This window comes from Pempheris klunzingeri, chromosome 17 (assembly GCF_042242105.1).
Source record: "Pempheris klunzingeri isolate RE-2024b chromosome 17, fPemKlu1.hap1, whole genome shotgun sequence".
Lineage (NCBI taxonomy): Eukaryota > Metazoa > Chordata > Actinopteri > Acropomatiformes > Pempheridae > Pempheris > Pempheris klunzingeri.
The window spans coordinates 17,321,550-17,559,653 of NC_092028.1; the positions used below are offsets into that span (position 1 = coordinate 17,321,550).

The following is a 238,104-nucleotide window of genomic DNA, read 5'->3' on the forward strand; positions in this document are numbered from 1 at the left end:
AAAATTACTGTTTTTGTCAATGGAGTCTGGTGACTTTGTACCAAGCTATAATGGCTATTTCTGGCTCTTTTATGTTTACCTCTGTAGGGATGTTGTTAGGCACTTGGAACAACAATCAGAGCCTGTCAGTGGCAAAAACGAGCACTGTTAGTGGACCTATTTTGATCTAGAATAGTGTCCGAAAGGATTACTTTGCAGCTATTGTATGTTACCCAAAATATGTAAACAGGGCCCAGGTTTAAAGAAGAAAAAAAAACAAGCTTGAGCTCTTGACAAAAGGTTTTTGTTTATACATTTCCTCCTGCAGATTTCACAATGTAATGAACACCAACTTTACAGGAAATATCACATTAGTGCACCGTTATATTTTACTGGTATGTTGCATCAAAAGGTCACACATGACAAGAAGCTGGAAACCAAAAGACGGGATGAGAATGACCACAAGATGGCATACCTACCATCCAAATACCATTATTTGACAGAATACAGGTTCATGTTTGTCAGCTGGAATATAAAAATCAAAAAAGCTCAATCACATCTTATTTTGGCTAATCTAGAGTTGTAGTTTAATGTTTTATTCTTAAAGATTAGGTTTGCTTATATTGTGCATGAGGTGTTTATTCCTGGAGAAACTGATCCATCATTCTTACAAGTGAACACATTTTTACCTTTAACCACCAATTCTTCATAATCGCTTGAAGTCACCACTATGATGCCCCTTTGCAGGACACCTTGTATTTTCTGACTGTGGAGTTAAACTAAAGACTTTGACACCTGCATCAACAAAAATAAATAAATAAATAAAAATAAAAATCTAAATGCCAAATGTCCCATAAAATGAAAAGGAGGCAGAGCTGGGCCAATGGGTGCCTCCAGATTAACGGGTGTTTGTTCTGAGCAAACCTTAAACACAGATGCAACCACAATCTTCCCTGTTTTTCAATAGCTGAACCGTAACTTGTTGATCTGTCGGTCTGGGTCAAACAAAACAAGGTTTATTCATCCTATCTTGTTTACAACCTGCTGATGGGTTATTCTGCCAATATACATAATGATTGCAGGTGTTTTGATTCCTTGCATGCTGTTCATGAATTATGTACGAGGTGGTCGTTTGTGTATGACCTGATTTGTATGTAGCAGAGTATGACTGTATGCACGGTCTATTTGAAAGTCTGCGTGTGTAAACATGTCTGCGTGCACACATGGGGGAGAGAGCGAGTATGTGTGTGCGAATCAGCCTGGCAGCCGATTTTTGTGTCAGATGCTTGGTTGGCGGGGCAGCCGAGTGCCCCCCTTCGCGCTGCTGCCGAGCCACAGCAGGCTGGCGGGGGTAAAGATGAGCTAACAAGATGATTCACTTCCCTCCAATGGCGCAAGCAAGCTGTTGTCATTAAATTAAATTGCTCTGGGAAGTGCTTCTGTGCCACTAATGCAGTTCAATAAGAGAGGAAGGGGACTTTGATCCAGAGGCTCTAATGGGGGGAAAAGACTGGCAAACTTCATATCTTCTTGGAAGCTTATCTTTTCATTTATAGATGAGAATATCACAAAACAAAAATGTGTGTTTGACAAACATTTTAACTGAATGGTTCGACTCGTTTGTCGCTCCAGTCTGCGGAGGACCCCGTATTTGTATGCTGATGGCTTGGACGGGTTTCAATTGCTGCACCAAAAAGCACTCGTATAAAACACGCCTCATAAGGAATGCTGCAGCAGGTCCATTTCATCACTAAATAAATCTTTTTAACAGCAAATATGTTGACAAGATTCAGATTAGGATGACTCACTCAGAAAGTGGAACACCATGCTAGGTACAAGATGTGCAGACTCTTGACAGGAAAGACAAAAACATGATGATTACCAAGCAGACATGTCAGTCAAATCCAAAATATGAAGAGGCCCATCTTGCACTCAAGTTTGGATGTTTCGCCCGATTCATAAGTTCATGTCAGCATTATATATTTGTACCTGTCACAGGTGATGGACACAAATGCATACGACTGAGGCAGAGTGATGGTTTCATGAGCAATGTCTTTAAGAACTTGAAGCAACCAAGGGTCAAAACCAGGCAAAGGTATCTGAAAAAACAACTTGAAAGTCCACTGATCAAACAGAAGGTCAAAATATAGGCAGGCGTCATTGTTTCAGATGAACAGAATACAGAAAAGATGCTAGAAAGAAAAGACACAAAGCGTGGCAACTTACTTTAATAATGTGGAGAGGAGGACAAGAAGCTGACCAGTACATATGGAGAGTGGCTGATGAGGGAATGAGTTAAAGATGAGGGATGGGCAGAGCTGAGCAGGTAACAGCAGCAGGAGTGATGAGAGAAGTGGGAACAGGTGGATGGGTGGATGGGAAATGACACTGAAGGGACCTGACAAATGGGGAAGGTAGCTAAAGACAGAAAGCCCGACGGTGCCTCTATCAGATATTTAGTTTTTAGTTCTTCACTTCCTATCTGATATGGTGGTGCTAACACACAAACTATACAGTAGACCTTTGCGGAAAATGTCCAGGTGTGACTAATGATGTTAGCTATGGCTGGACGAGCCAGTGAGCCAGCGTTCACAACACCAGGGATCCGGTACACCTAAATACGATGCAGCTATCATGAATGTTATTAGTTATTAAAGTTAATAGTTGTCTAATTATGTCAAATAATCACATAATGATCTAGCTGACACAACATAAGGCTCTGGCCTTCTCTATGGCAGAAAAAATTAAATGTCCCACATGTTGGCTGCTGGCCTGGCCCTCACCTCTGTGGGGGAATTGTTTTGCATCTGTGTTGCTGCAAATTAATGGCAAATTACCCCGGAGTAGATCCTTCACAGACAGCCATTGTACAAAACTGTAAAGCTAAATAGGCTACTTAGGGAACATAATTACTAAAACTTAATAATGAATGTTGTGATCAAAATGTGTGCAACTGGTAATTCATTCATCATATGGCGCATTTATGAGACAAGTGGTGCATGAACAGGTGCTGATTAATAAAAAAACGTGCACGCAGAGTCATAAGAGTGATACACGCACACATACACGTACGCGCGCACACACGTGTCCCTGGTAGCCAAATCTCGCGAGAAGTGATGAGTTTGTTGTGAAGATGAACTTCTAAAGTTTTATCGTGTTTCGCTGATTATAACGCACGATTACGGTGTTTATTTGCTGACAAATGCCGATGATACCTTCTTGAACATCTGTCCACAGATTCACAGCGACTTTTTTTTCTAACAAGAGAAGAAAAAAAAGTGACTTCCGCATCCGCTGAGGTCGAATTCGCGGGTCTGCGGGGGAAAAAAAGCGTCAAATCGTTGTTTTTAATGGAAAGATGTCAACCAACGAGATGTCCTGCACGTTTGAGATATTTTTAGAAGCTCATACTAACGTTAAGTCGGAGTTTTAAACCAGTAGTTTAACAGCTGGTTCGTCCTTTGTGGGTATTAAACTGACCACATCAGCCATGTCTCTGCTGTCCACGGTCGGGCAAGTTATAAAGTCATGCAAAGCTGAACAAGACAAGATTAATGGCAGCATTCAACTCTACAGAGAAATATTACGCGCCCTGTAAGTAACTTACTGTATACACCGGAGTCATTAACTAACTGGCTATTCAATTGGTCTCAGTTTCGTAGGAAAAAAATGACATTAACAAATCATATTAAAGGAGAATTTCTAAGTAAGTCCACATACACATATGCATTCAAACTACACAGTAAGTGTAGCTGTGTGTCTCTTGTGTTAAGCCATACCTCTCATGTATACTGGGGTTGATGCTTCCTGAAACATTCACTGAACTAACAGAAGTGGATGCAAAGATGGTGGATGTGTTATCTGTGTTTAGCTATTAAATATTTCCTCACTGTGTAAAGTTTTGTTGAATAAACTAAACATCCGTGCGCATGTGCAGTCACCCGGCGCTGTGGCTTAGTTGGTTAAAGCGCCTGTCTAGTAAACAGGAGATCCTGGGTTCGAATCCCAGCAGTGCCTTTTCCAGCACTGTAATGGTTCATTGGCCCCTCTGAATAGCATGGGGACTCATGCAGTGTCCATGTTTGCACAAGTGTGAAGTTTGCTGTAAAGATATGGAGACATATTGGTGGAGAAATGGGTGCAATTATTGGCTGATTAGTAACAAGAAATTTCAGTTCTGCCAAAGATATGTTAAAGGTTTGTTTATCTCTTTTCTGTATCCACCTGAGAGCACAGATTTATTTCAGCTTTATAATGCCCAGCTCAGTGCATACCTCCATCACAGTTCTTTAATCTCAAATTTATGGGATTTTTTAATCAAAAATGATTGCTTGTATCACATCTTTATGTTAAAACATTTGTATCAGCCGATAGATCGTCGTTCAGGATTTTCACACTCACAAATAGATATAAGCCTGTGAAAATCCACGTTTATTAAAATTCTGGTGACCGAAAAACAAAACTGCAAGTTTCATACGTGCAACTTGGAATTTGCTTGGCACTGAAAGTCATGTTTCTAACGTGCAAATCGTAGGTTGTCAGATATGAATTGTTACTATATGTTATGTATATTTGATGCCTTAAGTTTGCTTAATTGTGCTCCTCTTGGTTAATTTAAGTGTGTAGTCAAATTAAGTCTTTCCCCACAGAACACCACAACCAAAAACAGGCTCAGAGGACTCAGACTGTGCAGAAGAAGCTGTTACAGGTAATAAATGATATCTATTTGTGAGCCTTGTTAGCCTAGGAGGCTTAGCATATGTCAAAAAGATCCTAACAATGCAATAAAACATCACATTTAACATATATATATGTAGAGAGAGATGATAGCAGTCAGGTTCAATGTTATGACTGTGCCTCTTTTAAATAGTCACACTTTTTTATGTCTTCTTAAATTGTTATGTGTTAACTGCTCTGTGCTGCCATTTTAGCCTGATCTCACTTGTAAAGAAGATTTTCAGGTTAAATAAATGTTAAATATGAAAATAATTCAAATGTAAACACGTGTTTGCATGCTGTTATCTCCAGACGCAGAGACTTCACCAGGAGAGAGAGAAGATATAGAATTGCTTGAGCGAGCCCTTGAGAAAGCTCTCCGGGTCCGTGCTGGCACCGGACCTTCTAAAATAGACCCTGAAAGAAACCAACAATCTGCACCTCGAAGGGGACCGGGCACTTCTGCCACATCCAGGGAGAGAATGCAGGCGTCTGCAGCTTCTAGAGGAAATCAGACCACCGGCAGACCAGCCTCTAAATCTGCCAGTCTTCACAGAAAAGAGCACAAAAAGTCTGGTATGTTAGTATCTGCCACGCAGGGCCTCAAGACAAAGCAGAGCAGAGAAATATAATCTAAAACTGTCTGGTCTCTCCAGATGGGATTGTGCATCATCACGCAGCGAAGAAGTCCCAGCAGGCTGTCCCGGCGTCTGGCGCTCTCCATCGGGGTCACAGCTCGACCCTCCGCTCTAAAAACAAGACTGTTAGAAGCAGCGTGCAGAGTGGCAATGACCTTGGCAAAGCTGCAGCTATTTCCACAACTTCTTCAAATAACGCACAGCCTGTTTTGCATGCAGAGGAGTCTGGCGCTCACAGTTTGCCTCGAGAGAATGGGTGTGTTTTTCTGTTTTTGCACTGGACCATGGAGGTAGCCATACACTGTCAGTCACTTTGAACTTTTATTTTCAGTGCTTTTCTAATCATTTGCCTTTGCTTCACGGCAGAGTCGCTTCTAATCAAATTGCGAAATGGAAATCCCTAAGAAGCAAGCAAAACAGGTGGCTTGAATTAATCTTTTGATTAATAAACTAAATACATTTAGTAAAAAAAAAAAAAAGGGCACTAAGTTTCCTTCTCTGCGTTATCTTTAGGTTGTGGGACAAAGTCGTTGCCCTACAAAGGAAACCTGTGCCTGGGAGGAGTCACTTCATGGAGAGAATGAGAGCTACGGTATCCTTCCTTTTTTCTTGTAAAGCTTGTCAAAATGGGCTGGGAAGCTTTCCATGTTATGTAATGCTGAGTTGGAAATATACTCTGGTGTCAGGGTTTAACTAGAAATCCACAGATTTCCATTACACTGATATAAGAAATGAACAGAGTATGTTTCTGAAAAACATTGATCAATACACTTTCATTCCACTAAGCAGTCTGATACCCAGCGAATTGTCCTTGATCCTTTCTCTCTGATTCCTCCAGTTCCCCAACGATTGGCCGTGCGGTAGCCCAGATCAGACCAGGGCTCTGGTCGACAGACTGACTCACCAAGGGCATGACCTCACCCAGCACTGCCAAAGAAAGGAGCTTCCGGCCAAACAGGCCCCAGAGGCAGGGAGGCTGGGTAAAATCCTGAACAGAATTACACATGCCAACACACAAAATGAGCGAGCGAGTGAGGAGAAATGAAGGAGACTGATGGCACAAGTGTGTGAGAAAATGATCATTTGGAGAGAAAGTGCACAGGGGAGTTGGCAGGAAGCGTGAGCCTCTCTTCCGCCAATCATGCTCAGGATCCTGGAATGAGCAGCTGAGATTTTTAACAATTACTGAATGACTGCAAACATGAGACTAATTAAATTAACACAGCGCAATTAAACTTAACAGCTCTGCTAGGTCCTGTAGTAATGTTGCCAGTGAGAGTCTTTTTTTCATGTATTTCTATACAGGTGACAAGTATGACTTCGATCTGACACTTGAACAGTTGCAGCTGACAGCTCCAGAGCTCCAGAGCTTAGCAGACCAAGCGAAACAAGGTAGGAAATAATCCAGTTTCACCATAACATAACCTACCTTTTCAAACTCTGCATTCCTTCCTAAAAGGATTACATGTCAACCTGATTTGGGTTATGTGAAGGCAGCCACGAGCAGACAAATATACACAAGATGGTTTATTCCACAGCTCAGACTTGCATAATAACGAGGACACTGGATGAGAAATCCTGACCCTGTGTTTGACTCTGATTACCCAGCTGTGTTTGAATTATCGTGTCAGGGTGTCAGGGTGTCACTCACTCAGTACCTACACTATGTAACATGGTATCATTTCCATTACCTCCAGTGATACAATTATAATGAAGCTGAATGCCCAGAGATTTTCCATTCACGGCGCTCAAATGACCGTATCACCTTCAGAGAAGGAGTTTTGTTTGTGTTTACCAGTTATAGCTCCAGTGCAGCACAAGTATGTCGCTAAAGCCAGCGTGAGGGAGAAGTTTCCAATAATTTCTAAATCCCTGCTCAGTCCTCACAACTCAATTTGGTGTTGTGATCGTATGCATCCAATCTAGCGTCTTATATCCACGGTTCCTTGAGTGCTTCATTTCAGAGCGATTTATTTTCCAGAGACAGATTTGTCGTTTATTGCATTTTAACAGCATTTGAGGAATGATTGTGATGAACGTAGCGTGCTAACGAGCTAATGCAGCCTCTCCATCTTGGCGTATGGAAAATGAAAACAGAGCCGCAGTGAAACCTCAGTGCCAGATCAGTACTTTCCTTGGCCTCGACAGATCCCCCTCCCTGTGACGGTGGGGTTTTAAAGCCGTCTATCCTGACGTGGCTAGGCAAGGGCCTAGCTATTTAAAGCTGAGGCAGCAGAGCAGAAAAACATTTTAGGGTACGGTTGCTCACGCTCACGCTCTAAAAATAACCGTATTTTCCGTCAGAGTGGGAAGCCTGGGATCGATGGAGGCCAGAGGGAGGTTGTCTTTGTCCCAAGGGGGCAAATTATGTGTGGGGTGATGGGGTGATTTCACCCCTGCCTGTGACGATAACCTACACAACAGAGGCAGAGCTCCGAGAGCTAGAGAAGCTGAGGATGAGGGTGGCACTGCTGCAGCAGGAGATTTACCTCGAGCAGGTAAGGGTTTTGCGTGAATCCTAATTGAGTAGTAGTCAATTAATGTCCTGACAGTCTCGTCTTCTATGTGACAGGCTCTGCTGGACACTCTGTCCCCTCGGCTTTCGTCTGTAGTACCGGGGCCTGGTTGTCCCAACCTCAGTGTGCTGAGAGACGTGTACTCCCTGCTGGGTGAAGGAGGAGAGCGTTTCCCTGCCATCGTCCAGGACTCTGAGCCTGACTGACTACGGAGCATATTACACTGATTTAGCAGTTTATAAAATACTCTGTGCACCCCCATTCACACAGATAAGAGCAATAAAATCTAACCTCTCAGTACAATTCAATCCAGTACAACAGCAGTTGAAGCAGGCCCTTCTGACAATCATTAAACTGGAACATAAAGTTTAAGATTAATTGCTGGGCCTTTGTATTGGATCGGACTGAGCAGGACTTCCTAATGAAGTGATAACTCATACTTGAATTTTTATTGTGCTGTGACTGTATTTATTTAGTGTCTGATACCAAGCAGTAACTTGTATGACTGAAATAAAAAACAAGATTGTGATTATTCATCATTTTTCTTTATTGTTTTTTTGTGACTGAAGTGCTGCAGTTACAATTTCAAGCCTGTCCTATGAAAATATTTCATCTCCAAATGTTTTAATGAGCTGACAAAAGCTCAGTTTTCAGCATTTTTCAGATAATCCAATTGGTTTTAAAATGTTTTGTTCAAGCTCAGAAGCGGAGGAATGTTGTGTGAACCCACAAGGGAACACTTAACCATTCAGTTTATATGAAATATGTTTGGTCACACATGGTTTTCCATGCAGCAGCATTTATAGATGTTGACATAATGTGTAATATCACATTTAGAACCTGATATAGTTACAGTGGAATTTTGTAATTCCAGTTGATCTTCTCATAAATATTTCATTTTGAACAGCTTAGGTTTTGTTTTTCTAACGGCGCAATGCTATTTTCATGTTTAACCTACATTTTGGTGTATAATTATATTTACTACTTGCTGTGTAATGGAAAAACTTAACCTGGAGTCGGTAATAGAGCTCTTGCTACACTGACTGTTCCAGCAGGTGGCACTCAAGTCACGGACGAAGTGACCATAGAGCACACTAGCAGATAACTGTTAACAATCACTTATTTCTATGTGACATAAAGTGAAAAATAAATATATTATCAGTCGTGTTCAGTGTGTGTCCTAAAAATACACTGAGAAATAAGAGAGATACTATTTAAAATATCTGCGAATAAGGATGCTTGCTTTTGAGGACATAAGTGATGTAAAAGACCAATGAGCTGTTTCATCTTGTTTTAATATATTTTTTAAAGTTTTTTTTTTCTTTCAGATGGCAGAGGGATGCTCTAACTTCAGGCTCATCCTCCACGTGTTCCAATTTCTTCCTTGTGCCTGGCAAGTAAGAGTTTGTGGAGGGCTCACAGTGTGACCTAAAATGAGCAGGAAAAGACAAGTGATAAAACAAGAGAAGCCCCCATACTCTACCATAGTGTTTTATTCGTCTGTTAGATTTCCACAATGAGCTTTTATAATCTGCCATACACTGAACAACAGATAACGTATACTGGGCCAATAGTATGTCTCTGGTCTGAGAAAATTGGTAATCATGTTTCTGCCCGCCACAAATGTGATGTGAGGGCGTATGTGAGATGCAGGAGGGCTTGGAGAGGGCTAAAAGGCTCGTGCCCACAGATGACGTGTGGATGGCACTGGCTGTGCCAGACTGGGCGACAGGTGGCGCTGGGTTCACACAGCAGGACGTGGGTGTTTGAGCCCTGCTGCATCAACCCTCATGTACACACAAACGCAGGGACGTGCACACCCAAAGTCGGCTGAGTCACAAAGGCGACGTGCTCGGGGGCCTGGCTCTCTGCGTGCTGCAGATGGAAATTGCTTGTTTCCCTGAGGAGAGGAATAAAAAAAAGATTCTAAAAGGGAGAGGACTGATTCAGCTTCAGATTGTCTGCTACCTGTGTCTGAAACAACAGAAGTACAGTGACTAAAGCGACTGCTTCTGGCTTAAATCACAATGTGTTCGCCAGAGCTGCTCTGCTCCAGCACCACAAGTGTCTCATCACTTGTGGGTTGTAGCCAAGTCTTCTGTACGAGACTGTTGCAATGTGTTACAGGCTTCTGGTCCGCCCATACAGTCTTGGATCAGTGTGCGTGTGTGAAGGGAGCAAAAGAGAAGGCAGGGAAGCATCCTTGGGATCACGTCAACACTACACACAGGTCCCAATGGGAGTGGCGCCTACGCAACTCAGCCTTCCTGTGACCTGCATACATCAGCTGCTGCTTGGCTCTGGCTGTCACCAGCAGAGCTCTTTCGCTCCCACAAACATGGCCTGGCCCTGCCCAGGTTACCCATGTCTCACGACTTTGTCCCATTTTTCTCACGCCTCTTTTCGTCACATAATGGAAGATCAGACACAAGTTTCTTTCCACGGAAGAATCTTCTTTTTCTTTCCCATTTGAGCACCGCTGTATGCCTCACGTACTCTTACACAGAGAAGGACAGAGTTGAAGAGTCTTTTCATTGTCGAACACATTCCTTTGCACTTTTTTCTCTCTTTTTAATTGCACTTGTTTTTAGTTTTAGTCCACTGCAGTGCTGGAGTCCAAGTACAAATCCAGAGAAACCGAACAGTGCTACCAGGAATTCACTTCAGTCTTTTAAGTGCCCTGTGCCATTGAACTACTGCTGCTGATTTCTTTTCTCCCGCACCCCGCCCCTCGCAAAAAACATTCCTCACTTCCCCTCTTTTACTCCTCTTTTGCTCATCCACAGCTCTGTTGCCGATTGAGCTGCAGCAGAGATCGTTAAGTCAATGTGGTCATCAGTTAGACTTGTATTAGAGTGTATTATTTGATTTCTCCCACCACTCAGCCGCTCTAAGCCAGCTTCCTCTGTCAAGCTGGATTTTTCTCTCAAGGCAAAGAAGACAGTGCTAAACTAAACATAATGGTCCTGTGGAGACTGAGGAATGTTTGGCTGATGTTAATACTCATTGGCTATAAAGAGCAGGAATCCTTTGACCTAAATATGAGGAGAAAACCTGTTGCTAAGCTGAAGTCAGATGCTGCTCTTATGGTACGCAAGATGACGTGGACAATGTTTTTTATGCCCATAAAGCTTCAAGTGATGACTTTTCAGACTTGTAATGACAAGTCAGTTTTTGGGACATGAGTTTCACGCATATATAAGAGGCCTGTTGTCTCATCATGCACGTACACCCTTAAAAACCACTTGTTTGTTCCCCCTATAACTGTGGGGTTGTTGATGTTACACTACACATTCAGCAGCAAAGTTCCATAATCAATATAATATTAAATTTACAGTTCATTTTCAAAAAGCTTGGAAAGAAAGACGAAGGTATAATGTTGCCATAGCAAATCCAGTGATGCTTGAAGGTAAAAGCATAGACATTCAGCTGTGTGTGCACATTTATCCTTCCCTAGCGTAGCCTCTCAGATGTGGAGGCGTGAGATTAGCAGATTTAAGAGAAGAGAGCTGTCTGGATTGATTTTCTTTTCATGGAAGAAAGAGATGAGCATACTGGTGGATTAACTACTACTAGGTTGCCTTCCATTCAGAAATAACTGGCACCAGCAGAGTGTGTGGGTGGGAAAGGAGTGGGGGCTGCCTGTGCTTTTCATGAGAGTGTCTCTGTCACGTGTGGGCAGGCTCATTAGTGTACATTTTTATTTCAGAGGAACTGTATATTTGATCCTCCTACAAATCAGTGTCTGCAGGTGGCTGCGTGCACATAAAAGGAAGAGCGTGTGGGTGGTTGTTTGCTGTCGATGTCCAGGCAAGAATTGTCAGGTACAATGAGAACACCATTACTGTAGATGCTCCCTCCCCTATCAACTATATGGAAAAAGTAGCTTTCCAAACTGAAGTGATCAGGGATTCCCCGTTCTCCCCTGTTCTCTAGTCAGTAGTAGGCGCCTGTTTTCCCCAGGGAAGGCTTTTGTGCTGCAGGAAAACAAGAGAAAAAAATGCAATTGAGAGGCAGTGATGGGGAGATGAGAAAAAGTGGGTGCAGTTAACTCTTCTCCCCTCCCCCTTCCTGTGCTTCGTCAACCCCTATTCTCCCTGCTTCAGTGGTTGACGTCACACAAAAGGAGACCAATCAGAGCACTTGGACTTCCCCGTTTTTCTTCCTTAGCCGCCCCCCCCTTCCCATGCTCCCTTATATATCCCCCACCACTACATTCAGCAGAGTGTACAATGTGCTGCCAGAGAGCCAGCAGACAGTGTACAGAGAGACAGCGAGAGAGGGAGGGAGAGAAGGGGAAAGTGTGAGTGGCTTTCAGCGCTGACTTAGAAGCCTTCATCTGACACGCTCCAGCCATTCCTGCTCCAGTCATTTCTTCGGTCTCACACAGACCTACTTCTCCTTTCTCTCTTTTTTCTGCCTTTCTCTGTTTCTCTCTGTCTCTCCAGGCTAGAGCTGACATCAAACGGGAGCCGAGAGGCCAACAACGCAGACCGGTTTCAGGATCCACCAGCCCTCACCATCAGGATGGGCTGTACCACGGGCCACCTGGCTTGCCAAACCCAGCCCCAGACCAGCTCGGGGCAGGAGGGTCAGTCCCTGGAGGCTAGTGGTCCCAAAGTGCCTGAGGTGCTCTCCTCTCTGGAGCGTCTGTCGCAGGCCACCGGGGGCATGGAGAAGTCCTGGTACCGCTGCATCTTTCCCTTTGGAATCATCTCTTTGGTGATCGGCGTGGCAGGGACGGGGGTGACCTACACCTATAATGACCTGCCTCAGACTAAAGTGGTGTCAGTGGTACTGCTCGTCATGGGCCTTTTGCTGTTGCTGATGGCTACCGCCTGTTGGACTGTCCACAAGAAGAAGAGAAGGAAAAAGAAAGAGGGAGGCTCATTCACCTCTGAGCAGTGTCCCCTGTGAAGCACATGGGGAAGACAATGAGAGGAACTTGAAAGCAGAGACATACCAAGGGCTGGGACCTCCGGGGTTGGCTAAAGAAGCCGCCACTTCAACTCCTCCCAGTGCCAAATCCCCTCTGTTCTTTATCATAGAGTTTGGCTCTGCTAATACTGGAGAGAACTTGGGCTGAGAAATAGAGAGCGGAATGTCAGATAGACAGGACACTGAGGATGTGTTTAGTCTGTAAGGTTTGGACCATTTTGGATTGTCAAGGAGGGATCACCAATGCCTCGCACGTTCTTTTTATCATCAGACAGCAGGTGTCCAGTGTCAAAACAACCTCAGAGGAGACACACAAATATGCATTGCACACTGCGTGCATATTCACACGCACGGATACATGGCCCTTGCAGCCCTCACTCACATATGCACTAGTAGTCTCGGTGGGAGCTCGCGCAGACACCTAACACGCTATGCAGAGCTTCTGCTGGAGTCAATGCTGGCGTCACTAGGCACGTCAGTCACAGCATTCCTCCTGCCAGGACAGGTGACTCTCCAAGAGGCCAGAAATGGGCCAAAACGGCAACCTGATACCCAGCCGAAAGAGCAGCGCACCCGCGTCAGTGGCCAGCGTCATTCACTCGTCCTGTGACACCGCAGCAATGTGTTGGGGGCTTTTTTTACGCAATGGGAGAGTGGAACTTGAGTCCAGCAGGATCTTACTGGCATCTGTGTGGACGATGAAGTGGAGAGGGCAGAGGACCTGCTGGGGAAGTGGAAGATGTTTGTGTGTGCTCAAATAAAAATTCTCGTGAACTCAAAGACTGGACTCAAAAGGAACAAAAGATTTGCACATATGACTGTGTCCATGCCGAGCAAGAGAAACTTTTAGTACAGCAGCGTATTCTGAAAGGCCTTTTGTAACTTCAGCTTCACACTGCAAAGGAGTGGGGCACTGAATTTCTGACTGACTGAATGCTCTCTTGTCAATATGTGAGCGTTTGTGCCCAGCCTAATGTCTTCGTGGGGCACCTCAACTCCACACAGGGCATGCCAGGATTATTGAAGGACACTGCCCGAGGGGACATGCCACTGCAGGGACACTTTGACTGATCCCGCTCCCCTTCGGCCCCTCCCGCTTGGTGCCTTGAGCAAGCACTCATGGAATAAAAGGCTCTGTCGCATTCCCCCTTTTCCATCTGTACCGCTGAGAATTTCCTCCCTCCCTCTCTCTCTCTCTCTCTCTTTGCCCCTACAGGACTCTCCTCATCCATCCCATATGCCTTCCTCCATCCTACATCCCAAGTCCCCCTGACTTGATCCTGCTCATTTCCCTATTGTGATATAGTCCAATGGCACACGTTAAGAAACACATATACACCTAAATGTAAGCCCCATAGTCCACAGACGTTTGTGCGTATCTCTTTGTGCCAAAGAAAGTGGATTATTTTCTCTGTCATAGCTGAAAGAATACTGACTAAGAGTCCCTTAGCCAGACTGAAAATAGGATACAAGGCTGTTCTCCAGTGAATACTGAGTAATGTTTGTGTTCTAAGTGACTGTGGGGTTTCCCTTTCCTACACTATCTCTCTCAGAGGGAATGAGTGAATGTAGCTGCACTCAGCTCCACATCTGTGGGTAGGTGCTTTCTGTTGGTGTGTGTTCTCACAGGATGAAACACACTAATGGCATTTTATTCCTGTTGTGAATATTCTCGTCTCTGTCACTGAATCGAACGTCAGATGGGAGGAGGAAGTGCAGCGTACAGAATGTATCGAGACTGAAAGGAGTGTTTCCATGTGAAGGACTGTGTACGAGCACTCCTTTAACCTTGAGAACTGCCATTGATCACTGTTGGATCAATTCTGGCTACCAGATTAGTGACGCTTGTTGCTGAGTAAAATGTGTCTATGCATCCAGAGGTAGCAGTTAACACACAATGCCAAAGACCGTCCAAACGGCCAGCTTGCCAATTACAAGGCTGCATATGCCTGCCTGCTTCGATAGACATGCAGTGGATTAGATCTCTCACGTTCTCATTCATTTTTGTGTGCATTTAGATGTCCTGCTGCATACTGATTGCCAGCCAAACTGGGAAGCTGGGAGAAATAAGCAGGTAATGGTGTGAGACAAAAACAGAACCTGGGAAGTCATTCCTTTCCCTTTTATGTGGGAGTGGGGAGCCATCCCTGCCGTTAGATTGGGTTCAGCCATCCTGAACGGAGCAGTATTATTCTTAGGGGATATAATGTGTTACTGGCAGCAGCAGTGAAAGTGCAAAGTTGGCCAGAGTGGAGTAAGTCTTCTCTGAACCTTAATTTACAGACAAAAAAATAGGACTTATAGATCGTAGATCAGTCTGCATTTACAAGCACGTCAGCATTTAATTTCTTTCACTAAACATCATTTATCAGTATGTTGTTTTTTTTTTATCTCAATGCGGTGAACAGTGAGATAAGCCCCAGTATTACAATACATTAGTTTATGACACTGTGTCCACATACTTTCGCTCAACCCTGAGTTTTGGCTTGTGTATTAATGCAATTTTTGTACAGTACACTAATGACTATGTAGTACATTGTGGTTGTGTAGGTGTACTTGCTCATTTTCAAACTATATTGTGCCAGTGTGTTGACACTAAAAAGTGATGGCAGGTGACCAGAATTTGCTTGTTAGAGATGTGAAGTGATTTCCCTTCTGCCTTCTGAGAAATTAAAGGGAAAATCTACCTCTCTCTGCTGCAGGGGAAAAACGTCCCTCACCCAGTGGACAGCCATGCTGTCTGCCTATGCTGTTGGTCACTCTGATGAGTGACACAAAATATGTTTAACTGTGTGCTGTATATACGACTATTTTATATTTCTACTGTATATTTCTACTTAAATGTACATTTTAACTGTTGTATTAAATAAATGTTATGTGAACACTTCGCTCTGTGATGTTCTAGTTTGTAGCTTAAGGAGAAATTCCCCAAGCGTCTATTAAATAGAACTTTGTATTCACCCACTTTGCTTCGGGAGATTATCCAAAATCATATAAAAGGGTAGAGGCAACAAGCTCGATCTTGATAGATTTGGGAGAGCCACTGGACAGGACTAAAAATACAGAAGACAAATGGATAGTGAGGAGACAATGGCCTAACACATTAGATTAGAATTGTCACTGTGCTTTACCGTTTACATAGATCATGAAAAATATCTTTGGTTGACAAGACCACCTGAGCTTCCCCCTGCGCTTGAAATTTTGATGCAGTATATAGACACTCTGCCATGTGATGCCCTGCCACTCAGTCAGACACCTAGAGACATGTGGGATCCTTTGGTTGTTAAGAAAACAGACTGGCCCATATCGGCCAGCACCAGAATAAACGACCCCCCCTACTGGTAAAATAATAATATAGGCAAACTACCCTCACTGTTAACATAAAAGTCTGTACAAGTGAGAGTAGAACTGCTCAGTTCACTAGGGGTTAGTATGAGCACATTTTGTCATGTATCATTTAGTGGGAGCTGTGCTGGGAAACTGCAGTGGGTGTGGAGGGAACAGTGTTTAGGTCTGGATAAAGGGTGGGGAGGCCAACGGGGGCAAAGTGCAAATGGGGTGGAAGCGGTCAGCTGGATTGCTAGGGTCAGCACAGATTACAGGAAACCAGATGGGAGCAACTCATCCGCCGTTCAATCTCCAGCACTTGGCTTCAAGCCCAAGCATTCAGCGATATTTGGATTTTATCATACTTCAAATTATACAAAACTGACATCAGTGTAGAACGCAAAGGCAGAGAGACGAGACATGAAGCACGGCGTTGACATTATGAAGTCTGGATTTGAGCCACGCTGAGGCCTGATGACTTTATTTATGTTTTATTCAAATTAGTGATCAACAGCATCTGTGCACAAGACAGATGTCTGTGTTTTTAATCAGTCATGGCCTGTTGTTGGTCCCAAATGACGCCTCTATACTGGGATATTACAAGAGCTGTTGTGGTGGAGATGGAAATCACACATGCCTGGCCAGGCCGTCAAATTAAATCACGAGCAAAATGAAATTAAAACGCAGTCGCAATGTTGGTATTGTAATAGAAACAAATGTGAGGAGAAGCTATTGGATTTAATCACTCTGGAATACTCACACGCACTGAACACTAATTATTTCTGATGATTTCTTGATGAGCCTGAATAAGGGACACTGCCAGTCACAAAGTTTTTTCTGTCCCCCATGAATCCCCCCAGTTACTTTCCTTCTCTCATTTCTTTGATTTCCTGCTTCAGCCCACAAAAGCTAAACATGTTTTTCTGCTCTGTATTTCATCATTTAGTACTTTGCTGAATCACTTGCGAAGTAAACTGGTGTGGACCTTTTGCCATCCCATTTACAGTTCAGATCAAACTCAATTACTCAGTGAAATTACACTAACATGTATTTGATGCCAAGGGAACAAACATTATAGACTGGGACTATAGACTTGTGTATGGTTTTATTGCTGTAATTATTTTCAATTGAAGTTAATGCACCGACCGGTTGCTTGGTCACTTTGTGTTTTACTCAGAAAATGGTTGAGATGGGTTGGAGTTTCTATGGAAACAGTGACTGCATCCTAATGAGGATGTCACAGCCCCTGCCCCGTCCGAGGTCACCCAGCATGTAATTCTGGCTAAAATGCAGTAAGAATTACACGCCTCAGTGAACACAGATGAAAAGCAGAAATACATTGTCCTTATTCACCATCACACATGCATATAATATACAGTTCATAGAGGAGCAGCAGATAATACAGAGAATTTCTCATTGACTTGCCTTCATGCTTTTTTTGCATGTATATAAATCATACAAAATATTGCTTGTTGTAAACTTTAAAGCATATCATTTTCATCTTACAGACAAATAATGAGTGGTAAAAGTAATGCTGAACACTTGCTGATGAGATTGTGTGAGCAGGTGATAAACAGCGGGCCTGAAAGGAGCACATGATTACGACTGACAGTGTACTCTGCTCCTTTGTGAGTCTCTTCAAAACACCAGCAATCTATTCAGCCGAGAGAGTAGTCAGTTCATTCACAATGGGGATCCAGCACAATGGCCTTAATCAACATGTCATTTCCTCAAAGGCAGCTGCGTCACAGGCCGAACCAATCTGTTGCTTTATTCGTTTACATCTCCGCCCGGTCACACAAATATTGATGAATTAATATGTTTTAAGTGTGTGTGTGTGTGTGTGTGTGTGTGCGTGTGTGTATGTGTGTGATATACAAAAGGTCAAGGCAGCGGAGATAATGATTTCTATTTGTGCTCCATCACAAGAAACACATCAATAATCTTGTTTGCTCCACCGGCGTTTTCATTCTATCTGTTTAACCATTGCTCACACATGCTTGACACATACTTCGGTTTATTTTGGACTTCTCTCGATTAACCTATAACCCTACCAGCATCATATAAATTGAATATGCGCTTACCTGCTTCTGCATCATATGGCTCAGTCTGCAAATGTTAATGTGCATTTTGCAAGATGTTTCAGTTTTCTTTCCTACTGTTTACTTTTATTTCAATTTAATGGTGCGGAAACGCTGTATATTTCTGAATTTAGCCTATGTTTGTTATCTTAAGATATTTTTTAGATGAAACGTAATAATGTGTTTGAATTGAGGGCTTCGCTGTCTAGATTTACTGATTTACAACTGATTTACTAAAGAATTATTGAGGTGGCAGTGTGGCACATAGAGCCAAGGAGGCATCTACGGTCAAGTCCTCTGTAATATTTGAGAATTTGTGAGGTGTTTCAACTATTGCACACAAATTGCACCTGTTGATTTCAGGCTCATTCATTTCAGGCTAAGACTAAATATCTGAAATGTTCAAATATTTGGTGAATCAATCTGACAAAAATGACAAATAACATTTATAGAAAATATGATCGAGTTTACTGAATGAATAAAATGTTGAATTTTGTGATTCTACAAAATATTTGTCCATTGGTCAGGCCAAAACATACAAAAATCTAATAATATGCACTTTGAGAGTAAACAATTTATTGCTCTTTCAACCAGTATTTCCTGTCTCTTCAGTTTGCCCAGGACAGACAAAAGACAGATTATACTATAAAAAACTATAAACTATATAAACTATATAGACTAAATAAACTATAAACTATAAATGCGATGCTTTCTCTCTTTCTCTGCTTGTTGTGGGAAATAATTTGGCACTAGAATGATACGGAAAATATACTCCGGACCTCACTGCGCTCCTGTCCCTTTAAATACAGTACCTTTAAAAAACAGTCATTACTCAACTACATTACCCACAATCCGCAGTAAAGAGGTGGATTTGTGGACGTGCTTCATAATCAGGTCAACCAATCACACGCAGCCACTGGCGAGCGCGTACTTCGAAATGGCGTTACGTTGTCCAATGATCTTCTGCTTTTTTACAGTTTATAAAATCTGACCAATCAGCGATGCCGTTCTTCACGCTGACCAATCAAAGAGCTACTATGTGGTAGATGGGCGTCATCTCGCACGACCAATCAGATTGAATGTGGCGTTTAAACGGTGAGCGCGGGCGGTCCTACGGCAGCTTTGGGGAGGGTCTAACAAGTGAGGATGCATGCTTGAAATTTGAATTCAGGCAAGAGCTAACAACTTGTTAAGATATTAGCCAGCTCCTACGGCACAACACAAGCAGCGAGCAGCATTTTAACGCTGGTGAAAGAGACTGTAAATTTGTATACGTGTGTGTAATATTAGTTAGCATCGCCTCAACGTTTAAATCACTCAGAGCTTTAACTACAAGCATCGCTGTTGGAGGAGAGATCACTGCACTTTGCAATGAAAGCGGGCGGTAAGTAACCTTAACTTAAGTCGACTTAAACTAACTTTTACTACCAGAAATATGGGCATGACTTAATGAAAGTTGAGTTTTATGAGAGTGCGTTAACGTTAGCTAGCTGGTTACTAGCTCCTAGCCGACACTAACGTTAACAGGAGCAGCCATGGATCTCTGCTGTTACTGTTTCAAATAGGTTAGCTAATGCCGGCGATTTTTGGATTTAAAAAAGCGTCCTCCTGGTTTTGTAAGTGTTTGCGGCACTTAAAAACTGTATCGTGGTGATAAACTACATGAAAAGTACTCGCAAATCAACGTTAGTTGTATTTGAACCTCAGGAGGGAAATTTGGGCGCTCACTCGTTCTGACTTTCCCCAGTCAGACACCCACTTCACCGTCATTAGATGGCTGGTAATTCCTCCAACACTTCATTACGTGATGTTGTATGCTTTTTAAATACTTCTTAGATGATCGCCTTTACATGGATTCAGACATTTCCGCCTTCAAACATAGAGTTTTAGCAGACCACCCGCAGATGCCTTACGTTAGGCGTTTTGAATGTGGAGCCATAACCTTCACCTTGGTGTTCCTGACTGCAGGCTAGCTAGCTTATCAGCCAGCCAACTTACTGCCCTGTTTTAAATGAAGTGCAAATATTTGTTTGGCATTAATGTGAGAATTACTTTAGGAGCCCTGCACTAACATGAGAAATGCTTCTGGGGGGTTTTTCTGTGTGAGTGTGCGCTTTCTTGCATAGATCATGAGATCCATGCTGAAGAATGAGAAACTTCTTCTTATGATGAACTATTATTAACTTCTTTTTCTGTCCTCAGTCCACTGCCACTGTTCTAAATGCTACTCGGTTCCGGCACGGAAGCGAGTCCGTAAGCGAACTCCAGCCCTAACCCTGCTGTCCCTACCGGAGGAGGTGCTCCTCTGTGTGCTCCAGTTCCTCTCTGCTGAGGACCTGCTGTCTGTCAGAGCAGTGAGTAAACATACTGCACACACTAACTTTACTGCACAACCTCTAGCATGTAGGCGCTATGCCATCCCAGAGATGTTCTGCCTCGGGGGAACTTGTGACCATCTGATGAGATGGGTCAGATGTCTCTATTGTTGATTGTCTTGATCTTTGCCACAGGTTCACTCCCAGCTGCGGGACATCGTTGACAACCACTCCAGTGTATGGGCCAGGGTCAGTTTCAGGGACACGTGGCCATCCCCCAACACCTTATGGCTTTTTGAAAGGTACAGTCTTTTCTGTCAAATAAGAAAAAATACTTGCGTATTGCTTTTCTTCTGTATGGATGTTTACCTGAAACATCTCTCTTCTTTCAGAGCTGCTGAAAAAGGGAATTTTGAAGCTGCTGTGAAGCTAGGAATTGCTTTCTTGTACAATGAAGGACGTAAGTTAAACTCCACAACTGCCTAATTTGACCTTTCGTTGAAAATAGGCTTGTCATTTCTCCTCCTTTACTTACTTTGATCGATTCTGTGCTAGTGCCTCACCTTACAAGAGCATCTTACAAGGCTAAATGAAATTAGGGTACCTAAAAGCCTCTGATTTCTGCGTGTGATTACAACCCTTCACCCGCGCCTTGTTTCTCTCCACCAGCGTTGTTGAGTGATGAGGGCCGAGCGGATGTATGTGGTCGCAAGGCGTCCCACTTCTTCAGCCTGGCAGAGAGCCTGCACTCTCCTGCAGTGGATCCCTTCATCTGGGTGTTCATCCGTCCACCATGGTCGCCCACCGGCAGCTGCTGCAAGGCCGTGGTGTTCGACCGTCTCAAGGCGGAGTGCGACACCAACGTGGTACGTTTTGCTGCCGCCATTTTTAGAAGGCGAGGTAACCCAAACTTGATGGGATAATTAAGATGCATTAGCTTTATCAGCAGTATCAGTGCTTTGGTCATCACATCACCAAATGAAGCTTTAACCAAGGCTGATCTTTTTTGCTCAATGCACAGGCATTAAATCTTCCATGGCAAATTCAGAGAAAAATTTACATTTGCATTTACAACTATATGGATACTTTTGCAGAAATGGGAAAAGTTTAAGGTGAATGCAGAGTATTTATAAGAAAGATGCTAATTTATACATATTTTCATCATTTCCTTTTTGTTTTTCGTCTACAGGAGAAGAGAGGGCCCTTGTTGCACTGTTTGGCCAGAGTTTTGCAGCTGTTTGAAGTGAGTGGGAATCTAACTGGTTCTGTCTCTGTCAGGGTGTGGTTCCAGTTTCTGTTAGCTTCTCATCAAAGTGAATAGCTGTGTGCTACTGTCACGGGGGGGGCTCTCCGACTAATCACACAGATGGGATAATTGTTTTTATCCTCATATAACACAGCTGTTGCCTCACTGTCCCTGTTGATTCCTCTTACTCACAGCCCTGGTGTGCTCTGTTATTTAATAGTGTGACAAATGATTTCACACAGCTTACATAGATCTCTGGTTTGTTTTTTGTTTTTGGGATAATGACACACACATTTAGGTGTTGATGAGCCAGTGTTTGACAGCTTGGTTGGTGTCTAGGAACGGTACATTTTGTCCGTTGTTTGTTTAATAAGATCTGCTTTTCACATCTGGAACCATGCATCCTTTTCCAGGAGGATGAAAAGCGCTCAGAAGCCATATCTATGCTGGAGGAGTCGTCCCAGGCCGGCTGCCTACAGAGCTCCTACCTGTTGTGGGAGCACAACCGGAAAGCAGCTGTGAGTTATTCTTGGATACGTTGAGCTTATTGATTTAGGCTACTGTACAGTTTCTCCTTGTCAAGCTCAAGCACTGGTACATATTTTACATACACACAGGAGTTCATAGTTTATTATTTTTAAATGTTATTATTTATTTTTTATTTCAGATGGCAGATCCAGGCAGGTATCTCCAGTGTGTCCGAACCCTCAGGGACTATGCTGGCAAAGGATGCTGGGAGGCACAGGTGTGTGATTGAAGGCAGAAAATTGCCATTATATTGATGCTGCATGTGTTCTAGTGCATTTTCAGTCCTGTGATGGCCTTTGTCAGTCTGCAGCTTTAGTCTCCCACAGTCTGCTCCCTGTGGTAATACAAAAGACAGTGAAGTGTTTTCATTCTGACAGCTTTTCATCTGTCATGTTTCTTTCTTTCTTTTTCATTTCCCTCTGTTCTGTTCGTCCAGAATTGGAATCACTATCGAGCCAAATCAAGAAAGCTCGACAATTGTTGACTTACTGATTTTTTTTTTTTTAGATGTTTGTCCAAGCTGCACCACTGAATCACACGAATCACAAGCTCTGTAATTACAGCAGCAAAAAACTATTGCAGTGCTCAGCCTTATTGTTGTCTTTTGACCCATTTCAAGCCATTCTGAAACGTTCATTTACCACATTGTCTTTTCTTTCCTCAGCTCTCCCTGGCCAAAGTGTGCAGCAGTGGGAATCCGTTGGGTTTGGAGTCAAAAGCCTGCTGTGATTTAGTGGCTCAGCTCTTCAGTTCCTCTAACCCGGCATCACGACACTGCACTCAGGGCACCCTCAGACAAGGCATCAAGGACACCATGAGGTAGACAGGAACAGAAGCTCCATCGTGATGATATTACTGGCATGATTACAGTCTGTTGGCAAATAATATCTTTTTAGACGATGTTCCTGTTGTAGTCATTGTGATGACTCACTGTTGTGATTATCTTAGCCGTCTTTAATGACATTACTAAAGAGTCGATGAAACAGGACACCAGCTAAAGTGTGCTAGTCAAGGGTTTCTCACAGAAGAAAGTTAAACCTTTTTCCTGTAAGGCAGGTGATATACCACATAGCCGTCAGGCACATATCAAGAAAGTCATCATGAATGACTTATGTGATCAGATAATGTCTGATAGTTTAGGGTTCTTAGTCATGAGGGATAAATACATTAATCTTTTGCCTCTTGCTGCAGTGTAATGCCACTACTACTACTATAATGTTTGGGGCATTAAAATCTTGATCAGTTGTCTCCCTCCCTTTTTAATCCATAAGATATTCAATTTGTCTCCCTCTCTTTCTTGCCTCTCCAGATACATCCTGGTGGACTGGCTTGTGGAGGTGACCACCATGAAGGATTTCTCCAGCCTGACGCTGCATGTGACAGTGGGCTGTGTGGACCGCTACCTGGCTCTGCGCTCTGTCCCCAAAGCCCGCCTGCAGTTATTGGGAATTGCCTGCATGGTTGTGTGTACACGGTGAGAATGCACACGTCTGTTCTCTGAAATATTCATATGTTTTCCCTTTTTTTTTTTTTTTTAAATGTAAATGCTGTAACTCAGTTGTATTCTGATTTAAGAGATTGTGTAGGGGAAACCAATGTTCGGTTCTCTTCTTTTTCAGCTATATTAGTAAAGAAATCCTGACCATACGGGAAGCTGTGTGGCTCACAGACAACACCTACAAATATGAAGACCTGGTTCGAATGATGGGAGAAGTTGTCTCTGTGCTGGAGGGAAAGATCAGGGTGAGTAAAACAAATGTCCTCATCTAATGTAGAATATCTAAGTGCCAATGAATGATTTTTGTGAGACTTAAAGTGGATTTTGATTTTATGCACCTTCTCTCAGAGCCCCACGCTGCTGGACTACGGGGAGGTGCTGCTGTCTCTGCTCCCTCTGGAGAGACGGACCACTTACCTCTTCAGCTACATCTGTGAGCTGTCGCTGCTCTACTCTGCTCTCGCCACACCACCACCTGCCAAACTGGCCTGCGCTGCACTACTGCTTACACGAGCACTACATCATTATGGTAATAACACTGACTGACGCACACACATACAACTCGCCTGTTTAAAAAAAATGCATTGCATCGCCCAATACTGAAGCGTAATGCAAATAGTTTTTCCAAACAAATACAATTTACAGCTTTAGTTGAGTGCTGAGTTTATGTTCACCATGACTTATGTCTGTGCTCTCCCTCTCTGCAGCTCCCCTCTGGCCCAGCCAATTAGTTGACTACACAGGCTTCTCCAAGCAAGACCTCGTCTCCCTTTCTGTGCTGCTCTATGTCAAGTGGTAAGCATCTCATACTGCTTATCTAGAGTGGACTGGTAGCCAAGCAATTATTTTCTTTCATCCTTCACCTTCTTCATCATTCACCCAGTCCGCCAGGTCACAGTCAGACACAGAGGCGCCCCTGTGCATCTACACAACGGAGCACACTCGCACTATTTCTATTCATCAGTTCAGTTCAAGTAGAGCAAGTAGACCAAGATGGCATCAGCTCTAATAAGAATTACACTGCTATTATCTTGACCTTGTATCTGTTCTTGAAAGGCACATTTCAATTTGATCCTAAAATACACTACATCTGTTGTGACCACAGCAGGGTGCGTGCATGCAATCATTTCAAAAAATAGGTTTTTTTAAGTGGTCATTTCTTTAAAGAAAAGCTCTTGGCTTTTCATCATTTTGAATCGGTGCACATTCTTTGGCACTTGCCCTCCTGTAGCTACGCATTTGATTGGCCAAGTGAGCAAAATGAAATGGGTTCTGATTGGCGCACTATTTTCTCAGTTGGTAACTCGTTGACAGCACAGTTCCTATTAAACCGTAGCATTATCCAGCCTCTAAATTCATTCAGTTTCTAAAGGCTGAAAAGTGTTCAGCAAAAAGAAAATTTATTTATCTGCACACCACTGGGCCTTGTTGACTCATACAGTGTAGTTCTAATGTCAATTATAGGTAATTTAACTGCATTTGTGGGTTTTTTTTCCAGTTCTGTTTAAAATGTCAGTAGTTCCTATTTCTTTTGTTGTGGATTATAAGCATTGTAAAGAATTGTGTGCTTGTTTGGACCTGGAATGTGTGGCTGAATTCGTATTGTCTCTTTGCTGATGAAAAAGATATGACCAGCCGCTATAGTGCACAGGCTTGTTGAAAAGAAGAACTGATAATTTAATTAAATGTTAATTTACTTCATAGCTGCTTTTCAAATCCTATAATCTGGAAGGGGAAACAAATGTACTCAAAGCTGTAGGAAATGGTAGTGAAAATGTTCCAGTCCATTTTCTGATTTGATGCTGTACCTTGGCTCAAGCAGGACTTCTGCTCCATGGAAAGAGATAACAAGAACTGATTGCTGATGTGTCTGGCTGTTTTCAGTATGCTCATACGGTATAACCACATTGATTCGATAGAAGATTGTTTATAACGTCTGGTGACCAGGAAAATAGATGGTCATTAGGATTTAAAGGAAACGTGAAGCTCACAGAGAGCTGCGGAGTCATAAAAGACTGTAGGAGGCATTTGGTGGGTGTGTCTGTGTGTGTGTGTGTGTGTGTGTGTGTGTGTGTATCCCCATCAGTGAATCACCCACTGAGTCACAGAAACGTGCCTCAGGGTGAGTCACTTTCATAGGTGAGCATCGCATCGACAAACTGTAATTTTCAAATGGACAAGTAACAAGATTTGTCCACCAAGAGTTGATTATAGAGATGCAGCAAGCAAAGTGGATCAAACTCAGTCATTTCTCTGGTCTCTGTTTCCTCCTCGCTCTGTCTCCCCTCAGTTTCAGTCAAGATGTCCCCAAAGATTACAGGCATGTGTCTCTTACTGGCGTTAAACAACGGTTTGAAGATGAGGCCTTCCAGCACATCAGCAAAGAAAAGGTACTTAATTAGTTTATTTCTAAACTGTAGCATGGCATGCCTCTAATTGGAGCTCTGAATCACATGTAATCTCATACCCCCCCCCCACCAACACCAGGTGATGGATTTTAAAGAGCTGTGTCAGATCTTGGAGATTCCTGAGGTGGAGCCTCAGATGGATCCTCCCAGTCCCACTGGTCAGCCAGCAGACATCCACACCTTCCTCGCCTCTCCATCCAGCACCAGCAAGAGGTAAGCCAGTTACCAACACTCAAGGCAGGTCAATGCTGGGTGATATCAAAAAAACTAAATGGCTTTGAGAAACATTAAAAGATGAACATTGAGGCAAATGAATATTATGTAATGGTGGATGGACCATGGACAGTGAACTCAACCTGCTGACCCTGACAACATTATATGGGCCCCATTTAAAATGTTCTATGTGTCTTTAGTACACAGTCGTGCTGTGAGCACTCTCAAGCTTACTGCTTACTTTCATTGCTCTCTAATAACACTGGGCCACTTTGGTTGATAAAGCAATGGTGTTAAAATTAACATATTTTTTAATTGGTATAACACTCTATGACTCTTTCCTGTGCGTATTTAATCTAAATTAGATCATTGTAGGTGTCAGTCTGACAAAACGTCTGTAATAATTGGCCAAGAACATAGAGATGTTCAGTGCTTGTGGTATCCAGCTGGAATAGTCAAATCATTTCAGAAAATGTCATCAATTGACTGGCAGCATGTAAGACCAGAAAAGCCATTGCGAAACATTATTAACACCTGACATTATTACTTATTATTATTCGTTTCACATCAGAATATTTGTATTATATTATTATTTGGGGTCCCAGTGAGGCAAGACTTAAAAGTCGTGAAAAGAATTCAGTCATGTGAAACGACTCGCTAACTGCTGACCACTGCTCCCACCTCTCTCCTTGCTCATTTAGCAGCTCTGAGCGTTGCTAAGTCTCCTGTGCTCCGTGACAAACGGACTCGTGAACCGTCTTGTCCAGAAGGTGTTTGTTTGTGCCATCTGTCAGATGCTCCGATGACTCACTGTTAACACGCTGCCTGTCCACGTTTCTCCCAAGGAGACGCGATGACGCCATGCAAGCCCACAGGGCCAGCTTCGTGGCCACGCCCACGGCAGAACTGTCCAATCAGGAGGAGACGCTGCTGGGCGACATTCTGGACTGGAGCCTGGACACTTCCTGCTCCGGTTATGAGGGGGACCAGGAGGAGGAGAGCGAGGGAGAGAAAGACGGTGATAGTGAGTGTTGGGGAAGGGAAGTGCTCCTGAGCACATTAATTCCACTGTGTCACAAAATTGCTTTTCTTTAAAGCATATCAATGAATAAAGAGGAGAATAATGGATGAGTCAGTTTTCCAGTAAGACATTATGTGACTCGATGACTCAGCAGCTGCAATGTCTAGCATAATAAATGAGCACATACATTTCGGCCTTTATATTAGCAGGCTGTTATGGACAAATGTGGATGGATGATAGTGGCTATAGAGAGAGTGTTTGGGTTTGTAGTTTGTGTAAACGTTGCCCAAATTAATTCACTGACACCTCTTCTTCTTTTTCAATAGCTTCTATGATATCCATCAAACTGCACCCACTGACTGCAGACAAAAGACAAGAGCACTGCAGAGCCCTGTCCAGCGATGAAGACAGCTTCTGTGAAGAGGAGAGGGAGGTGAGCAAGGAACCAGGAACCAGCCAGGAACCCCTTTTCCTCTCCAAAGACCCTCACAGTTCGGGATACTCCTCCATCCAGAGCGTTAGCCCCTCATCCACGTGCTCCTCCTCATCCCTCATGCCTTGCACATTCAAAACCTTTACCACGTCCCTGGGCGCAGCCTCCGCCAACGCCCAGCCAGGCTTCCGCCTTTTGGTGCCCATGCAGAGGCCCCGGGGCACCTCCAGCAAACAAGTGAAGAGGAAGAACTCAGCAGCCCATAGCGGAGGTGAGGTGGAAAGAGAAGACATGGAAGGGGAACAGGATGAGTATTCTGCTAGTGCAGGATTTCTAAGCCTGTAGACACAGGCCACCTGCTCAGCTGTTATCCTCCAGCACTTTGTTTTTGATGCTGTCCCTCTCTCTGGTCCATCAATCACCAAAAGATCAAGAGCCTTTCAGCTTGAAGACAATTAAGGGAAAACAAGTAAAGAAGTGTGAATTACCTAGAAACTTGCCTTTCAGTTGTGTTACATTTCATTCACATGTTTACAGACGTGCCGCAATAGAATGCCTGCTATAAACCAATACTCTCAGTCAGCTCTGAAACCACTGGAACATGACTTGACTTTCCTCAGGATACTGGTACAGTTTCTGTTGATTTTGCAGCCTTCTACAACAACCTATCTCAGATCACGTTTCATAGTTGTCAAAGAAATGAAACCTCATGGACTTGTTTTGCGGGGGAGAAAAGTGTTCAGTGTTAAGATCATATTGTGGAAAAACCTTAAACATAACTGTCATGTTATTGTGATATATATATATATATATATATATTTTTTTTTTTCTTCTCCTTTTTGGTTCTCATAATTTCTGATATGCACTGTCTGTACAAGGATCTATCTTGTATTTGGTGAATGTCATCAGCAGGTGACTACTGTCATCCAGTTGGTTGAAATGTCTGCATCTGAAGCCGGAAGAAAATATGATTGTATGAATTCCTCTTGTTCAGTTTTGTCCTTAGTTCTGTGTGTGTTCGCCAAAGGTACTGTAGTGGTGTCATTTGTGTTTTCAGGGTCGTCTAAATAGAAATAGAGCCGTGAAATGAGCCTTTTTAGTGCGTCCTGCGCACTCTTGTACATAAACACCAGTTGTGCTGTTCATAATATTTTTTGATCATTAAGCAAAAGACCTACAGCACACTAATCCCATCGGGGGCAGCAGATAGACATTAAGATGGTAACTGTTGAGATATTGACACAGTATGTTTAATAAGGTGTGCTGACTAACCAGCTGGATCGGTGTCTGACAAACCTCCAGCCTGTCATCCAGATGTTGCTCGTGCCGCACAGTCATTGACTATTCAGCTCAAATGTAATGAGGCACTCAATGCAACATGAAACCCTAACACACTGATAAGTTGTACTTTACCCACTTTTCCATCCGTCTGAATTAGGTCTAGCACTTTTGTCGCCGCAGAAGGAGCGCAGTTCGATGAAACTGAACTGTTTCCACGCTTGAACAATCAATGGTAAAGAGTTTTTGAACGGATTTGCATTGCCCTCTTAGAGTGAAAGGGAAGTTCAGACACTAAAGGAAAATTAATTACTTGATGGGGGTTTTGAAAGTACAATATGCCTCATTCAGGACGTCCCAGTACACAATGTCTAAATGTTTGTGACTGACTGTAAATACATTTTAAACTGTTACTCCAGACTGGTTATCACCTGTGTTTTATAGATGTACATAGTACTATATGTATAAATGAAGAGAGACAAAGAACATGCCACTACTACTTGAAATTGTTTGTGCTTTATTCCAAAAAGGCAGTTTTTTTTGTTGGTGAAACGTTCTTTTTTTTCTACAGTACGTGTTTTCTCTACAGACCTGTCATGTGAATATATAATTTTGTACTGAGTTTAAATAAAACAAGCCATCATGCAAGTTTCTTTTCAGTGTCTCTTTCCAGGCATTTGCCACCACACAGGCAGTTATAATTGTAAATTTGGGTTTAGGGATTAAAAAAATAGTGTTCAATTTGTGTTTATGAGCATATTTAAACAAGAAGGGAATTTATTCAGGGTTCATTCAACGTCTTGGAAGTGTGGACAATGTTTAATTTTAATATTTTCAAGGTTGTGAATAATCTAGGGTTTTGTCTACACTATAACTCCCATAAACCAAAAAGCTTTTAATAATTAAAACAAAAAAATAATCCTGCCTCATGTTTGCTGTTGTCTCCTGGCATCTTACATCACATACAGTAATCATGTTCTAAATATAGCTGGTAAAAAAAACATCAACACATATTTGCATACTAATAACTTTTAACAAAATGCTGATTGGAAGCCCCCTCCATGCTGCCAGAAGGAGAAATATTTAAATCAGCCTAAAAGATGTGTACTTTTTTTTCCATTAAAGGGTCACAATGATTACCCACATTAGGTTTAGTTTAATTGTTATGAGGTGTACTTCTCATCCTTTGACAGACAGTAAAAAACAAAAGTTGTATAAAGGCTGAGAACTCAAACTGGAGGTGTGAAGTATATTAGGATATTATTGACTTGCATTATGGGTATTGAGGGATCCTGCCATTTTGAAGCGTGACATAGGGACTAAGTTAAATCAGGGCATCTCAGCTTTGTCGATTTTTGCCTTTAAAAAAAATATATATAGAAGTCTTTATTTGAAATTGTCAACATATAAAAAATAGGAGAATTGTCTGTCTCTTGCAAGCTTATTGAAAGCACAATATAGATAAAGAGAAACTTTAAAAAAGAATCATTTTGTCCAGAGATAAATGAGCCAGCATCTCTTGAACTAAAGGCATGTTCCACATAGTGTTTTTACAGTAAAAGGGTTTCTAAATTCTAGAGAGCAAAAAAAAAAACCCACTACAACTATATATTTTGTTGTAAAAACACATAAACGTGCCACAACACAAAGAATCCTTCATTTAATATTTGTTTTTCAGGCACTTGTGCCTATTGGGTCCAGCTGTTGAGATCACGTGACACCGTGCTCCACCGCGGTCACGTGATGTGTTTTGTTGACTGTCGTCGCTGCGTTTTGCACGATGCGTTCACGGACTTCTTCAGCAGCTGGTGCAATGTCATCGCCTCGCTAGAAGGCAGCAGAAACCTGGACGGGGCTGCAGACGTCCTGAGCGCCACTAAAGCTAGCCGAGCCTCGGCAATGTCGGTGAAGGAAGAAGCTCCGCAGTGATGGTTTTGTTATCGGTTTAAGACAAAAAAGGAGGAATTGTTTTCACCTCACAGGAAGAGAGACCGCAGCTCGTGAAGTTCATATGCCGAAACCTGCTATTTTTTGAGGTAATTTCACACATTTGTGCCATGAAACACCACTAAGTTACTCCGGTGGATACATTTGGTGATTAATAGTGTCTTAAATAATAACCTGCCGGTGAGTCAGCACATTGTATTTAAGAAAAATACCTAGCTTTGTCCCTTTAGCTCCATCATTGGCATTCACCAGAACCCTTAGGGATTGACGAGCAGGTCGGTTGTCCAATCAGGAGGCCCAGAAGGCCGCAGTGGACCAATCAGAGAAGAGCAAGGAAGCCCTCAGTGTAGGGAGGAGAAGGGTCATGTCTGTAATGGCTTGTGTGTGTGTTTATTGTTTGCTGGAATATACTAATGGAGGTACGGTCGCTCTTAAGTGTGCAGCACATGGTCTTCTTAATTATATTACACACATAATAACATTTGACGAGCCTTGATATGTCGCTTAAGGGGGGTAGCTACTCAGAGATGAATGGCTCTAGTCTGAAATTCAAAATGTCCCAGCATGACCAGTTTTATTACATTTATGAACTCATGTGCTCTGAAATTAGTCTCCAATTAAGCAGAAGGAAAAGTGCTATGAGACTTCCAATGAGGCAAATCTGGCTGCTGTAGCTTTAGTAGGTCATATTTATTGATGTTGCTCTTTGGCTCTTTGTGACTATAAATGCAAATGTTCATATCCTGTTGGTGTAGGAGTTTATTTGCTGTTTTATCAGATGTCCCAGTCTTTCTTTTTTAGCTGAAAGAAAAATCCCAATTGGCTTGTCCAACTGGTTCAGCATCTAGATAACAACAACCTGTTTTCTTTTTAATCCTTAGTTTTCCTCCTTAGTTGTTTGTGGTTTTCCATTTTCAGTACTTTCCCCCCTGATCCTTATCCTGTGATTTTATTCATAATTCCTCCACTTCAGATTGTTTCGTTTGTAGCTTTTGAACACAACTAAAACATCATCCAAACTGTGATACTGCTGATTTCTTAATCTCACTTCTCTTTTCTTTTGTTTTTTTGAGTCAATGTTAAAAAGAAACAGAGATCAGAAACCTTTACAGCCATCACTGCTGGTCTGAACTGTTTCGAAAACACAACCAAGCTTCAGGAAACCTTCATAAACATTTTCAAAATGGGTGAATGGTACATGTAGGTCTAACCTGATACTAAAAATGTCGCTCTTTTTCTGTCTCCATCCACTTTAGAAGGCTGACTGGACCGTGTCCTGCGTACTGCTCAAAAAAATGGCGATCATGCGACAATTTGGACTTCTGGTGTGGAAAAACTATCTTCAGCAGGTGAGCTGGAAGGAGGTGAACGTACACCGAGCCTGTGTGTCCTTATTAGGTGCTGACGATGTTTGCAACTGTGAATTGTCAGAAGCCGCTGTATTTACAGAGCACAGGCCTGTATGACAGTATTTGTTAAGTTATAGGTGTATGGGGCATCATAAATACGGTAAACTGACTAACATTTTGTTTTCTACAACTTGTGATGTTACCCAGCTACGTGGAAAGTGGTTGACCTCAGTGATATACGGTGTACCTACACTGTGGTTGTGTCACACGCTCCAGCTAGGTCAACATGCTGGTAGCTGTAACATGCTTTTCCTGGCCTTATATGGCTATTATCATCACTATTAGTACCTTTTAGTTATTTTCTTCCTTTTTTTTTGTAATTGTTGTGACCATAGATCATGAGGCAGGAATTATTATCACATTATCTGTTGTGTAACTAGATTCACGTGTCTCACATGTCACATGTCATGATCTTTTTTTTAAATTGAATTATATTGTTATATTGTTATTATATTGAAATATATACATATGCACATACATACCAGCACAAATATTTCTATGCAAATATGATATATATTCATATATATAGAGTAAGAGTAGTATAGTCACCTTCACATTTCCATTTTCTCGTCTTTTTTTATCTGTTCTGAAACATGTTACGGGGAGGTTACACACACCTCACAGCTCCAAATCTCCAAGAAAGACCAGGTGTCCCACGCTCACCTCAGGCTTGCGCTATTGTGTAGTTTAAGGAAAATGACATCATCAGATCCAGGGTCTGTCCTCAGTTTAAAGAAGATAAGAAAGAACAATACACTGGCTCTGTTTAGTGTAAAAGAAACGAAGGATTTTGTACACTAAACAGAGTCAGCGTATTTCTCTGAATGGCAGCTTGCATAGTTTTGAACATTCATATCAGTTCATGGTTGCACAACTACTCAGAAATGGAATTGGCTATCTGCTGCATAGCATGCGTGGTGTGAGGCTGTTGCCCCAACGCTCTTTATCCACTCGCTCGGCTTCAGTTGTGGTTATCTAGAGACTACAGAGACTCCATTGGGACCGGGCAGGGAAAAATACTGTGCAATCTTTGTGTTGCTTGTCCATCTTGGCTGCAGAACACAGACACAGGGTGCATGTTAATCACTTAAACTGTATTGCCAAATATAGTGAATTACGACATTTTTCTCCTCCTGAAGCAAAGAGTGGACGTCGTTGTTAAGGCCTTTGAAAGCCTGTTGTAAAAAAAAAAAAAGAAAAAGATTGGCCTTGTATTTCTGGGCCATCCTGTTTGTTGGTGGTGTCCTTATCCTCATGGACTACTGGCCACATTTAGACAACTTGAGGTCATGTTGACATATTTCCAGCTCAGCTGCAGCAGATTTTGATAGCTGATGAGATTTCAGTTCTTTGCAAATTGTTTGTTCTACTTGTTTTTCCTTCTACAGCTGCATTTAGCCTAACAAGCAAAATGAAATATGTGGAAGGTGTGCAGTATTATTATGAAACAAGGAACATATCCGTTTTGCATATTACCAACCCCTATATAAGAGCCCTTTGAGGGATTGAGTTAATGTTTTTGCTTCCTCAATAAAAGAAGTCACAGTCAGTCGACAAGGTTAATGATTTCTAGGCAATCGCCCACATTTTTACTACATTAGATACTGTCTGGTAGTGCTGGAGCCTATTAACCCATCTTATTTTGTGCTTCATTCAAGTGTTGTATTGGGCTGTCAGTGCGCTACTCCTTGTGTGTCAGAGCCTACGTGGACCTTTGTCCAGAGACTTCCTGGATAACGAGGCTGTAACATAAGGCCGCAGCGCACACACATCCATAAAAACTCATTTTACAACCAACCAAAAACAACCTGATGTGGTGGTTGGTTATAAAAACACACGCTCTGTTCAAAACTATCATTGCATTTTTCAGCTTCTGGAACATATATCTATAACTTGTAAGACTAACTGGTGCAGAATGATGAGTGAAGACATGTCTTCAACAATACATACATTTAAAAGAACATACATTTTTAACAACACTGATTAGCTATTCCCTGATTTAAATAAGAAGGTAAACTACACAGGCCAAGTTTTCAGCTCCAAGTTGACATGTTTTTATACTTAATGGTATGGATACAATTTGGTCAATGCCCCAAAAGTAATTTGGTTCAACACGCAGCCTTGTAGGAAACAGTATTGTTCAAATGTGATCATGAGACCACGTCTATTTATGCTTTCAAACATACTTTATAAACAAACAGGAAATATGTCTATTCATGGGTTTTATTTATTCCCCTAAGTGATCTTTTTGGTTTAGGAAGGTCTGATCTCTGAGGTTGGCTGTAATGGCCTGAAGCTGTCGAAGTCACTTTGTGCTCCAATCACTCAACAGGAGGAGGCCGTCACATAAATTATGCCTTGTCTCAACCGTCTGTGAAATCATCTTTCAGTTCTGAATAGTGTGAAAAGCATAAATTGAAGCCAAGACCCCACCATGGCTAAAAATTCATTGTAATTAGCTCTAAAAGAGAATTCATTGTATGTATGTTGCTCATCTGTGGCTGAAATATGGAGGCTTTCATTACTTTTCATCTCAATACCTTTTCTATTTGCACTTCATATTCATTGATTATTCAACCTTATTTCCTTATTAAATCCTAAATTCCTCTGTCACTCTTTTATCCTACATTTATACATCCCTATCAAACAGATGACAGATTATCTTTTCCTGCTCCCCAGAAACGTCAAATCCTGGTAACTCTGGTGGAGATACTCCTGCCCCTGCTCTTCTCCGGCATCCTCATCGTGCTCCGACAGAAGGTGCCTTTCAAGGACTACCCTAATGCCACGATCTATGAGAGCTTCGCTGTCGACAGGCTTCCCAAGAGCTTTTTGCACTTACAGCTGGCATATGTGCCCGGTAACTCCAGTGTGGTGCGTCAGGTGGCAGAGGATGTCCGAGGCAGCCTGTCCCTCTCCTCAGGTAGGAAATAGTTTGACAGGAAATGGGCGACAGGGTCAGTGCACCAATGTTGGCTTGTTTTATATGTGAAAACAGGATATTTGATGTTTAGAATAACTTACATTTACCATTGGTTAGTTGTCAGCTAGTAACAGTGGACACCAAATATCAGTCAGGAGCAGTTTTTCAGTAACACAGGGAAATGATGCTCAGGAATTTTCTTGTTTGTCTTGAATGTAATCTCAGCCATCAAGTGAGCTTTTTTGCTGTCATACCTGTCTGGTAAATGTAAGGCTACAGCCGGCACCCTGTTAGCTTAGCTTAGCATAAAGACTGGAAACAGAGGGAAACAGCTAGCCTGACTTTGTTCAAAGGTAATAAAATCCGCCAAAACAGCACATCTTAATTAACACTTTATACCATGTCACTTAAATTTGTTAAAAAACTGGAATGTAGAAATGAGAATTTACAACATTGGGTTATGTACTGAACTACTTCTCTACCCCACGCTAAGCTCACAGGTTTATATTTATTAGGTGGATCTTCTCCTCTAACTTTTGTTGTGAGAGTGACTAAACATATTTTCCAAAATGTCAAACTATTCTTAATTCTTTTTATGGGAATTCTCAAGTGAAGCCTAGTGTTTACATCCCTAATTTGAGCTCTCATTACCACCACTATAACCAGTGAAATGAATACCGCGGCCTTCACACCAGTTCACCAATTCAGGACAGAGCTGGGAATACAGGTTCCTCTGGAAACGGCTCTCAGGAGAGCAAACAGGCCTCACCCTGGAATCAGCCGGGAGTTTAAGATAAGGAAGGTAGCTCAGACACTGTAGCATGCATACACACACACCTCTGCGTGATTCAGATGAACATGCAGACTGACTGGTGCGCAAACAGGCTGTTTACTTTTTTTGTCTAAATGTTGACAGACAATCAGCAAGATGGACAAGTAGAAGCAGGAGGAGGCCGAAGGCAGCAGGTAGACAGATCCGTGTATCTGCAGGTTGTCTCGTACACGGCCGTGTGAGATCCCATCTCAGCCATTAATGAATAATTTAGCTGTGCTCAGTGTTCAGGGGGGGGGGGTCAGGTCAGGTGGAGGGGGATGATAAAGGCTGAATTTTAGTGTGTCATGCAAACAAAAAGCCACCACGACCTCGATGCTCCAACTAAAATAATGAAAAAAACAGATTAAGCTGATGGAAGTTAAAAAGCCCTGTGATATCTCAAACGTCATCGTTTTACATGTTTAAACAAACCGAGGACTGTTGAACTGGTGTCACGGAAAAAACAACAACTATACACTGCCCTGTATTGGGAAATAGTGAATTGTGAAATTAGGTTGTCCATATTGTGTAATCTCATTTGTGCTGTTTATGTAACTCTTTTGTAGATCATCAGTGACAAACTTTATGTTTTCTTGTACTATTACGATTCTAGATTCTCTGTTTTTTTTTTTATTTAAAGATAATAATGACTTGATTCTAATCACAGGTGACTAGAGCTCAAAGGGCCAGTCTGAGTTGCATCACTTGTATTATTTGTATGACCTCAAATTTGAAAGACTTTCACCAGAAAATTATTATTTAAAAGTAAAATTAGTATTTCTTTAGTAAACTGCTTAAACTAATTAATAATCAAACTCAGTTGAACCAGTGGTTCTCCACCTTTTTTACCTGATATACCCCCAGACCTGATGAGGTTAAGTAGTTGTAATGTTCCAGTTGTGTTGATTTCAGTTAATTTGAAAATTATTTTTGAGAAATCGTGAATATTGTTACAATTTTTTTTTTTTATATGATAGTTGTGAAGTTGGTGTTTATTCTCTAATCTGCCAACAAAAAAACAAAAAAATAAACTGATTTAAAATGCAGATTATGAAGTCAATTTTCTCAACATTATAATCATTAGCCTCCGCCAGCTGTTAGTGATGTAGATGACAGAGTTTTAAACTCTGATTGGATGTTTTCTGCCATTAATCTATTGATCTTAGCTGTCTATCCATTTTTACCTAATCATTTCAAGGTTTAGCCATTATTTTTAGCTAACTAGTTGAACCATTTCTCCATTACATCTTCTATTTAACAAACTGTCTGTACGTGACCATTTTATCTAACTATTTAAGCCACACACTCAATACCTTTACTGAATTACTGCGTTAAACTGCTAACCATTGCACTGGTATTCAAGAAGAGCAGAGTGAGCCGCAGTGTTTGGCAGCTGGTTGTACTTGACCTGTTTACCTCTGTGCACGCAATGCACGTGTTCATTTATGAGACTGACCCAGATTTAACCCTGGGACCTATGTGTGATACTGACGTCCTTTGCCAGACTCAGAATACCTACATGTGTGCTTGATTAGTGGAATGAAAAATACCATTGAGAAATCCAGTTTTGGGAAAAGAAAGGCATCTAATCAAAAGTGAAGTCTGTGTTATCATTATTGACCTGCTCTGTTTTTATTCAGCTTCATTTGGACTGCTCTGGGTTGTTTTTTTAAAAAGCTGTCTGTGGTATTTTGTGTGTTTCAGCTTTGTGTGTTTCTCTTCCCTTTTTATGTGCATCTGTGTATGTGGGTGTATTCAGGTGCACTTGAATGTTTGACCTCTTGTATTGATAGCATTGGTAATAGAATTCAGTGGGCTGACAGCGTCTCGACCACCTTCCCGCCAGTGAAAATTTCGAGCACTAAGGTCGGGCAACGAGACGGGCATGAAAATAGATGTTCGTGAGATGAATACACCACCACAACTAATGTAATGTTCTTTGGATCTGTGTATGTGTTTCTTTCCCAGTGCGCGGCTTTGAGACAGAGGAGCAGTTTGAAGACTACGTGAGAAATGACCCCCTGTCAGGAAAGCTGCTGGCAGCTGTGGTGTTTGAGCACCCCTTCACCCATGACGACGAACCCTTGCCCATAAAGGTAAAAGCCATCATCCACACACTGTCACATGCTGTCAGGTAGATGGTTGATTCTTCCTCCTGAGGAGGGGGTGCAGCTGCAGGGTATTGCTTACTGGTCTGGTAATTGTGTCGGTGATGCTGCAGAGTCAAACCACAACAGGGGTAAATTCTGCTTTTCTGTATTTTAGCAGAAGTAAAATTATCACTTGTTTTTCTTTTCCTGTTGTCAGGGTATGAGTACAGTATGAGTGGCCAGTAATACTGGTTCAGGCAGTTAATTCTGCTACCTAAAAACGTGTTTGTTTACTTGTGCACTAACCTGATTTTTTTGTTTTGCTTGTAGTTTAAACATAGAAGGAAGAGTCTTAGACTAACAAACACAGATATCTTTTGGTCAGTGTTATTATGAGATTGATGTCTGCTTTGATTAAATGTGAAATGGAAAAGCTTGGAGAAATGGTCACAGTGTGATCCCATATGGCAAAAGCCGCTTCTGGGTTTGATGGAACAGTCTGCATACAGCCCGAGGCTGACGGGGAGCAAGAGATGCACTGCCACATTTTTGGGCGAATCATCCTGCCATATTTATTACCAAATTTGTACTCACTCCTATTCTAAGTGCATCTCTCCCTCTGTCTCTTTCAAATCCATTCACTTCAATGTTATTGTCTTTGTAGAAAGGTCTCCTTGTGGTTTGATGCAGAGAAAAGCACACACATAAATGCACAAAAGGTGATATAACAAAGCACAAGGCACAAGCGACTCTTTATCGCTCTCATTTGCTCTATGTTTATGTTAAGGAAGATTAAGGATTTAAAATTCACTTGAGGCTCATGGTGATTAACGGGGCTCAGCAGGCGGACATGCTGCTCCAGTAGAAACCTTTTTATATACACAGCATGACGCAGACTCTAGAGACTATTTTTACAACATCTTTTAGTTATGAAAGTGAGTTAAAATCGGCTTAATATCAGCGTCCCTTCTGCTTAGACAGAGGATGTCAGTTGAGTGGGCGGTCCTTCATGTGGTCCAGGACACACACATGTACACATTACCAAAAGAACGTGGTCATACGCGGCCCAGAGCTTCTCCGAATGTGGTCTGAGAGATCGGATCTCTGTGCATGTACCTAGCTGTTCGCTTGTGATCAGATCACAGGGGATGCATGTTAATGCCTTCCACCACATCAGAGCAGTCTAACTTTTGTCTAACTTAACAAAGAATAACAGAAAAGCACTTAGTGTCAGTAAAACATTTATTATAGCTCAAAACAATGATGTATTTAATGATCCAGGCTTATTATTCTAGTTGATTTATTCATTCTACCACAAAACCGACTAAGTGAGAGCCACTGACACTTCATGAAGCCAAGCTAGTAAACACACCTGATCTGTGTGAATGCAGACCATGGGGGGATCTTTTTAATTCTCTTTCTGCACTCTTTCATACAGGTGAACTACCACCTGCGTTTCACTTTCACCCCACGCAACGCCCCTACCAGGGAGAAGTCAGAGCTGAACCCGAACAGTGACCTGGACTGGCACACGCTCAGCCTCTTTCCCCTCTTTCAAATGCCGGGGCCGAGGGAGCAGTATGACAAGGACGGGGGCACGCCAGGTGAGAGCGTGAATGTTGAATGCTCCTAAAAGCGTCATATTTCTCAGAGGAGTTAGTAAGATTAGTATTCGTCACAGGCAGAGATTATTTTCCACAATCTCTGGAGTGAGAGCCCTCTCCTCAGGCTGTGTTTCCAATGGCAACCATGGTCCCACACACGATCGGCATGATCAGCGCTGTGTCGGTTTGACACTATTACGATGCTTTGCGCCCTTGCATCACTTGTTGCCTATTTGCAAAGCGTCAGTCATTGTTCAGGAGCCATCAAATGCTCTTCAGAGTATTTTCATTTCATTTCTCATTTTGGTCTCATGATTTGTCATATGTAAATTAGGTGACGATGATAATGAATTGGCGACAATGCTCTGCTGTCCCCCAGCAGACCCAGAGCCTTTGTCATAATGAAGTTCCACAGTTGAGTGTAACTATAATTGGACAGAGAGCCACGCTCCAAAAGAAGAAAATCATCCTCACAGCATAATAGAACCGACAAGCTTTTAGACTCACATGAATATGGATTTCCAACCTCCACATGAATAATAAGTCACAAATGCTGCTCTGCTTTTGTTCCTCAAGGCCTCTTACCCGCTTTCATGTAGTCAGAACAGGCCACTTTGTAAGTGAGGTTGTGCCACAAATTATTTTCTGGACACAGATTCATGCTGATAAAATGGTGGTTTTGACATATTTTCTTCAATGTATTCCGCTTTCTTGTTTAAGGTTATTACCGAGAGGGATTCCTGTCTGTGCAGCACGCCGTGGACCGAGCCATCATGCACTCTTACAACAGAACTGCTGCTGCGCCTCTGCTGCGATGGGTCAGAGTGGTCCTGTCACGGTTTCCCTACCCTGCCTTTATATATGATGTCTTCATCCTGGCCATCCAGAACCAACTGCCCCTTCTACTGGTGCTCAGCTTTACCTACACCTCCCTGAACATAGTACGAGCCGTGGTGCAGGAGAAGGAACGGAAGCTCAAGGTGCGTTTGTGTGTCTCTGTATGGGCTGAAATTATTCATGAAAACCGGCCCTTAACCTTTGCCTTTTTCTTGTGCATTTCAGGAGTACATGAGGATGATGGGTCTCAGCAACTGGCTCCACTGGAGCGCCTGGTTCCTCATGTTCCTCCTCTTCCTCTCTGTTTCAGTTTTTTTTGTCACTCTGCTCCTCTGTATCCAGGTGAGCCCGTGTTACAAATCGTTGTGACTTAAGCCACATTCCAGCACGTAATGCCCTCTTGACATATTTTAGCAGTTTCCTAGATAAGTAAATACGATATCATTATCTACATTAGTGTATAGAGGAAATACCTTCACTATGTATTTATTCAGTGTACAAATATGCAGCTAAGCTGCAGCTCTCAAAGCTTCATACAGTGTGACTTAATTAACATGAGAGGCAGCACTTTACAATGGTTTTAGAACTACTGTGGGTGAAAGGCAGAAATCTGGTGTAAAGCTGTTTAACTGTGTAGTTACTGAACAATAATGTTGTGACTGCAACATTTTAGTGCAGTAATAGGTGAATTTTTCAGGAGGCTATAAATAACTGAGCATCTGTTGTATCACTGTTGTTTTAGGTGAGCCCTAATGGAGCAGTGCTGACCTACAGTGACCCCACACTGGTCTTCGTCTTCTTGCTTGTCTTCACCGTGGCCACCATCAACTTCAGCTTCATGATCAGTACCTTCTTTTCACGAGGTGTGTGCTTCTGTCTCTGCTCACCTTTTTCTTTCTGCACAGATAGACGTCAGATGGTGCTCAAGCACCTGCCCCCTTGGCCTCTGATTAGATAAGTGCCTTTTTTGCAAGAGATTTATTTTTCTACTAAATTACTTTTTCTAATTTCATGTTTTATGTTTAATTCTCAATTGAAAGCGAGCTGAAGTGCCTTACAACTGTATTTGAGCTCTAATTCTGCATGTCCGCACAGGGCCTGTCACAGTTATTACATGATTGCCTGAGTATTTTAGCTAACCACAATCATTTTGCATAATTGTTAGAATTATGAATTCTAGTCCGATTTTGGAAATGTTGCATAAAAAGTTTGGATGGAGTCCTGGTGTTGTGAGAGTAGTGCGGCTCCTGTAAGGAAGAGCACAGTGTGAGTGTGTGATGGAGCAAGAGAGAGAGTGACAGCAGCTCAGAGCAAGCAGGTGAAGGTGATGGAGCAGAGAAGACATTAACAGTAAAGCTGTGTAGTAGTAGTAGTAGTAGTAGTAGTCGGCTAAATGTACTGTTTAGTTTTCAGTTTTGTCTTTAAGTGAATGCTGCAGCTCTGTAGGAACCTTAGGGTTTAAAGTACAAGTTAATTAGAATATATTGTAATATAAACATTATCAGCTGTGATCTTTTTTCTGCTTGTTGTGCCTGAACATTGACTGCCATCAAAATGCAGTGGAAAGCTATAATAACATAATAATAACTGTAATAATACTACTAGACAATAAACAGGCTATTAATGGGTGATTGATTTTTCTTGCCTTGTTCTCTCATGTACAGGCTTTAAGAATGAGGTGGTCTTTTGTGCCATTTCTATATGCATTTTTTTAAATTTAACTTGCTAATACAGTGCCTTGATAAATAATTAATTCATCTTTCAATTTTCCCTTCAAAGTAGACCAGATTGATGTATTTAATCGTTCAAACATTGTCCTACGGGGAGCCATACGCCCAGACCCCCTTGATCTACCCTTTTTTCTCTATCACACAAATTTTCCTTTGCTCAGCCCTGCTTGTTGATGATAATTATGGTTCTCTGTGATTGTCAGTCTCTTTATACAGTGCTGTATGCGTGGTAGCTGCATTTAGCTGAATTGTACAGTATTTGCAACGCTGCGTGGTCGCTCAGATGTAGGTCAAAAAGTGTTTGCCTCCTCTTAGCTGCTCCGTAGCATAAAAGCAGCAACAAAGGACACATCAGCTGTCGGAAAAAACATGTTTAAACTACATGGCAAAGAGAAGAGTTGTGGATTAGAGACATGTTATATGTTTTGTTCTCTTAAAAAAGCATCTCGTGTGAAGTAGTTCTGAACTCTTTCTGTCCTCAGCCATGTGAAATCAAGGCGTCTCGTCTGGCCTGGGCAACACAGATGATAAAGAAAACTATTTAAATCCTATCTCCCCCTTCTCATGTTCCTCTTTGCTCTCCCTCTTTGCACTCCCACTCATTCAAAGCTTTTCATTCAGATCCAGCATCCATCTCCATCCAACTTTCTCCAACAAAGCAGCTCAGGTTGCGAGTGCTTGTCGGCCTCGGTTTTATGCAGCCTTTTGCAGAGTAGCTGCACATAAGCACTTGTTTACGTACTTGCCAGACATGCTGTAGATAATGTTTGACTTTTTTCAACTAAAAAGCATTTTGTACACAGAGGCTGAGCTGAAGAGAAAAAAGCCTCTGTTTTTGTTGGTTTATGGTGATGTGTTGAATCCGTCTGTGCGCTCACCATCTTGTATCTGTGAGTGATCTAATGTGCTCCGTGCCCAGACTGTTTTCCTATTTTGCTTTGACATAATGAGGCGAGGTACCTTATGTGTCATTTCTAGCCGTGTTCTTTCTTTCTCTCACTGCTTTATCCACCCTCAGCCTGGCTTTAGTCCATAAATAATTGTCCAAAATGTAATATTTGCCAGCCTGACTCATAAAAAGCCTCATTAAAATTGTGTGAATTGCTGCTGAATTTAACATTAGCAGGAGAAACCGCATCATCATGTTGTTTTAAAATTTAAAAAGTAAGTATGCAAGTATAATCGGGAAAATCTATGTAAAAGTGCTCAATACAGAAAATGCATTGACTGTAGTACTGTTATATACAGTATTCTATCTTTAGAGTATTATTATTACTCTTACATTAATGTAAAAGTAAGATTTTGCTGCTATAGTTGGTTAAAGTGGAGCTAATTTTCAACTATTTTGTACAGAATTGCAACTAATGATTATTTCCATTATGGATTATTAACCTGCAGATAATTTTCTCCATTAGTCGATTTGATTGTTTGGCTTGTGAATACAATGAAAATGGTGAGAAACGCCGTCACAATGACCTAAAATAATTAGTTAGGGTAGTAGTTGCCTATTAATTTTCTGTCAACTGAATAATTGATTGTTCAGTTAATCATTTTAGCGGTACTTGTATAATTGTTAGGTACTTTAATGTATTACCAAACATATTTTCAAGCTGTTGATATGCTTTGTGTGTGGAAATCTCAATTTGTAAAGTAGCAGGTATCCACTTCTGTCAGATATCAGAGTCGAAGTACAAAGTGAAAGTGAAAGTACTTCAAAATTGTACACAAGTACAGAACTTCATCAAAAGATCATTATATGATAAACTCTGGCTAGGTTCAAGGGTTTTTCTTTATAAATGATGATTTATAGATGAAAGAGGAACCTTCACTGCCCTCCTTGGACATTTTTGAACAAAGACGCCCTATTTTTCCATTCTGGCTTTCTTTAGCTGGATACTTCCTCTGATGTACTTTTTAGGAATAGATGATTGCACTGTTTCACGCAGGCTTAACATGTCGCAATTTCTGCCACAAGTGCTCTTTTGAGAGGTCTCTGTTGTGCTGCTCAGAAATACAAGAAAAAACAGCCCTGAAAGTCTTCCTCAGTGCCTTCCTCATCCTCAGTGCTCTACTGTCCTCCTACGTTTCTCCCCCGTCTCTCATTTGTCCTCCTGAATGCTTCATTTGAACAGTGCTCCAATAGCTCCTCTGTCAGTCAGAGAAATGGGTTTTGCAGCAGAAGTAGTTCTCTTCTCATAGTGATTTACATGTTAGCTTTTATCTTGCGCACGTCCACAGATGCAAAGGTGTGTGTTTGAGGTGCTTCACTGTTCATCTTCTGTAGCTGTCACAGCAGAGTTACAGGAGGTTTGATCGCACTGTTCAATTCACTATTTTTCCCTTTGTCAAAACTTCATATTATCCACAGCTGCATACGTTTTGCTGTCATTCAGCATCCCCTCAACCTCTCATTCTTTTCTTTTCTGTCCAACCTCAGCCAACGTGGCGGCAGCGGCGGGCGGCTTCATCTATTTCATGAGCTACCTGCCTTATTTGTTCCTATGGCCACGCTACGACTTACTGAGCCATGCCCAGAAGGTGTCGGCCTGCCTCATCTCCAATGTGGCCATGGCCATGGGATCTCAGCTCATAGGAATGTTTGAGGGCAAAGGTGAGACTTGAGGTTATAGCTACATTAGAGAGTAAAGGACAATTTTTCCACGGCTTTCTTTTAAAACAGCTGTTTGAAAAATGTGTATCTCGTCCCCTGTAGGTACGGGAATCCAGTGGTCAAACATGTTTGACTCAGTGACGGTGGACGATGACTTCTCCCTGGCCCAGGTGCTGGGCTTACTGCTGTTTGACTCGGTGCTGTATGGGTTGGTGGCCTGGTACATGGAGGCAGTTTTCCCTGGGGAGTACGGAGTGCCTCTGCCGTCTTACTTCTTTGCACTGGTATGTGGCTCACACTTACACTCACACAGTGGGGGTGTAACCAAACACACATACATCTGTGGGATGTAAGTGTGAGCAAATAATGCTTTCAAAAATGGAGCAAATGTTTAAGATGATAGCAAGTATCTGATGATTTTGTCCCTGCTCACAGTACTTTTAGTTTCTACAAAGTTGTCAGTTAGTAATTTCAACTTGAAATAAACCAAAAAAAAAAAGTTCTATGTGAGCAAAATATTTCTTAATCTTCAGGTAGGTTATTGTCATCACATTTCCCAGTGACAGCATAATAATCAGTCAGGCTTTTAACATTTCAGACTATTGATGGATTACTTAATATTGTTTTAATATACCTGGTAAACCTGTGAGGTTGGATAGTTTGTATAACCAACAAATATACTCACAATTAGCTAAATAAGATATCCGCATTGATATAAAATATTCAGAAACTTGATGAAAATCTCTTAAAAGTTCTTGCTGGTATTTATATCTCTTCAAGAAACTTTGACATGGTGAATTTGCATTTATATTCTGGAAAAAAAAAATCTGATAAAATCATTCACTGAGCATTTTGTACGAATATTCAGAGTCCGTTGGAGAGCCTACTGGTAAAAGTTAATAGATGAGGATATAGATGCAGACAGTAGCTTTGTGTCGTTAGGGGCAGACACATTAACACATACTTGCTCATTCATCTAAATAAGGGATATGGTGGTTAGTATTACTAGTGCAGCAAGAAGGACATGACCCTTTACCAGCTTCCCACATGTCAACACTGTTTATTGTGCTTGTTAAAAGGAATGAACAAGCCTGAACTGTTGCTACCAGGAATTGAACCCACTTCAGACGCGGCTATCACAGAGTGGTTTATGGTTAAAGATACATTATCATGTAAACAAATGCTGCTAGCGGGTTGCGTTCAGCACTTCAGGTAGTTGCAAGGTCAAGGTAGAGGTCTCCTGTCAGAGAAAATTACCTCAAAGAAATTGCTGCAGTCAGTGAAAGTGGCTCTGATGCGGTGACAGTGGAGGGGATTGAGAACCTGAGGTCACAGAATATCGGTCTTTGGATTCAACTAGCCAGACTAACAGGAAGCGTCTGAGTCTGTCCAGCCGTCGTTGGCTATCACCAAATGCCGTGACCTCACACGCATAAACACACACACACTAAAATAAACTCACGATAACCCGCTAACCCATTTCCCATTTAGTCAGGAATTCATGAAGCTGCCAGCAGGGTGTGGATTAGACGTTGACGCATTTTATATTCATTGTGTGAGTGGGTGTGAGATGCTGTTTCTGCAGTGGAGAAAGTGGAGGTTTGACTCTGGTTCTTAGGAAGTGCACCAGAGGGAGGTCAGGAAACAATGTAGAGTGTACATGAACAATGTTAATGTCAGCCCTTCCTTCCTTTCTTTCTTCCTTTCTTTCTGTGTGTGCAATATATGATGCATTTTTGTTTTGATGCAGTTTTATTCTGTGTAATATCTTGTGAAAATATGTTGGAAGTTTCACCCCAGTCCACTTTCTACCTCTGTCTGCCCCTCGCTTTCTCTCAATCTCCTCATTTGCAGCCTTCATACTGGTGCAGCAGCCCTCGCATGGCTTTGGTGAATGAGAAGGAGGAAGAGGAAGATGCAGAAAAGGCTCTGAAAGGGGAATTTATAGAGGAGGAGCCAGCTGGTCTAGTCTCCGGGATTAAGATTAAACACCTCTCTAAGGTGAGCAGCAAACAAGTAATTGTGGTTTGTAGTAAAAGTACATAACAAGGCACGATTTCTTAATGACAAAATAATAAATGTTCTTTTCATTTCTTTGTCATTTGAGTTTTGGAAACAAATGATGAAACAACCCTTAGAAATTGCTTTACTGTCTTGCTCTCTACATTTAGCTGCAAGATAAATGTCCAACTCTCCTTTATCATTTTTAGCAAAATCTGTTCTGTCTCACTCAGGGATCTGTTTCCTAAAGGATGGAAAATGTTTGAAAATGAGAAGCAGCAAGTCCCGCCGTCCTCTGTAAAGGCTTAAAATCCCAGAATAGACTCCCATAAATAAAAAAGCAACAGAAACAATACATCTTCATAAATCTGATCATCTTACTGCCATAAAACGTGTTTGTTTGTTTTCAATTCCCACCACTTTGAAAAGACAGAAGATCTGCCCTGTTGGCCACGGCCCCATGTGTGTGACCGGGCCTCTCTGCTCCCATACGTTTTGGCTCAGGTATTCACTATTTACATTTTTTGGGTTTATTCGATCAACAGGAATTCAGAGTGGGTAACAAGACACGGCAGGCGGTGAGGGATCTTACGCTGAACATGTTCGAGGGACAGATCGCGGTGCTGCTGGGACACAACGGCGCCGGGAAGACCACGTCACTGTCCATGCTGACAGGTGACCAGCTTAGCAACAATTACAGATATTCATCTTCACACGCACACACACAATCAAAAACAAAGAATCTTTATTGTCTTTGTGCTTGCAGGGCTGTTTCCGCCCACCAGTGGCAGGGCCTATATCAACGGTTACGACATCTGTCAGGACATGGCTCTGATCCGCCGCAGCCTGGGACTCTGCCCTCAGCATGACGTGCTGTTTGATAACCTTACTGTCAGGGAACACTTGCTCTTCTACGCACAGGTACTCACACACAGTCATGCACTTAAAAACACACAAAACTGCTACTACTACAATTACTATGTGATTTGAGGTTGTAACCTCAATAATAAACATATGGTTAAATTAATGCCTCTATGACGGAGTCAATCAAAACGGAACATTAGTATCTTTGCAAAAGTAGCTTTTACAGGTGTAAGAACAATCTCCACAATCCTGATCCTGAGATCCACAATCTTGCTATACTTTCTCAGTTCCTCTAAAACACTCAACTGAAGAACACGTGGAACAAGATTGGTGCCGACACTTTCTCTCAGGCCCGCAGCAGCTCTCAGTTGACATCATCGTCAAATAGATGCTGGGAGTTTGAGTGAGAGCGCGACTTATTCATTGTGTTTATCTGCTTGGTATCCAGCTGAAAGGCTACTCCAAAGACAAGATTCCTGATGAGGTAGACCGGATCATCCGTATCCTGAACCTTGAGGACAAGCGACAGGCTCGCTCCAAGACCCTCTCAGGTGGCATGAGGAGAAAACTCTCCATTGGCATTGCCCTCATCGGAGACTCCAAGGTAAGGAATTTCGTGAGCATTATTCACACTCATTCATTTTGTCCCGTCCTTCCTCCGCATTAACCATGTCCTTTCCTGACCGTATAAACCTCCAGGTGGTGATGTTAGATGAGCCCACATCAGGTATGGACCCATCGGCTCGACGTGCCACCTGGGACCTTCTGCAGGGGGAGAAGCGCGGTCGCACCATCCTGCTCACCACTCACTTTATGGACGAGGCCGACCTGCTCGGTGACCGCATCGCCATCATGGCAGGAGGAGAGCTGCAGTGCTGCGGCTCACCACTCTTCCTGAAGAACAAATATGGTGAGCGAAGACTGGAGATCCTTCCTTCATAGAGGATACCTGAACATTCAGGAGAATTGTTAATAGTGGGAACATACACAATGGTTTCAATAATTATACAAGCCGCTTCCTGTCCTCTGCTCTCCAGGTGCTGGCTACCACATGGTGATCGTAAAGGACGCTCTTTGTAATGTGTCAGAGATCACCCGCCTGGTCCACATGTATGTTCCTAATGCCACAATGGAGAGCAGTGCTGGGGCAGAGCTCTCCTACATCTTGCCCAAAGAAAGCACCAGCAGGTGAGTCAATTAGGCCTTCTCTCTTTTCTATAAAAGGCACAATAACACAGTGGAAAGTCTGAAGTGAATTGACCTCAAAGGGAGAAAGACCATTGACCAAAAATGACACTTGATGAACATAGCGACTAAATGATAACCTGTTACTAAACTAGAGAATGTCCCAAAATGGATCCATACATTCATAAAATACATCACATCATTACATTTCTCAATCTTAAGTATATACACTGAGCAAAAACTGGGATCACTGTGGTAAATATACAAACATTTCTCTCTCCCTCCAGGTTATTTTTTCCTTTACCATAATATAATTTCTGTTACCTTGCTTTATGTCCTTCTCTTATATTGAAAATCAATATTTTCCCCCCACAAATTGGACTTAGACTCTAGAGTGGCACTTATTACTGTTCTGTGACTAGATTTAAGGCAAAACTAAAGGTATAATATATAATTCCATCTCAAAAAACAGCGGTAGAGAGTGAGATTTGGCAGCTTTACGCTCATCAAGAGCTCATTGTAATACCGAGTGAGATCATTCGTCCCACTGTGATGTAGTGCGTGATCCGTTTCCCTGATGCATTTTGTCTATGTTTTCTCTCAGGTTTGAGCTGCTGTTTGCTGAGCTGGAGATGAACAGAGAGGAGCTGGGCATCGCCAGCTACGGTGCTTCAGTAACTACCATGGAGGAGGTTTTCCTCCGGTAGGTGAAATGAGATTGGCAAATGTGATTTCTAATTTTCCGTATCAGCAGGATCAGCCTCGAGGTGGGACGCAATTTAAGCCAATGTACCAATGGAAGACTTTTTTTAATACATATTTTTATCCAAGAAAAAGAGGATCAAATCAATTAGAAGGTCATATTTTAGTGTAAAAATAAGTAATTTTCAGTTTTGTTGACATGCACACCAGTGCCATGGCTGATAAGCCCGCCTTCTGTCCTTTGCTCACACATCTCGGTCCCAGCTCCCTGCTGTCTGCTTCCCCACAATCGTGATTTGTGTATCCGTGGCGACGAGCACAAGAGCGCTTCCACTGCACGCTTCTTCAACAAGCATGAGTGTACGACATGGTAATTGGCACTGCCAAGAATGTTTCTCTTGACAGGCCTCGTTATTTACAGGTCACACTGAGAGTCCGTCAGTGTGCTCTGGCTATGAACACCACACACCAAACATCAAACATGGCAACAGGAAAAAGCTGCTGTTTGAACATTTGGTCATGTAGCTCCCTTCTGGTGTACAGTATTTTGCAGCCAAGCAAAACGCCTTGTTAGTTACATAGTAACACTGCGGCCAGTAAATCTTTTTATATTGAATGATTGATTCCACTGTAATCATTAATAGCAAACTACGTACATCGAGAGATCTAAAACATCTGATGACCAAATGTTTTAAACGTTGTGAGGTATCACAGTTTACTGTCATGGAGCTCAGACATACAAATACTTACACAGTACAAACACAGCAGCTTTAAAACACAGTTCCCACTTTTTCTAAAAAAATTAAAATTATAATTGTTCATAATTTTGTCATTCAACTCCACGGAAAAGAAAGGAGAGACTGATGGACTTTTTTAGAAGATATGAGACCCTCATCTGATGAAATGAGGGTGTCTAATATGGTTGGATCTGCTCTCCTGAGTATGAGTGCCTTGATTTGATGGTTTTAATGGTCTTACTCATTGCAAGGACCAGAAATAGCCTTATATGCAAGCAGCCCTGCCTTTCATCTTACAGAGCTGCAGAAAGGCAAGAAAATAGTGGATGGATTTTTTTACTGCAAGCGAAATTGAAATCATACTACATTACATACATTACATGATGGAATTCATCATATAATGTTACAAAAACACAACGTTTAAAAGTATCTTTGAGTTTTGTGCTTGACTCTAAAGTGTTTTTGCTGGATTTCTTTTATCAAATGGACCTATTCCCTGATTGGTCACTGGCAATGCTGAAGACCTTTTGTTCCCGTTGTGTGTTCAGAGTGGGAAAGTTGGTGGATTCTAGTTTGGACATCCAGGCAATCCAGCTGCCAGCCCTGCAGTACCAGCATGAGAGACGCTCCCATGACTGGACCACAGATGACGCCAGCAGCATCAGCGGCATGACCGATGTGACCGACTTCACAGACAGCGGCACGCTCATCTCAGAGGACTGCTCCAACATCAAGCTGAACACCGGGGTGAGATGGATTGATGTACTTAATGGATCCCAGACTGGGGCATTGTATCATTGTAGCAGCATAAATAAAATGAATACACTTAAGGAAAAAGTAATAACACTCAAAGAAGGAATATATACATTGATGTGCAAATCAAAATTTGCAATCAATCAAAATAAGTAACAGGATGGAGTGTAATTTGAAAGAGACAGACACACCAGGAAGAGAGGTGTCTAGTGCTCGACAGAGGTGAGCTGTTATAAAGAGTTATAGCTTTTGGCAGGAATGGTTTTATGTATCTGTCCTTGTGACAGCAGAGCTGCAGTCTGCAGGGGAAGGTGCTCTTCCTGTCCAGCTGGTTGTAGAGAGGATGGTCAGAGTCGTCCGTGATGGTTAACAGTTTGTTCACAGTCCTCCTGTCTTCTACCTCAGTAAATGATTCCAGTTTGCAGCCCTCTCTGTCAGTTTGTTGAGTCTGTTTACATCTCCGGCTCCAGTGCTGCTCCCCCAGCAGACTACAGCAAAGAAAAGTGCAGTGGCCACAACAGACAAAAAAAAGATAAAAGATCTCCAACATCTTCCTGCACACGAGATAAGAGGAAGCAAACTGATGCTTGTAGTGTTGTCTGCATACCTTTCATATCGCGTGCATTCAAGCTCCCCTCTTCTTATCCAATCAGATCAGACTACACCTGCAGCAGTTCTATGCCATGTTCCTGAAGAGGGCGCTGTACAGCTGGAGAAACTGGAAGGTTATGGTGGCTCAGTTCCTGGTCCCTTTGATCTTCACTGTCGTGGCCTTAGTTGTGGCACGGACCTTTCCCAACCACCAGGACGCTCCTCAGCTGAGACTGGCACTCAGACGCTATGGTTCCACCAGGGTCCCTGTGGCTCTGCAGCCTGGGGCGGGTCCCCTGGCCTCTGCTCTGGCAAATACATACAGCTCACAGCTCTCTGCCCAGCTAGGCCAGCTCATCAACATCACAGGTAAGCATTGTGAGAGAGGCAGGGACTTGGCTTGCCTGCTCAGCTGAGTATCTACTGACCATATGCCCCTTTTGTCCTGCTTCCCATCAGACTTTACTGACTACATCCTGACCCAGGCAGAGGAAGAAGGCGGCAGCTTTAATGAGCGCTGTGTGGTTGGTGCTGCTTTCCGTGGCAGCCAGTATGCAGAGGCAACAGCCTACTTCAACAATGAGGGCTACCATACACCCGCCACAGCGCTCATGATGGTGGACAACGCTTTGTTCAAACTTCTAGCAGGGCCCAACGCCTCCATCCAGACGGGCAATTACCCCATGCCACGCAACCTGTCTGAAATCGCCAAGAGCCAGCTCACAGAGTGAGTAGAGGGAAGGTTGGAACATCACTCACGGTAAACGGAGTTCATGGAAGTAAACAGGGAAGATTAGGAGAGATCAGTAAAGAGAAAAGAGTTTTAATGTGATTTTGTTGGCAGGCGCAATTTATAAGAAACATAGTTGTTACACACTTGTTGTGTGTTGTGGTGATACTCTACACCAGTGATCTGTTACATCTTCCCATATAAGTCTCCTTAGAGGTTAAAGTAAATTTCTGGGATCCCAAAAAGGATTTATAGTATAGCTTTAAACCCCAAGTAATTTTGTAAATGGTAAATTACCTTTTTAGTGAGGATTTCAACAGGTGGAGATCAAGGTGATGGAGGAAAGAGAGAGAGTAATTGTGTATTTTATGTTTGTCTTTCAGTTATTTCACATCTTTCTTTATTTCTCACCTTTATTTCTCACCCTTTCTCCTAAATTTCATCCTGCCATCAACCCTTTGTCGCCTCCTCCTCTTTTTCTCTCCTTACCAACTCATTCTTTTCCTCCATCTGCAGGGGAAAGACTGGCTTTGCCATCGCTATCAACCTGATGTACGGCATGGCCTCCCTGTCCAGCACCTTTGCCCTGCTGCTCGTAACAGAGTCCTCTCTTAAGTCCAAGCACGTGCAGCAGGTCAGCGGCGTCTACTTGTCAAACTTTTGGTTTTCTGCTCTGCTGTGGGACTTGGTCAACTTCCTGCTGCCCTGCCTCCTCATGCTGGTCAGTATGATGTCTGATGTCTGATTAAAGGCACTCACGCTAACATTATACAGTCTCATGCCTTAACTTTTATGCTCTCAGGTGGTATTCCAGGCATTCGGGGTCAAGGCTTTCGTGGACAACAACCACCTGGTCGATGTTTTGTTGTTACTGCTGCTGTATGGCTGGGCCGTTGTGCCTCTTATGTACCTGCTCAGCTTCTTCTTCTCCACTGCTGCTACTGCCTACACGCGCCTCACCATCTTCAACGTGATCTCTGGCACTGCCACCTTTCTGGCCGTCACCATCATGACAATCCCAGGTGAGAGGAGACACCAGCTTCCAGTGCTGATGGACATTTAAAGTGTCTGACATTGTGGTATTGGTCAGTATGCAAGACAATGCTGAGGATGATATAGCCTCACCTTTTCAGACAGAAAGATGAGGAACACTGTCCGACTAGTCCTGTCTGTCCTAAAATGAGAATGTCCTGATACTTGAAGTCTTCTCTATTGTAGAAGTAAAATATGAAATACTTCCTAAATCCCACACTGCCTGTTTTGAGCTCCTCATCATGACATTGTGTGACACTGGTAATTCTTCGCTGTTTGACAGATTAATTGGTCCCTGAAGAACGTTGGGAGATGTTTTCAAGACGCTTTTCATGAATTTATTATCACCAGCAGCAGCACAACCACATTACATGAGCCATCAGAAAGGCTAACAAAGCACTTTTCGGGCTCACTGATTAACGTACTACAAACTGACTTTAAGTAACACACTAGCCCAGCAACAGTGGCAACAAACAACCTATAATGCAACTCTATGCAGGCGCTGGTGCTTTGATTTTGTGAATGTTTGAATGTCTAGGCCTCAAATATGATATGAGTGGGTTTTTTTGTTTATATCACACAGTGAGTGTCCTTCAGTCAGGCCAGTATGTTATGTACTGGTTGTAAGGGTTTGAAACGGTGTTTGTGTTTGGCTGAACACATCTTGTACAGTGTGTGGATGGGACAAAGGGGTAAAATTACTTGGGAAGGCAGTGATGGATCATGTTCTAGCAACTCCTACTGGTCATGTGTTTTCCTCCTGTGTTTCTACTGTCATGTTTCTGCATCATTCCTGTTGATGGCCTCCTAATGAACTCCTCCCCCAGAGCTGAACCTGCAGAACTTGTCGCACTTACTGGATAAGGTTTTCCTGATCTTCCCAAACTATTGCCTGGGCATGTCCTTCAGCCAGTTCTACCAGAACTACGAATTCATCTCGTTTTGCACCGCCACTCCTCTCAGCGATGCATTCTGCAAGATCTTAAGTAAGTACTGCCTTAATGTATTCTCAGCAAATGAAGAGGTCATTACTTATTACTTAAAACAATGAAGATGTAGTCTAGTACAGGATCTGAGATGGATATATGATGTAGAAGATAAAATCATAAGGATGAGTCATATTGTGGGTGCAGTATTACACATGCATTAGAACAATGGTGGTGGTTCATTTTCATAGTGACAATGATTATAAGAATGTGATGTATGTTATAAATGAGGATCACTGTTTTCAGTTTATACCAGTTTTTTACCAAATGGCACCCAGATCGAGCAGATGTGGAGCAGATTGATTAAAATCTTGGAGGTCCTCTTGAGACAAGGACAGTTCAATAAATACTTCCGCTAATGAAAAGTAAAGAGAAAAGTGGGGCTGTGACACAAATGAGATGCATAATGCACCACCACATTGAACTATACACTGTTTAAGCTGCAAATAGTTTACTCATAATCCAGTTTTCATGTATGATTCATTTTTTGTTAAATCCAATTTCCCCCCGTTTTTAATTACCAAAATAAACATTAACGAAATTAACAGACCTCTTGTGTAAACCCTGCATATTTATGACCTTCATTTACTTGACATGACCTGGTGTTTTTGTGCTTCTAGACATCACGTACCAGCCAAACTACTTCTCCATGTCAGAGCCTGGCGTGGGACGCTTCCTCGTGGCCTTCTCAATGCAGGGCCTAGTCTTCATTATTCTGCTGTTTGTCATCGAGCTGCAGTGTGTCCGCACTCTCCGGCGACTCCTCGGCTCCCTGGGCAGGAAACGCAAACAGGTAGATGAATTGTTGGAGTGATGCACAAGGCAGCGTTTCATTTCCTAGCAACCACAGCTTGCACTGCGTAGGAAGTCTCTCTGGGAAACTATTCAAAGTGTAGTTAAATATATTCACAGTGAAACCAAAAACAAAAGAGAAGTCCCTAAAGACAGCATGAGTAATGGTTGTAGATCCATAAACTGAATGCTTTCTGAAGATCCAGATTTAATTAAATGTACAGGGAATGGACAATATGGCGTAAATGCTTCATAAAAAGGAAACTTTAACTCTGAAGTAGGCACAGTTGGAAACACTGCTACTTGCATTGGTTCCCATATTGTTGGAATGCCAGATGGAAACAGTTGTCTCATTAAAAAGGTCTGGAAATTAGCACTTTGATTTATGAGTTGTCAAAGCCGCATGACACTGCAAAGAAGCCAAATCATCTGCCCCCTACGTGCAGGAGCATCATTTAATAACCCTGCAGGCTGATTTATTTTATCAAGAGGAACCGTCTTGACTTGAATATTGAGAAGTATGTTCATCAGTTTTATCTGAGTCCCTGCCGGACCACATCCGACAAAAGAGCGAATCAGGTGTTAATTGAGGCTCTTCACACTTCCAAGATCTACAGTCCCTGACAAAAGTCTTGTCGCTTACGTCGTTGGAATATCGTTGGAACAACAAATAATAACTTGACTGAAATGGCTTATATGAAAGGCAAAGGCCTCTGGATTATGTGTATTGTACCAAAATAAGGTTTTGTATCATTCAATGAGTTTTATCATTTAATTGACCCCGTGGTCACCAGAAACAGTTTGTCGAATTCTCTCACGCAGTGGTCTCCATGGCCAAATCAGTGCTCAGAAGCCAGCATTAAACAGAAGGCAACTAAAAAAATCGTGTTGCATTTGCAAAGGCCCACAGCTTGGTGAAAGGATGGACAGAGGAAAAGTGTCAGAAGGTAGATTTTTCTGATGAATCATCCATTGAACTGCATCCCAAACGCAGCAAATACTGCAGAAGACCCGTTGGAACCCGCATGGACCCAAGATTCACCCAGAAAACAGTCAGTTTGGTGGAGGAAAAATCATAGTTTGGGGTTACATCCAGTATGGGGGTGTGCGAGAGATCTGCAGAGTGGATGGCAACATCAACAGCCTGAAATATCAACAAATTCTTGCTGCCCACTACATTTGAAACCACAAGAGAGGGCAAATTCTTCAGCAGGATGGCGCTCCTCCTCATACTTCAGCCTCCACATCAAAGCCCAGTCACCAGACATGAACATTACTGAGCATGTCTGGGGTAAGATGAAGGAGGAGGCTTGGAAGATGAAACCAAAGAATCTTGATGAACTCTGGGAGTCCTGCAAGACTGCTTTCTTTGCCACTCCAGATGACTTCATCAATAAATTATTTGAGGCGTATGGATGCAGTCCTCCAAGCTCATGGGGGTCATACATGATATTAATTCTTTTTCCCAAGGGACCATAGCTTTATGCTGTGATGTTATTGTAGCATGTTTGTGTATTCAAAATAAAAAATTTTTGTATGCGACAAGACTTTTGTCCAAGCCAAATCTGACCTTTCTGTTCTAATTAAATGATAAATCTCAATGAATGATACAAAACCTTATTTTGGTACAATACACATAATCCAGAGGCCTTTGCCTTTCATATAAGCCATTTCAGATTCCAATTGATCAACTACAAGTCAAGTTATTATTTGTTGTTCCAACAACTTCGGTAAGCGACAAGACTTTTGTCAGGGACTGTATCACCACCTCTGCATTCAACAGCACGTAGACTTTACTAAAGGCATTTTTTAACATGTCAGAATGAAACATCTCATCGGAAAGACTCAACATCCTCCAACTGGTGTCAGAAAATGGGAAACAGAAAGCATTTAGGGCTGAAATTATTAATTGATTAATCAATGAATTAATCATAAGAAGATTAATTTGGAACTGTTTTGATAAGTGAATAATCTTTTTTTTCCAAACATTACATTGTGTCAGCTTCTCAGTTGTGAAGATCCTTCTGTCATTTAGCTGAATAACGCTTGCTTTATCTTGTTCACGAAGCGTTTGTTTTACTCAGGGCTGCCCACTCTATGCTACTATGACATATTTATGTGTATTATAGTTCCTTGTTAAATATTAAGAGACCTGTGGAAATGCCAGAAAATAGACGACGTCACCTAAAGAAATGTTTACTGTGACATAGGGACAGTGTCTTACTTTATTTGCTTGATGTTTCTATCGTACATATGTGTGTGTCAGTTACCTCTAATAGAGGATGCAGCACTGCTTCCAGAGGACAGGGATGTGGCCGAAGAGAGGAAGAGAGTCCTGGAGTGCCAGCCGATGGTGGAGTCTATGGTTGGTAGCCCCCTCATACTGCAGGAACTCAGCAAGGTATGCAGCACAGGAGTCTTCTCGCTGTACGCAACGAATCTGAACGTTTTTGGAGACACACAGAGAGAGATAATCATATCTCACAGAGACATTCTCGGGTATCTCTCCTTCTCAGGTGTACAGCAGCGGGGAGAATCTTCTGGCTGTGGACAGGCTTTCTCTAGCTGTAGGGAAGGGAGAGTGTTTCGGCCTCCTGGGCTTCAATGGAGCAGGCAAGACCACTACCTTTAAGATGCTGACAGGCGATGAGAGCGTTACATCCGGGGATGCCTACATTGATGGATACAGCATCTTGAGGGATATTAAGAAGGTGAGCCTCTCTATTAATTCAAAGATACAGTTAACATGTGGGTTTTAAGTAAACTAAATCTTCAGTGTAGAGCCACACTGCTTTCAAAAGGCCCAGATATGAATGAGGACTTTTATCTCTGGATTGCAGGTGCAGCAGCGCATTGGTTACTGCCCTCAGTTCGACGCCGTGTTGGACCACATGACAGGAAGAGAAACTCTGAGCATGTATGCCAGACTCAGGGGGATACCAGAGAAATATGTGTCTGGCTGTGTGGAGAATGTCCTGAGGTCGCTGCTGCTGGAGCCTCACGCTGATAAACTGGTCCGCAGCTACAGGTGGGGACAAGATTGGAGAACAGAAGAATGAATAATGCTCTATTTTGTCAAGTGTGTGTAGATAATATATCACCTTAAACGTATGCAGTGGCGGTAACAAGCGGAAGCTGAGCGCAGGAATGGCCCTAATTGGCGGGCCTCCAGTCATCTTCCTGGATGAGCCTTCGACCGGGATGGACCCTGTGGCCCGGAGGCTTCTGTGGGACGCTGTTACACGCACACGCGAGTCTGGAAAGGCCATCATCATCACTTCTCACAGGTGAGCTTCAACGTGTAGCTTGTGTATCAGCAAATATTATTTTGATTTACTGGCCCTTTAATTGAGTATTTTCATTTTCTGCTACGTTATACTTCAGAAGGGAATACTGTTCTACTATTTCACGTAAATATTATCAGCAAAATGTACTTAAAGCATCAGGAGTAAAAACACTCACAATGCAGTAAAATTCACCCTGGGACATTATTTGATTATTAAAACTGATGCATTCATGCGTAAACAGCATTTTCCTGCTCTAGCTGGTTGAGATGGAGCTACTTTTAGCCTCTGTGGCTCCCAGCCTCAGGACTGGAGTCCTTTTATAGTATAGTAAGATAAATCTGATGGGATGTGGGATGATTAATGGTGGAGGAAAGAAGAAAAACCTCTTCATTTTTTGGACGTGTTAATATTTTTTTAGTAAAATATCAGATAGTTTGACCTATTTGGGTCCCCAACAATTATTTAAATGAAACCATCAAAGAAGATGTAGAGGTGAAATGTCTCTTGGGTTGAACTGCTAACAACTGATGGCCAGTTTGTGTGTTTCTCTCTCTGAGGTTAAGTGAAAGTATAAAGTAGCAGACTATGGAAATACTCAAGTAAAGTACCTCAAAATTGTACTAAAATAAATGTACTTGGTTACATTTCACAACGGGAAATATTGTACTTCTTACTTCACTACATTTAACTATAATTAGTAGTTACTATACAAATTAATATTTTACATACTTATATTTAAAAGAACTTGTTCACAAAGGAGTATCCTCACACTTCTCTCCTGTCTCCCTGATATGTTCCCTCACCAGTATGGAGGAGTGTGAGGCCCTGTGCACCAGACTGGCAGTGATGGTCAACGGTCAGTTCAAGTGCCTCGGGAGTCCCCAACACCTAAAGAGCAAGTTTGGCAGTGGCTACACCCTGCTGGCTAAAGTGCACATAGAGGCTGAGTTGGAGGACAGTGACCTGCTGCTATTTAAAGACTTCATCGAAAGTACCTTCCCAGGTTAGAGGCGTACGATTAATGGCCAATTTAACATTTATAACAGAGCAGAATGTATTGTTGTAGCTGCACGTGCATTTACAGATATCATTTAACATTTTAACGGGCACCTATTGTAAAAATGTATCTATTTTTCTGCGTTTTTTTTCAGGATTTCTCATGCTACTCATTCAGCAGCCGAGGGTGCTTTTGCTGTTTAAAAGTTAACTTGAAAATGACTATTAAAGAACAACAAAGCAAATCTAACCGTGTGAACTGTCTCCCATCACAGGAAGTCAACTAAAGGACGAGCACCAGGGAATGGTGCACTATCATTTGACTGACAGAACTCTTACCTGGGCCCAGGTAACTGATTCACACAGAAAACACACACAAAACATCTCTGCGCTCCGCTGTGTTAGAGCCCCCTCTGGTGGGCAAAATGATGCACTGTAATGTTAAAATACCCAAGTTATAGTTTTATAGCTTCAACACGGTGTCCCTGTATATTTATTTGTACTTTCAGTGTTTAAAAGATGCACATTGTAAACCTCGGATCACACCACAGATGCATTCATATCCCACTTTTCCTTGTTTTCTGTTTAATCTCCACTCCCGCTCCAGGTGTTTGGCACTTTGGAGGCAGCCAAAGAGAAATACCACATTGAAGACTACTGTGTGAGCCAGATATCACTAGAGCAGGTGTTTCTCAGCTTTGCCCAGTTCCAGCACTGCACAGAGAGTGGGAGGAAGTAAGTGGGGGGAGGAATCCGTCCATCCATTGTCCATTTTCTACAGTGTGTGTGTGCAGGACCTGTGTACATGGACTTGCCTCGGCGACACAGCAGCCGTGCACACAGGCTGGAGCAGAGCGCGATTTACCTGCAGCTCCATTTTTACCTTGAACACCAACACACACACACACATACACACACTGGGCCAGTCGCCAAACATCAACTTGAGCATTTCTACTACTGCATCACGTCGATGTGTCTTTGTTGGGTCATTCATGCCGTTGTTATTGTTGTTGTGCGTCAAGAAAGTAGCAGAACTGGGATCATGACATGTGGGGATGCTGATTATACCAAGTAATGAACCAATGCACCAATGACAGCATTCGTTGGATACTACTACTCTGAAGTGTGTGTGTCAGGGTTAATTTGTGTGCGTGCACTTATATGTGAACTACTCGTCTTTTTGTTATTTATGATTTTATTTTTATTACTTGATTATGTTTCCAAGAATTTGTGCTTTTCTTTGTTTTTTGTGATCATCACTCGTAACAAGAGAATGAACCACTCCATTTGATACATGTATGAAATCGTTGCACACCTTTGCGCCTTATGTAACTAATGAAGGTTGTTGTTTCTTTATATTGCCCTATACGAAATGCCTGATTATCCTTAAGAGCCTCTTAATGTTGTTGCCAGATGTAAATAATGTGATGTGTTCATGGTACTAAAAACCACATACTCATTCAGGCCAGAGCAGAACATTTACTCATTTAAAGGCTGTTTTGGGCACATTAATGAATGCATGTATAAAGTAGGATTTACAGAGTGCACGATACTGAGAGATCAGAGAGCTGCTCGCCATTCCCAGAAGACCGTCCTTATCCAGGGTTAATCCTCCGAGTACATTTAGTCCAGGGTGAGTACATTTAATACGCCTCCATTGTTCAGGTCTTGTGAACCAGTGATTGTTTCTGCTGCCAAACAAGTTTCAGCAACAGCGTGCTACCATGTGGATATCCATTACTGTTTACACGGAAGCTATTTACAGAGAAATCACGAAATCATTGTGTGACGCAGGGGACTTGTCTCGAAATGTTGCTGCCGTTGCAGTTAAATGGGAGGTATTGGCTTCAGAACAACACGTTTCAGGCTGCGTGTGATGTATTGGACCTTGAACAGCAAGACCGCAATGATCTTTGAGGTGTTTTTGTACTTTATTTCCCTCTTTTTTTTTTTTTCCTGCAGCTATGCATTTCACACAGCACGCCCGTGTGTGAATGTGTATGAATGTGCGTGTGAGTATGGCAACACGTTTCCTGAAGTCATCCAGACTAAACTAAATCAGTGCTATGATAGTCTTTCAATATTAATACCAAGAGATTGTTATTATGCAGTGGACAAACTTTACTAGTGTCATCTTTAATGTAGAGCTGCTCCATCAGGGAACGGCAGGAAATGCAATAAAAAGGTCCAACAATGGTATGAATAATAAAACTAAACTAAGTCCTCTGCATACAGTTAGATGCCTTGTTCTGAGGAAGAATGATCAGCGCAATGTTTGTTCCTCTTTTATTTGGATGAGCTACTATGAACCTCATTACAAAGCGTGCCCAACTCATCACGCTCTCAAAGCCTTGTTTGTACTTTAAAGAACCTTGTAAAAAGACTTCTGTATCCTGTAGGAATATTGTGAACATTTGAAGTTTTCCCCCACGCATATTGACGAGAAACCTTTGCTTTCCATGTTAAAGATCAATATTGTAATCTGGGATTAATTAGCAAACACATTAATTCAAGTGTACAAATGACATTCCTACTCTCAAAGTCACCCTGACATCACATCAGAGGTGAGATGAATGTATTTACTGTATTTAAAAGCAAAAAGCACTCACAATAATCAGCTTTATTAACAAATGATTTTCAGTGCTTTCTTCATGTCGCCAGATGTGTGTGAGGGGGAAAAAAAAAAAAAAAAAAGTAGAGATAGACATTCCAGAGAGACACATTTATGTGGTTTATCAGTCTTGAAAGGATTTGACCTCTTAATTTTGACTTTTGTTACACTTATTTGCACAGTTTATGTCTCATTACATGTATGACCTGAATCAACTGCAATGTTAGATACGTAGCTTGAGGAAAAATGGAAAGGTTTGTGCTGCTGAGAATGAAGAATTGGGTTATGCTGAAATACAGTGTATCATATTTAAAAAGGGAATTTACATCATTGTAACTGTGTACTGTACTGTACCATGGAACTGACCTTGTCAACTGTATATGTATCGCTCTTCTTTTTAAATTAAATAATGCTCTATGCAAATGGAAGCAAAATGCCAGAGCGTGGTCTCATTTTTTCCAGCTAGTGACACCTAATACCTTTCTCTAATCTATTTGCATGGCCAGATGCTACACGGGGATAAGTGGAATAAAGAAGTAAATAAATATTACATTACACACCGCATCCGCAGAGAGAATCTTACAAAGTGTGATGAAGGTTTGCAAGCAGATAGTCGTCGTATTAACAAGCCTAAAAGTTTGGAAACTAGTGATCTAGACCCTGAGTAGACTGTGGACTAGTATGGATTACAGGCGACCTATAAAGATGCTATGATGTAAATATAGTGTTGTTTCTGTTTATGGTAGGGTTTTGGTCTACCTGCCCGTGTGGTATCAAATCCTCTTTTGCTAAAACTGTCAACTTTGCCTCCCTCTTTGAGACCTGTGCTGACCGAGCCCAGAGGGGAGGGGACAGGATTAGTAACCCTGCACTACAGCTCATTCAGGACACTCACTGGGGATGTGCCTTTGAGCGTCAACAGCACATTGTGTTAGCGGCAAGGCTCAGTCACAAATGTCACGTTCGGACGATTTGGTTTTCTTCCTTTTCTCCAGTCCCACCACTCTGTTGGGGGCTGTTGCTCTGCTGCTCGTCCTCTATCTTGTTTCCAGAAACTTTGCCTCCCATGAACTTGAGAAGGAGCCTCCAGGACCGAGGCCTCTGCCCCTGCTTGGCAACCTGCTGCAGCTGGATCTCGAGAGACCCTACAAAACCCTCTGTGAGGTGAGTTTAGCGGTCTCGTCCCAAAAGCATACAAATATATGTACGCTCATCCGTTCAACAGCTTGTTAATGCAAAGATCTAATCAGCCAATCACGTGGCAGTGCATGTAGGCATGATCATGACGACCTGCTGATGTTCAAATCAAAGTATCAGACTGGGGAAGAAAGGTGATTTAATTGACTTTGAACATGGCATGGTTATTGGTGACAAACTTCAGTATTTCAGACACTGCTGATCTACTGGGATTTTCACACACCACTATAAGGTGTACAGAAGGAAAAACGTTGCCTTATATGACAAGACTTGATTTCTGCCGCAGCGTTTTCGATGGTAGGGTCAGGAATGTGGCATAAACAACATGACAGTGTGAAAAGCAGGCATCCTGCCAACAGCTCGGACTGGTGGTGGCAGTGTAATAGAGTGGGGGATATTTTCTGGGCACACTGTGGCTCCTTTAGGACCAATTGAGCGTCGTTTAACACACCTGATTCAAACAATCGGCTCATCATGAAGCTCTGCCAAAGCCTGAGAATGACCCTTTCCTTTGGTTCAGGTGTGTTGGACCTGGGAAGCATGTAACACATGCAGGACAGTGATCCCTAAGGACCAGGATTGGGGAACATTGTTTTAAACGCCACAGCTGAGCATGTCCATCCATGTATGACAAGTGTAGACTACATGTACTGTATATGTGACCCTTTTTCTAACATGCTGCACGCTATTTGAATGTCCTTTCATTCACAGCAATGGATTTCTAATACATTTCACAACATTTTTCCTTTTTTTTTCAGCTTTCAGAGAAATATGGGTCTGTATTTAAGGTGTATTTGGGAACCAATAAAGTGGTGGTCCTGGCTGGGTACAAGGTCGTCAAAGAGGCTCTGGTCAGTTACGCAGAAGAGTTTGGAGACCGAGACATCTCCCCTATATTTTATGATACCAATCAAGGTCATGGTACGTCCTTCCTTTACAAAGTCTCTAATATACAGTATTTGTTCACAGTGGCAAAAAAACAAAAAATATATAGAAGAAGCTAAATCACAAATAACATTACATTTGTCACTCAATTATTTAATCTTGTACTTTTTTATATATCTAATAATGCTTACAGATTTGAACTTGCATGTCATGTTTGATAGGGATTCTGTTTGCAAACGGAGAATCCTGGAAAGAGATGAGGCGTTTTGCCCTCAGTACCCTGAAAGACTTCGGCATGGGCAAAAGATTAGCTGAGGATAAAATCTTGGAGGAAAGCCGCTATCTGATCCAGAAGTTTGAAGAGCACAAAGGTATGGAGCTAAAATATGTAAGAGATAATGCATGACACGGTGCTCTGATTTACAAAATGAACAGGTGACACAATGTCAGAAAGGTCTTTTCTTAAAGCCTCTTAAAGGATGACGTTGGTATTTTTATACCTGTGCCCTATTTCTAATTTATCTCCTAATTTAAGTAATTCTGATTCTGATTTTTTCTCATTCAAAATGACCGGTAGGCACAAACACTTTTGGAATTGGTTCAGTAAATTGCTTCCACTGGCAACCAAGAACGATACCTCAAAAATAAAAACCAAAGTCTAATGACAAAAACCATCATTTTACACAGGTGTTATTGGCATTAGTTCAAATTCAACACAATGTTTGTGTAACACACAAACTAACTGATCCAGGCAGCAGTAGACTCGTGCTTCTGGTTAAACAAAAAGGATCTTACACTGCTATGTCTGTGGGGATCCTTCTATAACATTGTCAGGCACAATTTCAGTGACAAAAGCAAGCATTGTTAGTGGATGTGCACTGATTGGGCACAATAGGATACAATGCAGCAATTATAGCTCAACATAACACAAGCCAGTACAGTTCCTAAGGGTTTTGTATGTACCAGTAAAGGGCCCAGGCTTAAAAATACATAAATTATCCTGTAATGCTGAGTGACTTTTCTTCCACAATGTCTATTATTTTCCACACCAGGACACCACGAAGTGCATTATTCTGCTCACCACAGAAATCAATAGACTGTGTTCAAATGCTCAAATGGAAGCACTAATTTTTCATTGTTCTCTTTGTACTGAATAGTATAATACTGCACTTCTCATGTTGTGCCCCAGTCCTAATACTTTTGTTGTTTTCTCGCTGTCATTTTGCAGGGAAACCATTTGATACAACATGTCCGGTGAATTATGCGACGTCCAATATAATCTCCTCTATTGTGTACGGAAGCAGGTTTGAATACGATGACCCTCGATTCACAAACATGGTGAGAAGAGCCTCCGAGGTCATACGTCTTACCGGCTCTGCACCAATACAGGCAAGGTCTGCTTTTTACACCGGCGCAGTTTGATGCGTGTAACCAGTGGTAACTGAAACATTTGTCCTCTCTATTCTACAGCAGTATAATTATATACAACACTACAGTGATGTAGTATTGCTGTTTGAAGAGAAGATGTGTCTACTTAATAAGATCAATAAACTGGACATGCTGAATGTGTTGCAAACAGAGATAGGATCGAATGAAAACTGCAGATGTTTGGTGATGGAAAATACTTTTTAACTGTGGCAAATAACCCAAAAGTGTGTCTAAATGTTTAAATGCACTGTTAAGATCTACTTCATTTAATCCTTAATGAAAAAATAGACATTTTAAATCTATAGAAAGCACCTGTTGGGTTGGCGTTGGTCATTTGGTGAATACTGCTTTCAGTAATCTTTGCTGTTTTTACTGTTGTGTCACAGCTTTACAACATGTTTCCCAGGCTGTTCTGTTGGATAAAGAATCGACAGCTGATATTAAAATATGCAGAGATGTCTATCAGAGATGTCAAAGACTTATTCAGGCATCTGAAAGAGACACTGAACCCTCACGTATGCAGGGGGATTGTGGACTGTTTTCTGATTCGGAAGCAGAAAGAAGAGGTAAGGTTAGGTTTTCATCTAACAAAGAGAACAAACGTTTCACACATCTGTTTTGTAATTCATGTGTGGATGCTCTTTCTCTTAGGAGGCATGCGTTGTGAACACTCACTACAATGAGAAAAACATGATATTTACAGTGACCAACCTGTTCGCAGCTGGCACTGATACCACAGCAACTACACTGAGATGGGGTTTGCTGCTTATGGCCAAATATCCCCATGTACAAGGTAAGAGGAGAGAGGATCCTGTGAAACACACCCACAGTGTGCTGTTAAGATGTAGCAGTGGAGGAGAGGGTCACACATCACATCAGTAGCCCCCCATCACTGCAGACTATGTACTAGAATAGGCTGCAGGTTAATGCTTTGCCCCTTTATACTGTATATAAATGAATCCTGTGCCAGTCACAGTTTTGCCATAAGCTCTGAGGTAGACCCATAGCTGAAACGTGATGATATTTTAAAACATTGTTAGGAGGGAAATGTCTCAACTCAGATTGTCGTGAAATTTTGCAGACAAGTTCAGATTCCCCTCAGGGTGACCTGTAATCATTAAGAAAATCCCTTAACTTTTGTCCACTACTTTGTTTTCTGACCAAAGTACAATGTACAGCTTCACAGCATGACTGTAGACTGTTTCTCCTGTTGAAATGAATGCAGACAAAGAATGTTAATGTAGTATTTTGTGTGTCTAGACCAACATTTAGTGGCACAGCTATAACTGCATGTGTAGTAGACTGTGTTAAACAATATGAGCGTTTGGAGAGATTCAGGCCATGTTTAGTGTTTCTGCAGATTTTGGCAGGAAAAACATGCTTCATTGCTGCTTTCTTCATCAGCTACTGGGCCCTCTTTCATTTCCTGTTTTTCCAGACCAGGTCCAGGAGGAGCTGAGCAGGGTGGTAGGAAGCCGTCGGGTGAGAGTAGAGGACAGGAAGAACCTGCCGTACACTGACGCCGTCATCCACGAGACACAGAGGCTGGCCAACATTGTCCCCATGGCTATTCCTCACAAAACCAGCAGAGACGTCACCTTCCAGGGCTACTTTATCAAAGAGGTCAGGTGCTCAGTCCAAATCCACACACATTAGTTTTTGTTAGATATGTTGAAAACTCTGAAAATAGTAATTTGGCCCCAGGATTTGATAATGACCTGCGCTCTTCCTACAGGGGACTATTGTGTTTCCTCTGCTTACTTCTGTCCTGTATGATGAGAGCGAATGGGAGAGCCCACTCACTTTCAACCCTTCCCACTTCCTGGATAAGGACGGTACATTCATGAGGAGAGACGCCTTCATGCCCTTTTCTGCAGGTACAACATCTTTGAGTTTTTGGTTTTTTAGGGATTACTGAGATACCTGACCCAACACGATCCACTTTTCTGCCAGGCCGCAGGGTGTGTCTCGGAGAAGGTCTGGCTAAGATGGAGCTCTTCCTCTTCTTCACCTCCCTCCTCCAGCGCTTTCGTTTCACTCCCCCACCTGGAATCACAGAGGATGAACTGGATCTGACGCCGGGTTTGGGCTTCACCCTCCCCCCTTCACCCCATGAGCTGTGTGCCGTCAGTCTCCAGTGAGGTGGAACCTCTCATTGTAACTGCCTGAACCAGCGCCATAAATATACTCTCACACAGGGCGGCATTTTTATCCAATTTGTAGGGATTTTTTTTTCAGAACGAGACTACTGCATTAAGTCACTGTATATATTCCTGCTTCTTAGACACTGTGGCTTGTTTTTATGAACAGATTATCTATTTTTGTGGACTGTAATTTCTCAGTGATTTAAATACTTATATTGCAGCAAATGGTAGAAATCATGCCATTTATTACTAGGAATAAATTGGGAGTGCTCTCTTCATACAGCTGATATCTCATAAACATCTAAAATTAAATTAAACCATGTTTATTTACCAATATTTTATTATCTGTACAAATATAATATATATAAATGAATACAAATAATGGAAACAAACTGTTTTTGCTGATGGAAAAAGACAAGAGTAATACAAATGATTTAATAAAGGGAAAGTATATTTAAACTATTTTTGAATAATGATGGTCAGATTTTTCCTCATCAGATGCCTCTTAACCTTATTAAAGGTAAATAAAAAAATACATTAGACCTGCTGTTGACCAGGCTTGGTGTTGTTTTTGATGTTTATCTGAGTTGTATCAGTACTGTGTGTTTGTATCCCTTTATACTAATAATACTACTAAAAATACTAAAAGTCATGAAGCTTTGGTTAACATTTCTTTATATATTGAGCTGTGAGTAACTGTAGTATCAGCTTTTTAGATTTTAAGTGACACAGTACAAGAAAGTGCCAGAATAAAAATGAATGTAAAGTGCAGGTATTTCATGATGGAAGCTACTTATTTAACCATAGTGATTCAAAAATGTGTCTAAAGGTTAAATATACAGCATATCAGTACATATACTGAATGCACACAAGACAGAGATCCAATAAAGCGTCGCACCTTGTGGTGCTTCTACTGCTGCACGTCCTTGGTCCAGATCCAGTCAGCCTGGTATGAGCTGGTGTCAAATCTGAAGTGGCTCTCTGCCAAAAAAGGGGGATTTGGAAATAAAAACCCGTGAGACTGAGTTTGAAAAACATCTCAGAACAAACTTGTCGTGACTGCTGTCAGTTTGAGACAAATCCTCACGGGTCAAATTTCAGCTCAAGCTGATGTAGACACCTGTAAGAGCACGTCGTATCAGTGTAATCCTTCAGGACACTCTTATAGTTCTTCACTACGTTTAAGTGTAGTAAGACTTCATTTCAAAACTAACTAGTCCCCTTACATGAAGACAACTTCAGACTGGTGGCACAAAATTCACATTTTATAGTGTACAGCTCTGTGTCGGCCACCCAGGGGGGTCTATTTGTCTGCCATGAAGACAGCAATGTGTAAAGTACTGTATGTGACAGGACAAGAGGTGTAGTAGAGTGAGAATAACTGCTCTGGATGAATAAATCTAAACCTCTTGCATATCCCTCTTTATTTCACCCCTGTATTTTCCAGATTTGGGTTAATCCTGACTGACAGCATGATTATATCTGTGATTTTCTTGCTCTCCTGCTCTTTCACACCTCCTGAAAAGGTGAGACTGGTGTGATTCATGTTGTGATTGGTGCAGACTGTCTAGAAGAAGGCGGGGACTCTTGGTCTGTAACCCCACCCAGAGAGGCAGCCAGGGCAACATCACTAAGGTTCAGGAAGCCATGGTTTTAACAGCCTAGCATGAATCCCCTCATTTAACTTTCAAAGCGGCTGTTCAGTGAAAAAGTTGGTGTTCTCTGAAGGAGTCAGGTCCGCGTCACTGTACGATCATGTTGGCTGAGCTTCTCCAGTCTTGCACTTCAGCCTCCCTGCTGGCGGCCATTGTGGGCCTGCTGGTCCTCCACCTTTTCTGCTCCAGTTGCAACCCCCAAGGCAAAAAGAGGGAGCCTCCGGGACCTAAACCTCTTCCGCTGCTGGGCAACTTGCTTCAGGTGGATCTCAAGAGACTCGACAGCTCTCTTTTAGATGTGAGGAATGTGTTGTTTGTCTGAAACAATCTGACTCTTTCCATTGCGTTAGAAGACAGTTTATTTTTTATTTTAGCACTTGTATTACATCTTTATACTTTTACCTTCCTCCACCTTTTTAGCTGTCTAAAAAGTATGGACCAGTGTTCACAGTCTGGTTAGGACTTAAGAGGGTGGTAGTTCTGGCAGGATACAGGACAGTCAAACAGGCTCTGGTCAACAATGCAGAAGAGTTTGGAGACAGAGAGGTCACCCCCATATTTTATGATTTCAACAAAGGACATGGTAAGAAAATGTTTTGAGGGTTTTTCTTGTTTCCTAACTTGCCTTTGCACCTGTTTATTCATGCCAACTGTTTTTGTTTCCAGGCATACTGTTTTCCAATGGCGATTCGTGGAAGGAAATGAGGCGCTTTGCTCTGACTACACTGAGAGATTTTGGGATGGGCAAACGGATTAGTGAAGGGAAAATCATTGAGGAATGTCGCTTCCTGATTGAAGAATTTGAACAATATGAAGGTGACATTGTCTCCGCTAAGGGCTTATGCAGCAGTCCCTCAAATACCCAAAGAGCCACACACACTATCTCTTGTCCGTAACTCTGTTTCTTTCAGGTAAAGCCTTCGATAACACCCAGGCCATTTGTTATGCAACCTCAAATATTATATCGGCTATAATGTTCGGAAAGAGGTTTGAATACAAAGACCCTGTTTTCCAAGCTATGGTGGAGAGAGACCACGAATCCATCCGTCTGACGGGATCAGCCCCTATCCTGGTACTACTGAGCGACTTAAAGATTACAAGAAACTTTGACATTGTTGTTAAACTAAGGCTTGAGAGATGAATTATACTGGTGTTGTAGTCCATGAAATATTTGGTAGAACTTAATTCTTTAATGATTTTTCTGGAAAGAACTATGTAATTTGATACTTAATATAAGGAAAATAGGAATTTCCTTGGAAGAGCTGTGCATTTAAATCCAATTGCACACGTGCTCCATTACAGATATACAATATGTTTCCTTGGTTGGGCCCTTTTCTTAAAAACTGGAGGGATCTGATGAAGAATGTGGAGGCTGACAAGCAGGACACCCAAAGCATCATAGCAGATCTGAAGGAGACTCTGAACCCTGACATGTGCAGATGCTTCGTCGACGCATTCCTGACCCGTAAGCGAAATCTGGAGGTGAGGCGTCCAACTCCACTGAACCCACCACTCAGCAGATAATACAGATCAATCAATCATAACATGTAATCCCTCTTTTCTGTATGTTGTACCAGGAGTCTCAAATCAAGGATTCACACTACCATGATGACAACCTGATCTACAGCGTGATAAACCTGTTTGCAGCTGGAACTGACACCACAGGAAATACACTCCAATGGTGTCTACTTTTCATGGCCAAGTACCCTCATATTCAAGGTGCAAACACACATCCACGTGCTTGTCTTGTCTTTCATTTCATGTGAAAGTTGGGTTATTCTTGCATCACACATTCATCAGGTTGAATTCTTGTTTTGTGTGCATCCAGACCAGGTCCAGGAGGAGCTGAGCAGGGTGGTAGGAAGCCGTCAGGTGAGAGTAGAGGACAGGAAGAACCTGCCGTACACTGACGCCGTCATCCACGAGACACAGAGGCTGGCCAACATCGTCCCCATGGCTATTCCTCACAAAACCAGCAGAGACGTCACCTTCCAGGGCTACTTTATCAAAGAGGTCAGGTGCTCAGTTCAAATCCACACACATCAGTTTTTGTTAGATATGTTGAAAAAATAGTAATTTGGCCCCTTCCTACAGGGGACTACTGTGTTTCCTCTGCTTACTTCTGTCCTGTATGATGAGGGCGAATGGGAGAGCCCACTCACTTTCAACCCTTCCCACTTCCTGGATAAGGACGGTACATTCATGAGGAGAGACGCCTTCATGCCCTTTTCTGCAGGTACAACATCTTTGTGTGACCTTTCACTATATGGATATTTTACAGTTGTAAAGACTTGATCCAGTTTAAATCTCTTCCAGGTCGCAGGATGTGCCCCGGAGAAGGTCTGGCTAAGATGGAGCTCTTCCTCTTCTTCACCTCCCTCCTCCAGCGCTTTCGTTTCACTCCCCCACCTGGAGCCACAGAGGATGAACTGGATCTGACACCGATGGTGGGCTTCACCCTCACCCCTTCACCTCATGAGCTGTGTGCCCTCAGTCACCGATGCTGACAAGAGCTGGAACTTATTGACCGCTGTTGAGTCTTTATATGTCACATTTTAAACTTAAACATGTTTAATTTTTAACAGAGCAAATTGCAGTCATGAACTTTGGCTTTATTGAACTTGAACTGCGGCTCATGTTTGTACAGTTGCTGTGTATGTTGTCAAGATGAGATAAGATGGTATTTATTCATCCTGAAGGAAATTATTGTGCAGCAGATGCAGTGCAATGCAAATGTGTGCAAATATAGACATAATAAAGGAATAAACAATACCTGAAGACCTACAAATGTAACAGGTTTACAATTAGACAAGTATCGCTATCAGTGCAATCCAAAGACTGAAATCAGGTCAGACAGTCTTACTCACCCTCATATAGGAGACAGCAGCCTCCTCAGCTGCACTGTGACCGCCCTCATCTGCAACTGCTTTTAATGACAACAATATATAGATATATATATAGAGAGAGAACATTTAGATATGAGTTTGCTAACAGAGCTACAAAATAGGAGAACATGTATTCATGCAAATACATTTTTTTTGCATACTACTGGTGTACAGTTTGAGTCTGTTTCAGACAAAGCAGTAAAAGGGAAGGAGGGGAGGGGGGGATGCTTATTGGGCCTCTGCAGATTTTCTGTATGAAGCTCTGTAGAGGCCTAAAAACAACCCTTTCCTTTACATCAGGTGTGCTTGAAGAGGAAAACACCCATAACGTGCAGTGCAAAAAGCCTTAAAGTCCAGGATAAAGATGTAGGGTTCAAGGATATGGTGTTTTTTTTTCTCTTTTCTGAATTGCTTTAACACCTTGATGACATTTGTTATTGGCCTCCATCACACCTCCATCACACCAGTCCTGACGTGTGATTGGTTAAAACCCCACAAATAAGGCGGGGCCCTGGTGCACAACTCCACCTCGGGAAAGTTCACTCTCCTGATAGCGACCTGCAATTATCTCGTTAAGTCCCACAGTGGCACCGTCAGTGGAGCAGTGTGGTGCAACGTTTTGGGGGGGTTTTGTTCGTTTAACAGGAGGCAGCTTCCGGGTGACTCTGAGATCATGCTGGAAGATCTTTTCCAGTCCTCCGCTTCGGCGTCCCTGCTGGCGGCCTTCGTGGTCCTGCTGGTGCTGCATTTTTACTCCAGCTTCAGCTCCCCGGACGACAGGGAGCCTCCGGGACCTGCTCCTCTCCCCCTGCTTGGTAACCTGCTGCAGCTGGACCTGAAGAGACCCCACATGACTCTGCTGGAGGTAGGGCACAGCCTTTCAGGTGAACTCCACACAACAGGTAACACACTAGTTTTCCTTGTGATCAACTCCGGTGCAGTCTGGCTTTGAACGGACGGTGGGAACTAAAGCTGAAATGCTGTTGAATCTTTATATTCAATGTTAAACGCAAATGTCAAATGTCAAATGTTAAATTTCCTGAGTGGAAGTAAATATTTAGCTAATATGCAAATTCGCACTGGCGGTCAGCGGAAGTACCAAAATAAAAGCCCGGCGAAGAGAAGGTCACGTGACACAAGGTGTCAGAAGTGTTGCAGAGGGCTTCAGGTGATGTAGGATACACAGCTATTTTTTTAGATTTTCAGAAAATACAGGAATTAATAGAAGAATTTGTATCAAAGTATAGCATAATTAATGAATAATGAAATAAATAATAATGGCATTAAAGTCTAGTAAACACGTTTTTCCTATTTTGGCCTAGATCTAGTCTTAATATGTGCTGTATAGCTGCCCATGTCTATGTATTTATAGGCTTCTTCACACCAGCTAATGTGTAAGATGACATCCTGCAAAAAAAGGGTTAAAACAGCTACCTCAAAGGTCCAAAAATGAAGGGATGCACATATCAGGCCTACAGGGACGGACTTGGACCAGAGGCATCTTCCCAAAACACTCCTGCCTGAATGGCTCAAGTAATAGAGGCCTTTCACAGAATGTTTTAAGAGAAATATCTGTAATACATTTGTAATACTTGTTACTTTGGTGTCTTATTGGATCTTTTAAACAAGTGTTTTACTCCATCACTGCGCAGAAATGAGTAACTTTGTGTAAAAGCTCATTAACAGCAGTTACAGGCTGCCACATCACAAGAAAGATAACTGCATAAGTGTTACATACAAAGCCTATATGTCCAACACTCGTGCACAGGACTCCGTCACGTGAAGTGAATTTGTGAATGACATAGTTGAATTGAACCCGAGAACCGCTAAAGCTGTGACAGTCGCTGCCCTTGCATCTTCAAGAACATTTCTTATAATGTTGATTTGTCAAGAAAAAGGAAAATAAGACATGATTTCTTTAACATACTGCTGATAAAGCATTCAAACGCTTAATTCCCAACAAACTCAGATGTGTAAAAATTGACATTAATACACTTAAAGTGTATTTTTTAATAACCATAATGTTAGCAATAACAGCATGAACGTGCACCAATCACCCATCAGTGACTGTTGTCACAGAACAGAACATTAAAAAACTTGCAATACAGCTTGTTTTAAAAAGTTAAAAAAAAGAAAAAGTAGTAGTTATTTCTTACTTAATCGTGTAAATTAGAAAAACAAATCTCACAGATAACAAATCTTTATCCACTAATTTTAGAAAAATAGCCTGTGTTACAAGATCTTTTTGCAAAGTTATGAAAAGGGAAAATGTAATTAATAGTGCTCGCCATTTGAGATAACAAGACAATGAAAAGAAGAATTCTTAATTCTTATATTTCTTCTCTTGGTTTGGGATTTTGGGAGAGTCACTGAGTAATATACTGTGTGTGGCCAGACTTCAGTCATAATGTAAATACTGTTGAATTGACATATACCATTATTATTCTCTGATGAGCTCTATACTGCTCACCCTGTAAAACACAATATAAGATATATAGGATAATGTTGTAAAAATCTCCTTTTTTCAAATTTGCAATGACCAGAATATTTTCTGCTTTTCCCCAGCTTTCCAAGAAATATGGATCAGTGTTCACGGTATATTTTGGACCCAAGAAAGTGGTAATCCTGGCAGGATACAAGACAGTGAAGCAGGCACTGGTCCACCATGCTGTGGAGTTTGGAGAGAGAGAAATCTTTCCAATAGCTAATGAACTAAATGGTTCATATAAGGATAAAGGAGGTAAGAATAAAAGAGTAGATTGTAACGACAGTCACTCACAGTGTAAGCTTATTAAACCAATTAAATTAAATTCAAACATTTTCAAATGTGATTAATTGCGAACAAAGTCTTCCATTGCACACAATAAGAATAATTAAAGCTGCATTTAAGGGCTGTACCAAATGTCTCTGATGATTTTGAATGTCTGCCTATGAATTCATCATAAAAAAATCCTCAATGTGAATAAAGTAATTTGTTGGATTAAAAATTAACTACTTAAGTGACACTTTCTGGGATACAGCTGAGCTTCACTGTTACATTTGCAAGATAAGAAGAGGAGCGATTGGCTGTTTGTTTTCCTATTAAAAAAAACTCTCTCTTGCTGTCACACTTTGCTGAGACTATCTGATGCTAACTCTGGGTTGTTGTACTTCTTCCCGCTTATACTAACAGACTAGCAGGATAAGTTAGCGCAGTGACGTTAACTCTTGGGTTTTTCCAAGGCCATTAACTGGCAGATAAAACAGCTGCGTGTTGCATCAAACATGATCGCGCAGGCTTGAATTATCTTTATTCATGCACCATGAATATCTATACCGTATTTCATGTCCATTTCTGCAGAGGCTAACTCTAGAGTGCAACACTAAAATTAACCAGAGGCCAGCCAAATGCATCATGCGTTTTAACGATATTCCTGGAGGACATGACTGTGGGAAAACTCAGACAGGACAAATAATCATGTTCGCTCACGTTTTTACTGAAAATATTTCAATCAGCTATCAAATGGCACTAATTCCATTTTAATACAACATCTGTACTTTTGTATTTCACTTCAGGTATTTTATTCGCCAACGGTGAATCATGGAAAGAAATGAGGCGTTTTGCTCTGAGCACCCTGAGAGACTTTGGGATGGGCAAAAAAGCAGCAGAGGAGAAAATCATTGAGGAGACTCAGTATCTGATCAAAGAGTTTGAGAAACATGAAGGTAATTTTTCTCCTGTTTTACTGTATTTTTACTGAGTGACTTTATATGGAACTCTGTATCATTTGTTGTTATGCTCATGCACATTTCTTTGTGTGTTTTTTATTTTAGGTAAACCCTTTGTTGCTACCAAGTTAGTTAACAACGCAGTTTCAAATATCATCTGTTCAATTGTCTATGGCAGCAGATTTAATTACAGTGATCCAGAGTTTACAAGTATGGTGAGCCGAGCCAACGAGAATGTCCGACTTTCAGGCTCTCCTTCAATCCAGGTACCACTTTTTCTTCTCCTGTACCGTGTTGTCTACCGTGTTAGCTTGTTAAATGCTGCATTTACACTTAATAGACAAGGCAAATTATTGTGGGGCTTTATGCTCAGGAAAACATAAAATACACATTGACTGTAATGAAAAAACTGAATCAGTGGCTCTGTATTATAAGCATTTCCTCTTGAAACTAACTGTACTTGCATTCAAGTGTGATATTGATAGTTTGGCCACAGCTGATCATGACTTGTGCGCTAGTTTCAACTCAGATAACTACTAAATCTAATTAAACATGATGGACAAAAGTGACACTTATCAAAGGCCTTCAGCCTATTTCGTAACCCCAGACCCAGAGGGAGTTTGTTAATCTTCAGAATGTAATAAGTATCAGTGAATGACCTCCTGAGCTGCAGACACCCCTCTCACATGTCACATATTTAATTTGGAGCGTGACTATTTCTCTATGTCTGCAGCTAATCAGGTCAAGAGAGACTCCGTTTCTCCCGTTTTCATTTTTGAAGTCAGGTCATGTCATCAAGAAGATCTTAAAAAGTCACATGGACTTGGCTGCAGTGTGTCATACAGTGTCAAACCAACAAGAAGTGACCATATCCGATGATGATGAGTCGTTACAGCATGTTAAATAAATAGTCCGCACACTCTTAATTATTTATAATATATATATTATAATATATATAATAATTAATTATTCTAACAAGTAGATATAGCACACACACTGCAGCAAATTGCTGAATTTGATTGGCCATCATTGAAGTCGGACATCCACTGCTCCACCTGCTCATTCTGTCGTCCACCAACTAATAGACTGACGTGTCTCCTTCCTCAGTCTAAGATGAGATAAGTTAAGATAAGACACAATAAAAACGTGCATTTTGTTTTGTGAGATGTCATTTAGAATTACAGCCTCATGGTCACAGACCTTTTTATTGTGGTTTCATATCGTCTGTTCTTTTTCGTGTTCTTTGTTTAAAACGTTTTGCGGTACACAATACACACAGCTGGAATATGTGATATTCTCAATTTATTTCCAACAGTTGTACAATGTTTTCCCGTGGATGGGCAAATTGGCAAGCAACAGGACGCTTCTCAAGAGGAATGTTGCTGGCAATAGAGGACAAATACAGCAGCTGATCAAACGTTTACAAGAGACTTTGAATACTCAGATGTGCAGAGGATTTGTGGACTCATTTCTGGCCCACAGACAGAAGCTGGAGGTATTAAACTCTGATCTAATATTATGATATATGATATATAAATACTAATTCTAGGATTTTTTTTTATGACTTGATTGATGTTTTACATGAGTTCATAAAATGTATAGTTTCATTTCTATGAAAACAATCTATAGCTGGAAGATGACAAATGCTTAGAACTCCTCGTTTTAATAGAATAAACACATTCAGCCTTTTACTTCTCCACTAGGATTCAGGGAACGCGAACCCGTACTACAGCGACGAGAACCTCGTGTCAACTGTTGGCAACCTGTTCGTGGCTGGCACTGATACTACAGCCACTACACTCAGATGGGGCCTGTTGCTCATGGCCAAATATCCTCAAATACAGCGTGAGTGACATGACAGAAAGCACAAATATCTTACAAATCTCTTTTACAGTTTGTGGATTTCCCCTTCGTTTGGTTTTTACTTTTTTACCAGCCCTCTTTCTTTTACAGGGGAGTCAAAGCCAGGCAATGTCATGTTTCCACAGTTCCCAATGCCACTGTCACATTTACAATTCGTCCATGACACCATTAGTCTGATGCTGATCTCGCATTGCATTAAAATTTTAAGTCCTATTCCACAGACAAATCGTATGAATTAAAACAGATAATGATAATAATAATTAATAAGAATACAAAGGGATCAAATGATGATAAAGAAAAGCACAGACACATACTGTAGGGTACCGTAACAAGTTTGAAAACTTTTAACCATAGTTAACCACAGATTAAAGGTCCCATATTGTCCTAATTTTCAAGTTCATACTTGTATTTTTAGGTCCTTCTAGAGAAGGTTTAACTGGTTTATTGTTCGTGTTCAAGAATGTGCGTGCTTTGTTGATGGTGTTGGTGAGGAATGAACAATGGCGGACGAGGTGCATTCAGGTTTTCAGCAGGTGGGGATAGTCAGCCTGCCGAAGGGCTGGAGCAGGTCACGACATCAACAAATCATCATGACATCATAAAGGGAGTAAACAATGTGTTTTCACACACATTTACAGCAGGTGAAAAAGAGGGAGGATGGTCTTTTCTCATAGTTTGGTGGTCTGTTGGCACATCGGGGACACATTTATTTTGAAAAGGCAGTAAAAATGTGTATTTTACGTAACCTTTGCACAACCAGACCTTTAAATGATCAATGGCCATTGTGTAATTCTCATTTAAATGCAAATACACCAGGAAAAGAACCCAACTGAGACTAGTTATACATAAGAAAAACTAAATACTTATCTATATCTGTATGGACGTTGCTCTCCCATCTGGTCTGACATTTACACTAAAACCACTGAGATGAATCTAATCTTGTGCAACAGTCTGTGACATAGTTATAATTGCAAAGTGCTGTGGACTATATGACCTTTCTCTCTGATGATGATGTTTAGTGTTTCTGCAGATTTTGGCAAGAAAAATGTGCTTTACTGCTGCTTTATTCATCAGCCACTGTCATGTTGTGTTTTCTAGACCAGGTCCAAGAGGAGCTGAGCATGGTGGTCGGAAGCCGTCAGGTCCGAGTGGAGGACAGGAAGAACCTGCCCTTCGCTGACGCCGTCATCCACGAGATACAGAGACTGGCGAATATCCTTCCCATATCTCTTCCTCATGTCACCAGCACAGATGTGACCTTCCAGGGCTATTTCATAAAAAAGGTAAAAATCTTCCATTTCATTCAGCTTTATTCTTTTAGCTGCCTGATTTAAAAGTAGAAGTTTGCACTGCCCTTTAAAACATTGTGAGTGTGAATAAACTGTTTTTCTTTAGGGGACCACTGTGTATCCACTTTTGGCGTCTGTTTTATGGGATGAGAGTGAGTGGGAGAGCCCACGCACCTTCAATCCTGCCCATTTCTTGGACAAGGATGGAAAGTTTGTGAAGAGAGATGCATTCATGCCTTTCTCTGCAGGTTAGCAAGCTCACTTATCAACTCCCGTCGACGCTAAGTTTTATTCAAGTTTTTCCGGTTACCCTGAAGCTTGCTCTCTTACAGGCCGCAGGGTGTGTCTCGGAGAAAGCCTGGCTAAGATGGAGCTCTTCCTCTTCTTCACAACCCTCCTTCAGCGCTTTCGTTTCACTCCTCCGCCTGGAGTTAGCGAAGATGAGCTGGATCTGACACCAGCCGTGGGCTTCACCATCAACCCCTCTCCTCACGAGCTGTGTGCCGTCAGTCGAGAGGAATTTTAAAATTTTAAAGCACTCTAAGCATTGTCAAATGCTTTTTAGATTACACTACTGTTGCACAGTGACACTACTCTCATCTTTTTCTCACTTCTGTGTGAAGGGAAATTTTAGTTCAAGTTGTTTCGGAGCAAAATCTGAGAGGATCAGATTTAACTTCTTTAACCTGTACAGTAAACACAAGCTAATTTACAGCTGCAGCATTCAAACTGCTGTTTTACCATTATTGACACATTGACTAATATATGAATTACTATTGATTGTACCGTTGTAAGTGTGATCCCAGTAAATCCCTTTAGATCAATCAGTTACCAATTAATTAATTCAATGCAAACTTGACAATGAAAACGTTTCTGATTGAGAGTAGTTTACTGTGGTTTTGTTTTGAGTTATTAGTTTTGTGTGTCTGTAAATGTTTCTGTTTTGTCGTGACAGATAACAGAAAGACAGAAATTACAAAATGTACAATAATTTAAGTGTGTGGAGGTCCTGGAGGCGTCGTGCAGCATTCTTTGTACACTCCTTCAGTGTATCTGCTTAAAGATGGATCTGCTTTAACCTGTTGTGTAGTAGTTCACTCTGCACCATGCACACATAAACACACAGAATAACAGTAAAAACCTGCATTTCTCCTAATGTACAGTGGATCTACTCTCCTCCTTAGATGATACAGATATTGTGATTCATTTTCCCTACCTTCCTTTATCTTTTCAGACTCAAATGTTAAGTGATATAGCTCTTGTGTTTCTATATCCATCCATAACTATTAGCAAAAGCTGAATGAGCTAGTTCCCTGTTGACCTCTTTCCCCCTCAGGGCAGCGCTGTGTTTAAATACTCAAACTCAAAGGAGTCACAGTTGCCTACCCAGGACAGCCGGGGAATATTGAATCGTGCTCCGAGGGCTGCTTAAACACAGGTGACCTTCACTCAGTATTGTGCCTGAATGCAGCTTCTGCACAGACACAGATGGAGGACTGAGGACTTCATTCTTGGGAAGATGGTGAATGGTGTCCCAGAAATATTTACGTCTCGTTAGTTTCACCATTTCACTCATTCGTCATTTCAATAAGTCATTTTCAATAAGTATAGCACACACAGAATATGTATGTCAAGACATTGTCATTTGTAAATGATACAGTCCCAACATACATACTACATACACAGGCAGAGAGGAAAATTACACATTGGATTTTCAACAAAATGTGGTGTTTGTGGTCACCGCTAAGAGCCCTGAGCTTTACAACTTCATTTGAAAATAAAATATTTTTCATTCATTTGATACACTGACATTTTTGCATGTGCCTTTCTTCAGTTTCATTCTTGGGAAGATGGTGAATGGTGTACGCCAAAATGGAGAGGCACAAAGTAGAATTGAAATGCCACGAGTGCAACATAAATGATGTAACACTTTTTCATTAAAAAAATAATCCTTGTGATCACAAGTTATGTCATTATAATAACAGGCTTGAATGCAGGTAAGACAAAATACGATCAACTTATGTTTTTTTTTAGCTATTCCATCATTCCCAGTTCAAATGGTACCCATGCCTCTCTTGCTTATTCCTATCCAATACTTGGTGATTTGGCTTGATGTTATGGTAGCCTATCCTTCATGATTCAGCATTTAACGGTAACAGATTGAAAGCTGATTGTCTAGTGACTGGTTAGTGATATAGCTAGACCTCTAGCACATATTAACTTTGTTTCACTAGAGGTTACTCTATTTCGCCACATATTTTTTAGAATGTTTACACACTTTTGGACCAGTTTTCCATTAACAAAATGACCTATATAAAGAAATAAAGCCTGGGTCAAACATATATTATGTGCTGTTTATTGTTGCAGGCTGTGAGAACCAAATTGGAGCTCTTCTTCTCCCTCCTTCACCTGGAGAGAAAGAGGAGTAACTGGATCTGATAGCTGTGGCTTGTGCACAGACACAGATGGAGGACTGAAGCTGTACAGGTTGTGAAGACACTAAACTAATTTGTTTTATTTATTTGATCTGTATTTAGTCAGGCAGTCTGCTTGAAATTAAGATCTCAGAACAACAGAACCAAAAGTTACACAGTGACAAAATAACAAGAATTAAAGTTACAGCAGTCACAAGAATCATCAGGTAATAGGCTGTATAGTCTCCATGGGTAATGAATGACTCTTTGTTTAAGAGTTACTCTGTTTAAGAGCAGATTGCAGAAACCAGTGCTGTCGGCGTTAATGTGCTACGAGGGATATCTAGGAGAGATCAGGCGGCTGCAGCAGGTGGAAGAGACAAACATTTGCAGACAAGTTTCCAGCAGCCTTTGAAGAATTTACAAGAAGTCCCAGAAATATTTACGTCTCGTTAGTTTCACCATTTCACTCATTCGTCATTTCATTGAATAAGTATAGCACACACAGAAAATGTATGTCAAGACATTGTCATTTGTAAATGATACAGTCCCAACATACATACTACATAGACAGGCAGAGAGGAAAATTACACATTGGATTTTCAACAAAATGTGGTGTTTGTGGTCACCGCCAAGAGCCCTGAGCTTTACAACTTCATTTGAAAATAAAATAAAAATAAAAATGAAAATAAAAAATAAAATATTTTTCATTCATTTCATACACTGACATTTTTGCATGTGCCTTTCTTCAGTTTCATTCTTGGGAAGATGGTGAATGGTGTACGCCAAAATGGAGAGGCACAAAGTAGAATTGAAATGCCACGAGTGCAACATAAATGATGTAACACTTTTTCATTAAAAAAATAATCCTTGTGATTACAAGTTATGTCATTATAATAACAGGCTTGAATACAGATAAGACAAAATACGATCAACTTATGTTTTTTTTTTAGCTATTCCATCATTCCCAGTTCAAATGGTACCCATGCCTCTCTTATTCCTATCCAATACTTGGTGATTTGGCTTGATGTTATGGTAGCCTATCCTTCATGATTCAGCATTTAAAGGTAACAGATTGAAAACTGATTGTCTAGTAACTGGTTAGTGATATAGCTAGACCTCTAGCACATATTAACTTTGTTTCACTAGAGGTTACTCTATTTCACCACATATTTTTTAGAATGTTTACACACTTTTGGACCAGTTTTCCATTAACAAAATGACCTATATAAATAAATAAAGCCTGGGTCAAACATATATTATGTGCTGTTTATTGTTGCAGGCTGTGAGAACCAAATTGGAGCTCTTCTTCTCCCTCCTTCACCTGGAGAGAAAGAGGAGTAACTGGATGTGATAGCTGTGGCTTTCACCCCCATACACACACACACACACACACAAACAAACACTGTCAAGCATTGTCGATGTGGTTGTAATGGAAAGCCTTTTTCTGCAGTCCCCCAGTACAACCACTCTACTGGGCACTGTTGGGATCCTACTTGCCTTGTATGTATTTTTCTGCAGTTTTAACCATCAAAAAAAGGAGCCTCCAGGACCAAGGCCACTGCTTGTGTTTGGCAATTTGCTGCAGCTGAACCCTAAATCACCCCACAGTACACTGTGTGAGGTAAGTCAATGATATGGAGAGCTAAACTGGATATACCGGGATATCCAGTTACATATATATATATACACAGTTGCAAGAAAAAGTATGTGAACCCTTTGGGATTACTTGGATTTCTGCATAAATTGGTCATAAAATATGTTCTGATCTTCATCTAAGTCACATCACTAGACAAACACAGTCTGCTTAAACTAATACCGCACAAAAAATTATAAGTTTTCGTGTTTTTATTGAACACAACATGTAAACATTCACAGTGCAGGGTGGAAAAAGTATGTGAGCCTATAACTGGTTGACCCTCCTCTGGCAGCAATAACCTCAACCAAACATTTCCTGTAGTTGCAGATCAGACCTGCACGACGGTCAGGAGGAATTTTGGACCATTCCTCTGTACAAAACTGTTTCAGTTCAGCAATAGTCTTGGGATGTCTGGTGTGAATCGCTCTCTTGAGGTCATACCACAGCATCTCAATCAGGTTGAGGTCAAGACTGACTGGGCGTATTTTCTTCTGCTGAAGCCATTCTGTTGTTGATTTACTTCTATGCTTTGGCATCGTTGTCCTGTTGCATCTCCCATCCTCTGTTGAGCTTCAGTTGGCAGACAGATGGTCTTAAGTTTTCCTGCAAAATGTCTTGATAAACTTGGGAATTCATTTTTCCGTCGATGACAGCAATCCGTCCAGGCCCTGAGGCAGCAAAGCAGCCCCAAACCATGATGCCCCCTCCACCATATTTCACAGTTGGGATGAGGTTTTAATGTTGGCGTGCTGTGCATTTTTTTCTCCACACACAGCGTTGTGTGTTCCTTCCAAACAACTCAATTTTGGTTTCATCTGTCCACAGAATATTTTGCCAGTAGTGCTGTGGAACATCCAGGTGCTCTTTTGCAAACTTCAAACGTGCAGCAATGTTTTTTTTGGACAGCAATGGCTTCCTCCATGGTCTCCTCCCATGAACTCCATTCTTGTTTAATGTTTTACTTATTGTAGATTTGTCAACAATAATGTTAGCATGTGCCAGAGATTTCTGTAAGTCTTTAACTGACACCCTAGGATTCTTCTTCACCTCATTGAACATTCTGCGCTGTGCTCTCACAGTCATCTTTACAGGACGACCACACCTAGGGAGAGTAGCAACAGTGCTGAACTTTCTCCATTTGTAGACAGTCTGTCTTACCATGGACACATGGACATCAAGGCTTTTAGAGATACTTTTGTAACCCTGTCCAGCTTCATGCAAGTCAACAATTCTTGATCGTAGATCTTCTGAGAGCTCTTTTGTGCGAGGCATGGCTCACATCAGGCAATGCCTCTTGAGAACAGCAAACTCCAAACTGGTGTGTGTTTTTTATAGGGCAGGGCAGCTTTAACCAACACATCCAATCTCATCACATTGATTGGACTCCAGGTTGGCTGACTCCTGGCTCCAATTAGCTCTTGGAGAAGTCATTAGCCTAGGGGTTCACATACTTTTTCCACCCTGTACTGGGAATGTTTACATGTTGTGTTCAATAAAAACATGAAAACTTATAATTTTTTGTGCGGTATTAGTTTAAGCAGACTGTGTTTGTCTAGTGATGTGACTTAGATGAAGATCAGAACATATTTTATGACCAATTTATGCAGAAATCCAAGTAATCCCAAAGGGTTCACATACTTTTTCTTGCAACTGTATGTATATATGTATGTATATATATATGTATATATATGCATATATATATGTATATAAACAAACTTCATTCTTTACGTTCTGGAAGGTGTTTCATCCCCTTTATTTCAGCTCTACAAGAAGTATGGACCAGTATTCACAGTCCATTTTGGGGCCAAAAAAGTGGTGGTGCTGGCAGGGTACAGGACAATCAAGCGGGCCCTGGTCAACCACAATGCATTTTCAGAAAAAGACATTTCCCCAATCATTAACGACCTGAAATTAACACACGGTGAGGAGCACAAACTGTTTAGTATTGTCTATTTGTGTATGCTTCTGTTCTAATATTTAGTTCTACTTAAAAACTCATTTACAAACAATTTCAGCAATGCCATGTTTAAATGAGAAAATGTAATTTTGCCATCTGCAGGGATTGTGTTTGCAAATGGAGATTCATGGAAAGAGATGAGACATTTTGCCCTGACTAACCTGAAAGACTTTGGAATGGGCAAAAAAGTATGTGAAGAGAAAATCATAGAGGAGAGTCAACACCTGATGGATGTACTCAAAGAAAAACATGGTAGCCACATTTTAAGCTTGTTTTTTGTGATAAAACTCTTGTATCTTTTGATTTTTTTTGATTCAGTGTTGTGCTGTATTAACTATCATTATGGCAACATAGTCAAATATGATGATCCAAGTTTGTAATGGTGGGGAATCGCGCCAATGAAACACCAAATCTTTTTTTGTTTTAGGTAAAGCCTTTGACACCTACCAGCCAGTAAACTACGCTGTCGCCAATATCATCTGTTCTAGTGTTTATGGACACAGATTTGAATACGATGACCCAGAGTTCAGAGATATGGTGGATCGAGCTAATAAGAACACTCAGCTCCTGGGCTCTGCTTCAGTACAGGTATTACAATGGTTCATATTGCTAGAATCAAGGTTAATGTCAGAGTACACAAAGACAGGAGCCAACTATCATTAACAAGCTGCTGAGCGTAAAACAGGCAGTGTGGTGAATAATTCTTTAGCACTTGTCTGGGTTTGGGTTTCATCAGGTAACTTGTAATTTGTGTGTAATTTATAAATAGAAAAAGAGCAAATCTGATTATTATCTGATTATCTGTTATTTCAAAGCCAAAAATTAGTTTTGGAGTCAGAATCAAAATTAAGTAATTCCAACTAAAAATGAAAAAACAGGAAACAGATTTGTTTTTGCTCTGTGAAAACATACATGGAACCTATTGTTATTGTTCTTCTGTGATACTGTGATATTTATGGTATCTTATGGAAATGTATGCATTCTAGATCTTCTTATCCTGTGTGGTGTTTGACATGGAACAGCCAGATTTTGTACTCTGACATTAATTGTGGCTCATTATGTTGTGGAAATCGAAATGTAACATTTATACCTACTTTTGTACAGTAGAATTATAGTTGCTATTGCCTATTATTTTTGGCTTTTTAAAGTGCATTTGTAATGGGGAACGTCAACCTGTTGGACTTATTATTATTATTATTATTGGCTTATTTAAAGACACAGCTGATGGTAATCACACACAGAGTGAATCTGATGAAGCAACATGTGTAAATCTGTTAATAATGTCAATCCTAGTATCCTGCTTGTTAAATGATCTTCTTGCCCACAAGTAAGCATAGATTGTGATTTTAAGCATGTTTTATATGCTTGTTTGTTTGACAGTTATACAACTACTTCCCAAGACTGTTCAATTGGCTTGGAGCCCGAAAGCAAATGATGGAGAATGCGTTTGCTAATAGGAGAAAAGTTGCAGAGTTGGTCGAGGGTTTACAGGACACTCTCAACCCTCAGATGTGCAGAGGTTTGGTGGATTCCTTTCTGGCCCGAAAGGCACACCTTGAGGTGCGCAAATCTTAGCTACCTGCTTTGAGAGTTGAATAGTTGCTGTAAAGACCTCCCATCGGCTCTCCAAAAGCAAACCTTTAAGCTCTAAGAGATGACCTTTTCATAGTAAAAAAAACTACTTTATTTTTTTTAACTCCTACAACTTGTCTGTTGTTATCTATTATGTGATGACTTTTCAAGTAACTGTGTGCTGGAATCCACACCTTGACAGGTGAAGACAGATATTATAAAATATACACAATTAATAATGAGAAATAGGACGGATTAATTAACCAAAGGAGAACTGTAAAAAGAAAATATGTTTTCAGTCTTGTCAATTATTGATTGATAGATTTTATGTAATTGTATATTAACATACAATATGGTCTATTTTACTCTAAATGGGAACATAATTTACATCATGTGAAGAAGACTTGAAACTAGAGACCATAATCTCGCCCTGAAAGAGTTTACTGAGGTAATAAATCAAGTGTGGCTCCTTTTTGGAGCCAGTGGACTTGCCCCCTGCTGGCTAAAAAAAATAAATGCATGTCTAAGGCTCTTTTCAGACGCAGGAGCTCCATCTTTTATAAAGTCTATATGTAACAACTAGAGGTTAAAGATTACACTAAATCAGTTCAACATGGAATTGCTAAGTAGTGAAGTACTACAAATGAAGCTGCCTAATATTAGTCCTCTAGAGTTGACCTCTACAGTAATTGTATTACTGACACTCTGATTTTCATTGTTTTAATACTTGTAAAGGCATCTGGGAATACAGATTCTCACTACTGTGAAAACAACCTACTGGTGACTGTGGTGAACCTGTTCGCTGCTGGCACCGAAACTACATCATCTTCTCTTAGATATGGCTTACTGCTCATGGCCAAGTACCCAAAAATACAAGGTAAGGAACACAAAAAACACTTTACTAATTAAAAATATTTCACAGCACACTAACTGATTTAAGTCTTCTTCCAGAGGGTCAGGCTTAAAGAGAGGTGGTCTACGTCCTGAGGGTGTAGTCTATGGGAAATTCCACTGTTAAGCTAACAGGCTACCGGCCAAGAAAGCAGGTCGACCAAAGTGGGAACAAGCACTTAAATTGTCCTTGTAAATCTAACAGAAGTGAATGTCCAGCAGCTGGGTAGCATATTTCTTGCCTGAAATTCCCTCACTAACCGCTTTAGGTGGACTGCTCAGGAGAAATAAGTCAAACTTTACATGGTTTTCTGAAACGTCTCTGTTCATACAACGGTAAGCGCCTTGCATTGTGGGACACAGTAGGTGAAGTAGACTGGTCCCATGCATGCTGCAGATTTTGCTTTTGTTTGCAAACCGTATAAGACAAACTACATTTTGTCCTATTCAATACAAACTGCCAGTCTAGTAGGCCATTTCCAGTACAGCCCTAGGCTTTTGTTGTGTTAAGGCTTTAGCCTCTTATGTTACTTCACAGGTGATTTTTTTGTGTGTGTGTGTGTGTGTGTTTGAAGTTTATTCTTATTCTTTTGGAGCTGTGTGTAACAAAAAGCAATTCCCCCCTGGGGATTATTATAGGAATTCTGATTCTGATTCTGATTCTGATTCTGATTCTAATTACAGGAATTCTAATTCTAATGACAGTTGGTCACCATGTTGGAATAGTGACCTCACATATGATGTCATAAATGATGTCACCAGTTGTCATACAGAAGTTTGTATATAGACCTTGAAAAGATCAAACCCACTGAGTTGGAGTCGACCCGCCTCCCTTAGATGGGATGATGCAGCGGGTGTCCCTCACCAACAGAGGCCTCGAGTTGAGCCGCCGAGTTTCTGCAGGGTGTTCCCCCCGCTGTCAGATTCAATCGGTGTGCAATATCAGGTATAGGGGAAGCCCAGCTTGACTCGTTTCCGTAGCGCTGCCTCTGTTTGTGTGCCGCCTGCATCATTCCATCTTCGTATTTACATTTCAAGTATGAATTTTTATCTGGACTCGGGGCTTGGTTTGTGGACCGCCACTTTGAGGCCTTGAGTCCTGCTGTACAGGCGTCGCCATATTGTTTTCATGGCCCTCGCCATCTTGGTTTTTAAGCACCAGAATAGACAAACTGCAGCTAGTTTGTTTAAGGAAACAGGATAGGCAGCTGAATCCACGCACAATGTGATACAGAATTTCACTACTGTACTGCTGCTAGTTTGACGCCATTCATGGCCAGATATCATCTAAGGAACAGCTGAGCAGTCAGACAAAATGAAAAGAGCCTGTCAATCAGACCCAGTATCATTACCATCAACTTTCTAAGAAACCGGTGGAGCCTACAGGAAGTCACTGCAGCTTTAAATAGAGCCATGCTAGCTGTTTCCCCCTGTTTCCAGTCTTTGTGCTAAGCTAAGCTAAGCAGCTGCTGGAACCAGCACAAGTGTAGTCTGATCAGCAACTGCAGCTGGTTTGTGTCTGTCCATCACCCACAAGGTGGTCCCCTGTCACTGTCATGCATTGTTTAAGCGTGTCGGTGGGGTTGATGCTCAGATTGGATTATCAGGTCATGTGTAATACCTTAAACAAATGGTCTTTTTTAAAACAATTATTCCTGCAGAAAAACAAATCAGCATGTTTTCATATCATTCATATATTAATGAACCTTAGTGACTTTTCAGTGATCACAAACTACAGGGGAGAAGTCTGAGCTCTGAAGCTCCAGAAACTTCCATCACAATTGTCACTCCAGTTTTGTGAAATCTGGCAGATTAAAAAATGACAAATTCCAGTGTAACTTCCACATCGTACGTTCAGTCCAGCCACCGACTGTATGCAGTAAACTGTGAGCTAATGTTCCCTAACTCTCTAACCTCTAGCTCATAGTGCAGTGAGACAATCACCTCCACAAACCAACCAGTGTATTCAGTGAATTGTTTCAAGCTTGGATGTACTTATGTAAATAATGATTTTCTCCATTGGCATCACAAGTGCGATGAAGAGGAGGACTTTACTCAGACAGGTTGTGATGACGCTGCCACCCTATATTAAAGGAGATCATACCCCATTCCCCTTAATAACACGTGAAAGAGATAGCGTTCCATTTCAGCCTCACCCTGGAAGGTAAAATGCTGCAGATCATGGAGACCAGGGCAGATTGGGTGAAGAGTTTGGCTCAAACTATCTATATAATGAAAGTAGATGGAAACCATGTATCTGGACTGTACCTTTAATGACAGACCAGCCCTGCGCTGTCATTCACAGCATAACATTTCTGTTCAGCTTTTTCTCATCATTCACAGACCAGGTCCAGGAGGAGTTGAGCAGGGTGGTAGGTGACAGTCAGGTGCGCGTAGAGGACAGGAAGAATCTGCCATACACTGACGCCGTCATCCATGAAATGCAGAGAATAACCAACGCCGTCCCCTGGAGTGTGCATCGCGCCTCCCAGGATGTCACCTTCCAGGGCTACTTCATCAAGAAGGTAGAACGATTCTTTACAGGCTCTTTATAACCATTAAAACATTGATATAAATCCATACATGCACTCTAGAGTACTCCTGGAACCATGAGAAGAATGTACAACTTAAAACTTATTATCACCTCACATGTTTTAGGGGACTCCAGTGCTTGTTCTGCTCTCATCTGCTCTTCATGATGAAGACGAATGGGAAAAGCCTTACACTTTTTACCCAGAGCATTTCCTCCATAAGGATGGGAGTTTTAGGAAGAGAGATGCTTTTCTACCGTTTTCTGCAGGTAATTGTGATTTTGTTGATTATCGCCAAGAAATCATTGATTCAAATTGCAAATTTTACATGAAGATTTGACATTCGTTGATTTGTTTCAGGCTCAAGAGTTTGTGTAGGGGAGGGTTTGGCCAGGATGGAGCTGTTCCTCTTCTTCACCTCCCTCCTCCAGCACTTTCGTTTCACTCCTCCACCTGGAGTTACAGAGGATGAGCTGGATCTGACACCAGTTGTGGGCCTCAGCCTCACCCCTTCACCTCATGAGCTGTGTGCCGTCAGCCGGTGAACTGACACTGCCATCACGCACTGAGAAATGTTACAATGACCAGTTATTAAACATGAGACTTCCAATTAATCATAATATTCAATCAACCTTGTTTTCTTTAACTATAGAAGTTCTGGTTATACATTATTACAGCTCTTATATTCTACACATTAGTGACGATCATAAGCTGCACACCATCATCATGCTGATTCCAGTGTATTACTTATATACACAACTTTGTGGTGCTAATACTAAAACATTTTATGAAAGAATCACGGAACATGCTTTAACTTCTCACACGCTGCCTTACACACTGAAATGTGCTTTGTGACCATTTCTTTATTTTTCTGAATAGTTAGCATATATGTATGAAAAGTAACAGTTCATAATGCCATCGCAGTGACACAAAAATAACAGATAAAGAATAAACGAGAACAATTTTTGCTTATTTTGTAATCAGTGTCTATACTAAACAGTGGGACTGTACCGAATGTCATTTTTCTACAAAAGCTTCTGAGATTTCGAATGTCTGCAATCATATGTTATGACATCATCTTCAAAAAAACCTAAAATAAATCCTCAATTTGAATAAAGTTAAAATGTCTCCAAACCGACGCTCTCTTTGACATATTTCTAGTCGTTATTGGTATGAAAGTGATGACATCTTGATGGAGCGGTAAGCGAATCTTTTTTCCTGTAATTTGTAATAATGATCATATATTAGGGACTGGCCATTGTTCTGACATATCTGACCCCTATTTCTACACCAGTTGTCCTACGAAGGAGCCTGTCAGGCTCTAACAAGCCTCCGGCAAGCACGATGTTTCTTAAACCCTAAACTGAGGCATCTGCAACTGTGTGGAAATATGGTTAACATCATTGGTTTAAATAGAATAAATAGAAGTGGATAGAAAAATTTAAAAACAGATGATTTACATTTTGAATGTCAACGTTCTGAATGAAGCTACAAACTATTCAGTACAACCCCAGTAAAAACAAGGCATAAACACATTATTACTACAGCTCTGTAATACCTTTTCTCTATTGCTGTTTGTATTCTCTTAAAATGTACTTTGGAAATAAAATCAATGAATTTATGAAATGCTACAGCATGTGTTTATTATAAAAACATGTGTGTCTTAAACATGTGCTCTAAAGTGACTCTAAAAAAACACATCTAAGCCCTTATGGTCCCAAAACACTCTGTGGCATCTGAAGCACTCTAAGGTCCTTCTACTTTGATAATATTGATCTGTTGGTCCTGTGATGAGTGGTTAGACGTCATCACCGGCTGGGTGGACACACTGCAGTCCTGGAGAGTCCCCACTGAACAGCTGCGTGGGAAATCAGATGTTTTACTCTCTGATCCTCCGAAAGTCTGAGAATGCGACTGGCTGTATGTGGAGACATAGGACTGCGTGTAGGTTGGCATGAGTGTTTGACTGTTCTGCTGTTGGTATGCAGCTGCATACGGTTGTGTTTGAGGGGGAGTGTGAGTAAGAGGGAGGTTCTCAGCATTGCTACATGGTGGAAACCCATTCATGCTTGAAGGGCTCAGTCCTGGCAATTTAAAGGCCTCTACATTTTCTAAACTCTCTAAAGAGTTGTAGCTTGGCTGGGTTTGACTGCACTGAGTGTACGTGCCTTGACTGAAGTTGAAGGTGTCTTGGCTGAAGGAGGTAGATGCAGAAGCTGTCGGCAAATCAGAGGGTGATGGAGTTTTGTTGTGCTGCTGTTGAACGCTGCTACAACGTCCCAATTTGGAGGCGAAAGTCTGTAGAGTGCTGAGGATCTGCTTCTGAATGTGTGTCTGCTGCGCCTGCTCCCTCTCCAGGCGGCACTGCTGCTCCACCAGCATCTTCACTGCCAGACCCAAGCTGCGCACTTCAGAGCTCAGGGTCTGAATCTGATCCTGCAGACCGCCTCTCCCTCCGGCATCTGGCTGCTGGGGGCTTGGGTTCCCCTCGCTGCGAGTGGCGCCCTGGCCCACAGGGGTCTGTAGACGGATGACGGCGACCCCTGCAGCTGAGGACGCTATGGGTGATGGCGAGCGGTTAGGAAGACGAATGCCAACTCGAGGGAGAGGGTGAAGGGAACGGACAGACAGACCTGGTCTCTGTGAGGTAAAACGTCTCTGTCCGCCAGGTGGACCTTCAATAACAGTCTGTGCAACATAGAAGAATATGAAAATAGTGAAAATCAATCTTAATCTTATTAACATAAAACTTAATAAATCTTTAATTGTTCAGGCACACACTTAAGGCTAATTAAGACTGAGATCCCTTATAACGTTTGACTTTAGCTCTTTTCTCACCTTTTCAGTGGTCAGATCATAAGTTTCAGGTGGTTGTGGCACTGAACTTCTCACATCAGCACCTTGGACATCTGGGTGATCTCTCCTAAACAATGATGCCACCTGGTGGAATGACTATTGAAAAGCAACGTATGCAAGTTAAGATTGAGAAATAATTACCTGACAAACTACACAGCTTTAGTGCTATCATAAACAATAATTACAAAACCAAACAATTGGGAGAAACTATAAATAAGTAGGTACCTTCATCCTGTGTGACAGGGCTTTATCCAAAAGCCTTTTCCGAGCTGCCAGCATTGAATTGGTGGCTGGAGAAGGTGTGGCTCTCTTCCTCATGAATGCTCCAGAAGCTATTGGTGAGGAAGACACAGTGCCCGTCTCTGGCCTTGTAACTGTGGACTGGGGACTTCGCTGTTGGCTGCTCTGTGCAAGAGAGGTGACACTAACGATCTGGATGTCATTTTCTTCCTTGTCCTCCTTGCGCTGCTGTTCTAGTCTGCTGCCTCCACTGGTCTCCCCGGACCCTGATGGCTTTGCACCAGAATCTAGATTTGCGGATTTGGCAAAGTTTGCAGCGGCTGTGAAGCCAGTGTGGTGAGATGCCTCCCTCAGAAGGTTTTGGAGATGAATGTTACTCCAGCTCTCTTGTATTGCCCCACGTCGGGGCTGCACCTGTGCTGGTGATGTGCTGCTTCCAGCCTCCACAGGTCTGACTCTCCCTGGTGGCCTCCCTTGAAACTCCCTCAGGTACAGGTAGATGGCCTGGGCAGACACCTTGATGTTCTCCAGCTCCAGCACTGCTTTGATTTTTCGGAAACTCAGTCCAGCTTTCCGGAGCTCCACCACTTTGTGTTTGGCGGCATCGTCCAGCCGGCCCATGGTCTTTTACTCCAGATGAACCTTGAGGGTAGGCTGTTAATCTCTACACGGTTCATAAAAAAAAAAACAACATGTAACTGGTGTGTGTATAATACTGAGGAATACATGTAGAACATGTGAATCGTTTGACTGCTGTGAACATCTTTTACATATAGAAATACCAGTGATGCAGCAGGGTGTTGCTGCCACCATTAATGTTACAAAAATTCAGGTCAGTTTCTCAAGAGATTATGAGATTAGATTTTTTTTTAAATATTTTCCCCTGTCATGTCAAGAAAGACTCCTGTTCTTCTACAGCATGAAAGTATCTCAGCAAGAAGAAAATCATATACATTGATATATATATATGTTGATACTCCAATGAGAAAAGTACATTAGATCTTCACAGGTGCTTAATGTTTCTTTTATCGCATATTTTTTACTTGATAGATCAGTGATAGTGCGAGGTGGTTAGAGGTTGTCATGCATCATTTTATATTTCCCCGGACTGTTTTTCGCCGTGGTGACCGGAATACGCTGCCATACAGTCACTTGGTATTAAGTTCATCTGTAGCCGAGATGCTAGCAGAGCTAAGTTAGCTAACGATAACAGCTAGCACAGCATCGTTAAAAAGTGAAGCGCTCACCCTGCCGACAAGAGGGAAGATCGACTGGTGTTTCCTATACGGCTAAATCATTTCACGTATCACGATAAAACACGTATTCTTTGCATAGCTACACATACACATCTACACATACACCCATAGGCTCACATTTTTTTTTAATCGACAACATAAATAAACAAATGAGTTGTAAGTGGCGCGCAGATGGTTACGTCACTTCCGCTTTGTCGTCATCAACAGGCGACGTTTTTCTCAGGCCGCAAGTGGTCGAAGCGAAATCCAGTCAGTTGGAAAACATGTAAGTTTGGCCTTTTATTAGACTGCAATTGATGTATTTCAATCCCAACATGTATTTTATCATATACAAAAAAACGTGTCCCCTTTATGGCCGTTTGTGATCGTAATGAACGGAGTAATAGTCTATAAACAGCAGCTGCCGTGGCTGCCTCCTCCTTGTGTCGGTGGAGACCGTTGAATGAAAATCAATGGCGGCGGATTTCTGTGTGAGACTACGGTTGTTATACGTCAAGTTAACTAATTTGAGATGGTTTAGTTATATCACTGTTATTTTAGATTACATACACACTTCAGAAAGATTAACATTAAAGCGGCGGGATTTTCAAATGTAAATAACGTGAGTTGCGTATTTTTTGCAACATTTGTGCGGTTTAGCTCCGGTTTGCTCAGTACGTGGTCCCCACGGTTCTTATACAATCTTGAAAGTTTGGAAAAAGCTTCATTTTAACCTTCATGTATATAATAAAGAGGAATACGCTTGAATTGGAATATACTCCATATATACAATATAGATTTTCAACATAATCTGGTGTTTTATACGAGTAAAATCAATAGAATTACAGTATATGTTGGTACACACTGATGGCTTGTAGATGACTTGTTTGCTTTTCCCCACAACTCGTAAGATGGTGGTTTTAACTTTATTTTTCTCAATTGCATTTACAATAGTGGTTTAGATGTTTAGGACAATGAGAGCCTGGAAGGCACTGGTTTAGACACCTTGAAAAGTGCCTGAAAAATTTGAATTTTACTGTTAAAAAGCTGTTTGAGACCTATTTGCCATCAGTGTTTGCTCTCATCAAGCAGTTTACATGCGTATAAACTTAAAATGTGCTCCCCCTTGGTCGTAAATCTTTTATGCTAGCTGTTGTAACAAGCACATTGCTGCCTAATGTTTGTGTGTTGAAGACCGTGTTAGTTTCTGCAACACTATTTTATTAATTAATTGAATTGTCGTCAAAATGTATTGACTAAAATTGTTATTTAATAATTTATCACAGTTATTGTTGCCTCCAGCGATGTCTGTTTGTTGGTCAGACGAAATCGCAACTTGAAGACTTATTTTGGGCTCTGGGGAATTGTACATGCACGTTTCACGAAGTTCTGGCCATTCATAGATGAAATGATTTTATCAGATAAGTTATTGCACCATTCACAATGTGTATGATCTCAAAGTAACAGCCTCTCTGACTTTAGGGCACCGTCACCCACAAAGCGGAAGGAGGAGGAAAAAACAAAAGACAGAGGCAAAGAGAAGACTGGTACCAAGGAAGGAGACAAGGAGAGAGGACGGGAGAAAGCGAGGAAACGCCGCAGTGCTTCTACCGGCAGTAGCAGCAGCAGGTGTTACGTCTTAATGTTATTATTATTACTATTTATGTTGGTGCCAATATCAGTCTGAATTATGTCTATTTTCTTAGCTAACATGTTTTTTTTTTTTTGTTTTGACCACGACCAGGTCCAGATCCAGCTCCACTTCAAGCAGCAGCTCTGGTTCCAGCTCGGGTTCCTCAAGTGGATCCAGCTCATCTGGTTCCAGCCGCTCTGGTTCTTCAAGCTCTCGCTCCTCCTCTTCCTCCAGCTCCTCAGGCTCTCCCAGCCCCAGCCGTAGACGCCACGACAACCGCCGCCGCTCGCGCTCGGCGTAAGTCACTTCATCTGCTGCTGCTACACAAGATTTACACACTGTGATGTCTTCTGCTTTCACTTGTTTGAGTCATGATGAAGTTAATCAGCGTTTGGTTTGTGATTCTGCAGGTCCAAAACACAGAAGAGGGGAGATGATAAGGAGCGAAGGAAAAGAAGCCCAAGCCCTAAACCAACTAAAGTTCACTTAGGGAGGCTAACCAGAAACGTCACCAAGGTCAGCTGAGGAGTTGTTAAGCTGTTTAATATCAGAACACATAGTTATGAGTGTAAATGTACGATGAATCAACATTAACCACGGTTCTCCACAAATAATCAGAGCTTCCGTAGCCGACTATTTGATCTCGGGAGCCTGATTCGACTGTGAGATTGGCAGTGGCATGACAATGTGGTCCTGAAACAAAGGATCTGTTCCGCCTGTATGGGTGTTGAATGTCTGATTTTACACAGAATTGCTTGCAAAATGGATACTGCTGGTCTCTGAGTATCCATGTCTGTGATGATGTCCCCAGACTGCCACAATATCAACGTGAAAAATAATGCAGAGCAACTACTCTACATCATGCCAACATTTTTACTTATATTATTTCATATCATATCAGCCAGAGTGTGTCAGCTGTGCACTTTGCACAGGAGCGCCTGGTGTTTGGTGGGAACAGGCAGCAGTCAGTTCAGTCTGTCCGTCTGTCTGTCAGTCCCCTCCGCTCCGTACTATCGGCAGCACCACTGCCTGCACCTACACAGGCTTCAGGAGTAACTGTGTGACCTGACCTCTCTCTTTTGTTTTTTTTTTCATCGGATTTAAAATGCATAAAAAATAAGCAAATATGTGATTTGTGAAAGCAGTGTTTACATTTTGTTCCAGTGCTTCATGCTTCTAGTGATTAATGAGCAAGTCACTTATAGACAAGACAAGATCAGATTTGACTGTGAAATTTCTTGGTTGGGAGCACCCCTGGTTTTCTACTGACATCGTTCTGATAAGCATACTTTCTGTCTTTTTGTTCAGGACCACATCCAGGAGATCTTTTCCACTTATGGGAAAATCAAAATGGTCGAAATGCCAATGGACAGGCTCCACCCACACCTGTCCCGGGGCTATGCTTATGTGGAGTTTGAGACTCCTGAGGAGGCCCAGAAGGCCCTCAAACACATGGATGGAGGTGGGCCAGAGTGTTCGTGTCAGTGCTTCCATCGCGCCAGATTATTCTGGGCGTATGTGTTTAGTAACTTTCTGTGATGACTTTGTTATTGATAGGTCAGATCGACGGACAGGAAATCACTGCGTCTGCCGTGCTGCCTCAACGAGTCCGTCCTCCACCTCGCCGACCTTCCCCCCCTCGCAGAATGCCCCCTCCACCACCTATGTGGCGTCGCAGTCCTCCACGCATGAGGAGAAGGTACACTGAACCATTTTCAGTCCATCTATATTTGATTCTCACCGTATTATATGAACATATGCTCATGTTCTTTGGTCCAGACCATTGTGTCTGCTCATTCTTCCTGCCTTCCCACCGCCGGAGTTTTAAAGAAATGTTTGTGTCCTTGCAGGTCTCGCTCCCCGAGGAGACGGTCCCCTGCGCGCCGCCGCTCTCGCTCCAGATCTCCTGGTCGCAGGCGTCACCGCTCTCGTTCCAGCTCCAACTCCTCCAGATAGATGAGTTTCCTGCCTCCTGACACCGAGTCATCTCTTGGATTCTCGGACACCAGATCAGCTGGAGATTCTGCTTTCTCAGACCTTATTGGACTCTTCAGAAATTAAATCATCAGCCCTGTAACCAACAAAGCCATCTATCTGTATGGAGGAAGCAGAAGTGTTTTTTTAATTTTCTTTTTTTTTTGTCTCTTTCGTATTTTGAGTTAAGTTGATCCTGAAAAGCTCAGTTTGTTATGTCTCCAGCAGAGTTTGGGCTCCATTGAGATCTACACATATTTCTTTTAATGTGTGTCTTCTTTTTACCATGTACTGAATTTTTAGACATTTTGAAAAATAAAAATGCTGAAACATGAGCAGTATGTGAGTTCATTAACTTCCACGAACATGTTTATTATTCACAATAGCTTCCATGTCACATGGAGCAATGACTGCAAGTCAGTACCAAACTTTATCACTAAACTGGACAAACCACACATTAGACTAGTTCTTCTTTTTTTTTATTAATATGTTCATGCAAATTACTTTCTTTCAATAGCTTCTATGTCATGTGATGCTATTGGGGGGAGAAAAAAAACCCAGCAGTTTTTACAGAAGCACTAAAATTAAATATGATTTTTTACTAAAATACTTGTATAAAATAACTTATACAGAATAACTACTGAATAAAATCAACTGAGTTTAATTGTTAGTCATATTTTCCACTAACATTGTTGAGTCAGTGAAATAACATCACTTCTCTGTCAATCAAACAGCAGCTTATTGATGGTCCTTAAATCAGCCTCCAGTGTGTGTGTGTGTGTGTGTGTGTGTGTGTGTGTGTGTGGGGGGGGTCCACATCCAACTCCAAACCAACTTCACCGCGGTCCCTCCAGCATGAGGACACACTGCTGTAAAAAAGGAACAACCCCCTCCTCCAAATATGGACTATATGAGATGAGGAAAAGACTCAATGAGGTAAACTATCTGTTAAAAGTAGTAGAGGAGGTAATGGGGGGGGGGGGGGGGGAATGTGGGCGGTTTCTCTGTAGGAGTGTCTTCAGCGCGTTTCCTACCATCATAATGACCGCTGGGGGTCTCACTCCAGACAAATACAGCGTGAGGACGAAAATGCACTTCTATTTGTATCTAAGAGGGTTTTTTTTACATCATCCACATCAGCCTGACCATGCCCCAGTCCTCAGCCTCCCTCCGCCTCATATTTCAGCCTCCTCACTAGTTTCTGCGCGCCGCGACGCGCCTCCACGCTTCCAGCCCAGCGCGCCCGGCGGCTGCAATCTGTACTTTCGATGCTTGAGAGTTTGAGGGTTTCAGCCGCTGAGCAGGCATCCGAGCTGAATCATTTGCACTATGGCTTCGGATCAAGAGAAGAACAGACAGCGTGTCAAACAGCTTCTGGGGAAACCCGGGAATGGAAACTGTGCCGACTGCGGAGCTGCAGGTAGGCTGGAGGGGAGGCACTCACAGATGCTGTCATTCCTGAGTCTGTTCATGCATTCTGTGACTACCCCATGTCTGTGATTTTCATGTCTGATATCATTAACTAAAAGTAGTTTACTGTAGGTTGTTTACCACCATTTCACAAGTGCGCTTCCAGTCACACAAAATCCTACGTGGTCGTTGAGTTTCTCTCATGTCAGACAGTCACGATGTGGTCTGGGTCATGAAATATAGAATAGTTGACTTCTTCACCTCTTCACACGCACAAGAGCAATTATTCCAGTGAGGACCATCTGAATAATGCACAAGCCTTTTAAAACCATATTTATTCAGTAGGGATCTGGCAGTTTTCACAGATAACTTTACAAATGAGTAACACATGTAAAAAAAAAGTGTTAACTTAAAGCTCAGTCATGGTTGAAAAGTTTTTAACAAAATCTATTCATTACAATTCCTACTCTTATTTCTAGGCGGGGTGTCTTTTTCAGGTGTACTATGTGTTGGTTTAGGGGCCAAATATGGATTCATCTCTCCTTTTGCATGTACACATGTGGCCACACACCCTGATGGTCACGCCTAGGTTTACACTTCACTTCAGATCTCCATTTCAGCACACAGTGAGAAACAGGTGTGGTTTTGGAAATAAGGCTCACGCAGCCTGAGTGAAAGTCAGAAAGGTATGGTCTAGTTTGCTGAATGCTTTAGGCCTTAGTTGGTTTTGCTCTTCTTATTACTAAGATGTGAAAATGCGATGAGCTCAAAAATACATTACAGCATTTACTTACTCATCTCTCTTCAAGTCCACTCGTCCAGGCCTCTTTAAAGGTCGCTCACATTTAAGGCTGCAACAAACGATTGTTTTCATTATTGATATTTATTATCTGATGATTACTTTTCAAATGAATCGTACCGTCTAAGCCCATGGTGATTTCTGACATGTCTCTTTTTGTAAAAAAAAAAAAGACCTTACAGTGAATTAAACAGGCACAATTACAAGTGCAATGCAACACAAATACTAATACAGAACTATGCTTTAAGCTGCATAATACATTATTGTGTTGTTGATGGCTTCCCCATGCCAAAACATGTTGTCATCTTGCTGCTAATGGGCTATCTGACATTGTGTGCATCCTATTTTCTCAGAGAGCGACTGTCTCAGCTGCAGCAGGCCACAGGCCCACAGAGCATAGAGGAGATGGGAGTGGCCAACCACACATCAGCCTCTTGTCTCCTGTGTACAGATGCTCAGTATTACATGTGTGCAGCTTTGCGATTATGCACAAGGAAGCAATAGTGTTTTTTTTTTTTTTTCTTGTTCTCGTGCTATTTTCTTTCCAGCGTGTGTTCACTTAGTCTTCATTAGCGATGGCTGAAGGGCTGCAGGACCCTCTGATACAAACCGCTTCACGCTGTCCCAGTTCTGTGGCTCAGTCACAAAGCAGCTGTAATCTCACCTTGCATTGATGAGAGTAATGGTTCTGAAAATTAGATTTTAAGGTGTAGGTGGACCTGTGTGTGTGTGTGTATGTGTGTGTGTGTAGCTGTTCACTCATTTGCTGCAACTCTTGTCTGTTCTGTGTCTGAATTTGAATGGATCCCCTAAAAAATAGTTTGAACTCTGATGTTCTGACCTTCCACTGAACTTTTTGAAAACATGGCCAAATGTCCAAAATGCTGAAACTTACTATTACTTTCAGTTTATGAGTTTCATGTCAGGTCTTCAGCGCGTTTTCTTTTTGTGGGCACAGAAGTGTCTGAGGTAGAATTGACTCATATGTAGCTTATGCAAAGAGGCTGTGAATATAAGTGTGAATGACATGTTGCACACACAGACATACGTGCAACATACCTTTACAACCTTTGCATAATCCCAGGTTCCATCAAACCTTATAGCCCTTTATTTAGAGACTAGAAACAATTGTCATCTAAATGCATGCTAAAAAAAATGCATGTTAAAAATAGAACATTTTCTCAATAGCAGCAATATGGTATATTTTTGTGAGTTTTTTAAAGATATTTCGTCAGCAGCTACCGGACACTAAATGTGGGCTGTTGTTGTGTGAAAACTTTCCCGTGCAGACATTGTGTAGGGCTTATATGTGTGTGTGGGCAGATATAGCATCTAAGAAATACTACCCTGCCGGGGGGATTTAAGGTGAGCAATGAGCGGTGCAGAGTCTGCTCTCTCACTGCTCGCACCCCACTGAAAAATAGAAAGGAAACACCCAGTCTGCCTGTTCACAAACCTAAATTACAACCCAGATCTTGACAGACATTGTTTTTACCCGAGTGTTGGTTATGTGTAAAAGTGGTAGAGGGTGTTATGCCAATGACGTGGATGTGGATTTGTTGAATCTAGGTCGTGGAGACCAGCTCACTGCACTTTGGGTGACTTGCTTTCTGCATAGGCTGAAGTGAACACATGTGGAAAATGTATTGTTTAAGATACAAAGGCAAATTATTTTGTGTTGAGGGAGCTTATCAAGACCGCGCTGTGATAGTTCTGTTAGCCTGTGAAAATGTGCTTAAAGCTTGGTTGTCTGCTGTCCTCTGTGGTCAGCCTTCTTCAGATATAGCTGGGCTATCAGTGTCTGTCAGGAGGAAGTTCAGAAAAGTTATTTTGAGCTTTCAATGGTTTTTGTGTGCATCTACATGTGTCTTTATGGTGCGTTGCAGATCCGGAATGGGCATCGTATACCCTGGGTGTGTTTGTGTGTCACAGCTGCTCAGGCCTCCATAGAAACATCGCTCAGATCAGCAAGGTGAAATCTGTCCTGCTGGATCCCTGGAGCTCCTCTGAGTTGGAGGTGAGGACGACTTTCTGTCTGTTATTTGTGCAAATCCTAAACAAAGTGGAAAGGCCTGCGTTTTGTAAGAGAAGATCAGCCATCGATTACAGTCTGAAACTTGGCTTGAAGAGCCGTCTGCAGCCTCTGGCCTCTCCCTCGCCCCGCCCTCCCTGCTCCGCTGCGAGCATCCCTCACCTCCCTGCCGCTCCGCCCCTGCACCCCTGCTCGGAAGAATAAGACAAGTCATCCGTCTCAATTCAGTATAGATGCCCTGAAAGGCACGAGCCAGCATCTGGCACATACAACTGCTATCTTTGTGTACGTGTGTGTGCTGAATCCTGAAGACTTGAAAACTCGCTTTCAAAACAGGTTGATTTTACGGTGAAAATATCAAGAATGAGAAAAAACGAATAACGTATTGCTTTAATTCACCCAGCTTTTGTCAGACGGTTTTTGGTGTGTTTTGTCACTAGCTCTTTCTCTCTGTTTCCCCCTTTCTCTGTCTTTCTCTTCTTTGATTTGAGTGTGTGTATGCGTGTGGGATTCGAGCTGTGTGCTAATGCATGCTGAGCAGTGTCCTTTGCACTAAATGCAGTGACACAAAAGAAGCAGCAGCCATGGCAGCAGCACTGCCTCCCTCTGGGCAAGGTGTCAGCCACACAAACACTGAGCCGCAAGCGCCTCATTATGTTTGTGTGTGTGTAGAAATCCACATACACACTGATATCACTTACGAACACTTCTTTTCTCCCCCTCTGCAGTTTATGGAGTCCACGGGTAACAATGCTGCCAAGGCTAAATATGAACAGATAGTTCCTGCCTTCTATTACTGCCCCACATACACAGACTGCACGTAAGTGATTTGTCTTCCTCTGTCCTCCTTAATATCTGAGCGGGTGTTTCTGCCACCTGTGCACAAGTAGTCACCTCTAAAAGTGAGACCTGCAGCACAGGTGGATACTGTAGAAACTAGCATACACTTTCATGTCTTTATACTGAAGTCTAAAAGCCTCTGTTAAAACCAGGTTTGCTCAAATGTTTAAAGTTTATGTTGGGGTTTCACCTATTGACATTTATCCATACAGTGAGTAATGCTGATGTTACCAACCTCAGGCCATGACAATTGTAATGCCTCTCTGCATTACTGGCAATACGTTTTCCAGATGAACAACATCGCAAACCTTTTCACAACATAATCACAATATACATCAGCAATGAGACAGTAAAATATTACTAAAAGCAGCTTTAGGACTGCTATTATTGTTCCACAGGTGGATGCATTCATTAACATCAGGGGCAACAAGTGGTTTTGCATGGCAGGCAGACACGCAGAAACTCCTCAGTGATAAGAAGGGCAAGTTCCTGTCGTTTGAACAGGAAGCAACAGCTCAGTACAAGTTGGGTTTCTACTTAACCGTCCAGTGATATGAATAACAGCATGTGGCGACAAAACACTATGATATTTATTTTATTTATTTTATGGACATGCATTTTGTTTAGGAGGGGTGACTGTTTAAGGCAGTACAAAGGAAAAGGATGAGTGGATAAAAAAAAAAGAGAGAAAGGCAAATCCATTATGTGTGAAGGGCTCTGAGCACTCTAGGAGGAGCTGTACGAAGCCATTACACTAAACACTGGGATGCTGATTTGGTGAAAGTGTCACGGCTGGTTAAGCACGGTAAAATGATCCTGGTGAGAAGCGTACTGAAGGTGCATACACATGCAAGGCGTTTATTTGTTTATTTGTGATGCTTTGTGAAAGAAAGTCCAGAAAAATTAATTGAACAAAGATGGATATGAGAGGATGAGCCAAGGACTGTTCAGCTCCAGTCCTGCGGGGCTGGAGAAGGTAATAAGCTACAGCTCTGGCTCTGCAGGACTGGGAATGAACAGCCCCGGTGGAGATTTTGCATGATTTTACCTCGGAGGCTCGAAAGCACAAGCATCAAACATCAGACAGAGCTGAGGGTCTAACACCGACTGTCCTGCAGGCTCCTGCGGGAACAATGGATCCGAGCCAAGTACGAGAGGAAGGAGTTTATTTGTGTGGAGAAGCAGGAGCCCTACTCGGCAGGTAAGAATTGGATGTGTCTCTGTACAGTTATGGGCACAAACACGTCATACTTCTTGTTGTCTCACACAGTTTCCCCCTATTCAGCAGTGGATGAATACTCAGCAGGGACACGGCATCATTTATTTATCGTTACAAACATTCTTGAGTGAAATGGCTGATGACTGAAAGAGGAAGGGAAGGGAGGCCTCAACTCATACCCCACTTTGCTGCTTCCACACAAAGAAATAGTTCAATATTTTTTACAGCATATAACTACTCTGAAAACATATTTTTTTCTCTGTATGTCTGGTTTAAGATGCATTGGTTTAACAGTAAGCCATAAAGGTGTTAGTAGATAAACCTTTTCGCCGTGAGTGGATCCAGCCTGGCTGTTTCCTCTTGCTTCCAGTCTTTATTAGCTCCATATGTAACACATAGAAAGGAGACTGACATTTCCTCATCTAACCCTGGGACAGAAAGCCAATAAGCATATTTCCAAAATGTTTAACTGTCAGTGTAATGTATGTCGTAATCTATAAATTTAATCAACATCCTTCATTTATTTATTCTAATATCATAATGCGCTCTCGGTGTATGATTGCTTATCTGTGATATGACAGATATGATAATATTCTGCAGGATTGGCTCTGCTGCAGTAAAGCAGGACAAACTTTCATCCTGTTCATCCTGTTTTACGAACTCACTGAGGATCTTGTGAGAAAAGTCTGTCTTTCTGTTTGGGTTCACTGTGTGTGGCAGGAGATGCTATTTGCTTGCTAATAGCATTACCCTGTCCCGGCGTAATAATAACAACACATGGCCCGGTGGGCACCATTACCCACAGCTCATTTACATCGCTCAGCCCAATTAGCCCACCAGTCAGGCGCTTTGACGGCTCGTTGGGTAGTCTGGCAGATAGACGGCGTGTCAGCGTGGCTTTTGTTACAGAGACGATGAAGGCTGGTCATCAGGGGAGCGAAACTGCCCTTTGCTGTCCTCCTTCAGCTCCTCAGACGTCCTTCTCTGCTCTCCCGTCATGTTTTTGTTATCTACACCCACCGTTGTTTCTTCCTGACTCCAATACGTCTCTCACCCTTTTCTCACCATTTGACTGTTTGAATCCATTTGGTCGTTGGCTTAAGATCAGTTCCTCACTAAACGTGCATTACGTAACCCTTATCTGTCAGTTTTGCTGAATCATGTGTCACAAATGACAAAAGTCTCTTGGCTAATCGCCCTGTGACGCCTCATTAAAAGAGTGACGCAGATCTGAGCGCTAATCAATGGCTCATCAGCTAATTCATTATTCATGCCCCCTACTAAAAGCCACCTCCAGTGTTTTGGCACTGCAGACTATTAAGCATTTTGAACAACTGGCAACAGTCATGGAGGTGGCCAGCTGGGGTGAGGGGCGGGGTGCACCAAAATGATTTGTAAAGTAACTTTTTAACATTTTAGTTAACCAGGCAGCACCTAGTTTATGATACTAACGTCACTGTAAGGGGATATTAGGATGTTTAATATGCAACTTCTATGAGGATATATTAAATTTTACTACGTCATTACCTGAATGATATGTACGGGTGCCCACAGGTGGAGTAATCGTTGTTGAGGAATACACTTACATCTGCCGCATCTACATTCATGTGTCATATACATTTATCAAACATGTATATAGTGTACTATTTACAAATAGTGGAGTTTAAAGAGAAGTGACACTTTTTTTTTTTTCTGGTAGGGAATTAAATAAAAGATCTGAAACATGAGGCACGTGATCCCACAGAGGTGTGTCAAGACCTTTTAAACAGTAGTGTTATTTATCTATTAAAGGATACATCCACTGTTTTTCAGCCTGCATTTAGTAAAATTCCCATTAGTTTTAATCATGCAGAGCCCAACTTCATTTCAAAAAGAAAACGAAGGGGAAGCTGTCAATAGAATCAGTCATGTGTAAATGCTCTGCTGATTAAAAAAAAACCAACAACAACAAAAAACTGACTTCTGTGCCAGAAACAGGAAGTTGTGCAAAATGTAACCAGAAGACATTGTTTGTGGCCATTTTAGTAGAAAATGTAAAGGCCCGACTGTGTTACTCCACACCGTCACTGTGTAAGTTTATGGGCGGGTCTTTCTCTGCAAACTGGTTGTAGGATGATGTAATTTCTATAGCCACGGTGTCAAGTTCACACTAACGTTACACAAGCCACAATCACAGTTCCTTTTTAGTCAGGCTAAGTTTTCACAGGGTTACAACTGAACAGCTCGCATTTGCAAAACGACATTAGGTAGTTTTAAGAAGTGAACTACAGCAGGAAATGTTTGGTTGGTGTGATTGGTGCTGTTTCAAAAAGACAAGGCAAAATCGCACTTTAAGGTAGTCGAGGCAAGGCGCCATCATCGAAGTCTCATGACCGTCAAACCGCTCTCTGTCTCTCTCTCCCTCTCTGTCAATGGCCTCTTGTGTTGTGCTGTGCAGAGGTTTGGAGCATGTGGCTGCGTGTCTGTGCCACGGAGGAAGAATGGCCTCTTTTGTCTACAAGTATTCTATATGACTTTGCCCCCAGACTTTAGGCCTGGAGAAACTTGCAGCGATCTGTAGAGGACGTGAGGAAAGACAGACGCTGTGGTCCAAGACTGTCTTTGCTCTGCTGAGTGTTCGCAAATCTTTGACACCCTGTTGCAACAGTGAATGAATTATCCTCTCTGCTGTGTTCTGCCGTCCCCCCACCACCTCCTCTCAGCGGTGGAAGAAAACTTTCTGGCTCATGAATAATTGATAAAGCCATTGCTCAACCAGAAGTTTACTGCTGTCTGTGGCCCACACCACGAGGACTGTATTGATGTACAAAGAAGCCAGGAACTGAAGCAAGAGAAGGGAATAAAGGGATGGATGGAGTGTTTCCTTATTTCAGATGCATGTCCTAGAGGAAACTGGCGACTGGGATGTAATTTGCTTTTGACTGTGGCACTTTACTTTCAATGGAAATGCTGTTCATGCACAGTTCATTCCTGCAGGGGAAATGATGTATCAGATGTCACTAATGTAGTCTGCTTTTTTGATTACATTTCCATGCAATGAGAAAGCAACTAAGTGCTATTTGTATGTGGCTCTGAGGCGATATATTGGATTTTTTTTGTAAAACATTTCTCATAACTTTTTTTATTTTTTATATATATATATATATAAAAAATAAATACCACACCCATTAAATAAGTGAATTGAAAAAGATGCTTACCACCCTGAAAACTAAAATAAAAAAGCTGAAAACTGAGAACTTCCTTGATGATAAAAATAATGAGGTACTGTAGAAGTACAGTTTGGTGTCACAGCTGAAGGTCGCCCAAATGTGTCTCTGTTCTCACTTGAATCTGCCAAAAGTTTCCTTTTTTAAAATTTGTTTATTGTAGCGTTATCATTCCAGTTCTCAGATATTTGGAGAGAAAACAATTCAGATCCTTTTGCTGATTCGTGCAAGTTAGTTACTGTGTGTGTGTGTGTGTGTGTGTGTGTGTGTGCGCGTGCGATGCCTGGGTGTGTACAGGGCAATGACAATGCATTTCTTCCTGCAGTGTCGTTTCTGTTGGCTCACACTGGTTATGGGCAGAGAGGCCAGTGTCAGGAACAGGCTCGGGAACAGAGCCAACAAGATCTGTGTGTGTGTGTGTGTGAGAGAGAGAGAGAGAGAGAGAGAGAGAGAGAGAGAGAGAGAGAGAGAGAGAGAGAGAGAGAGAGAGAGAGAGAGAGAGAGAGAGAGAGAGAGAGAGAGAGATGGGACGGGCATGTTTGATATCGCCTATTATTTAGAAGAGATTGATGGAGCAAATCCACTGATTGGCTTGTTAGAAAAAAAATATACATTCTGACAAACATGCTTTGGTGGTTGTTACTCTGAAAGTCTTTGTGTGTTGGGGAGAGAGATGCAGCTTGTTTCACTAGTGTGCAGGCTTGCAGAGGAAGCCATCATTTTGAAGCTGAATTATTTATGTGTGGTAAAAGCAGAGGTGCTTCGTCCCACCACTGCTGAACTGCTTGAAACAGTGACCACAGCTAAAAGTGTGCACACACACACACACACACCGCACAAAGTCACCTATACTACACGTCTGTGCAGTGCTGAAGCTTCCAGTGTTTCTGAGTCGGTGTCCTGATTACATGATCTGGCAAACTCTACGTGACCACTGTTGAAGTCATGCACATTTACTGTTTTAGTACTCGGTGTACTGGATAATTGGGCATAAGAGACGGTTTTATAATAACCTCTGTGTAAACAACATACTGTATTCAGCATTAATTTGAATTTGAAAAGAATTTTGTGGGGTTAATTCAAGTGAAGGAAGCTGCTTGATTACCACCCGATTACTGGCATAATAAAATCATTCATGACAATTAAAGCTGCACTAATCATGAGCTTTAAATAAAAGTGGATGTAGTGGCTTTGTGTAATATGCAGCTCTACAGAGCATTTTGCTTTTCTGGCATAGTCCACTGCCTCATTTCCACCGGCAGCAGACAGCTGTTTCTGGCAACAACAGAAAAAAGCTCTGAATAACCTTCAGTATGCTACCTGATCAGCACCAAACAGCTGGCAGACAAAGTTAGCCAGTAGCTGAATATAGTGGCGCATTTGGCAACTTAAGAGCCACGTATTGAAGACCAAACAGTTATTGGACCTTCATTTTTTTTTATGTCCAGAAACACAAATCCAGGTGACTGCTAATGTCGCTCTGTGTCTGCTGAATGTGTACAATGGTAATTTGCTGCCAGGTTTGCCATGTGAACGTTATAAGGTGATAATGCATCAGCGTTGTGCTCTCAGATTGTTCTGCTGCCTCCAACTGGCCAAGAGGTCAACTAGTGCAGCTTAAAGGTTTTTATCATATTAGCGAAGCTGAATGTTCTATAGTCACCATTTGTCAATTTCTGTTCTATTTGAATGTTAGATATTGGGGTATTTTATTAAATGTCTGTCTTCCATGTCAATGGAATTGGACCCTTGTGCCCCCCCCCCCCCCCCCCCCCCCCCCCCCCCCTCACCTGACAGGCTACAGAGAGGGGTTTCTATGGAAACGAGGCAGAGACAACGGACAGTACCTCAGCCGAAAATTTATTCTGTCTGAACGAGAAGGCGTTTTGAAGTACTTCAACAAGCATGATGTGAGTGCTTCTCTTTCAGTGTTTGATCTGCTGATCTCTGTGTTAATCTTGACTTTATTTAAAAAAAAAGTAAGTTCCAGTCTAAAAATCATAGCGGTGAGAAAAAAGAGAAGAATCACGCTTTCATAGACTGTAATGTTACATCGTGTATAGATAACTGATATATGATAAACTTCATCCTTTTCTGTTCCATGGACTATTAAGAGCATTTGACTATCTTCTGCAAACATCTGTCCTTTCCTCAGGCCAGAGAGCCCAAAGCAATAATGAAGATCAATACTGTGAATGCAACCTTCCAGCCGACAAAAATCGGCACTGCCCACGGCCTGCAGATAACCTATTTGAAGGACAACAGCACGAGGAATATCTTCGTGTACCACGAGGATGGAAAGGTGAGGAGCAGCGCCTCTCTGTGACGGTGTAGGTGGGAGGTCTGAGCGTGCAGGAAGAGGCAGGTGTTGTCCCCCCTGCAGGAAATGGTGTGTCATTACAAGTTAATGTAATTCAGGTTTAGTTACACTGTATGACCCTTAATGGCTAAAAGTTTCTTTCTGTGAGAATATACTTCTTCCAAATGGAACACAGCTCCTTTGGGGTTTTCAAATGTCATTTCTAGTTTTAATGCCATTTAAAAAAAAAAAAAAAAGCCATTTTGGTCTATTAATTAGTGCTGTGGAGGGAATTGGACTATCAGGGCTGGTGCTCGTGAGGATAAGATGATAACTCCTTCATTTCCTGCCTTGAAGGAAATGGTGGATTGGTTGAACGCCATCAGAGCAGCCAGGTTTCACTACCTGCAGGTGGCGTTTCCTGGAGCTCCCAACTCTGATGTGAGTGTACACACACACACACACACACACACACACACACACACACACACACACATACACACTAACACACACACACACACACACACACACTCTAACACATGGCCATAGATACAATTGTGGACATTTGAGCACAACAAATTCCTGGGGATTTGGGAGTTTTTGCAAACTAGGGTGATGTAACACCCTAGAGTCCACAATTAAAAAAGAAAATTCAAGTAATAGTTATTTAATTGGCTGATTCAAGTATTTCCAGGTATATTTAAATCTAATTACTGTCATGTATTGACTAAATGTGTTAACACTTTAAGTATTGAAACATGCACACCTGAGTTGTGGAGACACCATGCGGACACCATGAAGACTTTTCTGATATTGAAGAAAAAAAAAACTTCAAATGTGAAATATCCAACTGATTAAAGATTAAATCTTTGGCCACAGTATATCTGAGATATTGACTAAGGCCTTGCACACATGCACACTTAGTTTATCAGTGACTCAGCAAAGTCTCCTTGCTCTGTTTGCGTAGTTGCTGCCAAAGCTAACCAGGAGCTACATAAAGGAGGGCTACATGCAGAAGACCGGTCCAAAGGTAATGCATTTGTTCTTCTGCAACATTTGTGTTGATAGGATACTTTTCCACGACATGACTGGAGGATTGGGGAAATAAGCACAGCCTGTAAACGCCTCTTGCAGAGCGTGAAGTTACATATTTGACATATCTACGAATCAAGCTGCTCCCACATGTTTCTCTCCTGTTTCTATTCCCAAAGCACACAGAGGGCTTCAAGAAGAGATGGTTCACGATGGATGACAGGAGGCTGATGTACTTCAAAGATCCACTGGTATTAAAGCTGCACGTCAGAAGGAAACTGGTGTAGTTGCACTCTGCTACCAGCAGATGTTGCTATGCCTTATTCTCTACTGTGAATCAGTCTGTCAATTTTGGAACGCCAGTGCACTCAAAAATGATTTAGAGGTGCATGTTTGTGTTCCTTTTTAATGAAACTACAAATGAGAGTTTTAGCCCAGATGATTACACTGTATGTGTTTCTCCCTCTGCTTCCCAGGATGCCTACGCCCGAGGTGAGGTGTTCATCGGCAGTAAGGAAAACGGCTACATTGTGCTTCCTGGCCTGCCCCCGAACATTCAGGGCTACCATTGGCAGTTTGGAATTACCATAGTGACCCCAGAGAGGAAGTTTCTATTTGCGTGCGAGACTGAAGAGGACCAGAAAGACTGGATCGCCGCGGTGCAGACCGTTCTCAACAGACCAATGCTGCCGCAGGAGTACGCAGGTACATTGAAGTTGAGTCATTATTTATTAAGCTCTTTTCTTTGTCAATTCCTGAGTCTGAAACATACGTTTTCCTGTTCTCTCTGCAGTGGAGGCCTATTTTAAACACAAACCATGACGCTTAGTGTTTGAAGAACGAGGAGGAGGGAGCAGAGCTGGAGGAAGAGAAGGACCTGCGATATATACTTTATCACATAGTGGAAACCTTTATAAAAACGTAAGGGTGACGGAGACGAGGACCTTAAGGTGAGACAACTTGAACCACAGTTACCATTCCCATCGTGACTCTACCTGCCCCCACATTATGTGCCAGACCCATTTCTTAGGGAGCCCTCCTGCTCATGAATGTTAGCCTAACTCACTCATCTGTCGTGTGACTTACATACTTGAAAGAGGTCAATCATCCTGACCTGAATGTGCAGAAGTTGTTTGCGTTTTCCTTGTTTGTAGGAATCAGAATAGTTGCTGCTCAGATTTCTGTTCTCAGTTAACTAGTATTATAAATGTATAAACACAGTGGGGTCCAAAAGTCTGAGGCCACATTGAAAATCTCTTTTCCCACATAAACCTGGAAATACTCAGTCTGAGGATTCAGAAACAGTTAAACATCAGAAGGTATGATATGCGAAATGAAGAAATATTTAGGATTTTGCATGTCTAGTGATCAGATTTAAGGAAATTTGTGGCACTGACCAACTTTTTAAAAAAAAAGTTTATGAATCTTCCAACTTTGATTTCCAGGTTTATGAGGAAAAATGACATGTTCACTGTGGGTTTTTGGACCCCACTGTGTATTACTCTGATGTTTAATAACTGAATTAACCTTGCATTTCAACCAAGTGTACAAATTGTGTCTTTCTGGCCAGTTATGTGCAAACTATCTGACACAGGAGTGATATTTCAGTATGAAGGAATACTACTTACATGGTCTGATACTTGCACACATACTCACATTTATTTCCATGTACGAGTACAATGATATTTAATTCAATGTATTTATTTTGTCTAATTTGCTATTTGCAGCTTGTAATGGTATGGTGCCAAATCACTGCACACAAGCTATTTTTGCTATTTTGTACATATTTAAGCAGCTGAATGTAAACTGCTTTGTGATGTCTATCACGTTTAACAATCAACTTGCATTCCTTTGGTCTTTTTTGTAAAACGCCATAAAAATTGTGATTCAAGTTAGCATTTACTGTCATGTGGTATAATTGTTAATCCAGCAGAGGGAGACAAAGGAACGTTTTTAAACATACTATAACCCCACAAACCTCAAGTGTTCATCAAGCTCAAACTCCAGGTGTGCACACTAAATTATTCTTTAATGCTTAAGACAGACAGGTGAAGGTGTCTTTGAGTTGTGATGTGATGTGACAGTGTTCTCTACCCTTCTGATGTGCCACCACAAGACATCACATGTCCTCAGAACTAACCTCCCAGTTGTGGAAGAGGAGAGCTTGTGTGAAGTGAATCTGAAATATGGTCACTATTAAAATGGGTAAAAGCCACATTACCTTCTGTTTTATTGTAGTTAACTTTCATTTACAAGAAGTTGCACATTGAAAAGTAGTAAAACCAAAACTCAGTACATTACTCTGAACATCAAGACTGGAAAAATGTACAGTAAATGCTGTACGGGGATATTCGGTTTCTATGACTAAGATGAAATCTACCAAAGCAACAGTCATATAAAAAGAGGCCTATGCTTCTTTTATGAAGAACAGGTTAAATACTGTTAACAGATAAGAAACATGGCACTATTATACCCCATTTATATATTCATGAATGGAAACTAAAAACAAGACAGGAAATACAGCAGCCAACTAATGTTTATACATTCCTTACAAATGAAACATTCAAAATTAAATATACATTAGTGTCATACAATACTCTAGGTAACTTTACCAATATACTGTAGCTCTATATTCCCACCCACATTCTTATTTACCATCTAAAGTGCTATTCTCCTCAAACCTTTTTTTTTTTTTTTTTACATGCAGAAAAAAAGTATCTACATCCTGTTTGTCAAAAGCAAACTGTATATAGATTACATACAGTATGTTTGACCGTCTGTTTTTAGAGAATAATTTCAAAATAATATATGTAATCAAGAGGAGAGGTTGCATTAGAGCGCTCCAAAAATCCCCAAAATGTTTTAGGTTCTGTGATCCATGCACTGCCATGTTTCTGAAAGTCTGTTTAAACTATTGTATACTTCATTTTTTTTTTTTTTTTTTGCATCTAGCATGAATTCAAATCTACTAACAGAATCATTTATTGTGGCTGATATCCTGTACTCCTTGTATACAAAACAGCAACATCCATTTAGTTTTTTTTGTAGAAGTAGTAATATTACCAAATATCCACAGCTGGATCATGAAAATGCTTGGACTGAGTTTATGCTGGTGAGCTAAATTGGCTCCGAAGAGCCTGTTGATTTACTGACATGAACACTGAACTGTGGAAGAAGACACATCACTATCACTGCACGTCTGCTATGAGCATTCATCCACACGCTGACCAGGAAGATGACTCAACCAAAACGACGACTGCCACTGACATTTTTAAATGGATGTGAGAAATAAATGGCTTTACAAGACATGTATCTTGTGTCTGTAAAAACACAAAATGACGGTGTGATTTAAATCCCTTCACAATAAAACAACCACACAAGGTAATACAAAGGTATTCAGGTATCCAGTACAGCTACACTTATGGAAGAAAATGTCCATTAATAGGTTAATAACTGAGGTGTGCAGCGTTTAGCTTTTGTCTCTTGCAAACCATAACCTGGGGCTACATTCACAGCTGCAGAAGGAGTTGGGTGAGGAACAGCAGGACACACAAGATGGAGAAGGGCAGTGAGAGATGGGTGCAGGGCGACAGATGGAGGTTGTGTGGATTGAGAATGGAAAAACAGAGGGACAAAAAGGTTTATACCTCGCTGGAGCTGACTCCTCATCTCTCATCGGGCCAGATATGAACACCAACTGCATGGACAAGAGTGATCTGCACGCACACACACACACGTACACACACACAGAGATCCAGAGGAAAAACTAGGGCAGGCTTTAAGATCTGCAGCAGCCTGTGCTCTTCATCTCCTTGTTTACGTACTCCTGGAGCTTAAACTTCTCACTGGGATCCTTCATAGACCGGTGCTTCAGCTCCCTGAGGCAAAAATAGAGGATAAGATGAGGAGCCACCCACCATAAACACTACAAATTATTAGTTTCTGTCTCAAGTTGCTCCAAAATCTAATTTAGGAACCTGTTATATAAGCAGAAAGTTTCCATCATGCATTTTTTTTTTCAAACTAAAGTACATGAAAACACAGATGACTGAAAATGTCTTTTTCACTTATTCTCCTCAGATGTTTGCTGCTCACTGTGCAGAATGATGTATGTGCAGTTTGACACCAGAGAGCCGCATCCATCTGCTGGAGGGGCAAAGTTTTAAGTGTTCATTTTAATTTCAAGTCAATTCTATTTATATGGCAGCACGCGCACAGAGACCCTCCATCATTAGAATATTGATTCAGATGTAGAAAAACTCCCTCCAGGAAAAAGGGAAGAAACCTATAAATAAATACATCTCAAAAATGTATGAGGAGGATTTTTCTGATAACCCAACATGCAGCTTAGTGCAGGAGTGTGATGAGGAAACATCCAGCGTGCTTATACTGGAAACAGACTTCACAGTGAAGTAGGAGACATCTTGTCCAGCAGTTAAACTTGAAGTGGATTTTCCAATGAGGGAGAAATAGCGGATGTTATTTTGAGGATTTTTTGGTACATTTTTGTGGGAAAAACATCTAATCATTTCTGGCTGACAATTTTAATGTTTGGGTGGGGGGGGGCTAGCAAGTTAATCTTAATCCAGGAGGTTTTTGATTAACTATTTCAAGGTCAAAAGTAAACTTTTACATTTAACAAATTTCTCGATGGCAGTAAACTTTAACTTTAACTTAACTTTAACTTTTATTGTCTGTTCCAGGTAAAAACAGAAATTGTTCTTTTGTCACGGCTGTAAAACAAAGTGCTGTCATATCTTCATCTTTGTAGCTGTGTGGCAATATTTAGTAGATTAAAACGAAAAAACATCTCTTAAATTAAATGAGAGAGAATGATACTCACTTGGCCACTGCAGTGAAAGCCAGCTCTACATTGAGACCTGACCTGGCGCTGGTCTCCATGAAGGGAACCCCAAACTCCTGCGGAGTCAAAGCAGTGACCATTAGTGGAGATGTTCACTCTTTCACGTCCAGAACATTCAAATGTGTGTGTGTGTATTTTCTTTAATGGCTGCTGCTTCTGTGATATGCTGCAAAAACCGAACAGAGACGAGGCCTCTGCATGAAAATTAAACAGAGTTTTACAGCAGAACTTCACAGCACAACAGCGAACTTGTTTATTTTGGTTGAATTCAGCTCAGATGTGATATTTGTCTCCCAGCTTTTCCTCTGCAGTGGAATTTGTCTTAGCCCGCAGTGTAGATAACAAATGTGCTTTTTTTCCCTCTCTCTTGGGCTGAGCCTTAAGTTACTAAGCGGCACTTTATTGCTCCCACTTCTGGAGAGAATCACTTGGCTGTTTTGCCATTTGTTTTGTGTGCCATGCTGTGAAGCAACAGTCTGGGAGATTGATAAAGAGAAATGTTTGCTGGTTTCAGTGTTCATGGTTGTATTTGTAGCTGCGCTGAGGTTTATCGTAGAGACATAAAACATTAGAGATGACGACGCAGAAGGCAGGAATCTATACAATTAATATTCATTAACAAATGCTTAGTATCCACAGCATGGTAATACATCTGAAGTGATGTTTTTGGTTCACAGGTAATAAATTTTCCTCTGTGAGATAAAGAGCAAGACTGAAAATGAGAAGTGATCTCCAGATAATCCCACCTTTCAGTAATACTCATCATTTTTTCAACTGCCATAGAAATTAAATCAGTCATAGAAATACCTTTGGAAAGTTACATGGCAGGAGAAATACCTCACACACACCTTGATTTCAATAATACTAAAAGATCTGTTGGAAACCTTCTGGTTGTGTCGAGTTCAGCCTCTCACTGTAACAGCTGTGGCATCTTGACAGAGAAAATTGATCCCAACTGCTTGTAAATCATAAAAACAAGTCACCTTTGCCAGCCTCTCGCCATCTTCTCTCTTCACCACCCTCTCGTGAGTGGCATCAGCCTGGTGAGACAGAAACAGCGACGTCACACGTGTGAGCATCACGCACCCATACGAGTGTTAAAACCACATCCACATCCACCCGCCTGCCCACTGTGGAGAGCTGCTTGCTATTTGTCCACAGTTTACATACAAGCCTTTCCTGGTGTTCAGGTCTGATGGCAGCTAATGAGTCAAGATTGGCTCTGAGGATGCTAATTAAGAGCTGATATGGAGTGTAGGGGACTGAGGCTACACGGAGCTCCAAGGCAGAGACATCTGTTCGCTGTTCAGAGGCAGAGATGTGAATGGCAGTCAGAAAAAATGTGTAACACTGATATTTGCAAAAATTGGCAGGTTGTGATGCTGTCAGATGTGTGTGTGCCTAAAATGAACAAGAATAATTATAGAAATGGAAAATAGTCACCAGTAATCGTCTGATTGAGCTTCAAGTTTATTTGGTCCCCTTTTTAATGTAGCTGTGACTGAACATACAGTAAACAGTGCATGTGTGGATTAGAGCTGGATGTTGTTACAGATACCAAAACAATTCTTCTGATACCTCACATTGAAAAAATGTCTACATTATTATATATTTTTAATTACATAAAAGAAACCAAACTTCTTAAAGGATAAGGTTGGCGATATTCTACATTTCTGCCATCATCAACAATTCACATGAAAAAGTGTTTGTCAGCACTCCCCACCCTGTCAGTGATACTCTGCCCACTGGCTCCGACTAAACACTTAAATCCTTAAAAAAAACCTAAAACACATTTATACTTTAGTTTTTAAAAAAGCCTGAATAATTTCCTTAAACAGCTGGGCACTGTAGTTTTTACTAAACTTGGCGCAAAGAAGAGTCAATGTATTTTTTGGGGACTATTTTTAGTCGTGAATTAATACATATTTGACCTATCACTCAGCACCACAGCATGGCTCACTGATGTGTTTTTAATAGTCTTTGGACAAAATAGAGGTCTACAGCACAGCGACATGAGATAAATCAGACTTTGGATACACAGACAACAGGCTACTTGTTAGTATGATCAATACATTGTTGGTTTTGATGATTTCATGGGATTTATTAGAAAAAATGGAAAAAAAGCTACAGAAACAAGAACTCTTTCAGGTTTTATTGTTAAAGCCAAGAAATATTTTGTGAAACAATAGTAAACTAATACCTGATGTTTGCTCATGTGGGGATTCTTGAATCCTTAATTTTGAATTCTTGAATCTTTGGGTCTCTCTTGATTAAAGAGTTTGGTCTAGACATCTTGAGATAACATTTGTTATAAATTGGCCCTATATAAGTAAGGATTGATTGATTGATAAGAATTAGACAAAGAATTAACATTGTTTGATAATGGTAAAGTATTTTTTCCTTCTAACTGTGTCTCTACCTACAGTCACAAACATGTCCCATAATGCCTTGCCTTGTTTCCAAGCAGCATGAGCACCACATCCTGTTGGGCGTACTCATGGATCTCAGTCAGCCATGCCTGGTAACAGTTCAGGAGAGACAGGAGAGACAAGACAGAGTAGCTGTTAGACAAGTAAAAAAGACGTTAGACATTTTTTAGCTTCTCCCAATCATGAGATAAGGCTCCAGGAAAAGAAAACCTTGTCTAGGACTTGATTTAATAACATGAATAAAGAGGAGGAGTAAAGTGAGAGCGACTCTGGCATTTAGAGGATGAATATGGGTAAAAGACGAGACGAAGATAAAATAGATAAAAGCAAGAAAGATTGTGAGAAAGGGAAATACTGTTACTGTAGGACTCATCATCATCGGTTTAATCGACACTGTCTGCTCCATCCTGCTTTGAATACAGCACATACACAGGGGAAGGATAAAGCTTTACTGGGGCACAAACAGCTCTTCTGACTGTATGAGCTCCGACAGCACCTGAACCATCCATTCACTGCTAGTGAACATTTAATCAGCTCAGACAGACACCTGCAAAGGCCTCCTGCTGATAATAATATCCCTCATCTCAGCACACGGCTTAATTTTACCCACAGTGAATTAGTCCACATTGGATTTCTGACTGGCTGGTGATCAATCCACCTTTTCTTTAGCAGTCCCTCTCCGGAGCCGCTTCCCCTCCGACAGCTCCTCTGTAATTCATTCTGCTGATGCTCGCACAGGATTTCACCGCGGTCACCTCCAGCCAAAGGCCATGTTAAATAACAGGAGATGAGACGGACAATGTGTTGACACAGCTGCCTGTGAGTAAACACGTGGATACATTGGAGTCTTTATTCCAACAGACAATCATGCTGCCTAAGGATGAAATATAATAATTTTAGTTATCCCTTAACTTTTCACCTTGCACCACCATCAGGTCAAAATTGTAATTTTACCAATATTTTGGTTTAAACAAAGAAAGACTTTCCCATCAGCCTCTGCTATTCTTTTCGTATTGCACTAATTAGCAAATCATCACGCCACCACGCTTAACTAAAACGGTGAACATGGTAAACATTTTAGATGCTAAACATTACCACGTTAGCATTGCCGCTGCTTGCAAGGCTGTGGACTATTAATCCTTCGGCCCTTCAACAGAAGGGAGGGGTGGGGCGAGGGGTATTCAGTGATTTGCATCTGCAATCTCACGGCTAGATGCCACTAAAATCCCATGCACTGGTCCTTTAACCAAAAATGTCATATTTTGTACTTTGCCAGGTAAAAAAAACTATTTCAATATACCAAGTTTGTCTCTTTGTAGACCAAATGATGAATTTAAAAAATGATCAGACAAGATAATCAAAATAATTTGTTAGCTGCAGCCCTGTGTGCTGTGACGACAAACACGTTTTAATGAATCAATGCATATAAAAAAATGTGACAATACAAAGTTTTTCCAGAATCACAACTGTGTACCTTTTACTGATCTAGTACTAATCCACACAACCCTCTCACAGACCATCTTAGTCTTCAGCTATAGTCACACCATCCCACATCCAAACTCTGGATTCTCAAGCCTTCATCCAGTCATCTCCACATCCAACAGAATGATGCACGGTCCTCTGCAGGCTCACATGATTAGCGTTGCATGACCATGCGCACACACACCAGTCTGTCACACGCTCAGGTGCTTATAAATAAAAGATCTGAATTTCACTCAGCTACCACACCATCATACTGCAAACTCATGCAATAAGCCACTCACGTTCACAAAGGACGTTAAAAAGCTTTTTGCTCATGAGGGACACGACTGCTACCGTTCGAAAATGGTTTTCTACAGTTATTGTCAGTATAAAAAAAAACACACGTTCCCTTCATGTAGTGCTAGTATAACTGAACAGTGTTTAAAGGAGAAGGCAAACACAAGAAAACTAAAGACAAAGACATAAAATAAAAGGAAACGTTTTACTACTGCGCTTAACCGACACCTGATTTGATCATTTTGTGGAACATTTAGCTTAACTACAGTTGTTTTTGTGTTTCTGTGAGTTATGATTAGCCACAGAGAGCAATTTCCAACATTGCATTTGTTCACCTGTGCACATCTATTTTAAGCCTAAACCAATTCTCAGATTTTATTGTGTTGCCTTGGAATAATTGCTGAATCACCTTTGTGACTTTATGGGCTTCGGCTTTAATGAGGTTAGAGAGGTTCGGAGATTCGAGGTGCTTTAATAAGACAGGGCAATTTGGAGGGACATTTAAAGACATTTAGAGAACTAAACCCTCTTGATTTCTGAGATAGCTGAGTAAACATTGGGTTAGGTGGATTAAATTTGCATCACCAGCGCTCATGTTAGTGAGTAACATCTTGCATGTGGGTAATTACCTGCCTTAATCAATACATGAATGATGGGAAACCTTGAAAGTTTAATTATGCATTAGCTAAGTCCACAGCCCGTCAATGTTGCCTCTCGTTGAAAACAGCACATCTTCAGTTTCTGTGCGTCCTTTAAAAATAGTCTGTGTGAGGCAACATATTGGCGTGTACGTTTGGCCTTTGGAATAGAAGGTTACTGTTCAACTATCTCCCAACTTTGCAAATTTTCATCCTCCCACAACAAGTTGAAGCAAACCTGCACGATGAAATTTGACAGTTTGCTTCAGAGTGATTTTCTCCATGTGCTGCCATTACTGATGATGAACCACAGGTTGTGATCTGATCGTTCAGCTGTTTATAGCGCACCCTCTCTCACAGCGGGTCATTTCAAAGATACCATCAGTGATGTCGGACGACACCACCTGTCACCTCCATCCTGAAGATTTAAAGTCTCCTTTTATCTTTTCACTGCAGGAGAGGAATGACATGTGCAATGACTCATGACAGCAAAAATTGATAAAACCTGGTAAAATCTAGATATTATCATTTGAGAGAGCGAGAGAGAGAGAATGAGAGAGAGGATATGTACAAGTGAGTGCATTAACAGTTGCTGAGGGAATATTTTGACCGTTTATTCCTACAGAACTCTTGAACAGGATGTTTGTTTTTTCTTCCCTTCCTTTTTTTTTTTTTTAAGTGTACCATTATGAAAGAGTGCAGAGAGGATCTTGGAACAAACAAACTGACAAACCACAGTGGACCTGTAATGGCTTCCTACAGCGCACCTCTCCACAAAATTAATGCAACTGGAAAATAAAAAAAGAAAACATCCCCGTTTATGAGAAAGAGTTGGCAGAAGAACATAATGGGAGAAAAGCAGGCTTTCTGAGTCAATACAGTAAAAAGTAAGAGTGTGAAAACAGGCTCATATAAATAAAGATATTATGCTGAAAAGCCCAGTATTGGGGCCCATTATATCTCTGTGAAAGGCTGAATTAACAGTGACACCTTGCTGTCAATATCTCACCCATTTACTTCTAACAAGGCTTGAAACATGAGGCTTTGGGGTGCTGAATAAACCCCAAATAATCTTTAATATCTAACATCTGCCTTTATTTCTCTCATCTTAGTCACTCACTTCACATTGAGCTGTTAGGTGTAAATGTGATTCACATAAAGCAATATGGATTAGAGTCTGTATGGTATTTGAAGACTGTAGACACTGAAATGTACAAGATTCATAAAGTTGTCCAATGTATCTAAATTAATGTAATCCCAGGTGATTCTTGAATATGATATCTGTAGTGTTTGGACTGTACTCAACACGTCTTGGACCAATCGCTTGACCGAATGCCTAAAATGTTGGAATATTTCTGTCTATGTGCTCTTGCATGGAGTTGCTGCTGTCCAGAGCTGAACGTCTCTCTTACACGTAGACAGTCAACATCACAGCCCTGAACAATAACTCCTCACTCTTTGTTTGCCACCAAAGCGTCGCATTTCAATTAAAATCGCTGCAGTAAAACTGCCTTTGTGAATGGTTTGTCCACCTGTATTTGCATGGTGTTGTGTCTGGATTGACACTATTGACACTAGGTGGCGCTGACCATTAACCTGAGTGTGTTTAGAACCATCAACAATCACTGCTCTCCAGGGGTGAAAAACTGAAAACACTAGATTAAAATTATAACAGTGGTAAAACAATATATTTGTTACATGATGTCATACTAGCCATTAAATAGAAGCAAATATTAGTTTATCTGTCTATTAGCAAGAGGGCTTCGAGCGTCTGAATACCAACCTCCAAATAAATCAAATATCCTCAGTGACCATGGCTGAAGGAACTAGGCTGGGTTCATCTTTTATTCAAGACTAATACCAGGATCTCTAGCCAGCTGCTCACGAAGCCAAATGTCAATGACAATGTGGCACGGTGGCAGGGACGGTAATACATTTCTCTGCTCATTGCCCTGGCAAGTTCCCAAATAGTGTGGAAAATCAGATGCAGCTGGAAGTTTGTTTTGCATGTAGGGGCCCAAAAAACCCCTTTAACAAGCTCAGTCGTATTCAGCTGCTCGATTTCTATTTTTGGACACCACCGATGATTCCTTTTCTCATCAGTCGGGAGCTCTGATGAATTCAAATGTCAGTCTGAAAGTTTGTATGAAACTTGAGAGTAAACTTCTCAGTCATCATGAACAAAATGAGAAGTAATTAGTTGCTGTTTGCCCTTACATATTAAATTTCGTGAAGCTAAAATGCCAAAAGCACCGCTGAATCTTGTGCTGCCTGCTCAACTGTAGAAATAAGAGATGATAACAACGGCACAGAGAGAGGCAGACACAAAGCCAGAGATGTGACAGAGAGACAGAGAGGGTGCCAAAAGGCAGCAAGATGGAGAGACAGACAGTGACAGTGAAAGACAAGGCAAAGACCAAAGGATCGGTATCAGAGAAGGAGGAAGATAAAAGCCAGGCAGACAGCTGCTGCCGGCTGCGTTGTGACATTGCTGAGACAAGTTGTCATTGGTAGAGGTGTGTGAGGGTACTTCTGATGTCGCCTTGTATCTGTCTTCCTTTTGTTGTCACTGAGAAGAGAGAGCAGAGCTGTGTCCCACTCCAGGATACTGGACTAACCAGGCCGGCTGATGGTGCGGGAATACAACCTTTATTTATGTATTTATTTTTTTCAAAACTTGTCTTTCAAAATGCCGTGACGAGCAGGAGTGGAGGTAACAACTAACATTTAGTCTTGTTACTGTAACAAACCAGAATTTGTCCATAGCACAACCGCTCAAAACTATTAAGACGTTCCTCTTTGATCGCATTGTTGCTGATTTAGATCAACACAGAACAGTCATCATTACATCGAATGGTTTGACCAAAAATGTAAGTAATCCGGTATTCTGTGGCCGTCACAGGCCTGTAATAAGCTGATTGGGACAGCCGATGTGAATCTACCTACGTACCTGCCTACCTGCGCACACTCTGCTCACACTATGTCTCTTTCAGTATGCAAGTCTATAGAAAAAAGTCTTTTTGGGCCTGACTGCGTCACGTGACAGATGCCATTGTTGTAATTACACGGTCAAATTGGTTTCAAAGCTGGGAGCGATTCCTTAACTGTTACAGACTTTGTTTTTAACATTCAGCATATAGGAACTTTAGCCTCTTTTGTTTAAATAATAGCTTAGTAGAAAAAAAAAAACTTTGTCAAAGTAAGGTACCAGCATCTAAACTCAGGTTTCGTACCGACACTAGTTTTGAAAATAAAATAAAATAAAAATTACACAATACAACTCAGGCTGGGTACCTATTTATTACCTTGTGTTTTATAGTTTACTCCTAAGATGAAATTCAGTAATGACAATCTTTGCTGCCACATTTCCCTCTAAACCATGAAGAAAAATATCTGTCAACATTACCAGAATGATTTATTGCTGAATTCCCCACTGTGTTCAAGTCACCGACAAAAATGATGCATTCTTTCAAGTGTTTACAGAAACTCTGCTAAAACTCAGGTCACACTCTGCTGTGAATTCCTCAAGGAGCCTCAGAGTGACTTTCCATGTGACCCAACTTTCCTTCTGTTGAACTTTTGTCTAAGCAGATTTGCTGTGGGTGACAATGTCATTCTTGCCGGGCTTTGATCAGAGGATTACACCAGACAGACAGAGTGGAGAAGTCTGCTCCCGACAACAGGCGGAGTGAGACTGAGGCAACCAGAGAAGAGCAGGGAGAAAGTAGGACTTCTCCCCTGAGAGGAGGTTTAAGCTCCATGAGGCGGCTGAGCTGAGCGGAGCGACACAGTGTCACTGTCTGACACTTGAGGAAGACGCTGACAAACACTGTCACACTGGGTGCTGTGTGTATTCACGCAGGTACACAACCAGGCATTCAGAAACAAATCAATAAGCTATATTGGATTTGTTCAGAACTGGGGTTTATAATGTTGGAATTAGCATTTTAAAATCTGCTTGTTGGCGCTGGCAGATTTACTTTATGTTTTCTTTATGGGCACACACACAATATCTCTAATAAAAGACACATCAATAATGTAAGGTCCCTTCTGTGTTGTAAAACTTCACATCATGAAAAAAACAAAACAAAGAATAACGCAGAAACCAAGAGCCTTGTAAGCTGATTTCTGTGGCCTGACAGGGAAGAGAAAGGCTTTTATGTTTATAAAAGAGCAGCTGACGCGTGTTTCTGCCAGAAAACATGAGTGTGAGACAAGTTTCGATGACTGATGTGCTTTGAAAAGCTGCAGTGATAGACAGAGTATGAGCATGAGGGTGAGACGTGTATAGAGGAGCCATCTCTCACCTCACAAGGCTCTCCGCTAACTTGTTTTTGTGCTGGAAAAGCCGAACAAGAGCGCAGACCCTAATCCGGTGCATCTTTTTTCAGTCAGTAATACATTTACACTGTTTTAAAAAGTGCTAAATAAACCAGATGAAAGTTTTTCCATAAGCGGAAAGTGGCAGTGTCACAACTTATGTGAGTGAGTTTTGCTTTCCATGAAACCGACCCTGTGGCTGAAAAGACCTGTAGCTAAGGGGAAACATTTCTCATTTTTTGATTTGTTAAAAAAACATTTTCACCAAAGATTTCAAGTGAATAAAATGGTTGTTTTGCTTCAAGGAAAACTTCTGCTTGTTATTCCTCTTTTTAAATCCTTTATTTATAGAAATGAAAGCGATTCAGCTTGGCTCTCTGAGCAAACAGCTCAAAGACAAAGAATCACGAGTACACTTTGCCAAAGGAAGAAAAATCACTGATAAGCTGAGGATGAAACAAGGTCAACTCACAGCATTTTGCCGATGAAGGTCTTTTCTTTGGAGAAAAACCACTCCAACAGAAAACATTGAAACTGGGTTTCAAAGTTGCTCTGAACTACATGATGCAACTCTTGTTGCTCAGGTTGACAAAGTGTAAGTTAGCTGGAATCTCTGTGCACATACAGTGTTTTTATAAAACGCTACTCATTGTTTACACCTCATGATCTGAAGGTATATCTTAGCTCGTGCCTACGTGTGTGTATACTTTTCAGTGTCACTAGCATACTATTCTTTATGTAATGTAAAAATACTTTCTCTCCACTTTATAATTTCTTTGAGATAAAGATATTTCTTAGTAATACTTGCTGCAGAAATACATTTACTCTTATTCAGATTGATAAGAATGTGCTTGGTACTTTAGAAAATCTAGTATCTGAGAAATAACCGGTCTATTTTCCTACGAGTGCCTGCATTTGTGCACAAATTAAGAGATTTTCCGCTCCGAACAGATAATCTGCTTTGGTTTTGCATTACTACTGAGCTGTTTGAAAAGCAAAAATGAAACTTGGATTGTCTACTGTAAAGTACTTTCTTGATTTAAAATGTATAGTATTCATGGTATGTGGTTTTTAATTGAGCAACTATCCACCTACTTTGTTGCAACATCTTCATAGACCTCTTCAAAAAACATGCATGACAGAGAGAAAAGCAGAGTGTGAGAGACAGGTCTGTGTTTCATTAATGGAAAGTGGTCAAGACAAGAGGTTAATACAATCAGCACCCAAACCCTGCCAGTGTCGACCTGTAAATGGACTTCTACTTCTCCGAATTATGAATAGAAATGAGGAAATCAATAATTTAAGGTTTTCATTATGTTATGAAGGGACAGAATGGAGTGGGCAAAATGTCAAGTTCCAGCAAAATGGAGATTCAGTGTGAGCAGACTGAAAGGTCTCAAAGCTGCAGAGACAAAGAACAGAAGTCACTAATCTGCACGTGTGTCACTTTGCTACATTTCCTTTATAAGAAATTGATCCACACACCATTTCATTGCAGGAATGTAGATGCAGTAGTTCCTCTCTAAGCTGTGTGCCAGTTTTTTAACATTGTGTGCACAAATGTCCTCATTATCATGATATCCTCTGTGCCAATTGTTTCCAGAGACATGCACTGTGTGTCAGGGGGCCTCAGTGCCTTTCTGTCAGTCAAACCGTTACCATGTCAGTCCTTGTAAACACATTTCCTCTCTTTAAAATGTGTTTTTGCTTTAAAAAGGTGCATCTTGTCTTACTCATATCGCATGCATTCATCGTCTCCAGACAAACGTTGTTTTAACTTTCAAATGTAAGTTGATGCAGGATAAAACAGAAAGAGAAAAACAAGAGTAGGAAAGCTCAGAAAACACCTAAAGCCATTTTGGCATGTGCTAACTTTGATACAGTCACACTGTGTGGGAGGAGGGTGACCTCTGCTGAGATGCCGCAACTTTGATCCAGTGTTTCTTCTTCTGCTGTTACGTATCCAATGTCTTACACCCAGTGCTAACTTCTTGACATGCTTCAGGCTTATTAACACTACTGACTGTTTTGCGCAAAAACATATTGTAGGCACCAAACTTTTATAGCACACTTACAGTGATGTGTTATTACCTCAATAGGTACTTACTCTAATCTATTATAGGTGTAATGAAGGTAAAGTAACTACATAAATATGTTGTACATGTCTGTAGTATTTTTTGCCTTTTTCCTTACTAACTTTAGGACATCCAAACATTTCTGTGGATGTCAGTTTGAGCCATGACAAAGGCTAAAACATGCCCTGGAACAGATGAGGTAAGGCTTGTTTTTGGCCTTCTGCACTGTGACGTCAAACTGAAGCATTTGTTGATGACAGGATTCAGCTGTCAATGGTGCGATAAAACAGGTCTGGTCGGTCCAGTATTTTTCGAGATTAGCTGCGGACATACAGACACACATATGTGGATACTTGGCTATGAACCAAAATATTTACCAAAGTTATATTTCTGACCTGATGATGGCGCTAGATGACAAGTCAGAGGAAGTGATAACAAAAACCTGAAGGTAAGCTAGAACTGTAGGCGTCACTAGCAGAAAAGCAAGTAAGTGGTGAGTCCAACACTTCTCATAATACAATTTGATTTAAACTTTTGTTCATTCCCTCTTAAACTCCCATAACTCCCCCCCCCCCCCCACAGGTTGTAAAGCAGTCTTCAGGTTAAATTCCAAGCTGATATAACCACTGCTGACATCGCCATTACTACAGTTATTGCAAATGTGGTGGTGTTTAATCATAAATAAAAGGATACACAATAAGTTTACCCACATTTTTTCACCCGCAGTTACCCCCAGATTTTGGTGGTCCTGCAGTTTTGGCTGTGGTTGCAAAGGTTTTTAGACATCAACTGCACCAGTCAAATACATTTGTTATTTTTTTGCTTCAAGAATAACAGAAAAACCCACTGAACAACATGCTGTTCTCTAAACAATATCATAATTATTCTGGATAATCCACAAAATGCACTGTTTATACTATAGATTTGGGTTACTGTTATTCACCTGCATTTAGTTTTGTTTTAGTCAAAGTTAGTGTTGGTGTTCAAACTTCATCTCGAGGTGTAGAAGCCACCTACACTTTTTTCAGAGGCCACTTACTATTCTGCTCGTACATGTAATTGAAAACCTCAATCACACTTTTTTCACACTCTTTCCATTTCAAACAAAAGCTACAAGGTCCTTCTGTCTGGATGATGAAAGGATTGCAGGACTGTGATAAAAAGTCAGAGTAACCACAACAAAAATAATGACGCCTCTGCATTTGTGCATGCCAGTTAGAGATAAAGCTCTCCAAAAAGACAAAAGAGATAGAGAGTGACAGAAAAACAGAGAGCTTTTGCATATGTGCTGGATTTTATCAGTTTGTGTCCGTAAAAGATTAACAATATCTGTCGTTGACAGTTTGTTTCACTTGTGACAGAGAGCAAAAACGTATCACAGTGCACAAGAGTACAACTGGGAAGAAAGGGGGAGCGATAATATCTGCAAACAGAGGCAGACAAGAAGATCTGGGATCACATATTTACACTGAGACTGTAGTGTCAATAGTTGCAGTGACTAACAGGGAAAATGATACAGAAACAGCCAAACAATGTAGACAAAAATTGGCTGAATCATTTTTGCGAACACCTTCCTGCAGACTCACAGTGCAGGACTCCTGGCTCCCACTATCTGATAAATCTGTTTCACAATAGAAAGCATTTCTGGAAAAATTACAAAGTAAAAGTGACTTTGTGCAAAAAATAAAATAAACCCAGAGGATGTGGTAAACTTCTCAAAAACTTTTCCTTTTCTTGGCTGCAAGAAAGACCTCCCGAGAAAATCTTTGTTTCAGAGCAGCTTTCTAGGCAGCACATTTCTTAGTATGGACTATAGATCCAAAACTCTGTACCCAAGGCTATCCCACAACAGCATTTTTCTTTAAACTGGCCTCATAAATGGATTCCAACCTTGTTTTCATACACCATTAATGCCATCAGTTGATTAAAGAACAATTAGAGTAACGGGAGTGCAAACAGTAGAGCTAATGAATGCTCGAGGTGGTTAAACACTCCAGTTGATGACATAGCTGCCTTCGATTTTTCTAAATACTTCATGGTGCTTTCTGATGCTAGAAAGAGAAGGTATAAAGAGACAGTCTGCAAATCATATTTTGGTTACGAGAGCGTCTGAGTGGCTGTGACCTTTGTCAGTCCCCTCACAGGTAAAGAGCTTCTTTCTGCAGAGTTTCAACAAACTCAGAGCAACATAAAAGGCACTCTGCTAGTGAGCGGGAGGACGAGAGGCGTTATGTAACAAAGAGCAGGGAGATGATGGAGAGGAGATGGCCACCCTTTTTCTAAAAAAGGAGGCAGTTTTTGAACTACAAAAGCGAAATAAAAACCACGCAACAAGGACAAAGATGAAGGAGAAGCAACTTTTTTTTCATCTATTCTGAAGTTATTTCCATAAAGGAAGTCAAACACCTCTGACAAACACCCATCGACTACGACGTCTCCGTTATCTTTACTCCTTCTGGGAAATTGAATTGCTCCAACAACAACAAAAGGCAAGGCGGCTCATAGGACATCTTCATTTATCTTGCTGTGTGTGAGTGTGTGTTCGTGTGCGTATACGCGTCTCATATGTTTTGCCACTTTGCCGCTGACATCAAAGTAAATGGAAATGTCCACAGAAAGCAGCTGAACTCTGGTGGATCATTTTCCCTTCGACACTTTGCCTCTGCAGAGCTACGCTCCACTGGCTGCATCATGATTGATATAGTCAAGGACAGGCCATAATCTACTGAATCAATGGAGCTGACATACTAATAATATCCCATACAGGAGGCCAAATTACAGGTGATGTGCGAATGACAAGGTAATGAATGAGGATTAGTGCGCGTCATGCCTGTGCTAACACATACAGAGCCTGATGTTGCAGAATAACGCACCACTATGATGTGACTTCATACAACACTTGCCTGAAAAGATTCACTTCTAAAATGCCACAGTCTCCACTGATTAAAAATGACTGGTATTTAAATTCATATCACTGCATTATTTACTGACAGTTTCTCTCATTACCATCTGGTGCGGTGGTGCCATGACATTTAACTAACAGCTATGTGGTAGGCAGGCGGCCATTTCATTTGAAGCCAGCCCATGCCCCGGGGACAGAGAGAGGGAGCTGACTGAAGGCACACAGATGAAGATTTCATATCTCTCGCTGCTTTTACTGGGTTCCTGCAACGCAGACCCGAAAGCATGATCAAGCATTTGGGAATTAACACATGCAAACACATGCAAACTCATGTCAGAGCAAGTGCAGCTTAAAAGTTACCATTAGCATTAACATCAGCATTAAAGCCAGATCGATAAGAAACTTTTTTTTTTTTTTTATTTAGAGAATGTATTCTAATCCAAGTTAGAGCTATTGATCTGCGCAGTCAATATGAAACAAGAGTTTGTGTCTTATGGGATTGCTTCACTGGGATCAGTGCCTGAACGCGATCAATTCTAATGTTATCAGAACGCAGTGGGGAATTTCTTCTGTTGCGCAGTCAAAGGTGCGGGTTTAGATAAAAAACAGCACGACTGGGGCGACTTGGGGTACAAAACATGACGCTACTTCCACCTTTGCTTCTGACAGTTATCATTCGCAAAGGCTAAAAAAAAAAAAGGTCCTTGTCAGGTAAACAAAGATGAATCTGTTGTCTCTTGCTAACACTGCAGCTTAGGCCCCGATCCTTTCTGAATGGTGTACTTCAGGAACTGCAGGTTCTGGTTTGACAAGGTTTCTGATTCCCATCGACGGCCAACAGTCCTAGTTTTGAATGATAGCACCACAGGCACCAAGCTACATTTTAACAGGATAACCCAGACGAATGATTTGCAGCAGAGGCCTATGTGGGCTCTTAAAGTCTCCCTGAAGCACTACCTCTGACAAGAAGACATTCATCACATGACTAAATGGCCTGTGTATTTCTGCTTCAATGGCTAACACCAACAAATACTTGCCACTGTGTATAACATAAACAAAAGATAGATTCATGGCTCTGACCATAATGGACTACATGAAACACCAGAGTAAGTCTATAAGCCTCGTCTGCAAGCTGGAACTTGAAAATGTATCTGAAGATTCTCATCTGTATATCTAAAGAAATGACTTTAATCTTCAAACCACTTAAAACAAAATTCTATTATCTAAATGAAAGCAGCTGATGTTTCAGATGTGTGAGTGCATAAGATGAATTCTTTTAACTGAGTCTCTCTTGCCCCGAGTGTTAAGTGTCCCTCAGATGATGGACACCTCATATGATGCTAAGGCTTTGCCAGCCTGACAATAATACTGCCCAGAGAGGAGGTGTGAGGGCAGAAGAGGAGAGACGGATGTGCCCCTCTCACTTCTCCCTCTCCCTCAGTGTGGCATTCATCACCATTAGCGTTCATTAACATGAGTTAGTGCTTGTTAAGCAGAGCTGTGCCAGAAGGCATCTGTAGCTTGCAGCCAGCATCCATCCCTCCTGTAATAGATTGACTGAATATGATAGAGGTGGAGGGCTGAGAAAGGAAGCAGGGAAGGCTAAGCAGGCGAGGGAAGGACTTGTCGGTGTGCATCTCCTATGATTACCCCAAATTTTAAAAACGGTTTCATATCATAAACTTCTCACAATAATAAACAGTCTCAGTGGGGAAACTGTGCAGAAGCAAGATACAGCAAACAGAGAAGATTAAATACAAGAATGGAGAATGGTGTTATAAGTGATACGTCTTTTGGTATATTAGGATGTGCATACTTGTCACGGCAGAAAAAAAAAAAAAAAACAGGGCAGGGACAGTTTTTATAGAAGTGGAAATATTCTGCATCTGCTGAAGGTTCTCCGTTAGGGCTGGAGACTTTGTTTCATTTGTCTGACAGATGCTCATCCTTCCTTCTGCTACTGTCTGCCAAACATATCAGTGTCCTTCCTGTCCACCTTCTACACTTACACCCCCCCCCCATCCTCTCCTTGAGCTGCTGTTCACATCTGGAGCTGAAGAAGCTTCTGCTTTAATCATCCCTCAGGGCAGATTGGCACATCGTATTTTTCTGACAAAGACGGATGAAAAACACCTTCTCCTTTCCTGAACACCACCTCTGAGAGAGCCATTTTTCCCCTGACAGACAGTGTCAATTACAGCAGCTGAAAATTGCCACCCCTCCTGCTGCAAGGTACATTTACTACACAGAGGGAAACAGCAGGTATGATGACATAGTGACACCAGCTGGCACGACTTCAGTCCCTCTGACAGCAGTGGCACTTTGAAGCAGGCTGATGGAGGTGATGGAGGTGATAGACGTTTCTGAAAAGCTGCCATTTTGTGCCATTGACTTTTACAGCATATTCAGTGGTGCTGGTTGGCTTGTTCTTCCCAGGTAAAAGAGAGTTTTACCCTTTACATAGAGTATGACTACATAAACACATTTTTCTCATTATTGATTAAGATATGAATTATTTGTTTTCATTGATTGGAAAAATTTACTCAGAGGACTTCTCTGTATCCTTTTAAATCCTCCCTTCCTGTTTTGCTTCTATACTTTCAAAGTTTGCTTTAGAATATGCACAAAATGATCATATGACAAAAAAAGAAAAAGTTCCTTGTGTCAGGTTGGCTCTCTGTCCACTTATATTAAATTCTCATTTATTTTTAATTAGCTGAATCAATAAAAAGGGAATATGTCTGGGTTCCCAGGGTTGACTGTGTTTTTATTTGTAAACTGCTGTTCTGCAGGCCAGACTGCATGAAACCTTTTTGAAAATGAAAAAAATAGCATGATGATAATAATAATGAGGTACAGCTTCTATACAAGCATCTTTCATGATGACCTGCCGTTTGTGAAGCTGTGTATCTATCTGGTCATGAAGGTAATAAAATCCTCTGTACTAATGAATGGTTTCCTTTGCATGAGTGCTCAGGTCTTATCAGCTTCATCCTTCCTCGTCTAATCTGTTTTCAGTGTTCCTGCAGCCACAACATTTAACAGTCTGTGCCAACAAGCAGGACAGGCGCCGCAGTGGCTCAGCGGTCAGTGAACCCAAGCTTTTCTGTGTCGAGTCTCCACATCACTCTAAAGACATGCATCTCAAGTAAAAAGACTTTTCAGGAACACTGCTATTGACCCAGACACTGGACTCAGAACTGGAGCCGGTCGCTGGGCGCTGAAGTGCGCCTGCCCACTGCTCCATTATTGGGTCAAATGTAGAAGATAAATTTCCCTGCAGGGAATAATAAAATCTAACTTAACTCAGCTGAATTGCCTAATAAAAGCCATTCCTTTTCAGTTTAATAAACTTGGAGGTACGGTGCTGTGGGGAGAAGAGGAGCAGAGGAGATTCAGCTTCAGAAAGGGCAGATATAAAAATATAATAATTTAATCTCCCCGATTCGTCCTCTTCTTATTTGTTCTGCTGTTTTTTTCTCCTCCTTTTTCCTTTGATCAGATGTTCTCCTCTCACTGTCAAACAGGGACAGCTCCTCTGTCACATGATTAGCTTTGATAAAAAGCTGGATTAATGATGCTGCCAAAAGTGACACTGACAACGAAGCTGAGCATTTTGTCATTACAAAGCCGAATCGTTCATTCATTCATTCATGTATCAGATATTACTGAGCCTTTTGTGACAAACATTTGGATTCGGGATCCAGCCGCAGCCTTTGGATTTATAACATTAACCTAATGGGCAAAGATAAAGTTAATTAAAACGAGTAATTGCAAATTACCATGTTAGGCGTGACATTGGGTGCACTTGTTTATGAAATAATAACGTCTGCTCATGTTTGCATGAAAAAAAAAGTGAGAATGAAACTGATACAACCACCGAACATTCAGAGGATTCTAAGTGGTTGTAACAACTACCCAATTATTCAATTAGGAGCTAGGACAAAGGGAAACAACAAGTAACCTACCTGTATGTTGTCAAAGGATGTTTTGTTGGTGACGTCATACAGCAAAAGCAAAGCTAAAAGAAAGAAGAAAGAGAAGTTTAAGTGCGACCTTTCAAAAATCATGACTGCAAATCATTTGTTACTGTAAAATGGTTTGGTAGAAAAGATTTTCAGCTAATATTTGATTTAATCTTTCGCTTTGGTGTCTGAACTCCCTTTCAAATTTAATTATGAAAGTTCACTTTCACTCTCGCCCCAAGACTGATTAGAGTTAGGAGTTAAGGTGGTGAATTTACTATACATAGGATACTACTTTGCAAAAACATGACAAGAAATATTAGAAATTAAGCACTGGTCAAAAACACTGCTCTCACCGTGTCTGCTCTAGCAGGTCTCAAACTTTGACACTGTGAGTCCTTCATCCGTACAACCTGTTTTAACCCATGTAGAAGTGACTCAGTCATTACCAGCTGCTCTTCAGACATCTCTATGCCAGCTGAATCTTTTTTCCGCACAAACTCAGTACTTTTACAAACAGACACAAATATACAAATGTGAACACCAAGATAATGATAATAGCCTAATTAAGACATATGTATAGTCTACAGTAAACTTCTCCAGCAACAAGTGCAGAAGGTCAAGCAAATGGCAGGGACAACAAAATTCAAGTAGTGTACCACCCCATCATGTTTACTCCTATCAGTGATTCAAATAAAACATATTAAGGTCATTTAAATAAGACATATTAATCTGAATACTGCCTTAATGTGGCAAACAAATGCATGCACATAATAGGATACAAACATGGGAAAATATGAGTAACAGGGCCTTTTAAACCGCAGAGACGCCCCGGTCCTCCTCCTGCTATACGTCTGCGGGGCCATCGGCTCGGGGAGCGCAGGTATTTGAGACTGTGCAGCTGAGGAGGAAGGCGGCCCAGGACAGATCAGCATGATGCAGACTGACAGCTGTGTAATAAAGCTGGGCTCGGATAGACTTGTCCTGGAGCTGTTTCTCATCCTTTTCTATCTATTATCACTCAATGGTTGAAGTCAGGACACAGAAAAGCATAAACTGTCTGTGTTGATTCAGGTTTGCCTTTCTGCCGGCCTGCGTCATCGTCCTTTCCAAAAGCTGTTTTCTACTAATAATATGCCAGTATCGGTAAAGGTCGGCCTAAATTGTTATTTAGTAAAAAACAGTTAATCAAATCAGTCATTTGCAATTTCTGTAAAATATCCAGATCCTCTGTTTTCCTTTGAGCACTGGAAACAATGGACTCAATCAAGAAGTCTCATTATACATGAGATTTGCTGGCAAATTGAATAGTGAAATCCAGGTCAGAAGGAGTAGATGAACCGAGATTGCAAACACAGAATTGACGAGAAGGGTTAGGAAGACGAGCGGCTGGAGTGGAAGGCAATACGACAGCAAAAGGAGAGAGAGCTGAATTGGTGAGACACTTTAAAGGAGAAAGCAATGACAGCAACAAAGAGGAAAGATAAAAACAAAGATGGAAGAACAGCAGTGACATTGGAGAAAACATTTTGTGGAGCTGTGTCTCCTCTTCACATTCACACATTCACACACAAATGCTTCATTTTCCATCTCTGTGATTACATTTACACCATATGAAAAGTTTTCATTTGTTCTTCCCTCGTGCAGCCTGGATTGTATTTTCTTATGATCTCATTTTAAATTTGAACTTTTCTGCTAAATTACACAGCACATAATGAAGTAGAATGTAATTACAGGGTTAGTAATCATCAAGCATTGCAGTAAAATGAAACCTTTTGTTTCTTGATTCGGGAAACTGGATGCATTTGTTGAGGTAAAATATTTTAAATTTAATATCTAAAAATCTTTCTAAAAAAACATTTCTTCTCTGTGTTTTGTCTGTTTCTTCTTTATCAATAGTCTCCCACTGTGACTTTCTGGTTAGACATGCATGTAACCTGTAAAAAAAAAACATGCTGAAATTAAATAAATTTCAAAAAAATGAGCTGAAAAATATCTGATGGCTGTCTGCACCTTTTTTTCCCACACAGCGGATACAGTGCATATTCACCAACATCTAAAATAATCCTTCCCACATCTCTCTCTCTCTCTCTCTCTCTCTCTCTCTCTCTCTCTCTGAATGCTCTAGTCACCAAATGTTATGGCAAAGACAGTTAGCTCCATTAGCATACTTCACCTTGGCTTCATGGGGGAGTGAGTGTTTGCATGTCAAACATCAGTGTGGGTGGATTTACGGCCAAATGTACAATAGTCCAAAATTCACTCTTTTTTTTAGCTCCGGGTTTGGTCTCTACCAACTTAACTTTGTCAAATGGTTTTAAGAACGTCATTGATAAATTGTTACTATAAAAATATTGATTATTGCCGGTGATTCTGGGGAGAAACACTAAAAATGAACATACCTTTAGTTGGTTTTATCTATGACGTTATCACACCATTGCAATGACATTATGGTCATTAAGAATTAAGAGCTATGAGACAACATTCTACCTGTATACAGCTTAGGTGCATAATTTCAAATTCTACCATGATCAATGACAAGAAAGAGAAAAATGAAAGTGTACTTAATAATTGGTTCATTCACAGCAGTTAAACAGTCACATACAATTCAAGGCGTAGCTTTGCCCAAGGTCGGTTGGCATAGGAGATATTTTGATGTCGACAGATGCACAGCGGAGCTTAAAAGAGTGAAAACTCATCGGGGCTTACCCTAAAACCTGTAACTGCTGTGTTACATGATTCAGTTCACTGTGGGGACATAAGGACAAAAGTACACTTTGCAGAAAGAAACTCGAGTTTGTTTTCAGAGTTTACGGAAAGCACACAGAGACAGAGTTTACACCCAGCACATAAGGACAGCAGCCAGATCGAAATATACACGCTTGTTTGAGCACACTACTGAGGAAACCACAGTAGTAGACCCTTTTGTACAACACTTCAGAGACTTCAGAGACAGCTCACTGACATTCTGCTGCTGAAGCAGGAGTTTGCTCAGGTTAGACAAAGTAGCAGTGAATCACAGTGAGCAGCATTTAGACACTTGGTATCTATAAGAGTGTTACAGTGAGTGCAGTACCTTTACTGTGGTACTGCCATAGGCACAAAAGACTTATCCTAAATATTGTTTTTTTTTTCTCCAGAGGTACTAGGACCTATTTCTAACTATTTGCTCCCTCAAGCTCTGAGCGACAGGTGAGACGGTGATCAGCATTGAGAAGGTCACGTCTCTGATGAAATCCTTGATGTATCTTTGCTCTATAGGGCAACTTATCTTAGGATATGCTTCACGCTGGTGATGGAAAAGTAATTGAAAGCCTGACACCGAGATGTCCAAGGCTGCACTCCAAAGATGTGATGCGGTTTTCAGAGGAGGATCTGTTTCTGGGCGTGGTGCCGAAAACTGGACCTGATAAAAGTCCCCCAGGGTCTCTTTCCTCCAGGAGACAGAGACGATAAATCCTGCTATAATTATGCAGGCGAACCACCAAACCATGACATGCATAATGAGGAGAATACACACACCGAGATCATTTACACTCTTTAAATCACATGTGCACGTGCTTGTTCTTGCTTCAGTTTCATGAACTTAAAAAGATTATACAGACGCACAGATCCTGACGATAAAACTTTCCTCCTTTGATCATACGGCGATCCCTGACTGCTCAGCGATAAAAAGGACCAAACAAGCTGATGCACTCTCCATATGTATGAGGGGACAAAATGACAAAAGCATACTGCAACATTGCTTGAATACCAAGTACCAAAAAAAACAGGAGCAGAGCCGTTATTTGCCCCATCAGAGAAAAGTCAATCCTGCTTGGAAAGCTGTTCTGTGTGGGAATTGAAGATCCTTCACTTCTTCTAGGCACATTTCATTTTATATCAAGCTGTTATTTATCCAATAACTTACTGTTTATGTAATTTAGTAGAGTGTGTGTGATCTGGGACTAACACCAGAAGAAGATTGTGTTTACACTCTGGGGTGCACCTTCTCTGATATAATCGCTTCATAATCCCTGGGTTTTACCACCATGATTAACTGATAGCATACAGTGTTTGTGTGACCCCTTTAGCTTTCTCTGCATAAACTCACCTGGATAGTTAAAAAAAAAAAAAAAGATGACTAATCAGACCTTAATATGCATTCAATGTTAATATGTTTATTGCTCAGCGTTGAGGTTTTGTGCCTCATACACCAGGTTATGTGGATTTGATTCAAGCTATTTACTAAAAGCTGCTCTGCCTTGATTACCAGCTTTGTGGAGTGTTGCCAGTAAGAGCTTTCTAAATGAACATTAGCAAGGCTAATAATGAGTAGACCCAAACACACAAAAACACACATCCATCTGTGATGACTGATTACAGATCAAAGAGTCTCATGGATCCTGAATGTGTTGTCCCTCCATCCCAGCGGTGAGAAAACCTCAGTACTTAATAATACTGAAAAACAGTCTCATCTACACCTTTAGACTGACACAGCTGTGAATTATAACTGGTATAAAACTTTATTTTCATTGCCAAACAGCACTTCTAAACAAGAATTCTCCAAAAAGTGTATGTCCAGTGTATTATTATTGTAATATTTTAAAGCCTCCTCTCAACACGCTACGAAACCCTCATTTAATTTACGATCAGGTGTCTGAGTTGCATGTCGAGTACATGGATGTCAACAGCAAATGGGGACTGTGTCTTAATTTACAAGTAAATTCTTTGTAGTACAACAATCTCAAACCTGTACACAAGTGTGTGTGTGTGTGTGTGTGTGTGTGTGTGTGTGTGTGTGTGTGTGTGCATGCGTCTCACCGTGGGCGTCACGGTAGTAGGCATGAGTGACACTGCGGAACCGCTCCTGCCCAGCTGTGTCCCAGATCTGCAGAGAGTAAGAGAGGAAAGTAATCACCGAGTGAAGAGAGAAGTTTCTATCTTTTTAATAAGTCCTGTGTTTGCTCAGTCTTCCTGCTGGGGCTCATTGTGTCTCGTCTCCATTCCACAGGAGTAAATTGAATGGAAGTTTTCACAAAGGGTTATTGAACAGCCCGTTGTCTTGTGAATTCAGCCCTGAAAGAAATCGTTACTTAAAGCTGCATTCATTATTTCTTTTTAGTCACTTGGGGCAGCGCAGCAAGCTGTAAACACAACACTGATGTCAATATGTATGCAAACGGTTACCTGTGTACACATTAGCAGACAAGTCGTGTTGACTTCCATCTGATCAATGTCATGTTCAGTGTTTTCTCTTTTTAGCTCAGTCTTGATCTCAAACAACTCCCGAAGGAAATATCTGGCTCTTTAGCTGCTAAATGCTCTACTATGTTTACCAACCACAGACTGTATAAAAGAAGTGGACGTATCCTCCGTGTCTTAAACTGGCATTTTTTCTAATAGTCAGCAGGGGGCCACAGGCTGCAAAAAGAAGTCTGATTGTAAGGAAATCTATAAGAAAATGCACCTACTCAGTAAACATTTTCCTGGTGAGTTTATGGTCTCAGACAAGTTTACTTCAACACAGCATGATGTGCAGTTTGTATATTGTGGTCCCATTTAGAGTAAAATAGACTATAAAGCAGAGTATGCTTTAGAGAGGGACTAGCTTGTGACTAACCAGTCAGAAGTGGGTCATGCTGAAATCTAACCAATCAGATGCAGAGATCTTCGCAGAATTAATGTGACTTCTGGTTTTCGAAACCAAGATGCCGATGGTCAAAATGGGAGTCCACAAACCAAAGAGTGACGTCACTGTGGCACTGTGATTAGAATGGTGAGAGTGAACCAAAACACCTACGTTGCTGGCTGTAAAATCAAAACAGTCGCCTAAAAGATGCTGAAACACACTGTGGAGCTGAGGGGAACAAGATCAGGTGATAATTCTCTGTTTATCACTACAAGCAACCCTTTTCACACCACACACAGTCATTTGATCCACCATATTGATTAGGTTTAAGGTCATAGCGCATATTGCATTTATTTTTTTTTTCTCATCATTTCTAATTTGGAGCTCAGTCTGGGTCATGATATTGAATATTCACCCACTATGGTCGATACCTTTCGTCCTATTGTCCAACCTCAGTGGAATAAGCCTAATTAAGTCCTTCTTTTTCCCCATCAGGCAGCACTGTCTCTCATCACAATTTGGCTCCACTGGCAATTATATTTTCTTCTCTCCTTTGAGCAGACCTGTGCAGGTTGACTGCACCCCTCATTTGGTTTTTGTATGAGCGACAATCTTTTGATTCATTTGTGCACCTTTTCTTCTCCTCTTGCTTCTTCTTCTTCTTTCTCTCTGTCAGCTTTGATGTTGGCTCTGCCTCCTGATTGCCCCCTGGGGCGACCATCTCCCCAGGATCCAAATGGCAATAATGAAGAATGGCAATTACAGGAGGAAAAATAACCCTCTCTCTCTCTGTTTGTAGGATCCGGGCTGCTTTACAAACTGACTTTGAGCCAATTAACCCGAAATGAACACATCACAGAGCAAAGGACCACTCCACCAGCCTCTGTCAACCTCTAATTAAGATCATAAGGGATAATTCACATAATTACTTGCTCTGTTTGACAGAAATATCAAGCACACATCAATGCTGAGTTGTTCTGAATGTGCCAGTTCTCAAAAGAGTGAACGAAGTGTGGACTAGGGAAGAAAACTAATGGAAGGTATTCATGGAGATAGATAAAAACTAATTATCTTTGTATCAAGGTTATTGATTGTCCTCCCAAAATAAGGTCACTGATAGATCTTTACTTCACCTTGTATGATTAGGCACATGCATCAGATAAAGTAGGACCTGCTAAAGCTAGAATGGTTTTACTTGGTGACAGGTGGGGTTGGAAACCGGATCTGACAGGTGGCTATACAATTCTACGGGCGTTAGCGTCTGAATCCTATTTGGTTGACCTTTCCCTTAATGACACCTCTCACAGAAATTGCAGTTGTTTGATAATTGTCTGGATAAATTTAAGTTCTTACCTGGAGCTTCACCTTGACGCCATCAATGCTCAGGACTTTGTTCTGGAAATGAAAGTGAGAAATCATAAGTGACAGGGCCTAAATTTAAACACCTTTTTCCAACTAGCAGCAACTTTTTCCATGTATTGGAAGAAAGAACTTCAGGTGTGTGTGTGTGTGAGTGAGCGTCAGCTTGTGGTCAGACACCTGGCTGAGCAGTCTCTTCCTCTCATCTACCAGTCACACTCTCCTCTCCTCTCTCCATCAATATTGCATGCCTCCACCTCACTTTGGCCCCTTTTGATGAAGCCTCGCCTCTTTCCTCCAGAGGCTTAACCCCCCCCCCCCACACACACACACTGCTCTCCTCGCCTCCCTCCGTCTCTCCATCTTAGGGAGACATTCCTCTGATCCCGGCTTCGATCTGCTCCGCCACACAGCAGAGCAAAGGTTAAACAACCTGCCGTCAAATTCAATTCAATCTAAATGATGGCATAAGCTGGTTCAAGATAAAAATAACATGACTAAATGTAAAGTGGAGCTGCTCTTAAAGGAGAGCCCGAGAATAGGTCCTATTTTGACACACTTTGGTCTGAGAACGGGCAGCGAATGAGCTACAAAAGCTGTACTGTAATTCTTTGTGCCAGATCTAAATACGTCCACTAAAAGCGCTTGTTATTGCCACTGACAGGTGAAGTGTCTTGACAATATTACACAAGGGATTACTACAAGGATAGACCTGTAAGATCCTTTTTGTTTAACCAGAAACAGCTGCTATATCCCTCGGTTCAGAGCCACCTGACTCCACTGACAAAAAGTGTAATTTTACACGGGAGTTGCTGGTCTAGTGCTGTCTTGACCAGTTATTTTACATGTGTTATTGAGTGCATTTAGTGTTTTAAGGAATTAAATAACTGCTTTTGTCAATGGCATCTGGTGGGTTTGAACAAAAAGGATTTTTACAGGTCCTTCTCTGTAGGGATCCTCTCCGTTATATTGATGGACTCTTTGAATTACAATCTGAGCCTGTCAGTGGCAAAAACAAACATTTTTAGTAGATGTACTTCTACTAGGTGCAGTTGCCCTGAAGGATTACGTTGTAGCCATTGCAGCCTGTTCTCGGCTGCCAGTGGAGGTGATCTTTCATATCTACTAGTAATTTCAAACCTAAAATATGTAAAAAATTTAATCTTTTAATCTAAAAACTCAGTCGTATTTACGAAACATTACAGCACATATTGAACCGACTTGTCTTTGTTGCAATTTGCACACTGACCTATGACAAGAAGTGTCTCAGGCAGATTAATCCATTTTGATGTGTGGACCTGCTTTGTGCCTTCTGCCCCTCAGCTCATTGATCAACATCACTTCTGCTCCAGCAACTGGAGCAGCATTACGTCTTATTGATCTATACTACAAGACAATGCCTCCACACCTTTCCAACTTTGTGTAGGAAATTAGGGCTGCAGCTAATGATTATTTTCATTTTTGATCTGCAGATTATTTTCTTGATGACATAATTAATCAATTTGCTTATAGAATAGTAGTGATCTTTTTTATTTTCCCTAAGATTAATGTGGTCTCTTTCAAATTCTTTCTGTCTCAGTCCAAAACCCGGTGATATTCAGTTCATCATGTATAGCAAACAAAAGTAAATCCTCACATCTGAGAAGCAGGACTGAGAGGCTGATTGGCATTTTTGCTTGAACAAAACTAAAAGTTTACAGTGATGCTAGCAACTCTGTGAGGTTGTACTTAGGCACAGCAGCTGACAAGCACCAACATGGAAAATGTTAACCATCTATATCGTTAGCATGTTAGCATACTAACATTTGCTAATTAGCACTAAACAGCAAGTAAAGTGGAAGCTGGTGGAAATGTGGTCAGTTTTTCAGGCATTTGTCATAAAACAAAGTACTGCATAAACAGAAATTTGGACCTGATGATGATGGTATTAGGTGACCCTAATACCAATGACCATCCTGAGGGCAAACATGCATGTCTGCACCAAATCTCACAGCAATCTATCCAGTCGTTGCTAACCTAGTGGTGTCACTACAGAAAAAGTCAGAGGATCAAAGTCAGTAAATTTATTAACTGTTAATTGTTGCCTTCATTTTCTGTAATTAACTAATCATTTGTGTTCTAGAGAACGTGCATATAAAATGACTGCTCTGAAGAAAAGACGTTGCACATTGAACATCGTGAATGCAGGCAGATTTTTATATTCTATATTTTACCTCAACACATCCACTTCCCCACATGCATTCCCATTTTCTGTGAGCTAGCGACTGCTGTAGAAAAGAGGAGGTCAAGATGTTCTTCAGTGACCCACATGTAGGCCTCCCGGTACGCCAGTGTGGATTACATCACCTGGTGCCACAGCAACGCACAAAAGCCACCCCCATCATCATCCCCTCAAAGTTGTTCCTGAGAGTTGCTGCTAACCTTCTAATTCCTCCCCCCGATCCCCAAGGAAAAACAGAAGATATTCAGCCCCGACAAGATGCTGCTAATCTGCCAGCAGAGCACTTAGAAATGGATACGCTCTTTGTTGACATGTTTGGTTGATTTACCTCCCCGAGAGTCACAAAGGAGGAATCTCATACATATTCACAGGCAAGCCAAGCTGCAAGCTAGTTTAAGTGTGCTATGATAGGAATCAGAGTCTCAAAAGACTTTATCCCTGTTGTTGTTGTCACTAAAAACAACCCACAATGTGCTTGGAGGCTTCATAAATATTTAGTGACCCAAAAAAAAAAAAAAAGAGGCTCATGAGAGCATCGTGGTGAGGATTTTGGATGGTTAGTCAGGCTTGATTGCACTAATAATTTTGTTGAATTTGTTAAGAGGAGATACTTGAAGTCAGCCTGAACAGGACAAAATAACAGAATTAATAAGCACTTAAGAGTGTGGAATGAGCTTGAAAAAGTATCCAAGCATCTTATATAACTAGATCTACTGCAGTGTGTCAGGGAATTAAGGTATTGCAGATTACAGCCTGTCAATCACACTTCCAGCAACACTGTCTCCACTTTGCTTTCGAGACTTTCGAAGCTTCAACATCTTACAAGCTGATGCAGCTCTTCTCTGTGCAGTTACAGTTTACTCACAATTTAAAAAGAGGCACAGCAGAGAAGCTTGCACCACTTTCAGGTCAATTTCAATCCCAGAGCTCCAAACAGAACATTTCTTCAAATACAACCTGCTCTACTTACCAGCCAGACACTGGGTGTTAGCCATTTAATGCCTATCCTTCTCCCTGGGTAGACAAGTAAGGAGGTACAGTCAGTACTGAATGACTGTAACAGCACTTCACAGGGATCATAAATTACAAATGTATGAGGAGCTTTTAGAGGGGCCCGTGAAGTGTGAGTTGCTAAAACTTTAATGGCAGCGACGTGAGGCAAAGAACAGGAGCACGATGGCCACAAAATGTTGTGTATGGGACAAATTCACAGTATTGATAACAGTAATGAGGAAGAGGAAATATGGCACCGTTGCTCAGTGTCTGGCTGAGGGCTCAGTGATGCATGAGGCTGCCCGGCCTCAAAGCATACGCCAGAAACCAAAGCAATGGGGGAAATAAGCTAAGGAACTGAGGGAAGGGATATACACAGAGGCAGGGCTCTGCTCTGCAGTCTATTCAACTCCCAGCTGTCAAGATTTCTAAGTCATGCTGACACAGACATATGCACGCACACACTGACACACACACACGAATACTGTACCGACAAGCATTCAACGCCCTCCCTGCCTACAGAACAGCACTCATTTCATCAGCTGGTTATGGATACAATCTTATATTGCAGCTAATGTATTTCTAAATATAGCATTTCACAATAAAGTAGATTTTCTAACATGCAATCTCATTCTAGCCAGTTTTTGCTTCTGTCTTTTGCTTCTTCAGCCCAAATTCAGATCATAATTAGCTCACTAATGTATATTCACGCCTCAGCATCAAGTGTACTTATAATTAGATGTAAGGAAATTGAATAAGGTCAAGAAAACATCCTAAAATACTGTATTTACCAGATGGGCAATAATTGTCACACCTGTTGGTGAGCAGCTTACAACCTGGAATCATAAAGCTTATGGTCACATGTGGTCCATCAGCATTATGGTCAGACACAATGTGTGAACTGGAAGCTTTATAATGTGATGACAATGTCTCCTCTCCTCTCCTCTCCTCTCCTCTCCTCTCCTCTCCTCTCCTCTCCTCTCCTCTCCTCTCCTCTCCTCGTCAGCATTTTCAAACCACAAGACACTCTTTCACAAATACTTTCATTAGGATGCACTGAATCTTCTCCTGGAGACAGAGTTAGCATAATAAATCACATTACACCAGACACACGTGTAATACAACCTATACACACTATGGGATTTATTCAGTGACCGGCTACACTTGCTGACGCTAGCTCCTGTGGTAATAATGGTGAGAATTGAAAGTTATAAAAATGAATGAAATACATTCAATAAAAATACTTATTAGTGTAATGCTTTTACATTTATTTTTACCTCCTGTTCCTCAATGTGTTTAAAATACAGGCAATGTATTATATATTACTATATGATATAGCATACCAGTAGAACTCAATGTTAATTGATTCATCAACCTTATTTCAGGAATTCTGGGAGGATATGCAGGGATAAGATGGAATGTTTTGCTTTGTCAGTCACATCTCTGACTGACAAAGCAAAGTCTGCTTCCCCAAAACACTTCTGACTGTGCGGCGTAATAGCCAGAACCTTCCTGTTATTGACTTTCTCACTTGAGTGACCTGCTGAAGTTGAAAACAGAGACTAATTGAAAGAGCAGTGGGCCTTGGGGCTCTTTTACAAACACAACTGCACTGCTGCAAAAACCGAAAGCTTCCTCACTCACTTGTCAGACCACTGCACTGGAGTCTGGGAAAGATCCGGTCCAAGATCTTCTTTACGTTGCAACATCATCTGCCATTTATACCACTGGTTAATATGCACACACATGCTGGCATACAATCCATGTAGAAGACCTTTTTACCATGAACCTCGTGGCATTGTGTTATCTTATTATTCGCCTGGCTAACTTTGCAGAATTTGTTTTCTAAGAGGCAAGGTTAATGATTTACCTGGATCGCTTTGTTCTTTCTAAACATCAGTACATGTTTCAGATTAAAGCTGCCTCCTGGCAAAAGCCACTGGTTTGTATTTGATCTTTTACCTGTAACCTGTAGCAACACCCTCACACTGATGCGAACACTTGCTGTGATCCAAAAGCCCAAAAGGCACAAACACACACAGCATTTTGTGATGCTGCATCACAGATCCATTATTCAACTGAATTCTGTGAGGGGGAGCCTCGACCTCTCTGAAGCTCTTCCCCAGGATCTTTTCAGTGACGTGATACAAATCAAATGGCAGCACAACGGCCCAGTGTATGGTTGTGTGTTTGCCGTGACCGTGTGTGGTGGTGAATAATCCTCTGTGGCTGATTCACACTACAAAGCAGGCTGCGGGGCAAGCTGTTGGCTGCAACTCCAACATTTCTTGTCTGTCTTTCAAAATTCATGAACATCTTTTCTTCCGTTTTCCTCCCGTGGCATTCAGACATGAATATATGAACACACATGCAGCACACAGCGTGGTTCACACTGTAAACACACACACACACACACACACAGCCACTATAAGCATGGCCAAATTGAAAATGCATCCTCCTCTCTCTTCTCTGCCCTCTCATTTTTCTGAGATAAGCACTTTTATTTATTTTGGTCCAGTATCATCACAGACTTCTCCAAAGAAGATCTGCCAACACATATGTTGCTCAGATTTATTACAGTTTTTCTCTGCTGAGACACATTTCCTGAAATCATGCACCGCTTTCTCGAAACTATAAAGACATAAAGACCACACTGACCTGTACAAACCCAAAAGACTTAAAACACTCTTATCCAAAAGCATGTTTTCTTCCATCCAAACCAAATGCTGCCCTCAGACGGCACACGAAAAACAAATACAGACTGGAAGGACTAATGGTGACACTGATTCAAAACACATACACAAAAATTAAACAAATCAATCAATTCATCACGATCTGTGTAATCTGTACATATCCAGAAATATTCTATAAATAATCTATAAAAACACTGCAAGAACATTCGAGAAAAACAGACCACTTCGTCTTCATCACCTTCATCACCTTGCTGTGTTCTAGGCCGGCCACAGACGTTACTGTAATGCCCCGACATGCACATTACAGAGAGTTTGAGTGAATTGAGTGTTACTGACTTCAGGCTGTGATGACTGTACTGAGTGCTAATGTGTACGTTAAAAATGGTACCATGGAGCGTTTAGATCACTTTGGAGCAGCTTGTTTTTCAGAGCGGGTCCCGTTCTGCTACGTCTCGTGGACAAGCACGTGTAACACTGAATGTAAACATGACTTCCGTTTGTTTACAAGAAAACTCCATATGGCACCTCGAGCGAGCACATTGTGTAGCCTGTGAGGTGCGAAGGGAGTTGAGTTATGTCTTTTTTTGGTAGCTGAATGAAGTGAATGAAAGTTACTATTATCGTTAAAAGTGCAGCCGAGAAAGTTTGTGAGATGATAATAGAATACACAACTTAGATATGAGAGGAGATTCATTGGCTCAGTGGACACATTAACTGCTTCATAACGTCAGGCTTTAGGTAAGTTTCATTATTATTTTGAAAGAAAGTGTCCAAATCTATGATCTCCATAGAATTTTCTACATTTCATCCACCTGTTCTGCTTCACATCTTTGTTTCTCTGCACAGGAATCTCTGTTGAAACAGTGTCCATCTCTCCTTGCTGTTTGTTTCTTAACCATTTCCATCTGTCATCAGCTTCCATACTTCAGCAAATTCACTTCCCACCGCTTTCATGCCGCGGTTAAATATTCATGGTGCTCCTCAGGACTCGCTTCTCTAGATCCCAGTGACATTAGGGCAGCAGGTGGCAAAGCTGTTAATGTTAATTACAAACACCTCCCTAGGCAGAAGGGACCCCCCCCACTCCCAATACACACACACACACACACACACACACACACACACGTGCATATACACACTCATTTGGGCAAACAGTCATTCAAATGACTGAATGCTTGACAAATCTAATTTAGTAAAGGTTGGGTTTTATATAGCAACACAACAGAGCAGTAATTATAGAACAAGACACACAGAAACAATTACTTATATCCAGCAAAATGGCTTTAAGTTAAGGCCATACATATAAATACACATGCATAGAGTGAAGTATTGAGTTTTGTGCCTCTGACTTTCACTGTTGCTCGTATTTCCTCTTAATTCAACTCATTTCTCAAGTATTAAAAACATTACAGCCACATGATGGCATGGATCAAGCTTGGCACTTCACTGTGATTGCACCCACTCAGAGAAGGCAGGCAGACAGGCTGGCAGGCGGGAGAGTGGATAAAGGAGAAATCAGTCAGCCATCCCTCCGCTAACTACAAAAATAAAAAAAGCATACAGAAGCGGGAAACAAGTGACAGACAGATGCATAAAGGCCGTCACGAGTGACATGAACAATGACAGAGGAAGTATCGGAAGGGGAGCGGAAGCTTTCAGAGAAGAAGATGTAATCGTAGAGTCACAGCTTGATTTTTATGATGGGTCCGTTATCGTTCCTCTCACATGCCAGAGCTGCCTCTCTCCCTGCTGTCGGATTTTTCATCTCTTTTCATTATTTGCTCTCTGAAAATGTGCATACAGACACCAACAGAATCCTAATTGTATAATTGTTTAACTTCCCCAAATCCTTCCAAGGACCAAATATAAAGACTTAAATAAGTGGAGTCAATTTTTATTGCCCGATGGGGAGACATTTGGTGTTAGGCGAAGGTATAGACTCACTAAAAAGTGAACAGGAACTTAAGAGTTAGTGGTCAGGAATCTTGATATATTCCACCACATTTTAAAGTGCAGTGTTGAAATTCTGTATAGACATAAATAACTTACTAAAGCTCTAAAATGTAGGAAATTTACAGAAAGACTGCAGGCCCAATATCTGCAGGCAAACACAGAAATGGTCAGTCACACCTTTTCTGTGGCCTCAGCATCAGAAACTCTCCAATATAAATGATGCCTCTGTCTATAGCTGAAGGGACTAAAACGCATAACTCCATCAGCATCCTCAAAATGGTCAAAGCAATCACCTCCACCTCTCTGCTCCTGTCCTCAGCCTCATTTTGACTCATGCTGATCTACAATGTTGAGAAAAATGGCGCTGCACAATCAGCTTTATTTTTGCACAAAAGGAAAACCGACTGCTGGGTTCATAACAATACTGTAGCGAATTAGAATCAAAAGTACGCAAATACACTCGTACCAAAGTGCATCTAATTTTTGCTTCCAACTGTGTCGCCGTAATTGCATGATGACTAACATCCACTTGTTGCATGACTCACTCTCTCAAAAACCTGCTGTCTGAGGATGACAACCTCATGTTCCTCTGAACAAAGAGACACTCAGCCACTAAACAGACACTTCAAAATGCAGTTTATAATGATGCACTCTAAACAGTCTCAAACATCAAACGTCAGCTGGTCGTCATGTTGGTCGACTGAATACAGAAGTCAAAAGCAACCCACAGTGGACACACACACACACACACGCACTCACACACGTCAAGTCTTTTCCAGTCAGAGATGAAAGTGATTCATATCACGCCTCTCTTAATAAAATCTATTACAGTGTGCCATCACTAAGGATGGACGTGCTCATGAGTCAATGGTGCAAAGGATAATGGTTTACTCACCCTGCATTAGTGTATCTGTGTATGCATGGTGTGTGTTGTGTGTGTGTGTGGTGTGTGTGTCTGAGTCATATCTGCTCCATATTAGGAATATAAAATTATTATTTTCATTAACGATTAACTTGACAATTATTTTAATTTACCAGTGGTGGGAGAAGTATTTACATCCTCAAAGGGGATATATTGGGAATATTTTCAGGTTCATTATACAATAATAAACCTGCAGCAAACAGCAAACTAACATAAAACATGGCAAAACCTACAGCCTCCGACTCCGAAGTTGGGTCACAGACAGCTGGTATCGATCCGTCCTTGAGCTTGGACTGTTTAAAGCCTTTGTTAAGAGAGCAGAACCATTTAAGATAAGCTCACACATACATGACAGTCATGTTTGGCAGTTGCTGTGAGGACATTTCCATCACACGATCAAAAATGAAACAGATCTGCCGGGTCTTCACTCCAGTGATGAAAGAAAGTGAGAGATCCATAGCTGCTTTAACTATTGTACCCGAGTAAATGTCCTTAGATCATTTCCACCACTGCATTTTAATAAAATAAGGCAGTGAAACAAAGACAAGCAGCTGTGAGAACCTGGAAACATCAATTATTGCATTTACTTTGCTTGAGAAATTATCAAACGATTAATCCATTGAAAGATAATTGTGAGATTCATTTTCTCTCAATCAATTAATGGGCTAATTGTCGCAGCTCTATTCCACACACGAACACACCTCAGTTATGTGTGCTCAGTTTCCTGTTTGCAGTTTATTTTCTAATCCTTTTTCTGACTCTTTACATTGGAGCGAATAACTTCTGAGTTTTACAGAGAAGCTGCCTGCGTTTGAACACAAAGCTTGCATCCCAAAAACATGGTGAGAGACAGACAGTGCCAGTTTTCAGGAACATTATTTGCCAACAGTGATGTAAGAGAGGCAGCCAGCGATGTGTGGCTACAGTCAGAGGAGAGAGACAGAGAGGGATAACAAGAGCTGCCTGCCTCGATCTCTGCTGCTTCATTAACAGTTGCCACATCTGTTGAGCATTGTTATCAGTGTGCGTTTGTATATTGTGTGTGTGTGTGTGCCACTGACAGCCAGTGATGTGCCGCTGAATGTGTGACTGAATGGAATTGAACGGAAACCGCACCAGTATCTCACTTCATGATTTAACACAAGCAAGGCTGCCATCAATAATCTATTGACAGAAAAATTCATATTTCATAGGGGACTTTTATTGTTTAATGTCATCACATAGCAGATACACTTCTGCACACACATACACACAGCTTGAATGTACATCTACTCCCTCCCAGTGCGTTTTCCCCACAATAACCTCATCTCCCCAGAAAGATGAGCAAAATGAAATCATTCTCTTCCTCATCCTTGTCCGACTGTGGGCTCAGCTTAGATCAGAGAATTGACTGTCTCGCACATTTTCAGCCCATTTAGCGGCAAAGCTGTTATCAATGCTATTGACCACCCAGTGAGGGTTCAGTCTTCCAGTGCAGCCACGAAACGCTGATTACCGGGAGGGTGACCATACCACAGAAAATACAACCTTTGTGTCTGGTGGGATGATGGGCTCGGCATTAAGGCGGTCAGAGGTCAGGCAAGAAATCACTTTTTACAGCTTTAATTTCAGGGGGTTTGACAAAGAACATCAACAATCTTGGAGCAGTCGGATACAGATTTGAACACAGATATTTGTTGCCTTCTTGAACATTAAACTGATCACTTCCTGTGTAGATTTTACACAGGAAGAGGGAACTTCATGAAACCTGGTTTTAAAGCCCTAAAGAACTTTTGACCAAACATACAAAATAAATGGGAATTTTACAGTTAAAAAATAAACTTGTCAGTGTGGTGGATATAATGGAGACTATTTTTGTATGACCTAAAACCTAGTTTGGTTATTTACAGCGCTGTATTGCTGCTTATTAACCAACATAAACTCAGATACTGATACATCATCTACAGTAAACTAATACTGGCTGATGTATTTACATGTCTGATTTTTCATCTTTTTTAAGCAAACATTCTCTGGTTTCAGCTTCTCAGATGTGGGGATTTTCTGTTCCTGTCAGATTTATTTAATATCTATGTCATAGGATGTTGTGTATCAAAACAAAATATCACAAAACAAGATATCTGAAGATGTCACAGAGGACTCAAACACACTCAGTGGGTGTGTGGCTGAGGACCCTGGGAAGTGTAGTGCCAAGTGTCAAGTTGTTCAGATGAGCGGTTCTCGATAAAACACATGTTCCTAAAGGCCACTGGACAATTATGTGTGATGAACTAAAACCTGGCAGTAATATTGGCACTGCTAATGAATTGATCAGGCTATACTGGATACACAGCTTACACACTGTAGGCTGAATTACTAGTGCCTAACATCAACTGCAAATCTTTATTAACATGGAGAAAATGGAGAATTCACAAGTGAAAGTCCCTCCAATGGGTCATTAAATGAGGGAGTCTAGGTAGAGTCACTCAGTAGAATGCAGATGTCCGCCAAATCATCTCTGCTATACCCAACCATGAAATTGCGTTGAAAATAAGAGATTCAGGGATTTACTCATTCTGGATATGGAATTAATCCGCAGATGTTTCAGTTCAAAATGAGACTAAACTTCATGTCAGTTTTTGAGCCACGACAAAGGCTAAAATGTGGCCTGCAACAGACTAGGTAATGCTCGTTAGCCCATGCCGTAAATGCCTTTTGCTCTGTGATTTCAAACTGAACATTCCCCACAAGCTGGTTACGAGGAATGAGCAGTCAGCAGTCTGCTACGGAATAGAACAATCAATGAAATGGGTTTAAAAAAAAAAAAAAAAAAGTGGATTGCCACAACCATGAGAGGTCGTTTAGGAAATAGGCATTAATGTGCAGAAAAGAATTAGGCTAACTGGTCCAGTATCTTGAGATATTACCCACAGACAGATACACACACATGACCAGACTCAAGATCCACTCCAAGCTCACACGTGACGGAAATAATCAAAATCTCTTCCATGCATATCATATATGCTTTAAGGTGACAGGGTTCATCATTATAGCATGATATATGCAGAAATATTCTGAACACCTTCAACTACTCATTATATTTCCAAAGACGTGTGCCATGGGTTGTAAGTGTGTATCGGTGAGTGCTGTTCATTTGCTAACTTCATGGTCTCCTCCTCTGGTTATTAGACTGTAAGATTTACGGCTGATTCAGCCCCTCTGCGACTCGATTAACCCCTCCTGCCATTTCTCTGCTGCTGCCTGCGTTTCATCTCCTTGCTCTTTGCTCTGGCAGGTGGAGCACACCCATCCTCGCTGCCACGGGAATCGGGACAATCTTGAGTATTGCCAGCGTAATAAGACTAGACTTATTTGAATTATTCAACAGTCTGTTCTGGTCATAGATGGATAATTGGATCAATTATAAAATCAGGTTTGTTGATGGCTGACGAAACAAACTGCACTGAGCAGTTCATCCAAGATGATGAAGGTCAATAGACACATATGTGACTAGAATGCTTCTGTAGCTGCTGTATCAGCTTTAGACTTAAATAGAGATTCAGGCCTCTATACTGTGAAAAAAATAAGTCCACGATAAGTGAATTCAGACCAGGTTCTGTCTTTTGGTAAAAAGAAACCCTCCTATCTGTGTTACTTGGCTTTGATCCTGGGTAATTAGGATGAGAGTGAGCATGTTGCCCGTGTTGTCTTGCCCAGGGCAGAAGAGGGTGAAGATGGAAGATTTTTACATTCATTTTTAATGCCTCTTTCAGGTTAATAGCGCTAATGTTCTTAAATGCAGGAGCACAGTGCTGCAATGCATCCCCACGTCAAGTTATCTTAAAATCAGGCAATTTTGCAGTTGCCTGATTCATAGCCCCCACCCCCACATACATACTAAGTACACCCAAAAATAACATCAAGAGAAAGTGAAATCTGAATCAGTGGGGCCATCTGTTGTGACTGAAAGTCTCCCGATTTGCTTAAAATTGGAAACTTCTACACCCTACAACTCCAGTCTGCAAGGTGTGAAACATCGGGTCTAACTCATGACACGCATGGGTCAAAGTGCCATGAGTGTACAGCAGAACATGAGGGGTGGCATTGTGGTGGAGAGTGGAGGGGAGATTTACAGGGTAATGCAGCGCAAGTGTTGATATGTTTTTGATTAATGAGTAAGATAAGAAGTTATTTAACACACATTTACTAAAATCATTTTATATTCTGTGGCTTTCTGTACTTTTATTATTTTCCTCATACTTTGGTTTATGTCTGTATGTTGTTCTAAAGCACTTTGTAGCTAGTTTTTGAAGTGTTATGCGTGTCATGTATAATAAAAGGTATTTTCTATCCAATTTCGATATTTTCTTATTATCATCATTATTGTTCACGTTTTTTTTTTCTTTTTTTAAATTGTACTTTTCTTTGACAATAACTTGTTGATCCACATCGATGAACTTGAATGTGTGTACAAATTTCATGGCAATCCATCCAATATTTCACTCCAAACCACAAATTTGAGCCTCTGGATGGCATCAGGATTCATCATCTGTGGATGTCTGTACAGAATTTAATGGAAATCCATTTAAAAGTTGTTGAAAATATCTTCTGGACTGAATCATCCTATCCCATAGAGCCAGCTGCTAACACGGCTAAAAACAACAAGCCTTACCCCAGAGTCTGATATGTTGCCTCCATCACACATTATACAATGATGACCTCAAGCTCATCCTTTATAGCTGCAGCTCACAAAAAGACATCTCTCCTACAGTAGCGCTGTAAAGGTAAGTCATTAAGATAAAAGGTCCTGTGCACGATACAGACTACACGCAGGGTTAGAGGAATTAGTATGCCGGGTTTTATTCATGTCTCTTAAACCTGTCGGGAACATTTTATGAACCACTCCTTGACAGAGTGCTCGAAGTAAATCATTGCAGTGTTGCAGTCTTGTGACGTTTCATCAGTTCAGTCTATGAATATAACGGTCTATTCATCCTCAGGGGACAAATGATCTGTGACTCGCTCATTGGGATTTTTTTAAAATATTGTGGTGGACATAACATGCCAATATGAGTTGATCTATGATCATTTTGTTCACACGTCAGGCAAGAAAAAGGGCAGGAACTGTCGCTGAGGTCAAGGGTGGTCATGCATCTCAACAAGAGAGGTGTCAAGTGGATTCACACACATGGTAATGTGCGTGATTCACACACATGGTAATGTGCAGAGGGACAAAAGAAAAGCTGCTTTTCTGCTTGTACTTACAATAATAAGCAGGTTGAGTGTTAAAAAGTAACCTTAAAACTGTGGGCAGCTGCAGAGAAAACTGAAAGCTGAGGCTAATAGGAATGTCAATAATTGTTACAAACAACAAAGTTATTTCAATTCATCCTTAGAGGAACATGAATGGCTGCACCAAATTTTACAATCCATCCAATAGTAGATGAATTCACTCAAAACCACAAATGTCAACCTCATGGAGGCACCGAATGTCTAGAATATCAAACATTTTGTGCCAACCCATCATGGAAATGTGGAGATATTTCACAGTGTAAGTGAAAACTGTGACTTGCTGGTGGCCCTACAGGAAACGTCAAAGGATCAGAGTCGGTTGGATTCATCCTCTGGGAAACATGAACGTCTGAACGACATTTCATGACAACCTACGTAATGGTTGTTGAAATATTTCACTCTGGAACAAAGTGGTGTACCGTCTAACAGAATGACTTTGCCATTCCTACAGGCTAAAAAAAAGGAAAGAAAAAGAAGTTTGATGATGCATCTTCACAGGCGTCATTCAAGTTCTGTCTTTCCAAGTCAAACAAGCCATTTCTTTTAGGGTGCAGAGAGGTGAAATGTGTGGTTGCATAAGAGGTCTGTCACTCGGGGTGCAGCAGACATAACTGACAGCCGGGAGCAGCTCCCTGTTCTCTCAGTAGGTGAGAAGTGCTGCTCTTCTCCCCACTACTGCACTTACGTCAACTGAGGGATTGAAGGATTACTTCCCTCCGCTGTCATGATGGGAGGTAGATTGTGAAGAGGTAAAGCGGAAGAAAGGTTATTTTTCTGCCACATCAGAAACAAGAGGGAGGCTTGTTGGAGTATTGTGCACATACAGTATATTGTATAATTATGGAGGCCTATAAGGGACTACACTCAGACATGTGTTAAATAGTGTTATTATTATTATTATCGTTTATATAGCACTTCAATAACAGTTATAAAGTGCTTCACAGATCGGAATAAATTAAATAGAATACATAAACCAGCAGCAGTTAACAGCAATTAAAATACAATATAAAAACAGAAACATAAAAACAAAATTGCAGGACAAATAAAACCAATAGGAGTTATAAAAATGTCGCTTGTACAAGTGAGTTTTTAAAAGTTTTTTTAAAAGTTTTTTTAAAAACTGGAACTGACCCAGCTGACCTGAAAGAGAGGGGGAGGAGCTTCCATCGAGTTGGAGCTAAAATGGAAAAAGCACCCCCTTAGTTTTGCTCCTGGACCTGTCCTGGAGTGTTGTGTTATGGGTAATAAAACAGCGCAGCAATTAATCGTACGCCATTAAGGTTATAATGTCAGGATGCTGACTGCATTAATAAAAGTCATTAAATAAAAGTATAGAAAAAAAACATATCAAACAATATGCACAATGGAAAATGGATACTGGTCCCCCGGTGGGTCAGTGGGTTTGAGAGATAGCAGATTTTGTAGCCTTATATGACATATGTAGGTTTTACTGAACCTCCAGTTTGGAGAAAGAGGGCACTGTAGTTTATTTTGAGTCAGTCCCACATACATTGTAATGGTGCCATGAATGCGCACTAGAGCACCAAGTATGAAACTAGTCCCCAAAAAATACACTACGTAGTTTTGTTTGATTTAAATTAGCTAAAACTTTTTTTTTAGAAAAGAAAATTAAAACTATACATCTGTAACCTGTTTTTTAAGATGACTTGGGCCTGAGTGCCACAGACAGGGTGGGGAGTCGGACGTTGTTGAGAGAATAACTAATTTATTGTTGGTTTTAGTCTTTTCATGAGATTTTCCTCAAAAATATTAAATAGTGTTTCAATAATGATCCTTGACTCACCAAAGCCGGATGCCAACTGTCAGCCGAAGAGAGAGCAGTAGAGTTTGATGCTCCTGCCAGACTAATGAGAAGCCTAATGAATCCAAAACGACTCTGTCTAATTACTGTCTGATGTGTGTATAATGTCTTTGAATGTCTTATTCTTTGCAGAAACTGGAGAAGTTCTGATCCCACGAGAAAAAAATGTCAAGTCATCACTGGTATTAAGCGGTTTGATTTTTGCTGGCTCCGTTTCTTTCAGTTTAGACAAATTGCTCCTGTGGTACAATATCGTCACTTAGTTTAGCTTAATACATTTAAATGTCTAATTCAATTTTAAATGACATGGCCTTTTACATTTCAAAGAGTTTAATATCTGTAGTCTCTAATTAATTACTGAATTAAATTAAGTGCAAGAAAAAAAAACCATCCCAGTAAATGTGCACTTAGTCTCTGTGCTGTCTTTTTAATCACTGGTATGAATGATGTGAATCTGTTGATCTGTGCCCTGCAGAGCCAGGCCTTCACAAAAAGACAAACTTGGATGAGTCTTCTAATAGGATAATTGCTGGTTACCTATTAGAGATTCCTGCAGAGCCACTCCGGAGATTCATTTTATAAGAGAGATTACAGCTATATTCTACAGCCAGGGCAAGAACCCAACCCGGGAGCTCTTGGAGCTGGAAGAGGTGATCGCGACATAAGCTGATTAGACGTGTGAAAGTAGAGAAGAAACTGTCCATGTTAAAGTGTCATGTGCTTGTTATGCTTCTTTGTCCGTGCATGTTAAAAACCCACATTTCACTATCAAATAGCTGGAGTGTGAAGAACACATCAGAGGTCCTTTTCACTCAGAGAGCACAAAGCAGACATTTACACCCACCTGAAGCCTCTCACACACACCGACCTCCTGATTGAAACAAAAAAAAAAAAAGAGAGAGAAGAAAATCAACACTGACTCTCACAAGCCAAGAACTTTATGGGCCACTTAATCAAGCACAAAGACAAGCGCTGGCCTTTGGTCAGTCCCAGTCACCTGACCATCTGTTAGCACCTGCATTACCATGGCAACTGATGACCTGGACATGCTGTATCTTGGTTTCATAGCGTAGTGTACGCTCTGGTTCTCTCTGGATTCAGCAAACGGCTGAACGTGATGGTTTTCACCATTCTCATGCAAATTGTCCAATTTAAAATGGACCTTATCTTATAAAAGACTTCCATTACAATAACCCTTTACATATGCAAGAGAGTGATATGGTATGATGATTTGAGACTGATTAGAACGGTGAGACCGCACGTTCTCTGAGAAGTGATAATAATAAGTAGAAGTTTAAGCAGTGCATAGCTATGGAGGTGAAATCCCATCTAATTAACCCGATTTGGTCGATGTGTCACGGCCACAAATACACCACAGGACCATATAGAATCAGATCTGTTTCCCATTACAGTAATTATCTGCCCGAATAAGATTGAGAAACATATTTTATAATGAGGTACGTTTTGCACTGAATCGCTATGATTAGGTACTGCCTTGTTTTTCACTCTTTGTCTATGAATTTATCGCCCCTTTAGAATCCCTTTACGGGGGCTTTTTACAATCAAATGCAATTTGGGTGGAGTTATAGTTCTAATTTGGGCTCCCTGTATTTTAAGTCTAACAAGGCACCAGCGCCGCTCTGTAATCCTGAGAATATGCTGAGGCTTAAACAAGATGAGACTACAATAAACAAGAGGGAAAAGAAAGCATCTCGTTGCGGCTTTGAAGTGGGAACCAGATCAAATCCCCACACGAAGCAAATTGCGCCTCTCTCCCACCAACTAAAAAGGGATCAAAACCGTCTTTTCCTAAAAATAACGATCAGCCCGTCTTCCTGTCTCGCTCTCCGTGTATCCTCCATGGGAAGACAAACACCAAGCGTACCAGCATGTTTTCCGACTCACCAAAGTCCTGCTCTCTCAACTTCTGAGACGGGCTGTTTATAAGGTTTGTGCTCTCACATCAAGGGAAAACAGCGTGTATGCATTCATAAACTGTGTTAAGAGTGTGCTCATGACAACTTGGTTCGTTCTGTACTTGTGAACACTGCGTCAAAGAAAAATACAAAATGTGACACTAAAACAGAAAAAGACGCCATCAGCTCTGAATTCTAATTAACATGCCACATCAATACTGACCTACAGGATGACTCAGGAAGGATCCTCGTGAGTCGAGGAAGTCTATTCCGTTTGTCCCGAAAAGCTGAACCATTTAACAAGAAACCATGCAGAAGAGCCTTGAGGATAATGATAAAATTATTCATGTCACACAGCCCAGTGCCACACTGCAATTAAATAATAAGTCAATATGACAAAAGAGCAGACTAAGCACTAAATGTTATGAGTTTTGTACTTTTTTCTCCATTAGTAATAAATATAGCTGATGAAGGTCTCTGCTTTTCTTCGATAATCCTAAATGTACACCGGGACAACAGAAAGTGTTATAAGAGATGTTACATAAGTAAATAAATCAACTGCTCATCCACCCACAAACTCATCCAACCCACACACAGGGCTATACAATGGTTAGATACTTTAGTTTAACACACACACACACACTCACACACACACGCGGTGGCAGCCCATGTAAGTATGCCTCCCAAGAGCATAAAGGATCTAATGCTGCACTTACCCTTTATGTAATGGAGTTAACTTTAGAAGTTCAAACAGTATTTTCAAATAAGTCCATTTGCCATGATAGGTGGAGGAGATCGGTGGAGGGACACGTCGAGATAAACTTACATAAAGAGTTTTTTCGCTGAGCTCAGAATGATTGGTGGAGGAACAAGTCAGTGATTGACAGGCACTAAAATGCACCTCTTAAATGGGTGACTGGATCAGAAAGCAGCTCATTCCTTATAATATATGTGATAAAATATAATTAATACATTCAGGTAAATGTATTGTACATGTGCCAGTTAGTGTGAGGGCATTTAAAAAAAGAAAAGACTAATAGACGAAATTGCCAAGAAAAAGCGTAATGGTGGCGTCACCCCGTGCATGAGATCACTGTGGAGCCAGAGGGGGTTAATGGTCTCCATTTTAATGGTCTCCTGGTCTTAATGTTGCTCTGAGTGATCTCCTGTCTCCGTCTTTTGGACAAAAAGACACACCTGAGTGGGATCATTAGAAAGGATGGACAAGTTCTCCCCTGGCTGCCCCTGTGGGACCACGAAACTGGCACATGAGAGACATGGTTATCACCCAGGGAGACATAAAAACAAAAGCATGTCAAACTAATTTAAGAAATCAATATCCTCTCTTGTGAGACGTCTAACACAGGAAATACCCATAGCTCTGGGGCATTTAAAGGCACTGAATAGCTTTGAAAAAAAGAAAATCCCTCTAGTACATATGGCCCTGTTTTAGCAAAGATACTAAACCTGAAAATGTGTTTGCATGTATGCTAGGAATTTTTTCTTTTTTGTTCCATTGATTTAAACTCACCCTGAAGTCGATTCCCACAGTGGAGATGAAGCTGCCAGCCAGGAAAGCTCCGTCTTTAAAACGGACCAGTAGACATGTTTTCCCCACACCAGAGTCTCCGACCAGCATCACCTGCACGGGAAAACCAAGAGGGGAAAAACTCAGCCGGGAACGACTGGACGGCTAAAGACAGACGCAAAAGATGCACAACCAGAAGTGTGAGGGTTAAAACTTGAGCCTGTCTGACTGATGGATAAAAGGTAAATGTCTGGTACAGCAAATGATCAAAATAACTAACAAATCAATAGACAAAAGCATGTTGGAGCATGAATGAGACAAGAGTTTGCTTATAACTTTAATCTTATACCAACATGTGACTAATTGGCCTCAGAAAAAACAAAACATTTGAATCCTTCGAGTACATGAGTCCTTCCGGTTTGGTGCACGGCCGGTGAAGGTGGTTGGTTTAAGTGTGTGTGCTCATCACGGCCACCATCAGCCCTCAGAGCCTCTCTGTAAGTGTGCATACATCTGTGGACGTGTGCCCACATACAAAAACGGACATACTTGGTTTTCCTTACAGCTGAGCACTCAGTCATGCATTTCTCTTCTTATTCTGAGCTGTGATGAAGTTAAAGCTTTGATGTGATTACTGTTATCAGGTTAGCTGAGGGACTGTGAGCCCTAGACCATGGAAATCCAAAGTGCCTCTTGGGTGCACAGAGGAAGCACAGAGGAGATGAGAGACGGGGGGGGGGGGAGAGGAATGACGGGACGTAACGGGGTCACTGAACAGACACCCAATGTGGCAAAGGGTATCATGCCTGAAGACCTCGCCCTTCTCCCTATGTGTGCTGCACATTTTTCTTTCTTTTAACTCCTGTATCCATTTCCCCCTCTCTTCTCCCATGCCTTCTGGTTTAAAAACAGCTCTGGAGAAGCTAAATGTTTGCAGGAGCGTGCAGGAGGAGGCATCTTGTCTCTCACTGCTCTTAGGTTTTTCTATTATAAAAATAAAAAATACAATAAATTGGCTGAGCGCAGAAGTACTTTCAGGGGGGGCAGCATTACCCTGCTAAGCTCTACAGGCAATAATGAACCCTAAAGGCTACAGGTGGGACCATTTTGATCCAGTCTTGCATCATCAAACGCGGCAGCGAGGAAGAATAAGAAGGGAATGCTCTTGGATTTCTGTATCTCTGTTATACAGTAGCAGGCTCTATCACGCTGCAGCTCAGGCTGAAACTGGAGAACGTTCCTTTTTTCCTGCAATAGTTAAATTATTGGCTGCAAGGATGATGTCTCCCACCACAGAGACTGCACTCCCTACACCTAACAAATGACAGTAAACTGAAGAACATCACAGTTCACGTTGTGAAGTGGCTTGGCTGGAAACAATCAGTTCAATTGTTCTGCAAAGGGAGAAACACAGAGCCGATGCTCGCTCACATCAAACAGCTGCTTCAAAAACACGGAGTAGGTGGCACAGGTCCCTTGAAGCTATGCCGGGAGTACACACTGAGGATCTGTGGGTGTGAATCTGTGTTTGTGCTGTGGTGAAGTGACAGCTCACACACACACACACACACACACACACACACACACACACTGCTTACAGTCGGGCTAGGTGAAGCAGTTGCCCATTGTTCACTCAGTGTGAACGCAAACCCAGCAACCCGAGACAAACATGCGTTCAACCAGTGGCACAGCTGATGTGTCTGGCGGCTGATGCGCCTTTTCCAGGGCATCGATCGTCTGTTGACACAGCTGGTGTCAGGAGCTCGCTGCTGTTTAATGAATACAGGCGGGTGTAAAACGAGAGTCGGTGCAGGAAATAACAATGACAAATAATAAAGTGGAGCACAAACAGCTTTTAGCATTGTTTTCTACCTGATATATTCTCCTGCTAAAAAGGAAACACAAGCCACAAAGTGTCCACGTGACCTCAGGTGCTGTGCTCGCACTGACCTCTGTGTCACTCTACCTCGTCTTTTATTCACCTAAAGTGGTCAAAACACCCCCCACTTCTAAGAGAGTTCCCAGCTTGTAGTCGTGCCCTGTGCAGAGCACCCACAGCCTCTTACCTTGAAGGCGATGTCGTAGAACTCGCTGCTGTTGCTGATGGAGGGTCTGCTGGGATGGACCACGCCGTTCATCTGCACAATGCCCGGGCTGCTTTTCGCTGCTTTCCCGGTGCCTTTCCCGGTGGGGCTGCCCGCAGACGGGCTGCTGGTGGCGGCTTTGCCTTTGACAGCCTTCTTACGAGACATTTCTCAAGATCTCAAGATTACAAACAAAAAAAAAAAAAAAAGAAGAAGAAGAAGAAAAAAAACTATGGTTGTGAATCCTGTCTCAACCCGGAGAGAAGTCTGCAGCAGGGATGAGCTGGAAAAGGGCTGAAAAGTTGCAGCAGCGACGAACTTAAATGAGCAGATTTCTTTCACCTGCGCGCATCTTCCTCTGCACCTCTGCGCTCTCACTGAGGCTGGAATCGTCCCGAAATGCACAACGCTCTCGCTTCCGTTGTTGTTTGAGCCGCTTCCTGCTCCCGTCGGCTCGCTCTCTTCAGGACGGCAGCCTGCGCGTCGTAGCGGCAGCAATTAGATGTGATGTGGCACAAAACTCCACCTTGAGCGCAAAACAAGTCAGGACGCACTGGCGCTGCGCTTTGCACCGCCTGAAGAGGATGTTGACATTATTAACTTGCAGCAGACTGGTGGTGTGGAGCTACTGCAGAGACTGTGGTAACTTTTAGAGGAGGAGGGGGGGGAACATGAGCAGCAGCACGGTATCACCACATGCATTAAGTGTTCACAAAGCAGCTGCAGGCTCCTGAGTGCTGTAGCGGACCTGTCGGGGGTCATTATGAGGGGCCTTGGAGGGCACGGGACTCTGTCCGTGGTGCTGAGGAAAACATCTGCCTCTGTGGAAATACTGTAACATGAGAAAAGCATGTTTGGGATTTGAGGAAATCCTCACGGGTGCAAGAGTTCATATCATTATTTGATCTCAGTGAATGTTTTAATGCAATTAATGTGGTTTCTCTGTGTCCTAAACCTTCAAAATAAGATGCATAATGCAAAGCAAAACTGATTTATTTACATGCTTTCTGTTGTTTAATATTCTGTTGAGGTGACAATGCGGATATTTAATGGTAGTCTATTCTTATGATGATTAATGCCATTTACTAGCTACTTTTACGCATATTCATGATTGCATGGCCTGTTCTGTTTTTATCCAGCTTGAGACGAAGCTGGAGGCCAGGACTCATCAGAATAAAGCAAACTTTGAATATAATCAGAGCAATCTGCTTCTATTAGCATGAGCACCTGTGGAGCCTGCTGGAGGGGTGATTTCAATGATGCACCACAAGAGGGCGGTATAAGAACAGAAGACAGACAGTCACAGATAAAACAGGGTAGAGCAGCAGAATATAGATCAAATTGGCATAATAAATTAAACGGATTACCATAAAATCATAAGAAACGTGGTCAAGTTAGGTCACTGTTTTAAACAGTAAAGAAACTGTCTTGTGTTTGGGAGGCTGGCAGGAAAACTGCAACAACAATAAAAGATGCCACATGGTTATATGAGATGCATAGCTCAACATTTTGGTTGATTTGATATTCACAATCAATAGGCGTCTGTACAGGCTACAGTTGTTTTTCATCCTCCTCCAGCCACCATCAACAAGCTGGTTGTGATCAGAGCAGAACAGTCACTGAGATGGTCACTGGCCTCTCTGTGACTCTTACCCACACCCGCTATAATTCATAACACAATTCAAACGTCTCTCTATAACACAGAGGATGTCACTCTGTACCAGTTTCCACATATTGTTTACATTTGCAACAAAGAACAGCAGCGTATTCTGATTAGACGCTGATCCTCTGTGGCCAGTAATGAGATGCTGTTGTCCCCCCCCTGCCTGTAATCTAGTTTGTTATGCAATATGAAATTTGTGTATGATACAACTGCCTTTCTGATCGAGTGCCAGGCTGTCCAGGCTCATTAGAATATGCTCAGAGATCATAGCCCAGAGACCTTGTTTGCTCCCCACAGCAGCAGACTGAAGTGAGCTTGTATTACCTCTGACCTTTACAGCGTGTAGCGTGAATAATACCAGGCTTAACTCTCAAAGAGGCAGCTCTGTTTAATAAATAAAACAGATTGAAAAACAACCAATAAACATGTTGTGACTCATGTTTAAGGGAGGTTCTGTGCAGTGGATGAAATTTGACAGTAAGTTCACCTCGTACTGGAGGGCCGAGTCACAATTTTCCATCTGATCCATATGTGGCAAATATTCATTTTGGCAAATTTCTGATGTTAAAATCAAATTTTAGCATGATTCAACATCAAAGTACCAAGCATGTGCTATTCCTCATATTTTCCAACCGCCAAACATTGTAGTTTGCAAAGCAAGCAAGAGGAATTTATGATGCATAGATTTTTCTTTCAGTGGATGTTACTTATTTGACCCCAGAGCTCCCCAGTTCAGAGGTACTGAGCAGTGTGGTTGTAAACACACAGACAGCTGTAGCCTCTGGTTTCTGTCACTAAATCTGCAGTCCGTCAGCATTTTTCCACACTCCACCCAGCTCAGTGCAGAGCAGGGAGTGGGGTGTCATTGGTTTGAGGGAATACAAACCCCTAAATCCACCAACCCCCTCGCACAACTCCCCTCGACAGCTGAGATTCGTTCTACCCCTAAAGCAGCTGTCTACTGTGGCAACAGCTGGGCATTTTGGAGGGAATAGGCGACGTGGATAGAGAGGGTCATTGGAATCCGTCCCAGGTTTGAGAGAAATTAACAGCCTTGTCAAGATGAGTTAAATATGCCCAAACGAGTGTGCTGTACATTGCGAGGCTATAATGTGGGCCATAAGCTTGTGTAAGCCTGTGCCAACATATATACAGGCCTACGAGTGCAAACTGTGAAGACAGTTGAGAGAAATTTGATCAAGAAAAAGTACTTTTTCTTTGCTAAAACTAACGAGGCAGTCATCAAATTAAAGCTTTTTTCCAGTGTCACAGACTGTAAAGTGTGTGATTCAGCTGTCAGGACTGCATCGAATCCAACATAGCAACATGTTAATTAGGAGCAAATTACAGCACTCTTTCCTGGGTGCAAGCAACCTTAGAGCTGTGCCATTTCCAGGACAATGACTCAAACGGCCTTAAAAGTGTGGGTGTACGCAAGAACAATATACTTGGTCAGGTGCTTGAAAAGCATTGTGACTGGGAACATAAGGCAGAAAGAGGACGACTATTAGTGCCTGCATGAGTGTGTGCTCCTAGCGCAGTAAGGTCATAACGCCCTCAGGGTCACATCACTCTGCAGGCGCACCCAAAGGCCAGGCATTTGTCAGTTTACCCAGGGTCAGGTGCCCTGAATGTGGGCTGGGTGGCGTGCAGCAGCCTGGCCAGTCGCTCAACCAACGTCACAGCAACTGTTGATCTGTTGGCCGCACTTTCTCTCAGCTGCCTGGCCCGAGCGCTGAGGAGGGGCGGGGGGGCATCCTGCCAGCCAGCATCTCTGTTTGTCAGGCCTTGGCGAGAGCAGACATCAGTGGACTGGTACTGCCTGGCACTTATTCACTCCCAGAGGCATCTTAAATAAGCGTGTGTGTGTGTGTGTGAGTGATAGGGAGGGAAATGGGTGGCATGGGTGCTGCTTGTTTACAGTGTGCTATGTAATCTTATAGGGTATTTTAATTACTAGGAAAACCTTGAGCGTATACCTCTACATAACAGCATTGCATTTATCTTTACCTAAAATATCTAATCTTTATTGGAAGGTATGTATTCAGTTTGAGTTGTCCCTTACTCTGATTTTAATTCCATAACCCTGATTATGTGAAATAATCTTTAAACTTGTAAACTTAAAACTGTGATGCACATCAAGTCTGAGTTAATGAGGACAGCACTACATGTAGACTAAATCAAAACTGTACATTATCAGACCATGAATTACTTTAACCACCAAATGTGTTTATTGCAGAGATGCTGTTAACGATATTGTCCTATCATATGACAATGTGAAAACATGTAATGTGAAAGGGGTGTCTTGTAGTGATGAACAGAGAGGATTATCATCCAAATCCACAGCTCCCCTTGGTTTTATGGTGCTTTATAGTCAGTTTTAGCTTCTTGTTTAGCCGTCCAGCCACAACATTGCTGTTTTTGTTCAGTCTCATGGTGTCGGTTTTGGCCGTAGCGGGCAGCTGTTTTAGTTCTAAAAACTCAGTGTACGCCGTCTACTCAGCACCAATGAACAGACAGGCACAGTTAGTGATTAGGTGGTGAAACATAGTGGAGCATTTAGCGGCTAATTAGACGGAGATTTCCCTCTGGAGTTGGTAGAGACCAAAAACAGAGACAATTCATTCACCAAACTGCCAGAAACAAACAAAATGAATGATAATGTTGCTCTGGAACTGCTGGATGTGTAAATATGCCACTGTGTGCTAGTTCACCATGTGAACTTTAAAGGTGATGATATGTCAGTGTTATCTTATCAAGTGGGCAAAAAAAAAAGTTTTTGCAGGTTTAAAATCAAGCAATGTACAAATTCATAATCAGCAGTACTGCAACACACACAACGCACACTAATGCCCACAATTAACCTGCCAACAAACACAGTATAGAATACAGATTATATTCTTGTTATAAACTTTAGTCAAGGAATCCCGTCCCTGAGGGTGGGAACTACTGCTGTAACACACTGAAAATGTGACATCAGTCACCAGATTGTGAGGATAAACTAGAGAAGATGCTTTTGTTTTTAATTTAAAGTACATTTTTAATGGTGTTTCATTACTGCTCAAACTTGGGTTGAATTTTTATTTCATATAATGATCAACTTTTCTCTGCTTCTGAATCATTATGAAAATCTAATTTTTAATCTCCTCACTGTGTATACAAGAGCTTAATCCCTCTACAGGCACACAAGTACAAGAGCAAGTGGAGAGAAATGAGCCATTGCAAAAACAATGTGCTTTGGTGGCTTGAAATTGCTTTGGCATGATCATTTCCCTCAATCTTGCCATATTTTAATGTGCTAAACCAATGAAGCCAAGCCCTGACTTCAAATCTGTCATCATACAAACTTTTTAATTCTCTTTCCTCTACGTCGTAAAAAAGGTGACACCGTTAATTATTACCTTTCCAAAGACGTCATCACGGCATCTCAGTGTCACACTTGCAATTTCCACCTCTGTTTTAACACTATTTTCACAGTCACAGCTTTTATTTTTTTCCATTTTTAATTTCGCTGTAACCCAGCAGGGGGTCTGTATTAGTAAGGCCTCCGAGAGCTGTAGCAGGGTTTAATCTGAAGTGTTGAAAATAATACATGCCCAACCCTCCCCGGACCCTTTAAAAGATCCAGACATAAGAGTCTGAGCCAGGGTACCAGGATGGAAAAACTCTATGAGGGTAATAATCACTACCAGGGGCTCAATTTTCCCCAATATCTGCTCCTGATTTATTTGGATATAGGCCCTTAAGTTAAATTTAATTTGAATCTGCTCTGCATTTCTACGGATTGATTTAAGGTGCAAGACACTTTTGTTTCCACTTGCAAACATACCAGTCTGTCATCTTAAGCAAGAGAGTACTGGGTGTACTCATAAGTGATGGGTGTGTTATCCAAGGCCCAACCATAAATCCTCGCTAATCCAGGGTGCTTCCTGCAAGCGTCAGTGTCACTATATCCTGTTGCTTTGGCGATCAGATTTATGACCTCACACATGGTGTTGCATGGTGTCAAACAGGAAGCATGTGGCGTTGAGTGCGCTAATGCGCTCGGACACGGACAACGAAAAGATGCCGAGTAAGCACAGGAGTGATGGTGATGCACACTGATCATGAGATTCAATAACATCTAACATCAAGTAGGATCCAGTTGGACAGTCCAAGCGGAGAGTAAAGGGGCGTAAAGTGGAGAAAAAGCAGAGATTCACTAAAAGGCGTGCCTAAATTGCCTACTGCCATTTCAATCCTCTCCCTGCTCTCAGATGCAGAACAGATTGAGTTTTAGGTGGCCGTAATTTTTCACAGCCTCGAGGAGGCCAGAATAAAACATGACTCACTGTCCACTTTCTCCCTCTCCTGCTGCAGGACCAGAGGTGGGCGCTACATGTCTGAGCTCAGCTGGAACGGCGGCAATAAAAGACAATGACACACACATAAACACACACACACACACACACATTACATGCAAGCTGCGGCAGAGAGTGGGCACACAAGCACCAACTGGAGAGAGCCATGGTGAGCGGGAAAAGGTGTGAGCAGGGAAAGTGGTGTGTGTGGGTGAGTGTGAATATGCGAGAGTGTGCGTGTGTATTTGTAGAGTTTTTGCAGTTGTGACAGCTGGGATGAAGGAGTGGAGGCGGCGTGTGTGATTGGAGGAGGTGCCAACAGAGCAAGTGTCTCTTTATTTTCATCACACACACACACAGACACACAAGTGTGTCTGTGTGTGGATATATGTTCACGAACAGTATGTACATCTGTGTTTGTGTCTGTTAATATTCATCTTCATGGCAGTTTAGTCTGTAAGTACAGAACAGTCTGATCTTGTTTGATATGAGTGCAATATGGAACCCTCATGCAATGGATACAGAATATAAATTAGCCCCATGTTTACATAATACATCAAGGTTTTGTTGTAATTGCTATTGTTAATGATTCTTTAAGGGTCAATACACCAACTCGCCAAGAATTATCTATCTAGCGTCATTTTGGTTTAATTTGCAAAAGGTATGAAGAACCCTACCCTATGGACAATTTTGCAAGACATCCAAGATTACATCCGATGCCAACATTTTGTAAAATTCTTGCTTTTTACAATATCTGTGCGTGCGTTACAGAAAATATTATGCTTACAGCAAATAAATTATGATTGAGAATGGTTAGGACTAGGCATAAAAAAAAGGGAACAAGTGTATTTGGACAACATTATAATGTCACTAATAATGTGAAGTTGACCTTTGCCCTTTTAGATATAAAATGTAATTTCATCATATCAGACATTTTTGGGAACTTTTGTCATTACTAGCATGCAAATTCTTGAGTTAAGGCCAAAAACATCTTTATTTGTGAGGTCACAGTGACCCTTGATCTTTGACCACCAAACTCTAATCAGTTCAATCGAGTCCAACAGTTGTTTGTGCCAGACGTAATGACATTCGCTCCAGGCGTTACTGAGATATCGTGTTTACGAGAAAGAGACGGATGTGAGGTCACAGTGACCTTGACCTCTGACCACCAAAATCTGAACTGTTCATCTTCAACTCAGAGTGGATGTTTGGTCAAATTTGAAGAAACTCCCTCAAGGCGTTCCTGAGACATTTCGTTCACGAGGACGGGACGGAAAGACGGATGGATGTAGGTCCTGAAAACATAATGCCTCAGGCCACGGCTGTCATAGTTAAGGTTAAGAAAAAGTTGCAAACATTGACGGCACTGTGACATGTTGTTGTCTCCATGAAAGTCAGATGTGCTGCATCCACATTCCTCAGCCTAACTTTCACACTCCCACTGTTCAGCTTGCTACAAATGGAGTGTAAGTCATGATGTGCAGAATCCTCTCATGTGAACATATTTCCTTGGGACACTAGGCTGGTTTTAAGATATGGTATCCAAATACATTGGAGGTGAATCAAATATTGGTCATCTGGGCACTGCAAAAGATGGCAATGCCCTGGTTACTCTGGAAAATCCACAGACCTTGTTGTGGACAGTTTTCACTGTTCATTTTGTTCAAATTAAAATTGCCCACTGCAAGGTCTGTGAATTTTCCAGTGAGTGGGACTTTTAAGTGTTTTTTTTTCCTAGGAAAAAAGGAGAGGAAAGGAGGCAGAAATCTCAGCAGATGAAACTAAATCTATGTACATGGGCAGATACAACTTGTAGGAGAATATCCTTTAAGGTTTCACATGTTTTGGGCACTGCACCAGTGTATCTGCTTACTTTGCATGTGATTGTCAGTGTGTGTTGTGTAAGTGAGGTCACTCCGTTGCTGCTGCAGTATGGAGCCACGGCAGCAGCTGCAGGGAGGCAGGCAAGCAATGATGAGGTCATTTAGCAGGCAGGATTAAGGCCGTGACAACTGGCGCTGCGGCCAGTGCCAGTGCTGACCGGGGCAGTTGTGCAGTGGACATGGCGCTTTGGTCCTAGCTACACACCAGCTTTACCCTACTGTTGTTTTTTCATTAGCTTGGTGCTGGCTCAGGGTGCAGTGCGGCTTGCCAGGCCCACAGCATGAACCCACAGTTGTTGCAGGGCTTTAGGGCCTTCTCGCTCCATCTCTCTCTCTCTCTCTCTCTCTCTCTCTCTTCGTCTCTGTCTGTGGTCACACACTGTGACCGCGGTCCTCACAAGGAATAAAGGATCAGGTTACGCACTCACACTCGTTAACTCAATTATGCAAGCCTTTAACGCTTTGATGTGTAGCGATAACGCCAGGATTATTGAAGGGACAGATGCCATCTGACCACAGCAGAGCTTTGTTGCCACATGCCTCAGCGCCAGTCGATGATAGATGGACAAAATGGACTGCTGAGGGTCAGGGGAGGGAGCACTTATAACCTGAAAGGGTTGAAAGACAGGAACAGACATGGAAGATATCGAAGTGGATGAAAGTATTTTACCGATCTTCGCTGAGCTTGACATTTGGGGTGTGAAAATCAAAAGTAGCTTGTAATGGATGAAACAGTTACCAATTCACTTTAGTTAACATCTGTTTAGTACATGAAGGAGTAACAAGATGTTCTATGTGTGGCTTTAAATTAGGTGATTTCAGCCTCCATTTTCAACTCGCTGCACTTTGAATTCTCCTCTTTCTGCTGAAAAATGATGAAAATGCATAAAACACAGCAGTTCGCTCTCCACTGGTTCCCACCTATTTTTCAGTGGAGCTTGGACATAAACCTAAAACTATTAGCTGCACCACTGAGACCAATTAGCAAGACGTGGCCAAACAAACCTTCCCTTGCTTTTTACAACATGCTCCCTCTTATTACCTTCCAGTCCTTCCATTTTCTCTCTCTCCCTTTGTGGCGGACTGAGACAGTTTTTAAGTGTCTTTGGCTACTTCTGGACTGCTGATAAGTGATTTATTTATTACGAGTGTTCGCGATGCTTTGCAACTGCAGGGATGCTCTCCTATGGCCCGAAGGGCTGACATATTGATGTCTATCTCCCACACAAGCTCCAGATGTGAACTCACTGGCTTGATGTTTGGTTGGAGGAGCTCAGCTGGGAAGCTTTACAGTCACAGTTTGACCTGAAATAGCCAATGAACAAAGAGATGATGGTGAAAGACATCCTACTGTTATTCTAGGCTCACTTATATACATGTATGGTAGCTGAAACTCAGATATGCTGCCTAAGCTTCTACAGAACAAACTACCCCCATTTACTGAACATGCTTTCATTTCATCCACAGCACTCTGGGGACAGTAAACCTCCTTTCCCACTAGGTGGCAATGCAGTTGCAGACTCACATCATGGAGGGGAGAAAAACACCTGTGGGATCACAACATCTCACTTCACGCTCTCTCCCTGCTGTCCTCTTGTGTGTCCCAAGTCTCTTAGAACGTGTTATATAGCCATCTAGAAAACAAAGAGGAGGATTCACTTTTATCGGCAGAAACCATTTGATTTCCCTGGTAAAGACAGGGGAAGTGGTGAGGATGAATTGCAGTTATTTTGAAAAATACATGCAAGTGAACCTGCAAAAAATAACGTAGTGTTCTGCTGTTTCAAAGAATAAAAATCCTTTAAAACCATTATATTCAAATTTGATGTTAGATTTGATGATGTTCTGGACAACTGCTGCATTTGTGCTCACTTCACAGCAATCTACACATCCCATTTACTGTATATTTGAATTTTATATAAATAGTTATACAGAGGGTGTTTGATTTAAACTGTCACATTATAGCAGATTATTGCAATTTAATGTAATGAACTGTGATCACTAATGACTGACTAATAAGAATTATAATCCAATGTCAGCCCTCTTTAAATCCAATCTCCGCTGTGTTTAAAATTGATAAAGGACACAAATAAAACATTTATGGTCTGCAAAAACAACTAAAACTAGACATCTAGCTCAATATATCCACATTCTAAAAGCTGGTATAATAATTGAAAAATAGTTAAGTAGCCAGTGTTTTGTTTTGCAGTATGCAAAACATGATACACATGAAAACTTTAAACATTTACATTTGCAACTTATATGAACCTCATTAGTGTGTTTCCAAAAGGACAGGAATATGAAGAATCACACAGAATTAAATCAAACTAACAATCATTGTATTTTTACTTAGTGATTTGAAATGATTGCTCAGAGCTGCATTGTGTTGTGTAAACATGGCAGTGCTGTCCAGAACCTGCAGCTGAGTGACACTCACATATACAGAGGAAAAACAGCAAAATGTGGCCGATAATGTCATCACAAGTGGCTGCAGCACTGACTAGGACCAGTAAACCACCTGCACTGCCCGCATCATTAGATCCAATGGAAAGTGTGACCATGTTCATGATGTTGTGAGCTTATGTTACCAAGACAGAAAATGTGGATAAGCACAGAAACCCCACGATGGAGAAAAGTGTTTCTCCTCTTGGACAATGCTGCTGGTAACCGCTACAACTAACATCCAGTGGCTGGCAGTTAGCGAAGGCTCTTCATGACCCGCTCACCTTTTTTTTGGTTTGAGTTGATGTTCTTAAACTACAGCCAGAAGAGCAACAAACAGCGTTTGATGTTGTTAGTGAGGTCTCTTTCTCTGTTTGCTGGAAATCCCCTTTTCTTCCTAACTATCACCAAATGGCGTCCTGTAATTCACGATGTGCATGTACATCATTTGAGAGCAGACTAAACCCAGAAGCCTGAGATTGGGATTTCTCTGCCACATGAAGTGACTGTCATATTTAATGTAAACGAATGGCCAATAAAATAACAATAACACAAATAAACAAGTCATTGTCAGAAATAAATAGAATGAAGACTATAAATCAGGGGTCTTTTGAGACCCTGGAGTGTAACTGACTAGGACTGTGGACGTTGTGGTTTGCCAATGTCCACAGTGTTTACTTACATCTCACAGGGGTGCAGAAAAGACGCTGAAAGAAGAAAGGAATGATGTCAAAATAGGATAAAGTGGGTGCTGAGGCAAGAGAGAATAAAATGGGAAATGGAATAGACAAAAAGACGGCTGAAAAAAGTGAGCATGAGGAAAGATGAGCCTGGAATCAATAATCTGGTTTCTCTAGTTGGGTTGAGGAGGGGAGAGCGAGTGAGCGGCGCCTGAGGACAACAGACCGCATCCTTCCTTCCTGCGAGGCAACATGGGGACAGGAAGGGCCACCAGGGGAGGTCACTTGGCCAGCGATTCACTTCCTGCGAGGGTCGCTGGGGATCAAGGGATAAGTACATCCGGGTCGCAGGGAGAGCCACCTGTCTGTGATTGCCCCCCCTCTGCGATCAACCCCCCCGATGTTAACCTCAATGACAGCCAGGTGGGGAATAGATGCAGACAGAGGGGGATGGGTGGTGGAGCAGGAGGGAGTCAAGGGGTTTGAGGGGTGAGGTGGCATCACTCTGTGTAGTCCATCATGAGCTCGGAGTCTGAACTGGAAGGAAATTGTGTCTTTACTCATCAACTGCTCACCTGAACAAAGACAAATCTTCTGTAAGAAAATGGAAGGCTGACAAACTGGTGAAATCCATTTTACCAAGATTCTAATAAGTTCATGCAGTCTTTAGATTTGCTTTACAAATGGCCGCCTTCTTCTTGAAAGTTGGATTTTTTAAAGTTGACAGAGCATTTTCAGCTTTCACTCCTGGAACACATTTTTTCTCAACAAGTTTAAGCCTGTCTTTTTAACAAAATTATTATTCAAACATGCCTTAGGAAGTGTATAGGGGGTTTCCAGAGTGGGAGTACATTGTTGAAGTTGAGACAAAGGGACTATACATCGAAATAATGTGCGCTAGATGGAAAAATGTGCTAAAGGATTGTGGCACTGAGGGCTAGAAGAGTGGACAAACTTTGCCACTGTGACAGGGAGAACAGGGCGACTAAAGCCAGCTGAGGAGCATGTGTGTGTGTGTGTGTGTGCGTGTGCGTGTATGTGTGTGAGTGTTTGTGTGAGAGTGTGTTTGAGAGTATGCCAAGCAGACCAGAAAGTGCTGGCAATTTCCTTGAGATGCAAAGCTTCACCGCACTCCCCAGGGGGAGGCCAAATAAACCTCAGATGTGCGGCAGGATCTGTCTCACCCCCTCTTTGTCTCCCCTCTCCACCTCCAAAGACTAGAGAAACACATTAGAGTGAGGAAGAAGAGATGGATAAGAGGACAGGGAAGGGGCGCGGGAGGTGGAGAGGAAAGGGGAGATTTCTGCTGTTTAATTTTTTTCTTAACTTCTTCGCTGTAAGTTGTCATCGTAGTCAGCTCTGGGGAGGCTCGCAGATGTTTATCATGTACAAGAGGGAAGAAAAAAGAAATCATAAATTGTTCCACGATGCATCCAAGGTCACAAGTTCAGACCCATAAAGTACACGAATAACCCTGCAGAGCATAATTATGGAAGTAAACCTCCATGTCACAGGCCGCGAGATTTAACCTCACAAAAGTGACTAAATCATTTTGGAACAGAGGCCGGAGATAGTCATGTAATGTATGGACACGAGTGTGCGCGGGCACACACACACACAGATGGTTATACTGAGTTTAATGCTGGGAACTTACAGCCACATTATAATCATGTTTGTGTAAATGGCTGCCCTAAACAATGCTGTTCTTTCTGGTCTCATTCATGTGTGATGTGAGACTCACCTCAGCCCCTAATTCGCCTTCGACTACCCGGAAAGGATCTGTGAATATCTTCTGAGTTTGATTCAACTGATCTAGAAATTAGGTAGTTTTGATCACATAAGGAGAAAAATGTGTAGTTATCAGTAAAAACCTTGCTAGCAGTTAGGGGTCATTTTCCTTATCTTAATAAGAGGCCACTGTCACACCCAGTCAGTAACCACAATGCGTGCTCTTTAAGGAGTCTGGAAGCCCACCGCGCCACACACCTACATGCATGCACACACCTCTTAAACCCTCTTCCCCCATCCCCGCCCCTGAGAGTCCCCTGGCGATATCTATGTGTCAACACACACTGTGGGTAAACAAATACACGCGCCACTAGGGTGTTAACCTGTTTACCCACTGCCCATTACCCTGCCCCCATCCCATGAGAGCCATCTGACTGTTTTGCTTCACAGCTGAAAGCTCATTCATTCCTAAATTGAATTAGTTCTAGTACTAATGTAAGTGTTAGCAGTGTAAAGTAAAATAAAATGAAAAAATAAGCCAAAATAGTGTATTTAAATTGTACAACCGAATTAAATCGGATAATGGATCATCATGTAAAATGTCATTAATATATGCAGAGTATAACAATAAGAGCGTATTATGTGCAACTAAAGAAGCGCATACAGCATTTGAAAAACACTGCTGCACAAAATGAAAAACTGTGCACTGTATTTACATCAGTGAGTCATATATTGCATGTTGCACCCAAAAGATATAAATATTGTTCCAAGATGGAGCAAACATTTCCAAGACAGTCACTACACTGCATGTATGGAAAAATGGCAGTGTGGAAAACACATATGGATTATCATCTGTTCAAAATATCGCTATATCATCAGAACAGGAAATCTGCCATGTGCTGTCACATGTCCAGAGAATGCACAGAAAGATGTTCAGCTTCACCCTACACGTTACCCACAATCTAGGACTGGTACAAGTGGATAATCAGACCGTATTGCCATGTTGTTGAAATATTCAGCAACGTGGGCAGCAATTCAGATGTCTGGTTTCTTGCTAGCGTTTGCACAATCAGCCAACTGCAGTGTTCAGTATAGCTTTAGGCACAAAAGAGCATCCACAACCAAGAAGCATCTCTTGGGGATAAAGCGGTGAATGAAGATGCTCTGTGGCTGCACAGACAATAGCTGCCATTTCTAACTTCCTTTCATGCTTTTGGGCCTTTAAGAATACGTCAATGATGTCCATTTCTTTCCCCCCCAAGACATCAGTTTGGAGCGTAGGCTTTGCTGCCACCTCCACGGTTTCCAAGCTCAGCCCTCTAATAGTGCCAAACCTTTTTTCTGCAATTTAGTCAACCTCCTGCATTCCCAGCATTTGGCCAACACTGGTCGATATACTGTAAAAACTGAGCTCCCTCATTTTCCTCCCTTGCATCCATGAAAGTCCAAAGAGTCCAGTTTGTTACTGAGGTGGTTATTAAATGTTACTCCTGTAAACATGCATCCTGAAACATCAGGCACTAGTCTGAGCGTTGGGAGAATAAGCAGAGTTCCTACAGATCCCAAAACCAACTTACAAAACCACAGCAGCACCTCAACCCCACTCGTGATACCTTTATTTTCATTTGACTTTTTCTGTTTTCGCAATCATAATTTAACAAGTCTGTAAGCTGCAGCAACAGCCAGGCTTGTGGCTTGATATTAGCTTGTGATGGACGTGGGGTTACTTTTGCCATACCCAGACTACTGGGCTCACAGTGGGGAAGTATCCGTTTACCCCGGGTCTCCCCCGCTCATTCTCACTCTGGAAGGATGCCTGTAAAGCCAGAGGGAGGGTGGGGGGTAGAGTGTATGTGTTTCCATTACGGCTATTGCACCCCTGAAACACTAGCAGTCTCATTTTGGGGATCCAATTTTATTAAATCAACTGCGAGACAACGTTGGGTTGTTTCCACAACATGAGCAGGTACGGTGGGTGTGAGGTGCGCAGACAAAGTGCTCTTTGAGTGCTGCGGTCAGGCGCTTTGCCAGACACCTTTCCACACCTAGCACTTGGGGAGCCTAATTGAGAGTATGGGCTGAGCCTGTCGTTGCCTTTACCATTATTGCACTCAACACATGGCCAAGAGGCTCTGATAGCTGTAACACTGTTGCTACCAAGAACTCATTTCGAGTGTGTGTGTGTGTGTTTATAGGTGGGCTGGTTGAATGTTTTCGCTTCTGTGGCTGCTGGTGAGCGGGAATGGCGGCCCCTGCCACTGCATAAATGTTCTGACAATGATATTACACTATTATAGCCCTGCTGCAATTACTTAATGATGAAATATCCAGACTCAGATATAAATGGAAAAACAGGTGACAGGTGTGTGTCTGAAAATCAGCAGTGATGTGTGTCCATGCGTGCGTTTAGGGAAAGCAAAGCATGACACAAGAGCAAGACATTTTTCTTTTACCCCTATAGAATAATTGTGAGACTGCAAATCATAATAAGACCCTGAGTAAATAAATAAGAGAGAGATTATTTATTTGATTTCGGGGAAGCCGGAGCTATAATTCATGTCTCATTGGAGTTGGCGCCGGGGGGTGCTGTGGTTTCCAACATGCTGGGAGCCTCCTTCCTACCAAGCTCCACTCTGCTCAGACTCAAGAGTCAGCTTACACCAAAACATACAACTGCTAACACCCACTAAAGCACAGCATGGAAAGGGCAGGCATACAGAGAGATCGGTCTGGGTCACGGCGTTAATGCGACCACTCGAAGGCCGAGGTCGTAGCAGTTTGCAAACCAAACTTGTTGCATTGTTTTTGCATACTGTTAAGGTCAAGATACAGTAAAGACAGTTTTAAACTGCACAGATGGTTTTGTTCCGATATAAATGCAGAGAAATCCATATTTATTTTTTTATTAAGTGGTACAAAGCATCAGAGTAGGATAATGATTAGAAAGAATGTGATGGTTCAGTTAAGCCTCTTCACACTCCTCTCCTCACATTCTTACATGCTGTCTCTCTACAACAGCAGGTCTGGGAGAAAATCATTCTTACTTTTGCCTGGATTCCAATCCCATCCCTCTTTCTCTGGTTGTTGGTTTGCCAGCTGAACAGTGTACAGGGCGGCTGCCATTTTGGCAGGGTAAGTCTTTTCCTTTATATACTTATTAAAAGCTGATCCCCCCCTCCCCCCTCTTGGCCTAGGTCTACTGAAACAAGGTGTGCTCACTCACTGGATGGGCCCTTAACAATGTGGGCCCAGCTCAAGTGAGAGCCAAAATGGAATGTGTTTGCAGAGATGTATGAAAGAGAGCTGGCTGGAAATCAATGTCATGTCACAGCCAGATATGATTATGTTAATCTGTATTAATTTGACTGCAAGTACATAAATACAGATTAGGACAAGCCATCTCTGGTGTATGCACCCACCCACCCACCCAACCCACACATGTATGCAATACAAATTGGCCTAACAGAGAAGCCAACATATGGAAACACCTTTAGAGGCAGCAGTAATGACATGTAATAGAAGACAACAAGTTTATAAATTAGCTTGTGACAAGCCTCACATGCTCATGTGGTGGTGTCAGGCTGCATCATGTGGTAGATGGAAATGAACGACCAAAAAGAGCAGTTGCCGTGGTGACACGTCTGCGCAGACACACACATTAACACATGCATGCACTTGCAGACAAACACACACACGCAAACATTCACGGGAAAATAGACATGCACATACACATGGGCACCCAAGAAAACACACTTGACTGCAAGCATAGTCCAAGTGGCGATACTTCCCGGGTGAGACAGCACCCTCTGGCCTGTGGGGCTAACAATAGGAGCCATTCTGCACTGTCTCCTCTGCGCAGTTCACAATCCTCCCTCCCCTCCCTCCACGCTTATGACTAATGGCCGCGGGGCAGGGGTAAGATAGGGGTGAAGGTGGGGGGGGGCGATAGTGTCACTGAAGACACCAAGACAACAACATCACCAGACTATCAGGATTCAAACCTCTTAGAGAGCTGTAACATTCGTTCAAGAATAAAAGCTAAAATCAAGCCAAATTAGAGTCAAAGCACATCAGTTAAAACTACGCTGCAATGACACATGTCACTGTCAGCAATGTTTTCATCAGCCTGTTTCAATGATGTCCCTCAACTGATGTCCAACCCTGAGATACAAAGAAAAGTCACGTTTTAGACAGATGAGGGATAGTTCGTCAGGCAGCATTTGCTGCTACAGTGAGCAGCAAGCTTTGAACATGTGCTACCGTGACAAGACATTCCACATTAGGGCCATTAGAAGTGCCATTAAGGTAAGTGTGCCACATCTCCCTCTCAATGAAAAGATGTTTCAAATAAAACCCACCATATCAAATTCCCGTTAGGAAAACTTTAAATAGGCTACAGGACTGCATAGTCGTCTGAGGTTACGCATGTATCACTCAGCTGGAGGACTAAGGGAGGGTGGCACGAGGCCAAGCCTAGTTGAGAGGAACGTGTGCAGGGTGTGGGGGCTGGAGCAAAAGGCTTGAGCTGGAGCACACAGATGTGGAGGCACTGACGGATGTTTCTGGGACAGATGCTAGCTTTGCTCAAGCATGTGCAGCTGTGTGGATGTGCACGTGTGTCTGCGCGTTTGTGTGTGTGTGTGTAGTCTGTGGTCTCTACAGCAGATTTACCAGCTGCGACAGCGTGTGGTTGGTATTGTTTTCACCTTGTGAATCTGTCTGCGTGCATGTCATCATGTCACAATGTGGTCCTGGAGACACCTATTGTAGTGGGAACCATCACAGAAGTGGTTTTGAGTACTTTGCCAAGTATCATATGTCTGCCTGTCCGTCTGTCTGTGGACAGGTGCTGTTAATGCAATAAGGTCAGAACCGTGCAAGAAGCAGGCACAGACTTTACAGGTGTGTAGTTGAGATCACAATACAGGCAGAGTTTGGGGATGGGTGTGGTCTGAGTGAGGGCACCAGAAGTAAGGGGAGCAGGAAGCAGGGAAGGGGCCACTGGGGCAGAAAGACATGGGGGAGTGAGAACCTATGAAATGAGGAAATATTTCAGCAAAATACATTTACATGTCAATCTAACAAAGGTTAAAAGTTGATTGTGCAACACTGAAAAAATCTGGCAAAGCTCACCTGTTTTGCCAAACTCACTTATCTCTTATAAATGTCTTGTCTATGATATATACTATGTCTTGTCTCCAACGCACCACACACACTGATCTGGTGTTGCAGCTGCAAAGCAAGATGGTCTGTAATTGTACGTGTGTAGAGATTATCATTTGCACGTGTGATTACATAAGTGTTTCTCTGTGTATGTCATTCTAATACATGGGTCATTTAGACAAGTTGACTCAAAACGATCAGTCTTTAATGCTTCCTTACTAGTTATCTGGTACTTCATGAACATTAAATGGCAGATGATAAACTGGTGCCAAATTTCAAAAATGATACACCAGAATAAAGTGTCAGAGATAAAAAAAAAAAAAAAAAAAAAAAAGGGAAAACCAGCAGACGTACAGGTATCACTGCATTTTGTTGCAGTCGGTGAGGAGCTTCACACGGCACAGAAGGACAAAAAAGCAACAGAGTGACTCAGAGTGTGAGCAGTATCTGCACCCCGCTGAGCGTGTGCGCGTTATTGTTTTAACTGTAATCACAGTTTGTGTGGGTTACTGCGCACGTCTGACTGTGGGTGTGCGCATACCTATGTCGGAGGAGCGCTTGCATCCATGTGTGGATGGAGATGACGCAAGCCTTGCTGGTGCAAGCTGGTGCAAAGCTCGGTCGGGCTCTAATTGGACTGCCTGCTTCAGCTGCCTGATTGCAAACAGATCCAGGTGAGTGTGTGACAACACCATCCTCCTCACTCTTTTCTTTCTCTTCCTCCTTCACTCCCTCCCCGCTCCAGCTAACTAATGAGTTCTGAGACCCATGTCATGCACATTGCTCACTGCAGTGCTAATGATTACAATTTGTCCAGCCTTCTGATCAAAAAGTGGCTATTAGGGTACTGTGCCACACTTAAAATCCTCCCCCACTGGCTCGGCACAGAGTTTTATGGGCGCAGGCGATGGAGTGTCACTGAGGAATAGCTCTGCACCATCAAAGCTCTAATGATCCTTAATAGCATATGCATGTATTTTACAACAGCGCTGCTCACAGAAAAGCCACAATTATATGTAATCATTCACAAGGTGTAGTAAAACATGTACATTTTGGAGGGAGGAGCTTAGATTGTGGTGTTAGGCACCCAGACAGGAAACAAAGCTGATTTTTACAGGGAAAGGGCACCCAAAAGTAATTACATATAACATAGGTTGAGGCCTTTAATAAACAATTACTTGGATTACACCAGTGTAGTGCCTCATAAACACTATGGTTCTAAACTACACCTGAGTTTTCAGCCTGTCTGCTGGCTGGGCCAGCACACTACCTCATAGGGGAACCATGTCTGACAGCTTGGCGGTCCTCCAACCAAGCAAGCAAGTACAGGTTTTCAAAAATGCTCTCTTCATATTACATTACTATATTAAGATTATCAATATGGGAATGAGGCACTGAGATAAGTAAAGAAAGGGGTAGAGATTGTTAACAGCAGCACAGACTGATTCTGAGAGTATGGAAAAGTGACAGTTTGGGGCAAAAACAAACTGGTGTGACATTAAAAGACAGAGATCTGTGACTCATGATGCTATTTCAAAGAGTTGAAGATCATCCACAAATAAAGTACAGACCATGTGGTTCGATCTATCCAGCACAAATGTTCTGTTCCTCTTTTCCCCAAAGGCCAATAAGATAAACAGCATGGACTCCACAGTAAGCCCCCCCCCCCTCGCCTTGAGGAGAACACACTTAGCGACAGAGAGCTTTCCATCACTCTTTCTTCTTTTCACTTTCACTCCTGCACATTCATGGGCTCCTAAATCTTTCCTCTCTTCTGATCTTGAGCCTTCTACATCTGTTGATAAATGATGGGAGAGCAGATAGAGAAAGGAAGAAAAGTGATTGTGGATTGTGGTCTTTGATAGCAAATCGGCACCTTTGTGGTCACAAACGTGTTCCTTGTTCCGTCCTTTGTTCCTTCCCTCTTTCCTTCTCTGGCCTCCATCCCGGCCTCTGCCAGTAGGCGTAATGCTGGAACGCTTTGCTCTTCTCTGCGCTGTCTCTTGTTTGCCTGCCTCTGAGCCCAGAGCCCAGCCTGAGCAGCAAAACAGGCCAGCACCCTGAGACGGAGCCAGGCGGAGTGAGATTAACATGAGCCTGGAGTCATTATACTGTTCATGAGCCGTGTCCAAAGCAACAACTTTTATAGCACCTGTAACACACCAGCTAATCTGTCTGACACCCCTGACCAAATAAACACAGCCAGTGCCACTGCAAACACACATGCATGCACAGACTAATGCTGGCTTTGCACATATGCAGCACTGATTTAGGCAGAAAGGCAAGTTGCCTTTAGTCTTTGTTATGCGTTTGAAATGCATTTGTTGAAAGTGAAGTGAGGCTTAATATTGATTATATGTTTATTGACCTTTGACTTTCAGGATGGCATCTTGTGGGCAAATAGCAACAACACGGGTTGTATGCGCACACATACAATGCCAGACCCCTCTCTGTCTCTGCCAACACACCACCACCTCTGTCTTACCCATCAGTCAATGCCAGAGCTAATCAGACAAAATAAATCCAATAAACCAAAATGCAGACCCCTACATTTAATTACAGGAATTGGTAACTTGGAGGGGAGTGCACTGCCAACACACATACTGGCCCCTTTATTGACAAGCAAACTGCGCTAATTGCAGCCCCTGTGATTAAATAATTTAACTGTATTTAACCACATTAGTAAAATAGTGTGCGCTACCAGCAGTGGATATAATCCTCGGGAAGAGGAGATGGGTATAATTGAATAATTTTTCAATTCACAGGCTGATAAGGAGCGTGGTAAAGGAAGCAAACCTCTCCACGTTGGTTGCAATCCCGTACCACAGTCTTCTCATTAGACGTAGTCAAAGAGAGCCTTGTGTGGCTTTGCCCTGGGCCGGTGACTACTGCTCTGTGAGTGAGAGGACAGGAATGATGGTGTTCCCAGGGAGAATGGGGGTTAAAAGGTCACCATAGATCAAGGTACTTATGGCCCATTGTGTATGAAAAGACTGCATGTAAGGCCAGAAACCTGGCAAATAAAATGGGAATTATGCCGTAATATGTGAAATCGCAATCAGAAATTGGGGTAATTAATGTATGGAGTGCTGATGTTACAGGACTACCAAAGGTGATTAGCCGTCACCACAACTGGACCCATGAAAGAACGACCGCCAACGCTAACTAGACCTTCTTTCACTATAGTGAGACAAAGTGGACGCAGTGTGCAGGAGCCACCAATGACTCAGGAGTTGAAATCCCATGAATGAAAATTTGGAATTAGTGCAAGCTAGGCTACACTCTCTCATGACAAAATATCTTCAAAACACTGAAATACCCATAGATGTGCATACATTAGCACATACATATGTGTCTATCAGTGCACAGTGAATTTAAGGGTCATCCTAGTTAAGTGTAATTTTATTTATCTTTATTTATTTGATACATCTTTATCAACTGTCAGACAACAGCTGTCAAAGGAAACGCCTGTCTAAAATGATTTTATCCTTGTATTTATATTCACAAATTACACAAAAAGTGTACTTGGTCACTTAAGTCAGTTCCAAGGAAAAGTGTTGGTTCACACTCTCAAATATAAATCTTTGAGCCCTGACTGTGATTTTTTTTTGTTGTTAATTCCCTTTTTAGTACAGAAAGAGTCAGGCACAAATATTTTGGCTAGCACCTTCTCCAGTGTGCTCCTCAGTGTGAATTCAGAAAAAGGAACTTAAAAGAAAGCCAAATTAAAAACTGCAACAATGCAAACAACGAGCAACATGATGACAATGAGGATGATGTTGCAAAATGACAACTTTGATGAGCCGGGAGATTTCTCAGGCCTTGAGGGAGGAGCAGAGAGCCTCTGCAGACGGAAGTGTGGGTGATCAGCCAACACACCAGGACATGTGGTCAGGGTCGAGGGTCATCTCACCCCCATCTCTGCTCCCCCGCACCATTGTGCACAGGAAGTCCAAATCAACACACACAGAAACGCACAGGAGCGAGTGTGCACACACATTTAGAAGACATGCACAGGCACACACAGCAAGGAAAAAAAATTCCTGTTCGCTGCTCCAGGGCTGACCCAGTGACAGTCCCCCTGCAGCAGCCGTGTTCTCGGCACAGTGATGACCTGCTCCTGGAGCTCGTAAACACAGGCCACCCAGAGAGTGAGAGAGAGAGAGAGAGGTAGGCGAGGGGTGGAGGGGGACAGACATTAGCCTTGAGGCTGCTCCTCACTAGCCAACTGTCATGTCCTGTGACCTGACCTACTGGACCTAGAGCTGCAATAACACACACACACACACACACACACACAAATAAAAAACAGGGAGAAAATCCAGCTCAGTAAGAAAAAGGAAGAAACAGATTCTGTTACTGATGCGGCAAACTTTTGCTAGAGGTGTTTTTCTGGTGATAAATGATCGGAACACAATACCAAGAGTTTCCTCAGCAGCAGTTCTGGTAAAGATACATGAACGGCTCAGTTTCACAGGTCAATGAGGAAGGGATACAACTTCAAACATTCCACAAACTTCACCAACTGATCAGATGACAGGTGGCTGACGATCATTCCTCCTCAGATGCTCATGCAAATATCCAGCCAGGTGAAGGAGGAAGTGCACCTGTGAACAGGTTAACCCTTCGCTTGCGTTTGTACAACGTGTCACTGCTTGCCAGCAGGGCAAAGCAAGCCTGATGATCTCACTGTTTGCCAGGACGCAAATGCTAACTTACATGATTTATTTGCATAGCTTAGTGCATAACTGGGCTGGAGGTTATTTTCTCCTTGTGCTCTATATTCCAATTTGCAGCGAAACTGTGTTGAACAGTAAGCTGCAGGCTGAAGCACAAATGAACAACTGCAGGGTGGCACAGTGTTTCAGAAGTTACCAAGTGAATTACAAATGTTCATTTAGCTTACAAAAACATCTATAAAGGGCTCCTTTCAACCAAACTTTTTGGTTGTCGAGAGTTAGCAAACAGAGGTTTCTGTGGGACAGAGCATTGATTATGTGCAGGATGTGTTTGGTACTGAAAGATGCTGGGGAGGGTGTTAGATGAAAAAACAGTGTGATGACTGTTTAGAATCCCGCCCTAAACACAGACTTTCATTAACGACTAGAGGTCTGGTCATGAACTTGTGGCCTGGTCAAATAATGAACACATTTGTGGCCCTGCAAAGAAAAACACTTCTCTCATTTCTCAAAGTAGAAACTGAAGGCAATTTGTTATGTTCCTGCTGATTTTATTAGTGTATTCCTTTGAGGCTTTTCTTAATTTAACTTATCAGTGCTGCAGCAGATGTGTGTGTATTTGGCTGTGCGAAGTGCCAGATGTGTTGGGCACCTGTAGTGTGCTGTCAACGCTGAAGAGAGGACCCAGCGGCAAGCAGGACAGTAGAGCTTGTCTGGGCAGACACAGATGCACAGGGTCACACAGGGCGGCCATTGTGCAGATGCCATTTATGCGCGCACACACACACACACACACACACACACACACACACACACACACACACACACACACACACACACACACACACACACACACACACACACACACACACACACACACACACACACACACACACACACACACACACACACACCTGGGATGGGATGCAGCAGCAGCAAAGTGCCACTGTGTTGAACTGAACCAGAGAGCCAGCTGCTGTCTTGCTGTTTCTGCGATCCACCAGTGTGCACCAGTTGTAAGAGAATAGAGGTCAGACAGAGGCTGACTGACTGACTGACTGACTGGCCACCCCACACACCAGATTCTGAATATGATAGATAATCGGCTCATCACAGTTCATGAAAGGCGATAATGTGGTCCAGTGAGAAAGGACCTACAATAACAAAGAGGGATCCTCAAAAACCAAACCCAAACCAAAATGACTACTTGTGAAGCCTAAGTTTTATACATGTCCGAGAGGCTGACTCGAGTCACATGAAAGTGACTTGAATCAAATTTCAGTCACAAATAAAATGACCTAAAGACAACAAAATAAAACTTGCCTTAAACACGTGTGACACGTGTAAAGTCACTGTGTTTTTAACCAAGAACGTGATCTTTCCCAAACCTTAACAATGTGCTGCCAGTGTCTGAAAATAACCAGAACAGTTTAATAAAGCTGCAGTCACTAGGAGTTATTTTATTGCGAGACTGTTTTGGTGGAACACAACTGAAGAATAGTAAACACTGTACTGAAGTATCAATATTTTTTGCAGCTCGTCAGATACCGACAAGAATCATGTAAATAGAAAATACAATCTGGTTGACATCAAGTTACCTTCAAAACATTTTTGCTGTGGCAAATTAGTTGTTTATCAAGCTCTAAGAAAACGGGTTGTGGGCACACGGAGACCACAATTCTGAGAAAGAAACCATGCTTCCACGTTTATCCTTTGATCATTTGACAGGAAAGTCCCATTTTTTGAAGTTATATTTTGGCAGTTGACTGCTGATGATTATATTAGCAGGATTGTCAAAGAATGTATCCATGTCTTGTTACCTTTATCCAATGAAAAGACTGTCTATTTCGGGTTGGAGCACTAATAAGTAAACCAGATTCACTGTATATCTCACCTAAACTACATTAGAAACATCAATGACCTGGGCTGTTTGAGAGGAAAATTTGAAGGCAAATCTCTAAACCAAATCAACAGAAGTAGAGACGTGTGTGCATCGCTGTAATGGCCTAATATGGAGGTAAAAATAGCTGGCACAACAATCCAGGGTGACACAGTTGATGCCAGGTTCCTCTAACAAACTTATTGAAGGTACTGAATGATAAAAAAGAATTATACAAACTTGATGATCAGTGGATCAGAAAAGATATTTGTGTATGTGAGGCATGACTGCGAGGAAGAGGGACGATTGCGGGGACAATCCTCATCATGCTATAATCCAATGCAAAAGTCTTCACCATTGTAGCAGTTGAGGGTGGATGATAACAACATTCCTCTAGAGCTCAATGCCCAGTTTAAAAATGCAGATGTCAGATAGTGCCCCTTCCCTCCATCCCCTCTTCTCCTCCACTCTTGATCTCTCCTCTTTGATTTATTCATTTTCTATGTTGGCGAGCCAGACAGGACAATGGCGTCTTTCATAACTGAGGCTGTGTTCCCACTAGCAGCACCGTGCAGTCCCCCAGAGTCCCTCATACACCAGGCCGGTCTGATGTGACCAGGTCATGGGGGACTGGGTCTGCTTGGGAGGGAAACACAGAAAGAGTAATTCTATTGGGTCATACTATATGCAGTAGATATTATGGATATTTTACACGATATCTTCATTCAGTGAAACTTTGTCAGGCAGAAAAAAAAAAAACATAGGATTGTCCATATAAAGAACAAGATCAACTTTGGCTGTAGTTACAGTTTATTTGACTTTTATTTACCAAGATAACCCATGTATCCAAAACTGAACCAAATAGTTCATAAAACTGTTCTGTCCATGAAAAAATCCTGACCTGATCTGTTGTTATTTCTTTCTTATTTTGTTGGGATTACAGGTTACTAAAGTACAGATACTGTATCTAAGAGCAAGTTCTTATCATGAAAGAGCAGGGTGATGCAGTAGTTGTACGATCAAGTATGAGACTTTTTAAGCATAAGTTAAAATGGATATTATGAGGTCCAGGGTATGCATAGTCATGTTTTCTCTAAAAGAAAAAAAGATTCAAAAACCAAAGTCAAAATTCCCAGATTCTACAAGCACCGGAAACTCTTCAGTATTTTCTGTAACTTGCATCCAATGAAGCAATTGGTGTGGGAGGAAAATGTGGAATGAGGGACAAAAGCTGGAGGGAAGGAAGGAGGAGAGAGGAGTTCAGTCAAATGAGGAGGGGGGTGAGCAGGGGTCAGGTTGCCTCCCCCTGTACTTGCTCTCTGAGGTGCAGGGAGGCTGACTGCATAGTCAAGGCTCCAGCTTAGAAAGACAGCCTCTCTTTTCCCCAGACCCTTGCTAATGCAATTGAGAGAAATTAGTATAATTATGCTCCATATTGCAGATTGAGGAGGCAATGTGGCCCGTGGGACGAGGGTGGGGAGGGCACACTAGCGTGGGTATTTGCTGACGGGAATAACTAATTCATCAGCTACTTTTGCCATTTATCAGAGTACATTCTTGCATTTATGACATTACAGCTAATCAAATAAAGAGGTCCTGGAATGCTGCATCTTTCTCAAAATGTGATTCTGCTAATGCGAAAATGACTCCTCCTCCCTCTGGCCCCGCGGCACTCCTACCAACCATGTTCCAGCTGCTTTGCCCGCTTGGTCGCGACCGCATGTCCGAGCCAGTTGGGTCCTTGCGCCTGCACCATCCGTCCCCTGATGTTAATATCAATTCTAGTGCCATTGTCTTCCATTCAATAACAGCTGCACATACGCTGAAACACATGTGAGAGCGCTGTGAAGGACAGATCCATCAGATGAGTCCACAGTGAGACAGATGTCCCTGATTCTGACACGTTTGTGGAAGAAAAATGTTAAAAAGAAACTGTACAAAACAAATCCATGTCAATAATGTATTTCCGTACTTGACGTTGGCTCTGGACTTCTGAGAAAAGGCACAGGAGGGGTTCTTCCAAGTCCAAACCAGAAGTATGCATTTTTTACCGCAGTTTGCCTGAACATGCTTTCAGGGCCCTGATCCACCATTATATATGCAACTGTGACAGTAATTAAAGAGTGCTGTATCCAGGGGTCAAAATGAGGTGCAGAACGATGGAGGAGGATTGATTTAAGTACAAGCGACGCGATTCTGCTTTAAAGCAACACCAAGATGGAGAAACTGTGGATTCTACGTAATTATCAGAGATACATAAATGAGCTGGAGACATGATTATATCCAGATGATTCACAGGAAGTGATGACTTTGCAGCACGTGTGACAACGTGACCTTGAAACACACTTGAGGAAGACCTCTTCCTCAGGCCGTCCGTCCGGACCCACCCTGCTGAGATGGAGGGAGCAGTGGGGGGTGGAAGAACACACCATTTGATCCCTGCTCCAGAGAGCACCAGGCCTACACATCATCTATATCCTGTTTGGGGAAAGCAGCCTTTTGAAACCCATCTGCTCCTGGCTCCCAATGGCATCATCAAAGACACGTATGAGACAAAAGCATGCAATAAGAAGAGGCCGGAAACTAGTGACTGCTTTTCATGATCAGAGATTCAGCATTTGTAATTAAGATTCTCAAGAAGAGAAGAAAGTTTTAGAGAGGATGAAAAGCTGCATTTTACATAAATATCTGCGCCAAAAAAAGAAAGTAAATAAATAAAGGGGAAATTCTCAGCAGCCACAGAGCTAATGTCCACCCACTCAGACGTCCCTGATCATATATTCAGTATTTTCCTTTTGGGAGTTAACAGGTCAAAAACCAGATGATGCCTGGTTTTAGTGCGTTATTTTATGCTTACATCATGTGTGTTGCATGTATGTGACAGGAGTCAACCCACGCAGAGACGAAGGAGACAACATGAAATCTGCTGAAACTAATAGGTTTGAACAAGTGGTTTTAAAGTTAGAAAATAATTTAATTCAGAAAAGCAGGATAAAAGGCCTTTGAGAGAAATAAACGACAAATCTGATTACGACCAGAAAACAACTTCTATTGAAGCTGAATGACCCAGATTTGTTCGAGAAACAAGAAACATACACGATGCACTAATATTTATGGGCAATATGAAGATTCCCCAAACAAAACAATCATGACAAAGAATATTACAACCTGATGCCACTTTTTTAGTTTAAAACACATTTGCAAAAAGATGTAAAGACGTTGGCAGTTCAATTTGTTAAAAAAGGGCCAAAAGCATTCAGTATTAATAACAAAATGATGGAAAACAAGCCGACAAAGCGGGAATTTCATCATTTCTATTGTGGAAGGCGTATTTTAAATAATTTGAAAATAAATATACGTTATATATATATATATGTATATGTTACAAGGTAAAACAGATGACTAAAACAATAATGTTGCAAACCATACCAGTAACTGGGTATAAAAACACACCTTTTAGAAAAAAAAAAATCATTAAATCATATTAATAAACATTAATTACTGAAAATAGGTTCAGAATGTTTTAACTGCTCCACAATGAAAAACCGGTTTTAGAGGCGATTTACACTGGAGATTTGTGGCAGTGCAGTGTAATAAAAAGTTTTGTGACCAAAGAGGAAAAAAAAAAAGATTGTCAAAGTTGTCGAAAAACATAATGTGGGCCGTTAATCAGTCACGGACCGAGGGAAGGCGGCTCCCTCAGGAAGCAATTAGCTGTGTTGGACCAGTTGCTAATAAAACACTTGGGTTACAAGCTACACACAGCCCAGTCAGGCCCGGCCGGGCTAGGGTACCAACCTACTATGTGTGTGTGTGTGTGTGTGTGTGTGTGTGTGTGTGCACGCCGAGGCCTAATATGTAGACAGAGAAAGCTACTGTAACAGCAGCGGTTTTGGGTGCTGCTGAAGGGATACTCCATCCCAAAATATCTATCTTTTGAGACTCAACACTCACCCTCGGAATATTAGAAAAATGGCTGTAAACACTTTGTCATGCAGTCAGCTTGAGTGATGTCAGTTTTGACGGAGAAAAAAGTGACAAAGCGTCAACAGAAATGTCTCAATCCACTCCTAAAGTATAATAATTTATCTGCTCTCCACCAGGATGCTCAGTATGTTCCAAATAGCCAAATTCCCATGAAAATATTGCTGATTATACCATATATACTGCCTTGCACAGTATTGCCTGCACTGAACGCCGTGTCACTGTCCATTAAAACTTGTCACAGCTGGCATTCATTGTAAGTGATATAAGCCAAGCTGACCACAGCCACGGCCAAAACTGTTAACCGTCACCTTTAATGACTGAATAATTAAAGTGAATTTTATTTCAGTACCCTGCAATCTTGTTATTATAATACACTTTTACAAAATGTATGCGGTAACGTGACTATTAACAGAGGAGGGAGATAAACAGTTGGTGGCGCTACTGTTATTTAGTCGGTGCCATTAAACCGTTGCAGAAGAAATCGGGCACCAGTCAAACTGACTGAGAAACTGAAATGAAAAGTGCAAACAGTTTGAAAAACATTATGGAAATGTTATGTAGTCATTTTATGTAGTCATTTGAGGAAGGTTAAAGTCTCCTCATTGATCCAAACAGATTTGATGTTTTCGGAGGTCTGCCACAATTTTCGATTTTCCAGTCAAGCTGAAACTTCAGTGGATGTGTAACTTACATACTTCATGCACATCATGATTGGCTAATGTAGTATGTGTCCATTGCACTTTACCAACTTTGCTACTTCAGTTAAGTACATAAAACCTTTTTCGCAATATTTCAACTTTTTCAAGTTTCCTGCAGGTTATTGTAAATGCATTGTTGACACTACAACAATGTTACATCACCCACCCTGGAGGGGGTAATCCACTGTTTTCCATCAGAGAACCATGGCCTCAGACTTAGAGGTGTTGACTCTCATCCGGACTGCTTCACACTCAGCTGCTAACTGCCCCAGCTCGTGCTGAAGGTCATGGTCTGAGGAAGTCAACAGGGCCACATTGTCGCAAAAAGCAGAGATGCAATTCTGAGGTCTCCAAACCAGACGTGCTCCTCACCTCGGTTGCACCTTGAGATCCTGTCCATGAATATCACAAAGAGGATTGTGAACTGTGATTCAAGCAATCCTAAATCCTGATTGGTACCCTGAAATAGGTGCTATCACCTTTTTCACCACTGAGCCCTGTTGACTTCAAACAAACCTCTTTTGTGACACTGCTATTACAGCAAGTTAAAATATTAGTACACCAAGCCAACAAAAAGTATAAAATTAAAGTAAGCTATATTTGATGGACAGTTAGATGACGGGGTAGTTGAAGGCAACAAACCATGTTCCCATAATGGGAACCCTCAGTAAGGAGCCTTCGCAGTCCAGAATAAAGTGACCAGCAGCCACTAAGAGGATTCCAAAAACCACCTCTTGCGGTGTGGCGAGCGCAGCGTTAGATTAGGTTTCAGCTCAGCATCCAGACCCTGCCAGAGCCTGGACTCTAGACACAACAAAACCAGCCCATTTAGAAAACAAAGCCCAAGGAACGCCACTTCAAACTCTTCCTCGGGGCGGAGAAACAGGGTGAGAAGAGATAGACAGAGGGGAGAGAAAGACAAGCGAGAAAGGAGGAAGAGGAGGAGGAGGAGGAGGAGATGGTGGCTATAAGTGGAAGCACATTGACAAGCTGTAGACAGCAAGCATTTTACTGCATGTTTAATGCCCGGTCCAGCTTCCAGTGTTTAGAAGGGATCTGTTGAAAAGACTGGTTACTGACGATACACTTGGGACCTAAAACTCTGCTTGATGCCCTTTTATAAAGGATTAGTCTCCACTAAATGTCTCATTTTTCAGATTATTTGTGGAAAGTGTTAACTTGTGAGCATCATACACAAAAGCCCATTTGGCTGGCAAATATAAAACACTGTTTCCCTGAAAGGGGCATGTTGTACACGCTGTGTAATAACACAGTCACTACCTGGTTCAATATTTGCTGTCTTTAAATCTAATAAAACATTATCTGATGGCAAATCGTTCAAACATTATCACCCTTTATCATTTTACTAGCTTCATTACACTTGAAGCATGCATTGCTGGAAGATAAAGGGGGTTTGAAGTAAAAATCTAGCTGAGACACTAATTAGCAGTGATTTGATCTTGAAGCATAAAAACACCAGATATGGTCTGTTGCTTTCGGCAGCCTTCTGTGAAAGTTGGCTCCTTAGTTTGTCTTGAAACACTGAAGATTTTTTTTTTTTTATACTTTTATTCTATTATATAAGTTTATTTGCCACGTAGCACAAATGAGGCTGCTTTGGCAGTAAGATCCCTCTGAAGGAAATGAACAATGTGGAAAATGGAGAAGCATTAGTGCAATCGAGGGTTTGACTTCTCGAGGAATGTCACGGTGGTCAATTCAAATGATTACTGACAAACATGAAGCATTTGGATGTGCCGGCCAAACGCAATTAGTCATACCAGACACACGCAAACACAAGGGGAGTTTATTAAATCAAGTCAGAGCCTGACCGGCCAAACTAATGTAATATAAATTTGGAGTCTTCCAGGAATTGACAATAAAATCAAAAAAGATGAAGACTAAAATGAGCCTGCATCCACGAGGATAACCAAAACTCAGGTACACTTTCAACATCCACATCTGATGTTAATTGAAAACTTTCCTTTGACTTGGCAGACCGAGTGAACAACATACGAATGCTGTTGAACTCCAGACAAATCTTCTGTTTTGCTTCCAGTTGTTTAGACTGCATCACCGCTGACCGTATTCAATTATTACCGGTTTCCAGAGTTATGCACAAACAAAACTAAGCCCTAAGAGTTGTTCCTACACAAGAGTGAGGATGATTGTGCATCTCTCAGCTGTGGTGTGAAGTCATTTGTTGTGGGAAAACATGCATGTATGCGTTACTGCACATGGAAACCGAGGTGTGTCTGTGGGCCAGATTTTCACATTTCACGTGTGTGGTCCTGCCTCAAGAGGTGAGGAGCCTCACCCTTCATCAACAGAACCAGAGAGTGTATTCTCTAGAACCTCAGTGGAGTGCTGATTTGCTTTTCCCAGAGAATGACTCAACGAAGAGAGGGAGCAGAGAAATAGTCTTTACGTTATCAGACCTGAGGGAGCCAATGGCAGGCCAGATATTCCCAGGAAGGCGGGTTTCACAGAACAAATGAGTCAGCAAATATGACCAAGAATGCAATCATGGTGTCAATAGCCGGATGATTTAACAAGGAAAACAGAGAAAATGCTCTGATGTCGGAAGATGAGAGGAAGGGAAGTAAGAAGAGGGGAAGACCGAAGGAGCGGTAAGAGCAGTGGGAAGGTTGGGAGTCATCAGGGGAGTTTCTCCATCCACATCCTCCTTTTTTTATTGAGGCAATTTGGGTCAGGCGTGCCCTCCTCCTCCTCCACCTCCTCTCCTGGCCTGAGGGTCTCCCCTGCACACATGTTGACTCTGCGGCCAGCTTACAGTGATTAGCCAGGCCTTCCTCTCTGACAGGTGCGCCGTCACGCTCTCACAAGCCAAGCGACCCCCACCCTCACCCCCCAACAGATACGGGATACACTTGGTGCATCTCTCGGCCAAGTTTATCTCTCTGTGAAGACAAACCAGCAGCTCGGCATTCATGCAGATGACTGATAGATACAGTCAGTCATGTGTGGCCAGTAATTCAGGTAGGAAGATGATGAGGCAATACGTGGCTGTTAGTGACTAGATGTTGCTTTCTATTTAATTCCAGATGAGGCTTTTGTAAATTATTATTGATATGAAAGCCCAATATATCTTCCACAATTTATTGTCTTTGGGTTAACCACAGCCAGTGGCATTTCCTCCAGAGGAATAGCACGCGGCCAATATAAATGACCAACTTGAACGTTACAACATTCAAATAAAACAGATATTAGACAGACCACATTATGTTTCTTGAGTTCTGCGAAAACTAAAGAGCTGCTTTGCCTTTTTCTCCAATTTAAATGGCCTGTAATTACTTTCAGTCTCAGGGAATCAACTTTGGTTTTTACAGTTGTAAGCACTTAAGGAAAATTATATTCTTGGCACCTCAATTCCACTGTGGCACAGCTCTGCTTCCCAGGTCCACACCAGTCTGATCGAAAAAACATCGGCAGCAGCACTGTGGCAGCCTCAGTGTTTGGCAGGCAACACGATGCAGCAAATGCAGAAAAGCCATAAGAATTGTTATAAAAAAGAAGAAAAAAATCCAGACGTGCCGTCTGTCTGCTTTCCTATTTGCATTCTAGATGTGCAGTATAGTAGTGGAGTGTGACACTGCTTACTGGGGAGGTGGGTGTAAAATGAGTTATGGTTAAGAAATTAAAGTGAGGAAAGAATAATAGTAATTGTAAACAGAAGGGATGATAGTGCTGAGCCGCCAGCGAGTACAAAACAGAAAATTGAGATACCATCCAACTGTTTTGTGAGCATGAAACACACTTTCAGATGGACGGGCATTATGTACGGTGATTCAGTTGGAGTAGGAAGGGCCGGCTCGTACGTATCGCAGGCTCCAGACAATTACAATAAGAATTTGCACAGTATTATGTAAGCAACAGTCAATAAAGCACATTAAACTCAAATGTATTTGAAATGTTTTTCTATCAGACACTATAGACAACAAGTTGCTCTGCTTGATTTTCAAGAGTGATTAGACTTTAAACTGAAGAAAAAATATTTGCCAGGGAAGATTTCCTTGAGTTGATGATAGCTCTATCTCTTGCAGTACTGAGGCAAGCTCAGTGTATCTGCGTGAACAGTATAAAGAGAGGACACAGTTTCTCAGAGCTGCTCTAAGTAGTTAGACATGTAGTACTTTAAATGCCCAGGCTAAAAAGTGAGCATTGGTGCCTCTGCTGCCTCAGTTGAAACTGTCCAGCAGATGCAAATTTTCACTTTTGCATCTTATTTTGCATTCAAAACTTCCTAGTTTGCTGCAGCAGTTGGAAAACATGCTGTGAGATGTTGGCCAGAAAAGAGTGATAGCTTTGAATAATCAAATAAGTTCAGTTCAGCGCTGTGCCTTTCTCATATGACCTAGCCCTTTTGTCAATGCAAAGCGGCCCACTTGGAGAGATGCCTATCACTACACATGTTAGTGTGGCTGCTGAGAAATAGGGAAATGAATGGTGCAGATATGACAGTTAGCTGGCACTTCCCTGTTCAGCCTGAGTTCAGTTTGGTTGTTTGCATGTTTTTTCTTTTTCCCCTCACATAATAAGTGGACGAGGTCACAAAAAGATGAACAAGAATTAGGTAACCATTTCCTGTAAATATGATAACATTAGAAGCAGGATTATACACTTTGTCTCTTTCCTACACACACACACGCACAGACAGAGAAAATAATATTCTGCCTTATTTGTGCTGTTGTCTAAACACAAAGTCCTTGTGGACCCCCCCCAGCTCCTAACCCCAACCCCCCAGCTGTGTCCCAGGGAGGTGAAACCCAAACCAGAGCGCGGAGAGCTCTCTCAACTCCTCAACCTCTCAACACATTCTCAGCACTACCCTTTGAAAATAAACCACGCCGGCAAGCCCCTGTCTCAAACTCTCGCCTCATATGTGAGCACACATGCCCCACACTCCGCTGGGAGCTCTTTGGAGACTTCCCCGCCGCTGTTCCAGGAAGCAGATGTGAGAATGGCAGCAATCAGGCATGACGCTTCACTAGGCAATGTGGAGACCATTACTCTCACAGCGAAGATATGGAGGAGAGGTGAGATGTGGTGCATCTTCTGCAGTTGCCCAGAGCTGGTTAAGATGATACATCGCTAAGCTGAAAGCATCTGATCAGTGCCATATCAACAACATATGGCTCTGTTTTATCTTGTTTTAACTTCAGAATTGTGGGCTGGACGCAGATTGTTGGGCTTAGACAAATTCAACATGACAAATGAATTGATGTAAATAAATGTAAATGACAGTGATGGCAGAGTAATTGGCCACAAGAAAAAAGGAAAAACCACTCAAACAATAACTTCCACACACCCACGAGTGAGCAATAAGTTGATGAAATATTTAGTGATTTGATATAGACCAGTGATATGTTCTTGCAACTTCCCACACTTTAAAACATGTGGAGGGATGGAGCTCCAGATGGCTGGAAGTCTGCATTTTCTGAGATCCACCTTCTAATGATGATCTCTCTCACACTTCCACACAAACTGTAATGTGAGTGAGCGAGGAAGCCAGAATGTGTCGCTTTTCCTATATCAGATGAACCAGTAGTAGTGTAAGCTGAAGCACCACGGGAAGCTGTGTTTTCCCCCTTTTGCCTGCAAGAAGCAGGTAGTCTGTCTGAGAGAAGCCCACGTTGTGCGAGTGAAAGCGCCGCCATGGAACTGATAACAAATCCCTGCCCTGTCACAACACTACAGCCACATGAAAGGTGGAAGACCACTGATCTATGAAGAGAGCTTAAGTCATTCAGAGATGATGCAAGAAATGACAAATGGACGAACCTGGTGACATATTACCAGTGGAAGTATTCTTTTTTTTACTTTGAGAGGCAAAGGAATCCGGTAGATGGGAAATTTGAACATGAAAAGGCAACGAAGTCAAGATAGTGATGAAGTGTGAAACTGATTGTCTTCAGAGAGAGAAAGAAAACACTGCATACATGCAAAGGCACACATAAAAAGCTTCACATGAAAGCAGAGATATCAGAGGAACCATGGGTGAAAAAGAGAAAACATACTGTGTGACTGCTTGATTCCTCGATTGTTGGTCAGTGGGCTTTGCTCTCAGGACTTAACTACTGGTAGGGATGTCTGTTAGTATCTCAGGGCAGGAATACTAAGTGTGTGGGACAGTGGGCTCTTTCAGGGTACAGCCCTGTGGGGCATAGTGTGTATGAAATGACATTCAAGCATTTTCAGAGTGGGACAGAGGGACTTATTATCAATGTGGCTGAATTATTGCTCACATGAAGGGGGATGGGGACACGGAGGTGTGGGGGAGGGAGCGATGTGCGTCAAAACTCTCATTAAAGATACAAGGAGAGATCTCAGGAAAAGAAACATGTTATAAAGCCGAAGAATAGTTCACAAAGCCCACAGCTTTCCGTACCGTCCAACTCCTCCGCATCGATTAGCATACTGCTTTCATGATTATCAAAAAGCTTGTTTATGGAACATGACGGCACAGAGAAAACATATGCAAAGTTAATACAAAAAAATCATCCATATTTTGATTGGTGTTCCCACAGAGAATGAACGTTTTTTAAAAAAAAAAGCAGCTTGTCTGAGCTGGAGCTGATTAAGGGTGAAGATGGAGATGATAAAGCAAAGTGGAAACATCGTTTTTCATTGTTCAGCTTCAATACTATTTTGGTATGTCTACAGTTCTGCAGTATCTCTAAGATTGCACGTATTCAAAAAAAATCTAATAATGAACCAAAACTGTATCTGTGCATTTCATGTCACATTGGACCATGCAGAGGGGATGGTGTGACATCTAATCCGCCTCAACACGAACAAGAACACTCGCCTGCAGGACTTCCTCTCCTCTCTTTCATTCCTTTCTTCCCTCCATCTCCTACCACCTCTTTTTGAGCTGCACAAAGCCGGATGAGGGTCATCTTACCAATGTCCCCATTGCAATGCAGAAATCCAACATTTTGGCAGCACCACGACCTGTTAACATCTTAACTTCACAAAGCTGACAGGATCTTCCTCGGCTTTCTGCAACACTTTGACTGCCCTTGTTATAACTGCTGCTAATGAAATCATAAAATAGGACTGCAAAGCCACAACTTAATATCAGCATAAGGCCTGAGTGAGGCAGCACTTAGGACTGTTTGTGTGTTGTTGTAATTATTTGTGTTGCTTTTCTAACTTTCTGCCAACATTCTCCCACTGTATGAATGATTCCAGTGATGCACACTTCTTTGAGTGGGTAGTATTTTCACTGAGGCAGTCCTTTGACATGTGCATATTGCTGTATTGCTGTTTTGTGGGTGTTACTCTGTTTGTATTTTGACATGGTATAATGTTTGTTTGTGTGCGTGAGGGGGTGGGGTAGGGGTGCTCTGAGGATGTGTGTGCATGTATGCGTGTGTGTATGTGTGTGTGCAGAGGGGCGGGGGGGGGGGCACAGCTCTGCAGCCTGATATTCTGGGAACGGCAGGGTGGCGTTGTTGACCCACCTGCTCCCTTCTCTCTTCAGCTGGATCTAGTCGAATTTCAGCAGCTGCATCCCCTCACAAAGCACCTCTTTGTAATCTTCCCAAGGCGCACAAATACAACTGCAACCAGGAGGAGAGAGGAAGGAGGAGGGAAGATGGACAGTGGAGACAGAAAGAGGAAAAGGGCGGTAACTATTCTGTTTGGTGTGCACCAGTTTCACTGGAAGATCATACTGTAGCTTTATGTAAAGTAACATACAGCAGCATGTGCTCTTATAGTGGAGTCATGTTTTGCAAAAAAAAAAAAAAATTCCCCCTCGCACACATAATTGACATGATGTGCACTCACACCTGCGCACATGCGTGTATGCAAAGGTAGCTTGCGTGGTTTGACAAGTGAATATTATTTAAATGAGCAGTTTAAAGGCCGCATGCAAAGCAAATGAATGCCCTAAAATATAAAAAGCTGCCTCACAGATAGAAAGTGACAAGAGCCAAGAAGTGTGGCCCATTTGTTTCCCATCAATGTCCCATCCCAGCAATTTTACTTGCTATGGATGTCACGCGTCTGAAATAAGCCATGGCACATACATGCCATTTTGCACTTCACAGCAGACAGAAAAGGAAAAGCCTCGTCTCGCACCACCCCCTCGGCCACAAACTACGTTTAGTTTAAGTCCTGCTCTTCTGAATTCGCATCCCCAAGACAAGGCCCTGTTCCCCCCATTCTGTCTACAGCGATTGGTCCCTGTGGCCCGAACCCAGACTCACTGGTGGCAGAGGAAAGGAGACGTCATTAGGAGATTAACTACAGCAGACCACTTTACTGCCATCATAAATATATGTACCTGAGTTTGAGGCCATAAATGCCCCCATGAAGCAAAAATCGAGCTGTTGGGTGGGGGGCCGAGGTCATTGTTTCTGATTAAATTTGGTACCAATTCATCCCAAAGCCTGTCGAGTCATACATGCATGTGGACAACTCACAGGCTACTCAATGCTGCATAGATACCAACACTAACATGCATGTGCACACACACATATAAAAACAGCATATAAACAATTTTCCATTCTTTCTAATTAAGGGGATTCTGCTCTTTTACTGTTAGATGCATAGCCTGGCTTTAGACAGTCAAATCACTGTCAAATTATAGATGATGAATTAATCCCCCAAACCAAACAGGGGAGCTCGGAGCTCTACTGTATAAATGCAATAATCAATCAAATAAACCGACAATGACATATTCTTCATATAATCCATAAAAGAAAGTTGAGTTTTGCAGAGCACCATAAAGCAGCATCTTGTTAAACGAGGGACCCTATAGCTCAGTGGATTTATATTGTATGTTAAATGTAGCCAAAGCTGTCCCAAGGGCTACCATTAGTAGACACAAGAGGTAGGTGGAATGGGAGTGGGGGTGCTTGATATTCCTTCAATTTGGCTAAAATAACGGTTGAACTGAAATGTTTTGTAAAAGCAAAACATATTGAAATGAAGAGAAATGACAATATTTATAAAGTGGAAGTGATTGAACAAACAAAAGTGAAGAGACTGGAGGGAACAGACTTGGCCGCACGGATCCAAGGTGAGTGCGGTGAGAGGAATCAAATGTTGTTGATTTGACCATCTTCAGCCGATATGTAATTTCATCTACGCACTGATGGTCCTCAGTGCTGAAACAGAGTCACCAGTCAGGAGAGGTTAAACACTCAGGTGATCCCGTTACCAAAACTGATTTGAGTCCATTTATGCAACACTGGATTCTGTGTTTATTTAACAGAAACTACATAAATAGCAGATCTGAGCGATAAAACCTGGTTAGGATTAGTGTGAATGCACGGCAGAAGGTGGAGGAGAGCATCCAAGTATCCAAGGCGAGCTAGTTCTAGGGAAAGTAAAATTCCTCTGTGAATGAGAAGGTCAGACTTTGTGATCCACTGAAAAGACACTTTATATCCTTCGTGCCATAGAAGTACTTCCGTAGTCTTTTGTGTTCCCAGCTCGAGCTCTGCACCTCTTTAAAGGGAACAGGAAGTGACCTTGGTGACCTTGGACTCCCACACCATGTGACCTGTAGCTGTGCACCACCATGCAGTCATGGCCAAAACTCCCCACAACAACCCAATAAACTCAACACAAATGGCCTGCTTTTGCTTCACTGTTTTAATATACACCAATTTAAAGTGCTAGTTTACCCATGAGTGCTGCAAGCGTTCAGCTTTTGATGTGCCTTTGTATGAAATATATGAAAGCTACAACATTAGACGCTTTTCACTTTGCTGCTCTGTATTGTCTGCAAAAGTCAGGCAAACAGTTGGAAACAGTGAAGTGATTACCAGGAAATACTGTGTACCTACAATTAGTTTGAAACAGTTGACAAGTGCTTCCTTCTTTTCCTGCCTGAGGCAAGTGATGAGTGTCAGTTAGTAGAGAAACCGAACAGCATGATATGCATATATGTCAACCTTAGGCCACATGAAATATCCTTCAGGCCAGATTAAAGAACAAAATATGCAGATCAAAATATTTCAGGATGTGAAAGAGCGTGATGAGTCAAAGCATTACTGGAAAAATTTGATCAACTACTCATTTCATATTATTCACTCACTATTATTCATTAAGGCTACTGAATGCTTAACACTGCGCATAGCACGCTTTATTAGTAGCCTATTATCTAAATGCCAATCTCATAGGAGCAAGTGCAACCTGTTCACCTGTCTCACTCCTCACCACCGTCTACCCTTCACCTTGACCACTCAAGGAACCAGTCACAACTGATCACATCACCCGCTGACAGATCACACAGCCCACAGAGAAAGCGAATAATGCTGATGCTTAAATGAAAAAACAAAAAAAGCAGGCCACTTGAGAAAATGCAATGCTAATACATCCCCATGGTGATGACAAGTCAGGCAATTTAATTTGAGCCTATTTGACAACAGATCTGAGTCTAAGTTCTGTAACCGACTGTGTCTGTGCTTGGTGCTAATCTCTGGATAATGTTGCAATGCTGGTTTCTCTGGTCAATAAAGCAAACCCTGATGGGTGTTTATAGGGGTAAAAGGATACGCACTGACTAAAGACGGCATGTATGAGTATGATGGAAGAGGACGGGGAACACGAGTCATTTCTGCAGCTTCAAACACTCCTAAACACTCCTACTCCTAAAAACTTGTGCATTGAAATAATACATACATATAGTTAATCTATAATAGTGATGCTGTAAATTAGCATATACTATGTATGGATGTATCAGTCGCAAACAAGTTTTCAATAGTGCAGTAAACTGACCAACATCAGCTCATGGAAAATAAGTTCAGAGCTGCAGCATCATATAAAATATTAGCACAGTGATTCCGATGATCGCACACAGGCTCTTCATGCGGTTAGCAGCAGGTGTGCTGATGTGTTTTTCAGTGTAGCGTTTCTATTAGAGGTTACAGACAGGCTGGAGACAGACGGACTAACTGCTGCTCATAAACATTGAAAGTCTTGGCTGGTACACTGAAAGCCTAATTGGAGAATTTGATCCACTTCACCAATAATCACTTTAATAGCTTATAAATTATCCTGTAATATATGAATTGTACACAAGAGATTTAGGTTTCATACCATGCTGGTCTGTGCGCACTGCGCTCACTTGCTACACACTGTGTGCACTTGTGTGTCAACATGCGTATGCATGTGCACATTCGCTCACTCTTGTGCTCACATAAGGGACATTAAAATGATCAGTGCAAATGGCTTTTAGTTTTCTTTTATTCTTGTTTTAATTATCTGAAAATAAAAACAATCCACCACAGTTATCTTTGAGTCAAAGTCCCTGCAGCCAGACAAGTCCTCAAAATAGTCCTTTGCTTTGGTGGAGCAGCCTCCCATTTCCCGTAAAGTCAAGGGGTGGGCTCTCTGTTCTCTCGCCGCCCCTGAGCCCTGTCCTAAATGTCTACATGTCCCGCACCATCTAATTCACAGGCAAATTAGGGAGATGATTTATGAGAATCAAGGATCAAAAAAGTAGACAATGTGGAAGACTGAGCACACCGCAAGTTTTATGCAGAACATATGCTGCGAAGATGAGAGGGAAGAAAGAGTCGGGTGTAGATCAGAAAGCGTAAAAAAAAAAAAAAATTAAAAAAAATAAAAAATCCCGCGCGCTTCTCTCGGGACAACTCTGGGACAAGATACACCATGGGAAGTGTCATGCCTGCTGAACATCTTAGCATTTATGCTGTCATGTCAGAGGAAAATAACCAGGAATTTTCCCCACACATGGAAGTTCACTGATCTGTTCTCCAATAATCAATCCTGAGTTTTACCTTTAGGCAACATTCAAACAGGAACTTTGTGTTAAGAGCTAAAACCATTATGAACTTCACATATGTACACAGTGTTTTTGCATGAGAGCTCGTTCGTCTACACAACCACGGCACCTTCTAACAGTTTGCAGATCAAAGATTTACAGAGAAGCCTTCGAGAAACTAGAGAATGACTTAACATAATCCCCCCCGACCTGCTACTACAGCAGCTTCCAAAACCTGTCTGTCCATAAGCTTTAGTTCATATGAACATGCACAACCATCAAAAGCAAAACAGTTATGTGTCAGGGAGAAAACACAGCAAATAATCTGGAAACACTTGAGCTCTTTTTATACTCCTGACATTAAAAACGAGCGTGGCCGAAGGCCAAACACACCCTGAGACGTTTTTTACTAAATGTTTCCTTCAGTCTCAAACACTCCCCCTTCAATCTATTCAAAACTCCCTTCCTTGGCTTCTCACCGTACAGACCCTCTCCTCCACCTCTCCACGTCTACTAATAGGTTTAAATAAAACCTGCAATTGGTCCAGTAAACCCCTCATTATGGCGTTTTAATAGAATGAATTTAGGATAGTGCAGGGTCAGGGGTCAATGGGAGGTCCTAACACACAGCAGCTGTCATGGGGGGTGGACTGTGATTAGAACCAGTGAAGTCAAACATCCCTAGGTCTTCGACCTCACTAAGTAGAAAACCTGGAAAATACATTTGGCCACAGACCAAAATGGAAAACATCCACCGTCCCACTTCCAAAGGGGGTGAGATGAGCAGGGATGGAAGAGAAAGGAGGAGTGTGTTCATCCATCACTGAGAATTCGCTTTAATATGTGTGTGAACCTGGCTGGAAAATCCTCTGAATCTTTTCACCTTCATATGTAACAATACCAGATCCTATCACTTCACCAGGGCTGTACAATACAGGATTTTCTAGTTAGAGATATTCTATCTGAAATGTGTATCCTTGCCTTTCGGCTGCATTGTCTGCGACTGTAAATTTTGCACTAATCACCTTCTCTCTGAGTGTGTGAAACCAAAGATAGAAGTGGTCTGGTTGATGTGGCGCAGGGGTGAAATATGGCTTGTTAGCGGCCCAGGAGCTTGTTCCACATGTGGTTAGGCCGTGGTTGGGATCGTCTGGGTGAGAGGGAGGGCATGCCAGTCTCCACAGTTCAGCAAGTTTACACTGACTGAGTGTGCAATCAGTGAGATTATTTAACAGAATGAAGGCCTGCTGTTTGGGTTTGGGTGCTGTGGTGGCTGCAGAAACATGGGTTTCCACGGTTGTTCCTCATGTGGAAAATTTTATATAAATTTTGTCATGTGGAGCCGAATTTATATATCATGCACACAAATGCGGATTTAAGTATCAAATACATGGGTTACATGGCAGACGTTTACCCAACGTAGGTTGTCATGAACCTGATGACCTTTTGAACTCTTCCATCAGGTTCAAATCGTCCTAACGCATCTAAACGTGTTTTCTATACAACACAATAGTGTGACAATCTATGCCAATTTAACTGTTCAACATATTCTGTCCAATAACTTGGCTAGCGTGAAGAAATGTGCCTAAGTGTATTAAAACACAGAAGCAGAGACCAAAGGGGGCAAGATTCCTGTGGGTGACTGTGTAATTTAATTTTGTATGCACATTATAAGCCAGAGAGTATAATTTACATGTGGGGTAGAATTGACTAGGGCCCAGGAGAAATGGGCTAACATGCACTGCTAAGACCAGAAAAAAAAAGAAAAACTGAAAATCTTAACCCTGGTCTTTCCTTTGAGATGCATCTCGCAAAAAAGGAAAATTAAAACCTTCCTTCATTCTTCGGGACACTTAAGGTTCATGCGCGGTTACCTCTCCTCTGTTGCGCCTTCCTTTTTTAATCAAGAGCCCAGAGCCCACAAACTCTGGCCAGAGTTTCTCCCCACAATACAGGAAGGCATGAAGGGGGAAGGCTGGAGTCTGTTTGAGTCTGTCTCCTTCTCTCTACCCAGAAACCAAGACCGCCTCACTGCTTAGCAGGGCTTGACGGCAGCTGTCACTCTTGCCGAATTCATCCTGATCCATCTTGAGCGCGGTTCTACCTGAGCTGAGGTTACTGGTGGGGTGCAACTGAATCAGCTGTTGAGATTTTGCCCCTTCTCTTAATATTGCTTAAAGTTACTGTCTTTGTTTTACTTAACTAATGATCACCCTATGGTTATTAAAAGCATGTTCAAATAATGTGTTTATTTTTCCCAAAACATACTAACCAAATGGAGCACTTTTTGAACACGAAACACTGGTTTGGTTAATATTGATTCGTTTGTCTGTCTGTCGGCAGGATAGCTCAAGCCTGACGAAAGGATTTCGTGGGAAGACGGGACTTGAGCCAAGAACAGTTGATTCAGTTTCAATGATGATTGAGAACAGCAGATTTCCAGCATTACATGTGACACAAATTAAAAAAAAAAAGATCTAATTGCAAATAAAAGGGAATGTCCAATTGATCAAAGAATCTCTTAAATTTGTGCTTAAATGAGAGGAATTATGTCTTATGTGTTACAGAAAATTGATAAATTAATGGTTGGTACTCGCTGAGAGCATGTAGTTAATTATCAGAATGAACACTTGCATTATGTCGAGTGAATGCATTTGATTGAATCCCGTGAGAACATGTGAGCTAGACATGTAATATGAAGTCTAGTCTTACAAAATATTTAGATTATGTATTTATTTAAAATGTAATGTAACATCACACACATGCTTGAGCCACGACAAAAAGACCTACAGTTCTACATGTCTACATATGTGTCTTATATGCACACAGTAAATACTTCTCCATGTGTGGAGTGGGACGAGAATGAAGCCAGAGTCATTCATGTTTGACAACTAGCTGCTGTCCTGTCTGTCGGTTCTCACACACACACACACACACTCTCATACACACACACACACACTCACACACACACACACACACACACCACACACACACACACACTCACACAGCGCACGCACACACACACACACACACACACACACACTTGCACTGAACTTGACCTAACCGAGCGCTTTGACAGCAGCTGTTAGAAAGAAAGGCAGCTTGGGACCAACCAAACGAGCACTTTCATTTTATCATGTGGGATAGAAATTTTGTAGGAAAAAAAGGCTCATTTTGTTTTTCCATGTTTCTATACAGGCAGACACACAATCCTTGAAAACATCAAAAGCAACATTGTTCCATTTAAATTCAAGCCACTCAGCTTGAGTTTAAGTCCATTGCTAATAAAGGACAAACAATGAAGAGTTCTTACCTTACAGTGCAAACCATTACCTTTCTTCTGAACGCTACTGTATGCAAAAGCCAACATTTCTATTATTTCCACATTGCAAACTCTCCTCTTCCCTCAGCCACCTGCAGTGTGCATCGAGCAAAGCAAACTGCCGTCCAGCACAAACACACCTCGTCTTTTCACAGCGAGGCCGGTGATAAAAATCACCCCACAATACATGGATACAAAGACACCTTTAACAAAGGCAGTGATTCAATCTACTCTCTTATCTCCTCTGCTCTTTATATCTTCAGTGTCATAAAAAGGCCTGCTTCACTGGTGGTGAGAAGTGGCTTATGGATCACAAACAGACTGCTGGGGCAAATTAACTTCCTCGTCCAAATTTGGAGCATTTATCAGAGCAGTGCCTGGGCTCAGTCTTTTGTTATCAAAGCAAACACACAGAAGTGGTCAGAAGTCAGAGCAGGACTGAATGGATTTGTTTTGGAGTCATGATATTTTGCTTAGACTCAAATTCAGTTCCTCAAATAAATTAGTAATTGTTCACACTTTTCTGTTATGAGAGTAAAAACCTGGATATCAGTCTTAGTTTTACTCTCTGCATGCCACCAGTCTGTCTGACGGTGATGCTCACATAGTTTCACTTCAATTTCAGGCACAGTCTGATGGTTGGACCTCAATCTTCACCTCAGTCAGAAATTAATACAAGTGCTTCTTACTTAAACAACTAATTCTGGCGTTTGACATGTATTCACTATTCTTCTAATGTACATGTATACTAATGACATGTATTCACTATTCTTCTAATGTACATGTATACTAATGACATGTATTCACTATTCTTCTAATGTACATGTATACTAATGACATGTATTCACTATTCTTTGAATGTAAAATATATACATTCGGTTATAAGATTGTTTTCTTGTTCACAGGAAAGAAACAATACAATATGCAGATATTATCTGCCTATATTACAATAACCAAACAACCAAATGTTATTTTCCCTATTTAGTTGTTGAATTATTTAAACCTCTGTCATCTTTAAATGTATGTATTGTCTATATTGACAGAAAAATAGCACACAAAGTGTTTTTACACACGTGTAATTTCTGAACTCATTAGATTCTCTAACATTATAACAAGCATTATACAATTGTTGCAGGATGTCTGTTTGTCAGACAACATGTGCAACTTTAATAAAAACAGAACTGTGTCACCAATGAAAAAAAGTAAATCATTATAATAATGAAGCCCACATAAAAGTCTGAACCTATGGAGGGAAAGTGGTGATTTGCTCCAGCCAATCCCAGGCTGAGGGTGGGGTGACGATTTTAAAACTCCAACTCTAAGTTGCTGTAACGTGGAGCTCCTCAGCTCACATTGTGGACCACAACTTTAACGACTGCACCTCCCATGACAGCCTAGGAAAACAAGACTAACGAAGACAAACAAACAGGGAAGCACAAGGAAAACAACGGACTCCCACTGACTGAAATTGTTTAAGGAATCTACTGTGGCGCACCGTGCGTAAAAGGCGCACCGGCCACTTTGCTGCGCGCGTGATTCAGTGTAACGTTTGATTTTAGTTTTTAATTGAAGATTACATTTCCGGATTTTCATCCCCAAGGGGCTGAGTAAATAATGTTAAAAATGACAGAGGAGCATGACAAGTGTGTCAGCGACCAGCCGTGCAGTCCGTCGGGCACAAACAGCTCCATGTCCCAGGACGAGTCCGACTCCGACGCTCCGTCCTCACCGACAGGCTCCGATGGCCAAGGATCCCTGCTCGCCGGTTTGGGCAAGAAACTGGACTCCGAGGATGACGACCGATTCCCAGCTTGCATACGGGATGCCGTCTCTCAGGTCCTCAAAGGATACGACTGGTCCTTGGTGCCCATGCCCGTGAGAGGGAACGGATCTCTGAAGAGTAAACCTCACGTCAAGAGACCCATGAATGCGTTCATGGTGTGGGCGCAAGCGGCCCGCAGAAAGCTGGCGGATCAGTATCCACACCTGCACAACGCCGAACTGAGCAAGACTCTGGGGAAACTGTGGCGGTAAGGACATTTTGTAATTATACAGAGCAATGCTGCGATGAAGAGGGTGTAAATGTCTATTATTAAAAATATATAACAATAAATAACACTGAGTGGACAAATTTGGGCATGGAGACAGTCATCTCATAAATAATATTTTATGTTAAGAGCTTTGGGAATTACACAGACACTGATTTTGCTAAATTTCAAAAAGTTCTGATTTAGAATGAAAAAGAATCAGGAGAAATTAAGAATGAAAGAAATGGACTTTTTTTTTTTTTTACCTCTTCACAATAAATAAAACGGTCTAATGTAACTTGGGCCCTCTAACAAATGTATCTTTTTTTAATTTTTGTTAAGTTACCACATACATTTTAATATCTCCTAATTTTTTTCCACCATAGTTTGCTCTCAGAAAGTGAGAAGAGGCCGTTCGTAGAGGAGGCAGAGAGGCTTCGGGTTCAGCACAAGAAAGATCATCCAGACTACAAGTACCAGCCCCGGAGACGGAAGAATGTGAAACCAGGCCAGAGCGACTCAGACTCAGGGGCAGAACTGGCACATCACATGTATAAAGCTGAACCGGGGATGGGAGGACTGGCAGGGATGACTGATGGACACCACCACCCTGAACACGCAGGTATGTTGTCAAATTCGGAGAAATAAAGCATCAAACACAACTAGTTTATACATTTTATTTTAGAAATTAAATAGTTTTAGGCTACTGTAAATTGTTCAAATTATTTCAGATTTGGAATAATGAAGCCGCACGCTTTATTTATGATATTCTTTTCTTTTCAGGGCAGCCCCATGGCCCCCCAACACCACCCACTACTCCCAAAACAGACCTGCACCACGGGGTGAAGCAGGATCTGAAACATGAAGGCCGTCGTCTTGTTGACAGCAGCAGGCAAAACATCGACTTCAGCAACGTAGACATCTCTGAGCTCAGCACTGATGTCATCAGCAACATGGAGACCTTCGATGTGCACGAGTTTGACCAGTACCTCCCGCTCAACGGCCACGCCTCAGGCTCCTCCACCCTGCCTTCAGACCACAGCCACGGGCAGGCTCCGGCGCCTGGTGGCTCTTACACTTCCTCATACAGTCACACAGGCGCCAACGGGCCAGCGTGGAGCCGCAAGAGCACCATGTCCGCCTCCTCTCCCTCAGGCAGCGAGGTGGGCCAGCACAGGCTCCATATTAAAACAGAGCAACTGAGCCCGAGCCACTACAGCGAGCACTCCCACAGGTCACCCTCACACTCCGATTACAGCTCCTACAGTAGCCAGGCCTGTGTCACCTCGGCCACATCAGCTGCGGCCTCTTTCTCCAGCTCCCAGTGTGACTATACTGACATCCAGAGCTCCAACTACTACAACCCTTACTCTGGCTACCCTTCTGGCCTCTACCAGTACCCCTACTTCCACTCATCCAGGCGGCCCTACGGCAGCCCCATCCTCAACAGTCTGTCCATGGCTCCTGCCCACAGCCCCACCGCCTCCAGCTGGGACCAGCCCGTCTACACCACATTGTCTCGGCCTTAAGGGGAAAGGGAACAGTCACTTCATACCAGAGACTCATTCAGATTGATGCACTACTAATGGAGGAAGTAAGGAGCAGGTGGAGAAGTGTGTGTAGGGGATAGTAGGCTTCCTGTGACCATTTGAACGTGAAACAAACAAAAGAAAAAGTGCCTGCTGATTTTATACAAAGTTATATCGTTGCGATGAAAACACACACAGACTTTTTACACAAAGACAAATTGTGTTGTTGGTGAGCCAAACTCCTCCATGAGGAAATGTCGCCTACGCCTACATCCTGTACATCCTCCATCTTTCCAGTTTGAGATTGCACGTGTGTGCGCACTTGAGGTAAAGCAAAGGCCTGCCACCGAGTTGTGTAGGAGAGAGACGGTTTGGCTCGATTCTGTTGTGAAGCAGATGGAGAAGCAGATACATTGGAGAATGTACACGGGACCAATTATGTGAAGTTGCAGTAAAATTTACATTAATGGCTGGAGCTATATCGCAGCACATTTGGCCATTTGCATCCGTGGATCAGTCTTAACTAAATGGCTCATATGAATCTTATAGGTGTCATTTTGGCATAAAAGTCTTATATGTATTTATGTTCATGCATTATTGGTTTCTTTCTTTGTTCTTGCGTAGATAAACACATGTAATGTGGGTTTGGTTATTTACAGTACTGTTTGGCTTTCAATGAAAATAAGATAAATGAAGTAAAAGGACAGTACACATACAATAATTTTGATATCATTCCGTTGAAGACCAATTTCATGTAACATCTCCATTCCAAGTCGCAAGCAAGCAGAGCTGGACTAACAGACCCACACAGGACAGAACAGGTGTCTGAAAGCTATGCTTGGCAAATTGCGATTAGTCATGATCTAGGGTTAAAGGAAATGGGGTAAAATAACACCACACACTCTGAGTGACATGTCAGCTGGACCTCCTCTATACGTGGATGAACACACAAATATGTGTACGCACATGCATCCGTGTGTGCGTGTCAGGGAGATAAAGTGCTTCTGTATGTGTGAGCCATTTCCTTGGGAAAGAGATACATATCCCATGGCATAATACACACCAAATGATACTTTAACAACTCTTTACTGAAAGTTATCTTTGAATCTTTCTCAGTTACTCAAAGAAGACCATTTTGCGCTTAAGGAGGAAATTAAGAGTGTGTGTGTATTTGTTATATTTATCTCATCAACCATCAAGTGCCAACTCACTGCTGCAGTCTCGCGCAAAACGTTTTTGTGCCTTCTAATGCTTATCGTCAGTATTTCAATATGAAATTGAATTATTAACAAACTTCAGGCAGCACACAATCAGTAATCCACACCAGAAACTCCTACAGTTAACCTGACTATATCCTTAATTTGATATCATTCCTTACAGCCTTGGTTTGTAACGTTCTGTGAGATGCTGTATGAGAAACGTACGGAGCATCATACTCCAAGTTTTGTCCACAGAACTGTGTTTTGTATATTCTTCTGGTGTATAATTTTGAGAAAGGCTGTGAAAATTATTGTTGTTCTATTAACTAGAGTTTCATTCACACATGCACAGCTAACCCATTTGCTGGCCATTTTTAAAAAAAATAAAAGATACTTTTTTTCTTGATATTTGTCTTTGTCATCCTTATTTGCAGCAATATTTAGTTTCAACTCGTTCATATTTGCGAATTAAAGGGGTTTGGGTTATGGGATTATCTTTGTGGTGGATACCAGCTGCTTATTGTCACTGTCATGTATCTGTACTGTGAGCTACAGCTGTGACTGAGGACCAGTGAGACCTTTTAGAAAATTGTTCAGAGGGATATGAGCAGATAATTTCCAGTGATAAGTACCAGTAATTGAAATCTCCACAGTAAATTTAATTGGATGCTGCTCCACTCAGTTTGACTTGCGAGTCTATTTTGCAAAACGCAAAATAAATTATTCTTTTGCTGTAGATCTCACACGATTTTTAATTTAGTCAGTTTTTCAAGAAATGTACAGGTGTTTAATATAAAATGCATATATGTTGCTTTAAACAGCTTTTCTCCATTTCTGGTGCCACTCTCCAAACCTTCTGACTATAAAGAGCCTTGAGTTGACATTTTGTGATCAAAGACATATATACCGAAATAGTAAAGTTCAGATTTTTTCGTTAAAGCACAGACAAGCGGGGAATGAGGCGAGATCCCATCTCCTCTGGTCCAGTGGGTAGAATGTTCAAGTTGGCCCTGGCATGCATGCCAAGCAGCCGTCCCTAACCAGCCCAGGGAGAAGCCAAGTGCCAGGGCCGCGCTGCTGAATTTTAATGATTCATTATGCTGTGGAGGGGCCCCATTGTGTCCCTTTATCCGGAGAGCAAGAAAGGAATTAATTGGACAGAAAATGGAAGGGCAAGGGGAACTGACAAGCCATTAAGAGGGTCCTGAATGGACGATTAGATGCACATGGGGGAGGATTCCCCCCCCCCCTCGCTGTCTCATATCACAGCGCTTCACAAACAACAAAAAAACAACAAGAACAACCACAATGACCACCAGACCAAACTGTAGAAATCATATCAGCGCACATAATCTGTAGATAATAAAAGAAGATAATACCACAGCAGATGGGGTGTGGGTGGCTCAAGAACGACTTGTTGTTTTTCTTCCCTCAAAGTCTTTTTTTTTTCACCAGTGTTTGCCAAATACTTTCAGGAGGAACTCTTGAGAAAGAACAGGAGAGAATAAAAGTGAGGCAAAAAGGCTCTTCAGGGTGCTTGGGTCCTGTTTCCCTGGAACTTGTCCACAGTTTCTGATTGGACCTCTTGAAAGCCTTACTGTAAATAGCTGAAAAAAATGAACTGGACTCCATTCCAGTTCATTTTTTTTCACTTCACTGAGTTACATCAGCACAGTATACTGAATGAAGGAAGGAAGGAAGGAATGAATGAATGAACATTTTTACACTGCAGTTGCAACGGCTGAGAGGAACTGTACAAGTGTGGACAGAAACTCACATCGGGTACAAGCCCAATGCATCATAACACTGTACATGTACAGTGAATGTTAACACACACAAAACCGCTCCCACTCATATGAAATTTAAAATAAAATATAATTTACAGTAATTTTAACACTGCCGCATTGAGGCTGTGCAGCATTCCAGCTGTCACACTTATTGTTGATGGAGGAAGGGCGTTATTGGCCGAAGTGGGAGTCGCGGTCTTGGACCCAGAGGACATGAGGGGGAAGCGAAATGAACCCAGTGAAACTGGTGCTTCCACCACCTGACCACATCCCATTGTTAGGAGCAGGATAACTCGCCTGGTAATAGTCTCATCCTGTTTAATGAGCCTGGCTGACTCAGGGCATGTTTCGGGGAAAAAGAGGGAGCTGGGAACTGTGAAAACTCTGAGAATGCGAGGCTGATTTGCAAGGGAAATGAAGTGGACATAAAGCATGGCTATTGCTTGCCGCTGAATCTGCCCAACCTGATTCCACTTGATGTGCTGAGTCTTAAGTTCTCTGGCTCTTCATCTCGTCTACAGCCAATGTCTCATAATCTATTGGCATTTCATTTTATATACAAATAAAAAAATATATATCTGAGCGACAAGAAATGATAATATTGAGTTTGATAACAGATGGTGTGGGTGTATTTTCTTACCCTACATTTTTTTTCATCATTCTCCCAAAACTGGGTGATGCCTTGAACACTTTTGAACTAGAGCTACTCTACTTCATTTTATTTCATTTTGACTAAATCTATTCGTAACAGGGTCACAATGTTTTCTTCAAAGTGGCCCACAGTAGATTCTCTTTTAAAAAAAAGCTGTCTGACCCACTTGTTTGCTTCAGTATCTTATGCCGCTTCCAAAGCAAACACTTTCAACTACATTTTAGCTGCTCCACCCAAGTAATTGACTTCCTGAGGCTTATTTTGCCTTGTCTCCTTGTTCTTCTCACTAAATAAAGGGGTCAATTTTATTATTGGTGTCTCCTGTGTTGGCTGGCATGACCGGGCCAAGCAAAACAGGGTGGCAGACAGAACCAACATCGACTTCCCCCAATTCCTCATGGATGGGCCTGTGTAGTGAAAACGGGAGGGAAGCACAGTGCCAACACACTAGCTCACGAAATGCCACTAAATTGATGCTGGCTCCACAAAGATCGCCGACAATTGGCCAGCAATACTTACAACAACCCGTTCCTGTGAGGGCCTGAAACTAACCTGAACCAGTTAAGCTGTTTAAAAGCTGCTCTTTTTTCATTTCAAACATTTTACTTTGAAAGTGTCTGGAGGTACATGTCCAAACCATAGTGGTTTTGGTTTAAATGTCTATATACTTGCAGTTTGTTTGTTTATTTTTTCAGTATATTACACAGGACCAATGAATAAAGCTCTGTGAAAACTTTAAAATCTGGTGTTTCACTCAGGGATGGAAGAGAAATCCAGTATAAAGTGTATTTGTCCCAGTGGAGGGACTGATTATGGTTGTTTACCGAAAAGATAATCAGACCTGGATCTATAACTACTTGCAAATAATTCTCAGTGTCTGTTTCAACCTGCTGAAATGCCAGATGGGGAGGGATTTTCTGCACCACGGAAGGTCAGAGAGTGTTACTTTTTCTAATTTTCTGATTAATAGAACTTTCTGGTAATTGTAAATTTCACACTTGGTGAAAATCAAATCTTTAATATGCACAGAAGTATAAAAACAAAGGCTGGGTATTATTTCTAAATTAATAAATATTTTACCAAAAGTGGGGTTTATTAGCATAGTAAAATTGTGATGGTGAAAAAAAGGTTAAAAAGGAAGAAAAGAAATAAAGAAAATGGAAAAAAAATACAGCAACAATTTGACATCTGGTCATGTTCTGTTCTCTGAACAGTTGTCCACAGTCTTTCACTTTCTTTTTTCATTTGTTCTCTCCTTTTCACTTTTTCTTGGCACATCCTAATTGTGAATGGGGTGGCAGCATAGCTGCTCATCTTCTTTCCACAGCTTTAAGACTTGTTGATTAGTAACTATGGCTGTGTTTTCATTGTCACAGCTTTCTGCTTTTGTTGAACTGTGGCTCAGTTCCATCGTCATGTACTTTCTCCATCTTTACTTGAAGTTATCTCCTCTCATCCTTTTTGCTTTCATGCTTCCTGTCTCCCTTCTCATCACCGAGTGAGTTTGCCGTCCTGTCTTTTAGTCCCACTGGAAAGACTTGAGATGACCGACGGTGGCTAATATTATATTTTTGAGTTGCTTTTGAAATTTGAAATATGAAAGGAGGAGAGCTTTTTAAAAGACAAGTGATCTAGTTCTGCAAGCATATGAAAATCTTTTGTTCAGTGTAAATAAAAAGTCATCAAGAATTCTTTTATGGACATATACGTACATCTTACATCTTACCGAGACCCAAAATCATTAATTCAAAGTTGTTCTGCCAAGAAGAGATTCTCCTCTGGTCAACATAATTAAGAATAATGAATTAGCATATTACTGTTCCCCCTACACACACTCACATTGTTACGCTGCCCCACAGCCCTCAGCACCCACACAAGTTGCACTCCTCTGTCACCGATGAGACAGAGGAGAGAAGGAGAGAGACTGAGCCACCAGCATGTGGGATCCTGTAAGACCCTGGAATGTGAAGTGTGGGAGGAACATTTGCCACATTTTTTCATGCTACTGATGCAGAGGTAGGAGAGGTAGAGGCGAAGAGGATGAGGGAAAAGAAGGCAACGAAACATGAAGACAGGAAGGATGAGGAGGAAACTGACAGAAGGCTGGAAAGTCTCAGGTAGACCGAAAAGAAAGAAAAATATCTCTCCCTTATTTCTCTTGTTTGCGGAGTTGCTTGGCAGAGAAAGCGGCAGGGACAGCAGGACCAGAGTTTTAAATGTAGCTCAGTGTTGGCAGAGCTGTGTGTGAGTGCACTCTGTGGGAGCACCAAATTTTGTCGCCCAGCGCAACATGGCGATTGAGACAAAAAGCAGCAGAGCCCATGAAAACCCATTTACCCTCCTAGTGCATATATACCCCACAAGCCTGCGGTCGGATTTTCTATACTCACTAGCTCAGTTCTCACAAGTCTATATACTGCAGTGCCATGAGGAATGTATTTTAAAACCATGTCTGGGATGCCACACTTTCTCTGGTTTCTGGGCCATACTAAAACGGACAGTACACCGCAACATATTAGGTGACCATTGTAATATTTGTTTAATACGCATATGATCAGCAACACATGTCCATCCTCTCACACTTGATATCTTTTGTGGTATGACAAAGAGCAGGGGAGAGGGGAAAAAATAGGAAAGAGTTTGTTCTCCCATGTGGTTTTGGCCTGTTTTGAGGGGCTTGGAGCAACGCCAGTCTATCCTTGGTCCAGCCTTTGATATGGATGGAGTTCATTATGTAACTGAATCTATTGTCAAAAAATAAAACAATATGGGGCCGGCAGGAGAGGCGAGTTGTGTGTGATTTTTAAGGACCACAGAGGACCTAAAAACCAAGTGGCTGAAGGGGCATTAACACAACCCTTTGTCACCTTATCACAGTCCAGACACTGTGAAACTCTCCTGCTCCTACCTTGGCTTTGAAATTAGCTGCACACTGTATTAGCAGTAATTATCTCCAAACAGGTTTCTCACTTTGCAGTTATAGTGAAATGTGTCAGAGCATTTAACAAATCTTTCATTCACTCGCTTGTGGTTTTTGTTTTTCACTCTTTTTTTTACATTCACACAACTGCAAAGTAGAAAGCCTGAGCTGAATTATAGCAGCTGTTACCACCTCCCAAGAACTACAATTGGGCATCAAAAACGATATGAACCTGCTTACCTCCACCCTGCTGTTTCCTCTTATGCAACACAAAACTATCAACATTTTCGACACCAAAACCAAGAACATGATCAGCTTCATTCCGCCAATAGACAATCTCAACAGGACCGCAACTAAGATAAATAGAGGTAAAGCAACCATGACAGTGGCTTTCACCCGCTGTTTCACCCTTCTTCTGCTACATCTAGACCCCCTCTCCACTGGGATGGTGGCCTCAGCAAGGCTGGGGAGCTGGGACTTAGCAAGAGTAGTGAGAAGGAGCCTTAGCCTTTTAGTGGTCTGCTGAGTTCATTATGGCTGAGCTATGGTAAGAGCAACAAACCTCAGCGTGGTTGCAGAGGTCACCCACTGCACAATGCTCTGGCGCCTCCAACCCGACACTGGGTCCCTGACCGTCGCTTGCTCTCACAGACAAGGAGGTAGAAGGGGACACATTGGACCTGAACTGTGGCTTTAGGGCGTTGGGACAGTGTCTGATAACTGTCACCGCTGCGCTGGAGACCAGCAGTTAGATGTGACTGCGGCAGCTAAACGCTGCTTGATGCAAATCGGTGCGGCAAGTTATATTTGGACCAGCAGAGGCTTGTGATGATTTGAATGAATGGAAATGAGAGCAGCGTGTTGCTGTTTGAGGCAAAGATATCAGACGGTGAAAGATGAAGCACACACAAACTTTACGGTCGTGCAAGCTTGTTGCCTAACTTGGTGCTCTGCGATGCGAAAGATGCAAAATGGAGGGAATGACTCAGTTTAGGTAAATGGTCAAAGGAGTGTGTCTGGGAAAGTCGACCTTGACCAGGAACAGCCAGTAACAGCAGACTGGAGTAAGACTGGAGTCTGTGGTTTCTAATCCTCCTTTCTCTACTCCATATTCCGTAAGGTAATGTTTGGCTTGATCCTGCACCATTACTTTATCCCACATCAAAAATCAACATGACAACAGTCAGTGCTCAACGACAATTATATTCATGATATTTCATAGAGGAACAACAACGATGTTTGACAGCACTATGTTGACTTTCCAGGAAGGCCAGGAATAAGCATTATGCTAGCACTCAGTAAGGACACCCACAGCCAGAGCCCCAAAAAATAAACGGCCTGGTTTGGGTTCAAAATCAACATCAACCGGAGATCAAATATCTGCCTGTTTAAATAGTCATTAAGCAGCTTACTGGTTGTGTATTCATAGAAAACACTCGACAAAAAGATTCAATAAAACAATTTAAATCTCACATCTGATGTATTACATGCTGGATGCTAAAATTCCCTCATGACTCAAGATAAAAGTCTCCTTTACAATGCTCTCCTCAGTTCTTCCGCCAAGAATCAAAAAAGGGACCTGCTTTTTTTCCCCCAGTGCTCCACTGTTCAAGGCGTCCTACAACCCACTTCCAGTCACATGTTACAACCCAGCTAGCTGCACTTTTCAGCAAAAGAAAAAAAAAAAAACTGATCATCATTTTTCTTCGTGACAGAGCCATGATGTCACATGGTTATGAAGTAATGGCAGTGTCGAATTTTAAACATCTGAGACAAACACGAGACAGGAGGACAGAGAGAAGACTGGGCTGCTATGGGCTGTATTAACGGTGACGTAGTGACCTTTTGCTTGTGCCAGCAACACAAACTATTCACTGCAGCAGCTAATGAGCTTGAACTTTGACCCCTTGGCTAGGCAGGGGACCTGGTGCTGGACTGACTGCCCCTGGTACTGCTTGACGGCTTTTGTGGGTTTTATGGAGGAAGAGCGGGCCAGACGGGAAATGGTAAAGCTTTCCAGTGAACAAGAATATGTTGCTACAGAAGTGGATTTCATACTGTTGTATTTCAGATATGTAGCCTGAAATCATCTGACAACAGAAATCTGATTAGAAAGAAAATCTTCATTAAATTCACTTACTGTTTAACTTTGAGCTTATTTGATTTGGATTACTTTATATGGAGTTAGAAAGCTATTATATCTCTTCTGCTACGCTAAATCACACATGCCAAAGATTTTGAACAAGGGTATGCATAGTAACACACACACACACACACACACAGCTAGCCAGGTAGCTAACATTTCACTTCCTGACACTGTTGAAGTGGGGTAGGATGGTGTGCAGGGATTAAATGATCGAATGTGAAAAGTGATCTGTAGTTTGGAAAGACGGCTTTTTTAATAAAACAGACCTTTCATTGCTTTGTGGTGTGATATCCCTGAGAAGAGGTGCTTTCATTGCTGCAGGGGAGTGAGACGTGGGACGGCATAGGGCAAACAGATGGGCCGGCTAACTGGTGAAGGTTACTGGAGGTCAGAAATCCACAACACAACGGATGAAGTCACTGGAGTAGGCAAATAAGAGTCACTGCTGGATAAAGTAAAACAACTGAAATGAAGATAAAATGAAAACCTTTTCATTAGTGTTCTGTATATAACTAGAGTTCATTATTTAACATTAAAAACAGCTAAATCATCTTCAAACCGACATTGTTTACTTCAATATTCATGAATCACTGACAGACATTCACGACGTAGAACTAGAAAAATACTCTTCCAGTCTTCCTTTTACAGGCTTTTGAGACAAAGTTTGTAAACTTAAACACAAAGTTAAACAGACTATCAGAATATACAGTTTTGTCAAGTCAGTTCATGGAACATTAACTCTCTTAAATTATCATGAAGTCACAGCACAAACATCAGTTTTGCTTCCACCAAGTGCCACTCAGATCATCTGTATTGCTTGGTAAGCAAAAGAAATAAGGGCTGTTCTACAGTAGTGTCGCATCCAAAATAGTCAAATAGTCTAAATAGTCAAGCTGAGTTAAGACCTTTCCAGCGTCAAAGGCAGGTGGTGTGAATGGTTAAACTACCGGACGCTTGGTGTGATACATCCAAAAGTGGTGCAATAGACCTAATTTTGACAGCGTTTGACGGACTAATAACATAAATTCTATATTTGTAGTGAATATAGTAGAGTATAGTGAGAGAATATAGTGTTTAGCACCAAGAGATGCAGATGTTTTAGTCTTGATTTGTGTATTGGGCCTTTTGCTCAGGGGCCGTGTTTGTTTGTATATTTGTTGTATTTCCATTGATGACATCTCCTGCAGCGTTTATTTGTGGGAGGTTTATTTTTTGTCTATATTTGAATGACGCAGATGTAATGTGCTGTTAGAATTCATGAATCCATGTGAACGCAGCTACTGTGACCAAACCAAAGTTTTCATTTGCTTCAAAAGCAGAAATTTTATTAAGTATCACCAGCTCCTGGTTGCATCTTTTGACCAACACACTCTAAAGTTCGAAAAGCGAGTCATTGTCATTCGAGTCATTGTTGTTTCTTTTTGGGTTAGGTGCTTTCATAAACCAATTAGGATTTTTTATCCTCTCTAGCACAATCCTTTTTTTAAATAGTTTGTGATTAGAATAGGTTGATTGGTTGTAGATTTATTGTTTTGCTGCACACCCAAAAAGAGACCAAGTCACGACTGATTCTTAGGTCTGCATACTTCATTCCACTACAACTGGGTGGCTGACGTGTTGCTGCTGCTTGTGGTTACTCAGGAATTCCCTGATTCTTATTTCTCATTTTCCCATCATTTTTGACACCTACCTCTCTTTCTCAGCTTGGCTTTCCTTCCTTCTCTCCAATTATAGGGTACACATGCATGTAAAGTGTGTGTGTGTGTCTGTGTGTCTGTGCATGCCCACCCGCCTGCCTGCACACATGTAAATGTAGCTGCTCTCCCAGGATGGGACTAATCCCGGGGTGGCAGGAGTGGAGGGGGAGCCAGCACATGTGCAAATCTTTCAACTGCGGTTCGCGATGTTTAGTCTTGCTTCGTCAGCACTTCTTGAACCCAGTCCAGAAAAGCTTTCAATCGCCCATAATTCTAGACTCCCTCTGCATCCTGAAGCCCAATCGCCATCTCTGCCCACAGGACTTCCCCGTCACAAGATGAAAAAATAACAAAATGAATAAAACAAAATCATCAAAATGTGAAGTTGATTTCCTCAGAGGTGAAGAGGGAGCGCCTTTGGTCTCTTAAGGTTTTAGCACTGCAGGGACTTTCCAAATATAATTCATGATCTTTCATCACGAGGCAGGTTGGCACCACCGTGACTAAGGTATCACTTGCTTTTCATCCCAATTTTCTCTCCCGCCTCCCTCTCCCTTGTCCCTGGTTCTCTTCTGAAATATCTCCAGGGCTGCTGATTTGACTAGCAAAACAAGCCGCAATCTGGCAGGAAGGTCGAGGGGGTTTCCCCTAAATTTTTGGGCAACAGTTAATCTCTGCTCATCCACAGACATGTTAACATCAAACAGCATCTGAACGGATGAGAAGGTGAAAGTATGTCACATGCCTGTAGCATACAACATATAAAGTTATTAAATTTGGCTGAGCAAAGCAAATCTAATTTCAGTGAAGTTGCATCTTTACTCTGTTTGAACCATGTTTTGCTTTTTGCACATGCTCTTCATTATATTTTATTTTAGACTCAAAGGCTGCCTCTTCATGTTTACTGATACATGTGTACAAGGGGCCCAAAGGACACACATCCCTGCCTTCACTTTCACTGTGGGCTCTGCACCTTCAGCTATAACAACACTCAGCGGCCAAACACAGGACAACTGCTCAGCACAGTAATAACTCTGCATCTGTCGACCAACAGATGCAAAGCTGTCCAGTCACCCGGGTCCTCAGCTCATAACAACAGCTGAGGCTCAGCCCCTTTCCTTGCAGCACCCTCCATGTCGTGAGAGTTAACATAGCCTCTAATACAAACCACTCCAGAGCTCTCTTCAAACTGTTAAAATGTGTTTGACTTTTTTTTTTATTTTCCCTATACAATATCTTAAAATTACCCTTCCATCCCATAATGTTCTGAAGCACAGTAAAATTAGACACGCAAGAGGCTCCACATGCTTCATCCCAATTCCCAGATTTCACATTGTCCCAACCCACTCAACCCATTCACTCAGGCAGGGCCTCTTGTAACAGCTAAACACACAGCGGCCAGTGTATCTCTTACACCTCATGTCCCACCTACCGCACACACACTTCCTCTCTGTGGGCAGGGGGGGAAAGTGGAGTCAAACAGAAGACACGATCAACTTACAGCTCAAAGTGGAGAATGTGCGAGTGTCATCTTCACTTTCTCCTGGAAAATAAAAAAAGACACAGGTTCTGGAAAAAGATTTCCCCTCAAAAGAAGAAGTTACACCTGTTCTCCCTGTTTCCACAGAAACCAGCTGAGGAACACGATCCTGCTGAACATATACAACAAAAGCTGTGAATTGTTTTGGTTGTAAATTAACACTGACAAAAAAATATGCATTTATGTTGTAAAATATTAAGGAACCATAAAGTGGAGCTGTGCCACTCATTAGGCCTGGAGACTGGCTGTGGAAGCACATCTGGAAATGTGCCACAAGATGGCACTGCAGCACTTCACATCCATTCATTTAGATCCTGGTACCTGCTGCTCCACCAAGTGTTTGGAAGAACAAATTACACCACATCCCTCATTTCCCTCCATAAACTCAGCTCACTTTTGACCAAACTGTACCGAATGTAGCAAAATGAACAACTTTTCATGTGTTTGCATCATGAAAGCTACAACTGAAGACCTTTTTCCACCCGACTTAACACAGCAGAGATACTCCCAGCAGCTTCACAAAGACAAGCAGCCGAAAAGTCAAACTTCCTTTCACCTCTTGGAAATACTATCCCTAGGAAAGTACTTTTACATCTTATTGGTATATTAAACAATATATTAACAATAAAGTGCACAAACCTTGAGGACTGCCAAGGCAACAAATCAAAAACTGCCATTTAGATGTATGATAAATCCAAGTTGAGTGCATTTTAAGGAATTAAAAAGGCATGCTCATGTTTAACAGACTCCTCCAGACTGACTGAGCATTATTGACACCGGTTTTAAAATTACTGAAGAATGCAAGAGTAGGTTAAGATTATTGGTGGTGGTGTACCAGGGGGTGCCTGTGCCATCCAAAGAGGCCGCTGGCACACCCAAACATCAATGCAGAATTACTTTTGAGTTACAACTTTACTGAAACGTTTTGTTCGAAACTATGAGGATTACTGAGTGGTTATATTCAGGGTTTAGTTTGAAAATCAGGAGGTCCCAGAGTAAAGGGTGCTGTTCATGACGGTCAGTGGAAGAGAAAAAGTAAAGGAGTGCATCAAAAATCAACAGTGCCTGGAGAACATTGGACAACGCCTTGTGAAGAAACAGCTATTTACAGTTTGCATCATTCTCTCTCTCTCTCTAAAAAACGGATAACTCAAGTAAATAGCAAGTGATAGCAAAAACAAAAGGAACTGAAACAAGTGGGGGCTGAATCCCACACTTCAGACTTCAAACGTTGTGGAACAGGTTTGGGAGAACGGAGGTGAATCAGTTCATCCCACAGGAAAATGCCGTCACGCTCTGGTTCTCCATGATTATACGGGACGTTCCTCCACTGGGAGCGAAAAGCTTCTGCCATCAACCGCGGCCTGGAGGTCTCCACTGTGCTTCTGTCCTGGTTCCTCTGACTCCTCGCCTTTTAACGCACGCTCAGGAGGAGGATTTAGCAGCCATTCTGGTGGCTCCACAAGCAGTCACGATGATGCCACAGCTGCTGTCGTGGGTAACAGTGGCACGCTCTCCCAGCTGGATGGCTCGACCCTCGGCCAGGCCAGCGTTTGTGGGTTTGGCCCCTGAGCGTCTGGAAAGGTTAGATTTGCCTCCTGGTGTAATCCACACAATTCAGAGAGAGAGAGAGGTCCATCTACTAGTGCCTCTTCTAGTGAAATGGTTCCATTTTCAACGCTGGTGTGTGGAGAGGGCCACAGATCCCCCATAATGCCCTCTACTTCATGTGTTAATTTACACATGCGTTAAGTAACACTGTATACAGTGTTCAACATTTATACTTTTTTACTGTTCAACTGAGTATCAGTTAGTAAAAAAACCTTATTTTCAGTGTAAGGTGATTTATTAACATCCTTCAGAGTATCATTTTAAGATGCAGAAGAGCACAAGATGTTGATCAACATGTTAAAAAATTCATTTTTACTGCATTATTTGCAAAAACAACAAATCGGTTTCTAGACATGGCAGAGACTGTTAAATCAAGTTTGCCTCGGGCCAGAATTAAGACATGAGCGATGTTATTCTCTCACTACATTGCATTGGATAAATCCCAACAAGTCTAATGCACACTTTAGCTCTTTATTATCCATTTGCCAGGGATAAATGGCACCCATTAATTCCCTGGCCTCTGCAAATGATGTCAGCGAGCGACGATAGATGATGCCTCATTAAACTTTTATCTTACCAAATTGCCTCCACAATGAGCCACCGAGGAACCTGGCAACCCATCTTGTTTGCACATTGCTATTTACCTTAGCAACATGGAAAATTTTTATTCCAAAAGACAATCTCATTTAACTGCAATTAATTTGAAGGTTGGTGAATTCCTGGTAATTGGGGAAATAAAAACACTAAATCCCCCAACAAGGTACAATTATTAGCCTTCTAATGGCTATTAAATACTTACAAATATTTCCACCAATGGATCAATGAGGTATGAATGTTGTGTTTTGAGGGCATTTGAAGGAGCAGACATGGATCCAAGCTATACACTACTCACAAAAAGTTAGGGACATTCGGCTTTCAGGTGAAATTTCAGGATGAACCTAAAATGCATTCTAACCTTTCCAGGTGGACTTAATGTGACCTTCTCTAAACCTTTGAATGCACATGTCCAACTGTTCAGTGTTTCAGTACTTTTTGCTGTTGCTGTTCTCTAACAAGAAGCTTAACAGCAACATTCACAACAGGTTTGATCCATGAATCGACCAATACATTTCCTGCTTCAGTTAGAATTGGTATTTAAACAGTCCTCCTCATCCTGCTGTTCACATTCTGACATCATGAGACCAAGACGACACCTAACAGTTGATCAGCAGCACCTCAACACTGGAGGCTTCAAACAGGAAGTCCTCAGACGGAGGTGTTCACTGAGCTTAGAGGGTCACAGTGTCATCAGGAGGTTGGAACAGTGATACAGTGACTGGAAGAGTCACAGAAAGGAGAGGAGTGGACGTCCTTTGGCCACATCCCAATTTATTGAGACACTGAAAATTTTTTGTTGTGGTATACCTACCACTGTTGTTAGATTGTCTTCAAATACATTGTTTAAAATGAAGAAATGACCATTGCATGCTTCTACTTATATGCCCTACTTTCATGATATAATATCACTGTAGCATTAACTTTTTACAATTTCCATATATTTCACCTGAAAGTCGAATATCCCTAACTTTTTGTGAGTAGTGTATGTCACAGCTTCAGTGTGACAGCTGCCGCTCGGATGGAGATGTTGGAGTCTTTCAGCTCTTTTTGCAAGCAATTGTTTTCACCCACAAGCTCTGATAAACCAACTGTACACTAGCTGGTGAACACAGTGGAGCACTGAGCAGCCAAAGAGCCAAATACTTCCCTCAGGAGTTGGTGGAGACCAGAACAGAGCTAAAAGGACAGTGGACATGCGGGCTCACATTCATCATTACATCACGAAACATGAGTCCAAATGAACGTCAGTGTTGCTTCATACCTGTTGGAGCTAACTAGCTAACAAGTTTCACATGTCAGCGTCGTGGCTTCTGCGTGCCGCAAAACTATGAAAACATTTAGGTTTAATTTAAATATTTAAAGACAAGTACTCACTCAATGAGGTTTGACGAAGTGCTGAAGCTGAGAAGTTGGGAAAAAAAAAGAAAATGAGCGCCAAACTACACCGATGATCACTTGCTGCAGGACACCTGTGCTGTTGGACCATGTGACCAAACCAAAGCACTCTGGGAACTGTAGTGTCAAACTGAAGAGGCTGGATTTTCCTCATGTAAAGAAAGTGGATATTGTTTTTAGATAAAAATTTTAGTTTTAAGACTTTGAAATTAACATGACTATATGAAGTATGTTGTACAATGTTTTTTCCAGCAGTCTTTTTAATGGCCGAGCATTGTTTCCATTTTTGAACTGCAAAAGCAGCTGTATGATTTAAAGGTCAATTTGTGGAGAGGAGGAAAACTACCCCCTGGCTGCCAATTCACCAAATAGCTATGGTAATTTTAGCAACACACTAAGCGCATAAAATTCTGTTTGGCCATATTGGCCACACTGCTATTTTTATACCACTTTTATTATCCTCTCAGTTTTGTTTCTCAGCTTCTCATTAGGCTGTCAGGCAGGAATTCACACATGCAAAGACTTCAGTGATGCATGATTATGGTGGAAACCCACCTTCATAAACACACCATGCCGCCGGCTGACAGCTCATTCACTTATATATCCTATTGTACTGTGTACTGTGTAGGTATAACAGAATCACTGGACTACTATAAGTCTGTGGGGCAAACAACTAGAATTATTAAATAACTTGTATTTAGTTAATAATTCTAGTGTTGTATCTGGTATGTGTATCTAATTTAATTAGCCAAATGTTTTAATATCTAATCTAACAAGTCCATGAATGAATCCAAATACCAGATACTGTATGAAAGAATGTCCTCCATTTAAACAGCATAGTTAAGGGAATTCTGTTCTTTTTAATAGCTACAGCAGTTCTGCTTTATAGGGTAATATATATCCACATCAGTGTAATAAACATTTCCTCCGTCCCTCTATCTCTGATATATTTACCACGTCAGTCTGAAGCATGCATAAATATCGATGTGAGCCAAATATAGACACAAATCCAAGTAAAACAATTAGACATGTCCATTACCCCTGTAAGTAAACCGAGATTTCATTTCCGAACTCAGCGGCATATTTTATTAATGCCATTTTAGATGAGGGAATGAATGAAGCCACATGAGTTTGTCATAGAGAGAGACTCGTGAGCTGAGTCACAAGTGCAGCCACTAATGTGGTCGCTCCATAATAATACGAAGCAGATGGCTGTTATTAGGCAGCAGGGAGAGGAGATTTGTGAAAATTCACAGCAATTGCAGCAAGAAAAGAGAAGGAAAATTAACTGTAAAAAAGTTTCTGCATGCATATACCCACGTGCTTTACCCATTTTTAGTCTGCAGTATGTTTCACTTTTTTACTCACCGTTATTTAATTTGATCTCATTTTACATTCAACTCACCAGGACCGGAAGTATGTATTCTAGTTAACAACGTTGAAGAGGCAAAAAGAGAACAACAGGTACGCAAATCCAGTAAATACAAGAAGAAACACACAAGAGACACAAAATCTTTATTACTCATTTCTGCAGTATAGTTAAGTCTGTACTGCACTGACCGTGTGCGTCTTCTGAGTTTCATTGTCAGAAAGAAGAGCTCAGGAGGAAGGAAGAGAAGAAGAGAAGGCAGAGGGACGAAGAGGGGAGCAATGAAAGCATCTTCAATCTGAGTCCCTGTTGTCATGGAGACAAGCATGGGATGCTTACATGTGAGTGTTTGCCAGCAATCTGAATCCAAAGTCAGCATTTGCAAAGAGAAACAAGTTACCAATGCAGTTTCAATGATTTGCAAATCTTCTGCTGCTGCTCAGCTATATCTAATCAGTCTTGTAAACTCAATAATAGAACCAAAACATTTAGGCCCATGTGGCCCGCATGGTTTAAAGCATTCAGTGATTTATCTGTATGCTGAGCATATGCAGACACCCACATCTTTTTCATTTTCATTTTCATTTTGAAAACACAAACACACGAAACTTTAACTTTATTCCATGGCCGGCTGGGTGGATCGATTGGAGACAGCAACAAACAACAATTTATGCATTTGTCCCATCTATTGTACATGAAAACTCAAGTAAAAAAAACTCAAATCCTAAATATTTATGTAATATTTCACAATAGGCGCTTGCAATGCTATTTTACAGTCTCTTTCCTAGTAGCCTGTAATTTTTTTATTTGTATACATATTGTTCTGTGTTACACATAGACTACTGTAAGTGCTCATTGACTTGCACTTGATTACAGCATGGTAATTAAACAGTCAGACAGAAGTTGCAATATGACAAAATATAAAAAAATAAAAACACCATATAGCTACATGTTAAAAAAAAGGTTCAAAAACAGGGTTTTAAATCATTTCTACATTTTGACATCAGAGCATGTAAAATTCATGTGGAAAACAAAGAGTTTGAGGAGCAGGTGGGGTTATTTGATTAGAAATATACAAAATTAGATGGGGTCTCTTCAGGCCTGAGGTGTGGGTGTAAGGGGCAACAGATGCTACAGTAAAGCTGAGAAAATTGAGACGTGATGCAGTTATTGGAGAATTCAGAGCATTTGTTTGGTGTGGGTGACTCACCGAACACAGTCGCAACAGCTCGCCATACGTTCAGTTTGGAGAACATGTGGTTTCGGGGTAACCAGATGACACTGTTACATAATAACACAGTTATGTCAGAGTTCACAGTATAACACACTGCACTTCCTCCAGGCGAAGGAAAACAACACTTCTCTACTACTGCTGCAACTCGGTGATGATTTGGTGACTTTTTAAATGCCCCCGTTATGACTTTATGTGTTTAAATGTGAACATGTTTGCAAACACACAAAGCGCACTGGAAGAATTGCACTGGTCAATTTTTTTCCCACAATGTGTCTTTAAGATAAGTGGAAAGAAGGAATAGAAAACATCCAAAATACACATTTACATGTTTATTTTACTGCGCTTTGTCTATTTCCATCACCAGATTTCTCCTAAATTTGTATCTTTAAAGGCTGTTTTCTCAAAATGACTTTTATCTCAAACTCTGAGGCAGAAATGTCCACTTCAGTAGCACTGGCACACATCAAACTTCCATTTTTCATTTCATGTTCTGGATGTTTTTATGGAGGAGTTTGTTCACATATCATTCATAGCCTGCTTTACATCACAATTTATTGCTAAAAATTTGCACATTTTCCATTTTTTTCATGGCTGTGTGTTTTCTGAATTATGGAGTGCTAAAAAAAAGATGTCCTTTGGCTCTAAGAGTTTTGAACTTGCCACTGTTCAGAGTTCTGTTCTGGAGATGTATGCAGATCAGTGCATATTTGATTCGACAACACCTCATCTGCAGATTCAAACATAAGATTTCAGAAAAATACAAAAAATAACCTAATGTAACTAATCAACTAGGGGAGTTTCATGGTGATATCGACTGTGTACTTTATCGTGTTTATTATCTTATATGAGGGTAATAAGGATCTATTCCAATAATGTCAGCTGGACTTTTTGAAAAAAATAAAACGTGTCCATATCTCAGACCTTCTCACACATCCACCGTCGCTGCCTTCTGGACTTCACTGAGGTGCCCAATTTGCCAGTTTCTTCTTTTGTCAGATGGATCTCAGTGAAGCAGAACATGGGTGACCTACACATGAATGTCAAGAGGATCTAAGATGCTGAAAATCTGTTAATGAACATGTGACTGCAGCCTCCTGCGGTGTGGACACATGCACACACACGCACACACCGGCTACCCTCCCAGGATATTTACAGGACCCAAACAGCTGAGAATGTGAAGCGCTGTGGTCTTATGTGGACCACGGTTATCGTAATTAACTAAAACTTAACTAAAAACTAAAACAAGACGTGAAAAAACATTTTAGTTGACTTAAATAAAAGTAAAAACTAACTGAAACGATGTTGTGTACTTACAAAAGTAATAATAAAAAATAAATACAGGAACTGTTTAGTTTTAGTCATTGGGACATGCATTTATTAAGACTGCTATGTCCACATGATTATGACTTAGTGACAACTCACAAAGTGTTGTGTTTGTGTTTGTAACATCAATTCTGAACTTCTTAAATCTTGCTCTTGGCAAAAACCTTCCATATCATAATAACAATTTGAAAAAAACTAAGATGATAACTGATAAAAACTAAACTAAACATTTCTAGACGATACAAACCAACCAGAAATAAGGAAACCCACTCAGCTGGTGACTTCAGCTCAATTGTAAATATCAAATTAGGTTAATTTGTCTTAATTATTTTATCAATTGTTCTAAATTATGTTATTGCAAAATGCACTGCATTTGATAGATGTTGTATCCAGGAAATTATTATATTTTTGCATCTCATTCATTAATCACCAGCCGACATTCTTCTTGCCTTTGAAGCCTGTAGCCGATGATGCCCACTAGATGGCACATGAGTACAATGCTGCTGAGCAACTGCAGCATTTCTGTTTTGTCTCATCTGAGGAAGGAGCTTCAAAACACAGCTGAATGCAGGAAACCCTGAGAGAAATTAGAAAAAAAGAAGATGGTAGAGAAGGCTGAGCTAGTAGAGAAATCACAGAACTATAATTTCTCCATTAATAAAGCTGAATTATTGTATGTGATAATAGCCATACAGCAAAAGGATAAGGACATCAATCTTAACGGGCTTTAGAGACACCTGCACATGATAGATATAATAGATATAATAGCAACACTCAATTCAATAGATAACATAATGAATAGAGTGAAATATGCCCCAATGAAACAGACTCTGAGGGATCAGCAGTGTTGATAATGGATGGAAGATGAATAAACACATTAGAATACAACAGATCAATGAAATATAGATGCGTGTTGCTGTGCATGTACATGTGTCACATCAATATAGTTAATATACACAAATCTATATGTTTTTTAATATTGTACATTAAATGTGATACATCGTATATGGAAATTAGAAATGGTTATTGATTTCTTTAATTCTGTCAGGTTCATTGAACACCTTCATTTAATTTTCATATTTCTTGTGCCAGGCTTTACATAATTTACTATGCAATTCAATCAGGAGAATTTCATAGAGCGGTGCACTCAGCAGCGTGACATTGACATTACACTGTATTCACACTCACACTAAAACATTACTCAGTCTAAAAGCACTGGACAGAAAACCTGTGATTCTGTTTTGTGTTAAACTGTGAACCATAATTGAAGCCCTTCATATAACTCAGCTAAAATCTCTCATGCACCCTTTTTACTCTTTTCGGTTTAATTTCCTCAGACAGCGGGCACTTGTTAGGGAGAAATGAGTCAGCTTGAGTATGTTCTTTTTAACTTTTCCAAGGAGGACAGGAAGACATTAAGAGTTTTACTTCAGCAGTTTTATCTGTTTTGGTTTAGCCTGCAGAGAAGTGAGTCACAGTGATTGACAGACACCCGAGGCTCAGACAACCTGTGTTCAACACGACGGAGCTGATATCCACGCAGTTTCATTTTCCACATAAATGACTTCAACTGAATGGGCAAGTGAGGGGTGACAAAGCCATAATTAATAACCCCCCTGGAGTCGATATGTTTGTATTATGCAGATATTATATTCACTTAGTTTCATCATTGTCAGTAACAGGTAAGTTAAAAAGAGCTGTCAGCGCAACAGTTTACATAATAAAACAATTAAGGTTGAATTTGTCATTAAATTTATCTCTAACTAGCAACGAGCCGCAAAAGAAAATATATGAGGCTTACAGAATCGTTTCCTCACAAACGTCCTCACAAATCGTTTCCCTTTACTCATATGAGGCAGCATGCAACTCTGTTTTGAAAGAGGCTGAATGATTGAATGTTACTATTAATGTTTATATTATAGAATTACATAACGTAGAATTTCACACGTCACAGAGGTTGAGCTTGATTAACAAAAGCTTCCGAAAGAATGAATGAAGATCATATCATTATAGCTGGGGGTATAGAAATGAACACTTTCTGTCCCACATTTCCTCAGATAGCTCACTTCTTCTTCTTCTTCTTCTTCTTCTTCTTCTTCCTGTTGATTTCTGAAATGAAGTTCCAAGACAGCACTCAAAACAACCAATGGCATTTACCTACAGAATACTTTAAAGGTCATACTAATTTTAGCCTTCCATAGATGCAAGTTTCATTCATGTGTTATCAAGTTGGAGTTGGAGCTAATGTTAGAGACTGGGTTACTGTAGCAACAAGTACTGAAATCATACAAAGAAATGTGTGTCTCTTTGTTTTTTACTTTGAATACATGGTATTGGGTCCTTCTGGTCAGAAATAAGTAATACCGCCTGATGAAAAGGGGTTAAAGGACACCTGTGTGAGTTTAAAGAGAGGGATGTGTAGTAAGAGGGTAACAAAAGCAGAGCTGAGGTCTACAAACAGCAGTCTGGTGAAGGCTGAAGGGTTTTTGAGGTGTTGCACTGTAAAGTGTGTTTTGGTTGCATCATCAGTGTCACGGTTCTCTTTTCAGGCAATCTGATAAGAATCTAGCCGTTAATGTACGTTTGACCTCAGCTTCCACAACATCAACTTTTCCGGATGAGGTCAACAGAAGTCAGGGCTGCTGATCTATTGGCATTGTTTTCTCGTGGAGCAGGTTTTTTTGAAGGAGGAGTAACGATTGCAGTTTTCCAGAGAGACAGAACTGTATGTGAACCATCACACCTTTGGCAGAAACAGACCCAGACTGGTGTAAGCTTTTCTGCACATGTTTCCAGAAGGAAAGCTGATGTAATGACGTAATATACATATCTGTTTTATATACAGAAATAGTGCCGATCCTCATACATACGTAACGGTGGACTTCAGCTGAGCGGGGCATATATACACCTGGGTGAGGGTTTGTTTTTGCTCATGTGCTCCCTACTTTTTGTTATCACTGCATTTCCAGTGTTCTATTTTCTCTGCACAGTTGTTTTTTTTGTTTGTTTTAATTCAATTACACTCTCTACAAAATAGCTTATAGCATTACCTGTGACCCAATGCCTCTAGCTGCAAGCCAAAAACAAGTTAGAGCTCACGGAGAATTAGCTGTCACTTAGAGCGGCACAAACGCAATCAAAATGAGCTTGTAGCTCTGTGCTGATCTATTAGGAATAATCAATTCAATCACTGAACATGCGCTTTTGAAATAACCGCATCAGATGTCTACTGGCGCTTGGGACGACACCGTTTAGCCCATTATAACAAGCAGAAAAAGGATTAATACGGCAATATTTTATGGTTAGTGAGTGTTATGGTGAGTGTAATAGTGAATAAATATCTCATGGATAGTGAGGAAATGCAGTAAGCAGCTGCATATTTCTATTACATTGTAACGAGGGCGACATTTCTCCGAATTGAAACCCTCAGTCATTATGAGAGTGCTGTTTTTGTTTTTAGTGCTGCACAAAGACAGCAGACAGACCTCTCAGAAATGACACATGGCCATTAGTTACATTACAGTGAGTGCAAAACTGCCCCAAGGAAAGTTGCATTTATTTTGTGGTGAGGAGTAATTTATTTCCTTTTAATGCCTCAGCAAAACAAGCACGATGTTGTGTTTTGAATTAGTGGGTTCTGCCAGACACAAACTAGTGCTGGTGGGCAGTGGGAGCAGCTTGTGAGCGTGGTTTGTGTGCTCCATTGGGGCAGGAAGAAAAATACTGATGGTTTCATGCGCGTGATGGAGGGCTGGGCAAATAATGTGGCTTTATGTCTTGGCCAGTGAGGACTTGACCTGTTAACGCTAAATGGAAATATAGGAAATACAAGTTTAACAGGAGCCCACTGGTAATCTACTGCTACTGCTTGACTGACTGACTGTCAGTCAATCATTCCCATCCACTGATCCAATGCAATCTAGATAACATTCAATTTTTATTATAACAACTAACAACAGCAAGTAACATGATAGTCTACGTATAATAACACAGTATTTTACGCACACTTCTGTTAACAATAACCATTATGATTTAAAAGTAAAAGATTATAGGAATTTTGCCTTCCAGTAGTGGCAGCGATGTTCTGCGGGAGGGTGTATTAAAAGAAGTTCTAACTTTGACAATCAGGAAATTGTCTGGATGTTCATGTCCCAGTAAAATCACTGAACTGTGAGCCGGTAATTAGATAAGTAAATCAAACTCTATACACATTGTATGCTCTAGAAAACGGATGTGAGTAATAGCACACATCCGTACTGTTTGCATTTATCGGTCTGAAAACGTGCAAAAGCAGTGGAGGGTTCCTTTAAGCCAAACAAAACTCTTACTTCCTCTAATCTCAGTGTTCTCTCTTTGGCACGTGGTGCCTTTAAAATGGTATGCACATGTATTAACACCTTGCTTGCACGTGCAAGTCTGATTAGGACTTTCATTATTTGCTCCCACCTCATCATTGATGTCTTTTTCCTCTTGCTATACGGACTGTTGTCAGTTTAACATGGTCTTTGTAATCCAAAAAAAATAATTTTCTCAGTCGGAAGCTTTCCATCAAAAGAGCGCCATTCATCATTATTAGGAATTATGGTGTGTTTTAATGAGTTTAACCTAATGGTACAATTGTACAGTCGGTGTACAGAAATGCTGTTGCACACTGGCCTAGTAGATGGCGCAGTGTGACAGGGATACACACACTCATTGGCATAGACTAATTAGATGATATGAATGAACCAGGGTTATGCACACACATTTAAATATAGTGCTGTTCAGTATGTACATGCAGCTCTGCAGGTTCCTCATGTCCTGTGAAGACCATCAGCTCTGCACGTGTCCTGTCTGTTTTCTCATGTGACACAGCTGTACCTGTTGTTTAGTGACTGCCTGAGCTAGTGACTTGACCCACCTGAGTCCACCTACTTCCACTCCTGTGTCTGTGTGTATGTGTGCGCCAGTGTATGCAGACATTTGTGCACGCGTGCACGTGTGAATGTGCTCTGTATGTACAGTACTGAGTGTGTCTTTGATCGTGGGTGAGTTTTTTGAATTGTGCTGTTTAGTTCCATTAGTATGTAACTGAGATCAGCGACCTCACGTGCCTGTCATGAATAAGATGGTCCCTGCTGCAGCTGTATGATAACTTTGCTAAGAGAGGTTCAACCAAGCTGATAAAAAGACCCATTCGTGCCAAGCTTTTACACGCATTATTCAATATAATAACATAACATAAAGTAATAACAACAGTACACTACTTCTAGATGCCTAACTAAAATGGCAGATCATCCTTTTTTTCTCTTGATAGTGTTGTTCAACTCATTGTTTTGGTTTTCCTGCCCTTTACTTTACTGTTTGGTTCACTTTCAGTGCTCCCATAGCGCCGTTTTCTGCCACAGCAAGCAGCTGTTCTCAGTAAAAAAGCAGCTAAAAGGAAAATGAATAGAAACACGACTCCAACTAAATGCCATGCTGCTTCATATCTGATTGATGTGTAAATAAGCAACTTTTCAGCTTGTTTCCACGGCCCCAAGTGGCCAAAAAGTCAGTTATTGCAGTTTGACAACGCCACATTTTCCTGTATGGCTATTGTGATAATGTTTAATTTGGTGGGTGTAAACCTTGAGACCTTTTTCTCACAGCATTCTTATTTCTAAGTGTTGCTTACAATGAAAACCGAGGGAGGTTGACATGGTAGAGAAGGTAAAGTTGTGACCACCCAGATTCCCTGTATGTCCAAAGTTAGTCTCATCTCGTTTGAAAATCCTCATTTATTTGCTGGTTGTTTCACATGCAGCAGATCAAAGCTGATGATTATCTGGGGAAGTAGAAAGCTGAGATCACACTCAAGAAACTATACGTTTGGACCTCAGGTCATCAGCACAGATACTCCATGGGATGTCAATCCGCATATATCATTGTCATTTTCTGTGTATTCTGATTCCGTCCAGGGAAAGAACTGCCTTTAAATCATCTCTAAATATATAATGTGCGTTAAAAGCTGTCACAAACTGTAAAAACACTGTTGGGAATGTTTCCAGATATGGACAACTGCTCTTTCTTGGCTGTCACTCTTGACGTGATTGAAAAGGTAAAGTTAAAGAGAAATAGATCAAACTTCCTATGACAGCTGTCTTGGATAAGGAGAGGACTAATAAAGCCTCCTTTTGATCCCCATAGAGGAGATTAGAGTGACCGATCATCTCGGGAGCCAGAGAATTACATTTACAATAAACCGCTGCTTAATTAGAGTAGAGTAGAGGAGGCAGAGTATTGCACATACAAATGTAAACCCTTGTATAAAGTGCTCTGTGATGGAAAGTGGTTTAAACTGACCTGCACCTTAACATTTGAACATTTTTCAAAATTATTCAAAATACCGTGAGCCAAGTCTAGACACTAAGCGTGACATCTGAATGCATTTGAGACTGCTGCTATAGTGCTGTCAGCTATGGCTGCTGTATAAATAACCTCAAAGCTGTTAAGCAACTTTAATACTGGGAAAGCTGTAGCTGCTGCAAGTGCGACTGAGTTAATTTGCTCTTTGACAGCAGTCTATATTTTTGATGTCTATCTCCAGGTCCGCATGCTCTGCTCCAGGTGAGGCGTCTAATTAACCCTCCTCTGGAAAGGTTTCAGTCTGACACACAATGTACAGATGTTGAGTGCGGCAGCAGGAGAAAACACACACGGTATTAGAGTCACTTTTAACTGAAGAGAATAATCTACTGCAGGAAGTTGTTTTTCAGATCGGTCATAAAAGAAACCTTTAATGTGAAAACCCATCACATTAGAGATGGTAGTGGAACAGCTGACAGGCAGGAGGGACAAAACATATGCCAACAGTCTGTACCTAATGAGGTTGATCTACCTTTAAGAATTGACTATTTTATCAAGATGAACACAGTTTTTGTGCATTTCCTTTTTTTTCCTTTGAGGCCTTATCCTGTGCCATTTACTGATATAATAGATGTGCATTATAAAGCAGCATGATTCTTTTTCTTGCAGTTGCATAGCAAGTTTGGATTTCCAGCCCTTGTTAACAATCCTTGTTACAGTAAATTGTAATTGGAAAGGCTCTTGGTCCATTGTTGGTCTTTTGTTTTTCAAGGTCTGTATCCGTGGATTCTTCAAAACTGGTTGCATGAACAAATTTCCTCCAAAATTAGTCACAAATGAAGAGACCGTGGCTGAATATGATTTCTTAACTTTACAAAATTGGCTTTATCCCCTTATCTTTTCTAAATTATAAACACCACATTGACACATTTATGAATCTCATTAAGCTGCTATGTTTCTGTTACTACTGTATGTCAGCGATTGCGTTAGTGTGTGGATGTGTGTGCATAACCAATGAGTGTGTGACAGTGTGTCTAAGTGTATCACCGAGTGGATGTCTCAATGTGTACCAGACACGTGTCCCTCTGTGTGAGCAGGAAAACAGAACCCACGTCAGCAGCTCAGAAGGCTGGTTACAATGTTGCTTTCATGTGCTCCACAGTATGTTTTACTCTGTGTGTGTAAAACGAGCCACCTTTCTACATAGTCTTTCCTCTGGCTTTGTACTCCTCCACCTAGGGACGATGGTGATTCTCAGGCGCCAATTCTATAACCACCTCTTGTAAATGCTACTTTAGTGACAGCATTCTGCAAACACATGAAATGATGTCAGTAAAATGACAAATTGACAATAACGAAAAACCTTTCCTACGATGTTTTTTTCCCCCAGTGACAGTCCCAGTTTGCTTTCTCTTTAACACACCTGCATACTGGGAGGATGAAACAAAAGTCTGAGTTATAACCTGCTGGCAACAATTTGTTGAGTTGTTAGTGCTTGAAACATTGGTGTGGTTGCGGGCTTGCAAGCTCAAGTGGGATGGACAAACTTCCAAAACTGTTCCAAAGTTCCCTCCATATAGTCACACTGGACTGGATGCACCACACACCAGCATGAGGGATGATAGACACGGTGACAGCCAAAGTGATATTTTTCCATTTACATTAGATTAAATAATTAACAGATTAAAATAGATGCATGGGGTTCCACTCAAAGCATGAGCCATATTTTCAAGCACGGACTTTCTTTGAAACACCATGAGATGTTTCAAGATGAGCCAAACTAATCATGAGACCTGAACATTTAAAGAGCATGATGGCTACGCTTGTTTGTCAAGCCAGCTGAGAATATTCATAATTCAGTATAGGTATGAAATTAGATTAGATTCAACTTTATCGTCACTGCACAGAGTACAAGTAATGAGAGAACAAAAGCAGAGAACTGGAAGTGCAAAAAGCACTGAAATGCATATTAAGAGGTGAACATAAATAGATGGGAAGG

The 238,104-nt window shown here is 41.7% G+C and overlaps 11 protein-coding genes and 1 non-coding gene across 12 annotated transcripts; 10 read left to right on the forward strand and 2 right to left on the reverse strand.

The window, feature by feature from the left end:
* The first annotated feature begins 3,284 nt into the window (after nucleotides 1–3,284).
* Nucleotides 3,285–8,383, forward strand: LOC139216729 (tubulin epsilon and delta complex protein 2). Its single transcript, XM_070847950.1, has 10 exons — nucleotides 3,285–3,573; nucleotides 4,629–4,687; nucleotides 5,008–5,271; nucleotides 5,352–5,589; nucleotides 5,700–5,753; nucleotides 5,847–5,925; nucleotides 6,172–6,313; nucleotides 6,639–6,725; nucleotides 7,638–7,831; nucleotides 7,906–8,383. The coding sequence occupies exons 1-10, from the start codon at nucleotides 3,470–3,472 to the stop codon at nucleotides 8,053–8,055; spliced, it is 1,371 nt and encodes a 456-aa protein (XP_070704051.1). The 5' UTR covers nucleotides 3,285–3,469; the 3' UTR covers nucleotides 8,056–8,383.
* Nucleotides 3,923–3,996, forward strand: trnat-agu (transfer RNA threonine (anticodon AGU)). The gene has a single exon. It is a non-coding gene; the product is annotated as a tRNA-Thr (tRNA).
* An 11,033-nt stretch (nucleotides 8,384–19,416) lies between the features above and the next one.
* On the forward strand, nucleotides 19,417–28,629 carry ccnf (cyclin F). Its single transcript, XM_070847961.1, has 17 exons — nucleotides 19,417–19,579; nucleotides 20,398–20,549; nucleotides 20,706–20,812; nucleotides 20,903–20,970; nucleotides 21,180–21,376; nucleotides 21,700–21,753; nucleotides 22,170–22,274; nucleotides 22,424–22,501; nucleotides 22,949–23,103; nucleotides 23,594–23,758; nucleotides 23,904–24,027; nucleotides 24,131–24,311; nucleotides 24,490–24,577; nucleotides 26,073–26,172; nucleotides 26,270–26,403; nucleotides 27,249–27,427; nucleotides 27,751–28,629. Exons 1-17 carry the CDS (start codon nucleotides 19,567–19,569, stop codon nucleotides 28,200–28,202), a joined length of 2,352 nt encoding a protein of 783 aa, XP_070704062.1. The 5' UTR covers nucleotides 19,417–19,566; the 3' UTR covers nucleotides 28,203–28,629.
* Nucleotides 28,630–30,929: 2,300 nt separating this feature from the next.
* On the forward strand, nucleotides 30,930–62,803 carry abca3b (ATP-binding cassette, sub-family A (ABC1), member 3b). The gene is made up of 31 exons (XM_070848003.1): nucleotides 30,930–31,171; nucleotides 32,339–32,431; nucleotides 35,171–35,414; nucleotides 38,197–38,324; nucleotides 39,757–39,922; nucleotides 40,643–40,902; nucleotides 40,985–41,101; nucleotides 41,502–41,622; nucleotides 44,927–45,100; nucleotides 45,203–45,384; nucleotides 46,955–47,101; nucleotides 47,647–47,776; nucleotides 47,868–48,022; nucleotides 48,414–48,569; nucleotides 48,665–48,875; nucleotides 49,003–49,153; nucleotides 49,755–49,853; nucleotides 51,138–51,336; nucleotides 51,996–52,302; nucleotides 52,393–52,660; nucleotides 53,180–53,384; nucleotides 53,466–53,685; nucleotides 54,523–54,681; nucleotides 55,302–55,474; nucleotides 57,740–57,874; nucleotides 57,990–58,184; nucleotides 58,314–58,501; nucleotides 58,590–58,760; nucleotides 59,567–59,763; nucleotides 60,032–60,105; nucleotides 60,364–62,803. Exons 2-31 carry the CDS (start codon nucleotides 32,378–32,380, stop codon nucleotides 60,493–60,495), a joined length of 5,118 nt encoding a protein of 1,705 aa, XP_070704104.1. The 5' UTR covers nucleotides 30,930–31,171; nucleotides 32,339–32,377; the 3' UTR covers nucleotides 60,496–62,803.
* A 518-nt stretch (nucleotides 62,804–63,321) lies between these two features.
* On the forward strand, nucleotides 63,322–68,544 carry LOC139216776 (cytochrome P450 2K1-like). The gene is made up of 9 exons (XM_070848006.1): nucleotides 63,322–63,531; nucleotides 64,323–64,485; nucleotides 64,671–64,820; nucleotides 65,678–65,838; nucleotides 66,264–66,443; nucleotides 66,529–66,670; nucleotides 67,316–67,500; nucleotides 67,613–67,754; nucleotides 67,831–68,544. The coding sequence occupies exons 1-9, from the start codon at nucleotides 63,322–63,324 to the stop codon at nucleotides 68,016–68,018; spliced, it is 1,521 nt and encodes a 506-aa protein (XP_070704107.1). The 3' UTR covers nucleotides 68,019–68,544.
* Nucleotides 68,545–69,776: 1,232 nt separating this feature from the next.
* On the forward strand, nucleotides 69,777–80,285 carry LOC139216374 (uncharacterized). The gene is made up of 18 exons (XM_070847465.1): nucleotides 69,777–69,974; nucleotides 70,097–70,259; nucleotides 70,343–70,492; nucleotides 70,588–70,748; nucleotides 70,979–71,158; nucleotides 71,254–71,395; nucleotides 71,505–71,689; nucleotides 71,771–71,912; nucleotides 71,993–72,178; nucleotides 73,065–73,426; nucleotides 75,127–75,301; nucleotides 76,117–76,266; nucleotides 76,375–76,535; nucleotides 77,585–77,764; nucleotides 77,973–78,114; nucleotides 79,231–79,415; nucleotides 79,528–79,669; nucleotides 79,754–80,285. The coding sequence occupies exons 1-18, from the start codon at nucleotides 69,777–69,779 to the stop codon at nucleotides 79,945–79,947; spliced, it is 3,198 nt and encodes a 1,065-aa protein (XP_070703566.1). The 3' UTR covers nucleotides 79,948–80,285.
* Nucleotides 80,286–83,185: 2,900 nt separating this feature from the next.
* On the forward strand, nucleotides 83,186–92,158 carry LOC139216774 (cytochrome P450 2K1-like). The gene is made up of 9 exons (XM_070848005.1): nucleotides 83,186–83,459; nucleotides 85,236–85,395; nucleotides 85,534–85,683; nucleotides 85,859–86,019; nucleotides 86,812–86,991; nucleotides 87,739–87,880; nucleotides 90,238–90,419; nucleotides 90,553–90,694; nucleotides 90,786–92,158. Exons 1-9 carry the CDS (start codon nucleotides 83,268–83,270, stop codon nucleotides 90,968–90,970), a joined length of 1,494 nt encoding a protein of 497 aa, XP_070704106.1. The 5' UTR covers nucleotides 83,186–83,267; the 3' UTR covers nucleotides 90,971–92,158.
* LOC139216773 (uncharacterized) lies at nucleotides 92,030–94,894 on the reverse strand. Its single transcript, XM_070848004.1, has 4 exons — nucleotides 94,769–94,894; nucleotides 93,507–94,185; nucleotides 93,264–93,365; nucleotides 92,030–93,113 (listed from the first exon to the last, which is right to left on the reverse strand). Exons 2-4 carry the CDS (start codon nucleotides 94,140–94,142, stop codon nucleotides 92,172–92,174), a joined length of 1,680 nt encoding a protein of 559 aa, XP_070704105.1. The 5' UTR covers nucleotides 94,143–94,185; nucleotides 94,769–94,894; the 3' UTR covers nucleotides 92,030–92,171.
* Nucleotides 94,895–94,987: 93 nt separating this feature from the next.
* Nucleotides 94,988–98,683, forward strand: LOC139216697 (RNA-binding protein with serine-rich domain 1-like). The gene is made up of 7 exons (XM_070847904.1): nucleotides 94,988–95,042; nucleotides 96,239–96,385; nucleotides 96,501–96,686; nucleotides 96,800–96,905; nucleotides 97,698–97,851; nucleotides 97,947–98,088; nucleotides 98,240–98,683. Coding segments are annotated over exons 1-7 (843 nt in total). The 5' UTR covers nucleotides 94,988–95,040; the 3' UTR covers nucleotides 98,346–98,683.
* Nucleotides 98,684–99,692: 1,009 nt separating this feature from the next.
* LOC139217006 (arf-GAP with dual PH domain-containing protein 1-like) lies at nucleotides 99,693–112,535 on the forward strand. The gene is made up of 11 exons (XM_070848265.1): nucleotides 99,693–99,783; nucleotides 102,459–102,589; nucleotides 103,333–103,424; nucleotides 104,563–104,645; nucleotides 109,667–109,779; nucleotides 110,025–110,171; nucleotides 110,526–110,609; nucleotides 111,136–111,198; nucleotides 111,380–111,451; nucleotides 111,677–111,905; nucleotides 111,994–112,535. The coding sequence occupies exons 1-11, from the start codon at nucleotides 99,693–99,695 to the stop codon at nucleotides 112,020–112,022; spliced, it is 1,134 nt and encodes a 377-aa protein (XP_070704366.1). The 3' UTR covers nucleotides 112,023–112,535.
* Nucleotides 112,536–114,972: 2,437 nt separating this feature from the next.
* On the reverse strand, nucleotides 114,973–162,707 carry LOC139217007 (ras-related protein Rab-26-like). Its single transcript, XM_070848266.1, has 9 exons — nucleotides 162,504–162,707; nucleotides 160,441–160,551; nucleotides 141,116–141,157; nucleotides 138,955–139,021; nucleotides 134,155–134,207; nucleotides 118,517–118,582; nucleotides 117,048–117,104; nucleotides 116,044–116,120; nucleotides 114,973–115,078 (listed from the first exon to the last, which is right to left on the reverse strand). Exons 1-9 carry the CDS (start codon nucleotides 162,687–162,689, stop codon nucleotides 114,979–114,981), a joined length of 759 nt encoding a protein of 252 aa, XP_070704367.1. The 5' UTR covers nucleotides 162,690–162,707; the 3' UTR covers nucleotides 114,973–114,978.
* A 45,414-nt stretch (nucleotides 162,708–208,121) lies between these two features.
* LOC139216339 (transcription factor Sox-8) lies at nucleotides 208,122–211,872 on the forward strand. The gene is made up of 3 exons (XM_070847432.1): nucleotides 208,122–208,782; nucleotides 209,166–209,401; nucleotides 209,563–211,872. The coding sequence occupies exons 1-3, from the start codon at nucleotides 208,367–208,369 to the stop codon at nucleotides 210,306–210,308; spliced, it is 1,398 nt and encodes a 465-aa protein (XP_070703533.1). The 5' UTR covers nucleotides 208,122–208,366; the 3' UTR covers nucleotides 210,309–211,872.
* The last annotated feature ends 26,232 nt before the right edge of the window (nucleotides 211,873–238,104 follow it).

Bases quoted from the DNA above. Each gene is read 5' to 3' on its own strand.
- LOC139216729 (XM_070847950.1), top strand. From the start codon at position 3,470: ATGTCTCTGCTGTCCACGGTCGGGCAAGTTATAAAGTCATGCAAAGCT. The intron at 5,926-6,171 runs GTATCCTTCCTT...TGATTCCTCCAG, and splicing joins TGGAGAGAATGAGAGCTACG to TTCCCCAACGATTGGCCGTG. The intron at 7,832-7,905 runs GTAAGGGTTTTG...TCTATGTGACAG, and splicing joins AGGAGATTTACCTCGAGCAG to GCTCTGCTGGACACTCTGTC.
- ccnf (XM_070847961.1), top strand. The intron at 23,759-23,903 runs GTGAGAATGCAC...CTTCTTTTTCAG, and splicing joins TGCATGGTTGTGTGTACACG to CTATATTAGTAAAGAAATCC. The intron at 26,173-26,269 runs GTACTTAATTAG...CACCAACACCAG, and splicing joins AGCACATCAGCAAAGAAAAG to GTGATGGATTTTAAAGAGCT.
- abca3b (XM_070848003.1), top strand. From the start codon at position 32,378: ATGGCGATCATGCGACAATTTGGACTTCTGGTGTGGAAAAACTATCTT. The intron at 32,432-35,170 runs GTGAGCTGGAAG...CCTGCTCCCCAG, and splicing joins GGAAAAACTATCTTCAGCAG to AAACGTCAAATCCTGGTAAC. The intron at 60,106-60,363 runs GTAACTGATTCA...CTCCCGCTCCAG, and splicing joins GAACTCTTACCTGGGCCCAG to GTGTTTGGCACTTTGGAGGC.
- LOC139216776 (XM_070848006.1), top strand. From the start codon at position 63,322: ATGTCACGTTCGGACGATTTGGTTTTCTTCCTTTTCTCCAGTCCCACC. The intron at 66,444-66,528 runs GTAAGGTTAGGT...TCTTTCTCTTAG, and splicing joins TTCGGAAGCAGAAAGAAGAG to GAGGCATGCGTTGTGAACAC. The intron at 67,755-67,830 runs GTACAACATCTT...CTTTTCTGCCAG, and splicing joins CTTCATGCCCTTTTCTGCAG to GCCGCAGGGTGTGTCTCGGA.
- LOC139216374 (XM_070847465.1), top strand. From the start codon at position 69,777: ATGTTGGCTGAGCTTCTCCAGTCTTGCACTTCAGCCTCCCTGCTGGCG. The intron at 75,302-76,116 runs GTAAGAATAAAA...ATTTCACTTCAG, and splicing joins TTCATATAAGGATAAAGGAG to GTATTTTATTCGCCAACGGT. The intron at 79,670-79,753 runs GTTAGCAAGCTC...GCTCTCTTACAG, and splicing joins ATTCATGCCTTTCTCTGCAG to GCCGCAGGGTGTGTCTCGGA.
- LOC139216774 (XM_070848005.1), top strand. From the start codon at position 83,268: ATGGAAAGCCTTTTTCTGCAGTCCCCCAGTACAACCACTCTACTGGGC. The intron at 83,460-85,235 runs GTAAGTCAATGA...CCTTTATTTCAG, and splicing joins CCCACAGTACACTGTGTGAG to CTCTACAAGAAGTATGGACC. The intron at 85,396-85,533 runs GTGAGGAGCACA...TGCCATCTGCAG, and splicing joins CGACCTGAAATTAACACACG to GGATTGTGTTTGCAAATGGA.
- LOC139216773 (XM_070848004.1), bottom strand. From the start codon at position 94,142: ATGGGCCGGCTGGACGATGCCGCCAAACACAAAGTGGTGGAGCTCCGG. The intron at 93,366-93,506 runs GTACCTACTTAT...TCATTCCACCAG, and splicing joins CCCTGTCACACAGGATGAAG to GTGGCATCATTGTTTAGGAG. The intron at 93,114-93,263 runs GTGAGAAAAGAG...TATGTTGCACAG, and splicing joins ATGATCTGACCACTGAAAAG to ACTGTTATTGAAGGTCCACC.
- LOC139216697 (XM_070847904.1), top strand. The intron at 97,852-97,946 runs GTGGGCCAGAGT...TGTTATTGATAG, and splicing joins CCTCAAACACATGGATGGAG to GTCAGATCGACGGACAGGAA. The intron at 98,089-98,239 runs GTACACTGAACC...GTGTCCTTGCAG, and splicing joins CCTCCACGCATGAGGAGAAG to GTCTCGCTCCCCGAGGAGAC.
- LOC139217006 (XM_070848265.1), top strand. From the start codon at position 99,693: ATGGCTTCGGATCAAGAGAAGAACAGACAGCGTGTCAAACAGCTTCTG. The intron at 110,610-111,135 runs GTGAGTGTACAC...CTGTTTGCGTAG, and splicing joins CTGGAGCTCCCAACTCTGAT to TTGCTGCCAAAGCTAACCAG. The intron at 111,199-111,379 runs GTAATGCATTTG...CTATTCCCAAAG, and splicing joins TGCAGAAGACCGGTCCAAAG to CACACAGAGGGCTTCAAGAA.
- LOC139217007 (XM_070848266.1), bottom strand. From the start codon at position 162,689: ATGTCTCGTAAGAAGGCTGTCAAAGGCAAAGCCGCCACCAGCAGCCCG. The intron at 160,552-162,503 runs GTAAGAGGCTGT...TTTCCCGTGCAG, and splicing joins TCTACGACATCGCCTTCAAG to GTGATGCTGGTCGGAGACTC. The intron at 139,022-141,115 runs GTAAGAACTTAA...TACTCTCTGCAG, and splicing joins GCGTCAAGGTGAAGCTCCAG to ATCTGGGACACAGCTGGGCA.
- LOC139216339 (XM_070847432.1), top strand. From the start codon at position 208,367: ATGTTAAAAATGACAGAGGAGCATGACAAGTGTGTCAGCGACCAGCCG. The intron at 208,783-209,165 runs GTAAGGACATTT...TTTCCACCATAG, and splicing joins ACTCTGGGGAAACTGTGGCG to TTTGCTCTCAGAAAGTGAGA. The intron at 209,402-209,562 runs GTATGTTGTCAA...TTTTCTTTTCAG, and splicing joins CCACCACCCTGAACACGCAG to GGCAGCCCCATGGCCCCCCA.